General features: G+C 43.6%; 2 protein-coding genes and 3 long non-coding RNA genes across 8 annotated transcripts; 2 read left to right on the forward strand and 3 right to left on the reverse strand.

The window, feature by feature from the left end:
• Positions 1-39,421: 39,421 nt before the first annotated feature.
• LOC110346218 (uncharacterized) lies at positions 39,422-41,451 on the reverse strand. Its single transcript, XR_002390123.2, has 4 exons — positions 41,331-41,451; positions 41,012-41,129; positions 39,704-39,938; positions 39,422-39,517 (listed from the first exon to the last, which is right to left on the reverse strand). It is a non-coding gene; the product is annotated as an uncharacterized LOC110346218 (long non-coding RNA).
• Positions 41,452-47,095: 5,644 nt separating this feature from the next.
• On the forward strand, positions 47,096-55,146 carry LOC110346201 (uncharacterized). Its single transcript, XR_002390102.2, has 3 exons — positions 47,096-47,569; positions 48,446-48,496; positions 52,723-55,146. It is a non-coding gene; the product is annotated as an uncharacterized LOC110346201 (long non-coding RNA).
• Positions 55,147-108,677: 53,531 nt separating this feature from the next.
• Tgfb2 (transforming growth factor beta 2) lies at positions 108,678-181,785 on the reverse strand. Of its 3 annotated transcripts, none has more exons than XM_087209866.1 (8): positions 180,851-181,785; positions 138,562-138,615; positions 136,427-136,590; positions 117,247-117,379; positions 117,017-117,127; positions 115,397-115,459; positions 113,914-114,067; positions 108,678-111,332 (listed from the first exon to the last, which is right to left on the reverse strand). In XM_087209866.1, exons 1-8 carry the CDS (start codon positions 181,188-181,190, stop codon positions 111,308-111,310), a joined length of 1,044 nt encoding a protein of 347 aa, XP_087065992.1. In that variant the 5' UTR covers positions 181,191-181,785; the 3' UTR covers positions 108,678-111,307. The 3 variants fall into 3 exon arrangements, with proteins under 3 accessions (XP_087065992.1, XP_087065991.1, XP_004867449.1); XM_087209865.1 differs by having other exon boundaries at positions 115,397-115,574; positions 180,851-181,780; XM_004867392.3 differs by lacking the exon at positions 138,562-138,615 and having other exon boundaries at positions 115,397-115,574; positions 180,851-181,778.
• A 7,244-nt stretch (positions 181,786-189,029) lies between these two features.
• Rrp15 (ribosomal RNA processing 15 homolog) lies at positions 189,030-230,301 on the reverse strand. Its single transcript, XM_004867390.4, has 5 exons — positions 230,125-230,301; positions 216,870-217,126; positions 214,517-214,614; positions 212,058-212,259; positions 189,030-195,634 (listed from the first exon to the last, which is right to left on the reverse strand). Exons 1-5 carry the CDS (start codon positions 230,264-230,266, stop codon positions 195,491-195,493), a joined length of 843 nt encoding a protein of 280 aa, XP_004867447.1. The 5' UTR covers positions 230,267-230,301; the 3' UTR covers positions 189,030-195,490.
• Positions 230,267-237,605, forward strand: LOC147828483 (uncharacterized). 2 transcript variants are annotated; one of them, XR_015450761.1, is made up of 3 exons: positions 230,267-230,429; positions 237,032-237,263; positions 237,360-237,605. It is a non-coding gene; the product is annotated as an uncharacterized LOC147828483 (long non-coding RNA). The 2 variants fall into 2 exon arrangements; XR_015450760.1 differs by having other exon boundaries at positions 230,338-230,429; positions 233,835-237,263.
• Positions 237,606-288,358: the final 50,753 nt, after the last annotated feature.

Consider the following 288,358-nt stretch of genomic DNA (forward strand, 5'->3'; position numbering starts at 1 on the left):
TAATATCAGCCAGAGTCAAATGTAATTAGGAGGATAGAGTAACTGGAAACAAAATAGCAACTGTATTCCAAGATCAAGTGGACCTGTTTGAAATACCTAATATTGTGAAGAGTCTTTCTTTACTCCTGGGTCAGTATAACACTAGGGCAACGGACTTGGACCTTTTCAAATCAGACGAACTGGGGTTGGGACTAGGGCCCGCCACTTACCAGCTGCATGACCTTGAGCAGTATTCTCATATTGTTAAGATTAGACTTGATTCTAAGCCAAAATATCTGTGCCATAAGCTAGACAACTTTATTTTTCTCTACTGTAAAATCTGGCCTTAGCTGGTAAGTCCACGCATGAAGGCTCAGCCCCACAGTGCCAGTAAAGGTATTGTTGCCAGCCCAAGCTGTGGCTGGTGACCTCCTCCTTCCTGGTCAAGAGGACCTCCAGGGCCCTTGAACAGCAACTCTGGATTTTAAATAGCAGAAGGGAAAACAAAACAAAGGAAGGGGATAGAGGGAGAATCTCTTTTTGTTAGGTAATTAGATGCTGGCGGGCCTGAGAGACAAAGCGGACCTCAAGTGGATGCTGTGCCAGTTGTAGTCCAATGAAGAGACAAACATCTCAGTGCATAATACATTATAATCAACTGTTAGGTGTCCAACCTGAAGCGACCACCCCAGAGCACGCCAACATCTTCCGGTTCTACGCTGTGCACTTTCTTGTGGACACAGAACTGTCCCTTTCTAGAGCCAGGCTAATGGGATACCTGGTGGTTGCCGTTGATGGCCCCAGGGTATCAGAAAGCCAAGAATTTTTTGACCTTCCCAGCTTGGGCTGAGTCCTACTTTGAATTAGAACATTTTCTTTTGTAAATTTCTCTCATAAGTTTCTTACACGATTAAGGAACCAGGAAGACATTTTGCAACTCCAGTGTAACCTCTAAGAAAACTGTCAATCACATCTTAATTGCCCTAGCTCCTCAGAACCCAGGAGTCACTCTTGTGTGCATAAAAAGATATCCAGACTCACACTCAGTGTAGATGCCTATCTTACCTAGTGCTGCCTGCCTTCTCAAAGGAAGGTGCAACTCTCTATATACCCACTTTATATATTTTCTTAAAATTTGTATTACTATGTGTTTGCAGTATATAATGATTACATTGATTGTAGGAACTGATACACGTACATAGCACATCCTAATTCTTTCTTCCTCCTCCTTCCCCCTGCTTCCATCCTCTATACCTCTACAAGGCCACTATGTGGCTGGACTGAATGCTTTCATGGAAGGGACAAAGGGCTTAGGACCTGGCTACCCGGTGACATTTTAAGGAAGGTTCTTAACGTAGTCCTTTCACTTAAATCCCACCAAATGGAACACAGCCCTGAGGTGACACTTTTGTGTAGGGCTAACGACCTCCTTCCTAGATAGCCAAAAATCAGAGCTTCTATTTGGGAAGAAGAAAAGACTGGATATGAGAAGATGTCTATTTGTTTCTGTCATTGGACTTATTTGCTTCAACTTCCTAGTCTATAAAATAAGCATAATGAAAATTATGATTTCAAAGTATTTTTATAAGGGTTAACTTAACTAATACTTGTAGAATATTTAATCTAATATCCTACATAGTAGTCACTCAAAAAATATATTATAATTGGCCAAAAAAATCACCACAGTAGTGTTACTGTGAAACAGGTCAGTAGAGTCCAGGCTCTTGTGTACAATGGTAAATTGCCACGTGTACACCTGGTAGTGAGTAGCAGGCAGCTACACTTATTGAAGATCACAGGAAGCTGTGCTCAGGGAGAGTCCAGGTCAATAAAAGATTAAGTGCAGAGAAAGGTGCCCGGGGAACAGGAAAGGCTCAGCAGGTGGTGCCAGCAGCAGTAACAGCAACATGTGGATAAATCAAGCTCTCAGAATTCAAAGGCCAGGCACGTGCATCTAGGCACCTTCCCTGCATCTCACGGTGGGAGTGACAGGAATGATTGACAGGGTGGTGAGTCATCTTAGGGGCTTTTGATAGGCATGCTTGTTCCAGAGTTTGCTCTGATCTTAATTAATGTGTGACGTGTAATGCATACTTAGCAAGCTGTAATGAGGTGGGAGAGGATGAGGGCGTCTGAAGGTCAGGCTGGGAGATCCAATGCCATGTGCTCTTGCCCGGGGCACCAGAGATCTCCTGGGCTTCTATTATTTTATTTTCTACCTCTCGTAGGACAGTGTTAGGCAGAATGAGCCTAGAGTGCTGTTTAAACTTACATGGATGGAAGAAGTGACTTCTTCAGCTCCACTGTTTCCAACTGCACTTGTAGTACCCTAATATTGGACTATTATAAGCATCGTGCTTTGTATGGTTGGTGCAAAATGTCCAAGGAGAGAGTACTGTAGTTTGCAGAACACTGTGGTGTAAGCAATGGCTTAGGGAGTCCACACCATAACTACAGTCAGGAAACCAACGTCTGGGAGGTGGGGCCCTGGCCTTTGGTCTCACCAATTTACTGGGTGAGTGGCACACTGGACTCGGGATCCACATGTCCTACTTTATATTCCAAACTCTTTTTCCTTGATCCACCACCCTTCCTTCCATGGGGATGGATGCTTGTGTGTTGGTCAAGACAGTGGAACACTGGGAAATATGAAAATTTCCTGCAGCAAGGGCACCAGGGAATGCAGTATGCGGAGGACACAGTCTCCAACCATCAACAAAGATCCTCTTGCTGTTTAATTAAAATCTAGGAAGAAGTAGTAATTGTGCCTGACCTGAGACCCTCTCAGCAAATGTGCAGCCCTCAATAAACAACATGAAACCACTAAAGGGTCCCGCTGTTCTCAGTAAACAGTGCAGATGGCCATAAAGAAAAATTAAAACAGGACACACAATCTCCCTGGTGCTGAGAAGGCAAATATTACCTACACACCTGAAATGACCATCCTAGGAACTTTGAAACCAAGCATTCCACCCACCCCATCCCCAAACCCTGTTAAAACTTAACTTCTCCTCTGTCCAGGTGCTGACAACTTTCTTGATCTCAGCTTCCTTGAACCCAGGCAGAACAAATCAGCTCTTAATGCTCACACAAAGCCTGCTTCTGGGTGGTTTCTTGTGCACTATTTGTAACAATAACTGAAGTGGCTGGGTTTATATTTTAAACATGTCGTATCTTCATAGGTGATACATTCTTCACACTGTTTCAGTTAAAAATTACAAGAAAAAAACCAAACTAGGTCCAGAGGTGCAAATCTGTAATCCTAGCACTTATGAAGGCTGACACAGGAAGATTACAAGTTCAAGGCCAGCCTGAGCAACTTAGTGAGAGCCTGTCTCAAAATAAAATTTAAAAAATAAGAGGGCTGGGGATGTAGCTGTCTCATTCCTATAAAATATTCAGGAAACTTCCTATGTTCAACCTGCACTGCTTAGATATAAGTGACTCTAGAAATAATATTCATTGTTAATAATTTGTTTTTTCTCCTTCTCTTCTATGTGCAAATACCCACAAGCAATGAAATTAAGTTTCTACTCGGGAAATTGGCTCTTTGTTAATTTCTCATCTCTGTATTGGTGTAGAGTACACTAAAGAATTTATTGGCCCCTTTAATCCTACTTGCCATAGCCATAAACATTGGCCTCTTGGGGAAACATGAGCCAGGACTCGCAAACATATATTGCACATGTGTGTATGTAAATACATGAGCACATGTGTGCATGTATATTTGTACTCTAAAGGAAACATTTCTGAAAGACAAGTAGCATTTTATAGATAACTAGTTAATGACCAGCTTATAGAGTATTAAGGATAAAGTTAACATACAATGTCTGTTTCATTTTTTAAATAAGGCTAAAGGGGTCTTATGGATGCCTATTATGCCTGAATTTTGCCAAAATAAAGTTTCCAAAATACAGCCCCTGGTCTGGAGGAAATCATATGAATGATGCCACCTGGCTGGGAGCCCACAAGTGGTGGCCCTCATGAGCTCAGAGTGCCACATGAGCGTCCTGTGGGCCCCTGGCCACCGTTCTGTCCTGCTCTGCAGTCAGTGATCGGCCTCCTGGGTGTGTTCCCTATTCTCATCAGCCCCGCCTCTCACAGAGCCTTCCACATAGTGACATCCCTAACTCACCCTCAGGGCCACCCAGAGAAGGAGCAGGCTTCCGTCCCTAAGGCAGACACCAGTACTGATGCAAACTAGTACCACAATCCATGGGTTTAAAGCACAGGAATATGCTTCCCTGCTGTCTCCTTCCAGCCTTCCTTACAGGTGCCCCACTCAGGGCATCTGAAAACTTCCAGAGACACCACAGCAAATAGAAAGGGGGAAATCCCACCATTCTAGAAGTACAAGCACAGCCCACTTTGGTCAGGGACCCCAAATCACAAAGCTCCAGAGATTGCCGAAGCCATGGGGCAAAAAGTCTATGAAATAAAGGTCTATGACATAGTAGCACAGTAAATACAGCTATTTTCAGCAATACAACTTTCAATTGCATATCATATAGTGAAAGTAAATGTTGTCTTTTAAAAGTCAGATACTGTGTAAGTTTCTAAAAATTCTTTAGACGTTCAAGACACTTGGTAAATAAATGTTTGATGATGATGTCTAACTGGTGTAGACAAGGAGTCATTCCATAAAGAATGTTATGCTGGGTGCAGTGGTGCACTCCTATAATCTCGGGTACTCAGGGGTCTGAGGCAGGACAATTGCAAGTTTTGGGCCATCCTAGACAATTTAGCTAGATCTTATCTCAAAAAATAAAAAAGGCTGGGGTGTAATTTATACTCACTGCATTCAATCCCCCAAACTACAAAACAAAAATGTATTTTAAATGCACTTGTGTGACTATGACTCCAAACATCAGTTCTTTGGCATCAGATGGATGGACCTCTCCCAGACAGCCATGCTGATGCAAGGCCACATTTTCATGGAGATATGATGACCTTCTCGATGCTCCTATCCCAGAAAACTGGTTCTTTTTATTCCACATCAATGGAATCTTTGATAGAAAAGATTTGTTTACTCAGTTTTCCATCACTGTAACAAATTCTTGAGATAAATCAACTTGCAATGAGAAAAGATTTATTTTGGCTCACAGTTTCAGAGGTTTCAGTTCATGGTCAGTGGCCCCTGTTGCTTTTGGGCCTGTGGCAGACAGCACATCAACAGCAGGAGTGTGTTACAGAGCAAAACTGCTCACTTTACAGTGAGAAAGAAAAGAGAGAAGAAGGGCCTGAGGTCTCAAATGAAGAATGAGCGATAGTTGGATGACTCAGTATATGAGGATACAACAAAACACAAAAGAGAAATAAGATGGGAGAGTAAAATAGATCTTAGTCACTTTCCTCATTCCTGAGACATGACACCTGACACCCACAGTTTAAAGAAGGAGAGGTTTACTTTGATTCATGTTTCAGTCGGTAGTCATCTGGCTCCAAGGCAGAACAGCACAGCAGAGAGGCATAATGGAGGAGAGGTCCTCATGGTATGGTGGACAGAAAGCAGAGAGTGAAGGGAAGAGTGGAAAAGAAGATAGATCCTTCCAGGACATGCCCAACACCCAGTGACTCATCTCTTCCTAAGGCCCCATGATCCAACCACACTCCCAAACCCCCACCCATGAAAGCATGAGACTCTTGTGGAACATCTAGATATAAGCTGTAACATTCAGTCCCTGGCCTCTAAAAGACTCATGAGCATCCCTTAGTCCTTTATGCAAAATGCATTTAGTTCATCTCTAAGAGTCAGCAAAGTCCTAACAGTTCCAGTATTATTGAAAAGTTCACATTCAGTCTTTTCTGACACTAAAGGCACATTCTTAGCTGTAAGTCCCTATAAAATAAAAAAGAAGTTAAAAATTTCTAACATACAATGGCACAGGATAAACATTCTCATTCCAAAATAGGGAGATGGAAACTGATAGGACCAAAGCAAGACTGAAACCCAGCAGAAAATTAAGTCCTGTAGCTCCACATCTAGCATCTGGGACAAGTTGTGGCCATGAGATGTGAACTCCAAATGGCTTAGTCCTACTGCATTGTTAGGGTTGTAGACCTCATGACTTCACTCTTGGGGTGTCTCTGTTCATGTTCATTGGGAATAATGTTACTCCTGATTCCCACAGCAAATGAAGTTCAATGGGTTATCAGCACTTGCCAGTGTAGGCCAGACACACATGCTGAGCAGTCAGTGCAGTGGCCTGCAGCCCTGACATCAAAGTGCATCACACTTTATTCATTAGGATTTGCAGTGAGGGCAGCAAAGGCCCATAAGAAGGTCTTCATGATAAATACTGAGGCTCTCTGAGAGAACAGAAAGTCCCATCTGACACCCTCAAACTGATAACACAAGAGGGCAAAGAGAGAAGAAAAAGTGAAGAATGTGGAGTGAATCAACAAATTAATAACTGAAAATGTGGATAAATGAACAAGTCTGTCCATTAGATGCCCAGACAGTGAGACACCAGCCTAGCCACCTCTGCATGGAGAGCCACCTCCCACTTCCTCCCTGGTGATGGGGCGATGGCCAAAGCCAAGACCACACTCACAAAGTGTGGCTGTAGTTACTTACTGTCTTTAACTGTTTACATTTAGTTAACAGTTTTTGTATTCTATGTGACTAAGCAATTTTTTAAAAAGTGTTTTAATTGGTAGGCGATGAGAAATTTAATTTTGGTTACTGTAAAAAAAGTCCAATTCAGTGATGTTGTATGAGCAAAAGCCCAATGAAGTGTCTTCAGAGAGGACAGGAAAAAAGAAGTCAGATCCCCTGGGATAGAAAAAGATTTTGAGGTGTTTCCTCTACATAGAGCAGAAAACTAGGATTGGTGAGAAAGAGATTTTCATATTTTGAGATAGAAGAAAAGCATGTTTTATGTTGAAAGGAAGATGCAGGGAGCTGGAGACTGGAAATGACATGGGAAGGGCATGGAGGATCCTGAGAGCAAAGGCCTGGAGGAGGTGGAGGCACAGAGTGCTGCGGAGGGAGAGCCGCTGTCATGTGACTGTGGAGCTCAAGGCTTTCCTCTTAGCATCCCTGCTTTCTCCACAAAGCAGTGATTGAGGCCACTGTGGAGAGTGGCGTGGGGGGGGTGGTGAGAAGATTGGAGGAAGGAGAAGATACAAAATGGCATCTCCCGTTAGGAGAGAGGATGGAATAGGGAGGTGTAAACAGCTTTGGGAGTTCTGTCAAGTGGACGTGATAAAGACAGAGAAAGGCACAGAAGTCAGCCCTGTGTACAGAGGAGAGATTGTAATCAGCTGCAGTGGAATTTAAGCAGGAGAAAGAGTAAAGAATGAACATGATTGGAATGAAGGACAGTGAAAAGGCAAGAGAGACAATGAGTGGGAGTGAACTGGTAAAGTTTAAAAAGTGTTCGTAGCCAGGTGTGGTGGCATATGCCCGGAATCCCAGGACTCTGAGAGGCTGAGACATGAAGATTGTAAGTTCAAGCCCCGCACGGGCAACTTAATGACTTAGTGAGACTCTGTCTCAAAATAGAGAAAACAAAATAAAAAGTTGTATTTGGACTGAAGTGAGCAAGTGGGAAAGGCTAAAGGTGATAGTTGGAGAACTGGATGCTAACTTTTGAGACCTTTGAAGTGTTGTGGATTTGAGTAACAGCCAGGGGTGGGTCCTTCCTGCCTGGTGGGTCATCACCTGGTCAGATGTGCACTCTCAGTGCCTCTGTGGAACAGCTGGCCAGAATCGGTGATTCCACAAGACTCCCATGGAGCTCGCAGGTTCTGTGAGTTGGAGTCTCAGTGAAGAAGACACTAATCATCCTAGCGGGATGAAGGATGCCACCAATGTTGGGACAGCTGTCCCAAGGACTGGCTGATGACATGAGACTCCGGCATAGATGTTTTTAGATGTTTGGGGAAGCAGAGGGTTCGAGAAGGGCCTGGAAACTTCACTGAGAAGCAAAGAGGCCAACCATCTCATGATACGTGAGGAAAAGGCACAAGAGAGGCAGTGACCATGGGACCCTGGGCTTCATTTAAAATAAAAAGAAGCCTCTATTAGAAGAGGTTGAGTATCCTTCAAAACTGGAAAACAGGGAGTTGAATGTCCCTGAAAATCTTGAAAGTACTTCAGTTTCTCTTATCTTGGTGTCTGTCCTCGGTCTTGAAGGAGTGCAGGACAGTTTAGGTACATTTAAGGTCAATAATATTGGCCTTACCAGTTTCTAGACAGATGCTCCTCAAGGAGTCAACATGCCTACATGATGACCAGGGACAGGCCCACAGTTAAGGTATAAAAGGAGGCAGTACAAAGCGAAGGCAGAGAGGCCCAGCTTCACCTTCTCTTAGTTACCCACTGGGCATCAACAGGTCCAAGTAAAGAGTCCACACTTTGTAGCAGAAGCAGCCTCTAAATCCCTGTTGCAGGTTCAGTCCATGGTTGGTCAACCCTGCTGCTTTGGGCCTGCAACAGGCAGCACATCAGGAAGGGAAGAACATGGTAAAGCAAAGCAAAAGAGAGAGAACAGGCCTCAGATCCCAGTATTCCCCTCAAAGCATGCCCCTGACAATTGAAAAACATGGATTTCCTAAATTTTCCACCTCCTCCCACTGTGGGCTGGAGACCAGGCCTTAATACACAGGCCTTTTATCCTCACTGTAGCCCAAAGTAAAAAAACATAGCAACTCCCATCAAATGAATAATAGTGGTAAGTCTATGTGTGATGTGAGATAAACGTGGGTTTTCCAGGCTGCGGGAAGGGGTGTTGCTCTTTACTTCTACTGGTAGAGCTTTAGAGTTTGCAAAACAGGGAACGATAGAACTTCTTTCCAAAAGGGAATGGATATAAATAAAATTCATCCATTAATGTACATTGGAGTGGAGTTGTATCAGTGAACCAGAGATACATGTTTCCACATGGTGAAAACTCAGACACATAATTTTGAATGCAGAAATCAAGTTACATAAAACTTGCAGAGGAAGCAAGACTTGATATCAAACATACCGTTTGATAACAGTTACATAAAAATGTATAACATGAAAACCAATAATTAATTTTGATAATGAATATATATGAAGATAGAGTGAATGCAAACCTTTCTTTCAAAACCTGACAATGATTTCCATCAATTTTAGGAAATTGGTTGCTTCTGGAAGAGGAAACAGAGAAGAGGTAGAGATGGAGATTTAGCTCTATTTGTAGAGCTTATTTAAAAACTCAAACAGATCTGAAGCAAATATACAAAACACTAACATCTGTTCTGCCTCAGTGCATACATGAGTGTCCATTATAATTATATGAAATGTTTTTCATTTTAAAATAAAATACTAAAATGATAAATAATAGGGAAGGGATTATAATTTACCACTGAGCCTTGGAAGATAGAAATGAGGTTCTTTAAAAATAATGGCATGGCCATTTTTCCCAGCTACCCCGATCTTTAAACTGCAGCCGTAGGGCCCATCTCTGTCCTGTTCAGGGCTTCTCTCTTCCCCTCAGAAGCAAGGGGTGGGGTAAATGTGTCATATTTTCTTTGGCAGAGTAATTCAGCTTTTATGTTTTTTGCCTTCTCTACCAAACCCTCCCTGGGACACATGATTTTACAACCAAATGGAATTTTATGTGTAAATGTCATTTTGCCTTACCTAGACAGTTCCTTCTCTGAAAACAAATTTGATACCAGTTATTAGTTGTCTAGTAGTGGGGAAGGAAATAAACACACAACCACACAAAAACTTTCCAATATACCTGCAAGGATCATCCTTTGTAAACACTCATGTGGACACAACTTCTCTCTCAATGGATTGGGAGCTTGGAGCTTATTTATTTTCTGGTCATTGTGATGATGGAGCTCAGATATATTTGATGTAAATTTTTTTGGAGCTGAGATATATTTGGAAGATTATTTGTTGGAATTTGTCACAGCTATGAGATTTACTTTTTCTCAGTACAGCATCAGAGGTGAAGCCTCCTAAGTCAGAAAGCAAAAGCTGCTGAGTTCACCGGCCTCTATGCACATAAACAGTGTAGACTTTATAAGGTGAAAGCCCTGAATTTGCTGAGCAACCTCACCACTCTGCCTTGCTGAACATGTCCTGCATTCACTAGTTTATGGAAATACGAATGCTAGCCCTTAATATTGATGGACATGCTACAGGGTAAAATTAACCACTTCAGGCAGAGAACATTCTCGCCTATTTCATTATACCCCAATAATCAAAGTTCTTTTGTAAAACCAATGGGTTCTTATTTAAACCCACAATGCATGCACTATGACTGCTAAAACCATAAATGCAATTTTGAGCTGCACTACTATGATGTCCAAATCTAAGCACAATGCCAACAAGCATTATCTCTAATCCTTTTGTCATGATTGCCAACAATGGAGCCTTTTTAGATGCGTCCAAAATTATTACTTGCCCCCTGAAATGTTAGTACCACAGATACACTTTTTAGGGTTAGGGTGGATGCCAGGGTGCATTGATCAGTTTTTCCATTTCTAGGACAAAATACCTGACATACACAATTTGAAGGAGCAAAGGTTTACACTGGCTCATGGTTTCAATAAAAAGAAAGTTCAATACGTGGTCATCTGGCTCCAAGGCAGAAATGGCATGGCGGAGGATCTAGGGAGGAAGGCTGTACGGCCCATAGAATCCAAGAAACAAAGAGCAAGGGAGAGCCAGGGAGAGAGGAAGGGGCCAGTGCCGAAATGCGCGCCTGTAGGTCATGCCCCCACCAACCCACCTCCTTCACCCGGCTCCTAAGAGCACTGGGATTGGGCTGTGAGCTCATTACTGATGAATTTTGATCTCATCACCTTTCACAGATCATGCCTATGAACACATGAGCCTTTTGGGGGACATTTTTATCCAAATCATAATATGGAGCTTTACATAAAACGAGTGTTTTTGCCCTCCCAGAACCCATTGTTGCCCACTTGGGTATGATGTCACCCCTAATTCAAGTACACACTGAATAGTGGAGCTGCAGTACTTTAGGCTAAACTTACCCACTGCAGAAACTACCCTTCTCTCCTTTCTTGTTTAATCCCCATGGCAACTCAAATATATTTACTTAGATTAAGTTAGAGAGCTTCATATTTAATCAGAATAGAGTAATACTGCAGGCAAACCAGACCAATTGAGTATTCCATAGCCACTCTTTATTCCTCACTGAGAATTTGATCATTACCTTAAAAGCAGAAAGTTTTGAGTGCCCAGGTTTCTGCACAATAACTTTTTGTTTTCTAAATGGATCATTATGATTCTCAAATTTTAGTGAAGAGAAAAAATATGTGCACAGGACTGCATGCACAGGATTGTGTCTGTGCCCTGTTATGAGTTGGTTAAGAGTTTTCTCCAGGAAGATTTTCACTATGGCAAGGTCTCCCCTTACATGCTGTTGTTAGAGCTTTGCCATCATGCAACTCCACACTCTTCATCATTCTGTGCATGCCAGACCCTAGCAGTCTACTCGGTTCCAGGCACTAGGATTAGGAGAAAACAAACTAAATTAGGCTTTTCTAAAAGATCACAACTAGGATGTGAAAGCAATAAAACACATCACAAAACAGTTGCATTGCCTGGGGACAATGAGCCTAGGGAGAGAATTAATAGGGAAACTCTAGTTATTATCTTCAATTATCTGTATCAACAGCAAGAAAGGTTGAACATTAAAGCACACCAGTAAAGGGTAGCAGAATATGCCACCCGGAAACCACCACTTTGGACTGAAGAGAATCAAGAAGCAGATGCTCCCCCCATTTGTCTAATAGCAGGACGTGTTTGTAAAGATGTGCTCCTTCCTCACCTCTCTACCAGGACGGCAGAGTTAATTGCTGAAGGCCATTCTGGACCATATCAGCCCAAAATGGCACCAGAGAAGTCTACACAACCCCCACCCCATAGATTCACCTTCTCACATTTGTCACTCCTAGAAACTCAAAGTCTCGTTGGTCTTGCATTTCTCTAAAAATGCATTCATTTTGTTCATATGCTACATAAGCACAAATTCTAACCACCTCTTCAGTCATACATCCCTGATGGTCATGTGTGTATCATGTTAATGCACATGTTAATAAACTCATAATCCTAAGAAGAGGGGAGGAAAAACATCTTTTGTCCCCTATGCCAGTTGCCAACTCTGACACTGGAATGAGACCACCTTGGTCTGAACTCTGACTTCAGGAAGGTTACGTCATCAGCCCAAGCTTTAATTTCTTCTTCTGAAAAATCTGAACCTTGATAGCATTTATTTTACTCTGTGGTCTTTTCTCCATGGAGTTAAAGTGAAGATTAAAAGAGTTGGTACAGACAACGTGTGCAAACCCTGGCTAGTAGACACCATTGCCATTCCAGGTTTTGGCATGGCTCCACGATGCAGATTCCCAAAAGCACTCCCTCCCCGGTAGGCAGCGCCCCTCTGCTGGAAGCTGTCAGGCAGAAACTCAGTATCTAGGAGTAAGGCTACTCAGCAGAATGGATGACAGGCTGGTGTCCTGGGCTCTGTGATCTCTGAGACTCATTCAACCTAGACCTCAGTTCACATGTAGAACCAACTGCCTAATTATCTCCAAGCTCAAACTACTTGAATATTTGGTCTGAGGGGCGTTGTTTGCAAAACTGACCAATAAACAAAATCCCACAGGGCCGTGGCCTGAAAATCTTCCCTCTGTGGTTAGTGATGTGGCCCCATTCCTGTTCAGCCACAGTGTCCAGCACACTGGCTACCTGAGCACTGGGCAGATGACCGGGCCCTGGTCCTTACACTGAAAATTCTTTGTCAGCCACCCAAGGAGCGAACCACTGCCAGCTTCCACTGAAAATATGTCCCGACCTTAGATGGACTCTTGTTTTCCTTAATGTTAACAATGAGTGGCCTTCACCACCGAAAGGAGACTGTATATCTAAGCTCACATGATACGCTACCCGGGGTCAAGATGACATCTTGTAAACCACAAACCAAACACCTTCCCTTCAGAATATGTATATATAGTTCCAAATACCTGGGGGCAGGCCGTGATTTCTGCTTCATTTTAAAAACTGATCTTACTTGTAATCAATATGCCACAAATTCATGGCCACAGACACACATTTTTAAGTCTACTTTGAAAATGAGCACTCCAATGGACTTTGCTTATTTTGTTTCCTCTTTCACTTTTATCGAGTATTTGACAATTACTATGTCCTCGGTAACCACCAACCCCCAACTCAGGAACACACAAATCTCACAATCTCAGTCCTTTAAATACACGGTCGCTATTTCCACCCTCTGTCTCCTTCTCCTTAAGTTTCTGGTCTTTGCACTTCCCCGGCCCTATTCCTATCCTTTCCTTGAATCAGTAGCATCACTCCCAGGTATCTGCAAAGGTTCCACGGATAGTGGTAATGAGAAGAGGTCCGAGAAGCACTGCCACACAGCCTTGCCCCCTCGATTGGAACACCATATTGCTACACAGGCTGTTACACCAATCATGTTGCGGGCATTCTGGGCTTAAATAAAACATATTAGTTTTACAAAAGAAACTTGATTGTTAAGTTAGGATGAAACAGACAAAAAAACTTTTTTAACCTAAAGTGACTGGTTTCATATGGTGACTCCAGAGCCTTCTTGGCTGACATGAAGACTTCTGTCCATTGATGAGTTGAGGCACTTTCAGCTCAAGCTCTGGCCTAGACACACTGAGAGTCTTTCTTTCAGAAATCTCTATGCAAAAGCTTCTCCCATGACCCCAACCAAACCTATCTACAATAATACCATGTCCTGCTCATTTCCCACAACAGGGGTACTCTTTTTCTTCGATTCAAAAACCCAACTTTTTTAACTCTTTTCCTCACCTTAGTTCTAATGGTGCCCCTATAACCAAAGAGGCACATGCAGCACTGACTTTTCCCTCAAAATATCCTTCCTCTGTCTTGCCCTTCATGTTCCCATTCAATCTTCACAATCTAAGATCTCAGTTACGACAACAGTTCAACTGTTCTTGATTTTTCTGGCCTCGGTCCTTTGAAATCCAGTAACTTAACCTTCTAAAACCCAAATTTTCACTAACTCATGAATTCTTCTGCAATAATTATGTTCTGAGTACCAGCGAATGTGCTGGAGGCCACTCCAAAGCAGTAGTCATATAAGAAGTACCCAAAAAATCTTTGTGGAAAACATCCAAGATGCTCATGTAGTTAGATTTAGTGAGTATTCTTTGGGAAACTTGATGCTACTGGTTCTTTCTAGAGGGGGGATTGGATCAAATGGTCTGGGTTGCAAACTTTCTTAGCATAACAGTGCAACATATTGAAAATTGTTCCTCAGGGGTCACTGTGAGGACCTCACACCACCATATTAATGCTTCAGTGTCCCTTTCCAGCTTGCCATGGTACAAAGGACAAAGTCAAGGGAATGCAAAAGGAATAAAGACGTTCTTATTCTTGCTATTTATTTGCCTAACCCATACCTCCATATGGGGTCAGGCTTACAAATGAAAGAAGTGTGGACTTGTTGTTTATTAAGGCTCATCAAAAAAGCCTTTGACCAAAAATATATCACCTTCTGAGCCAACTTCATCGTGAAATTCACAAGTTATTTTTGGGGATTAAAATATCAAGACCTCAGCCTAAAATATTATGGGGGAAATGACATATTAAACTATGGTTGGTCTTCCATTCCCTACTACCCATTTAGCTCTGTCCAGTAATGCTTCCATTACTTCACAGTCTCTCACACCTCTTGTCTTCCTTTTCATTCCTCTTGCTGCCATGTGAATGAGGCCAGGCTCCACTTGGGCTGGCAGACAGGCTGGTAGGCTGAGCACTGCACATCTCTGAGGCATGTGGTACTGGCACAGACTAAGTACACATGGCTGTGCTGCCCAAACATCCTGGCTCCTTCCCCCAATCCTACTGGAGTAAAAAACATCACTAGTATATTGTGTATGTCGGGACATATTAAGTATGCATGCAGTATTGGGTCTTCCTTTCCTAACAGAATTTCCCTACTATAAAGTATCAATCTTTTCATTCCCCATAGCTCCATTTACTGTCCATGTAATGGCTTTGGATTGAACACAGTGACTCTTTGAGTTGGCTTTCCATCACTGTAACAAAACCAAAGATGATCAACTTCAAAAGAGAAGAGATTTGTCAGAAGCTTACGATTTCAAAGGTCTCGGTCCATGGTCCATGACCCTGTTGTTTTGTGAGGCAGCACACTATAGCAGAAAGTGTGGGGAAGCAAAGCCACTCATCTCATGGTGGGGAAGTGAAAGAAGAGACTGGGTCTGAAAATTCCCTTCAAAGCAGCCTCCAATGACCTAAAACCTAGTAGGCCTCAGCTCTTACAGGTTTCCCACCTCCAATAGCGCTGAGCTGGGGGCCAAGAATTTGACACATGGACCTTTGAGGATGTTCCACATTGAGACTATAGCGATGAGACTCCATCACTCTGTCCCTCCAACTTAAGCTTCTTCTCCTTCTCCTTCTCCTTCTCCTTCTCCTTTTCCAAATGTTGTCCATACTCTACATCCTACCTTGAATCCCAAGTCTTCCATGAAACCTTCTCTGACCATTCTAGCTCAATGTTCTCTCTCCTCTGAATTCTTCCAACAAGCACCATACGGTCTGCTCAGTTGGCACGTGGTGCTCATAGAACTAATTTTATGTGTACATTTTCTTTTAAAGAGACTGTGAAGTTCTCATTGACAGGGCACATTCTACTATTGTTTTTGTATTTTTCATTAAAATAGACAATGTTATTTTTGAGAAAATTCAGGAAACTATATACTGATGAATATCTCTCTGTAGGTGTATGATAATTTGATAAATGATTTAACAAAGCAGAGCAATGCATGCAACTGATGCTAAGTATTGAGCTAGATGATTACTAGGCTAAACCAACAGGAGAAATAGTAAGGCACAGAATGCAGAGTGAGGACCATTCAGGTGAAGTAGGTATGAGATTCATGAACTGACTATAGAAACTTTTTGCTCATGAGTTGCTGAGTTGACAATGTCATTTAAGCTGCTAAAGTGGAAAAGTTAAATGAACAGTGGGAAGAATTTATTGCACCAATATCTTTCAGTATCTATTAAGTGCAGGCACATAACAAGCCCTGAAAAAGACAGCTATAATTTATTACCTTCCTGGAACACATGATCTAAAAGGCCTTAGGACAACATCTGTTCCAGAGTTTCATGGGATCTCATTCAATGTCCCTCTTTGTGTTTGGCCAAACTTTTGCATTAGGACATTGAAAATTATTGAGAATGTTAGAGATTCAAGCCAGTTTTATAAAGTTTCTATGGTTTAAATGAGAAGTTGCAACATAACAACATAAAGAACAAAGAATAACAACTTGATTGCTATTCAGAACTTTTCTAATTTATCAGGACAGAAAGAAACTATGAACCTCCAAGAACAGATGTGAAGCTGCCAAGCATGGAAAAACCAATAGTCTCATGCATTATCTCAGATCTAAACTGGCAGTGCGACCTTGGGAGTGGTTCTCAACTTCTCCAAGCCATCTCTCTATATATACAGATCTGTACATCTAGATCCATATGTTTCTCTATAGATAAATATAGACATTAGATAATATCTATAGATAAATATAACATATACTATATTAGATAATATATTAATAATACAGGTAAATATAGATGTTAGATAATATCTATAGATAAATATAGATACAGATAATATCTAAATATAGATATAGCTATAGATATAGATCAAGATATATGGGGAGGAACGTGGACCAGACAATCTCAAAGACAACTTCTGATATTCTAGTTGCAAAGGGCCCAAATTGAAATCAAGGCTCCTCTATCTTGGAACCAATGCAATGGAAGTTCATGGAGAGACAAAGATCCCTCTGACATGCGCCTTCTCAGAAAGCCGAGGCAGTGTGTGTCCATCCATCAAAGGTAAGAGATGATATTTTCTCATCTACATTTGCTTCATCTCTCAGGATTAATAGAAAGGAAGGTTGGAGTCACGAGGAAGATGCCGAATCACCCCACTGCAGACAGGCAGGTCTGCCCACCCCCTACCAAGGTCCCCAGTCCTGCAGAAGACGCCGAATCAGCCCACTGCAGACAGGCAGGCCTGTGCACGCCCTACCGAGGTCCTGAGTCACGCGGAAGACACCGAATCACCTCACTGCAGACAGGCAGCCACCTGATTCCACATTACCAAGGTTCAGAGGACACCAGACCACCAGACCAAGGTACTGAGTCCCACTGTTCCCGGCCCAGAGGTAGGGGCTTCTGAGCCATTGTCCCACTGCTCCTGGTCCAGAGGAAGGGGCTTCCTGGTCACCATCCCTCCCGCTGCTCCCAGCCCAGAAGAAAGGGCTTTTGGGCCACCTTCTGTCCCACTGCTCCTGGCCCAGAGGGAGGGGCTTCTGAGCCACCATCCCACTGCTCCTGGTCCAGAGGAAGGGGTTTCCCGGCCACCAACCCTCCAGCTGCTCCCAGCCCACAGGAAAGGGCTTTTGGGTCACCATCCCTACCGCTGCTCCTGGCCCCTGGCCCACCTCTCCCAGCTCAGAGGAGGTAATCCGTGCAGGTGCTAACAGCCCCCCTCCCCAGTCCAAATGAGAAAACACATAAATAAGTCTCAAAACCAGACTTCCAGATCACCTACAGCAACCCCAAAGGAAAATGAGATGGAACACTCTGATACTCAACCACCGGGACCCACTGAACTGGCAACAAAAGGGGATCTGGAAAAAATGAAATCAGAAATAATTTCTCAGATAACAGGAGAAATTGTGCCCTTAGTGCAAGACATGATTAATAAATCTAGAGAGGAGCTGAGGAACATGATGGAATCCCAACATAAGAAACAAATGGAATCCATAAAACAGATGCAAATAGATTTCCAGGACATGAAAAACTCCACTGAAAGTCTACACAGCAGAAGGAGCCAGTGTGAGGACAGAATTTCAGATATAGAAGATAAGATTGCAATTAGTAACCAGGAAAAGAAAAATTGCTTCAAAATTATAAGGGAACATGAGAAATCAATCCAGCAGCTGCTAGATGATGCAAAAAAGAATAACATAAGACTGATTGGGCTCAATGAAGAAACAGGAGAGAGTGGAGATGACATAAAAAATCTCTTCACAGAAATGATGGCAGAAAACTTCCCAAGCAGGGGAAAAGAGCTTGACATACACATAAGTGAGGCATATAGGACTCCAAATAGCCTTGATCAAAAAAAATCTACACATAGGCATATAATTGTTAAGATTCCAGAAACACAACAGAAGAACAAAGTTCTCCAAACAGTCAGAGAAAAGAAACAAATCACATACAAAGGAAAGCCAATCAGAATCACAGCAGACTTCTCAACACAAACCATCAAGGCAAGAAGAGCTTGGAGTGACATATTCCAAGCCCTAAAAGAAAACAGCCTCCAACCCAGATTGATGGACCCTGCAAAACTATCTTTCAGAATTGATGGAGAAATAAGATACTTTCATGACAAAGAGCACCTTAGGAACTCCGTGAATACCAAACCAGCACTCCAAAGAATTTTACACAATATCCTAGGAACAGACATTGAGGATCACAACCCCAGGAAGCAAAGCAGAGTGAACCCATCTGGCATGACAAGAAATTAAATGTAAAGGGGGAGAACCCAACAAAAAGAAAAAGTCATGCCAATGACAAGTCAATATGTTTCAGTTATAAGCATCAATGTTAATGGTCTCAGTTCACCAATCAAAAGAAATAGACTGGCAGAATGGGTCAAGAAGCAAAATCCAACAATATGCTGCATACAAGAAACACACTTTATTCAAAAGGAAACTCATAGACTGAAAGTTAAAGGGTGGAAAACAATACTGCATGTGACAGGAACCCGAAAAAAAGCAGGAGTAGCTATCCTCTTGGCAGATCAAGTAGATTTCAAACCAACACTAATTAAGAAAGATGAAGAAGGACACTACATCCTTGTAAAGGGAAGAATCCAAGAGGAAGAGATGACAATCATAAGTATCTATGCACCAAACACTAGTGTACCCAACTATATAAAACAAATACTAACGGACATGAAAAGCCATATATGCACTAATACAATTGTAGTGGAGGACCTCAACACCCCACTATCACAAATAGATAGATCAACTAGACTAAAAATAAGTAATGAAATACTAGAACTCAATAGAACTCTTGAACAAATGAACTTAACAGATGTTTACAGAGTCTTCCACCCCTCAAAATCAGAATACATATTCTTCTCAGCTGCACATGGGTCATTCTCAAAAATAGACCACATACTCACACATAGAACATGTTTAAGTAAGTGCAAAGGAATTGAAGTTATCCCCTGTATATTATCAGGCCACAGTGTGATGAAATTGGAGATCCATAGCAAAAGAAACTCAAAAAATTTCATAAACACATGGAAATTGAACAACACACTTCTGAAAAACCAATGGGTCACAGAGGAAATTAAAGAAGAAATCAGACAGTTCCTTCAATTAAATGACAATGACAATACAACACATCGGAATCTATGGGGCACAATGAAAGCAGTCTTACAAGAGAAATTCATAGCAGTGAATACACATATTAGGAAAACAGGATGAGCCCAATTAAACAACCTGATGCTGAACCTCAAGCTTCTAGAAAAAGAAGAACAGGACAACCCCAAAGCTCATACAAGAGAGGAAATTATAAAGATCAGAGGAGAAATCAATGCAATGGAGATTAAGAGAACGATACAAAAAATCAATGAAGCCAAGAGTTGGTTCTTTGAAAGAATCAACAAAATTGATATACCTTTAGTCAACCTTGTCAGAAAAAGGAAAGAAAAGGCCCAAATCCATGCAATTAGGAATGAAAAGGGTGAAATTACAACAGACCCAGCAGAAATCCAGGTGATCATCAATACTTACTTCCAGAACCTATACACCAATAAGATGGACAACACAGAAGAAATGGACAGATTCCTAGATACATATGAATTACCAAAGTTGAATGAAGAAGACCTAAAAATTCTAAACAACCCAATATCAACTAATGAAATTGAAAACGTAATTAAAAACTTATCACCTAAGAAAAGCCCAGGCCCTGATGGCTTCACAGCTGAATTCTACAAGACATTTAGAGAGGAACTGTTGCCACTACTGTTGAAACTCTCCAATGAAATTGAAAGGGAAGCAATACTCCCAAATTCATTCCTGGAAGCAAGCATCACCTTGATCCCCAAAGCAGAGAAAGACCCAACTGAAAAAGAGAACTATAGGCCAATTTCACTAATGAACATAGACGCAAAAATCCTTAATAAGATACTGGCAAACAGAATGCAGAAGATCATCAAGAAGATCATACACCCTGATCAAGTGGGATTCATCCCAGGGATGCAGGGATGGTTCAATATATGAAAATCAATTAATGTAATACACTATATCAATAGAGCCAAGGACAAAAACCATAGGATTATCTCCATAGACGCAGAAAAAGCATTTGACAAAATCCAACACGCATTTATGATAAAAACCCTACAAAAAGTTGGAATAGATGGTCTCTACCTCAAACTGATAGAAGCCATTTATGAAAAACCAACAGTCGATATCATACTAAATGGTCAAAAACTGAAATCCTTCACACTAAAATCACGAACAAGACAAGGATGTCCACTATCAGCACTCTTGTTCAATATAGTTCTGGAAACATTAGCCATGGCAATTAGACAAGAGAAAGAAATAAAAGGAATAAAGATAGGAAATAAAGAAGTCAAATTGTCATTATTTGCAGATGACATGATACTCTATATAGAAGACCCCAAGAACTCCACCAAAAGTCTTCTAGACTTAATAACCAAATTCAGTCAAGTAGCTGGTTACAAGGTCAACACACGAAAATCAATAGCTTTCCTCTACACGAATGACAGGCTCACTGAGAGAGAAATAGGGCAAATAATTCCTTTCACAATAGCATCCAAAAAACTGAAATACCTAGGAATCATCCTAATGAAAGAAATCAAAGACTTCTTTTCTGAAAACTATGGCACTCTGAAAAGAGAGATTGAAGATGATATCAGAAAATGGACAGACAGACATCCCCTGCTCCTGGGTAGGAAGGATTAATATAGTGAAAATCATCATACTTCCAAAACTGCTATATACATTTAATGCAATTCCAATTGAGATCCCAGCAGCATATTTCATAGACCTTGAGAAAAAAATCCAAAAATTAATTTGGAGCAAGAAGAGACCCAGAATAGCAAAAGCAATTCTAGGTAACAGAGACATGGCAGGGGGTATTACAATCCCCAACCTGCAACTATACTACAAAGCTACTGTGATAAAAACACCATGGTACTGGCAAAGAAACAGACTTGAGGACCAGTGGAACAGATTAGAAGATGCAAAACCAATGCCAGACACACTCAGCCATCTCATCTTCGACAAAGGAGCCAAACACCCTCACTGGAAGAAAGATAGCCTCTTTAATAAATGGTGCTGGAAAAATTGGGCTTCAACTTGCCAAAGATTAAAACTAGACCTGTATCTCTCACCATGCACTAAACTAAAATCAAAATGGATTAAAGATCTTAATATTAAAATAGAAACTCTGAACCAGTTGGAACAGAGGTTAGGTAGAACCCTTGAAGACATCAGTGTGGGAAAAGATTTTATGAACAAAACCTCAGTTGCCTGTGAACTAGCACAAACAATCAACAAATGGGATCTCTTCTTATTAAAAAGCTTCTGCACAGCAAGAGAAACCACCAGCAGTGTGAAGAGACAATCCACAATGTGGGAAAAAATCTTCACCTGCTCTTCCTCAGACAAAGGTCTACTATCTCGAATCTATAAAGAACTTAAAAAGATCAGACCTCCCAAATTTAAAGACCCAATCCAAAAATGGGTATCTGAAATGAACAGACATTTCTCAGACAAAGAAGTAGAAATAGCAAATAAACACATGAAAAAATGTTCAACGTCACTGGTCATTCGAGAGATGCAAATGAAAACAACACTGAGATTCCACTTCACTCCAGAAAGAATGGCTGCTATCATGAAATCAACCAATAACAAATGCTGACGGGTCCGTGGGAAAAGAGGAACCCTGCTCCACTGCTGGTGGGAGTGTAGACTGGTGCAACCACTGTGGAAATCAGTATGGAGATACCTCAAAGAACTAGGACTGGAAATCCCATTTGACCCTGCTATTCCACTGCTGGGGATCTTCCCCAAAGAATTAAAAGAATCATACCACAGTGATATATGTACCCCCACGTTCATAGCAGCACAGTTTGTAATAGCTAAAACTTGGAAACAGCCCAAATGCCCATCAACTGGAGACTGGATAAAGAAAATGTGGTTTTTTTATAAAATGGAGTACTACTCAACCATAAAAAATGAGAAATTAGAGACATTCATAGCTAAGTGGATGCACATTGAGGCAATACTCTTAAGTGAAATAAATAGGACACAGATGTGTACATACCGAATAGTTTCTCTGGTGTGAGAAACTGAAAGTGTAAATAAGGACTAAATGTATAGTAGGTAATGTGAAATAGGAAGAAAAGGGGCAAAGGGGAAGGAAGTGGGAGGGCTGAGGGAAAGGATAGAAGGGAATGGGATTAATATGAGAAAATGGAAAAATAGGAACAAAATTTTTGTAAATAGGGAGGACTGGAGGGGTTGAAGGGAGGGCTGGGCAAGGGTGAAAAACAACCAAGAGAGACTATGTAAAGGTGCAAATTTCCAATGATGAATGTCATTATATTGTATACCTAAAATGTACCAATGATTAGAATGAATAATCGATAATGTAAAATAGGAATAAAAGGTCCAAAGGGGTAGGGGTAGTGGGAGGCACAGGGGAAAGGAAAGAAGGGAAAGGAAAAAATGATGAGAAATGGAAAAAATGGAAATAAAGTCTTTGTAAATAGGGAAGGGTGGAGGGGGTGAAGGGAGGGCTAGGAATGGGGAAAAACCAAGAACCAAGATGCATTATATAAAGGTACAATTCCCAATGAGAAATGTAATTGTGTTGTATACCTACAATGTACCAATAAAATAATTTAATAGAAAAAAAAAAAGAAAGGAAGGTTGAATGCCTAGATGTGAAGATACTGTTTCTTCTTCCTACGATTTCTGAAGTGTTCCCAAGGCAGCCTGTGGCTAGAATTTGAAGAACCAAAAGAGCTTTGCACACTGTAGCTTTCTTTTCAGGTGTGCTTTTGAGCCACAGCAGCAAAGCCATGGCACACATGTCTTCCGTGGCACCCAAGCTGGCTCCTGAGCACTCGCAAATGCCTGAGGGCATTGTTCTATGAGGGTTGTTCAAGCCAAGGAGAAGAGCACAGCCAAACAAGGCCACAGGGAATGTTCCCATCTAACTTACAGAAAGTGAAATTTCTGCTCATGAGTTGGTGGCGGAGTTGCGGGGAAAGTTTTGGATGGAAGGAGAGTCAGTGGATATTGGCCTTTTGTCTCTGCCTTTTCACAAAAGGCAGAAGTGACTCTTCCCTTCATGAAGTACGGCTGGGAGAAGCTTAGGGGATTCACTGATTCGGTTTTCTTCTAGTCAGCTTATCTGAACCAGACCCAAGAGATCTACATCTTTCTGGGTTGTAAAATGGGATTGGAATTCCTGGGGTAGGCATGTAGCTTTTCCAAGGCTCCCATTTCTTGTCATCCATTCAGCAATGTGGTGCCAGCAAAACCAGCTAATAGAATCTTATGATCCAAAGTTAATTTGGAAAAGATAAATAAGCAGCCAGAAGTTTTTAACCTAACTTTAGGTTGGGTTTGCATTTTCTGCAAAGGTTCACATCAGTTCTGCTTTTATGTGTGTGGGTTCTCTCAGGCCTTGTTTTAATGAAGACAACTCTAGGGGTGGGGCAGATTTTGAATGCCAGCTGGGCACTGTAAAGCTGGAGGAGAGCGAGGTCCAATGTGTGGCCCTGGAGGGTCAAACGAACCCCTTCTTGGAGCTCTTGGGCTTCAACCTAAAAGTGGATGCCTTTCTCCTTCAGTACGCTCCTCCTTTCTGCTCACCTGGAAAAGTTTAACGACTACCACGGAACTGCCCTGACTCTGATCCATTTTGCCCTCCTTTGGCTTCTCTGAATCACAATATCTGCCAGAAATTTGACTTTTAAAATTTGTAATATCACTTGGATGTTCCTTTATAATCAGACACAGGCTAATGAGAAACAATCAACACAAGTTTGTTTAACAAATGCAGCTCAGGTAGTAAAATTCATACAAAACTTGAACTTTATGTACAATTGACATAAAATGATTCACAATTCACATAACACTGAAATTGGTTAACATTTAATTTATATCACAGCTATAATTTATTAATGCAATAGCTAATGTTTTAAAGAGAGGATTGCATTTATTTTTGTATTTTGAAATAACAAATTTAAAGCCAACAGCTGTGTTTCTTACGAAATACTTTAGCTCTAATAACAAAGTAGAGTATAAAAATTTGATGAAATTGTGGTTTTTATTTTAAAAAACAGATGTAAAGTATGTAATGTGGCTAATACTATTAAAGAAATACAGGTAAAATGTAATTTTTATAGATGCATATTATAGGTGATTTACTTTTAATCCCACATTCAAGCAGCATTTCAATGGTACGTATTTAAATTACTCTTAAAATAACCATCTTAATTGACCTAGGTTCTTCATGCATTTTTATTACATCTTATTTATCATCCAGATATATACTTTAGTAGAATAAATAAATCTATGCTTCTGTCTAGTTCATGGAAAATCTAGTTCTGTTGACAAATTCAAACTTGCATAACACACACACACATGAATGACATGAAAGTGCACGTGCACACACACACACACACAATACATACACACACTCAGACTGGTACAATTCAAGCCCACGAATACCACTTTCTTAATGGTTTATGCCTAATATTCCCTAATCTAACATGACTGTTAGAAAACGGTACTCTGAAGATATCAATGCAAATTACATAGGAAAAGATATTAGAAAATGGAAAAATTATAAAGCTGCTCAGATACTGGAACATCAGGATTGCATATTACAAAGTAGAGGTAGTTAACCTTGTCTTTTATTTTTACTCTACTTATTGTCCATACTATATTTTTGAGCAACTTTTTTGTGTTAGTCAACTGATTGATTTTATAAAATGTAATAGACATGAGAATATCCATTTGGCTATATGTGACATTCTCTGACTGTCTATTTTTTGCAAAGACTGTAGCTATTGCCTTGTATTTGGTGATTTTAGAAAAGATGCCAGAAGTCAGCATCTTAGTGTATTCAGGCACAGTGTTTTAGGCAATACATTTATAAATAACAGAATTTATTGCTCACAGTTCTGAAGGTTGAGACATCCAAGATTCAAGCATTAGCAGATTCAGTGTCTGGTGAAGGCTCCCTTTTCTCAGACAGAGCAGGCTGAGTGTCCCTGCCTGCAGAAAGATGAAGGGGATGTGATCTTCCTAGGGTCTCTTCTGGAAGGTGAGTAACGCCATGCATGTGAGCTCTGCCTGCATTACTGGTCACTTCCCAAAGGCTCCACAACTCCTGACCGCAGGGTAGGACAAGACTTCACCACAGGCATTTTAAATGGACATAATCACTCAGCCGCCACATTGCCCACCTGTCTTGGTTACTTTTCTCATTACTGGGAGGAAATACTCAACATCCCAAGTTAAAAGGAGGAGAGGTATATTTGGCTTACAATTTGTAGAGGTTTCTGTCCATAATCGGCTGGCTCCAAAGCAGGGTGGCACTAGAGAGAAGAAACAGTTCATGGAGGGCAGAAGGTAGCAAAGCAGGCAAGGAACGACCTTTCTATCCCTTATGTCTTATCCAGGCTACTTAGGGAAGGTAGCACTCACACCCTTATCCTAGTGCCTTCGATCCTAGCATTGCACCATGAATTAATTCCAGCCACCTCTGAAAAAGCCCCACCTAATGACTGCATGAGGCTTTAGGGGGATATCTAGACACAGCCATAACACCCCCCTAAACTCCAAACTCATGCCACTTTTCAAGTGCAAAATATATTCATTTCATCACAAAGCCTTTAATTATCACAGCATCAATTCAAAAGCTTAAATCCAAAGTGTTGTCTAGACATCAGTGAAGTCAAGTGTGGACAGACTGGAAAAGGGCAAATCTGTTAATATCAGGTGGTTTGTTATAAGGGGGAAGTTTTTCTTTCTTTTTTGTTTCTTCCTGAATGAAAGTATGCATTGTTCAGGAGTCAGTCTTCATGAATTCCCTTTCATGTTTGTTCACAATTATTAATAGTTTCATTTTTGAGTAAAAAATGTATTAGCATTGCTATAGTTTGGAGCTCCTGTGTTAAAGGTTTGCTCCTCAGAGTGTCATTAGAGAGAGGGTGGCTTTGCAGAGGTGGAGCCCTTCCCACTTCTTGGTCCCTTATGATATGAGCAGCTGGGTCACCATGTGTCCCCACCACAATGGCCCTCATCCCTCAAACCCCAAAACCATGGAGCTACCTGACCTTCAACTAAAAATTTCAGAAGCATTAATCGAAATAAAGCTTTCCTCTCCATAAGCTCTCCCAGGTATCTCTCTATAGTAACATGAAGCTAATTCATCAAATGAAATTTGTATGCCTATTTTCCCATTAATCTATTTTTTGTCAGTTCAATTAATAGGCCCTGGATACCGACCCCGAGAGATGAGAGAAAAAAATATTTTTTCTGCTCTACGATATTAACTAAATTGCAGTGAATTGTGCAAACAAGGATAAGCACATGGTTTAGGATGTGTGACTAAGGTTAAGCCCACAATTTATGATCCTGGATTAGAAGAAATCTAGTAGATCTAAACTAGAGTATTAACCTAGCCTACTGAGTTAACTCACCACTGGGACAGAGAAAGCAAATCACTGATTATGCATAATAATAAGATTGATGTCTGCTGTAACTTCCTTCCAGGACCACCTGAGTACAGGCTTATCATTGTATCACTGGCCTTGACACGCGAGGGGCTGGGAAAGAGATAGCTCTACCTTACTCTTAAATACAGATCTAACTTGCTAGCTTACAAATTGCTCTATCCCAGGAAATGTGGAGATCGTTTCTGTAACCTGAAGGTGGAAATTTCCTCAAACTCTTTGAGATTTAGAGAGGCCTGTGCTCATTTTTGCCATTGGTTCTTCCTGAGTATTAACGATCTGTTTGCTGTAAAGAAGACGTACTCCATATGTCTCAGAATCATTGCACTCATGTCAGCACGTGGGGCACAGAAGTATTATCTTGCGCACATGTAGAAATGCGGAAGAGACTGCTTCCCTCTCCAGAATGGTGGTTCACACCTTCACCCCTGAGAGGACAGAGCAAAGCTGTGGGGTCTCTCAGCTCTGGCTGCTCTTGCTGTGCTTAGTCTCAGGTTCTGGAAGACGCTCTCCCCTCAGACCTTGAGCCATTCTGGGCACAGCCGCGCCGAGAGTTAGATGTCAGGAAGGACCTCAACCTCCTAGTCCTGTGCTCTTCAGTCCCAGGAAGACCCAGGAATTGTCCCTGAGTCCTAATCCAAGGACAGGAAACATAAGTGTGACCTAAAAGTGACCGGACTGCTCTGCTCCTGCCTCTGCCACAGGGAGACTTAGTCTGAGGGAGTAATCTGCTGCAGTTCACCCTGCTCTCTCACATAGGCAGGGGCAGCCTCCCCCACCTGTTAATGTGCAAATTGAGAAAATAAACATTCTTTAAAAAGAACAAGAGGCACCATTCACCTGAATTTCTATCCCTGTTGGATGGTTTCTAGGATACTGTAATAATAATAACAAGAAGAAGGAGCAGGATCATAGTCTTTGGGTGGAATTCCAGCTCAAGAAGAGACCAACACTAACTCTGGAGGATGTTTCTGATACACAGCCACAGCATGAAGGCCCTAATAACTGTAGAGGGAAGACCCATAGGAGCACACAGCTGCCACTGCACTTGCCGTGGGCCTGCCTTCCTCTCAGCCCGTCCTGTATCACACAATAGATCACAGACGGATCTGGCCCTCTGGGAGGCATCATCTTTCTCCGGCCTCATCTTTCTCCGGCCTCACAGCACACCACCAGTTACCCAGGCTTTGAGAGACATGGGAGAGGTCAAGCAGAATTTATCAGTCTGGGACTCAGTCTGGTTATATCTGCAGCACCAGAAAGGCACCTTTCTGTTGGGTAAGCCTGGAAGATAACAATAAAGTGAACAAGTGTTAGCTAAAATAGCCACAGCCTCCTACCTGGACGATCACGCCTTCTAATGGTTCAGATGAAAACATGTCCATCTCCTCGGAGTCCTGTGCCCTTAATCAGCGGCACAGGGAGAGCTGGCCCACATCTCCCAGGCTGCAGCCCACGCACTTCTCTCCGTTGTCCCTTTGCAGCTGTAGGGGACCTTACTGCGAAAGACTTTCTGGGTACACACAGAAGTGCCTGCTGCACAGCCAGCAAGATGTACAGACTCTCATCAGAGCCCCTGCACTTAGCTGCCTTTGGCCAAACTTGAGCGGTGCAAGCTACTATGACAAAATATCCGCAACTTTAACAACTATGGAAATTATTTCTCATGGTTCTGGAGGCCAAGAAGTTCAAGATCAAGGCCCCAGCAGACTGAGCATCTGGGGAGAGCCCCTCCCGCAGCAGAGCGCGAGTCTCTGCCTCCCCAGGAGGCGGAAGGAACAGCGCAGTTCTCTGGGACTCTCCCCAAGGCTCCTTACTTGGGTTCTAGTCCTTTCCGGAAGGCCTACTTTCTAAGAGCAAAACGGTGCAGATTCGTTTCCACATAGGAATTTGGCATGTGGGCAGAGGTACAACATTCGGAGTACAGCAGCTACCTTTGGGCATAAGGGCCGAACTGGGTACAGAGCATTGGGAAGTTGTTCCTGTGGGGAGGAAGACCGGAGGAAATAGGCCAGAACGAGACTCTGTACATCAAAGGCCAAGTGCAGGGCACAGTCCCAAAGTGTAGGGACAACGTTCCTCAGTCGTACTCATGCCCTTTCTGTCCAGTGACACCTCCGGGTTCAGCAGCCTCCTGTTTGATCTCTGCACATCAACTCTTCCTCCTTCGGGGTGCGGGCTGCGTGACAGCCCAATGACGTCTTGCTGTAGTGGTTCAGACATGCCTTAGCCTGAAGGCCTTTGAAAGTCTGATCCCTCCTGAAGTGTAGACAGCACGGTCTCCAACATGGTCTATGCTCAGGCCCTGTGGCCTGGCATCTGCCTGCTCCTGCCCTCCTTCTGCCCTGCCTTCCTCTCAGTCCCTCCCTCTCTTTTCTCCACTGAAGATCATCTGTGAGCTGCTCCTCTCACTTTCCGGATGAGTCAGGTTACTGCTGCTCAGCCCTTGGGTCTCAGCCTCCTTGTCAGGACCTATTTCCAACTCATCACCAGTCACCTCCCGCCCTGTCACAATTGCACCTTCATGAATGCCGTGGAGTGTGGCCGGGGAGCTGCTGAGTCACTCGATGCAGGTGACTCACGCTGGGCCACTCTAGCTGGGAGCCTGAAGGCTGATAAATCTCCACTGCCAACCTGTGTCTAGACTGTGGAGAAGACAACGCCACTAGTCCACATGGCCGAGAAGGGGATCAAATGAAGTAATCCATGATACTCAATCCAGATGGTGCTTGGTGCATTTTAGGAACTAAGTAATAATTTTTAATTCAGCCTCCCCAGCCCAGTTTAATGAACACACACCATCGGAAGTTCCACTAAGATGGTGCCATGATGATCCCCACAGCATCCACCACTGTCTGACTCACGATCCATGCTCCAAAACACTCACCAGATGAACAGATGAAGGATCCCTACCCCAGATTTAAATCTCTTTAAAACAGAATGGGATGCTGATTTGTAGACAATGGAGAGCCTGATATTTCACCCTGGGTGTTTTATAAGTACAGTATTTAGTAAAAGATTATGTGACAATTAGTGAACTTTCATCTTTTGCTTCAACACAGTCACACTGACATGCTTGACCCATGAGAGGAAACGGTAATTCTGACGGGAAAAAATCACTTTCAATTCTGGGCCCTGTCCTTACTTTCTACAGAATGATTGGATAGAAGGAAAAGCGGTGCGTTTGTTGGGATTAAAGATGAGGCAAAGCTGATGCCAATGGAATGTGTGCTGCACTAATAAAGATCTGCAGTGGAGGTGTGGATAATTCCGTGAACAAAAAGGGGCTTTGTTTACAAGACCACTGGCTTCACTGTGGTATCCATCCTTCCAGGATTCCTTTCTCTCTCTCTCTCTCTCTCCCCCTCCCTCCCCTTAAATAAATACACAAGGCTGATCAAAATATATGGTGAATATTAAGTTGAAAAGTGTATTACAGGGGGGCCAGGGATTTAGTTGAGTGGTTCCACCACCTGCCTCACAAGCACAAGGTCCCGAGTTTGATCACCAGTACCAAAAAAAAGTGTATATTAAAGGAAAAGACATATTGTCATGAATCCCCCTCAACATTCTCCCCCTCATTTTGAACACACCTATCCCGTTGTTCTTGCCACTTTCTGAAGCAGTTCTGGAAGTCCTCTTTCATGAGCCTTTTTATAAGGTATGATCAAAAATACGCCAAATGCTGCTGCCAAGGGCCACCCAACGGAATGACAGGCTCATAAACATAATACTATTATGGTCTGTCCTCATCCACCTTATCCACCAGACCTGGCATCCTGCCCCATCTGACACTTCCCTAAAGTCAAAATAACCATGAAAGGTAAATGTTTTGAATTGATTCGGGACATCAAGGCAGTCATAGGTGTATAACTAAAGACACGTATGAAAGAGGACTTCCAGAACCACTACAGAAAGTGGCAAGAACAATGAGTTAAATATATTTGAAAAAAGGAGAGGAGTATTCTTAGGGTGATTAATGGCTATATGTGTTCTACTGTGATAATTTTTAAAATTTAAATACCATATTTGATCACACCTCAAATATGTGTTCATAGATAGACATATATGTGTGCACTTGTTAGATTTAGAGAATAGAGAGCATTTATCACATACTATTGTATATTCTATTTTTTCCAGTTAATTCCATGTCATTAAATTTTTTTCTGGGATATCACATTCCAGTACTACAGCAGGCATTCTGTGAGTTATTTAACCATTAAAAGATTGTTTTCAATTTTATTCTTTTGGACATTGTTGACATGAACATGCTTATAACTGAAACTTTGTCCAAAACAATTAATTCTCTACAATTCCCAAACTATGATGGTTGGCATGTACATTGCTAACGTGAGTCCCAAACATGTATTGATTTACTCTCACCAGGGGTATACAAGGGGCCCTGTTTTTCTGCTCCTTTGCCAAAATTTTTTATCTAATTTTTTGTTGATCTTTACTGATTTCTAGGTTGCAAGAAGGATTTCAAAGAAGAGCTGCATTTGTTCTCCAAAAAATTCATAATATAATTACATAATAGGAGAAGTCAGCCTGACAACAGAGTGCTTGAGAAAAAAGTAAGAACATACAAGGGGAATGGCAACCGTGGTCTTCAAATATTTGAACAGCTACCCTGTGGAAGGGGAGCTGGGTTAAGCTTGTACTTTTCCAAAGGGAAAATGTACAGCAAGCAGATGGAAAGTTAGAGCGTGGCAGATTTTAGTTCATCTTAAGAACGAATTGTTAGTGGTCTTAGCCCTCCAAAGGTGTGGTTTGGTCACCTAGATCCCCAGCACTGGAGGAGTCCAGAGTAGAAACGGTTCACCGTTGGGAAGCTCTGGAAGAAAGCGCTTTGGCACTGTGCGAACTCTCTGGCTTTGGGTGGCTTCTGAAGCCCCATGATTCTCTGCGTCTGTGCACATGGCTCGCCGTCATTTCCTTTAAAACCACACAGTGACATTTTGATCAGCGGTGGCCCACAGATATGACGGTGGCTCCATAAGACAACAATGGAGCTGGAAATTTCTGTTGGTTGGTAATGTCACAGCCACGCAGTGAGCCACAGGATATGCATGTGTTCGTGGCGATGCTGGTGTAAACAAACCTGCTCTGCTGGTTATACGTGTAGCACATGAAGTGCATACAGTTCGTTACCCTGGATAATGACAATACTTATAAATGACCATGCTCCGGCTGATGTTGTTCATTGCTATATTCGTTATTTATTTATTTTGTGGTACTGAGGATGCAACCAAGGGCCTTCACAGTGACCTACATCCATGGCCTATTTTGTTGACTTTATCTTATTTTACTACTTTGCATTTTATTTATTTTTGAGACACAGTCTCACTAAGTCACTGGGTGGCCTGGGCTGCGCTCAAACTTGCCATCCCCCTCCCTCAGCCTCCCAGAGTTCTGGGAGAACAGGTGTGCACCCCCATACCTGACCTGATTTCTGTTTTAACATGAGCCCCTTCCACTTATACAAAATGAATTTGATTGTGAAATGGTTTGCTGTGTTTGCCGGCAGCAGCCTGACTCATCTTTATGTCTACCGCATCCCTCGACTGCTTCCAGGGTCCTTGGAGGGACGGACACTGCACCGAGGCCTGTGGGCGTGCACTCCGGTATCTGGACAGCAGCAAGGTTGCGGGCTGGGGTCTTGCCATGAACGTGTCCTATCCATAGCACTCGTGACTGTATTACTCTGCACCAATGTGTAAACGAGGAGGAAAATGGCCAACCCATCACAAGTTGAAAATTCCGCACTACAAATCCAAAGTGCACTGGGCACCCTAATCTGCGGGCCGCGGCCCTGAAGAGCACTGAACACCCCACACCTCGGTGGTTTCCAGTATGACCAGTGGCTGACCGGAAGCTCCCCTCACTGCCCACTTAGCACCTGGAGAGAGGATCGCCGCATGTGGTGAGCCCGGGAAACAATCAAAGTTGAAAACTAAGGTGCATTTTCCACCTGACATGGATCATTTTTCACATCACTGTGAAGTCAAAAAGCTGTGAAGTCAAACCGTCATAAATAAGGATGGTTTGAACCTTTAAAAGTTATATTCTATATTATCTAATTTTTATATTATCTAATTGAGAGAATGTGGTAGTTTGAGTTTTTATTAGTTTGATTTTTATTTTTACTTTTTCCTAAACACAAAGACTGAAACTCATCTATTAGATTGTCTAAATAGTCAATTTAGACTATGTTTATATTGTATGATGAGCCAGATTCCTAGGGTGGTTAAACTTTCAAGTAAAGCATTCTTAAAAATGCAAAACAAACAAACAAAAACCCCACATCTTTTTTATCCAGTTTCCAGTTGATGGGCACTTGGGCTGCTTCCAAGCTTTAGCTATTACAAACTGTGCCGCTATGAACATGGGTGCACATATATCGCTGTGGTATGATTCTTTTAATTCTTTTGGGAAGATCCCCAGCAGGGGAATAGCTGGGTCAAATGGGACTTCCAGTCCTAGTTCTTTGAGGTATCTCCATACTGATTTCCACAGTGGTTGCACCAGTCTGCACTCCCACCAGCAGTGGAGCAGTGTTCCTCTTTCCCCACAGCCCCACCAGCATTTGTTATTCGTTGATTTCTTGATAGCAGCCATTCTTTCTGGGGTGCCGTGGAATCTCAGTGTTGTTTTCATCTGCACATCTAGACTGACCAGTGATGTTGAACATTTTTTCATATGTTTATTTGCTATGTCTTCTTCTTTGTGTGAGAAATGTCTGTTCATTTCAGATACCCATTTTCGGATTGGGTCTTTGAATTTGGGAGTTCTGACTTTTTTAAGTTCTTTATAGATTCTAGAAAGTAGGCCTTTGTCTGAGAAACACAGGTGAAAATTTTTTCCCACATTGTGGGTTGTCTCTTAGCTCTGTTGGTGGTTTCTCTTGCTGTGCAGAAGCTTTTAATAAGATGAGATCCCAGTTGTTGATTCTTTGTGCTAGTTCACAGGCAACTGAGGGTTTGTTCATAAACTCTTTTCCTACACTAATGTCTTTAAAGTTCTACCTAACCTCTGTTCCAGCTGGTTCAGCGTTTCTGTTTCAATATTTAGATCTTTAATCCATTTCAATTTTAGTTTAGTGTATGGTGAGAGATATGGTTTTTTAATAAAATGAAGTACTAAGCCATAAAAAATGAAAAATTAGAGACATTTATAGGTAAATGGATGAACATTGAGCTGATACTCTTAAGTGAAATAAATAGGACACACATATGTAAATACCAAATCATTTCTCTAATGTGAGAAACTGAAAGTGTCAATAAGGACTAAAAGGTATAATAATAGATAATGTGAATAGGAAGAAAAGGGGCAAAGGGAAAGGGGAAGTGGGAGGGGTAGGGGTAGGGGAAAGGAAAGAAGGGAATGGAATTAATAGGAGAAAAAGAGAAAATGGAAACAAAGCCTTTGTAAATAGGGAGGGATGGAGGGGTTGAAGGGAGGGCAGGAGAAGAGAGAAAAAATAAGAACCAAGAGAGATTATGTAAAGGTGCAAATTTCCAGTGATGAATCTCATTATATTTTATACCTAAATGTACCAATAAAATATGAAAATGTTTTTTAAAAATGCAAAACAGTGAGGCTGGGGATGTAGCTCAGTGGTTCTGCCACCTGCCTCGAAAACGCAAGGTCCCGAGTTCGATCCCTGCTACCAAAAAAAAAAATGCAAAACAGTGTAATGATGTACTAACAGAAATGTAAAGAATTGCCTCTTTAACAAGTCTGCTAGAATTTAGAAACACTCCACTGGCTTTTCATTTATGTAATATATTCTGTTAAAAGTCATACAACTATTTTATACTAAATCTATACATTTTAGTAAACTAGAAGTACCTCCCAAGGGAAAGTACAAATTTTCTAGTTATAGAGGGTTGGTTGTCTTTGAAATCTACAGGTGATCAGATCAAAGTAACCAAACATTTTTAGTTTTCATTAAGCTGTTTCCTCACCTCTCCTCCCTTGGTCCACTTGGTAAACAGCTATTAGGTTTCCACTCTCTTTCCAGCTCTACAGAGAGAGAAGTATACTGAATACATCTGAAAGCAATCCAGAGGGTATGGCTCTGGCTCAGGGGCAGTCGGTCCACCTTGCTGCACTAAGCTGTAAACGTCAGTCTCGTTGGTTTCTAAGAGAGGGCATCCTGTTTGCAGAGCACAGGCCTTCTGATGGGTTAGTCCCACCTACAGGTTTGAATTCACCCTAATACAGTAAGGACCTCCATATACTGTGGCGTGCATAGTGCATAGGCAACCTACTCTTACAATATTCCAGTAATAAGCCCCACTTGTTAAGTGATACCAGCCTACACTGTGTCATACGATCCTGTTGCTGATACTGCAGATAAAATATAGCCACTATTTATTTTGGTAATTTAATATAGTAGAAGGAGTTTGAAAAAACAGTGTTGCTCATATGCTATTTCAGGATAACAGTGACCCACCCTGATCCAGAGGAACCAGGTTAAACTGAGCCTGGTGTTTTCCATTATGTTTTGTAGCAACATTGTTTCTGGGCTACATTTAACCCCAAGAAAACTGAACGCCCTGACTAGATCAACAAAGAAAGTCCAGCGCTGGGCTATGATGTAAGAATCAGTCTGACTTCTAGCATCAGTGCTGTGTATATTTTTGGAAAACCATTTGTGGTTTTCCTACCCCCATTCCTAATTTAGGGAACTAACAGTTTCTTTCAGAAATCCTTTCTTTCTAAAGTTATATGTGTGGGGTGTAGGGGAGGAGACTATATCTGGCTTCCCCATTGGGCTCATGATGGAAGTGTACCCAACCGCCATGAAGAAATCCCAGGTGACAAGGAAGAACAGATGCCACCTGGACCCTTCTGTCTTGTTTGAACAAGTGATATCATGGTTTATATCTAGCTGTCTCCCAAAGCTTCATGCACTCATGGGTGGGGCCTTGGGGAGGTGATTGGATCGTGGCAATGAGACCATTCATGGATTAGTCCACTGATGAGTGTATAGCTAAATGTGACAGTGGGAGATGAAGCCCGGTTGGAGGAGGTGGGTACTAGGAATGTAGTCTGGAAAAGCCCATCTCCCTTCCTTCTCCCTGGACAACTCTGTGCTTCCTGCCTGCCCTGCCATGGGCTGTGTCTCCTCTGTGATGCCCCTCTGCCATGCTGCCCTGCCCTGGAGCCAGTGCACCATGGAGTGAAACCTCTTTACCAGTCCATGTCATTGGACATGCTCTTCTCTTTGTTGGAAATGTTAGTACCAAATATTTGGGTCTGGGTTGGTGCATTGGTTCTTATCTGTGAGGAGAAAGGAGGGATGTACCATACTCATCTGGAAGATTTTCTGATTACATGTGCTTCTTTCCTCTATACTTCCTACCCACCCCAATGTGAACCCTGGGTAATAAAGTAAATACGTACTGGATTGGTGTCTCTACACTTTCAAAGGAAAGAGAAGTGATATCATGAATGTTTTCAGTCACTCAAAATAACTCTACTCTTCTCTCTGTTTTTCCATCTACTCTTCTTCATGCTGGTATTTTGGAGGACTGTTAAATGTCAGGACCACTTGAGTGCTGGAAATGGAGAGAGAAACCAAGTTTTGTTCCTGTCACTCTGGGATTTATGAAGATCTCATTAGGGAATGGCCTAATCAAGACTAAAGTGAAATGTACCATCAGAGCCAAAAGATTCAAACAGGAGTGGCATGTGCATGGAGACCGAGTACAGGGACTGTTGCATGGTCGGTGAGACCCAGTGCTCTTCTCAGAGGCCCTCCCCTGCCTCCTTCACTCTTCTTTCCTCAGTATCCCACACAGTGCACTGTGCTCTCCCTTCCAAACTTGCCTGGGTTCCACGCAGGGGTGTCTTGAGAGGAGGCCAGGAGAAAGATGCAGCCCAAACCCCAGGGGAAACCCAAGAGCAGCGAGAGCTCAGCAGAAAGTGTCTCTTTCCTTTATTGTCTCCCTGGACTTCTCCTAGCAAACCTCTCGGAAACACAGCTTTGGAGAGGCCTGCGTTGCACCCTGGCACCTCACTGTGACCCAGGGTCGGTGAAGAAGCCATGGCATCACAGTGCTCCGCATCCTTCCCTGTCCTCCCGGAGCTTCCCCCTCACTCCCACGCCCTAGGCTTGCCCCCCAAATCAGTTGTCAACAGTTTAACCCTTCCTCAGGCTGTGCTTTTGAAAAGATCCAGAACATACAGATGGATCTGTGAACATCCAATGATGATTCTTGTACTATGAAAAACTAATTTAAAGAAAAGAAAGTTGAAGAATTCCTTCTCAAAATCTTGTTTCCTTTTTCTATATATCAAAACCAAATGAAATTAAATATTGGCAAACCATTTTCTAGCAGTTACCCAACCTCAAATCAGCAAATGTTTATCCATTTTCTAGTAAGTGGGAGTTGTCTATTCAGAGTATTTCCCTAGGCTGGTCTCAGATCCGCAGATCTTGAATCTGTTGTTTTCTGTCTTTTCTCCCAGTTTATCCTTCATGGTAGATTCAAGAGTTGTGTAAGGTAAGGAATTTTAAAGTCATTTACAATCCATCAAGATACTGATTCTCCCACTCTCCTTAAGTGGCCATTGGAAGCATTTTTCTTCCAACTGACTAACCTAATAACTGTGTGCTTCCTAAACTAACCCTGCACATTTTATATTCATCCCCATATTATACCCCACAAAGGATGTGAAAAACTTCTTCACTGATTTCAGTCTCATACATCACCTCTGGTAGAGGCAGCGGGGGTTTTCACTACTGTTGCCTGCCTTTCTCCTTCTCAATTGCTAAACAAATTATGTACAATCCAAATGACTTTGCAAATTGTTTCCTTAGGAAATCACAACAATTCTATCGTTTTTGCTTGAAGCTTTACGTAGCATATGAGAACTTTACCTCAGTATCTTTCCTGACACCTACCGGAAAATCTTCCAAGAGGTACAGACTGATTAGTTGTGAAGACAAGTTTGCCCAATCTGCAGCTAATACCAACAGCTCGAAGGCAATAAATAGCCAAATAAAGTGTTCCAACCCATCAACACCTTGAAGACCAGCTACTCCGAGGCACCCTCCGACTGCTGACCCCACCACCCTGTCCCCATGCCACACCTGCCCGTGAGGAGCACTGTAGATGAGTGCATGCACCAGTACACGTACACAGCTGAGCTGTGTTTTAAATGTATGCGGACCAATGCAGGATTATGTCTCAGTCCTGTCAATCCTAATGATGCGGTGTAAATGCTTCCTTTCTCAAAAGACTTTATTGGACCTCATCCCAGCCCACCTCTAAACCATTGTTCCATCCTTGGAGCTCCCTAATGTTTTATCTGCCCAGCTCTCCTGACAGAATCACTTTCTACCTTGAACAATTCTCACTTTCATACTTACACCTTCGAGTTTTGGTTCATCTTCCCATTCTCCACTTTGCTTAGCACAGTGCCTACCCAGCCTTCACAGTGGTGAATAGTGTGTGTGTGTGTGTGTGAGATGTGTTGTGAAACCAATTCTAATCATTACCTTTGGGAATGCCACAAACATTCCAGTCAAAATAATCTGGATAGATAACAGGAAATTAATCCTGATAACACGCTGTGGAAGCAACCAAACATGTTTTTCCTCACATGCTCAGCAATAGCTTACCGAGTCATGTAATCCATCCTAGGGAATTGAAGGTGTGGAGAGGGAGGCAAGGCAAAAGTTACGTCCACGTCATGTTTCCCCAGAGCAAGTGCCTCAGGCATCCATCTGTCGGTTTATCTTCTACTGTGCACTGCTTAAAGTAAATTGTATTGCTATTATTACTTATTAAAGGAAAGCAGGCTTTTCCTCTCTTGCATTTTTCCTGGTTGACTCCAAATTGCTTTGAGCCCATTGCCCTAACACTCACTCTGACTTTCCTCCAAATTTCTGGATCACAATTCACCCCGATCATTAGCAATTTTCATTTCTTATTGCATGATTTCTGCCTGCCCTTGGATGGCTTTATTTTAATTACAAAAAAAAGAAAAAGAAAAAGAATGGAAAGTTTCAGTTGTAAACACACAAAGGTACTGTTGGCGAGTGTAGGTTTGGCAGAAGAAAGGCCCGTGGTCAGCTTAGCTGCAGTTTATTGGCTCAAAAACAAGAACAATTCTGAAGGAAATTAGGATAGTTTTTTTTAAGTGACAATTTTCTCCATCAGGTAGATTACACTATTTCCTGTTATTTTATGATACTGATATTTCACTTATACATTTTCTCCACTCCCATAAAATTTTCCATCTGGGGTGTACTGGTATAGCCTCTTTGTAAGTCTTTGGATTCATTTTCTTTCTCTCTCTCTCTCTCTCTTTCTTTCTCTTCCTTTCTTCCTTTCTTTTTTCTTTTAAAGTGTCAGTTTCCAAGAACCTTCATCAGATACCAGGGAACATAAGTTGATACCTTAGCTAAAGAGCTTATTCACTCGGAAAACTCCCCACATGCCCCTGGAGGACAGAGGGTGGGGGTGGAAATCAGGCTCAAACTACTAAAGTTACCTTTGCCTGAAACTTTAGCTCATGCCTTGAAAGGCTTACAACTAAAATCCTTGAAAATTAAGACTCACAGCATTTCCAGCCGATAGACATTTTCCATCCAGGAGATGAAAGAGCAGGTACAGCAGGGCTTCCTTCTAAAGGGAGGAGCAGCAATTGGCTGTGGTCTGTAGGAAAAGGAAAAAAAGTAAATGTTCTTTAAAAGCTTGAATAGGACCAAGCAGATCTTTTTCTCCCCCTTTCTCCCAGCAGAACTGTAAAGTCTTCCCAGGCAAAGAAAGTCAAGGGAGAGAAAATGAAGAACAAAAGCTGAAGTATCCCGTGGATAAAGTTACAGATTGATTACAACTCACGTGATGATATTTTATTACTGAAGGAACAAAACAGAAAACATTTCTTTGTGGGCCCTATTTCCTGTCGCTGGAATACACTGGGTTGTTTCTCTCTCCTGTACAGTATGGTGGCTCTGTTGGTTTTCCAAGGTGCCCATTGTTTGCCAGCCAGGCGGTGGTGAAACCTTTCCCTCCTGGATGCCTCCTTGAACTGTCCCCTATTCTGGTCCTGATATTTTTGTCATCACTTCCAGAACTGTAACAGAATTTCAGGAAAGCTGGTTTAGAGAAAATAGGGGAAGGAGAATAAACTTTTTTATCAGAAACTTTGAGTAAGATAACTGGGAATACTGAGTCCAAGACGGGGAGGAACTTCAAGCATCAAGATGCAGGAGAGGATGGTCAGTATGTGCGTCAGGTCAAGTTTCTCCAGGGAATGAAGCTCATGGAGAGGGTTCAAGGACCCACCCCTGGGAACATGCAACACGACACAGAAATGCAAGCAAAGCCCCAAAAGTTCTTGGGGGGAGGAGGCAGGAAGGATGTTCCTGTCGACTCAAGAACTGGTAGTACTACTCTCTCACTTCTTGGTGTGCTGGAGTGTAATTTTTGTGTTAGGTTCTGCTTCATTATACAGCCAAAGTTAATATGAACTTTCAGGGATCTAGAGAATTCATACCAAAGGAGGACAACTGGAGAAACAAAAGCTTCGTGGTATTCCCATTCAAAGTCCACTTGCTTGCCCATCTGTTAAAATCAAATTCAAAAACCTGCTGGATGCATTAAATATTTGGTTCTTATTAATTTTCCCAGGGATAGAATGAATGAGTGAATGAGCAAGTTGAGTAAATTGCAAGATTCTCTTTTATCCTCCACTTTGCCTAAGCCAATTGCAGCTCAGCACTTGAACTGAGATACATTATATTGAACATTTTATATTTTCCCCAAACATTTTACACAAAATTTCAAGTGTCACCAGATGCTTGAGAGACTCGTGGCATATCATCACATCAGTGAGTTCTTGCAAAAGCAAAACCACTTCATCATCACATCAGTGAGTTCTTGCAAAAGCAAAACCACTTCTTGAAATTATGGTGCTAGCCAAGGAATTGCCCAATCTTTTTTTTTTGCTGCAAAAACTGTCAAAATTGAGGGTTTTTTCTGAAACTAAAATTATCTCTTGGAGAAAATGATCAGGTGGGAATTATCTGAAGAACAATTTGCAAAAGGGGGTCATTAGCATCACGTAAAAGACAATGTTTCATGAAGAAGCACATTAGTCTATAAAATTACAATAAGTGGTTTATTCATTAATATGAACTCTCTTACCATTCTTGCATTAAATGGTGGTTGCGTTAGTGAGCTTCCTGTGTCTGTGACGAGTCCTCCAGATAATCAGCCTTGTCAAGAGGAGGTTTATTTCGGCTCACAGTCTTAGTCCATGGCTCTGGTGAGGGAACACATCAGAGCGGTGAACTGTGAGCTCTACGGTAGAGAGAGATGCTCACCCCATGGCCCAGTGAACAAGGCAGAGAGAAGGAGGAGGGCCTGGCCTCACTAACTCTTCAAGGGCACACCTCATGACCTATGGCCTCCTACCTCTTACAGTTCCCACCATCTCCCAGCAGCTCCATATTGGGGAACACACCTTGAACGCAAGGCTTTCTGGGCACATTTCAGACCCGCACGGCAGCAGTGGGTACGTTCCGAGTCTGGTTTTTCTTCTCTCCTCTCCCCTCCATTTAGAAGTTAATTTTTCTTGAGCTTTGTGTTGCAACGACAATGCCCTAAGTGAAGTCAGGGATACACAAGGGATGAAGGCTGGTATGTTGTTGAGGGCACCAGTGACGATGTGTCTTTCACAGTAGCAAATTTTTTAACTTAAAAATTAAACATATTTTTCAATCACACTCTGTATGAGTGGAATCACACAATATCTGTCCTTTTATCCCTGATTTACTTTACTCAGTACAATGTCCTCAAGCTTCATCCATGTCGTGCCACGTGTCAGAATTTCCATCCTTTTCACGGATGCATACTATGTCATTGTACATATAGATCACATCTCATTTGCCATTTGCCTATTAAAGGACATTTGAGTTGTTTCACTTTTTTGCTATTGTGAATAATGCTGCCATGAACAGGGATCTATAGATACTGTTTGAGGGTGGGTGTGGCAGGGCACACCAACAGTCTCAGTGCTGAGGGAGGCTGAAGCAGGAAGACCACAAATTTTAGTCTTGCATGGGGAACTTAGTGAGATCCTGCCTCAAAAATGTAAAACTAAAAAGGGCTGGGGATATACATAGCTCAGTGGTAGGTGCACCTGAGTCTGATCCCCAGTACTGCAAAAAGCCCGAAGAGGTGTGTGTCTAAGTATGTTCAGTTCCTTTGGATATAGACTGGAAGTGGCCTGCTGAACTGTCAGTAGCGCTGTTAATTTGGGGAGAATTGTCATTCCATTTTTAGCAGCAGCTGACACAGTTGACATGCTGTCCCCCTCTGGACATACTGTTTTTTCCCTTGAAATAAATTATATTTTATATCAGAAAGGGACAATAGGACCTATCCATACTGAATTTCTCACAAAATGATCTTGTGTTACCCTGTCACTCTATAAATATTTTGAGTTTTCTAAATTTACATGTCTGAATCATTAGATTCTGTCACCCATTTGATGTAAGTAAAGTGATCAGAACACTAACAACTTATTTATAGGTCAGAGTCCAGCCTATACTACTTCAGAACCAGCTTTGGGGTATTAAACTTTAAGAAAAAGGAGAGATTTGCAAGTATGTTGCCTGAGCCCTAGCCTACCCCTGTGTTCCTCAGAGTGTGTTCCCTCGTGAATGTGCCTGAGACAGAACAGTGTCTTTCTTTTCCAAGCCTGACCTGTTATATAACTACATTCGGAGTGTCATAATGAACCAGGGAGTGGGAAGGTCACTAACTTGGATTTAAGACTTACAGGGTTGCCAGATAAAATCCATCCAGTCAATTCTTACTTTTTTAGAGAATCAAGAGAAGTATTTTAGTATAAGGATGCCCCATGCAACATTTTCAACTGATGCTGAGAGATTCTGCAGTGTCTATCTGAGCATTCTCCACTTTTATTTGCTAAATCTGCATTCCTAGGTAATTCTCCCTGCCCAGCAGGAACTTCAGGAAGGTAAATGGAAAAGACCACCCACTGAGAGAGTGGTAACATAGGGGCGCTGTAAGGGACTGAGAGCTGGACCATTCCAGGGTTTGAACAAAGGATTAGTAATCAGCTACGAGCAGTGAAGACCACACAAGGACAGGGGTGACACTGGGGAGGAGTAATCCTCAAAGCCCACCAGGGAGGGCAACCAAACAGACCAAGTTGCTGGCGACCAAGGAGACCTGAAGTCCCGCAGCCGGTGAGACAGAAGCCAACAGCTCCGGGTACAGAGCCGCTGATCAGACAGCGGCCACAGGGGAAGACTTTGCTGGCCTCCAAAGCACCTGACCCACCCAGGCCCAGGAATCCTGCCAAGGAAGAGGCAACAGAAATTTGAGAAGTGAAATTCTAATAATTCTGGTGGTGGCGACTCAATTCAGAGGCACTTTTTAATCCCATAAAAACCAAAGCTCACCAGACTTCTCAAGAGTAGCGCGCGCTTGCCCACAGCCTCCTCTGAACTCTCCAAAGCCCGAGGCGTGTGGTGAGCAGCCTTCCCGAGGCGCCTTCCAACATAGCTGTCTCTGCAAGCTGACGCCTCGCTGCCCCTCCACCTTCCAGGTGTACAAGGGAAAGCTCTGAAGTTAAAGACACCTTAGTGATTCCAAGCACAATAAACCCGTCCAAGCCAAAAAGTACAGTGCAGATAAGTCTTAACAAATAGCAAAGCGTCACCCTGGGCGTGCTGCCCTGTTTGTCAGGGACTTCCCGTTCTGTATCTATGAGAGAAATATGGGAGTTGAAAGCCAGTAATCTCTTTGCATCCACCCCTGGCTTCGAACTTCGCTCCCATGCTCCCTTCAAAAAGCTCGGCAGCCTGGGGTCAGGTGCGGAGAGTGTGCGAAGCCCCTGCCTGCCACACGTACCTTGCTCCAGAAAACAGAAAATCCACTTGGAGTCAGGGTGAAAGGGTCAGTCAGGCTGAATACCAATCTTCCCGGAGTCTCTCTCATTAGAGGGAAAAAACATGAAAATAAAGAATTACAGGCTTACAGAGCGATTTGGGCCACACGCTGAGTACAAAAACCTTTGAGTTTATTCAACAGAGGAGAAATGCTGGCTGGCGATTCTGAAGAAAAGAACTCAAAATGCCTCACTAAAATTTATTATTCTTGGGAACAGAACCAGAAGCAGCAAATTGAGTTGGGACTTAAAATAAAGACTCTAGCCCGATTCAGCTCTCCTCTGAGCGGGCCTAGAATGTACGGTGAGGGAGCAGGGAGCCTTTGTCCGGGGAGGGTCAAGGCCACCTGTGCAGGGGACTGCGCGATTGTGCCGAGAGGTTCTGGGAAAGGCCTCTGATGTGGGCTGGCCGTGCGTGCTGCGTGTTGCCCATATTAATGGCTAAAGGCACCGTGAAGCCAGGCATGGTGGCACGGGCCCATAGTCCCCGCATGCTGGGAGGCTGAGGCAGGAGGGCAGCAAGTTCAAGCCCAGCCTGCACAACTTAGGGAGGCCTTGTCTCAAAAAATAATAATTAAAAAAAGGCGCAGGGATGCAGCTCAGTGCAAAGGCTCAAGTTCAATCCCCAGTACTGAAAAAAAGACATCTGTGAAATGCATAAGGGGTAGAAAACAAACACAAACATAGACCATATATCATAATTTATATCTTTGCCCAAAACTCTTCTCACAGTGCAACTTTGGTCAGAAAAGAGCACCAAAGCTTAGATCTCTGCAAAAATCACTTCTTGGCAAAACACTGGCTCCTCAAGAATGCATGCAACCCTCGCAGCCTTCACTCAGCCCAAGAAGGCTTTGTCTGGCCCTTCGGCCAGTGGTACCCTTTCTGCTCTGCCACCGCTCCTTCCTGCACGGCCCGCAAAACTGCCTTGTCTGAGCTCCTGTCTTCTTCACTAAGCTTCAGAGTCCCTGCAAGTGGAAATCACACCCAGGGCTGAAAAGTTGTGGATGCCTGAAAAAATAGCTGTTGAAAGAATGAATAAAGTGACTTCCTACACTCACAGAGGTGAATGTTAGCCCGGGTCTAGAGCCCTTGTCTCAGATCGCCTCAAAGGGCCAGTTGCTGGTGGAGTTGACTGAGTAATGCATGTTTTCCAGGTGAGAGAGAGTGGTAGCCAGGTCAGTGGATGTTCTCAGCAGCTAGGAGTGTGTGAGAAAGCCCCAGGAACTATTACTCAACAAAATGCTAAATCTGCTCTCTCACCAAACTGTTCAAAGTATGCTAAAGTCATGCTCCCGACCTTATCGTAATAGAAACAGCAGTGCCGACGTGAAAAGCAATTGTGGCATCTGAATATTAGACGAAAAGCCTCAGACCAGAAGCTGAGCTTGTCCTCCTCCCTTCATTCAACAACATGTATTCAACGCAAAGAATATGCGGCTGCAGCGCACCCGGGTTCTGTGGGACTGGAGCCCGAGCTTGCCCCAGGTCAGCTGAGGATGCTCCTCATGAGACTGCATCGCCACGGACACCCCCAAATGAGTCTCCACTGTTCCCCAATAGCACAATCATCTTCAGCTTGGTGTTTGTCTACAGCTTTTAAAATGTTTTTACTTCTATTGGTGCTGCATGTCTCCAGCACATGATGCTGACATTCCTCCTGGGGAGCTGGCACCTGTACAGAGCACGTCTGAATTCTCCCTTTCTTGGTCTCCTTCCCATTTGCAAAAGATCTATCTCCCTATTTCCTATTATCTAGCTTTTATTTTGTTTTTTAATTTACTTATACTTTAGCTTTCACATATAAAAGAAATCTTGTGATATTTACACTTCTGTGTCTGATTTATTTTATTTAATATTATTGTCTCAAAGTGCACCCATTTTTCTACAAATTCATCCTTTTTATGGCAGAGTAGTACTCCATTGTGTATAAATACCACATTTTTTTTATTCATTCATCTGTTGCTGGACATACAGGTCATTTCCAAGATTTAGCTAATGTGAATTGTGCTCATGTGCATGCACATGTAATATGATGACATCAACTCTTTCAGGAAGAAAGCTAGAAGGGGACTAGCTAAGTGGAAAGGAAAATCTACTTTTCATTTTTGAGGCCATCTCCATCCTTCTTTCCATGGTGACTGAACTTATTCACATCCCCACCAGCACCATACAAGGAGTTCCCTTTGCTATGCCCTATGCTCACCTGAATGAACATCAGAGCTCTCCTTCTCAAACACACGTTCTGACTGTTCATTTCCTCCTTGGACCGGAAGCACGTGACCAGCATCTGGCCTCTATCCTGCCCATTTCCTTTCTGTTCAGTCCAGTTCAGCAGCTGGCTTCCCTGCACTCACTTACCTCAGCTGTGAGTTACCTCACTTTGAGCAGAAGACCTGACCTCACCTGCACGATTCAAAAACTAAAGCAGGGCCACTAATCCCAAACTATACAGGAGTAAAAATCAACTCAGCATGGTCAGAAATGTCCGTTGGTCTTTCCCTCAAATTCAAAACAGAAACATCTAAAAAGATAGCTTCGTTACTTTCAGGGAGACACAAAGATAAGCTCTTCCTATTTCTAATATTTACATTAGAAATTTTCAATATTTTTCTAGTGAAAAATTTGATTTCACTCCTAAGAGAAGAGTAGGAGAAGTGTTTTTGTCTTTTGCATCCTTTCTTCATGCCCTGAGAGTGGTACAGTGAGTGATCAGATGGGCAAAGACGGAAAGAGGAGGGAACTCGTGTAACTTCGCCCTTCGGACAAACTCTCGCATTCCCCACCTCCGAGCCCCTCCCTCCAGCAGCAGCAGAGCCTGAGCTGGCTGCATCCCTGCGGAAAAGGTTTCCACTCCTGGGGACCTCATTAGGAAACCTGATTACAGGCTGTGCTCTCAGCCATGCTTTCCACTCTGCTATTTCCAGCACGAAAGGCTGATGCCCATTTATCGTATCCCACTGTCTATCTGGCTTACACTTTAGAGGGAGACAGGGCATGATTAATCACCAAATCTCAACAAGTGTCCAATTTTCTGCTTCCTCTCCAAGCCCTTGGCTGGTACACTGCCCACACCCACTGCCCCAGGGAAGATGCCTGTCGGCTCCCACAGTCATGAGTGCCATAGACAGAGCCTGCTGCTTACAGGATGGTGACTGGGGCCAAACAAATTAGCTTCTTTCTGCCTCGATTCTCTCACTTCAAAACACGGCCCCCAAAGCTACCACATTCTGTTTTAATGAGGGCGTGGGGAGTTAATTCTATACAGCTGCTCACATAGTGTCTGCTAGCAATAGTTCTGGGTTGAAATTCCAGCTCTTTCACTCGCAAATGTTAAGCTGCTTCCCCGGAGTACGGAGTACACAGAGAGAGAGAGCTACAGCTATGCAAAGCACAGAGGATCTTATCTGCATGGAGTGAGCTTCTCTGGGGGGAGAACGTATTACCTAAAGTAAACACCCGGGCGCTTCAGAGTCTCTGACACGGCCCAGCCTTCTCTGTGTCTCCTCCTGGGAATCTCCATTAAGCTGCTGGGAAAAGTGTGCTTACGAAGCTCCTTTTGCATTCTACGTGTAACACAGGCCAGTGCCTGGTCACTTCCTCCAGTGGTAACTCCAGACAGCTCTGATCGTCCCTCAAGCCTGCAGTCTTCTGAAAACCCCACAAGGACAGCTGCTGAGATCTTCAGCTCCCACGAGCAAATCCAAGAACCTTAAATGGCAAAGAGAAAGGAGCCACACTGGCTAAGGGGAGGCCTGTGTTTGAACAAACACCTTTGAAAGGTACGGCTGGCCTTGGAATCTCTCTCCCTCCTAGAAACTAAAACTAGAGGCGTTTTGGGTTTCTCTATCCTCAGCTCTTCTGCAATTTTGTTGTCATCACTTCATATTCATGGGCAGTATAAGCTCCCCATTGTTCCCAGGACGTTCAGCTTCCTCCTTATCACAGGACTGATGTTTGTTCCTTCCTCATCGATGGTCTTAGCATCAGGCTTGCAATCCCTAGACATGCTGGAACCTCCCCATTGAACTGAACCCCAGGAGTGATGAAGGGTCCCTTTTTCTTTCCTGAGATGCTTTCAGTTTCTTTTCTGAAGGTCAAACAGTGATAACAATGGAGTTATTTCCTCTAAAAGGGGCCGAGAGGGAATTTTTAACCTCACAAAATGCCTAATTCTATTGAAAGAGCTGGCTGCAGCCATCCCAGTGGTGTTCCAGAATAGGAAAAGTGGGTTTCAGCTGGAAGCGGGCCCGCGCACTGGCAGGTGTGTCTGGGCTCCTGATGCCATGTGTCGGCACTTGGAAGCAGTGACCATGTCGGTACTGATGTGAGCCCAGGGCCAGTCTTATGCTCGAGCCCTGGAGCCTGTCTCGCCTGCTTGGTACGACTGCAGTAGCCTCTGCATCTGGTCTGTTTCCCTCAACACACCGGGAAAGTGTGGCCCAGGAGCAGTCATTTTGTCAGGGTGATGCTTCAGGAATTATTGATACCAGTTCCTTTCTAGAGAATCGATTTGATTCTTCTCCGGGAAGTATCAGTACATTGTTTTCAGTAAGAGGAAACTGGGGCATAGTGTGCTCAAATGACTGGACCTGAGATGGCTGCAAACCAAAAGCCTTCTGTTCTGACTACAACATCCTGTTCTCCTCTTCCTGCAGATCCTACATCCATGATCCGTGCTCTCAGGGACTGTTCCGGCCACCCAGCAGGTAAACAATCCAGCCACATGGTCTAGATTGTTCTTGTAATGGTGATGTTTGTGGAAATAACCCTGAAATGTGAGCTCAGTGTTGCTGCCCTAAAATTATAATCAAGAAGGCTAACCATGACCCAGAGGTGAACTAATAAAAGTGCTCATGAAACAGACAGACCAAAGGGCATGCCCATCCCCATACCTAGGTGAAAAAAGGCTGGGCTGCCCCTGTAGACATAATTGATGGTCAGAAGCTTGAAGCTTGGCAAGATCCACTCTGCCTGCCGAAGTCCCAGAGGAAAAGCTGGAGTCCTCAAAGAGTCCTGGGCTATGATTCTTTATGTGTGAACCTTGGGTGGCGGCAGCACCTAGGAACTTACTAGAAAGGCAAACTCTCCCAAGCTACTGAATCAAAATTCTGCAGGTGGAGCCTGGCAATCCATGCTTTAACACAAAGCCCTCCAAGAGAACCTGTGCCACATTAACATCTGCGAAGCACTTAGCTTCACCTCCTATGCATTGATGACTCTGCTCTTATTGGTCCAGTCAATGCGCGATCACTAGCATTATCAAACTTGGTAGGGAAGGAAAGGGATCTTCACTATGATCAAGGAGGTCTATACAGACATCAAGCAAAGAGCAATTTGAGTCAGCACACATTACCATGCTGCACTGTGCAGGCCCGACGCATACAGATAACCTTGTGTCTACTAAATATGGTTAACAGAGATCAAGTATAATTCAGGTGTGCAGCAAAAACACATTCTCAAATACCACCTCAAACTCTATGAAAGATCAATGAGTTGCTAAACAATGGTGGTAACCAACAGCTGGCCTGGTACTGATCCCTAGAATGGGGTGCCTCTTGGAGAGAAGCACAAAGGCCAGGAGACTCAGAATCACAAACAACTCCAGATAATTGCCTTTGGCTACAAATCCAAGACCTGTGTGCTCAGCCTGGGAAGTTCTCTTGGTCCTGCAGCAAGAGTGTCCAAAGAGAGCAATGCGCACACTCGAAGCTTCCAACCACAGGGGCCGGGCAGATGAGGTGCAGACCAATCAGTATAGTAGACAAGAGTGCTGTGTCTTAGCCTTGACTCAGGCCTCGGAGATTGAAAATTACTCTTGGTCAACAGAAGACTGGTGGCCAATCAGCCATTTACTGAGTGGCCTCTGTGTCTATAGAATGATTATTGGATATAGGATGTGGCTAAACTGGTGCCCACTTTTAAGAAGGCTGTGGAAAAATTAACAAATAAACACTTAAAAGGAACAAAAGTCAGAAACATGTAAGTACATATTGAACTGTTATCATGAACTATAAACAGAGCGATCCAAGAAGTGAACAGAACCAACTTATATCAGCAAAGGTAAATATCACTAGATTGTGAAAAGTTAATATGGGTAAAGATGTCATTTTATGGAAAGGAGAATAGGATGGATGGCAGTTGAAGACAAGAAGGACAAAGGATATAAGGAAGATCAAAAGCATCAACTTACTTGAGAATAAATAGAACATCAACCAAGTTGCAAGGTGTCTTGGGTGAGACTAGCGAGTAGGGAGCTTGGGATCTGTTATTTAGAAACTTGTATTTTCTAAGTAGGCATGCAGTCCATCGGTATTCTGGGTAGCACAGTGCCATGGTAGAAAGATGACTTCATGCTTGGACATGACTTCCAGTTAGGGATCAGACCAGCCCTGCTCTTCAGAGAGACTGCGCGGGTCTCCAGCTTGAGTTTTGATTGTGGAGTGGAGAGAAGATGGCAGAGGCAGCACAGAGAACACTGAATGGGCTGTGGGGAAGATGGAAGAGTAGTCAGCTCTCAGGGCTTAGCCTGGAGTACTCAACCATGGTTACCTAGAGAATCACCAGTAAAGTCCTAGACCAGATGAACTGCAATTGCTCCAAGCCAAGGGGACATAGGTGCTTTCCAAAAGTCCCTCGGAGACTTCCCTGAGCAGCCATGAGCCTGGAATTTCAATTTCCAGGAAAACAATAAAGAGCATTGAGGGGTGAAGGTGAGTGTCTCTCATCTGGCATGATGAGTGGGTTAGTCACAAGTTGTTCCAAGGTAGATGGTCTGTAGGACCAGGAAGATCGGCTATCCAGGACAAGAGATAGATCGTGGGATCATTAATGGGTGGGGCATCATTAAAGCTGAGGTGGTAGTGTACCTGTGAGAGCCTGCAGGGAGAGCAGAGATGCCAACGTGGGGTCTGAGATTTGTAAGAATAATGGGGTGGACTGTGGGTCACAGAAGTGGATACCTGTGAGCTCAAGTCAAGGCTGAGGTGGACCTTCAATGGAGGAAGTACGTGAATCAGGTGGGCTTCATCTGAACCAGGTCACTTCCTCAGTGACTTTCACATTATTTGCCATCACCCTGCTGTCCAGGGTCATCTTGTAACTTCTGGGAATCTCGCACTTTAGTTCCTGATGAAGATGTGCTACATTGCCCCATATATTCTAATACTTGCATTTATGAGTATATTCTCAATTACCTAGTTGATTTATTTCAGCAATGTGCCCCAGAGTCTCCATCTGCTGTGTTTCTTCCCATGGACATCACAGAGTGAGGCCCAGTGTCTAACGTGAGCTTCCCTGAGACCCAGCCCAGCACCGGCCCTTAGAGTGTGTGCACTGGGTATTTGTTGGAAGAAAGAGTAAACAGATGTGAAACTGTAACTTACTAAGCATCTTTCAAAACAGGACATTTCCCTTTGGAGGAAATTTGGAAAATAGGAACCAGAGATGTGAGATGAGGCTTGAAAAAGCTCGCCGCGCAGCTGGAGAGGCCGATTTCCCAGGGGCATCTCCCCATCCCCACCCGGGAGCTGCCCTCCAGAGGGCAGCTGAGTCTCTGCTTTCATCATCAACAGCACCGGAGGAGACTAAGCCGAGACTCAGTGGCCTCAGCCTCTCCTGAGACAGGGACCTGGAACTCCAGGCCACAGTGGCCCTGAGACTGGATTGCTCCCCTGCCTCTGGGGGAACGCTGTGTCCAGCACCGCTGTGTGTGGGGAGTGGGCGTTCCTGTCATCTACAGCTGACAGAGTCAGAGGTGGAGATGGCACTGATGCAGGGAGGGTACCGTGCTGACGGTGTGGGAGAGACAGCTCTGACTGAGCAGGGGCCTGGCAGGCTGCCGGGAGTGGCAGCCAGCAGATGGAAGAAGGAAGAGAGGAAGGGAGGGAGGGAGGGAGGAAGGAAGGAAGGGAGGATGGAAGGAAGGAATGAAGGAAGGAAGAGAGGGAGATCTCCAGGAATTGTGGAGGGAAGAAAGAGCCCACCAGCAGTACTCAAGTTCTCCATACCAATAGCTTGGAGTATCAAGCACTGCAAATCGCTTCCTACAAACCATCTCACAGGAGGCACTACAACGACGACACTATTATCTCCACTTACAGATGAGGAAACTGAGCCCGGAAAGATTAAGCAACGGGCCTGGGGTCGCACGGCTACACACTGTGGGCATCTGGATTTCACCTGTGGTCTGAGATTCCCAAGCTTACGCTTCGCAGCACTGTGAGAAGCCATCTCAGAGCCAATGGGAGAACACTCTGTTACTGCCAGTGACACCGGCACGCCTATGCTCACGTGTCTGCACTCGTATGCTCACACACGTTCATACACATTCATATTTACACATACACACTCACACACGCACACACACACACACAAGATCCAGCCTAGGGCTGCCTGCCCATGGAGACCCTCCCTGAACCTGCTGCTCCTGGGAAGTGTTTGCTGCATCCAGGGCCCCTCCTCCCCAGGGCCCTCCCCCCTCCCCTGCTGGGGACCCCGGGACTCCATGGAGACCCCCCGCCCCGCAAGGTGTTAAAGTCTTTGCTGAGCCAGACTGGAGCTTCGCTCCTGGCCTCAGACTGCTAAACCTTCAGTGTGAGCCTCAAGTATGGACTTCCTGAAGACACTTTTTGACCCAAGGAAGTTGCTTGTCCCTGATTTTGTTAAAAGTCAAAAGTGAAGGCAGAAGCTTGAGCAATTTCAGGCTTCAAACCAAATGAAATCGTCTGAGAGCATTGGAGTGTCTCCCTCCAGTCCTTTGGAGACACCTTCCCTTTGCAGCTGCACATGGCATCGGGTCTGGTAGGAATGTTGGAGAACCAGGGATGGGCCTTCCAGGGCTTCCACTTGAAGTGGTTCAGTTAAAGGCTGAGCCGCCTTCTGGGTGCTGCTTCCCAGGTCCTGAGATGTTTTCCACTTTCCTTCTTTCCCACAGCCAACACAAGCAAAATGGACTACTGGGCAGGTAATACGAGCAACAGAGCGGGAGGCAGTCGCCAGAAAGTGTGACCACCCCACTGACTCCAGAGGCAAATCCTCATTAAAGGACGCATGTCAGGAGCATCATGCTCACAGCACTTGTTGGGGCCTCCAGAGCCCAGAAATGCCAGATCCCCATCAGCTGAAATTGTCTCAGTTCTTTCCCACCTTCCTTTCTTATTTTCACTGCAAGTCAAGTCTCGCGGAAATTCCTTCCCACTACTGGCTCCTGGTCACATCATGAAAGCTTTCCCAAATCCTGCTTGTTTCCTAGAAGAAGGAATGGAAAGCGCAGCCACAGATATCTGTGTAAATGTCGCTGTTTATTATCGGAAGCTGCGTCCAGGCTGAGAGGACCATTCCGGGCCTGACACCCCACAGCCTGCTCCTCATTCACCAGGGCCTTGGGGTATTTTTAGTGGGAACGATTTGCCATCTCTTTTTCCTCTGTCTTTGCTCTTCAGACAGAAGGTTTATGCTCACTGTGGGTTTTCAAGCCTAGGGAAAGAAGAAAGCCCTGTGAGCTTTCCTCGCCCATAGAAGGCAGAAAACAAAATCCACAGAGAGAAACAGAAGTCGCCTCTGTTCTCACCCCAGCCTCCCGTGCATTGGAAAGGAGCGAGCAGCAGCATCCAGCAGCTTAACTCCTTCCTGAAATGCTCGGAACCACAGGCCCAGGGTTCATTTTTGTAGAATTAGGTCATAAACGGGACCAAGCTCGTTATTGAGTCATTTGTCACCAAACAGGAGGAATGCAGTGTCCTAACACGGAAAGAATGTCATGCCCCAAACATTTATTTCTGGCCGCGTCTTTCCCAGCCTTGCAATCAAAACTTCAGTGGGAAGCTAGATAAGCACAGGCCCCCGCCCTCCCCTGCCTACCCCTCAGCCCCTCCACCGCCTGCACCCCACTCCCTGGCCTGCTTCACCTGCCTGAGCTGGGGCCTCTGCCCCAGTTATGAAAAGGCAAGACAGTTCCCTCGCATTTCCTCACCCATTCATATCTCCAGCTCCTCAGCTTTGCTGGTTTTCTAGGAAAGCCTTGCCACATCCCCTTGGCTGGATAAGCACTCAGTTCTCCAGCGCTCCGGGTGCCCGTACTGGACCATGGCAGAGGCAGGGCCAGGAGATTCCTCCACACTCAGGTGCTAGGCGGGAGCTCGCGTGGCCCCACGGGCAAGGGCTGGAGTTGGCCTCTCCTCAGAAGATCTGTGTAAGGGGCCTGATTCACACCAACGTCGCCAGTGTCTTGTCCAATAGTCCAGGGCTTTAGTCCCAGCATAGTTCACTCTCTATCAAGGGAACTGTAATTTTTTCACATAAAAAAATCTAGATTGGCCATTTCTCCACATTCTATCTTTGCACATGGTGCCTGTATTTCCATGCCTGGACCAGATCTGCCACATGGATACACAGCAAGAATTCTGTGAATGTATTCAATATCAGATTTTCCCAAAATGGAAAAAAAAAAAAGCGGAATGCTTAATGATGGAAAGGAAAACACTGGCCAAAATAAATGACTCCTGGATCCCGACCAGGGGCCGTGACTTGTGTTTGTAGTCACATTTTAGTTGTGTGTGTTGCTTTGTGCCGAGCTATTTGTACAGCTGGGTTGCCTTGCACGACAGCCACAGCGCCCAAAAGCATGGAGACGCTGCTGGGGTGAGAGAAGTGCAGGCTGCCGTCAGCCTGTCTGGGAGGAAACCCCAGCTGCACCTCTTTCCAGGGTGAGACTGGGCAAGACCCTGACCTTTCTATGCCTCAACTACTGAAGGACAGAGGCTAAGGACAGGACTCTGCCTCCTCGGACAGAGAGAAGATTTAAATGAGGCAGTTCAGATAGAGCTCTTGGCTCTCGGTACCTGGCTAAGATAAAAGATGTGCAAGTACTAACTTTTTATTGCTAATAGTCTATAGCACATGCCATTGTAAGGAAACTATGGAAGTTTACTGGTTCATTCATTTATAACCTTGAGAGGAATCATTTTGTGAAGACAAAAATTGTTTTTTATTGTAACAACAACAAAAAACTATGCCCTAATTAATTGTATATACAAAATCTGCCAAAAAAAATGTACACACACTTCAGGAAAAGAAAACTGGTAGATGTTTTGTCAGCAGATGGTGCCACCCTCTCATGGGGACATGGGAGGTTGCAGAAAACCCACTGCTCTGCCGGCCCTTAGGGAAGAAGCTGAAAGTGTGGATGCAGCAATCTCAGTGACAAGGTCACCCGAGCAGCAGCTCGCCCGCTGATAAGCGTCTGGAAGCCCATGGCCACCGCTCTGAGCACCTCTGGTCCCTGTGGAGGCCAAAGGTAACTTGTATTAACCTCAAGATGGCTCAATAAATTTAGTGTTAAAATACTTACACAAGGTTTTCTTTTTCTGAAGTGTGTATACATTTTTTTGGCGAACTCTACACACGGGGAATTTTTTGACCAAAAGGTATTTACATCAATTTCATATTTGTATGTTACCAAAGAGATTTACACACACACACATATTATAAGCACGTATATGTACAAGTCTGTATTTCCCCCTAAAGGTCAGTGTTCTGTGAATGTTTCCCTCTTTCCCCCAGCTCCCACGAGGGAAGGTCATTTAGCAATGACACCTTCCTGGACCACACTCCCTGGCTTACCCTGGAGGACAGAGTGGTGACCCCTCTGCTGTCCCAGCCTCCGATGACCTCGCCAGGCAGGTCACTGATGGGGTGCAGACCCCGAGGCCCCAACCAGACTGTGCAGAGCCCCAGTGTCCTGCACGCTCAAGGCACGGGTCAGCCCTGCTGTGGACTCCGCTGACTCACCCGCCCACCACGAGCCACAGCCCTCCAAAGGATGGGATGAGGTCACATCCTTTTTCTCGCCCCCTCTTTTTCTTTCTTTATTCTGTTTTTTTTTGTTAAATAAGGATGGAGATGAAGGGCAGGATGAGAGTGGGAAATGCTTTCAAAGCTCCATGGTCCTGCAAAATCCACAAATGTCCTTTGCTCCGTGCCATCTTATTCTAACCATGTCCCATCAAATTGTGTTCCAAGGAGGAATGTTATCTTTCAAAAAAATAGAAGGGAGGGTTGGGAATTTAGCTCAGTGGTTCTGCTGCCTGCCGCGCAAGCGCAAGGACCAGAGTTTGAACCCTGGTACCAAAAAAATAAAAATAAAAATAGAGAGGGAAAGAGAGAGAAGAAACAAAAACTACAGATAGAATATAGTATTTTGCCTTAACATACTTTTACCTTTCGGCCAGGATTACAGATTGGCGACTCTGGATGATAAAGATACCATCCGATTTGCTTTTATTTTGTCAAACTTTAAGCTTCATTGGTTTTTGTCTAATGCCTACAAAAAATGCATATACCATGTTGCCTATGCTTCGACTTCCTTACATAACTAATAATTCTTATAGAGTTCGTGTCCAACTTTTACTGTTCAGTTCAGCCAGCTGCTGTTCTGCTCAGGACCTGTGTTCTTGTCTTCACACAGGACTCGAGGTGGGGGACAAGGGCCTCAGTGTGGCTCCTTTCACCTTCAGTTGCGGGGTCAGCTGTCTCATTTACACAGTGAGCAAAATGTAAGAAGCTAGAAGAATCAGAACCCCACTGCCCCCTGACAAATACTACCTAAAGTGGTTTCTCTAAGCCTCCAAATCATCCCCTTTGCGTTACTGACCCCTCTTACCCACTGCTTGATCTGCCTACTATGACTCTTTCAAATAGACTCTTTCACCTCAAATATGAATGTGTGCATCTTCCGCACAAAACCGCCCCTCTTTGTTACGTTCAGCAGGGTGCAATAGCCTTCATGAGTTCTGCTTCCCAGGGTGAGGGTGGGTGGCTCACACACTTTCAGATGACAATGACAAGCACTCAGCCCTTGGAAACAGCTCTGCCCCAGTTTGTGTATGGGTGGGAAAGGAGGAGAAAAAGCAGAAACCTGCTGAGCATTAGTCTAATCAGGGCTCTCAGTCTGCAGCCAGCACAGAGCAGCTCCTGTCTGAAGACAATCGCCCCCTGGCGCTGGAGGAGCAGTGAGGCTGAGCAGGTGCAGGGGCCCCCACTCACCATGCAGGAAGACTTTGCTGTGAGCCAGGCAGTTGGAAAGGCACCAATGAAACCTTGAGTCTGCTACTGGGCATGCCTGGTGGTAAAGCATTAAGGTCCCAGTGCTGAGGATAACAACCTGGAAAGACGACTCAGAGAACCCAAATCATCTTGGCTTGGAGAATACAATGGCCATTGAGTCAGCGAACAGCACAGAGAAATGTGAGCAGAAACTGATATGCATCCATCACAATATTCCAGGCAACCAGTGGCTCCACCAAACATCTAGTTCTCATGGAGAAATGCATCTGAAATGCCACTGAGGAGCCCCTGAAATGCTATCTCCTTTCTCTAAAATAATCTTTTCGCACCAACTAGTATACAGGCGTAGATTAGAGTGGAAAGAACATGTGGAATAAGAATCAAAGTCCTGGGCAAGGTTGTTGCATTCTCAGAAGACATGTCACCTAACCTCAGCAGGTCTCAGTTTCCTCATCCACGGAATACACAGATTGGAAAACGGTCCCTGAATCTCTTGGCATTGTGTAATTCCGGGCTTTATGAGACTTAGTTATCATACATTGGCCTCCTTGGAGCTGTGCACTCAAAGCAATAGCTTGTGGGTCCAGATTCCATGAAGTTTCCATTCTCCATCTGAAAGAGCAGGCAATGTAATGACATGAAGAAACAGAAATAAATTAACTACTGGAAGTTCATAGCTCTTAGTGTGACTGAATTTAACAAAACAGTAGCTTGAAAGATGAAAAATGAGAGTATTGTATATATAAACCGAACAGAAAGTATTAAATCAATAGAACTCAAAAGTACAGGAAAGCAAAGAATTAGTAAAGTATGGCAAAAGGGGGAAAGGTGGCAGTATTGCTAGCTCATAATATTTGACTTATTGTCGAGGTAGACAGAAGAAAAGAATGAACCAATTATACCACTTTCTTCTTGCATAGAAAGGAATGATTTGCTACAGTAACTGTGGCATTACATGATACAAAATCTCAGTTCTGAAAATCCAGGGCTATGTTGCTAATGGCCATCTTGGATTACCATGATAGGGCATGGATCCTAGACAAATATGATCACTTTCTCTCCTGGGAAACCAGGCCAAGATCACGGAGGAACTCTGGCTGTCCATGGAGGAGAGCAAGTTGTGCCTCACCTTATCCCTGCCTGGTCCCTCGCTCCATTCCCAGTGCCCGGCTCAGTGCTGGCACACAGAAGAAACACAATACAGCTTCCCGGAAGGCATCTGCACACTATCCAGCCAGGCATGTCGCCATTCTTTCTCCTTTTCTCTATTTGTCAGTTATTCTACCACTAATTCATTCAAAACCTAGGAACTAATTATGCACTCGATCCTGGGGATCAATGGTCATCCAAGTAGACTTGCACACTAACCAGACAACTATATGAAATGCAGTATACGCCTACATCCCATGCTTATTGCAGCAGAAATCACAATCGTCAAATGTGGAACCAGCCTAGGTGGTGATCGACAGATTAATGGATAAAGAAATGTGCATTATAGACACAGGAGAGTATCATTCTTGTATAAAAAGAATGAAATTAAGCCATTTGCAGGAATATGAATAGTATCAGAGATCACCAAGTTAAGCAAAATAAGCCAGATCAAAAAGATGAGTATCACATACATGTTTCATCACATTTTTCCTAATATGTGGAATCGAAATAAAATGAAGATAATATGAAAGAAGTGAGACTATTACAGACAGAAGGGAGGAAATAAGGAGAGGAGAGGAGTATAAACAAGGGTAATGATAAGGATAGATATGCCAAAGTATGGTATATACATTATAAAAATTAAAGTTTTCAATGTAGTATATGATCACGAAAATGACACCATGAGGCAAAGGGGGGAGCAAGGGGAAGAGAGGCCAGCGTTAGCCCTGGTTGGGGCAAGAAAGCTCACTCAGTGTCTTCAAAGCAGTGATTGTGAGTTACTATCTAAAACTGAGTACAACCAACAAGGCAAAGTGAAGACAGCCATTGAGGTTCAGCAACTCCTGGGACTGGACAGGTGTGGAAGGTGGGAGGGAGTTGCTACAGCTGAAACAGTTGGCAGGGCACCCCGAGGCCCCAGAGGTGTTGGCAGGGCTGTGTCCTGCGCATCCTTGCACTAGGAGTGTCAGGGAACTGCTCAGTGAACCGCTGGGCAGATCCTGTATGCCAGGCTCTGTTCTTTGTGCTGAGCATGCGGAAAGTAGGCTCAATCGCTGGCCTCAATCAAATAGAATGCCAGCTCGTGAAGACAGGGTGTTTTTGACCTAATTTTAAAGAAGTGTCACACCATCTTTAATATTAGGAAAAATGTGATAAAACGTGATACTCATTTTTGTGTTCTGGCTTATTTTATTTAACTGGGTGTTCTCTGGTTCTAGTCACATTCCTGCAAATGGCGTAACTTTATTCTTTCAATGGATAATAATACTCCACTGTGCTTACAGACCATAGTTTCTTTATTCTTTCATCTGTTGATGGGCACCTGGCTGGTTCTGTATTTGCTAAGTGAAGTGTGGGAAGTCTTTGTAAGTGGGGGCTGTTGGATGCCCTCCACCCAATGTGTCAGGTCACATGGAAAAGCGAGCATCAGACAAACCATCACAAGTCACCCTCCCAACATGTCTGGGTGACAGCTCTTAACTGAGTTTTCCCAGAATTCCATCAAAACAGAAAGTAACTGACCCACACCAACTGTTTGCTTTTTTGTATGCATCCCGAAAAGATCAGTTAAGCACAAAGACAGTCTGCATGTAAATTTTTCCATCTGCAACAGAAGGAAAATGCATCTGCCTAACCAACTCACCCATGATCTAGCAGAAGGAGCCAGCACAGAAGCATAGCTGCTCAGTCATCTGTAGTGCACCCCGGGACAAAGTGTACACACATCTTCGTGCTGTGTTCAAGTCCTCCACAGCATCTCCTATCACTTTTGCACTATGCAATAATGTTAGTATGTTTTGGGCAATCTTAATTACTTTGCACATATCTGCTCAAGTTATCTTCACAAATACCCCATGTGGCTGGTGCCCATCCAGTATCCACTTTCAGTTGAGAAAACTGAGGCTGAGAAAGGACAGGTAACTTCCCCAAGCCACAGCTGGCCAAGGGATGGACCGGCAAGTAAACTCAGCACATCTGGCTTGAGTTCTCCTTACCTTCCATGTTATACCACCTCCCTGGTGAGCAGAATAAACTGAGGGTCAGCACATTTTTCTTACCAAGTCTCAGAGAGGAAGTATGTTCATCTTGGCAGGTTCCATACCAGCTCTTTCTCAGTTCTTCCACAGTGCCACTGTGATGTGAAACCAGCCACAATCAGGAGAAGGAGGAGGTGGGGGGGGGGAGCAGGAGGAGGAAGAGGAGCAGGAGGAGGAAGAGGAGGAGCAGGAGGAGCAGGAGGAGGAGGAGCAGGAGGAGGAGCAGGAGTACCAGGAAGAGGAGGAGGAGCAGGAGAGGGAGGAGAAAATGGCTGAATTTGATCCTTCAAAAGCCTGACCCACCCCTGATAGAAACTTCCATTGCAAATGAAATGAAGGTAATTTTAAAAACCTATTTTTAGAGCATGAAAAGCACCCTGCTTATTGGTCCTTTGAGCCTCCACGTGTGAACATTCATTTATGTATCCGACACATATTATATATGGAGCCCTTCTCTGCCAGGCGTTATTGTTAGGCCTTAAGTACCATCCATAAGCCAGGTGGTTTGTGTCCTCCTGGGGTTGCATCCTAGCGGGAGACAAAGACCATGAGCAAATGCTGGTGACAGACTGGACAGCTCATGGGGGTCCAGTGATGAGGGCTGTGCAAGAGACCAGGCAGGAGAAGGGTTGCTGCTGTGGAGGGGACCCAGGAAGGCCACCGTGGGGAGGTCAGAGTGGGAGTCGGAGGGAGTCCGGGAGAGTGAAGAGAGGGCAGAGTCCCGAGGGCGCCTGAGTGTCCAAGCTGAGCAGTGAGACCAGCCAGGGTGAGAAGGGTCCGAAAAGTGTTTCCATAAGTGCGGTGGCACCAGCCATGTCCCATGCTGCCGCCTTCCTTGTAGGAGGCCTGAGAGGGCCACTGAGTGTGGCCAGGAGCATGTCCTTGGTGACTTTGACAGGAGCATCTTCAGAGGAGAGCAGAAAGCCAGGAGTCCCAAGCCAGTGAACGAAGAGGAAAGGAACACAGAGTGTGGCAAAAACGCATTCTAGGAGTTTGCTATAAGGAGAAGAAATGAAACGAGGTAAAGAAAGGATGATTTTGTGTAAAGGCTTTTATTTTAAGGGGGTGGGCTTTGTTTCATAAATTAAAAAGTATAACACAATATGCTTACATATTAATAATAATCTAATAGAGAAGAAAAAATTGATAATATAAAACAAATAAAGACTCTTTTCTGTATGAAGTTGATATTCACCTGCATAAGAGGCCAAAGTACAATTCAGGCTTTATATAGAAGTTGTCTCCACCTGTACCAGGCATACAGGTGAAACTGAGGTGACGGGCCAGTGAGCTTAACACAGAAGCAAGCTGATATCAACCAGCAGACATGGCCAACATCTGTGTGGCTGCTTGATGCCATTCCAGTAAATATTTTGATTATCATCCCTGCTCAGAATTCTTTACCATATAATCTTAATTTTTACACACAATCATCATTTGACACACTCCAAACTTCCTAAGTGTTTTTACTTTTAGAATACCACGTATGGGTTACCAATCTGCTGACTTGGGGCTGATTTTAGCTAGAACACATACCTATAAGAGTGTACAGACAATCGGGCATCCTTCTGAGTTGTTTGCTATCAGCATGTTTAGAACTCTGAGGCCACCAAGTAGAATGGTATCTCATACCCAGACCATTGTGTTTGTGGGCTTGCTTAACGGATCTGAAGTAGGCAGGCTCAGAGAAAATTGGCTTTGCCCATGTAAGGACTGAGAGTGAGCCCTGCACGTGCCCAAAACTGTGAGGATTCCTGCAGAGTTTATAACATTGGACCTGCTGCAGGGGCAGCCACCATGCACTGCATTCCTGACACATATATAGGCCCTGAGAGGAAAGGTATCTTCTTTGGAGGAAATTCCAGAATCACTTTCAAATTCCCCAGTCTGGAGTCATAAGTCACAAATGGAGTGGATAAGAACTTCAAAGTCTTTCCTATTAAGAAAACATAAAGAATAATGTTGGGGCTGGGGATTTAGCTCAGTGGTTCTGCCACCTGCCTTGCAAGCACAAGGACCCAAGTTCTATCTCCAGTACCAAAAAAAAAAAAAGAATAATGCCAATTTCCTTAAAATGTTTTCTATTCACCATCTTCTTATTTTATTTTATACTACGGAACAAACAGATTTATAGCAAAAAGGGGGGCTGAGTTGTTTTTAGTAGACTCCTGAGCTCCTTAAGGGTAATCACCTTGACAATTTTGTATCCTGTCCTACCAAATGGCACTGATGTTGATGTTGGATGGATGGATGGACAGATGGATGGATGGATGGATAAATGGATGGATAAATGGATAAGTGGATGGATGGATGGATGGATAGATGGATGCATGGATAGATGGATGGATGAATGTATGGGTGGATGGTTAAACGGATGGATAATCAAACACACGTCCATGAGGTCTGAGTTGGGAAGATCATGTATGATATCTCACATATGGTTGGTGTCATTTCTTGGGTATAGCTTATTCCTCCCGTCTTGTTTCTCATATATAAGTAATTGAAGTTCAACTGTTCTAGTCAGATTCAGTTAACAAAGTCATGATTGTAATACCTGAAGTATTTACAACCGTATATCAGAAGTGCATTTGTACATAAGAGTTTTGTTTTTAGTTATCCACACACACACACACAGAGAGATCTGAATTCACTTATTACCCACTGATTATTCAACATGTCTCCACGAATGTAGCTGGACACAGCCCCAAACACAGGAACTCTCAAATGACAGAAGGTGTCAGACACCTGCGAGCACTGACTGGAGGCTGTGGCCATGGTAAAGCTTGGGGCTATTGTGATGACACCTCGCTGCCCCACCATCCTCCTAATGCCTTGAACACTCATCTCTGAGTCATTCAGGTCAAATCAGCGTCTTCATCCTGGTTGTTTCCCTTCAGAAATCTCTCCCATACCTCTTAGAAATGAACTGGCCGAGAGCTGTAGCCTTGTCATATAACCCTTGCAAGGGAAGACCGGGGCCTCTTTCTGTTCTTCAGCCTTCAGGCCAACATGACAGTAATAGATAAAAGACTTCTGTTCCTGCTTCAGCTCCCTTCAATATAAAATAAGACCCCAGAATCAATAGTCTTGATCCTTTCTAACTTTCAGTAACTCTAATTATTTAATATTGAAAAGTAATCCTTCTCAGGTGGAAGGAATCTTTGGCACCTAGAAGTGTACTTTGAGGAAGTTGCACCTTCATGGTGGGAATTTGGCCCGGAAGTGCACTGAAGACTCAAAGACCCCCTTTCAGGTGCAGAGAGCCACCTTCATACAATTAGTGAAAAATTAAGAGCTCTTCGAAACAGTCCCAACTAAATGGAAAGGAGATGACTTTGCCAAGCATTAGACCCAGTTTTCCCTAGCCAGATTCAAACCAGAGCAGAAAGCTGGCCAGAGAATGTCTTGTAAAAATCAGAAGCAGTTCTGGAAGTACCCTTTGTGAATATCTTTTGTGGCTGCTTCCCTTGATGTCCTAAATCAATTCAAAATGTTGATGTCAATTTCTGTCAAATAGAAATATAACAGCGTGTCCCAATCTACCTTGTTCACCAGATCTGGTACCATGCAACTTCTGGCTCTTCCTCAAAGTCAAAATGACCATGAAAGGTAAAGGTTTTGAATCAATCAGAATATCAAGGCAGCTGGGACAAGACAACTAAAGACACTCACAAAAGGGGAATTCAGAGCTGCTTCAGAAAGTGGCAAGAACAATAGGATAAGTGCATCTAAAGCATGGGGAGTATTTTGATGGGGAATTAATGGTAATGTGTCTTAAACATTTTCTGCATGTTGGGATCACACCTTGTACATATAAGATGAACACCGTTTGTTCATTCCTTTCACAACACTTTTAACCCAACAGCCCAGATGCTTTCTGTTGCAGACAGTGGGAATGCAAAGAAAAGGATGGATTCAAGCCTGACAGAGTCAGTGTTGTGGGGAGGGAGGAAGCGCAGTGAGTTGGTCTGATGAGGAAGAGCCCCAGGAAGAAGGAGAGACATGCATGAAGACTGGTCACTCGCAGGAGCTTGGGGTCACCAAGAGCTCCTCAGAGCTGCTGGTGAGCTCAGCTTTCCCAGGCTGCACATACGACTGGAGCTCAGGGATGGGAGAGGCCAAGATGATACCTGAAGGAAGACTGAGTCAAAGCCCAAAGTATACTGAGTGCCAGGCTGAAGAATTTAAATTGATTTTGATGATGTTATGGATTTGCATCAGGGCAAAGCGTGGGGGTTAGGAAAATTGCTTGTCAGCTGCTATTATGATTGTAGGTAGGGAAAGACAGAAAAGAAAATGTAAGAGGATAATGCCAGAGAAACGTTTAGAAATGAAGACGTTTATTATTAAATTATAATAAATAGAAAATTTTAAAAATCACCATAAAGAGTGATGCTAATGGTAAGATGGAATATTCTACAATCATCAAAATGTATTTAATACAAGTTTGTAATAACATGGGAAAATGGCTATTTAATAAAGTTAAATTTTAAAAGTACTGCGTCAAATATATAGATTCACATATGTGTATATAGCTCTAAAATATGAATAAAAATAGCTAAATACAGAGCTATTCTTAATTAGAGAGATTTTAGGTGATGTTGCTCATTTTTCATAAACTTTTAAAAATATGATATAATCATTACAATTAGAGAGAAATAACAATTTTCAAAGATGCTCAGGTTGTAGGCAATGGTGACTTGAGCTCTGGTATCAGCAGTGGGAATGAAAAGCAGGAATTTGACAATGTTATGTGGAAGATGCGTGTTTGGACAGTTCAACTTTCTTCCTCATTTTGGCCATGACATCAGTCTGCTTGGGAATAGGGCACAGCAGGCTGCACATGGGCTGTGATTTGGAAGCACACTGGCCTGGAGTCAGGTGCCTTTGGTCTCAGTCCCCTTCTGCCACTGTCTTGCCTGTAACCTAAGAGAGGTCACTCTCAAGACTCAGTTTCCCCATCTTTAAAATGAAAGTGGAAATGCACAGCCTCTGACTTATAATGGAGGGACACATGGCTTTTCAACAACATCATGGTGAGAAAGTAACACTCATTGTTACAGTCTGTTTCTAGATGTCCCCTCAAAGCTTCATGTGCTCATAGGTGGGGCTTTTGGAGCTAGCTGAGCTAGAGTGTGTGATACTGAGATTAAAGGTATGTGATACTAAATTAGTCCACTGAATGCAATTAGCATAGTTCTGGGTGTGAATAATGGAATACCCACTCTGGGTGTGGGTGACACCAATCTATAGTCTTGTAGCCTGGATGGAAAATAAGAGAAAGGGGGAAGGCAGGCTCACTGCTGCTCCTGCTTGCTGCCTTCTGCCTGCCACACCATGAGCTGTTTCTCCTCTGCGATGCCCCTCTGCCATGCCACCCTGCCTTAGAGCCAGCTGGACTGAAACCTCTACAAACTGTGAGCCAAATAATCCTTTCCTCTTTTAACTTGTGGGTGTTGGGTATTTGTCTCAGCAATGAGAAAAGTAACTAAGACATAAAGTAGAAACTGCTCTGAACTTTGCATTTTGATGTTTTCCAGGATCAGAAATATTCAGGGCCAGCAGTATGCTACATCCTCAGATCAGCCATGCATTCACAAGAGCAAACAACAGTGTACCACATTCAATAAATCTACAAGAGATACTCAACACTGCTTTATAAAGCAGACTTTGTGTTCAACAATTTTGCTGAACTCCACACCAATGTAAGTGTTCAGAGCACGTTTAAGGTACGCTAGATAAGTGGTAATGTTTGGTAGATTAGGATCCCCAAATGGATTTTGTATTTTCAACTTAGGTTCATTAGGATGTAACCCCATCATAACCTGAAGAGGATCTACAAACTTCATAAGGCTCTTTAAGGACCTCAATGAAGTAGTTCACTTAACCATTCAGGAAAACACTTTTCGAGTAGCAAGAACTCAGTAAAGGCTAGATGCTATTTTTAGGATTATTCTTTGCCTTGTTCACCCTGTAAAGAAAAGATCAAGTGGAAATCAGAGCTGGTGAATTCCACTGGGGGAAGAGAGAGAATCACCGTGCAAACAGACCATTAAAACTACAAGGATCCAGGGCTGCATCACACACACGCACACGCACACACACACACACACACACACACACACACACACAGGGACCTTGTGACTGGCTGCAGCATGGACAGAGAGACCCCCTTCTGTTCTCAACCATACTTCCAGCTCTCTAATACCTCCTAAAATATGGTGCTGATGCTGCCACATGCCTCATTAGCCCATCCCTGAAGGAACAACCTGGCTTTGATTCCTGACCATCTACAGGACCCCATCTAGAGATCTTGGGACACTCGTTCATGCTCAGGCTCACGAGGCATCACATGGTCCCAATGATCCTCACCGGGAAGTAGCAGACCAGCTTCCTTGCTTTAGAGAATTTCCAAAAGATGCCAAAAGGAAGCTGAATTCCTTCCTCTAGGGATCATCTTGCATGACACTGTGAACTTCAAGAATTAAAACAGAAGCATTGTTTATTGTAAACTAAAAACCAGCCAAAAGGAAGTGGTGCCTTTGTACTTCATTATTCAATGTTAGAAAACAGAGGCACTTCTGTGGGTAATGTTGATGAATTATGTAAGTACCATTCAAAATATTTTATTAACCTCCATTTACTCAAAGGAGCAAATCCATTCCTTTTTCTCTGCTGTTTCAAAGTCTGCTTTCCATTATCCTATCCTTTCCCCCTTGCTCATTTCCATGTCAGTATATATTCCACAAAGGATTACCAAATGGGATACCAAGTGATAAAATAAATCCATTTAAAACTGTTTAAATGAGATCCCCGCATCTGTGTGTAAGCCCATGGAGGCAAATATTCAGGCTAATTATGTAGCCTTGTGGTTAAATTCTGGTTTCTTGAGTTAATAAAGAAACTTTTATAGAAGGGGAAAAAAAGACAAATAAACAACGAACTAGCAATTGTACAGTAGCAGCTAAACAATTGAACAGCCAGAAAGGGAATACAAAAGCCTGCCCTGCTCACCTTGCTTAATTATTTCTCCACACTATCCCTTTCAGGACAAAGATAGCAGCCAATCTTCCTTGGAGAACACCACATTTTTCAGGCTATGTTTCTTTTGGAGTTATTCTGGAGACAACAACATCATTAAAATCTGAGCCAAGGAACAGACACATGTCTTTCTTGTTGCTTATTAGTGTTTTGGAAACTCCAGATGAAATGCTTCTAGTTAGCAACTAGAGGTGTTGATCAAACAATAGTTTCCCAGCCAACAAAAAAGCTGGATGTACCCAGATGACTTCACACTTAAGCATTGGAATTTGGGGTATGCGGGTAAAACTTGACTAATTATGGTATTGACTACAGTGAAGTTGGAGGGCTTTGTCTTACTGTTATTAGCACACATATGTATGACACAAACTCCTGTCTTGAGACAGGGCAGAAGCAGACATTCAGTGTGACATTACCTACTTCATAACCCAATACAACTTTATTCCAGTGCACTAAACCATTAGATTTCATGGTAATCTACTGAGTGACTATCTCACAGTCTTTTTTACACTTTATTTCACAAACTAAGAATATACTCTAGGCATGAAAATATGGGAAAGCATTCAGATCTGAATTGCTGAAATAATTACAAGGAAATCTCACTGCACACATACAAGTTATGTTGACATGGAAGAATATCTCCCCATCAGTCTGGGTAAACTATTACATAACAGCTAAACTATAATAAAATCCTGATTCCAAATCAAATAAGTCTCCCAGACTTCTAAAATGAGTCACCAACAGCTTTATAAACATACAAAATACTTGACAAGGAAGTCTCTGATAATTTTTTAGTAATTATGCCTGCAAATTTTTCCTTACTGACATCACCATTAGAAATGGTTTCCCATAAGCTTGTATTGCCATCTGTTCATTAATCACTAATGCTTTGAATATTTCTATCATTATTAGGTAATTCACAGGGTTTGCATGATTCCACAGCACTCTTCTCAGTGGAAATTTTAATTGGTGAAATCAGTGTGATCAAAGCTGGTATAATCATGGCCTTCTATTCTTTGCAGTATTTCGAGTGTAGATTCACACTGTTGACATACCTTTATCCTAACATCATAGCTCACAAACAAAGATGACACAACTTCTAAGTATCTTGAAAAAAATCCAAGGAAGAGAGAAGGGTCAGGGTTGAAGGGTCAGTGAGTTGACATATTTTGTGTTTAAAGACATTTTGAAGTACTGGCGTCATCTTTCTTTGTGTTGGGCCTGAGATTTAAAGTTCCTCTCTGACATGTGATTCACAAACCAGCCCTGTGCCAAATATGAGTGTCAGAGTGGGTACTGTGTATTGTACCAACTGGCAATGAGTACCAGAGAGTGCAAAGCACAGGTGTCTGTCCCAGGAAAGAGAGCAATACGACAGGAAGTCAGCTCTAAGACCTAGAGAAGTGGTGAGGAGCAAGAGGACTGCATAGTCCAAATGAGGCCACTGCAATGGATGTGACCCAGGATAAAGGAAGTCCTTGATCTCTCTGTAACTGTACTCACCCAGTGATAAACACTGGCTCCCTGGAAGCCTGAGAAAGTACAATATTTAGATGAGTTCAAAATGTGTCTAAATGGAATTTGGACTTCTCCCGGAATGACCTGTGTGGTTGGCATGCCAGAAGCTGGCCACTGGAACACCAATGGAATGAGAATGGTTGAACAAGCACAGGACTGAGCACAGGACTTCCTGTTGAAAACAAAATTGCTGGCTGTGTCGAGGCTGAAGCTTTGAGTTGAGTACTTAGAATCAGCACATGGGAAAGAGGTGTTTTCTATGGGAAAATGGCAGTTTAGAGGGTGAGATGTAGGTTAACACAAAAGAAAAGACTTCTCCATGAGAACTATCCAACAGAGCAGTAGGTTTGACCAGCCATGCAGCTAATGCTTCACTATGGGAAGCATTCCAGTACTAGTGGTGTGTAAGTGACTCGTTCACCAATTTATCCCCCGATCCCACAGTATCTACAGAGGCCCTATTCAGCACGAGGGCCTAAGAGTACAGAATTGACCAGAGATAGACCCTGATGTCCAGGAGTTCACAAATCAAGGATGAGACACACCCAGAAAGAGAACATTAAAACACAAAATCATCAATGATGAGCTCACACCGTGACCCAGCTTCACGTCCCACACGAGACCCAACTTGAGAAGCAGCTGGAGAAACATCTACTCTTTCACTGGGCCTCTCTGGTTGCTCTCTTCTGCTTCTAGGAAAGGAGCTTCAGATCTGCTGGCCATGTTACTGGAAAAGAAAATGATGCCTATCCTTTTAATTTAAAGAGAAGCAGTGAGGTGGAATATTAAGAAGACAACAGAACAAGCAGTGCAGCAAAAGAAAAAAGTGAATCAGTAGGGACAAAGGTTAAAAGAAAAGAAAAATGATATTGGGGATCCCTCAGAAATCATGCATTCTATGGCAAAAAAAATTCTTTCTCTCTGCCTCTGTCTCAGAAAATACATTTGTACTATAATATCTGACTTCAGAAATGTGCACTGACAGGACAACACTCCACCCCAGAATCTGTTGCCTCTTTCCATAAGTTAGCCATATAGTTCCACAACAGAAACTATTTACAAATTAGTAGTCATAAAACCCATGCCAAAATGTTTGAAAATAATTCAGACCCATGGAATAGAATAAATAGCAACAGAAAAGAGTTAATGTTGAAATAGGATTGTATATAATGTCCCTGGGATAAGAAGACCCAAAAATGAGAACTGTGAGCCACTGTCTATTACTTTGAAGAACTATGAAGTGTATGAAAGGTGATAAAAATTTGAGAAAGAAAAATATGGTTCTGGACCAAGGCCATGGTAGCTTCACTGAACTAAGCACAAAACATTAATTTGTTTCCTGTTCTGATAGCTGAGAACTTTGCATGTCTGGAGAGGACGGTTCACGAGGTGGGTCATGATATGCAATGCATGGAGGAAGAGCTGGGAGCTTGTCACGGCTTGTGTGCAGATGTCCCTTCAAAGCTTTTACCAGAGGTGGGTGAATCTAGAGCGTGTGATTGATTCGTAGTAGGGCTAGGCCCGAAGGCACTGGGATTAAGGGCATGAGTGCTACCCCCCTGAGTAGTCTGAATAAGATAAAAGGGGCAGGAAGACACTGGTAAGGCCCTCTTGTTACCTTTGCTACTGTGTGCGCGCCATGCTGTTTCTCCTCTGCCACGTCTGTTTGCCATCCCTGCCTCGGAGCCAGCCAGTTTTGGACTGAAATCTCAACAAACTGTAGGCCAGGGTAACCCCTTCCCTTTAACTTTGGGTGTTGGGTATTTTGTCTCAGCAACGAGAGAAAAGTAACTAACACAGGGCTGCCCGACCACTTGGCTGAGACTGGGTGTCTGGTTCAGCGCTCGTGCCTCAAGTGGACTCAGCACAGGCGCTTGGCTGGGAGGAAGACTCACAGGAAGCCATGGCTGGGCCTCCCTCTGCCTCAGACCCTGTGGGAGCCAACGTCGGTATCTCAGAGTAACGTCAAGCAGTCATGAGGTGTGACGCATGCTGATTACACAGATCTCAGCTAGAAACTGAGAAGGAGGCCTGGTCAGGCAGCTGTGAGGATTCCACTCCGAAAACGATTTTCATCCCCTGGACAGGGCCCACCCCGCTAGGTAAAATGTCCCAGTGCTAAATGGGAAGTTCGGCCGCTGGTGTACAAACATCACTTTCAAAGGTGAAGGATGGAGAAAGGCGGTTTGAGAAGGGAACACGTGAAGGCAGCCCACGGTATTTCACAGTGAGCTGCCATTGCCGACAACAATGTGAAGTAGTGACACTAAAAGTGTGACCGAGGAGGTGACAAAGACTAAGGGTAGAAATCGAAAATATGAAGATTTCAGTGCCACACAAGGAAAAACTTCTAGGTGTCCAGAACTGTTTAAAAATACATTTGTCTGCTGGAGAAAGTTCAGAGACACTTGGGTGAATTAGACCTTTGTGATTCTACAGAACTGGGTTGCCTGAAGTAGCCACTAACCGCGTATGGCTACCGAGCTCCTGAACATGTTAAGTCCAAATTGAGATATCCTTCAGTTGTAAAACACTCTGAATTTTTAAAATATTTGGTATGAAGCAAAGGAACATACAATTTCTTGCTCATGATTTTTGTAATCATGAACATGCTAACATAATAATAGTTTCATAGTGCTAAGTTAAGTAAAATACGGTACTAAAGTTAATTTCAAGCATTCAATTTTTACTACTTTAGCGTGACTGCTCAGATATTTGAAGTTATATATACAGATTGAATTTTTGGCTCTCCTTCTATTCCCAGTGGCCTGCACTGGTGTGGTGCTGAGGCCGAGCCCCTATGGGCAGGGTAGGGGTTGTGCACAGGAGAAGGCCTGAGCTCTCCCTCCAGGTCCCCTTCAAACTCCGGCTTCCATGCTTTAGATGGAAGAACTGCCAATAGCAGCTGAGAGATAATTCACATGGTCACTGCTAAGTGCAAATGCCTTTCTAGCAGCTAAGTCATTGTTGGCTTTAGAGCCGAGCTTAGGTTAAGGCCATTTATGGAAGAAGCTAAAGGACAATGACTCATTCCTCAAGTGTCTCTGTATTTTGTTATGGCCCTTTTCTCACAGGATCATCACACTGACACCTATTGACATGGAATCATAAATTAACAAAACATTATCCTTTAAAAGAGGACAGTGGTGATAGTTGCATTCAAGAATTTTCTAATTCTTGGGCTGGGAGTATAGCCCAGTGGTAGAGTGCTTGTCTAGTATGCAGGAGGGTTTGGTTTTAATCCACAATAGCACCGCAAGAAAAATAAAAAAGAACTTTCCAATTCTTGTTTCCTCCAGCATTTTATAAGTATGATGTTAAGATTTTTAACAAATGAAGAAAAAAGTTTCAGAAAAGAGCAAAACAACTCAGCTCTGGAGAGGGAAACTCTGAGGGCAAGAAGCATGTGTTCATAAAATCCTTATAATGAGTATCTTCATGTTCCAAGATTGGACTATCTCCTTAACTAGCTGATCATAATCATCTTGAAATAAGTGCACAAGGGCTGCAGCTGTGAGCTCGTGAACGTGAGCTCTGCTAGTCTTTACCTAGGTACTGTCCAGAGAGATGGCAGCAAGGCTCATGGTTCTCAGAGAGGAATAGAGTTGTCAGGTGAGCCTCGAAGCAGTACAGTACGTTAGCCTATTTCAGATCACTGCAAGTTCTAACCCCATCTTTCTCTCTCTGGAAATCACCAAGCCCTTCACAGAGTTTATACGCTGGCTAAGAGCTTCACTCTTGTGACTTAGAGGCCATAAGAACTAGGAAAACAGCCTTGAGACCTTCCCCGATGCCAGCCCTGACACCCTGGATGGTACCTGTGTGCTGCTGCCTGGGAATCTTGTATGGCTATGAGAGTATGGGAGAGTTGCATTAATCTTAGACCACAAATATACTTTTTAGTGTTCTTAGCTACTGATGATCTAGGAATTCTGACAAACTTCAGGATCCCAAAGCTCCACAGGGGATGCTTATCCCCTTGTTACCCCTGTTTTCGGGGACTTGGCTTGGTGGGAAGCTGGTAATGGGCGCCCAGAAGTTAAATGACACGAGTGATTAAGAATAGCCATGAAGGATGACGTAAGGGCATCTCCGTCTCAACAGAGGGGGAGCTCAGAAATGCTCTGCCTCGTGGATCATAGACAAAAATAGCTGCCATCTGCTGGTGCCAGGTACTTTTCATGATTCTCTCATTGGATGCTCACAGCCAGTTTGTGAGATGGATGCTACATTATTCCCACTTAATCCATGAGGAATTCAAGGCAGAGGAGGTTTTGCTGCTTGTCAGAGGTTATAGTCACCGGGGTTGGAACTCAGCCCCACACTGGTCTGGTCCCAGAGCTTGATCTCTTAGCTAATGGTGGTGTTGACTCTGGGGATCCGCCTCTCTCAGGACTGGGGCTGAGGCTGCCTCATGGGAGGTTTGCTTGCCTATTAGGAAACTGGGAAATGGCTGTTTCCTCTGAGGGAAAAGTGACCCTTGGTGCAGATAAGGAGAGAGGGAGGGCAGCCTGCCAAGGTAGAGCTTGATGTGCTCCCTCAAGGAAACCTGTGCCCAGCAAAACCCTGGATGATAAAAGACCTCATGCTCCAGAATTTCATGGCGTCCTAGCTGTGTGCCTCACTCAGGATAGCAACAAAGAAAAATATACTGTGACAAAAGTCACCTAAAATTAGCACTAAGCATTACTGGTGATTTCAAAAAGTATTCACTCTCAAATTCCCATCACAAATAGGAAGTCCGGTGCCTTTTATTCCTCACTGAGACTTGTCTCTTTTGTACTCTTAATCACTAAAATACTCCCATGGAACTTTGTACAAATTCAAACCCCTTATGAACTTGCTATCTGTGTTTCCCGATTCCAATCGAGTACAAAATGAAGCCAAGAAAAACATAAGTGCATGAACCCCATTACCATTGAACAGTATTTTCCCTATCTCAATGATGCTGGATCTGAAGCATTAGGCTTGTGGGAGAGAAACCAAGAACGAAAAAGATGAACGCATATGTCTCCTAGAACAAGCAGGACATAGATTCAAAAGGTGGGCTGACTTTCCCAGGTTTGCCTATAGAGACAGTGCTTTCACTAAAACAAACTCTGAAAAGCAGGAGAAGAGGGCAAGGAGGAATAGCCTCAGAGGAAAGCTGGGGAAAGAACACCCCATGACTGGTGGGCACAGAACAGCCAGCAATGATTCTGACTCATGCCACACACCTGGGGCCACGAGAGGACCACATTTAGCTGGGAAGGAAGGGAAGGAAAATGGAAGAGACAGAAGGAAATGTGTAGGTGTTGGATGCACAGTGAAATGGCCTTTTTGCCAGTGGGAGGACAAAATTAGGTTGAAGCCCCCAAAGCAAGGGAACACCCATGTGTCACCTTAGAAAAAGCATGCAGACAGTTAGAAAGCCCAAGGGTGCTGGTCATGTGGTGAAGAGCATGGTTCGAACCACAATTGAGGAAGAAGTGTGGGAAACATGTGAGAAGTGAAGGCAAGAAGCCTGAATGGATGGATAGTTGAGAATACAGAAAACATGCTTCCTGACTGTATTAGTCACTGTCTTGTTGCTGTGATAAAATACTCAACATTTGCAACTTAAAGGAGGAGGGGTTTATTTCTGCTCATGGTTTCCAATGGTTCAGTTCATGGCTGAACTGCAAGGTAAAAAGGCATGGTGGACAGGAATGGCAGAAGACAAACGCCCACCCCATGACAGCCAGGAAGCCGAGAGAAAGAAGGGAGGAGCCAGGCATAAGAATATACCCTTCCAGGCCACACGCCAGTGGCCACCACTCGAGCCAACTCCCACATCCTAGGACCACAGAGACTCATCCACGGATCAATCCACTGATGAGTGCAGCATCCCCATGACCCAATCATTTCCCAAAACCTCCATCTCTGACCACATGAGACTTTGGGAGAACATTTTGATCTAAACCGTAACACTGACTTTGAGGAGTTTGTTTTTACACAGCCTTTACTACCTGAATTATGGCAACTAGCATATAATCAAAAGTTATAACAAATATGAAACTGTTATCCATGGCTACATTAGCTAGTGGTTGAAGAGTAGAGAGGATAAGAGCTTTGCGCTGATGAATTTTGACTGCCAACCTCACTGGGCGGAGGGATGCCCAGAGGACTGGTAAGGCACACCTCTGGCTATGTGGAGGGTGCTGCAGCAGAGGAGTGGCCTGTGGGCTGGCCCGCTGAGTGAGGAAGCCCCACCCTGCAGGTGGGCAGCTCTGTCCACAGGCGGGCGCCCCAGACAGAGTGGAAAAGCAGAAAGGGGGAGCTCCCTCCTGCCTGGAAGATTTGCCTGCAGCAGGCACATTTCATGCTGCTGTCACCAGGGGACATTAGACTCCTCCGGGTTCTTCAGCCTTTGAATGTGGACCTGGACCAGCAGCCCTCCAGGTTCCAGACACCTTCAGCCTCAACTTGGGGACGCACTGTTGCGCTCTCTCATTCTGCAGCTCCCAACTTCTTGGAATGAGCAGCGACTGGTTTCCCCCAGCCCTCCAGCCTGCACATGGCCATTGTGGGACATCCCAGCCTCTGATTCTACAAGCCAATGTACTAAATCCTTTATAATTACATAGATTCTACTTGTTCTGTTTAACCCCGACTAAAGTAAGTGTGAATTGTCACTCCACACAAATTCATCTTCATCGCTAAGATAATAATTCCAATCACAGGACCAGGAAGAGGACTATTTGAACAAGAATAATCACTTTCTTCAAAGGAAGAACAAAGAGAACTCAATGAATAGTTCATTGAAAGTGGAAGATATCCTAATTACCTAATAAGACAGTTAAATTTTGTGCCTGCCCTTTCCAGTGAGAAATAGCAACCTGACAATACAGCCAAGCATTAATAAAGTACTATTTAGAAAGAGAAAATAATTCCAGATTTCATATTGTATAAAGGCAATGGCCTCAATAAGTGTGACTCAAAATGATGCATAATCAGCACCCTTGTTGTTATTTATTGACAACAGTAGTGCGGAGCCCGGATCTACAGTGGCTGAAGTCGGCCTTAAGGGGATGACTCAGGCACAGGGCTGATCTACATAAATAGCATGTGCTGAGATCACCATCTGGTATAACAATCTACATCACAAGACTTCACATTTCCTGTTACCCCGGGTAAGTAAATTTCAAGCATGAGGGAAAATTTTAGCAAGTTTCTCCAAGTCCCTTTACTGAGAGACTAATGTGGCCTACCCGGAGAGGAGGGAAGGGAAATTATGAGGTAAAGCTTACTCTTGCTTTCATCTCCCCCCGGGTCAGTCGCCTCTTCACAGGAGAAGAGCAACGCCACCTTCGCAGTCCTGGCTGCTGTCATTTGTAAAACAAAGTTGTCACTTCAGTCTCTGACAAAGGCACTTCCGGCAGGCATGCCTCAGGACAAATGCTGACACAACGTTAGAAGCAAAGTGCTGTGCATTTGAAAACCTTCTCCCTGCCTTGCACCTTCCTTCCCTTTCTCTTCCTATTTTTTCCTTTTCTTGCATGAAGGCATCGACGTGTGTCAGGAAAGCTGCACCAGGGAGGCTGTGTCCCTTGAAGACTGCATTAGGACGCTGTGTTTCCAGTAAAGACATCACATCTGAAACCATTCCCGTCCAACACTGATTTTGTGGGCTAAGGTCTTTCTACCCAGAGTGCACTATTCACTGCCATCCTTAGCATGACCGTTCCCCCATCTAAGGCCAATGAGCAGCTTCTCCCTCACAAGCCTCCTGAAGGAGGCCCCAGGACCTTGTCCGGGTCTCCTCCCTCTGTCTGGAGCTCCCCAAGATCCATCCATCTCAGAACCCTTCAGAGGTCTCTGTGCCAGCATCTCCACTCTTGATTTGGTTCTGCAGAATCGTTTTTTATGTTTTCATTCCTTTTCTTCCAAATTTTCACAAATACGGAATTTTGTAATTCACATTATAGCAACGAATGCAGACTTTAAAGGCATATGATAATTCAGCCAAATAACAGATAATTTCTCTCATCTGAAAATTTTGTACTGCTTATAAAAATTTGTATTTTATAACTTAAAAGCATTAGCAGAGAGAAGGTTTAATGCAACTGGGAGAAAAGTAAATTATTTACAGCAAACCTTGCTTACGAACAATGACTGCATTTTTTTTTTACTAATAATACAGATCCTTTTGCACAATACTTTATAGAAGGGATTGACAATGCTTTTCCTTTGAAAAAGTCAGAGAGTAAATATTTTAGGTTTTGCAAGCCAAGAGGCAAAAGAGATGATATTATGTAGGAACTTATATAACAAAAGTGAAGATAAATTTCCATGAAACAGTAAGTTAACAAAATTCAAAATATTATAATAATAATTAACGGCAAAGCTCTGTAACACAGAGCTACTCATACCAAGAAAGGGATTCTTTGGCGGGGGGGGATGGAGGGGAGAGGGAACATTTTTAATAGTTAGAATCAAATTTAGTGCTCCCTGTAAGCAAACTGGTACAAATGTCACTTGCTTTGTTCTTCGCTTGCTGGCTGTACAAAAACAGGCGACTGGCTGGACTTGATCCACGGACCACAGTTCACCAGCCTCAGATGCTTTCAGATGAGCAAACTATTTTCACATATACCATCTCATTTGTGCTTCAGAAAAGAGCCGCCAGAAGTTATAGATAGATGCACTATTCCCACGTTATTGATGAAGTCTTTTGAACTTCCCTGAATGAAATGGCTTTCCGGAGGGAACAGAGCCAGAAAGCGAAGGAGCCAGGGCTTGACTTAGACATCTTCACTCAGCATGCTCTGCTTCAGCACGTTCGCTAAGTCTCTGTTTCCTCTCACTTGCTAAGATAAAAATTAAGCTCTAGTGATACCCTAAAGTGACACTGACATCATCCGAAAGATTTTCGGAGCCCAGCTGTTGTAGCAGAATGTCTTCAGTGTTGGCACATCTTCATCCTTAGATGACACATCTAACTAACAGCCTGTGTCAGAAACAGCCTCAAAGCCTTTGATGTCAAATATCAAATTGAATCGGAATCACAAACGAGATTTGGATATAATGTAAATACACTGTTTTTCTGGATGGGCCTAATGATTCTGATGATAATGTCCAGAGAACACACCCCCTCAAAACAAACTTAAAAGCAAAGAAATCACTGAGTGAATGCATGGCCTCCCAACTGACTAATATTTATAGAGTTTTAAAATTTAGGTACTTTGGAAATCAATTTTTCCAATTTCCCAAATTGATAAAAGGAAACTCAGATTACTTGGAAGAGCAGCATTTATGTAAAATGTAACATCTAGCATCTGGTTTAAAACCATTCTCTCAGCAGAAATAAGAAGTGATTGAATTCTCCTCTATCTTGTGAATGACACTGACTATAGAAACACCACACATGGGTAAGATCTGTCCCTTAAAGAGGTCGGGAAGGTTGGCCTTTTTAAAGCAAGTCACTGGTTCAAATAACTTCTTGAAATCTCTTCCAGGGGGATGGACATGAACCATATATTTTCTACACATCACAAACCTCTCAAAACTGTAAAACTAGGGAGGAGAGACGGGCAGGGCAGGACCGGGGTGAAATAACCAAAGTACGTTATGTTCGTATACAAATCTAATCTGTGTACCAACCCAAAAGAGAGTGAAAAATGTTCTTCCAATCCCCAAACTCTGTGGTACTAAGTAGAATCAGCTAGAGACAAAGTCAAGTTTTGTTTTGTTTTGTTTTGTTTTCTAGGTACTGGGGATCGAACTCGGGACCTTGCGCTTGTGAGGCAGGTGCAGGGACAAACTGAAGTTTTGTATGTAATAGGAATCATTTGCTGAGTGCTTCCTATATGCTTTAAGAGTATTCACTTTTATCTCATATAATCTTCATAGCAGTTCTAGATGCTAGTCCATGTTAACCCTTCCTACACGTAGACTTTAAAATGTTTGCCTAATTTCACATTCATAGCTAGAGGAAGATTTTTCATTCCAACTCGATTAGTTAGTTAGGTTTCAAATGGAGAAAATCATTAAGTATTATGAGTACTTGATTGTATACAATTATAAGAACTAGCCAAAGTGCTTATATATTGCTATTGCTTTTGCGTCCAATGCCAGGCTTGAAGTCAGAAGGCCAGGCAGTCAGCGAAAGATGAACATGAAGGAAGGAAGAGCAAAGACAAACCAGATCCACAAGGACACGCTGGAATCCGTGTGAGCCTCTCATCAGCTCCCAGCCTCCACCTGTGAGGATCCACACAGCCACAGAAGAGCTGGTGCATTTTGCCATGGGGCTGCATGTAAACCTGTGCCAGTGGCATTCTCAACGTGCAGTTTAATTAAATCATTTCTGTGTCTACTCCCCAGGGAACTAAGACTTTGACCAATGAAGCCGGGACAGGAAGCAACATTCCACTGGCTTATCATAGTAGGAGTGGCAATGGAAGATACCATTTGTATTTGCGCTTGTTGAGTTCTAGAGTTATGAATCCTTTCAGTGGTACAGAGAACACTATCATGTATTGGTCAGTGATTTCAAGCCAGTGGAGTATCTTGAAGGATTTGACTTGGTCCATCCAAGTTGTTTCCATCTATTTGGCACTGTAACAGAGATCTTCCAAGAGCCATCCCACCGTGCTATCAGGCCCGCTACTTTAGGGTGATGGGAAACCTAGGAAGACCAGTAAATTCCATGAGTATGAACCCAGGACAGCACTTAATTTGCTGTAAAATGCGTTGTTTTTTCAGAGCAATGTGTAAAGACCACAGGATTCTGTAATTCCATAGATGGCACAGGAAGCAGTCTATCGCCGGAATAAATGTCTGTTCCTGTGACTGCAGAGTTCACACTGCCCCTTACACAATGGAATCGGCCCAGATGGAATCAACCTGCCATCCCCCACCTGACTAATCACTGCAAAGGAAGTGACATCACCCTGGGGGTTCGGTGCTGCTCTCTGCTGTTAGTAGGTGAGACCCCTCTCAGTGACTAAGGCCAAAGCAGTTATGATGCGTCGTAGCCCATGTTGCCAAGCCCACACATACATGGTGTGATTGAATAATATAGTGAAAGTTGACATTTTTAAAATTTCTTATAGTAAAACTCACTGCCATTAAACCTCAAAATACTTCCCTTCTCTTGGAACACACTTACCATTCTTGCCAGCTTCTACAAAACAGTCCTGGAAATCTTATTTCCTGAGTGTCTTTAGTTGTGCTGTCATGGATGCCTTGATGTCCTGAATCCATTCAAAGTGTTTATCTTGTATAGTTGTTTTGACTATGGGGAGGAGCTAGAAACTGCAGGGTGTCAGCCTGCATGAATAGAATGGATGGGGACATTCTGTCTTATCTCATGAGCCTGACTTTATGTTGGAGCTCAGCAGCACCTTTCATCATAGCTTTGATCACACCTTATAAAGACACTCACAAAAGAGGACTTGTAGAACTGCTTCAGAAAGTGGCAAGGATGATGAGATAAGTGTGTTCAAAGTGAAGGGGGAGCATCTTGAGGGGGATGACTGATGTAATAATGTAAGAGTTAAACATCCATCATGTATTTTGATCACATCTAGCAACTTCCATCTCTACTTCTATGCCCACTTTGTTCACAGAGCCCATGGACAAAGGCAAAGGTAGACAAAAAGAGATACTGGCCCACATCCATAAGGCAGTCATACTGTCCATCTTGCTCATTAAGAGTCTCCTCTGCTGAGGCTGCCCCTCGGTGAATATTCAGAGAGATCCATCCACAAACCAAGTTCCCAGACATGGCAACTAATTTTCCAACAGGGCTCCTTCCAAGTCCCTGGCCCTCTGAACAGCCAATAGCTACATTCCATGGAGTCACAGTACTCAACACGTCTTGCCCTCTCTCCTCCCAAGCAAAATGAACAGCCAGGTGCACTGACTGGAGTTCTGCCCATAGATGGGTATTTTCCTTATTGCCATCAGAATGGATAAGTCTACAGCATGAACTTTAGGTAAGGCCAGCATATTGTGAACAATTATCTGTAAACCAGATACAAATGGATTCCTTCCTCAGCCAATGAATAACAGGGAGTCCCCTACTCCACTACTTTAAGTCACATTTTGGGGTTGAAAGGAAGATGCAAAGTGGCAGGGAGAAGGACCATAAGCTTCTGTGTCTTTGTACATGCAACTGATTTTTGTCTTCAGGATCTGCTATAACTGATCTTATTTATTCCACTTTCATTTAATAATGGAGAAGCTCTGTGCACACAAACACTTGTCTCTGTAACCCTTGATCTTAACTACAGTGTGACACTGCAGTTGGAGTTCATAAAAGGAGCCACTATATTTGACATGGAAGGAATGATCAGAGGACCGTCATTCTTTTTACCACCACAGTCATTTATGGTGTTCTCATTCCTGATTTCAGGGGTAAGGCAGATGGAATGGAAGTGCTATGGCCCAAGCAGCTCCTAGGAAAATGACAATGAAGGATTCCTGGTATACACTCTTGGGGATAATGTCCTGTGACCAGCAAAAAAAGAGCCCCCAAATTATGTGTAATTTAAATTCAAAATAACTTTTTAAGTAAAGAGGTGCTACCTCATTTTATTCTGCTCTAATGCTTTCCCATCACACACACACACACACACACACACACACACACACACAAATACTCAGACCCTTCTTAGCTCTTTAATTTTATTCTCAGGATTTCTAGACTCAAGTATGAAACAAAATATGCTAACTGCTCAAAAACTGTAGTATTTATTACGCCACCAACTTCAGAATGCTCTGCACAATAGTTTGACCGATGTTAATGACTGTATCTGGGCAATAAGCTCAGGGCTCATTTGGAAGGTTGCAATTGGTCCAGACACAGTTGAGCCCTGAATTTAAGAAGACAGAGGAAGAAAAAAGATTTATGTAGCATAAGAAACAGCAAATATGGCAATTGGAAAAGCATATTTTTAAGCTACTGTCACTATTTCACCTCTCATGGATCAAAAACAGACCCCTATAGACTGAAAGGTGGTGTGTGTATGAGTTAAGACAAGCTAGAGCAATCAACAATTTACATACAGTAAGAATAAGGCAGATTTATTGTAAATCTTTCCTTCTAATGCATTTATGAAGTATGATAAAAATATGGTTAATGTGTAAATTTTTTTTAAACGTATTACAATAAAAGATGGATTGCCAGGCGTGGTGGTGCAGGCCTGTACTCCCAGCACTTGGGAGGATGAGGCAGTAGAATCACCACAAGTTTGAGGCCATCCTGGGCTACATAGTAAGTTCAAGGACACCCTGAACTACATAGTGAGACCCTGTGTCAAAACAAAGATGGATTGCCATTAATCCCTCTCAAAGTACTCCCCCTCAAGTCTAATATACTTATCCCATCTTCTAAAGAAGTCCTGGAAGTCCTCTTTTAAGAATGTCTTTAGTGTTTTCTTGTGGCTGCATCAATGTCCTGAATCAATTTAAGACATTTATCTTTCATGGTCATTTTGACTTTGGGGAAGAGCCTGAAGTTACTTGGTGCCAGATCCAGTGAATAAGGTCAAAGATGACACACTGTGATATTTTTATGAGTTGCATTTCCATTGGATAACAGTTGGCAGTACTTTTCACTGTTGTTTGATCACACCTCATAAAGACAGTGAAGAAAGTAGACTTCCAGAACTGCTTCGGAAGTAACAAGAACAATGGGATCAGTGTGTTTGAAGCGAGGGGGAGGATTTCGAGGGGGTAAATGGCAACGTGCCTTTTACTGTAAAATTTTTTTAATGTAAAATATTCACCATATATTTTGATTACTCCTTCTATGAAAAGATTGAAATATTCGAAGTAGAGCTGGATATCCCCAAATCTTTCTTCCTGTCTTCCAGGTGACTTGTACTCTCTGAACTTCCCAAAGGTGACAGTAGCCAGAAAATCCTGGCATGACTACCTACATTTCCAATGCCTTGGGAATTTCTCTAATTTTCCTGTAGTGATTGTCCTACTCTGACTACGGGTTGACAAAAATGCGAGTTGAAAACTGCAGTCACTGTCAAGGCTTAAAAAAAAAAGAAGTTAGTGACAAGGATAATCCAAGAACTGCCATTACTGTCAAGTACAAGAATAATCTAGGAATTGCAGTTAAGCCAAGGAGCATTAATGCTTGGCTTTGGGAGGGATCATCAAATTTAGAGAAACTTCGTGATGAACTCTAACAAATACTAAAATGGGTCTCCACCCTGGGAACATCCCCCACTCAGTTCTGGGAGGCCAGGCTGCATACAATGCTTCTCTTCCGTTGAGGTACCAAGTGACGAATTCACGTGGATGAATGAAATAGTGACTGAGTTTGTTGAGAGTTGAGAAGTGCCAGTGGGACAGGGGAGGGCGGAAGACAGGAAGGAAGGAAGAGGGATTTTTCACGTGCATCCAGGCCTGCGATGCCCCCAGTCAAATGGGTAATTCTATCGCCCACACTGTAGAAGATGCTTACAACAGTCATGGGTCACAACACGCAATCCTTTATTCCCACGGCAAACAGCATTTGAAAATGAAGCTCCGTGCAATTAAGGTTTGTTGGAAATTTTTTTCTCCTCACATATGGCAATATTTATCTTCAAAGTTCTGCTCTTTGGCTCACGGGCCTTTTTTGTAAAGCAGCTGGTCTTGTGTGGCCTAATTGTGAGATGATTTGTTGTGCGATTCCAGTAGCATTGTTTATTTGTACAGTGGTTCAGTGGAATTTATAAACTGCATAATATTGTTCTAGACTGTTTTCTTTTGAGTAAAAAGCCACATTTGCTCCAGAATTCATGACTGGGATTATAATTAGGTGGAGTACTCAAGATATTTTCATCCCAACTTCCTTCTGTTAATTAATGACATTATACAAGAAACTCCTGCAACTAAATGGAAAGATGTAAGCAGAACCTGGAAAGAGAACTAGTGATGAATTGAGCTGAAATCGATCTTTGTTTTGCATATGAGGGCTTGTTAACAAATGCTCAAATGTAACTAATACAAGCTGTACATTATTTCTAATTACTTCTAGCTGTTCTCAGGAAAATGGAGTCAAATATGGAGTCTCTTAAAAGTGATTTCTTTTTCTATTCTTGGTCTGTCCCTGAGAAACCCCCAGTACATGGTCCCAGTCACTTGTCACAATTTCTTTAATGATGAAATGTCTCCAGTGCTTCCAGGCCTATAAAAAGTTCTAAGAGAATTCGACCTTCCCATTTTGTTTCCTTTATTAAAAAGAAGCTTCGTGTGTTTTTTTTTTCCAATAAGATTATTTCTAAATAAAGTATGAATGGAATTTTCAAAGTACTTTGGAGGTTTAAAAAAGTGACAATTCCAGGATCTGGGATGGGGCCTGAAATCTTATGTTAAGCTACGTTGAGGCTAGAAAGTGCCTTGGGAGGGGCAGAGGGTCCCAAGGGTTCAGCAGGCATCTCTTGAGCAGTCTCCACTGTGGTCTTGTTTTGGTGAATGAGACCCCAGTCAGGGTGTGGCCCTCAGACTTTTTCAGAAACCAAAAGGACTTCATCAATAACCCCAAACGTGGTCAGGATCTTGGGGAGCCACATTCCAAGTTCGCAGGAATGTAGGGGATAAAAAGTCAGTACACTATTTTATTACAGGGATGGTAACCTCCAACATCCTGCATGCTCGCCTCTTGTATTCAACACATTCCTCTCTGTGTTCTGATGGAAATGCCCCTATCTGTGCAGCTGGGAAGCTGGGTTCTTCATCCCGCTGCTGCTTGCTTGGCATGGAACTAAAGCAAATAGAAGGGAAATGCCAGGTTGTGTTATGTAAGTGAAGTTAGTGTTCAGTGAAATTCCCACCTCCCACAGGGAACGGCACAACACAGGAGTATCTATATGCTTCAAAGGCAGCCGTTCTGATCATGTACCACCAAACTTAAATCGTTCATCTTGTTATTCCTTGTTTTGCCCTGTGCTGCAAGGCTTTATTTAAAAGGGTTAAGATGGGTCAGGGATTTAGCTCAGTGGTTCCAGCACCTGCCTGCCTCACAAGCACAACGTCCGGAGTTCAATCCCCGGTACAAAAAAAAAAAAAGCCTCACAGTAAAAGGGTTAAGATGTTATCACAAACATCAAATGAAGGATATGCTGTCCATTCCCGTTTCATGCTTATTTAATTTCATTAAATCTCTAAGTGCATCTTTTTCATCCTTTTCACCTAAATTTCTTGGGAAAGACTTACCATTTCCCCAATTATCTTCAAACTTCAGGATTCACTCATTCCCTGAGGATAGAGCCATTGTTCTGGAAAGTGCTGAGCATAGGCTAAGCTCGGGGCTCTGGGTTGGGTGCATGGAAAGGAGTGAAATGGAGGAAGAGATGAACCCCCACCAGAGTCACGCTGGGAGGTGAGCTGTACACACATAGCTGAAAGAAGAGCAGGTGCCTCGCAGGACTTGGGGACACGAGCAGCAGAGCTTGGAGGGAGTAAATAGAGTTTCTCAGAGAAAGCTCAGTGGAAGAATTGAGATTTAGGAGGGAAACAGTACAAAGCGCATCTTGGGTAAAGGCAGGAATTTGGAATCTGAGTGCTGCTGGCTTGGTGAGGGGCAGTCGGTCCTCTGTAGCTGGTGCCTCCCACTAGCAGCAGCCCGACCTCTGCCCAGCCTGCCAGCAGCACCTGCCCACTGCCCTGGATCCCTGCAGTTTCCAGACACTGTGACATGTCCTCACGGGCAAAATCACCCTGGCTGGGAACCACAGGATACGAGGGCCAGTTTTCTTGCTGAGTTAATTCAGGTGACCCTCGGAGAGGAAGGCACTGCACTCCGTGCTCAGCAAAGGTTGGGGCTAAGGATTCGGCACATTTAGCTACAATCCAAGCCCACAAGAAGGTCGTGGCAGAGAGTGAGTAAGGAGCATGTAAGGGAGGGGGTCCTGAGCCTGGATGAACCATGACACATCACTGTAGTTACAACGTTTATTTTTTGCATTTACACTGACATCTTGAAAGTGCTTAAAATAGTCCCATCTTTATTCTAAACAACAGTTTCTGCTTTGAAAAGACTCCAAATGAAACGAGGAGATGCTGCATGCAATTAATTATCTTACAAGCCATGTAAACAATATCTTAGAAAGCACCTAAATTTGTCCCATAGGAACAAATATGGCTATAGGTTCACCACCAGGACTAAGGTCCCTGGGGCAGAGAATTCCTTCCTCACTATAAGATTATTATGCTTGAGAGCTTGAACTCTACATTGAGTGCCTGAAATGTTTTATTACAGGATATGTCTCACAATAGCAATCCTCATATGCAACATTATCCCAACCCATTACAAGGCTCTTTCCGCAGGGCTTTGTCGCCCAGTCAGTTCACTACGAGCAAAGCCCCAGTCAGCGGCAGGAGCAGCAGCCAGCGACTTTCCCAGAACAGACCGAGTCGGCTTACAGGCAGGAATGGCTGTCTATGAGCAGCACTTCACCTTGCTGAGGGCGCTGGAGGGGCACCCAGCAGTCCCCAGCCCCTGGGCGCCTGTCCTGCAGCGGGCCTGTCCCGGCCCACGCAGTGAACTCGGCCACAGGCTCACTGTCTCCCAGATTCGCTGTGTAATAATTCTAGCAGGAAGTGAAAAGGCCCAGTGAGTCATGTAGAAATACATCCTTTCAAAACAAAAAAACCCTAGCTGACCTTTCCAACTTGCTCAGATGCACACTGCTCTTTACTTGCGTTTATCTTAACTCCGCGTGCAAACAGGTACCATGAGGCCAGTGGGTTGGAGGCTGGCCAGAGGAGGCACTGGAAGCAGAAAGAAGGCAGAGAATCGGGGTCCAGCGGAGCCCTCTACACGTCTTGCTGAGTTACTTTTAATTCTTTTTGTTTAGCTCTTCACATGGACTGTAGCACCGCAGAGTAGCAGGGCAGAGACAGTGCTGATGCAGGAAGTTGGTTGCCAGCCTCTGTTGGCAACTGAAGGGCAGCAGGGACTCGGGCTGGGTCGAGGGAACATGTGGGCAGCAACCAGGCCCAGCTACCCTGGAGGCAGAGGGGACAATTGGAATCCTTTGAGTCAAAAACATCAGAGTGCAAAGCTGCCTGAAAAAAGCAGGCTCTCACTTTCCTCTGATCTCGAGTTAGGCTCCAGTTGGAAATGCCACAAGGAGAAAATATCCTCCCACAATTTGTTCTTCCTCCCACTTGAAGATAAAACCATTTCTAAGCAATGACCCTTTTAAGCTATCAACAAATATTAAGGATTGTTTTTTATTTTGTCTAACTCCTTTTATTCATCTTTTCCTTTTACTTCTCTTCTTGCCTCTTTATTACCATTTGCTTCCTTTAAGAAAAGAAGAAGGAGAAGCTATTCACAGGATGGCATACACTTGAATAGCTAGCTCTAGGGCCTATTCTTAGATTGATAGAGAAGGAATTTATTCACCACGCCCTCCAGGATTAAGGAGCATTAACCTTTGGAACACTGTCTTTATATTCAGGGCAGGGTATTTTTCAGAATGGGAAAACCCAGGATACAGATAAACAACAAGGGTTCCAAATGGAAGTTATTTTTAGACCTGAGATTCCAAAGTATATAAAGCTACAGATACCAACATGGTTCTCATCTCAGCGGCTGTGTCCCTCTGTCTCCTTCATACAGCTGGTGCATCTGGGTACACACACACACACACACACACACACACACACCTCAGAGCTCTTCATGAAATCCCACCATCGCCATCTCTAGTTTAGACCATAACCCAAGACCATTAGGAAGTGTGTAATTATAAAACAGATTTCCTCAAATAACAGGCCATTCTTGACAAGACTTCTTCATAGAACTTTGCTGAGAAGTGCTGGGGTGGATGGGAGTACTTCTATAAGCATTCAGTGTTGGCTATTTCTCCAGCCAGTCTTGAACTCTTGTGGGTGTAATGGGAAAATGCTGTGCTGTTACCCTTCCTGCTGTTGCCACCAACAAGCAACACCCAGGCTCTGAAAAGTGGACAGAGAGTCCACTGAAAAGAATGGAAGAAGTTCCCTTCCTTGATATTGCATATAAAATCTGCAATGGAAAAAAAGTCATAATTCCTGAAAGTTTCACTCATTTGTACTGACCTAGTGCAATCAGCAGAGGTTTCCCTCGGGACAGTCAGAACCGCCGCTTTCTCCCAAGCTGAGAATCAGCCTGTTGATAGATCTCTTGCTTCCCACTGAGCCAGAACACATGCCAGCCTGCAAAGAGCGAACAGGGTCTGGAGACAATGAGAACCACCAACCCTATTATTCTGGAAAGAGCAGCACCCCCATGATCCAGCACTCAGAGGGAGTCATATCTCTGGCTGGTTTTATAAAAATTGTCTCAGCATATTTATGTTCTAGGAAAAGGCATATCATATTAGTATTTTTAAAAACTTTAATCAGTTGATATAATATCTGGGATTTCTTTTAAAATAATCCGGTAGGAGGAGGAGAAAAGTGAGGGGAATGTAGATAAAACACAGGTAGCTGCATAAAAGGTACATGGGGATATGCGTCATCCTTATTGTTATTGCACATGTGTGAAATCTTCCATAATGATATATTTCAAAATTTTTACACAGCCATTTATTCATTTTCAATATTAACTCTGATTTCGTTCAATAGTGTACATTTTCCAAGTTTAATTCACACAATTAAATCATATACATCGTAGCTATCAATGTACTTAAATTTGGGGCATTACAGAACCACATGAACTGTACGACAGTCAGAGACCCAAATCTGGGCTTTGTCACTAACTAAGAGATTGCAGGCAAAATGAGTGTGCAATGTCCCTGAAGTGGGTGGTTTCATGTGCAGATTGGCAATAATAACCACTTCATCTTAAGAGTTGTTATGAAAATATCTCAGAAGGTTCTGACACAATAGGTGATTACTAAACAAACCCTAGGTTTATTTTTCATAAAAGCCATTGACAGATTATGAAAGGCTGAAGCTTATTTCAAACTCCCCTGGCCCCCTAAAACCAGAACACATGTTCTTTTAGTCAGGTATTCAAACTATAGGCATTAAACAGTCTTTGCATGCTTTGAACTGTGCTAGTTGCAACCACAAATAATAAGTTATCATTGCTTTAGAGGATCTCATAGCCTAGTGGTAGACAGATGTATAAATGTATACAATGAGTTGGAAAAAAGCCAAAATAAGGAAATAGACGCAGAACTGCTGGGGTCCTGCGGAGGATACTGCCAGCTCAGTCCAGAGGGGGCCTGTGAGTGATTAATCAGGCTCTGGGCAGGGCATCCTACTGCCCACCGAGCAGCTCCACAGTCTCCCAGGGAACCCATCCAAGCTCCTGGCCAATCCATCGCCTCCCCTGACCATATCCTAGGCAACCAACGGCAGCCTCGGAAACGGAGCATACACAGTGGAAAGAAACCAGAACAAATAAGCTCTGGCATTTCCACTCATTGCAGGACAGTCCATCTGAATTGTTAATAAGCAGAGCACACAGTGGCGAGGAGAGAGGCTGCCTGGCCCGGGGGCTGAGAGACAAGGAGGCCTGATGAGACCTCTTCCTGTCAGGGCAGGGTCAGCTGCAGAGGCCCCTGGGCTTTTGGGTACTGCCTCTTGCAGGCTTTGCCTTCTGTCAGGGGACAGAAGACAGGGAAATTGCAGAAGAGAATGAGCTGGCAGGGAGGCCAGGGTGCAGAGAGGGGCACTGCTCCAAATAACCTGCCCCTCCCGTTTTCTATTGGCACTATAAATACTGTTCTAAAATGTGGCTGTAACTTAAGGAGTCTCTTTTAGGAAGCATTTGGTAGTGACTCATCCCACAGCTATGATCAAACTGAGCACCCTGCTGCAGCTCCAAGAGGGCCACTCCACGGGTGAAGCCCACTGGCACTTGAAGAGAAAGTCGCCCTTGCTGCAATGACTTCACAGATGGCCCCTGCTGCACAGGAGGATGGGAATGGGAACCTGGGAGACACAGGTCTGCTTTTCAGAAGAGCAGGTGGGGCTAAATTCAGTGCAAAAAATGTTTCCAGAACATGACCCTTTTCTGATGAGAGCCCACAGACATAAGGGAGACAGGCCCAAGGCTCATTGCAAGGGGACTTGGAACTACTGAATCTTATTCCCGAACATCCTAGATGTACTTTCATCTGGTGTCATTGGAACAGCCCGGGCCAGGCCGCCATCTTGGCCACTGGCCTAAGAAAGCTCCACGCACTTCCCTCTGGGCCTCACGGCTCTTCAGAAAGTCAGCAACAAAAATGAAAGGCCCACACTGTGCTGACACAATCCCAGGAAAATTCCTATGTTCCCTACACTGCCAGGGCCTTTCGGGTTAGAGTTCCCCCTCACCAAGCCCAGAGGACCAGTAGTGCTTATCAGCCACAGGTTGTTGATGTTATTTAATATTTCATCTTTTGAATAAAAACTATTTGTCATAGGACAGTAGTATATGTTTACAAGAAAATTATAAAGTAAAACATAATAACACAGAAAGATAATACTTCCCACCACACGGAGGAAAGGACAATGACCCTTCGGTCTATATAGTGCTAAGCTGCACAGTGAGTTTGAGCAGACTGGACACTGCTGCCTGATTTTATCTGCTTAGTCCTCTTCGAGAAGATTTGTGTGATTTTGGCCAGTCTGCTTCACCTCACTTTATCCCACATTCCTTAACTGAATAATGGACATGTAATAGGAGCTATCACTATCCTAAAGACTATGTCAATTAATAAACACAAAACACTTATTAAAGTAGGTGTATTTCTCACATAATAGCAGCAATTCTTCATAAACATGATTTTGTAACATTTCTGTTTTCTAATATACTAATGAATAGTGTCATAGAAAATTTAGAAAACACAGGAAACCACAAAAAGGAAAACAGCAATGTTAACAAACCTTCCTGCCCTCAGATAACAATGGCTAAAACTTTCATATGTTTCTAAAATTTTTTTCCTTAAATTCTTTTATATTGGTACATTTTAGGTATATGATACATTTACATTTATCACTGGGAACTTGTACCTGTACATGAGTATCTTGGTTCTTATTTTTCCCCCTTCTCCTGCCCTCCCTTCACCCCCTCCATCCCTCCCTATTTACAAAGACTTGGTTTCCATTTTTTCCCTTTTCTCATCATTTTTCCTTTCCCTTCTTTCCTTTCTCCTACCCCTCCAACTTCCCCTACCCCTTTGGACCTTCTCTTCCTATTTCACATTATCAATTATTCATTTTAATCATTTTAATCTTTATTTACACTTTCAGTTTCTCACATCAGAGAAACTATTCGGTATTTACATACACGTGTCCTACTTATTTCACTTAAGAGTATGGTCTCAATATGCAACCATTTAGCTATAAATGTCTCTAGTTTCTCATTCTTTATGGCTGAGTAGTGCTCCTTTTATCAAAAAAGCACATATTCTTTATCCAGTCTCCAGTTGATGGGCACTTGGGCTGTTTCCAAGCTTTTGCTATTACAAACTGTGCCTCTATAAACATGGGTGCACATATATCGCTGTTGTATGATTCATATAATTCTTTGGGAAGATACCCAGCAGGGGGATAGCTGGGTCAAATGGGACCTCTAGTCCTAGTTCTTTGAGGTATCTCCATACTGACTTCCACAGTGGTTATACCAGTCTGCACTCCCGCCAACAACAGAGCAGCTATACTTTCTGGGGTGAGGTGGACACTCACTGTTGTTTTCATCTGCATCTCTTGAACGACCAGTGATATTGAGCATTTTTTCGTATGTTTATTTGCTGCTTTTACTTCTTTTTCTAAGAAATGTCTGTTCATTTCAGATGCCCATTTTTGAATTGGGTCTTTAAAGTTGGGGGGTCTGATTTTTTAAATTCTTTATATACTCTAGATAGTAGTCCTTTGTCTGAGATACAGCTGCTAAAAATTGTTTCCCACATTGTTGGTTGTCTCTTAGCTCTTTTGATGGTTTTCTTGCAGTGCAGAAGCTTTTTAATAAGATGAGATCCCAGTTGTTGATTCTTTGTGCTAGTACCCGTGCTACTGAGGTTTTGTTCATAAAGTCTTTTCCTATGCTAACGTCCTCAAGAGTTCTACCTAACTTATCTTCCAGCAAGTTTAGTGTTTCTGTTTTGATATTTAGATCTTTAATCCACTTTGATCTTAGTTTAGTGCATGGTGATAGATATGGGTCTAGTTTTAATTTTTGGCAGGTTGAAATCCAGTCTTTCTAACACCATTTATTGAAGAGGCTATCTTTCCTCCAGTGAGGATGGTTGGCTCCTTTGTCAAAATGAGGTGGCTGAGTATGTCTAGAGTTGTTTCTGAATTTTCAAATCTATTCCACTGATCCTCAGGTCTGTTTCTTTGCCAGCATCATGCTGTTTTTATCACAGTAGCTTTGTAGTATAGTTTCAACTTGGGGATTGTGATACCCCCTGCCATGTGTCTGTTGGCTAGAATTGCTTTTGCTATTCTAGGTCTCTTCTTGTTCCAAATGAATTTTTGGATTGTTTTGTCTAGTTCTGTGAAATATATTGTTGGGATTTCAGTCGGCATTGCATTAAATCTATATAGTAGTTTTCGAAGTATGGCCGTTTTCACTATATTGGTTCTTCCTACCCAGGAGCAAGGGATGTCTTTCCATTTTCTTATATCCTCTTCAATCTCTTTTTTCAGAGTGCTGTAGCTTTCAGTGTAGAGGTCTTTTACTTCTTTTATTAGATTGATTCCTAGATATTTCATTTTTTTAGATGCTATTGTGAAAGGAATTGTTTCCCTAATTTCTCTCAGTGAGTCTGTTATTTGTGTACAAGAAGGCTATTGATTTTTGAGTGTTGACCTTGTATCCAGCTACTCTATTGAATCTGTCAATTAAGTCTAGAAGTCTTTTGGTGGAGTTTTTTTGGTTTCTGTGTAGAGTATCATACCATAAGCAAATAATGACAGTTTAACTTCTTCCTTTCCTATATTTACTCCTTTTATTTCTCTCTCTTTTCTAATTGCTGTGGCTACTGTTTCCAGAACTATATTGAATAGGAGTGGTGATAGTGGACATCCTTGTCTTGTTCCTGATTTTAGCATGAAAGTTTTCAGTTTTTGACCATTTAGTATGATGTTGGCTGTAGGTTTTTCATAGATAGCCCTAATCAGGTTGAGATAAAGACCTTCTATTCCAATTTTCAGTAGGGTTTTTATCATGAATGGGTGTTGGATTTTGTCAAATGCTTTTTCTGCATCTATTGAGATGATCATATGGTTTCTGTCCTTGGCTCTGTTAATACTGTGTATTACATTTATTAATTTATGTATGTTAAACCAGCCTTGCATCCCTGGGATAAATCTGACTTGGTCAGCATGTACGATCTTCTTGATGACCCTGTGTATTCTGTTTGCCAGTATCTTATTGAGGATTTTTATATCTATGCTCATTAGGGAGATTGGCCTGTAGTTCTCTTTTTGGGTTGGGTCTTTCCCTGGTTTTGGAGTCAAAGTAACACTTGCTTCCAGGAATGATTTTGGAAGTATTGCTTCCCTTTCAATTTCACTGAAGAGTTTAAAGAGTAATGGTGATAGTTCTTCTCTAAATGTCTTATACAATTCAGCAATGAAGCCATCAGGACCTGGGCTTTTCTTTGTTGGTAAAGTTTTACTTACATTTTCAATTTCACTGATTGTAATTGATGTGTTTAGAATTTTTATATCTTCTTTTTTTTAACTTTGGCAATTTGTATGTATCAAGGAATCTGTCCATTTCTTCTGTGTTTTCCATTTTATTAGAGTACAAGTTCTTGAAGTAGGTATTCATGATCCTCTGGATTTCTGCTGGATCTGTTGTGAATTCAACTTTTTCATTCTTAATTACATGAATTTGAGCCTTTTCTTCCCTTTTTTTTGATAAGGTTGGCTAAAGGTTTATCAATTTTATTTACTCTTTCAAGAAACCAACTCTTTGATTCAATGATTTTTTTTGTATCGTTGTCTTAGTCTCCATTGCATTGATTTCTGTTCTGATCTATATAATTTCCCCTCTTGTACGAGCTTTGGGTTTGTCATGCTCTTCTTTTTTTAGGAGCTTGAGGTTCAGCATTAGGTTGTTTATTTGACCTCTCTCTGTTTTCCTAATGTGGGCATTCACTGCTGTGAATCTCCATCATAGAACTGCTTTCATTGTGTCCCATAGATTCCTGTATGTTGTACTGCCATTATTATTTACTTGTAGAAACTGACTAATTTCTTCTTTAATTTCCTCTGTGACCCATTGGTTGTTCAGGAGAATGTTATTCAATTTCCATGTGTTTAGGGGAGTTTTGTGATTTCTTATGCTATTTATCTCCAATTTTATTTCACTATCATCTGATAATATACAGGGGGTAATTTCAATTCTTTTGCATTTACTTAAACATATCCTATGAGCTAGCATGTGGTCTATTTTAGAGAATGACCCATGTGCAGCCAAAAACAATTTATATTCTGATTTTGTGGAGTGGAACACTCTGTAGATATCTATTAAGTCCACTTGTTCAAAAGCTTGGTTCAGTTCTAGAATTTCGTTGTTGATTTTTTGTCTAGATGATCTGTCTATTTGTAACAGTGGGATAGTGAAGTCCCCCACTACAATTCTATTTGTGCTTATTTGGTTTTTCATGTCTATTAATATTTCTTTTGTATAGTTAGGTGCACTACTATTTGGTTCATATTCGTAATTGTCATCTCTTCCTCTTGGACTGTCCCCTTCACAAGGATGTAATGACCATCTTTGTCTCTCTTAATTAGTTTTGGTTTGAAATCCACTTTGTCTGCAAATAAGATTGCTACCCTTGCTTTTTTCTGAGTTCCTGTTGCATAGAGAAGTGTTTTCAATCCTTTTCTTTTCAATCTATGAATGTCTTTATGAATTAGGTGTGTTTCTTGTATACAGCATATTGTTGGATTTTGTTTTTTAATCCATTCTGCCAGTCTATTTCTTTTGATTGGTGAATTGAGGCCATTAACATTGATCTTTATAATTGATAAATATTGACTCATCCTTGTCATGAGGTTTTACTGTTCTTGGCTCTTTTATTTTTCATTTTTCCCTCTTTTCCTTTAGTTTCTTGCCTTGCCTGGTGGCTTCACTCTGTTGGGCTTCATAGAGTTCTGACCTCCATTGTCTTTTTCTAGGATATTGTTTAGAATTAGTTGGAGTGCTGGTTTGTTATTCCTGAAATTTCTCAGGTGTTGTCATGGATGTATCTAATTTCCCCATTGATTTTGAAAGATAATTTTGCAGGACACAATAGTCTAGGTTGGAAGTTGTTTTCTTTTAGGGTTTGAAACATTCCATTCCAGGCTCTCCTTGACTTGAGGGTTTGTGTTGAAAAGTCTGCTGTGATTCTGATGGGCTTTCCTTTGTATGTGATTTGTTTCTTTAACTGCTTGTAGGATTTTGTTCTTCTGCTGCATTTCTGGGATCTTGACTGTTATATGTCTAGGTGTAGATTTTTTTTGATCATGGCTAGTTGGAGCTCTATATGCCTCACTTATCTGTATGTCAAATTCTCTACCTCTCTCTGGGAAGTTTTCTACTATTACTTCTGTGAACAGTTTTTTTTATGTCATTTGTACTTTCTCCTGCCTTTTCGTGGGCTCCTATCAGTCTTATGTTATTCTTTGCATCATCTAGCAGCTGCTGGATTGATTTCTCTTGCTCCCTTACTATTTTTAAGAAATCTCTGTTTTCATGTCACTAACTTTAATCCTGTCTTCTATATCTGATATTCTATCTTTACATTTGCTCAATCTGCTGTGAATACTTTCAATGGAGTTTTTAATCTCCTGGATACCTGTTTGAATCTGTTTCATGGATTCCCTTTCTTTCCGATGTTGGGCTTTCATGGTTTCCATTTCTTTCTTATGCTGGGCATTCATGGCTTCCAGCATGGTCTTGATCTCATCTATTTTTTTTATCTGTTTCTGTTCTAGAGCCTCTAATCATGTCTTTCACTCTGCTCACCATCTCTGTAGTTACTTGGGAAATTATTTCTGTTTTGAATTTTTCTAGAGCCTCATTTATCTGTTTTGTTACTTCCTGTGCAATAAGTTCAGGGTGTCCAGGTGGTTGATTATCATATTTTTCCACCTCATTTCCCCCAGAATTTGCCTTCAGTAGGCTGGGAGTCTGGGTTTGGGTCCTGCCAAGGTGTCTTCTCATTTTTAATTCTGTTGTTAGTGCTGTTTTTTGCTTTAATTCCTGGGCTGATACTTCAATGTTTCTTACTATGAGTATCTTTATTACTGGTTTTTAGAGCCCCTATGGAGTGATTGCTTCTCAGAGATATCTTCCAGGTATAGCTGGACTTTTTAGGCTTTGAGTCTCTAATGACTCCTAGGCAATCTCATTTTCAGTATACCAGGGAGGTCAACTGATTAGATCAATCATGACCAATTGACACAATCAGCATCAACAATAGTATCAAACACAGCTTAGAAAATGACAATTTGTGGTAGCAGCTAATCTGTCACCTTTAACCATGCAAGCTAGATCAAAATCTAGGGCCAAAACAAAATATGTTTGTAGCAAGTAAACCCTTCATTATAGCAAATATTCCCTTTGGGATAAGGATTTATAAGGTGTTGGGAAGAGTGAGATAGAGAGATAGAGGGAAAGGGAAAGGTTTGAGGTGAGGCTAGAGGACACGGGAAGATCACGCAAGTTGTAGAAATCTGTTGAAGACGGGAGGAATAGACAGTGAAAGAACAGAGACAAGAACAGAACAAACTGACAACAATAGGGAAGCTAGAAATTGTATTCACCTTCATATAATAGTGACAGTCGAGAGGACAGAGAGAGAGAAGCAATTCAAAATGGAACAGGAACAGGAAGAAAGAGGGAGAGAGAGAAAGAAAAAGAAAAGGAAAAAAAAAGTTCTCCCTCAGGATATGTCTGTGCTGTCCTGGTGGACAATGTGGGCAGCAGTTGATTAGGCTCAGAAAGCCAGCTGTAGTCTACTGAGATTCAAGCTGATTTCTGGCTGCAAGGTCCAAGTTGAGGTCCCTGACATCCTGCAGGATTAAACTCTGCCAGGTTCTACTGCAGGTTCCAGCTGTCCTAACCCCTAAGGGAGTCCGGGTTTCTATGGGAAGTGCTGATTGCACCAAATTACCAACTGCGATGGTCCAATGTGCTTTTATTAAAGAGATTTTCTTCATTTTCCCAGTGGGCTTCAATTTTCATTGAGGAGCCTCAGAAAGGCCCTCTCTGTTGTTCACTTCTGCTCTATCTTCTGGGGCTCATAACCATGGCCTTTATGTTTCCCCTGGTGCCTCTGCTGTGTGGATTCAGATACCGCGTGGTGTGGGCTGGTGGGGCTGCTGCTGGCATCCACCATATGTCTCTGAATTTTTATATGTGGAAATTTTGGCAAAATTTGAACCAATGATTATGAGCACTTAACATTCCATTAAATATTTCTCTACAACATTTATAGCTGGACTAAGGCACAAAATTTATATACCATAACATTAATCTTCTATAAGTGCAGTTTGGTGAATTTTAGTGTATTTATTTTGTTGTGCAAATATCATCAAAACTTTAGAGTACTTCCATTCCTCTATACAAAATGATTTTAAGCTGATATAATATTACCTGATATGGATTATACTATGTATGTTCAGTATATACTACATGTGTAATTCGTTCAGATAATTCCATTTTGCTGAGCCTGTAAACTGTTTTCACTTTCTTAATTATAAATAACACTGTGATGAATCTTTGTTCTTAGGAAAATCTTGATTATTTCATTAGGATAATTTCCCACTACAGCATTGCTGGATGTGGGCAAATATTTATAAGATTATGAATATACAGGTATATGTACCAATTCACCAAGATGGATGTAATTTTTATGTATCACAAGCACATACTAATAAAAACATCTAGATATATACAGTCAAAATTATTTTTATAAATTGAGCAGATTTATGGGTTTTTACTCCCATTGCAGAAAGACACTCATTTCAGGCATCCTTACCAGAACTGAGTGTTAATACTTGTTTCTATTTCTTAGTAGCAGAATCAGAGGCTTCATAATTCTGTAAAATCCAGGACAGTGGCCACCAGCCCCCGGCAACTCCTGAGGACATGCACTGTGTCTGGAATGGAACCATACTGTACTTGAAAAGTACACACCAGATTCTGAAGACATGAGGAGGGGAAAATAGGGGAGAAATGTAACACATCTTAATAAAGCTTTCTATTGATGATACTTTTAAATACTAATAGCTTGGATACACTGTTAATTTCTGTTTCATTCAGCTGCTCAGCACAGATTCTAGAGTGTTTAAACTCTGCGTGGATTGATTCTACCCAATTCTACCCAAGCCCAGCTTGCCCTGGAGCCTCAGAGAGGAAACTGGTTCCCCCGGGCAGCTGCTGAGTGGCAGCAAAGCAGAAAGAAGAGCTAACCATGTCTCACAGGGACTCCAGGACTTTTCTGACTACAACGCTTGGGTGAAAAATCATCTACATTTCAGCACTTTCTTTCCACAAATGCTGCTACCTATTGAGATACTTTTTGATCATGTGCTGGCTACTTTGTAGACACAGTGTGTGATTTCCAAACATGTGCTTCTTTCCTTTCCTTATTTTCCAGCTAAAGGAGTGTAGTGTTGCCTTTCTACATAGAGAAGGTGCATCACGTCTCACAGCCTTAGAATGGCTAGTTTTTATGTAGCATGACTCAACAACCTGAGGAGAAATAGGTATTCAATCGTTGGAGCAGGAAATACTGATAAAATACGTGAAAAGGAACACAAATAAGTAAAAGTAAAGCAAAACACTATTAACAGACACACTCTCATTTGGAAATGGTGATAATTCATATGGGGCAGAGCTTAGCACTACTTTCCTTCTCATTCATGTTAATTTTTCCTTTAATGGTTTATTATCAAATGCTTGCTTAAATCCAGAAAGGATGAATTGCAGCAAAAAGAGAAATAACAAAATAGGAGTTAAATAATAGAAACCAAAGAAGAGGAAAAAAAGCCAATTCTACCTAGCAGCCTATGAAGGAAACTCCTGCGGTAGACTAGAAATTTTAGCTTTGCACTCATGGGCAGCCAGGGTAAAATTGGATAATCTAAGCATTACATTCTCAGTATCTCATTAGAGAAAGCTGCATATTGGATCCGGAAAGATTTTTATTTAGCAGTTGACCATAAAAGGAAATATTACATTTTTTCATATAAAGAACGTAAAGAATATAGTAGAGGATTTTTTGTAAACCTTTACATAAAACACAGACGTTCCTCTGGCAACTGTTTCTCATCTTTTCTCCCTGCTGTCCAAGTATGTAATCATTTGCTTTTAAAATTGAATAATATTCTTTAGAAAAATGTAAATCACTTCACCTACAACAGATTGTCTTTGATTTAGTAACTTATAGTCACTTTATCGTAAGTATGTACTTTAATGTATTTTATTTTATTGCTATATATGCCTATTTACACTGTTTTGATAGAATGCATAATAGAATATGAATTTTAAAAATAGTACCAACATAGTATACTGATTATAGTATGAGAAACAATGCATTTTTCTACAAAGATGGTAAAATTTTAGAGGAAAGCCAAATATTATACTTTTATTAGACATATCTGAGAGTAATTTAAAGCTCTTCATAAGCTTTTAACACACCAAAATTGACAATTATAAATAGTTCTTCAGTCTTATCTGTATCATTTTGTGTTAATTTCTCAGTATTTAGTACTTAACACTTTCTTGCAGAATTGCCACACTTTGAATACTTGAAAATACTAATATGTTGTGTTTTTCAATGATACCTATATTCAGGCTTGCCATTAATTCAAATCATTCAATTCATCCATTCCTATAGTTAAAGGTACAAGATACTGAAGGGATGTATACAGGTCAGGATCAGAATCAGGTCCCTAGAATTATGTAAGTTTCCAAAACCATCACATACAGAACAAATTTCCTTCTTGAAATACTGGTTGATGTTGCCAAGGGCTATAGAAATGTCAAAATAGCCTTGCCGTGTGTGAGAGACTTGGGTGAGAGTTAGCAGCACTCTAGCTAGGAAGTCACAGCACGATGGCCTCAGAGTCACTTCGTTCTGCCACTGCACAGGATCTGTTTGCCTACCAGTGTCCATGGTGGCCATCAGATGGTCGTGGAGGTGACAGAAAGATTCTTTCTGTGCCACCCTGCACTGAACTTCCATGGTGTAGCATCGTTTCCAGGTTCCAGGACTGATGGACTAAGGATGAATGGAAGGTTTAAACGACTCTGTTTCTCAGAAATGGTCGCTGCGTTTTTGCAGATGTGGTCTTGGCTGGCCATGTCCAAGCGCTGTTCCACTTTTGGTCATCCCATGTGGTGCCCACCACGCCACCGCTGCCCACAAGGACTTACGAGTGCAGACCGGAGAGACGGCGAACACAGTAGAGGAGCCCAGCAAGAACAGCTGAGAAAGAAATTCCTACATGAAAGCTCCATGCATGCAGGACTCCCATGGGTTCCCTTTACTGGTGAAGTTTTCCTTTGTGGGTTTGCTTTCTGGTCTACTGAGGACGCGACCAATAGCCCATGGAATGTGTCAGCTCTAATTGCCTGTGTGGATTGGCACAAGTCATGCCTCAAAATTGGAATGTTGTCACATGCAATATATCCCTTTCAAAGGGACGAATGCAGCCTGGAAAATGTTGTGTCCAAGCATTCCTTAAAAGCAACTGTGTTCCGCCATGCTAAGGGGCAGATGACCTTTAGAGAACCAGCTCAACGAATTCCCAGGATGCCCAGGCCTTAATAGGTGTTGGGACCCTGCTGCCTCCCTGACTCCTACAAAAGCAGGAGCGGGAGTTGCCTCCTCCCTGCAACCATGTCGGACAATGGCCAATTGCCCTCTGGGTGCTCCTGCACAGCTGTAGCCATGGCAGCTTTCCAAAAGAAGTGGATAATTGGAGAGCTGTGAGGACGATGAGGGGCCTGTGAGGCCGGGCTCACTTTGCCATGTGCCTCCTAATGATGAAAGACTTCCACAGGTGTTGCCTGGTGATCAGGTAATAGCTGTCAAGCAAGCCTCCTTGGACCAGGGTTGGAGAAAGCTTGGAAGCACTCATTAGGGTGAGATTTGCCAATGAGAAAGATGCCATATGGGAAGGCTGTGTGATTCGATTAGGAAAAGAGAAGACCCTGCTATCAGCTGGACACCTGTAATGTGCCAGCATTACAAATTGACATTTTCACACATTTTCACCTGGGCACTCACATTTTTCTCCAGAGTCTGTTCCTTTTAGAAAGGAACCAATTAAGCAGTAAATACCAGGCCATGCAGACAAATTAGCTCTTTGCTTATTTATTCTACTTCCCCTGGGCACGAGGCAGACAAGTGCTCAGAAAGGAGAATTGGACCTGAACAGTGCAACACAGTAGGGGAAACATTCACTTCATACATCATAAGCTCAGATAACTCTCTTTCCTTAAACATTCTGCACTAGAGGTGCATATTGAGGTACAAGAGAAGTGGAATACATTTTCAGACTATTTTGGCAACCTAACACTAATGAACTAATTGGTTTAGTTTTTGAAAAAATAGCAAAATGGAATTGTTCTCTTTCCCATGAGACTGAGTCAATGGGGGACTAATGGCAAAGCCAGATCTCTCCACATTTGGGGACGGACAATCAAGAACTGCCCCCTGGGAAGGGCTCTCTTCAACAGAAACTCTCAAGAAAGTTCCCATAGAAAACTCAGCCCACAGGAAACATCGAGTTGAGATGACAGGTGACAGACCACCCACTTGCCAAACTTCCATTACGATCCCCTCTCAGGCACCATCATGTGAAGAAATAATTATTTCTGTCCTGTGCTACATCTCTTTGGGAAAATGACCAACTATGGTCCTCTAAACACTTCATGATTGATTTGTGACATTTTCCCAAGAGATCCCTCCGTGCCCCTACCATGTGATGGGGTGGGGACACAGATGGCTCCTTTTTTAGAGATGGGCAGCATTGCTTTTAGAGAGCTACAGAGACACACAAGCAGCTCCTTCCAGGGAATGGAGCCAAGATGGCTGGGATTCCTGGAGAAGCCAGTAGGAGGAGTCTGTTACCAAGAGACCTGATAGATATTCAGCTTCTGATTGATAGTCTTTCAAATATTTGCAGTCACCAGGGAACTGTCTCTCTCGTTGAGATGGTCCCATTTTTGTAAACATTTGTTATACTTTCCTTCTAGGTTGAACTGTAGTTGACAAATGCTGGCAGCGGATTGCATCAAATCTACCTGGAAGAGATATTTGACTTCTTTTATAAAATCCATGCAAAGTTTAGCCAATCAAATGCTTTCTTCTGGAACTTTCCATCTTGAGTGAGGGCAGCACAGGAAGCATTGACTGAGGTAGACTCAGGGACCCTCCCTGACCCTCAGGGGTTCTTGTCCCAGCCTCTGGAGCCACAGTGACAGCAGGGTCAGCAGCACTTCCCTGGGTATTATGGCCTGAATGTTCACATCTCCCGAGTTCATATGTGGAAACCCCACATCTCAAGGTGATGACGTTAGGAGGAAGGGATTAGTTCATGAACAGGACTAGGATTCCTTGAGGAAGACCCATAACTTATTCCATCGTGGAAGGATGCGGTGAAAAGTTGGCCACCCATGAACAGGAGGTAGACCCTACCTCATACTGAAGTTGCTCATGTTTCACCTTTGACTTCTGAGCCTTCGGCACTGAGAAATAAATTTCTGTTGCTTATACACTTCTCAGTTTAAGGTATGTTGTTAGTTGCCCAAATGGACTAAGACACATGGTTTTCCTGCAGTAGTTAATAAGGTCCTTTCCTTCCTGTCTCCAGAGCTTCCTGATTCCTGCTAATCGCTAAGTCTGGTTTCCCTAAATCATGTTTATCCTGTCACCCTCATAAGAAATTTTTTTTCAAAAAGAAATAATCAATAGTCAATCTTTGGGGGTCGCTACAAAAAAAATTTTCCTATGATTCAACTTAATGATTTAGCCTAAGTCATTTTTTCTTATTTGTTACTAATATAGCTGTTACACATCCAATTCGTCTCCCACCTATACTTTAACCCATTGGTATAATTCCTGTGTCTGTCTCCCCAATATCTGCTCCAGATATTCTCAATATCTTAAAGTACCTATCATGAGACAGGTGCTCAATAAATATTTTACTAATTCATTGCTTTTGGCTTTCAGGTGACATTATAATATCTTTATATATTTATCCCTTTTAGCAGACATAAGGTCCTCGTGGATGACACTGTCGATTTTTTAACTCTGACTCTTCAACAACATAGTTCCTGGTGCTATAAGAAGTTGCTGAATGACTAAATTCACTGAAGAGGGACCATCAAAATCATCTATTTAAATTTTCTTCCCAACAGGGGCCCATAGTTTAATTAATAACAAATCATACAACTTCTTAATTTTTTCAAAAATAAAACTAGTGATTATTTCAGCTATCATTATCTTGTAAGTAGTCACCCAAATGTGGCTTAAAACAGCCGGAACCACCGTGGTCAGTGCCTTCCAGGGCCCCAAGGTTGACTAAGCTCAGCTGAGCAAGTCTTGCTTAATTAACATCCATCAAGCAGTCCAAGGAGCTTGGAGGCAGTGACCAGAGCCATCAGAAACCTTCCTCATCTGCTTGTCCAGCAGGGCGGTCATCTGGGAGCTCAGCTGGGGGTGTTGGCTGGAACGCTCAGCTGTGGCTTATTCATGTGGCTTGGGCTTCCCTTCAGCACAGCAGCTGATTTCCAAGAATGAGCATCCCCAGAGAACCAGGAAAAACGACATGGTCTCTGCTGCCCTAACCTCAGACACGATGTGGCATCCCTTCTGCTATAGTCTCCGGCCCAGCCAGGTGCAAGGAAACCGTCAGAGTCCATACATGTGGGGTGCATCAATGTCATGCCGTAAGGTGGACATTTGCAATGCACTAGTCATGGCAGCCATCTCTGGAAAACAATCCTCCAGTGGCTTCCTTGTGACTACAATTATTCATTTTGCTCCCACATGCCACAAACAACCCCTCCTGCTAGAACCTCCACATCATGTCATCAACTTGAGATGGGGATGGTGTCATCTAAACAAGATGTAGGTGTGGATGAGGCCCAGGGGAAACTCCTCAGAGAGGTTTCCCTGGATGCGCCTTCTGATCTGAAGACAGGTGAATGAAATGTTCACCTCTCTCCCACCCCAGGTCCGATCTGAGACAGGGAAAATACTGTAAATTTGTTTTCTTTTTGAAAAGCAGATAAGAGTTTCACAAGGAAGAAGGAAAAGGGAGATTGGAGGCCACTGTTTTTAATGAGAAGCAGACCAAGGTCTCAAAACTTTCGTAAGGTTTAAGGGCTCCTGTTTCCTCAATTTCTCAAGATATGCTCAGTAATTATTTGTTGACTGAGTTAATTAATGAAGAGATGCTTCCTGCTCACTGTACAATTACAGAAAAACACAGAAGGAGAATGTATGGAAAGAATCAGGGAAAACAAACAAAAAGCAATGACAAGGTCTGTACAGGTCCCTTAGTTCAAAGCTGTGTTCTCTGAAGAAGGCACTGAGACCACCTCCATTTGCCCGGGACCCCTACCTACTGAGCAGTGGCAGAGTTGGACTGCAGTGCCCTCTGTGCCCTTCCTTGGTGTAGGAAACAATTTTTAAAAGGCATGAGGCAAGCTGTACAGTCATCCAGGATAGAAAACATCCACTGTCCAGAGGGAAGAGGACATGAGGGGCCCAACACCCCACACAAGGAAGCAGAGCCAGGACAAGGAGCCTCTCTGGCCAGGAGCCTTGTCCATGCCCTTTACAGCTGCCTCCTCACAGGCAGCAGCCCAGCGGAGGTCCTGGCCTGAGTCTTCTGCTGGACGTAAAGCCTGGCTGATTAGTTTCTTCTGCTTTTCCCTCTATGCTTGTTTAGTTGCTATCAAAGTCCGGATGAAGGCGGGTACATCCGCTGGGGATCGGCGTCTTGCCCATTCCTCTGTGTTCCTTCCACCTTCTTACTTGCACCTTGCCCTGAGGTAGTCTTTGCTGTTACTCCTTACAGTCTTCGGGATGGAATTATTGTTTATGTTACACCAGTGAGGATATTTAAAATTATACACGCATGCACACTTAACATACATTTATAACTCTGTGTATGTTTCTATGTGATTATTTATGTCTCCCTGGGTAAAACCCCTACAGGGACACTGATTAGCAGAATGTGTGATGGAGAGACACCATTCCAAAGATCAGTGGCCCCAGGGCCGGGGATTTAGCTCAGTGGTTTCACCGCCTGCTGTGCAAGAGCAAGGACCCGAGTTCGATCCCTGGTACCAAAAAAAAAAAAAAGAAAGAAAGACAAAGATTGGTGGCTGGTGGCCTCCCTCGGACTCCTCTGGGCTCTAAGAGCAGCTTCTATCTACCTTTGTGGGACTCTGAAAACAGCCAGCATGTGCACAAAAAGGACAGAGTGAAGAGGTAGCGATGTGGAATTTGATACCTCCTTAAATGAACCAACACCACGTGATGTAAAGTCCTGTTCAGTTTTCTGTACTGTTTAATTTTGTCTCAGATGAAGAAATTACTGTTACACCCATACTTGAGGACCGGCCAAACTGTGTGACTTCACATAGCCTTCAGAGCAGTATTGGGTTACATAACTTCTTAGTCTGTTTGCTCCCAGCTCCCTGGGGTTTGGGGCTTTCTATATGATTCGGCATGGAGAATCGGGCCTGGCAGAGGGTTTCCATCTCTAGAGTGGGCCGAACCTTGGCAATGTCACCTGAGTCACACGTCTGTGTGCCTGCAGTTGGGTTGGCACTGGCCGGAGAGAAACCCCTGCACTGAGGGGAAACCTGAGACGTTCTACTGGGCCATTTTTTTTACCACCATTTTTTTCTTTTCTGTTTAATTATGCCTGTCTTCTTAGGCTGAATGATTTTCATAGTTCTGATCACACAGCACAAAGTACATTCTGTTCCTTTTACTAGGTCTCTACAGGAACACGCTCCACTCTTCTCCAAACAGCCATTGCTTGATGAAATAAAGAAAGCAGCTATAAAGTATTTCAGGGAACTACAGACTCAATCAGGAAGGGGAAAAAAACCCTGAAGCAATCATTTCATTTAAAAAAGGATAATTAAAAGCGTTCCTTGGCAATTCCAGGTATGTGGACACCATGACCTAGTATGTGTACCAATGATTTCTCCAGTCTCGTAGGATCTAGTTATTACACACAAAAGTTGTTTTAAAATGTTTTCTCAATTGCCTCTGACCTGAAGTGTTAGTAAAATCAGGGTCTTGTTTCTCTTTGTTCAGTACATAGAAGCTTTTGCAGAGACAAGGGAAGGGCTGGAGAACAGAGCAACCAGCTCAGTAGATGAGAGAGGGTCTAGTTTTTGCTAAAATTGCAAGGTCCCAATATTTGATAGAAATGAGATTTTAGTTAGCCAGAGCCCAGAAACATTTGTTGGAGGCTTTTAAACTTTACACGTCCTGACTTCATTTTCATGGGCCCTTTCTGAGACTCAAAATCTAATTTTGTGTTTTTTTATTATTTTAAATACCTCCACCCCCGTATTTGTTTTAGGAATAAACATCTTGGACCCACCTCTCCAGGCAAATTAGCAAGAGGAGCACAGCACAGCGTATTTCTAGAGAGAAAGTCAGTGTCATCTTAAGATAGTGACTCAGTGAGATTTCTCTGTGCTGGAAACATAGGATACAGTAGCCCAGCTTGCTTAAGACAGGGCCTCACTGTCCCACTGAGCAGCCTTGCTTGCAGGAAACCACCCATTTCGTTAGGAGTTTTGTCAAGGAGGCTCACATCATCTTCCTGTTCTCTTGGGCACCTTCATCCCTCTGCACCACCTGTGAGATTCAACCCTACTGAACTGCTAAGATGCAACCAACGTTGACTGACAAAAACAGCATTTTTGTGGGGTATGACCTCATACTGTTCAATCATATGTTAAATTTTTTTTTTTTTAAAAAGACTGGCAATAGAGCTTATGAGAATAGCTTAGCCTTTATTTCTAAACAGAGCTGCTTTTCAATTCCACTCCAGAGGTAACAGAAGCAGAAATCAAAGCACAAAAGTGAGCCATATTATTTATTTATTTATTTAGAAGAAACAAGCTGTATTATGCCCATGTCCCTACTCCCCAAGATGATTTTAAAATGTACGTACTGCAAACCTGTACTAATAAAAGAAGATTTTAAAGTGAGCCATGTGTATAATTTAAAATCTCTATCAACCATATAAAATGTGAAATTCACTTTAATAATATATTTCATTTAATCCCATTATATATAATACTACATCAAAAATAGTATTATGTAGATGTATAATCAAAATGCAGTAACTTATTAATTAGGCATCCTGCAATCAATAGTTTTTTGTATTATGCACCTAGTACATCTGAGTTCAGATCAATCATACCTTAAACGCCCTGGAGCCACATGCAGCTAGTGTGTTAGACAATGGAGTTCTAGACCCTCTACTTACCATGTGTGGGCATGGACAAGTAATTTAACCATTCTGAGCCTCCGCATATCCATGTAAAATGGAGTCACATAGAAAAATCTACACCACAGGCTCAATGTGAGACTAAATCAGACAGCAGAGAACAGTGACATTTTGTTTCTTTTGAGTTTTTGCTGGTGGACTTAAGCAAAGCTTAAAATGAACATTCCTCTTCTGTTTTAAGCAATTTTATGTCCCTTTCTGTAACCAAAAGGTTAACGTGCAGTTATGGAATATTCAGAAGACTTACTGATGGCTTGATCAGTGTATAAGATAGGGTCTGGAGATTTTACACATTTAATATTAAGATAAAGAAGAGTAGACTGAGGTTGCAGACTGGAAACAAAAAGCTCACTGCAGCAGGATTGCCAGAAAACCAAACCTAGAGCAGGCTTGGCAATACTGTGGAGACTACCACTGACTGATCATGGAATACAGGCCAGACACAAGGTAAGTGCTTTTCGTACTGTGTGTTCACTCACTGAATGACAAGAGACAAAGCCAGTATTCCCGTCCTCACTTAAAGAAAGGGTAAAGATGGGGTTCAGCTTGGTGGTATACGTGTGCTTAGCATGCAAGAGGCTCTGGATTCAATCCCAGCGCTAGTAACAGCAACAACAACAAAAAACATAAAGAAATGGGGTGGCTGAAAACTTTCCCAAAGTTGAAAATTTCCCAAAGCTGTTAGGGGCCCTTTCTTCTCTGCTTCCATTTTCATGTACCAGCCGAGCCCCTGTGAGCTGGGAGAGTGGGCCCAGTGCTATCTGCTCTGTGTGGAATGGGAACTCGGTTCGGGGAGGCGTTCTCTCTCTCTCTCTCTCTCTCTCTCTCTGAGGTGTGCACAGAAGATCAAAGACAAACAAGACTGCAGACAAGGAAAGTATTTTCTATTCCACTTTGACAACCAAATTGATGGTTTGTGCCTACGTGACGTTCAGACAACACATCAGACACAAACTAGTTGTTTCGTGAGACACAAGCCAAAAAACCAGATTGAGTTACAACTACTTTGCTTTTTATTAGGTTCTAGTTATGAAGATACTGGCAGCTCACTTGAGAGGTCTTTTAGGTAACAGCCAAGGCAGTTTGAGGGAATGGTGTGCGTGCGTGTGTGTGCGTGTGTGCACGTGCATTGGTGTGCACATGTGAGCAGTGGTGTTGGAAAAACCCAGAGTAGCTGCTCCCAAGCAAGCAATTCCAAAGAGCTGTTGTTATATCTGGCTGGCTCTGCCACTCTTGAAGTTTTGGGGTTACAGGGGATACCGTCTAGACCAGTCTTTTGGCTCTGGGGTTGGCAGAACATAGAACCAGAAAGCCAAATCACAGTGCAAATATCTCGCTGCATTTTTCCTGGTAAACGGTCAAGCTGGATGGAAACTAAATCTCAAACGATGACCAAATAGCAATAAGCAAGAGAATGAAGGCTGCCCAGGGCTTTCTTCAGTGCTTGCTAGATATGTTCTGGTTCTTGAGCCACTGTGAGACACTACTGCAGGCGGGGTCCTTACAAAAAGAGAGCGAAGGGACTGTGCTCCCCACCTTCCAGCTGGGGAACATTCTCACTGTGTCCGTGCAATCTTCTAGACTCAAAGGTGGCCCTAGGGTAGGACACACACGGAAATACAGAATTGAAATAATTTATTTACCACTAGAGCACCACAAAAACAGACATACATTGTGTTAAAATACAGCATAATTGGTCGTCAAAGTACAAAACAGCTATTCTTATATTCCAATTTTTTAACCATGCCAACCACAAAATTGTACTGCTGCTTAACACATATACACTGCTGCCCGCCGGCCTACTAACACTTCTCGCTTCCAACCTCCGCCCTCCCCTCCCATGGCAACATTTATTTACGGGAAATAAAGACCTTGTAGAATCCCCCAATTGAAAACAAAAAGATTCAGGAGATCTTAAAATAGAGCATTTAAAATATTATCAGTGCATTCATAAGGAAAGACAAACTAATACAAAACAAAATGTCATTTTATCTCAGAGGAAAATACCTGCAGAAATAAAAGTGATTTACACAGAATTAACAGGAAAGTGGAGGAGGAAAAGCCCAACACAGTCTGGGATTGGGTTACACCTGATGTGAGAGCTGCTCAGTGTTGTGGCACCCTCTCTAGTTTGCTTTTCCAGTTTTCAAATTTGCGAATCCAATTCTTCATCTTAATGATGGTCAGGAAATTCCAACAGGAAAGTATACCATTCCTGTCTTACTCCACTGCCCTTAGGTGCAACTTCATGATTTGCCTATGAATTTTTATCTGAAAACTAAATAAGTGACATGTACCCTGCAAACCCAGGCATGAGGTACCTCCTCCAAAATGATGTGACAAGTCATTTCTGTAAGCCAAGTAAAACCTCTAGCCCCAGTTCTAGATAACTTGCACTCAGAGGAAAGAGAATATGTTGATCATGGGAGAATTTGGCTTGTGTCTTTTCAACCTTTCAAGAAGATCTACCAAAAGCCTTAACTTAGTGAAATAAGTGACATGAGTAACCGTGACCTGGATGTTTTCACCCTTTCAAAAGTACCTAAAATGTGCACCCTTCCATTTCCCCTTAACAGGAAAAGGTATTTCCTGAACTGCTTGCCTTTTAATGACAGTAAAATTCTGCAAAAAATACTAACTGGACCACATTAACTCAGCCACCAGGATTCTGAGTTCAGATCCTCAGATTCTGTGAAAATCAGAACATTTCCCCCGATTATCTATGTTTCCATAGCATTTCCCATTTTCCTAACATAGATGTTTTTTAACATGACTTGATTAGTAATGATGATCAAAAGATGAAGAAAGACCACTAAATTCCATCTATTCTTTTTGTAAAAGAAAAAAAAAAGACAAACAGACACAGATAGCTTATGTCATAGAAATGGACAATACACAAAGCACAGGAGAGCAAATCTTATTAAAAAATATCTTTGTAGTACAAGGCAAAATCTAGGGGCTTTAGTGAAAATACTGGCCAGCTAAAGGAAACATACAATTAATTGTGAGTGATAATTAAAGAGTTCAAATTTAAGTCCAATCTAAATCATAATTGACATTATTACAGAATATAAAAAATATGGTAAGAATTTACACATTACATGTGAAGTAGTTAATGTTTTGATTTAATAGTTTGCAAAGGAGATCTGCAGGTGTGTTTTCAATTATGCTGGCTTCTAAACCCATCTATTTTAATAATACAGGTAGGGTTACATACCCCAAAACAAAGGGAAAATCTGTAGCATAGCTATACAGCAACACTTGAAGGTCTTAAGTTTGACCAGTACGTGTCAAAACATTTCAACATTCCACTAGTTTACTAAACTGACAAAGAACCATATACAATTAAAAGGAAAAAAAAATCTTACAGATTTATTCTGGCTGAGAATTTTTCTTATTAACAGGCTTTTTAGTGTTTGAACCCTACGTACATCTTCCTTAAGCAGTCGATACATAGCATGTGCTTTCCGGTCTTTGTCTTAAGGCAGACTTGCTCGGTCATACAATAACTCACGGGGCTTTTCACCCCTTTAATGACCTCTTTTTCTGGCTCGTTTGAGTTCAAGTTTCCTTAAGCCATCCATGAGTTTCTGGCAAAGGATTTGGTCTCCACTTTACACACTTGTTTTATTTTCCCAGGGCAGTGAAACGTTCATTATATAGTAACACACAATAAATAACTCGCTGCTAAATCTCGGAGGAGGATGGGCCGGTGTCTACTGCATGGCAATCGTGAGTGTAGCACACGGAAGGGGACACAACGACAGCAACTCCGCTGACCAGGATTCTCCTGGTTTTCATTTTTTTTCTTTCACATAATTAATGCTAACAAATTCTTCCAGTGTTTATTTTTTGCTTTAAAAGAAAAAGATTTTGCTTCTTGTCTCTCTCACTTAAAAAGTAGGTGAAATGTAGAATACGGCCTTCTATTTTACTTTTTTGTTTCAGATGCCAGTTTTAACAAACAGAACACACACTTCCAAAGTCTTGGGACTAGTACCGCTTTGCTCATAATCCTGAACACAGAGGAACCAAGGTTCGCTTATGTTTTCTTGTCGAGCACATCAGCGTGATTGTTGTTTTCGATGTTCCTCTTGCCACCTTTCCAGGAACCTTAGCTGCATTTGCAGGACTTGACGATCATGTTGGAGAGCTGCTCGATCTTGGGGGTCTTGCCGATGTAGTAGAGGATGGTGAGCGGCTCCAGGTCCTGCGACACACAGCACGGAGATGCAGAGGCCTCTGGGTTTATGGTGTTGTACAAGCTGAGGACCTGGACAAGGCAGAGGACAGGCAGCGTTGGGAAGGAGGGCAAAAAACAAAGGAGCAATTAGTTTGAAAAGGACCACTTCCTGCTGGCACCAGTCACAGCACTCAGGAGGCACTGTGAACTATTTTGCATGGGCTATTATTTTTTTCTTAACTCTAAGTGATAATCAGGTTGGTATGTGTCCTCAGCCATCACCAGATTCACAATTTCCCCACAGAATGCTTTTTCTATACATCGTAAACAAATGACTTTATAGAGTTCACATTGGAAAAAGCAGCTCATTCTGTAGATTTTCCTAACCTTTCCCAGAAGTTGACTCTGGCCACTCCTTTGAGGCACACATTTCCCAGGCTTCTTAGGGTTTGGTCACTACCCTGTAACTGAAGTTGCTTCCTGTATATATGTGTTTAAATTCCTAAGTGGATTAAGAGCTAACTCAGTCAGGGACTCTGTAGGCTCTGTTTGCACCTTGCAGCCCTAGTAAGTCTTCTCTGGACCGAACAGGACACGTGTGCTTGAGGAAGAAATGAAGGCATGGATGGCTAGAAGAACCAGGACCGCAGGCTCTCACTGGAACTCTGACCTACTCGTGGGCAGAGAGGAGGTTACTCACCCTGTCTGCCCCTGAACCTCCTTACGTTAAGTGTCTTCTCAGGCCTATTTAATGTTACCTACATTTTCATTCACTATTGCTTCATAATAGCAGTGATGCTCAGGCTGACACGGAAAGCAATCTACACCATTAATTAGTCTCTTTCTTTTGCTTACAGGGAAGATAGTAGCCATCAACACTCCCCGAACCTTCCCTGTGGTAGCAGGCCAGGCCAGGCCAGGAGGAGGAGTGGAGAAGCAGTGGCAGGACAGCATGCAGGGAGCCCAGCCCTGCATTTGAACTCGCACCACGGGGGAGCGAGACTTTCAGAAGCATGGAGGCTCCCTGAGATGACGCGCAGACATTTCCACGGGTGCCATTAACGTGTTACTCAAATAGCAAGTGACCTTTTCCTCGAGACCCACTGCGGCTTTTTCAGCCTAAGACAGAAGATCCGTTCAATGCAGCAATGCTGACTACTTTACTGGCTCCCCTGCTTCGTGGGTAACTGTCCAAACCACACTTCTGTGACCATGTCAGTTATTCTTCCTCCCTCCTTGAAGAACAAGCCCAGTCTCAGCCTTCACCCTCGTTCTGTGAATCGGGAGGAGAATTAGGTTTCTCCTTGGCAGCTGGGCCCTGCTCACATTGCAGCTACTGCTGCCGAAGCCCAGATGGGGCAGCCTGGCCAGAGAGCTAGGGCAAAGGGACAGGCTCGGGAGTGTCCCTCATGTGGCCATGCACGTGACACCCGGAGGGCCACAGCCTTGGGGAGGCCGGAAACGGCCGGAGGAGGGGAGCCTCCGGAGGAGTCAATCCTCACTGCGGCCTATGGGGGCATGTATAAACAAACAGGCTTCAGGTTCCACTCGCACATGATTTTTCATAGGCACTGCAGAGGCGTTTTTGTAACATAGATTGTCCAGGATAATGGATAACCTCCCAACTCCTGCATTCAACCGAAAGCCTTCTGCAGGCTTTTTGGCAGCATACTCCTTTTCCTACCCTGCCATGAAGGCAATTTTCCTAATGCCTCTTTAATAGGGAGATTTACAGAGGCACCAGGAGCAGAGGAGAAAGCTTCCCCACCTAGCCACGTGTTAGGGATTGAAGTCTGTGGGATGGAGCAAGGGGGCCTCTTAGGAAACAGGGAGGGCTGCGTTCCAAGCCCCAGCTGCCCCTAGGTGTCAGGAGGAAACAACTGTGCAAATATCCTTATTGGACGAAGGCCTTGCTGAAGTGTCCTGGAAACCCATGGCATCCAATCCTGGCCCTGCCTTCCTGGTCAGCCCTTGGTCCTCAGTGAAGTGACTGGATAAAATACTCATGTTCTTCATTACTTTGGGTTGCACTCAGAAAGGCTTAGAGATACTCATTTTCAAATCATTTTCACATACTTCTTATTTCCCTATCTCGCAACAAGTTTGAGTTCAGCATTGTTTTAAAGAACACTTGTAATATAGACACTCTTTTCTATTGATAAGAAACTGAGGTCCAGAGCTGTTAAAGGATGTCCTAATTGTCGTGCGCTAGTAAATCACCATGCTAAAGCACTCTCTAGTTTCCCCACTGTTCTCTCTAACCCACAGTGCTTAGTGGAGGTGAGAATGGATTCCTTTCTTTGGCTGGCGACCTGGGTCCCTTTACATGTTCTTTATATATGACACTGCGTAATGTATTGATTCAGAAAGAGCTACCTTTTCCAGCTGCCTATTTATGCTTATTCTTGTTAAGAATAGAAAACAAAGAACAAATGAGTAAAGCTTCCTTCAAGTTGCTTGTACCCTAATTGGGAAGGTGGGCCTAGTGTTTGAAACACATCAGGGTTCTTGTTGATTTCACCCACTGCCGATGTTCTCCCGCGGTCCAAACGACCCTGTCCGCATGCTCGCCTGGAAGATGGCGAAGGCTCCGGGTCTTACCACTCACTTAGAAACTCCTCAGCGGACACACTCCTCACCCAGAACACAGGAGCGAGTCACCAGTACTCACCCTGCTGTGCTGAGTGTCGGAGCTCCACAGATACGGGCAGGCCCCAGCACAGAAGTTGGCATTGTAGCCTTTGGGTTCATGAATCCATTTCCACCCAAGATCCCTCTTGAAATCAATGTAAAGTGGACGCAGGCAGCAATTGTCCTGCACATTTCTGTGGAAAGGAAGAGCAAGGCAGATTTTAAAGTGGATTTCCCACCCACCTCACTCCAAACCAGAGAAATGACTCATTCGTTTGTTCAACAAACTAATGAGCAGTGAGCATGGGCTACATTTCTCTGCAATCTCAGGTGACTTGCATGAGGGGATGTGCTAGCATTCACTCCCCCTTAGGAGTTGTACACCCCAACTCCCTGCCTGTGGCCTAGAAAGCAAACCTTTGCCCTCAAGTGACAAGACAGAAGCAGGGTGTGGTTGGGAGAGACAGTAGCCAACTGGTCAACCAACCATTGAACCAATCGAACAAGCAATGAACCAACTGACTGGCCAGCCAAGCCCAGGCTGTCCTGGAACCCAGCCTCAAACCCCTTTCACATAAAAAAATGAGTGAAATGCAGCAGCTATGACCTAAGAGCCATCTGAAGCTTCTCCTCTGAGGCAAGGTCTTTTGCTTGGCCACATATCCTCCTCGATATAGGAAGGAAGTGGACATGAAGAGAAATGGAACATGCTAAACGCAGTCACTGACGCTAGCAACCAAAAGATGCCACTCTGCTGCGGCCTGTGATGTGCTGGGCACTTTTACCACAGAGGGTGCCACTCTGTCTCGTGACTGCTAGCCAGTCATGGTAGTGCACACGTGATCGCAGACTGAGGCAGGAGGGTCACAAGTTCCAGGCCAGCCTGGGCAACTTAGCAATCTAGTGAGACTGTGTCTCAAGATTTAATAAAGGAAGAAAGTAAAGGAGCTGAGGATGCAACTCAGTGTAAAGGCCCTGAGTTCAATCTCCAGGAAAGACAAAAAGAAAAAAAAATACAACCAAAACCCAAATCAGAGCCCTCTCCTTACCACATTTGTTAAGAAACCATGAAGAGCATTCACCCTCTCCCTCCAGGCATTCACACAGGAATTCTCCCTGTCCTTCACTTCCATCAGCAGCTAAAATGTGACGGGTGGCTCTTTGCTGCCGCGTCATCTCCATGACTGCGAAAGGACCTGGCACTGGCACTCTGAAGAGAGGAGTGGGCTCCATACAGACGGGGAAGGGCTAAATGAGCTCACATTTGCTCTGGGGAGCAGAAAGCACTTTCTTCTTTAACACCAAAGCACCTTAGAAGGTTTGGGGCAGAAATTCGGAGGCTGACTTTTCCCTTCACACTTGGTTCTTTGCTAAGGACTTGATGAACACAACACAGGAGCTACACTGTCCTATGCCTGGCCTTGATAAGTGAGAACCATTCAGGTTGCTTTGAGGGAGAAGAAAGCAAAGGCAGAACAAGGGTTAGCAGACGCAATCACTTGGTTTTATTTTCATTTCTTTACCTAAAGCAATAAGCCGCATCCAAAGCACGCTTCTTCCGCCGGTTAGACGGTGGTGACTCAAGTCTGTAGGAGGGCAATAACATTAGCAGGAGATGTGGGGTCTTCCCACTGTTTGTTTTCCTAGTGGACTTTATAGTTTTCTGATCACCACTGGTATATGTGGAGGTGCCATCAATACCTTGAAAAAATGCATTTGGGTAATGAACATTTAGCTTTACCTTCATCACACATCATCAGCTACATATATATATTTTTCTTTTCCATATTGTCCCAAATAGCAGTGATGACCACCATGGCCTGGCTACTGTCATTCCCCCAAGGAGACAGAGAAAACAGGATGACCACAGGTGACAACACCTGTCAATGGGGCTCTTGTAGGAAGGGAGTTCAGTGTCAAAGGCAGGACTGTAGCTTCGGGAGTCCCCCCGAAGAAGTCTGTGACGGCCGGCCCGAGGGCCTGAGTCAGACCTCAGTGTGGTCTGTGTTCAGACCTTTGACAACTGAGCACACAGTCACAGAGCCCACCTTGTCACCCCGGCTCACAATCTTCCCAGGACAACTAGACACTGGAGACTGCTCACAAACATAAACTGAGGCTCAGCTAACTGGCAGCAAACTAGGCTCAAGTGAAGCTGAAGTCACCCTCACCTAGAGCTATTTTGGGAAGCTGTGAATAAAGGCCTTTTCATTTATTTTATGGCATCCTCAACACTCTCCTGATTCCACCTGAGACTTAGAAACTTGAGCTGCCCAAAGCATGCTCGGGAGACTGCCAGGTTAAGCATTTAATCTCCACGCTCACGAGAATCATGGCTGGGTTAGAGACTGAAATAAATCTCTGGCCCTCTGGGAGTATTTTTCCATGAGCAAGGGCCACAGCGACCTTCTAAAAGTGGATGGAGGTCTCGGATGATGTTCGAAGGGGAGAGAAATCAGCTCCCTGACCCGGAAGTGCAGCCAGGTGCTGCCCCAGGCCACGGGCAGACTCTTCCACCTCTCCTCACCTAGCGACTCACAGTCAAGTACACAAAGTGAGTCAATTCATCACATCTCTTCATTCTGTGGGACCTGTGGTGCATCCACTCAGAGTAAGCATGGCGAAAACCAAAACCTTGTTACAAGTACTGTAAAGTTCTGGTGAGGAGGCCACTGGAAATGCTGGGTATAGGTCAGAAGAGGTACAGGGTGTCAATACATGGAAGGTGAGTTATGGAAACCACGGTGGGAGAGGACTCCTTTCTTTGGTGAAAGAGAGTTGTCTGTTCCAAACAGGTTTGGGGAATTATCAATAGATTTCCTTGCATGCACGCTATCTACTGCTGTAACATGAAAGTAGAAAGTTGCCTTGTTTCAATGAAGAGTAAAGGGCTCAGCTGACTATTTTAATTGTCTGAGGGGTTAATGAACCCGTCAGCCACACTGGCCACTCCATCACTGGGCACTGAGCCTTGGAAACCGAGAACGAGTCCTCTCTGTTGTCTCTGGCTTCCCCCAACCGTATCATCACCCAGATGTACGAAACTCCCCATGTCTCGCCAGTCTATCACCTGCAAACTGACTCTGTCTCCCACAAAATCACAACAGCCCTCCTCTGTCTCAGATGACCAGAGATTCACTTACCTGCAAATCTTGCCTCTAGCTCTTCACTTTTATTGGGTATGATGTAATTATTAGATGGCACAAAGGTGCAGCAGGGACAGTGTAAACTTATTTTAAATCCAAGGTTCCTGTCTGGAAAACATGAAGTCAAGGAGGTCATTTGCATATGTGTCTGTGCCCTTAAATCTGTCATCAGTTTACAATAACCGAGGGCCACTGAGCACCAGGGAGAAGCGAGAGGGTTTCCCAACCTTTATGGTGAAGCCACTCATGGACAGCATCCGTCACATCGAAGGACAGCCACTCGCCTTCCGCTCTTGTTTTCACAACTTTGCTGTCGATGTAGCGCTGGTTTGGAGAGGTTAAATCTTTGGACTTGAGAATCTAAAGGGAAAGAGCAAGAGAACAGGCTCCATTGGCATACTGACAACATGACAACCCAAACCATTGACATTATCTCAGGGCACTATCTAAATTTCACTCTGGTCTATCCATGCATTGTCATCTCAACAGCATGGCCACATGCATAAAATGTAACCCTGGGCCATCTGCCATGAAAAACAGAGCTACTGAATCAGCTGCCTGTTATGATGAAGGCGACACAAACCATAAAGCTAAGTGTCTAAAAGAAAGTGACAGTAATTATTTCACTTTGCTGACATAAGCTTTGCAAGATTTCAGCCATAAATTCCATGCCGTTAACGTAATGGTTTTGTTGTTCTGCCTGTCTCTTTTATTTAGGGGGCTGAGGGACAAGGAAGGACAGGAAGAGGGGTCCAGTTTAGAGGGTCCATTCTCACCCTCCAAAGTCCCTGAATTGCAAGTCTTCTAATAACAAGAAAAACGTCCTAAATCCACTGGTATTAAAATGCGCCGTGCCTCAGCTTTGAAAGTAAGGCTCTAGCTGGGATTTTGACTCTCGATGTGAACTGCTCTGATTTATAACGATATTCCACATCCTGCAGTCCAAGAATGAACTTGGGCAGGAGCAATCTGGCTTAGCGTGCGGAAGACAATCTGAAAGTAAATCACCCTGGGCCCTGAGACTCCAGGAAGACATCTTTGTTTCAAATAAGTACAGAGAAACTGCAGCGTCCTTGGGTTTCTACGGGAAATAAACACTTAAGGCAGTTTTTCACAATGCTCTCTTGAAATGATAGTGTTTTGTGAACTAAAGCACCACCCTGCGTCTCCTAGAGCTAGAACAAACCGCAGCCCAGACTCTGTAGCCGGCCTCTGTCCATTCTCAGGTGCTCAAATAGTACTCAGTCTAAGTCTCTGTCCTCTCATGCTACGGATTTAGTCTCCCCAAACCCAGAAGCTTCTTGAGGACAGGAGTCATGTTGTCAGTTTGACATCATTCCAAGCACAGCACTCAGTAGAACCAATGTCCCTTAAAGGACTGTCAGAATATCAAGAACATTTTCTAACTCTCCTTGAAATTTTACAGAGCAAAAATGTGTATTCTTCCCTCTGATGTCAAAATGCACTTTCCTTCTGTGTGTCCACAATTTCCTTCAGGTAATTTGGCAACAAATGCTTTCGGGAATATTTGGCCTTAGAGTAGACTTTTACTTTTCCAGAATAAGAAAGTATAGAAAAGGGAAGAGATTCAGACAGTCGGACTCCTGGGTGCTCTCCTAAATCTTAGACAAACCCTACATTATAGACCTCCCCGAGGGCCAGTGACACCCACTAACTGGAAGGAATCTAGAGATAATGGTGATGTGAGCTCCTCTTTATGAATGACAGGAAACAAGGCAACAATGGACGCTGGGCTCGCCACACATCATTTCACTCAGTTTAATCCTCATGATGTTCCTGTGAGGTAGATGAGGGGAACCGGAACTCAGAGAGGTGGAGTAATTGACCAACACCTCACTGTGAATGAACAAGTGTCGGGGAGGATTCAAGATGGCCCAATCCAGTTTCCCACTGCACTGCTGGATTCTGCAGGCCAAAAAAAGGGAGGGGACCCGGAGCTGGGTCATGATTCACCCTGAGCCCTTTCCAGGTGGCAGAAGACATTCCAGAGCAACAGCAAAGGTCTGCAAATAAGATTGGAATCGATGAGGGTAGAAGACGAAAATATAACCTGGTGGAATATAAATGCAGTTAATGCTGACAGGTAGACATAACTTTCAAAGCACAGCTCTAAGAATTCAAGTTTGTCTCCAAGATAACGCTCAGATGGGCAAATGTGACATCACTTATCCAATTCAGAATAAATGGCATAATTAACCTAATATGGGAGAAGGATGACAAAGACAATGGTTGAGAAGGAGTTTTCTGACATTCTCAACAGCCTCACTGGCTAAAACTTACTAACACACACAGAACTCACTTTTCTGTCTTTATATTCTTCTTTTAGTTGATTTCCTACAGCGACGGATTATCATGCAATCCTTTGCACATTTGCTGAGCTCCCAAGTAACACATTGTATATATTACTCATTATCATGTAACTAACACTTAGATACACTACCTAGAACAAAATATCACCTTCATTTTTGCATTGATTATATATAAATTTAGTATATCACATAATAATTTATGACATGGTTTATAGCATGCAAATTATGTATTAAGTTTATATGTCATATATCAAATGTCTATAACTATATGAAACAGGTACCTACATCTACACGTGTATGATATTTAGCCTCACTGAAGACACAAAAATTTTTTTTAAATAAATAAATTATGGCCATTTGACCAAATGAACAGAAAAAATGCAGACTAGCAAATTTACGGAGATTCCTTATGTCATAGAGAAGGGGTAAATGTAGGTTATCTTGCTTTGAAAACAGAAAGGGTACAAAGAGAGTCTGGAGTGTTCTAGCTTTAATTCTCACTAGACGTCTGAGGGGTAAGGGCTTCCCTAAGCACACAGTGCTGGGAGCTCCAACAATGCGAACCTCAGGCTCTTATGTGGGTAAAAGTTCCTCTCGATTTTCTTTCTTTTCTTTTCTTCTTTTTTTTTTTCTAATTTTTACTAGTTCAACATTCAAGAACATGTAAATCACTCAATAAACACAGTAAACTGTGTGATTCTGAAACAGAGAAGTGACCTGTTCCTGCCAATCCACTGTCATGCTTTATGGACGAGGAGTTTTTCCACCTACTTGTTGCAAATGACTCCATTCTTCTCCTCCAGCCCTTAGCAGAACAGGAAACAGCTGCTTTCCATCCCTCAGATTCTTGGAGACTTATTAGGTCCCGCTCAGATGCTCAACTTCTCTCTCTAGGCAAAATCAACCCAGTTCCCGTAGACCACATTTAGAGAGGCCATTTCCAATCCTTTCACCGTCTGGGGGTCTAACGAGGGTGGAACACACCACTTGTCCCTACTTATCTGCCTTTTATCACTACACTACATTAAACTGGGAGTGAAGAAGCCGTGGGAATCAACTTCTAGCCCTGCTCGCTTGTCCTTTCTTAAATTCAGGATTTATACAACAAATGACTGGGTCAGTCACCGTCTCCTTCTGTTTTACCCTGTGCACTCTGCCCTGTTTGGTCTCCAAACAACAGGATGTGAATGCTAACAGTCCTGATATGCGGTGGTCTTTTGCTAGACCCTGTCGCTTGTTTCTGCATTTCTTTACACATCTTCTCAGGATAAGAGCAGTCTGTTGAACTGTAGGCGCTCTCTCCACTGGCCTATCCCCTTGGCTGGGGCTCCCCAGTCCCACTAACCTGCATTCTCCCTGCTCTTTCTGTGATATGTACTGGCCAGTGGCCACGGTGCCCTGGGGCTCATGGCTGGGATGCTGCTCTTCAGGTCCTCCCAGGGGATTTGTGCGCTTAGCCAATATCAACTGTATGTTTCTAAACTTGGATTTATTTTTGCAATTATGGGAGTTAATTAAATGATTCAAACCAATCATACCATACAGGACCAACAGAAAAGAGCTGCAGCTTCTGTGAAAACTATTTGATTGTCTTGGAAAGTCAAAAGACAAGCTCCTATAAGAAAAAAGTTTTCTGGAAAACAGTCTGACCATTCCTCAAAAGAGTGAACACAGAGTTACCACGTGATCTAGCAATTCCACTCCTGGGCATAACCCCCGAGAGTGAAAGCAGAAACTCAGGTATGTATGCCTGCACCAATATTCTCAGCAGCATTCTGCACGACAGTCAAAAGGTGAGGGGAAAACCCAAATGACAGGTGAACGGACAAACTGAAGGTAGTATTACACACACGAAAACAGAGCCATGAAAGGGAAGGGGGTACGGACACAGGCCTCGGCACGGAGGGAGTCAAGTCACCTGGGCCAGGTGTCCTAAAGGACAGGTACGGCGTGGTTTCGCTCACATGAGAACCCAGGACAGGCAGAACCCGCAGAGACAAAGAGCAGGAGACAGGGCGCAGGGGCTGGGAGGACAGGGCAGTGAGCCACTGGTGCCTAACAGTGCAGAATTCCGAGTTGGGATGGAAACTTCTGGAAACGGACAATGATGATAGCCCCACAGCACCGTGAATACACTTACTGTCACGAAGCTGCACAAAGAATGGCCAAAAAGTGACTTCTGTGATTTATATATATGTATATGAATGTGTACATATATACATCCACAAAATTTTATTTAAAATTTTAGGTGTGAAAGGGACAGCCATAAAATAAATAATGGAATGAAATAATCAATTACTGCTCAGCATTGTCTTTTAACTTCCTTTTCTACTTCACAGAAAGTAAAAAGTAGAAACTGTAGATGTAAACTATGGAGGTGGTCCAGGTTTTTTTTTAAAAAAAGTCATAGATTGGCAACTGGCACAGCTATGTCAAAAAAATTTCTTTGCCTTTCAGAAAAACTCTGCCTCAGCATTTGTGTGTGGGGGGGGGTGGGTGTGTACAGGAGTACAGACATTCACATATATGCTAAGTTTAAAAAGGTAAAGATCGCATCTCTGTCTCTCTCACTCTCTTATGTCTTTCTAATCCTCCACTTTAAATTCTTTCTTTGCTTTAAATAGCTGACCAACGACAGTTCCTGGTGGAATTAGAAAGGAGGGTTCTAAGGTACTGAGAAGGAGACTTACCGCTCTGGCGTGGCTGCCACCACAGAGATGTTGCACACTGACTTCTCCACATGACCGTACACACACAGCACATACCCCACACGCACAATGCCCAGGCAGCACCCCTGGCAAGCCTCTAAGCGCTTCACGGTCCCAAAGCCCCTGCATAAAAGGATGCATTCATTTCTTGGGCAATGGAAAGCAGCCAGCCAGGGAGTGGATAGAAATGAAAGTCACTCATGTTACCCAATAGTTTGGAGGTTAAAAAAAAAAAAGAATTAAAAGGCTAGCTGCGAAATTATAGCCAGAAAAAAACCTTAGACTTAAAGGAGCAATGCTATAAATCAACTTCGGATTTGGCTTAGACGCCAACGGCGGCATCTCTTCTATTCTTAGGAGACACTGCACAGAGTTATAAAAAAGCACTGGGAATTCAATGTTACCTTCTATGTTTCAGACATTAAGAGTCCTGCCACAGAACTGAGGGCCTGATTCAGTCAGACAGACTTCTAATGGAAAAGGAGTTAACAGGAATGTAGAGGAAAACTGACATCCAGTTCGAAGTGTTAGCCCTCTGGGCTTTACATGCACTTAATGTTCTTACTGTGTTTAATGTTTAAATGCATTTCAGGGTTCTGAGTGTTTACGGTGACTTGTGCAGAGTGATCAACAAACGCTGAACTCAAAATTCCCTCTGCAGCCAAGAGCAGCATTCGCGCAGATCTGCTCCTTCCCCTGTCATTCACATCGATATCAGCAACATAGGTGCAGGAAGGCAGGCAGTTGGAGGCCATCTGCCAGGCCCAGGACTCTCCTGAGGATGAATTCACTCCTTCACGAGAAAGGTCTCCTTGTCACTTCTGGGTAATTCAAATTGTTGATTGTGGTGGATGAACTAATGGTCAACGTGGTATGCCCAGCCGAACTGAGTCAGTGGGGTTCTGGAAGTGGAAGATCCACCTGAGGATGGGTACCAATGGCATAAAAAGAGAACTGGAGGGGAAGATCGTGTGCTGTTGATTTCCTGGAGAAGCCTGCTGCCGTTGGTTTTCCTGATATGCACTCGGTTGTTCTCATTATTGGCGGAGCTCGGGGCTTCGCTGTCACCAGGATGCCTGCTGCTCTCGTCAGGGCAGCTCAGTCTTCGCCTCGAGCATCACTTCCTGGCTCCAGTGCAGATCCCTCAGCTTGGTGGCACAGAGCCTTCACCCCGAGGGTGCAGGGTTTCTAGCTTGCACCACTGGCCCTTGGGCCTTTCTGGTGCAGACCCTCGCTCAACACAGACTTGCATGAGACATTGCTGTGGGCTCCTGGCCTCTGGCTGGACTCGTGGAAGACACTGCCTCGGACTCTAGGCCTGCAGCTGAACTTGTGCGGGACAGGGACACTGCTGGGATCCAGGCCCTCTGCTGGATTCTTTGGGTCTCTAGCGTGTGGACAGATTTCTTGCGCCCCTTTGGATTTGACTTTTTGGGTGAATATTATAAAGTAATCCTATAAATCATGTGTTCTATATTAAACCTATTCCCTTGCACACTCTGGCTACAACATTGATTCTTGGAATTTCCATCAAATGGTCTCAGCTAATGATAGTACCACTGGCTCCTATTTGTATAACCTTTGAAAATCTTCCAATATTTAAACACTCACGTATTTTTTAGTCCTCGCAAACACCCCATGAGGTGAACATCATGGCCCTCATGATGCGGTAGGTGTATCCCCAAGCACTGGAGGAGTCGCCTGGATAACATCTCGCCCTCTTCGCGCTGGTGAACTGTGTCTTGCAAGACTGAGTTTTGCTCTCTGGAGCAAGATATGGGAACTCTCCTTCTGCACCACTGCGGCCCCCCAACCACGAGGACTGATTTCCTTCGGGACAAGGCCGAAGGCCCACCCTGCCCTCTCGAGCCTCTTTTCCGTGTCTTTCTTAAAATGAGTTCCTCCTCAGAGCCCACGTGTGGGCCAGGGATCATGTGGCCTCCACGAAATGTGGCAGCTGTGGAGGGGGAGTAGCTGCTGCCTCCCCTCTTCCGCTCCTTCCGCCTCATGCAGATGACAGTTCGGGCAGCAGCCGCATCACACTACTGAGTCACAGAAAATTTTGTGTAAAATAAGACCATTTTTCTCATACTCAGACTGCTGTTAAGTCTAACTTTCCACCCCGAGTCCTTCCTAGAAGGAGGGAATAAAGAAGAAGAAATAAAGGAAGGCACACGGGGAGAGAAGATCAGTGTCCAAATTCAGTCTGCATGCGGGGCCCAAGCCCCACAGTGTCTGATTGATTAGGGGGATATTGTGGCCCCAGATTTGTGTTTCTAACACATCCCCGTGTGATGCAAACACTATGGGTCAGGAACCAGGCTGGACACCACTACTGTAGTCCAGATTTATGTCGTTCCTCTTAGTCATTTGTTATGCAAATGACACCCATGTCCCTGTCAATCCTGAGCATCTGCTCCATTTCCTCAGTGCTCCCATGGGGTGCTCTGAAGAATCACACACTGTGCCAAGTGCCCTTGAAGACCAGCAGTATAGCAGTGAAAAGGGTCCGATAAACCCACGCTGCTGCTGGATGGATGTTGCCTTTAGACTCCACTTGGACATTCATCCAGAGAAGTCACACTGGTTGGCGCTCAGTGGAGGTGAATTGTTATTATAATTATGCTCCTTATCTGGCAAAAAACTTTCTGAGAGACTCCTAATGCCTCATGCATAAGCTTTGCATCCCTTACTCCAGGTCGAAACACCCAGCCTGACACCAGTGTACCCTCCTAGCCTCAACTTGCCCTCTCAGGAAGCCTCAGCCTGACGACATACCTGTCTTTATACTACCAGGAAGCTTTCCTGCCCCTCTGATTTTCACTGAAAAAATACCTCAAGCCAAACCAAACCAAACCAAACCAAAACAAAACAACCGTTTCCCTTTTTCACATTTAAACTTTGAGTCCAGCCCTTCAATGAAATGCTTTCTTTTGTTCAAGTGGATTTCCTTTCCTAGCTCCCCGTGCAGTCACTAGAAAGGCTGGACTTCTGTCCCCTTGCACACAGAGCCTTCCTGGGTGACCGTGCACCCGTGTAAGTGTTCATCTCCTCCAGTGAGACATGGAGCTCCCCAGAGTTGGAAAGAAACACAAACTTATTGAAATCTCCACAAACGCTTATTTCTAGTCTGTTGACACTACAGGCAATGAATATATGTCCATTGATTGGATCTTGGAGGAATCTGACTCTGTAGGTTGAAACCTTAACACTACTAGTTTTCCAGCATGGAGACTGAGCCCGAGAGCACACTCCGGAAGCATTTCTTGGCCGATCTGCAGAGGAGCAGCTGATTCACCAAGACACCACTGCAACACCCATCGGTTCTCATCAACTGCAGAGAGCCTAGCATCCATAGCTCGAGGGCTTCCCCAGCATGGTCAGGTAGTTTAGTCATCCAGCCACTGAATAAGTGCTGAGCATCTCACATGCACCGCAGTCTTCACTGATCCCTTTCCTTCATTTAGTTTAGAGCTTACTTCCTCCAGTTCAGTCCTGCGAGTGCTATGCACCAGCCGAGAGGAAGGCACTTCAGTGCCAGGACAGTGAGACCGCCCGTGACCCTGCAGAAGCACCCTGTGAAGTCACAGAGGAGCTTTCCCGGAGCCAGGTGCGGGTGCAAAGGTGACCTCGACCCCCGAGAAGCTGGCAAGGCTCCTCCTGGGTGCTCAGAGAGAGAGCACAGAGCCCCACAGAGGCGGTGCACCGGACTGGGTGGTTTAAGACAGAGCCCAGCTCCCCCGACCTGGAAACCGGAAGTAGGAAGTCAAGTCTGGGCGGGACCTTGTTCTCTCTGGAGAAGGGCCCTTTCCCCTCCTTCCAGCTTCTGGTAGCCCCAGTGACCTTTAGTGTCTTTGGCTTCCCTGCCTCCCCCCAGTCTCCAGCTGCATCTTCCCCTGGTTTCTTCTCCCCACGCGGCTCCGCCTTCATATTGTTCTCCTCTTATAAAGACACCCTGGATGGTTATTAGAGACCCAGCCTCCGCTTCCCTGATTACAGCTGCTCAGGCCCCATTCCCAGTAAGGTCACTTCCGAGGTACGCAGGATCGGAACCTCAACACACCTCTGGGGGGCACAATCCGAGGTCCATCACTGGGTATTCACAAGCCACACTACACTGGGTGTGTTCTCAAAATGCTCAGTGTAGCTATGAAGTCCTTCAGGGCAGAGGCTGCTCTTTCAAATTCTTCCTCATTACCCCATGGAGTCTTCTCCACAGGACCCTATGCACACCCCAGCCTAGTTCTTACTAATGACTTCATTAAAAAACACACTTGCCAGGTGTGGCACCACGCACCTGCAATAGCAACATGCAGGAGTCTGAGGCAGGAGGATCACCATGACTTTGAGGCCAGCTGGGCTACACAGCGAATTCAGGCCAGCCTTTCTACTTCACACATTTCATTAGGAGAAGGAAGACAAGGGAGAAAAAGCAAGAAAGAGAATTTCCTAGTAATAGAAAGCAGGGCCTCACGGAGAATCAGAAGTGAGCGGGGTGGCTCCAGCACAGTGCCCCCTTCCTGCTAGAGCATTCTGCTGATCACCGTGGGCCCTGTGAGTGCCTGACACCAGGGAGGTTGCCCAGCACACCTGGGACTCGTGTCACTGTGCTGTCACTACGTCCCGTCGCTGCCACAGCTCCCCATGCATCTTCCCAGAGGTCGGAGCCCCCGCAGACCAGCTGGGACACTGCTGCTCCGTAAGGAGGCAGCAAGGAAACTGAGTCCCCTGCAGCTCAGGGGGCTGCATTACTGTGCCCTGTGCTGGGCCCAAGTGGCACTGAGCTGTGCACATCAGGGAGGCCCTGTGTGACTCATGCCTTGCACAGAACCTGGGTGACATTTGCTACACACACGCAGCAAAGTCTCTTCCATGTGATACAAACACCTTATAATTCTCTACTGTTTCCTTCTTTCCCTTTTCTTCATTCTCTACAGATGGGGCTCTGCTGGCCACACAGGCAGAGAAACAACTCGCCTCCTGTGCACAGGTCTTGGGGTGCGGCCTCCTTGCGTGGCAGAAAGCGGGGACCTTCGCGGGAGCCTCAGGCACAGGCCACACAGCAGAGATGAAGCCTCAGCTGCCTGCGTCACAGGGTCGCAGCCAAGGAAAGGGGTTGTGCGAAACAGCGGTCGAGGGTAAAAATGAAGGGAAACCAGGTCCAGACCAATGGCCTTTGCTTGACTGAATTCGCTCAGGCCTGGAGGCCGCGGCCCACAGCCACATCCTATGGCTCCCGACAGTGACTCGGGCCATGGAAGGCAGCAGTCTCACGGCCAGGGATCTGCGAGCTCTCTGGGGCTCTGTCTTCTGAATTTCTCCCCTTCCAGTTCCTCTCCCACTTCACACTAACACAGACACGCACATTTGGGAAGCACACTTTCTACAAGCTTCTTGGTCTTCCTGACACCTATTACCCATGTGGCCTGCATTGTAATTTAATATAATTTATACCCAGCAGAGCACTTTAATTTAGGGTGTGATTACAGGGTCATGAGCCTAAACAGATAAATGATAAACCTCAAATATACAGTTTATCAATTACTGGCTTGGTCTTCTTCATGTTGCTGTAAGTATATATCTGACGCAGGGTACTTTATAAAGAAAAGATGTTTATTATGGCTCACGGTTTGGGGGGTTATGACCACAAGCTTGGGTGGTCACACTGCCCTCTGGTGAGGGCCTTCTAGCTCTGTCACCAAATAGTGGATGACACCACCTAGCGGGATGTATACAAGAGAGGCAAGCAGTGCAAAAGGAACAGGCCAAACACATGGGTGACCTTGTTTTATACGAGCCACTCTTAGATGGCTAAGCAAGTCCTAACCCATGCCCAGGAGGTGGGAGCTAATCCCTTCTGAGGTGGCAGCTTCCACAATCACCTTCCAGGCCCACCCGGAAGGTTCCAGCAAAGCCGAGACCACAGCTGCAACGCATGAGCCTTTAGGGGACAAACCCTATCCAAGCCATCACACTTACCCAAGAATATCAGCCTCAGAAACTTATTACATAAATTCATTTTAAAAATCGATGTGGTTATTAGCTACTTCACCAGAATTAGCTCTAAATCAATAACAGAAAATGGGTAGACCTATGTGTTTCTTTCTTCATAAATATTGAGAGAGATATCTAGAAAACAAGCATAATGGAAATTCCAGGTCTAAATAACTGAGTGATGCTTCTTAAAAGAATCCCTTCGTGATGTCACATATTTATTTTGACACAGTTCCTCGTACTTACATCTTACTTTGAAATTCTTCCTAATTCACCCAAGAACATTTACCAATCACCTGTTACACAGGCTGGGGGCCAGGCTCTTAACTCTGGAAGTGGAGCCAACACTGCAGACCACATAAAGACGGAGTAGAAGGCCGAGTATGTTCGACGATGAGGGCCACTGGGAAGTGAAGTCCAGTGGCCACCGGGCGGGCTGTGCTGCAAAGGGGCCTGAGACGTTAGACAGGGTGGCAGGGGAGGCCACTTTGGAGGTGACACTCGAGGAACAAAGGAACCAAGGACATAGGCTTGACTAGGGGAGGAAGCATCAACCCAGAGCTCAGTGCAAGAAGCAAGCTGGAAACAGTCTCATCAGTCCCCACCAGGACCAGCGCCCACGCAGTGATGTAAGAAGCCACTGGCGGGCTTTGAGCGACTTTGCTGAAAAATTGACTTCATTTTTAAAGTGTTTATGGGGTACACTGTGATGTGCTGATACACTGTGTCATGATCAGTTCGGGGCAATGGGCACCTGCATCTCCTCTAAGAGCATTCCCTGTGATGAGGACATTCCAAGTCCTCCCTTCCAGCTAACTGGAAACAGGCAATAGCTGTCCAATCCAAGAGTACCCTGGGGGCTACCAGGGCTGGGGAGGGGTGAGGCAGGGAGAGAGCTGGGGCTGCTAAGTGGGCACAAAGCGAGCCCTGGAGAGAAGGAACCGGTGCTGGTGGCCACTCAGTGGCAGGTAACTGTAGCGCACAGGGCGTTTTGATCTGACCACCATCCTATCAGGGATCACTGTGAATGCTCTGCTGCAAAAAGCTTCTGGGAAATAGGGAGACCAAGCAGGAGGCCACTGCAAAGCCCGGGAGAGAGGTGAGGGCCACCTGGACAGGGGCACAGGCAGCGACAAGGTGCAGTGGGGCTGGACTGTGCATCTTCCTAATAAAAATGGCAAGATCAACTGAATTGTCTGAACCCTTCCTAGGACAACCTTGGCAGTTCCTGAAAAATCAACACTACCATTCAAAAACCCAGACTTGTCGCTCTGATAGAATTCTCAAGGGTAGTGTATGACAGCATTAGAACAGCAGTTTCAAAAAAATACTCTGAACACTGTTGCTATCAAAAAATAAGCCTGCATTCTCCCTTGAAACAGATTTTGCCCTAGTAGAGGCTGTAGAAAAGTTGCCACACTGAACACTTACAGCACGAAAAACAAAAGGAGGTTTATTAATGATCAACTCAGGAAGCAAAATATCAAGACTATTGGGGTGGTGCAGCCCAGTGCAGCAGTGAGTGGACAGGACGAGGTGCAGAGCATCCCGCCGGGGTCAGGCACCCTACAGTAATTCCTCAACAAGAAAGCAAGACCCAGCACAGCCTCCAGCCCACCATGACTGCCCCTGGGGACTCGATAAGGCAATAAAACAACAGAACAATGGAAAGACGGCTGCCCCACACACCTGCTCTCCTGCAGTGGTAACAGGAAATGGGTCAGACCCCCGGCCAGAGACGACCAACTCCACTATGGAGCAGTTCTGGGACTTCAAGCCAGCCCCGGGACATGCACACCCATTCTAGATGCCAAGAACGATCCAGATGGTGACCCACTCCTGCGATGAGTGAGCCACACTGCACACCTGTGTCTCCTCACAGTAACTCAGCACAAAACCTTTGTCCTCAGTCACCACGAAACCCCGAGGCTCAGAGACAATGGTATCATTAATCACTACTGCATGATTGTTAATATTTCCCGGAACACAGGGTGGAAGGGCTGCTGCTCACACCACTTTTGGGGTCCTCTCTGCTCACCAGGTTAACAGACTCTAGGGAACCCCATAAGCTGATGCAGATGATAAGAAGCCAATGTCCTTATGAGGCGAGCATGCCATTTGATCAGTTAAAAAAAGAAACCCTGCCGTATTAACAGCTTTGTGGAAACAAAGTGTTTATTATACCTCGTGGCTCTTCTTGAAAATGGCTGCCACTTGGCCGTGTGTCTCCAACGTGGCGCCGGCCAGGGTAGGACTGGTGGTCGGGGGACTTGGGCCATAAAGTTCCACACAACAGGACCACAGTATAACTTTTTTTTTTCAGTAGCACTTTTTCCAAGCCTCATTTAATAGACAGTCAGTTGCTTTGGCTGACCTCTTTTTTTTTATTTTGCACTCCCTTGGGCAACGGGAGAAATGAAAGCTGAACTTTGTGTGGGGCTGGGTGTGCGCACGTGTGTGTGTGAAAAGGGAGCGATTCTCATTAACCCCTCAGTGCTGTGCTTCACCTTTCCTTTTGGGTGTGAAGAGCCAGACGCTGTCACAAACCAGGTCCAGCCACCTACCTTGGACGTTCACTGAAAGCCCTTCGGGATGTGCACTTGGAAGCCTACAGACATAGTATTTACAGAGCGCTCACAAACACACGTGGTGGTTGGTTCACTCTGATCTTCTCAAACCCATGCTTACTTATTTTGCTCCATCAATATCCACTCACCCTCGCACCCTCAAATTTGAAAAATCTCTTAATACCCTCACTAGGCAGCTTGAAGCCAAAATAAATGGATATAAATGACTTAGGATTGAGCCACGGTTTTATATCCGTGCAACTGATGTACTCTAGAAATGAGATCTCATCACGTCTGACAAGCTGGCAACTTTTGGAATGCAAATTTAACGAGGCATTCGAATCCAAGGATGAAAGCAAGAGGTCAGAGAAAGCAGAAGGGCAGCTTGGCTCCTCTGGCCTGTGAGACATCTGATGGAGAACCCTCCAGAGAGGGGAAGTCCTCGGGAAGCTAGTGCTGGCCATGCAGACGGATGCCTAGTTCTCTGTAAGAGCGCACAGTGCCAGTGCTTTCTGAGGACGTGGCCAAGACATCCAGGGCTCCCTTTAATCCGCTGAGCTCATTCCTCCCAACATACTCATTTCCCTCTGATTTTCTGGGATCCCCTAGAGAAGTATCCTCTATTAAGCTCTCTGGCACCAGCATCTGTGGCTTCACCCAGGTGAGTAGGTGACACTTTGGTGGCTTCTCCTGATGCTCAGCAGTACATGGACCCAGCCCATCACTCTGCCTTCTCCAGCGTCTTTTTGTATCACTTCACTCAGTGGTCTGGAGTTAACAAGTTCATCTTTAAAATGACCTGGTTGCTGACTTTCACAGATAACTCCGTCAAAGGCTCTTCCCCTTGGTGGAATGGAAGATACGGAAGTCAAGCCCTAAGAGGTGACACTTCACTGCCACAATAAACACCAAGTCAATCAGGAATGATGAGGAAAACATGAGTCACAATGCCCGTGCCACTGAACACCACCCCCGCAGCTGAGGGTGAGAAGCCGCAGGCGTGGTCCTCAACTCCCAAAGGCCCAGGGCGCACAGGGAAGCAGCTGAATTCAGAGCTGACGTAATCTGTGTGCGACAATCAACCAAGCCCACTCCCACCTCTGTCTACTCTGCCTAGAAGTTGCCACAGTGAATATTGTTGGGCTCAAAGAAATTCCTTCCTTCTGGCAGGTAGCTCAGTACTGCACCTTTGAGGAGCCTGAGTGAGGTGACAAACTGCCCCCAACTCTCAGGACTGCTGCCATTGGGACATGGTTGGAGTGGGTCCCCCAGGCTTCATGTGTAGGAGCCCGGTCCCCAGTGCGATGGTGCTGAGAGGTGGGGACCCCTGGGAGGCAGGTCCTGGAGGGAGGCAGCTTCCTTCCTGGCCTCTCCATCTGTCCCTGTCACATGCCCTCCCGCCACGGTAGTGCTTGAGGTGATGTGGCCTAGGGTGCCCCACTGGAGTCACTGCTGCTCTGTCCAGACCCTCACCCTGTACAGCGGAGCGGAATAAACCTCTCCTCTTCATAATTATGTAGCCCCAGGAATTTCATTACAGCACCACAAATGAGGTCCAAGCCCCTTTTCCAGGTTCGGGTCTGTCGCCCTAAGAGACACCTGGGCATGGCCCTGAGGCGAGAAGACTGCTACTGAGCTGCCCTTCTGACGCTGCTCCCCCACCCGCACTGGGCAGCAGAAAGGCGGAGGGTGCTTCCTTTCCCTGTGAACCCAGGCTGCTGTCCAGCTCATCTGATCAGCACCAGGAGGGAGGGGAAGTGATGCTGGGTCACTTCTGGGCCTAGGTTTTGAGAGAACTGAGGGCTTCCGCCTTGGAAACTGGATCCCAGCTTCCGTGTGAGAAGCCTGACGACTTCCTGGAAGGTCACACAGACTCTGTACAAGGAAAGTCATCAGTGACCTGGACCAGTCTGTATAAGCTATTTAGGGTCCAGTGCCAGCACAGAGGCCACAGGAAGTAGGACAGTGAGATTTCACTTCCTTTTATCGAAGTTCCGACAGACACTTTTTGAGCAGAAGGCAGTGAGAACTGTGAGTTCCCATGTGTGTGGCTTCACCCAGCTAAAGGAGACTTCAGCAGAAGCCCCAGTGCCCTAACTCTCCTGGGCAGGGGCACCAGCAGGGCGTGGCACTGTGAGGGACCAACCCTGAGCTTGCGCCCACAGATGCCTGCATAGGTCCTTCAGTCCGGGAGTCGGCTGAAGATGTCTGCCGGGGCAGAATGGTCCGAAGAGCTTAGGACCCTTAAATCTGGGCTTCCCAACTGTTTATGGGAAAATCTGATTCCAAAGTGGATAATGATTACTGTGAATCACCAGGAAAACATTCAGAAACCACTTCTGTCCTGTTTCTTTCCAGGGAGAGTAAGACTCTCCAGACAGGGAAGGGTGGGTATTCCCTGTAGAAGCTCCCTTGGGAATCTAGGGTTAGGGAAGTGCCCTTTCCCCTTGGTCAGCCAGATGTTCCCTCCCTCTTCTTCCTCCTCCCACCTCTTCCTCCTCCCTCTCTCTCCACTCCATCCCCCACTTGAAGCCAACATCCTGAGGATCCTATTAAGTCATCCACACACCCAGCCACACCTGAGAGTTGGTGCAATTCCCCTCCCTCCCTCCAGGGGGTACAACATCAGGTGACACCACACAGTGGGACAGGCAGAACTTTCAGAGGCTTCAAGGTTTCCAACTAGCTGAAAGGCTGCCCACTTGCAAACCAAAACATCATTTGCAAAATAAGATTTCAGCATTCGTGGCCATAAAACTCTCTAAAACATATTGCAAGTATCCAATTTCCTGAATATAACTTAGCCTCACCTTCATAACTCAAGGCTGTTAGCATAAGCATGCATTTCTGTCCTGGGGCCAGAAAAAGGAGCTGGAGACTAAGGGCACAGACACCTCCAGATGACACCCAAAGACAACTAGAAAGTTGGTGAACCACGGGCCACAAGCGGGACTCCAAATAGGAGGGCCAGCGCAGAAGTCAGGACCCAGGAAGGGGCCCAGGAGAAAGTGCGCACGTAACTACACACAGGGCTCAGACTTAGGGGCATCCTCACAGCAGGCACTAGTTCTGTGCTGGACTCGCTGGCACACTGGGAAAGTCCAAGGGCCATCTGGGGCTGCTCCGTGTCTTCTTCCAGCCCTTCCCCTCTCATCCCTGCTGCTCACTCGCTTCTCCTGGTCCTAGGAACGACCCACTCTTCAGAGGTTCTGAGGCTAACTCTGCCTCTCTGATACACCCGCTTGGTTTCCTCTTAGGAGGAATTCAGGAGCTGATGCTCTTCCCTGCCGACCTCGGCTAATTTCAGAGGTGATGTTGCTGCACCCGGAGTTTCAGACAGCTTGGGAGCCACTGTTCTTCCTCGCTTTTCTGGCACAACTGTCCCCTTTGGGGTTCCCGAGTTCAGTGTCAGTGATCGGGCCCTAACTCTCAAACTCCTTCCCATGGAGGGACCCTAATCCAAGCAGAGCTCGCAGCTCGCGTCACGGTGCAGCCAGTGCCGCAGAAACCTCTGGGAAGGGAGGCATCCCCCGAGAGCTCAGGCCGTCTGGATTACCAGCCTCACGGGACACGTCACATCCCGGAGGCGACACGTCTGTGGGAGGGAAGAGGGGAGCGAAGGCTCCCAAAAGCCTGCTGGCAGAGGCCGTTAGAGCACAAGGCCACGGGTGGAGAATGGCAGTGACTTAGCAACTCCTGTTGTGGACCGAGAGCCGAGGGACCCACCGATGTGCTGCAGCTCCATCACCCGAGAACGACCGTCCCGAGGTTGTGGGCATAGACAGAAAGTGAGAGTGACCTAACCGAGAAGGAAGGAGGCGTTGGTTTAGGTGCCTGTTTGTTTGCCTGATCACCTTACAGTTTCTCTGGTAGCCTTCTCCTGGCTTCTCTACAGAGGAAGCACTCTTTGCTTTCCCTCCAACCATCACCCACCATCTGCCCTCCTTTTCCTCCTCTTTCCTCTGCGGCGGCTCTTCTCCGGGGAGAGAAGAAGGGAAAGATTGGCTAGGAACAGCCTTGGGACTTGGAGTGGGTCTCGTCCCAGGTCCGCCGCTTCCCAGCTCAGGACCCAGCCCAGGTTCTCGGCTTCCCTGGCACTTGGCCCCTCACTCGGTCCGTGGAGGAAGAATCCCCGGCAGCATGCACTCGACAGTCTAGTCCTGAGGACACAGAGTCCCCAGCCTAGGTACCCGATCTGCCTGACACTGCGTTGCTGGCAAAGGTGACATCACTGCCAGCCACGGGCTGCCCTGCCACGCTCTGAGGGTGCCGGAAGATTTAAAGGTCTCCAAGTGGAAGTTCCTCTTTTTTTTTGGTACTAGAAATTGAACCCAGTGCCTTTGACTGAGCCCTTTCCTTTTTAAGACAGGGGTCTCCCTAAGTTGCCCGGGCTGGTCTCGAACTTATGATCCTCCTGCCTTAGCCTCACAGGCATGCACCACCAAGCCCAGATGCAAGCAGAGGTTCTTGAGGACCCACTAGTATAAAAACAATCCCTTTTCATGAGCACAGGTATCAATCAACTAGTACTAAAAAAAGGGCTTTGAACTTATTTCTGAGATCTCACATACATCAGCAAGGCACGAACAGTCTCCATTTTCATAATGAAGGCTGGGAATGCGCTCATCCAAATGATCCCAATTTCCAAATAATTAGAATCCACAACTAGAGATATCTGCATACAGACGTTAGTTCCTTTCTTTTCCTCCGGTGAACTGCTTTTTAACCATTTCATTACATATGCAGCTTCTCTCTCTCTCCTGCAGCACCCAGCGCCCCTGCAGGCCCCTCCATCCAACCTGAGAGACCTGGTCACTGGGGCTGAGGACATGGCTCAGTAGCAGAGCACTTGCCTGGCACCAGCACTGAGAAAGAAAGACTCTGCCCTTGCAAGAGTTGTTCCTTCTGCCAAAAATAAGTCCCCCTTGTCCTTGCCCTGCTTAAGATTCCCCTGGAAGCCTCACCCAAATGCCAGCTCCCCAGTGAGACCCCCAGCTCTGCCTTTGAAGACATGGATCATACACTGAGCAGCACTCCGTGGCACACGGAAATCACCCTGGGGTCCCCTTAAAGTGCAGATCCTGAGTCCTGCTCAGTCCAGCTGGGCCTGAGGTGGTACATTTTTTGCATCTCCTCTTTGTCGCTGGAGCTGCGGCCAGACAGATGCCACCTCAGGTGTGAGCTTTTAGCAGCGCATCTGAAACCTCAGCACTCAGGCCCTTCACTGTCTTCTGACACCACCGTCCAGCAAGGCTATCAGAAGAGGAGGGGGAGGAGAGGTCAGGGCTGCTGGGGTAATGGGAAACAGAGGGTGTGAGAGGCCAGGGAAGGGGTGGGTCGGAGAGAGTGGAACCAGAGAAGAAATAGAAACTGGAGAAGTTAGGGAAGAAAAAGAGTGAAAAAAACTGGGAAGAAAGAAGACAACTGGGAGGAAGAGGAAAGGGAGAGAGGGAGGGACGGCTGTGGCATGAGAAACTGGACAGGAGCTGGCTCCTTGTCACAGTGGCATCCGATTACATCAGCGGAGTTTCCAGAGGAGGGGTCTGAGGGCTGGGCCAGAGCAATCCAGGGGAGGGGGCTCCGCACGGGGAGAGGTGGGCCCACAACTTTGGGACTGCACCGCAGGCCGTTCCTGAGTGATCAGGGACACTGTTCCCACAACAGGACAACAAACATGCCTGTGCCTACACTGCCACAGTGGGTGCACGGAACAGCTGAGGTCAGCTAAGAAAATTTCAGAAGGTCCAAAATCTTTTATCTGAAGACCTCGAACTGATCACGCATGAAAACCAGCCAACCCTGGGTTACCTGGTACAGCTCGATCCGTTGCTCGGGCACTCTGGCTTTTGGGTTCTGCAAACGAAAGACTCTGAACTCTGCTTTCACCAAATTGGAAGCGTTTTTCTCCATTGCCGAGACATCAAATCGGACGATTCTGAAGTAGGGTCTGTAGAAAGGGGGCGGGATGGCATCTGTAAAAAGTTAGGGCAATCATTGAAAATGATAAAACCCACTGTGCTCACACAAAAGCCCACAGCATGAGACAGTCCCCGAAACCCTACGGGGAAACAGCTACAGAATGACTTTGTTTCCAGTGGTCAATTTAATACCATTAACAATTTAACCAGAACAAAAGAAATAAAATAAACATATGCATTTGGTTACAGAAGCAGCAGATTAATAGGGATTAGCAAACCACTTCCAGCGACATTTGAGGACATGCAGTTAACCCTGTCCTTTGGAGGCTGACAGAGGGGTGGAAAATCCTAGATGGTTATAAACTGGAACAAGAGAGCTGTCGGGCCTGCTTACACTTTAATCAGATGTGCCAAGAAAACATCTAATAGCAAGCAGCTTGCCCGTGTATTTTTTTTCCCCTTGAAAGTCTGGCATCCAAATACTCTGCTTTTATCCAGGCTCATGTACTGCATGTTTTTTGGCTACAGTAGTTTGGTTTGTTGCACACAGGACCAACTTACGGTGAGGAAATCTGAATAAGCAAAACTATACCCATAAGCTGGCTATATCAGCTCTACCTTAAATTCTTTATTGGGGACAATATCTGCTGATGGACCATCACCCTCATGAACAAGGAGAAGGAATCAGCACAGATTCCTTCCGCTCCAAACCATGTAGAAGACAGAGCGTACCCAACAATTTCAAGTTCATGCATTGCTCAGAGTTTTGCTGTTACATTTAGTAACCTGCCACTGCCTTTGCATATGCATCTAAGGCTACACCAGGACTGAAAGAGCAGGCCAACCAACCCCACCATGCTTTTATACACAGCATTCATTAAGCACCAACACCAAACGGACCCCATGTTACAACCGCATGTCTACAATCTTCTCCAAACTCTCTTACGAACTGACTTCCCCATTCCAGGGCTCTGTCCAGTCTGGTGGCACCAACTCTTTCTACCCTTTCTGCCCCTATGTAGCTTTAGGACAGCATGGCCATTCATAGCTGGGTAAGTTTCTTTACAAACATTTTTATGACCTCGGCATTATGTTTGTTTATTTTGTTTTCCCCTGTGAAATTTTAAGAATCTCAAGGGCAGAGACTGTTTGCCAGGTCTTTCTTTTCCCTGAATATTCAGGACAGCGCTGTGCACACAAGGGCTCACCAAACGTCTGCTGTTTGCATAGTTGGTCATCAATAAGAGTCTTAAAAGACTCAGGCATCTAGCTACTGGCAGCACTAACATCTTGTTAAATAAACAAGTCAGCTTGCTGACCTTAAAATAGATATAAATACCTTTTGTGATTTCTTGAGAAGTCCGTGCCCTGATAATTACGCTGAAAAAAAATGCTAAGAACACACCGACATTTCCTCATCTTCAGAGCTCTGCATCTTTTCTTTCCCTGTATACGAGAGACTCTGAACACAAATCCTTGGAGAAGAGGTGAATTCCAAGCCACCCTCTGCTCAATGCTGGTCCATAAAATGAATGTGTGAATTGAGGCTTTGTAGCTGGTGAACCAGAAGCCTCAGAAACAAATAAACAAATAAACAACAGCAAAAAAAAAACCCCACCAAAATCCACAGCATTCAGATTTCTGAGAAAAGCAAGCATTCATGCAGACACAGTGATAACCCACTGTGCAACTACTGTGAAACTTTGTGGGCAGGGGTCAGGCTGGGAAATGTTCATACCAGTAAAAAGGGTTTTGGAGCCCCCTAGCATAGTGGCTAGAAAAGGTAACTGCTGAGAAATATGAGGTGTGGTAGAAAAATACGGTATGTATTTAAACTTTAAAAAATTATTACAGTAAAAGTCACATTTCCATTAAACCCACTCAACACATTCCCCCTGCTTCAAACACACTTATCCCATCATTCTTGCCACTTTCTGAAGCAGGTCTGGAAGTCTTCTTTCATGAGTGTCTTTAGTTGTGCTGGCGTGGCTGCCTCAATTTCCTCAGTGCATTCAAAACATTTACCTTTCATGGTCATCTTGTCTCTGGGGAAGAGCCAGAAGTCACACGGTGCCAGATCTGGTGAATAAGGTAGATGAGGACACGCTGTAATGTCTTTACAAGCTTGCCTTTCAGTGGGATGGCACTTAGCAGCAGCATTCACCATATTTTTGATCACATCTTGTAAAGACACTCAGAAAAAAGGACTTCCAGAACTGCTTCAGAAAGTGGCAAGAACAGTGAGATAAGTGAGTTCAAAGTGATAGGGAGTATTTTGAGGGGATTCATAGTGATGTGTCTTTTACTGTAATAAATTTTTATTGTCAGTATCAGTACACGTCTGTGGTATATAATGCTCACATTCCTCATGGGCAATTGGCACCTGTACATAACACATCTGAATTCTTTTCTCATCCGCTTTCCCTCCTCCCACCCCCACCCGCTGTCTGCTGATTTCCTTCCCCTTTGAGAAGGATCTATCTCCTTTCTTCCTATGACCCCTCTTTTATTTTGTTTTTATTTATATTTTGGGTTTTTCATATAAAAGAAACCATGCGATATTTAACCTTCTGTGTCTGATTTATTTCACTTAACATTATGGTCTCAAGGTGCATCTATTGTCCTACAAATGACTCAAGTGTACCCCTTCTTAAACTTAAACCATTCACTATCCATCATGAGCACCTCTTGGATCTCTCTCTCTTCTGGAATACGCCCACTCTGGTGCCCGGAGAGTCTGGTCCCCTCCTAACCAGCTCAGCTGAAAATGGCCAGGCTCTGGACAGAGGCGGTGGGGCCCTGGCTCCGCAGCCCAGTGGCTGCATTCATCTTCGCTCATCCTCCGCCTTAGGGAGCAGAAGCCCACACATCGCATCTCCCGTCAGAAGGGTCAGCAGGGGGCCTTCTGCTCCACCTCCCCAGCGGGGCCCACAGGCCACTTCTCCTTCCACAAACACCCATCCCTCACACCCGCTGGTCCCCGTCTTAGCCTTCCATCAAGTTGTAAATAAGTGCTTTTGAGATTTATTTTTATTCTCCTTTGTGTTTATTAAACTCTGAGCTGCTTTTCCCCCTTTCTGGTCTTCTGCCCATACACATGCTTCCTTTTTATGGCTGCCTCGGACCACGGGGTCAATTTTGTCTCTTCTTCTCCTAAGCAAACCATGCGATGATTCCGTCCTAGGCTTTGAGCTCAGAAAATGTTTGCAAATGTTTACAAGCGCAGTCCTGGGGAGCCAGGCTGTTGCCCTGCTGCTCTCAGCACCCGGCACACGGCCCTTCTCCCCTCCTCTGGGGCTTGGGGAGCCACGGAGCTCCCCTCGGCTCTATCTCAATGGCCACCACAGGAGCCGTCCTGGGGCTGCGTCTTCCACAAACGGGGCTGCTCCTGTCTCATCACCTCGGGAACCGCCCGGCCACCCCACCCGACACACAAGAGCTCAGACTGCAACTGCTGATGGAGGAGCCACTGTGTCCGGGGCCAGTCTCTCCAGTGCCCTGCTGTCATCTGCTGCCCAGCCCCTGTGCCTGACCTCTGCCAGCTCAGATGCACTCGCGTCCTGGCCCTTGCCTTGCTGTCCACTTCTCACCCACTTTTCGGTTCTCTCCCTGTCGGGTTTCACACCGGCGGGCCAGGCTCCTCCTCCCATGCTTCCCTGGGTGCCTTGCTCGTAGAAGAAGGTGCTGTGCCACCCGGATGGGGTCCCTCCCCACGACGCTGGCTACACATCCCTCCCTGTTCAATCAAACTTGGGGAAAAATAACAACATCTAATGGGTCATGAGCTTCCAGAGTACCGGTGTTCAGAAAGCCTGCCTGTGACACTTACCCAGGACCGTTTCACTGTGACGGGGCAGGAGCCCAGAGTCCCCACACTGAAAGACCTCACACTTGAGTTTCGTGCTCAGGGTCAAGGTCCTGAAACCCTTGGCCATTTTACCTTTGAAATCACCTCTGTCAGTGAGCTTTATGCAACAATGGAGCAAGCACAGGGGCTCAGAAGCTCGGCTCTGCTGCTGACCACCTCCCAGGACTCTGCCTCCTGCCCATGCCCCCATGTCCTCAGCCACATCCGGCCTCATCTGGCCCATCTAGTGACTGCTGTCACCGCCACACTTGGGAAGGCTGGGGTCAGGCATGCCACCCACACAGCTTCCGGTGGGACACTGAGTCAGCTGCCCCCACCCCCAGCTGATAGTTGTGTGGTACCTCTGGGGCAGGTCATCAGGGGCACGGGGTGCAAAGCCATAGGCTGAGCACTGGACCTATGAGGCAGGAGACGCCTGTGCCTGGCCCAGGGAGCATCAGTCTCCAGCTGGTGGCCGGGACACTGTGGCTGGCTGCACGCTACTGGGTGCCTATGAGTCTCATTCCAGGATCCCCTGGTGCCCAAAGGACACAATAGCAAATCAAACAACCACTCACACATGCACCTACACACAGAGGTGTGCAGAGAGAGAGAGGGAGAGAGAGACAGAGGTTGAGAGAGGGGAAGGAAGTTTTATATTCTTGAATCCATGATCTCCCTTTCTCTTATCTTTTGAATGAGGGGCCTCGTGTTTTCATTTTGTAGAAAGGTCCTGCATATTTTGTACCTAGCCAGAACACTTTCACGGTGCAAAAGATCTTTAAGGTGATCTCGGTTCTAATCCCAGGTGAACCTGAGCCCGCTGAGAGGTGAACACTGGGCATCAGGTGGCCTTGTGGAGCTATTTCTTCGCTGCACAGTGAGGCAAAGGCTGTGGAAGTGGCTGTCTAGATGACGCGAGTGAGTAAGCAGATGGAAAGCCAGAGCTGTGGGTCGAGCACAGATTTCCACTGGGATCCCTTCCTGACCCCTTCCCATCTTGCAGGGAGACTGCCAAGTGCTCCCTGGGGCTTTTCTGTGGCTGCCCCTGGACAGGAAGCTCTCGTACTGCCTGGCAGGCTTCAGTAGAGCAGGGAGGAAGAAAGGAGCAGCCAGGACTGAGAGTCCTGGGGTGGCATCTAAAGCACCCTGTTCGAGCTGAACCCTGTGCCTTTGAGCAGAGGCACCAGTCATGGAAGTCCTTCCACCAGCAAGGACAGCAGGAACATGCACCCTCCCACCAAGCATCTCTGCATGGAGCACTCCCACCCCCACTGCATCACCCAGATCAGAACTACTTTTAAAGAAGGAGAAAAGGAAAAAAGTTCCAGGTCTTCAAACATCATCCCTCCTGTGGATGAGCTGGGGCAGAGAAGGGAGATGTGGAGCCCAAAAGAAAACCCAAGCCTGTCTGGAGCTCAGCCCTGAAGCAGGGCAAGGCTTCAGCCACCCACCCAGTGCTTATTCCCACTTAGGGTGCTTATGGCACAACATTGGAGGGAGAGAAAAGTGCATGTCACAGTGAAGTGCTTGGGCCAAAGACCTATTGGTATTTGCTGTGTTTGCCAAAGCAGTGATTCTCAAACCTGGGAACCCGTCCTAAATGCCTATCACCTAGAGGAGCGGGATGTAGCCATGCATGGAGGCCCACTGTGCTCAAAGGCACTGTGCCGCAGAGCTGAGCAGAGAAGTAGTCGAGTGGATCAGGACAAGGGAGCTTAGTGCCTACTAGCAGTATTCTTGGAGTCAGCACCGACCGGAACCCCCAGGACTCGACCTGGTCTCAGTATCCTTAGGGAGAGTCCAGGAGAAGCCAAGAAGGTCAGTGGTTCAGGGTGAAAGGCAGCCATGGGCATGGAAGCACCTGTTAGTGGTCCAGAGCTTTTGTGTGAGCCCTGCCTGAAGTATTCACCTGCACTTCAGATCCAAGCTGGCTCCCTCCTGGGGTAAAAGCAGAAAGAGGCAAACAGGGCCTGGCTGGACCCTGTTGATTTGCGGAGATACGGACCCCATGCAGCAGTGTTTCCCACACTGTGGACGGGGGTCTGCCTCTCAGCAAACTCCCTGGGTGATGCCTCTCTGCCCTAAACCGTGGGAACCGTGAATGGAAAGAGTGGAAGAAAAGAAGTCCACAAAGAGAAACAGAAGGACAAAGGGGCATCTAAACTCTCATCAGGCATTTTGCATATTTTTTTTAAAGTAAGACATAAAAGAGGAAATTGCAGCCACACCAGAGCTCTGAAGCTCTTGGAATGGAAAAACAGGGTTCCTCTGTGATTGGCAGAGCGGGCTGCCTTGACTGAACACTTCAACAAACCCAGCAACTTGGAAAAGACTGATGACTGGCCAGAACCCCACCCCCCACCCCGACCTGGGTCCAGATCCCTGGACTACAGGAGACTTCCGAGTTCCTCGCGTGATTGTGACCACAGCCAGGACTGAGACTGCGCACTGAGAGTGCTCAGCCTGAAGAAGAGAAGACGTAGGGACATCAGATCCCTTAGGGGTTCAAGCACTTCCGGGCCTTGTATGCAGAAAGTTCTTACTTTCTGTAGATCCAGGGAATCGTATATTAACTTCAAGGAGTTAAGGAAAAAAAGTAACTCGCTGACTTACATGGTGGTGATCTCTCACCTCACTGGCCGAACTAAGGGCTGGCAAGATAAGACATACCCTGTGCAGTTCCCTGAATCCCACGGCAGTTCAAGTTCCATGGCCGGAGCTTGCCCCTAGCTCTGCCATTATATTATTCTCACTGTGATGGTCTCCAAAATTTGCTTTACTCCTCGAAATCCCACTGTTAGGTCATCATTCGCTCACCACCTGCATGGGAAACACCCAGGGAGCTGTTAATCCCGGAGGTGCAGTGAGACAGCCCCAGCCAGTTCTCTGACACCCTCAAGCCCTAGACTAGGATGTTCTGGTGCCGTGAGCATGGCCAGGCCTCCCTTCCAGTTACTCAGAGCCACAAGCACCTAGAGATGAATGAAATACGTCCATCCCACCAGCCCCACGCTAGGAAGCACAGCCTGACCTCTCCGCAGCCTCAGAGTCCTACGCAAGGTCTCTTTCCCACTTTGCCATAGCTAGGTAGGCTTCGGGTCTGCAGGAAAGTTGTTTGGAATCCCATCTCAAAGATAAAGAAATTCAGAGCAAGGAAAGTGAAATAACTTTTAGCAAAGGTCACAGCGAGGCTGGACTTAAATCAAAAGTCCATGGCTTTTCATTACCATCTCCTGCTTTCTGTGCAGAGGAGCCCTGCTCTGCAAGGCAGGGCTGCCCCCGGCAGCAACACCACCAGATGCACGGTTGCAGACAAGAACACAGGAAGTGCGCCTCCTCAACTACAGACCAGCCTGACCTTGTAACACAGCTTGAAAATCCTTAACATAGGGGGGCTGGGGATTTAGCTCAGTGGCATCATGCCTGCCTCCCAAGCACAAGGTCCTGAGTTCGATCCCCGGTACCAAAAAAAAAGAAAAAAACCTTAACATAGGGCCCAGTATTTTTGCTGATACTCCTAATAGAATGGCCTTGATTTGGAGACCTGGGGAACGGTACTGAGTGAATATTCCCCAGGAAGAAGTACTTTGCTAATGCCACTGTTACCCAGTAATTTTCAGATGCCCATACACTTGTGCCTAGTGTCCTGCCTTAAGTAGCACCCACTGGTTCTTCTCCCCAAATCCCCAGAATGGACAGAACAAACTGCCCATCTCCCTTTCCAGAAACAGTGGCACTTCCCCTGTGGCTCCGCAGCCACTGTTGTGGACTTTTGACATGCTCAGTGATGTAGCGGCCCCTCGCCCCTGACATCTTTGGCTTTGGGGAAAGGAGCCCGGGGTTCACTCGACATCCCCCAGAGTGTGACAAGACAAGCAACCCACCAAATGTATGGAGGGCCATAAACCAGCTACTGTGTGTGCGTGCACACAGACACAGCCAGCAAGAAACCAAGACAATCGTGTTTTGGGGTTTTCTGAAATTTGTCTTGGCACACTGGATGTGGATTTTATTTCACTACCACATCCCAAACACTGCTGATATTCAACTCACAGCCATTTAACACATAATGACTGAGAAATAAACAGCGCATCGGCAGTGGCTTCTGATTTTCCTCTCCGGCCATCCCACCTATTAAATGTAACATGGCACTGGAGCATCTGCGATTTAGAGCAGGCATCTCTGAGAGGGAGGTGGTGTCAAACCTGACACAGCGCTGGCAGGGGTGAGCCTGTCAGCTGATGTGATTTGGCCTCCGCCGCGCTGCTACTTGAGACCGAGCGTACTGTCGGCAGGCGTATTTGGGCCCCGTCTTACACCGTGCAAAACCAGTAAATAACAGTGATGCTGGTCCGTAGTGTTTGGTTTTATTGAACTGTGACAGGCACAGGGTTTCTAACTCCTAGTCCAGTCTCCGCCACCCCCATAAACCCGTTCTGCAGGGATTGGGATGCATCTTTTGCATGCAGCCCTCTCGCACTTTCCACCCCGGCTCAGGCCTGTGGAGGCAGCTCCCATAGGGTGTCCTGGGTTTAGCACTGAAACTGGGTGCTGAATGAGCAGGCTACTGTGGGTGTAGGGAGGGCCATGGCCAGCTCTGAGGAGACACAGGACAATGTGCATGTCTGGAATCTGGCTAGACCCACTGCCACGGGCAGGTGGACTCTGAGTGTGACGTGTTGCTCCCAGTGGCCTCACAATGGCAGCTTGTCCTGACAGCTGACATGGGGTGTGGAAGCAGCTCATGGCCATGCTCTCTTTCTCTGAAGCACATAAAACTCTCTTCCTTTTATTTTCCCTTGTCCTCTCTCCCTTACCCTCTCTTTTCTTTGCTCCATTTCCTTCTGCTCCTCCTTTTCTTTCTTCCCTCCCGTCTGCGCTTTTGTTCTCTGATATCTGGGGACAAAAAATTCATACTTTGGGTTCACCAATGGTGTTGAAAGGCCCAGGACTGCACAACACAGTTACTCATATGACTATTCCCGAGCCCAGCAACGGTTCCAAATAAGGTCAATAAAAGGAAGCCAACATATGTGCATTCCTTTAATGAATTAAACTTGAAAATTTTAGGATATCACCCTCAACCCCTTAATAAGAACCACACTTGATTTTTCTTCCTTTTCCCGGACTGAGAGACTGAGGAGTGCGATGTTTCCAGGATGACGCCAAACACTGGCGATAAAGTGCACAGCCCTTAACACTCTTGCTCAACACGGGACAATCTGCCTCATCCCCCTTCAAACATAATATTCTTATCCCAAACAAGCAATTCTGAATTCCCCTTTCCAGAAGCGAATGCACATTTCTTGTAGTTCTGCCCTGAATGGTGTGGACTTTGACGTGTTTAGTGGGTGTAGCGGCTCCTTATCCACCTGAAAATCTTTCTGTGATCTTTACAGAACTGTAGCAGTGATGTATATTGGCCAGTGCACGTGCATCTTGCACTGTGAGGTTTGCTTTGTGTCTTCCGTAAGCTTCTTGCTTGTGGCCTAAGTTTTCGTAGGGCAGTTGCCCAATTATTTTGAGGTACAGTGCTGATTTGTTGCTCTCTAAAGCTTAAGTGAATAAGCAGTAGGGAACACCCTGCTGGGACTCCAAGATGTTTACCAACTTAGCCAAGTGGCACGGGCTGCTACTACTAACAATTCCATTCATGGATTAAAAGTGAGCAAATGTGAAGAGAAACAGACGGTCTAGATTATCCCGCTTGAGAGAAGTAAACCCAATACACCAATGTTCAGTCTCTCTGCAACCTTCACTGGAGTAGAAATGAGAGCCCTCGGAGGGATTGGCTGGCTCCTATGAGTGAACTCTCAGTATTGTTGGTGTCTGACTCCTCTTACTGTGATTTTCTCCATAAGGCAAGACGGGACTGTCTCTTCCAGAAATCCTTCAGTGACCAAAGACTCATAGTCCCCAGGGACAGATGGCCCGTGCCAGCCCCGACAGCTCCACCTGCACAGATCTTGCCTCTCAGGCCGAGCACTGTCTGTAAGGGGTGTGCCATGGGGTTGCTGACTTGTGCAGCAGAAGTCAATCTGTTCCCTCACACTCCTCCTAGATTTTGGAACCTGTTTTTCATGTCCTCTCTTCCTCATTACTTTTTTTCCCCCCAGAGGTTAAGAGTAGGAAAATGTATTGGGGAATAAGAATGGGTGGAGAATAAGAATTGGGAATAAGAACAGCTCCTGGGAGACAGGGGTGGTCCCAAGTGGGTTGCCCATCACTTTTCTTTGCTAAGCCACAACCCTTACCACCTTTCATTGTGTTCTGAGAGCCATTCATCCACCCTTTCTGGTTATTCGGTTCTTTGCTCCAGCCCATTGTCTGTTAATCAGCCTTTACAACTCAACACAATTCTGAACTAGAACTATTACTCTCTGTGTTGTGGAACTTGTACTTTAATTAATTTAATCTCACTTATTTATTTATAAATGCATCCCAACAATGAGTCAATCCCCCCACCCCGTTATTGTTCTGTTTTGCTTTTACCTTTGCACGCATGCCACACTTCCTGTGCATTTCAAACACATAATGAAATACAAGGGGGATTTTTTTCGTACAGTTACACAGATGCTACCATCTTACACTTTTCCCCTGAAGCTCTGTTTCTGTGTGAGATTCACAATCTACTGCTACACAGTGTGTATTTACTTGATTTGACCCCCCCATTCCAAATAGGGGGAGAAGAATTTGAAGCCTTAAGAGCAGGTCTATGCATTCACTTCTTAAGTGATTTTTCAGGGGACAGAGTTGTAAAATCAGAGGGACCTTATTGTCTATGTCATTCATCCGTGAATCCATAGGTAAGGAACAGAATTTCTAAGTGGGTTTAGGTGGATCTGGACTCGTATCCACTCTGCAGCTTCCTCTTTCTGGACACCCCCCACTGTGCCACTCTGGAGGAACAGCTGGGTCTACAAGAAGGGCATGAGGTCATCATGAGGAGTTTCTGGCTGGCCCAGTGGACATCTTCACAGTGGCCAGCTGGGTCCTATTAAAAGCAAAGGGCTGGGGATTTAGCTCAGTGGTTCCACGGCCTGCCTCGAAAGTGCAAGGTCCTGAGCTCAATTTCTGGTACCAAAAAACAAAACAAAACAAAATGGCCTATGAGATCAGGACTGAGGAAAGTTCTGGAAGCCACCTCACCCTGGGCTGCCCATTGTCTGTTAATCAGCACCCAAGAGAACTGTTTCCAAACATGCTTCCTTCAACCATTATACGGAAGGTCTGAGCTGTTCCCTATGCTAAAGAGTAGCTCTCCACCTGGAATACCAAGATGCGGCAGGCAGAACTGGCTGGAAGAACTTTGTAGTTACTGGATATCCATGCTATCATTTCAGCAGTCATGTAGGTGTCTGGGTGAACATGAATGCCGATGATAGAGCCTCGTTGGGTGGGTGAATGTGTTCATGCTGGCCGGCTCTCTTTCCTTGCCCTATTTATACTGGAACATGGCTAAGGTAATTAAGACACAGGAAACCATGGGATTACAGCGATCCAGATGAACTGGCGCATGTATGAGCTCTGGAATGGAGCCAGGGGCTTATGCTTGTTTTAAGAAATCATGTTCATTTAGATGCTAAGGAGTTTCTGTTCTTCAAGGTTGAGCCACCATTTGTGAGAGAAAGAAAAACAGTCTTTAAATTAAGACTCTCCATTGTGAGCCAGGCATGGTGGTGAATGCCAGCCCTTTGGGAGACTGAGGAAGAAGAATTCCAAGTTTGAGTCCAGTGTGGGCAATTTAGTGACTTGGGGAGCCCTTGTTTCAAAGGGCAGGGGCTGGGGAACAAGGAAGGAAGGAAAGAAGGAAGGAAGGAAGGAAGGAAGGAAGGAAGGAAGGAAGGGGCCTCCATTACAAAAGCAGACCATGGCTGAGTCCTTAAAATGTTAAAGCATGCATCCCTCTCCTTTAATTGAATGAGCTGAGAGTGAGACCCATAGTTGTGTCTCATGACTTTTGTTTGTAAAGGCTGTGAAAAGCCCACATTTTAATCTGCTCTGAAGGACACTGGAAGAGGAAACTGACTGACTGAGCCACCACAGCATCCAGAGAGTCCATCCAACCAGCCCCAACTTACTTTACACCTCGGCACAGCTGGAAGGTACTGTAATTTGAGAGTGGATGGAGAGCTGTAAAGAAAAAAGGACCGTTTTCTCTCTGGGGAACCTAAAGACCTATCACACGGCCCCCTGTTTTCTTTAGAAGAATTGTAGAAAGCTTGGTGACAGGGTCAAAACTCAGTTGGTTTCCAAAGCTTTTTCTTCTGTCTCATAGGTAGCGGTGTAGACAGAACAGGAAAAAATGCCTTTTTTAAAGCCCAAAGTCAATGGTTCTTCTATGCATCTTAAAAACATTTACTAAGTCCTTTTTAAGGACGAGTTCTTTAAGGCCAGAGCTTTATAAATGTGTTAGGGTGAAAGCAAATAGAATTCCCAGAATGCCACAGTAGAGTACACATACATATACAGATATAACCAGAACAAAATAAATAGCAAGCAAAGGTGCAGAGATGGGAATGTCACACAAAGGCAGCCTTGGGCCCATCCTCGTGTTCTAGCACAGCCAGCCGCCACTTCTGCCATGTCAGGTGTGAGTCACGTCACTGAAGATGACCATTTCTTGCCATATTGTACTAGTTTCCTTAGACTATTTTAAAGGGCAGACAACATGAATGAAACATTTCCTTGCATCGGAAAAGTAAGGAAACAGCCAGGTCTGTCATCTCATCTGAATCAATTAGTGTAGCATCTGGGTGCACAAATGCAAGAAAGGTTGCCAATAAAGAACATGTCACGCTCGGACAGCTGATGTGCACTCGTGTACAGTGGGTGCTACAGTCTTGAGTGTGTTTACATGTTCATGGAGGCTCAATACACCCTCTCCTTCTCTGTCGGGCTCTCAAGAGCCCAAGAGCTCCAACACGGAGCGAACTGTGTGACACTTGGCTATAACCGCACATGAGAGAACTGAAGACAAGGAGAAGCCTGCACCCATCTATGCCCCCACACCTCTGATGCCCTTTCAAATCTTCCAACCAGGATGGGCCGGTCCTGGGGTGCAGCCTCTGTGCCTCGGGAGGCCAGAAGCTTTTGTATGTTCCATGAGCACAGAGGCTGAATCTACCAATTTTTCCCAACCCTATGTTTCTGCTCCAGGCCCCGAAAATGGCATCTTAGTATAGAACAGGTACTCAATAACTACTACCAAGCTGAAGGAAATTAATCTTTTCCAAACAGCTCAGTCACACAATGATGATGATGATGGTGACAATGAATCTGATCACAACAGCTTAGTTCCTCCGAGGACTTTATGTTGCACAAAGCATTTTCTGTCCTATTTCACCTGAGCCTGATCATTCTGCAAACTGGGAAGCATCATCCCTATTTTCCTGTTGGGGAAACCACAGTTCAGAGGCCAAATGGTGTGACTGAAATGATCCCCCTGGGCTCCTTGGTGCCAATCCGAAGTTGACCTGGCTGGGCACCAGGTTCAGAACAGCATTCCCCGTGAGACACAAAGCAGCCCTTGGGACAACACCATCCCTGAGGTTGCACTGCATGGAGGGGGTGGAGCAGGCCCAGCTTGGGGCTTTCACAGGCTTCCAGCTTGAAGAGATACACAACATTCAAACACACAAGCTGCCTTTTAGCTGCCTCTGATCCTCCCAGGAGAGCCTGTGTTCTCTTCTTTGTTATTATAAATGGCTCTGAAGCACCTCCCTTACAATGCAAGGTGCACGGCAGCCAGTCGGAGGGTGACAGTGCCCCAGTGCCCAGAAGGGACCGAGACGCAGAGGGGGATTTATGTCCAGGGAGGCACCTCAGGGTTCAGCTGCACAGCAGCTTCAGGACATTCGGGGACCTTTGCTGTAACTGGTACTCTGAGGCTGACTGAGAAGGGTCTGTCAGAGAGGGATGCAGGCAGTGTACCAGGCTCTCCCCCGAAGACGGCCCTACAGAGGTCAGTCCACGTTGGCCAGGCCATCGGTGCCACCCAAATACACAAAGACTTTTACAAACTTCAGTTGGCCCTTTCTTTTGGAAACCAAGCAATTATACATTACTCTGTCTTAGGGTAGGGAGGAAGCTGGGGGCTCTGCTGTAACTACACCCTGTGTCCAAGTCCACGTCCTTTTCTCCTGGGTGCATGCGTCCTCTAAATGGGACTTCTGTTCTGGCAGAGGACACCAGCGTGTGACCTTGCTCAATGTGGACCTTCCACGTGGCACCGGTTTACACAAAGGAGAAGGCAGGAGTGGGCTCCGGAGGGGAAAGGGAGACAGACAGCTACAGGAAATCTGTGGCCCATTCAGCACTTCTAATGCCTCAAAACAGGGTTCAGGGATCTTAAAAGCACTTAATGGGCCAGTACCTAGAGTCGGTCAGCGTGGTCTATCCAGTCTCCCCGCCTGGGACAGATCTGCTCTGTAGTACTTGAAAGCCAGGGCTGGAGAGTCTCAGAACAGCCCAAGATCAGGACGATGCAGAGCTTTCTAACGGAGCCACCCAAGAAGGAGCCAGCAACATCACTGGGAGAGGACGGGGTCTTACGACAAGATCCAACGGGAGGTGACAGAAATAGATGGCCTCTGATGCTGTGCTGGGGGTGAGGAGTCACGTCTAATTCTAACAGCCCGAACTTCCGGTTTTCAGGAGAGAGAAAAGATGGGGAAAGAGCCCAGCAGGGCTGAGAGTTCAGAAACTGAGCTGATACAAAGGAGGCACTCCAAGGGCCACCCAACTGCTTTGCCCCCAGCCCCGCATCAGCCAGGGCCACTCTTGGCCTGTGACTTTCTAGCTCCTGGCCCAGGGCTGTCTGTTGCTGCCGTATGAGGATGGAGACTTCAGTTCTAGTTGTGACCTTTAGTCACATTGAACCCTCAGGGAAAAAAACCTTCCAAATCTCATGGTCAAAGGGTTTCTACCAAGGACTGCCACTTCTCAGTAAGAATCCCCATTGTCTCTGAAGTCACGGCCCACAGCCCCCTCGCGCCTTGTGAACTGAAGATCTTTCGGGACTCTAGTCAGGCCCAAATACGATGGCGCATCGACAGCTCTCATCAAGTGCAGCCTGATCAATACGGGCAACGCGCCCTTTCTGCACTTCAACACACAGCCACAGAAGTCACTGCAAGATAACATGCATTTGCTTCCGCGATCTGATCCAGCTCCGCAGCCTCCCAAACAGCTTCTGAGACAGGTCTCCTACTTTACAGATGAAGAAACTGAGGTTCAGAGCTGATAGCCAGCAAGAGACAGGGGAAAGAGCCCAAACCAGGTCCTCAGTGCTCGGCGGGCTCAGCACATCCGCTCCAGCTGGAGGGCTCCATCCGGGTCGCTGTCCTCAACCCTGTAAGCTGGCTGCCCAGGGAACAGTGTGCTCTGGGGCAGCCTCAGGGCAGCAGCCGATGTGACCTCAGCTGTCAGAGAACCACTGGCTCCTGCACCCTCCCCACAGGCTATAGGCCAGGCCCCTGCTCACCAGGTGAGCGCTTTGCCTGCTATTCTTTTAGGCCAAATGCTGGTGGGTGGACTGTCCCCGAACTGAAGGAAGAACGAGGTGAAGCAAATGAAGGTTAAGTCTGCTACCTGGCAAGCCAGCTTCTCAAAAGGCACAGGGCTGGTGACACAGGGCACCTGAGTCTCACTGGGATCATCTCATTTATGCACCCTGGATACCACCAGGTAGATTCTGCTTTCGTTGCCATTTTGCAGATAAGGAGATGGAGAACGTAATGGTCCCGGTAACTTGCACCGAGGGAGCCAAGATGCTGAACACACAGGTTGGCTGCAGGCCCAGAGCAGGACTTCCTGGCCCTGACGAGTCTTCTCCCCTTCCCACCTCTGAGGTTCCTGGAGCACGACTCCCGGTGCTCACAACCCTTCCTTTCCTGATTGACCTGGCCTCACTACGTGACACATCGCGCCTGGATTAAATGATTTATCCAAGGGCACAGCCAACACGTTGTGTAGCCAGAGCCAAAGTGACTTATGGGGCTCCACTTTCAGTACTTTACTTCACTCCAAAAGGAAGACAGACTCTTACTACACAAAATCACGTTTCTGATGCACAACAGTAGAGAGAACACCGGATGAATCTGCTAATCTTGGGTACCTGCTAATGCTTTCCCACCATTATATTCTCCTGTTATTTTCAATCTATTCCAAGACACATAGATACTTTAATTATTTAAATAAGATTACAACTTCCAATCCCATAAAATAATGAATGACAAGACACTTATTAAATATTTATGGCCACTTAATTGCTTTTTTTTTCTTTTTAATGAATTTAGGTATTCTGGAAGAAGGAAGGAATTTTGTGAATTACTTTGTGTACTTTAAATAAACCTTAAATAAACTTTCTCTATGTCTCATTTTTATGGAACTATTACAACCACCACACAGTCCTCTTGGATGACTAAGTGAGTGATTAGTGAGCAAGGGAAGCGCTGCAGGAAAGCCCGGTGTCGCAGAGCAATGACTCCAGGACCCAGAATGAGTGGTGTTGTGTCTGTCCCTGTTGGCTCCATACCTTTCTGCACAGGGAAATGCAAAAGCAAGCAGTGAGTCTGACCTGACCACAGCGTTCATGCGAAGTTCTTCAAAAGCCCCTGGTCAACTTGGTTGTAACTTCTAACCCTTTAACCCCTGACTCATGGGACAAGTTGCCAAATCTTGAGTTTTCTGACATGTGGCTATGCTTAAATTCTCCAATAAAACTCCCCACTGTCATGGTGGGAGGGAAGAAGGGCTGATGCAAGGAATTCCAGCTCTTGGTAAGAATTTCTATTTGCCTGCAGTGCCAGCAGGGGCCAGAGTGACAGTGCCTGCGACTCTACCACCATGCACAGCCTTCTCAGACACCTGCTTTCCCATCGAAAAAAGAAAACGAAAAGGGACTTCTGAAAGGCTAATCAGCAACCTTGTTTTTGCATTTCAAAATGTCCTTGTGTTTGTCCAAATGCAGATTTAATATATTTGCAACAGACACCGCATTTGACAACAGACACATCCATTCCTATCTTGTACTGTGGACCATCCCAAAGGGCTCCTGCAAACCCCTGAAGGATAATACATTAACAACACTGCGATTTAGTTCCTGTCCAAATGTGGGTCCATCCACACTCACAGTCTTCCAGTTTAGCCCCCGACTGCGTTATGAGTCACAGCCCAGGGCTTTCTCACAGTGTCCGAGGGGGAATCTAGGAGCTGAAGGCTCTGGTGCAGTTTTCTTTCCTCCCGGGAGAGACGCTTTTCTTTTCACCCTTTATTCCCACTTTCCTTATCATCTGGTATTTAATGTAAAAACCTGACTATGCTCAAGAAGACTCCACGAATAGCTCACAGAAGCCGCAGTCACATGACCACCTCTTCACTCCTGTAAACACTTTTCAAACACTGAGATAAGCAGCCCCACAAGAAGCAGCATCTCCAACCTCCATGGACCACCAGTGTTCGGAAAGGAACGGGGCACAGAAAATGTGGAAAGCAGCGTGGCGTTGGAAGACAATCTTAGCACAGTGCTGACGACTTGAGTGCTCATTTTCCTGAACCTGACTCCTCTACCCAAAGACTGGCTGGGGTTGCAATCACGTTTCTCCATCTGTTTTCTGCTTCAGGATTTCAAATGAGGGAAAATCATCTTTGGGTTTTGTTTCCAATGTTTCAAGGTCCAACGGGGCAGGATGGTGCTGTGACACCAGGAGAGAAAAGCCTGGTTTTGCATGGAGATGGAGGAAGCACCTGGTTCCCTATGTTGATTTGGAAGTCCAACCCTTTGCTCAGAACGTATGACAACGTCAGCTTCCCACCCGCTGGCACTTGGACCGGTGGCCCTGCTCGAGTCTCGGAGCACATCCGCTCTGTGCGAAAGTGACTGCCCCTCCCCAGCAACTCCCCTGAAAGAGCTTCACCTCGCACCTTTACTTGTAGAATTTTCCACTTTCAGCTAAAAATGGCTTTTTGGGTGAGACTCAACCAAAGCATAATCCGCAAAAGCAAAGGACCAGTAGCTGAAGGAGGGCTGTCGTGGGGCCTGGGGCAGGAAAGCTCTTCTGTTTGTCTTTCCAGCCTCCTTGGAAGGTAGCCCTGGACACCGCAGGGGCACCTGGCCATGGGGGAGCCTGGTCAAAGGTGTGGAGCACTGCATCCAGCACCATGGCTCAGTTTCCACGCCAACACCTCCAGGATGAATTTTTCCTTTACAAAAGGCAGGAGGAAGTACAGCCAGAGGTGTCCTCTCTTTTCTGCTGACCTGAGGAGATTTCTCCAACTCTTTCTCACTGAGCATCTGGTGAGGATGGAGAGGCCAAAGCAGAAGAGGAGACAACACACCTGTGCCTCTCTGGCAGCTGCTCACCTCTTAATCTGAAGACGCTTTTGCCCTGCTCTACCCCTAAGTACCACCTAGGCATGCATACGCAGTACACACAAGCGTGCGCACGCACACACACACACACACAAACCCCAACCGCCCAAGCTCACTTGCTCATTCTGTCCACTGACCCACAGGGTTGAGAACAGATGCGCAACAGCTGAACTCTGCCTCAGGCCCCTTCTCTCTTAGGAGCATCATAGAGTGCTGAGCTCATCCAGAGTTTTAGGGTTTTGTTTTGCTTGCAGTCTCTGGTGGGCACCTGATGGAGAGGGTATCCGTTAACACAAAGCCATTTAAGGTTTGGGATTTAGCAGGCCTGGATTCTACTCCTGGCTTTGCTGCATGAAAGTGTGGCCCTTGGCAAACGTCTTCACCTTTTAGGCCCGGTTTCCTCGTCTGTAGGATGTTAATGATGCCTAACTTACAGGGAAGCTGGGAGGGTTAGAGAAGGAGGAAAAGCAGGAGACATAACCCTGGCCCGTTGGGCTCTGCCTGGCACACTCCCCTTCCTTGCTCCATGACAATAAAAGTAGAGTCCATAGAACAGCACTGGATGGGCCCTGGGTCGTCCACCCAGCCTGTCAGCTGCACTTTCCTTGTCAATAACGGGGATAATAACAGCATCTGCCTCACAGAATTGGGAGGATAAGACAGGATGGGAAACAAACATTTAGCACCATGGCTTCCCCATGGCGAGTGCCCCAACACAGTGGCCTCCATCCTTTGCCTGGCCAACCTCCCTTCACCTTTCCAGCTACCGACTCATTCAAAGATTCCTAACACGGAGCTCCCTCCCGTCCCAGCAGCCCGCCCGCCCGCCCCGTCTCGGTTGGGCTCTGCTCCTCATCTCCAGCTGAAGCAGAAGTCTGGTGAATATTACACTTACAAGGTAGCAGGTCTGGAATGCTCGGCATCTCAGGGGAGTGAGGTTGTTTCTTGGCACCCAGACTCACACTCTGCAGCCGAGGGCCAAACGACATTTGCCTGCTTTGTGCAATTTGAATAAAGATACTAAAAATCTTCCAACTCCATAAACATTGGTACCGCTGGCTTATCAAAGGGGTTAGCTTTCTTTTTAAAAAGTCGCCTAAAAAGAACCCAGCATGCTGATTTCTCTTTGTGTTTTCAGACCCTAGGGAGCAAAGGAGCCTTTGTGTGCACCCTGTACAGCATGGCCGCTCAGCATGGCAGCACGGAGACTTCCATACTCTAGACCTGGTGGATCTGCTTCTAGAGTGGAATGTCTTTCCTCAAACAGTCAGACCCAGCCCCATCCCAGAGTCTGTGCCCTTAACTATTACACCACACTCTGCTTTGAACTCACAGGACTGGAAATGAACTTCTGGTTAATGGGAGTGAGCGCTGATAAGAGGGCAGCTCTGGGAGGCAAGTGTTGCAGCCCTGCCACTGATTAGTCTGGTCAAGTTCTTTGAAGAAAACTCTGAGTCCAAGAAGCACTACATAAGCATTGCTGCTGTTATTGTTATTGTTACTGCCCAAGTATCAAGGGTGGGGAAAGGGGCAGGACACAGGTACTGATCAAAGGGAAACTACAAATGTGCTCTCTCCAACAACTCGAAAGACACAATGGAGCACAGTGAAATGAGATTATGTCCCAGTCAGTGGACTTCAGCTGTAGTCCTCCCTGGCTCAGACGCCAGCCAGGATGGATGAAGCTCCTCCCAGACATACAAATGGAGAAAGCAGACAGTTTTCAATTGGCTTCATTTTCCCTTCCAGATATTTAACCCTAGCCCTTTAAATAAAACCTCCTCCCTAGTGGCAAACTTCAGGGAAACATGGGAATCCTGGATGTGAACATGAAGGAGGAACAAAGACAGGAGCAACACTTTTTGAGGTTGAAGAAGACACGACAGTCCTTCAGTCTGCTTCCACCACGAAGGCGGCTGTCCCTGAGGTGGGCGAGGACACGCTTCTGGGGGCGCTGCACTGAAAAGGTGACTCTGCTGGCAGGCGCCCTGCATGGCTTAGCCAGCCGCAGACCTAAGAGGAAGCAGGTGCAGCCGCCTCCCCGGCCTCCATTCCCCTCCTGTCTCTCCTCCCCTGCCCGCTCCAGCACTCTCTGGACACACAACCCACCCTGTAGCCTCTCATTCCCTCCATGTAAGCAAAGAAACAAGAGCCTGCCGTACACATAAGGAACGCACGCTAAGCCGGTGACTGCTCGTGCGAGGCCTCGCCTTCGCCAGCATTTGTCCTGCCTTCCCAGGGAACCAGGCAGAGGCTCCCCAGACACAAGCGCCCGGAGAGAGCGGGGCAGGATGGGCTTCCCCGGGGCTGCGGAGCAGGACGCTGTGGGCCGAGGGTCAGGGCCAGGCGGCGGGGACGACGCCATCCCCTGCCCCGGAGAAGAGAAGCGAAGCGCACGCATCTGGCATCGCCCAGTGCGCTGCGGAAGAGGGGAGGAAGCACTCGGCCGAGGAATCGCGGAGCTGACTTGGGGGTGGCGTTCGTGGGGAGGGATGTCCTTGTGGTTAACCACATTTTACTGGGGATTTTTGATTGCAGTTACACCAAAAGAGACATGATTCAGACATGCCATATCCAAAGCCACGTAAAGTACCGGCTTCTAACGGAATCTCAGCATACGGGAATGTGAACCACAAAGAGACGTGAAAAGCCCTGTGATCAGCGAAGATACCGGTCAGCTTCTCTCCTCTCACGGCTGAGGAATAAGCTGATTTTCGCATTTCCCTTTTTGCCGAGAGGCTGTGGCTATTCGCTGCTCGGCAGGCACTGGTCCTGTGCACGCTACAGATGGCTTCGCCGACAGCCTAGTCTCACTGAACAGCCAGCCACCCTGCGGTCTCAGCAGCGTTAATGTTTCTGCTTCGTGCAGGACGCTCCATTTACAAGTTTGTCTCACCAGCTGGCTATGATCCACTTGAAGGCAGGGATAACAGAGTAAGAACAACGATAGTAACAAAAGCAACCTCACCAGTTATTGGGAACATACCAGCTACTAAGCACTGGCTTAGACTACCCATTCAGATAGGGGAGTTACGGTTTATATCCAGATGCCCCCCTAAATCCCCATGCACTCTCAAGCAGGGCTTTTGGAAGGTGATTGGCTCATGGGGTGCCACACCCACAGGTAGATTAGTCCACTGACCAGTCGATGCCACACTGTTCAGTGCCAGGAGGAGAGGCCTGGTCGAAGAGTTCACAAGGGCTGTCTGTGACCGGTAGGGTGCATCTCCCTCTCTGCTGCCCCGCCTGCTCTCTGCTTCCTGACCACCACGAAGGGAGCAGCTCTCCTCTGCCACGCTCCTTTGCCATGCCATCCTGCCCTGGAGTCAGCCGAGGATGGACTGAAGACTTGGGCCAAAATAAACCTCCCGTCCTTTAAGCTGTGGATGTTGACTCTTGTGTCCCAGCAATGAAAAAGTAAGACGGGACAAGAAACTGGGGCTTAAGGCGCACAACACTACGTCCCTAGAAATTGTAACACCTCCACTAACCCTATGTGGCTTGGCCCCAACACCTTCACACAGGGAGCTCTGTGCTCCCCTTCCACGAGGAATCCACCTTCCTTAACCTCTCTCTTTTCTTTTTCTGAAGGTACTAGCAACTGGACCCAGGCCCCTTGCACTGAGCTGCATTTCAGCCTTCCTTCCTTTCTCTTTCTCTTCTCTGTCCGTCCGTCCGTCCGTCCATCCTTCCTTCCTTCCTTAAAATGTTGACACCGGGTCTTGCTAAATCACTTGAACTCACAACTCTCCTGCTTCAGCCTCCCTGTGTAACTCAGGCACCAAGCCAGTGATGCAGTATCTGCTCAGTGAGTATTAACCGAGTTAAATGAAACAAAACAAAATCTTCCCCATCACCGTTTGCAGGCAGACAAGTGAAATAGCAAGGAAGAGAGATAGCTGGCCATTCAATTGCCAAAAGTATTACTAGCACCATAGGTTCCTTTAGGGAAAATCCTAAGCGTTTCTGGTTGTCCTAAGACAAAGAATATCTTATCCACTCCTTTGATCAACGTTTTTGGGTTCAGGGATAAGGACACTTAACACTATAACCACTCTTAAATGTGTAAGCGGATGACATACTGTCACTGACTGCAGGCTCAGCACTGCCCAGTGGCCATCTACAGCTCAGGCACCTTGCAGAACTGGACCTTCCTGCCCACTAATTCGTAGTAAATCCCCATCCTAACCCCGGCCCTGGCAACTACCATCCTCTCTTTGATTCTATTTGAATGTATTTTTAGATATCTCAAATTTTAAAATAATATCTCCAATATTATTTTCCTCTCACAGAAACTGGTACCACTTTTCATTTTTTTCTAAACTTTGAAAAATATCATTGGCTGCTCTCAATATATGCCAACTTGAGGTTAAAAACATAGGGTGGAATGCCTAGATTTTCAGTCAGTCCTCAGAATAAGAAAGCATGAGCACTAAAGGTGAATGAAGTGAATGAATGAGTGAATATTTATTCGGCTCCGACCATGTAAAGACATTTTTATATGTCAGATTATTTCTTTCTTTAAAGAATTGCTAAGAAGTAGTGTTTTTAAAAAATTAATTCTCATTTTAGGAGAAAAAGTGGTTCTCCAAGAGAGTAACTGCTTTGCCTGGTATTGTCCAGGCAGGATATGGTCCAGGCCACCTCTATCAAGGCCCACATGCTCCCTCCAAGAGATCTCAGCCTGATTGTCACACTCAGGAGCCACTGCTGGCTCACAGATGACTCGCTTTCTTGGCTTATCAACAGCAGGTTGGGATCAACAAACCGGAAGTTGACTTCTTCACAAAGCCGAAAGGAAGGGACCACCATCAGTTACACAAAGCAAAAGAAACAGAGAGGCCCATTATGTGAACTCGTCTGTCTAGACATATGACTAAACGGGGTCCCTCCAGGGTGAGACTTGAATTTCCTCCATTCAGCCTGCTGGATATTTAGCAATAAAAAGAAAGAAAGAAAAAAAAAAAAACTGTTTAAAGGCTGCAGTTCTAAACCAACCCCTCCTACACTACCCAGAGAGCAGTTTAAAAGTCATTTCCAAGCAGCCTGCATGTGTTAAAGTTTGAAGCAGAAATCAGATTGTGACAAGAAGAGCACTAAAAATACTTGTGCTGTTTGGCTACAGACCCACGAGCACCGGCCTGATGGTCCCTGGACGGCCGCAGTGACAGCAGTTTGAACTCACAGAGGGAGCGGGGGCTTATCCAGGTGTCTCGGTGGCAGGGGACAAGAAAGCTTGAAGTTGGACTTCTCCTCTTCCATGGGAGCTGACAAGTCTCTTCCCTCCTGCTCTTTATGTGCCCTGGGGACCACGAGCACTGCTAACTTAGAATATGACAAATGCTTCTCCGAGGGAAGAAAACAGTCAATGTCCTTTCATACAGGCGGAGAGATATAAACAGAGGCTGGTGATGATAAGATTGTTTAAAAGCCTATTAATATTGCTGTGCTTAGTGAACACAACATCCTCCAGGTAGGTGATGAGGAGTTCGCTAGCTGACCAAAGGGCTCCCTCACACGGGGAGCACAGTGGACCAAGACCACTCTTGTTTCCAAGAAATCCTTAGCGATCTGCAGAGGCTATTTCTAGCATAGCTCATATTTGCAAAATTCATTCAATCTCTCATTGCACAAATATGCAACAGATACTTCAATGTGAAGCATTCCTTCATATGTGTGGGGATTGACAGGCCTGCCAAGAACTGGCTACAAATGTGTAGAGTCCTGTCTATCGATCAGAGCTGGCACTATTCTAATCTTTTAACAGGCATTACAGAATTAATGCAGTCACTTCAATAAGAAGGAAGTCCTCAGATTTATCAGCCTGAAAACAAAACAAACAAACAAAGACAAAAACAAAGAACCGTGTTCCCACCCAGGGAACAAAACCAAAAACAGCAGGGCATGACGCTGCACAACCTAGGCAAGAGGATAACTGGGAGGTCTCACTCATCTTCTGCACAAACCTATGTAAGAAGAAACAATTTCCATTCTTCAGGTGGGGAATACAGAAACCGCATGTGAGCAGAGTCTCTCAGAGGCCACTGCTTAATTCCAATACCGGCACTCAACAGCCTGCCTTTAGCTTTCATAGGTTTTGAGGGGAGAAATATTATACTTAAAAGAAAAACAGAAACACATCTTTTTTCCTTTCTCAGAAAAGAATGATTCCCTAATATGTGAGGATACGCATGGTTCTCACTCAGTGTACTCTTCTTTTGCTGACATCTCATTCCTTCGAATAAACTTTTATTTAAAGGTATCATCTTAGGGGAGTGATGAACAGGATAAGCTTTGGAGTCAGGCAGACCAAGTTCAAGTTTTGACTCTGCCACTTAGCAGCTGTATGACAAGGGGAAAATTACACATGCTGTCTATAAGCCTTGGCTTCCTTATCTAGAAAACTGAGAATCATCGTAGTGTTTATACATAGTATTAATGTGGAGATTAGCCCCGTGTCCTATGCAGTTATTCAGTAAGTGATGGTCAGCATTGCTATCATTCATATTTTCATTAAAGACAGAATCTACTGTTCCTACTATCAACACTCCTAGCCATTCAGATAGGTTTTCCTCGTGCAGAAATTCATTTAAAACAAAGCGTGGATACCTTGACAGAGCCACAGTTTTATCAAAAGCTATGTGCACTCTCAGAACAGAAGACCCTGCTCTGGTTACAAACTGGAATAACTTGGGGAGCTTCCTAAAACTGAAGATGCCAGGACTACCTCAGACCAACAGTCAGAAGTCCCGGAAGTGACTCCACCACAGCCACGTAAGTAATATGCTCAAGGCTGCCCTGGGGATCCGGATGCATACCGAAGTCGAAAAGCTCTGCACTGGGCTACCAAACGGAAACCACAGGTTTGACACTCAAAGCTCCAACCCTGGCCTGAGCCCTTCCATATGTGAGGCCCAAGCCTCAGTTGGCTGTGGCACCAGCACACCGGGTGGGTCAGCTGTTCTTGATGATTCTCCTGTTTAGTTTTTGAAAAGCAATCTGCTTCCTTCCTAGCAATAATGCTGGAGTTAATGATCCTTGAAGTCGCAGTGGCCGAGGTTCCACAGGGAGCTACTTTCCTGGTCTCCCAAATAGAACAATGGATAAAGTAAGTAGCAGTCTTGGGAAAACAAGCTACACGGAGCAGGAAAATAGAAAAGCACCCCCTACTGAGGATGTAAACACATGTGAAGTCAGCTCCGCTTGGAAGCAAAGATGCAATCCAACTGAATATTAGAAAAATATGGTCTGACCATTTAGATTTCAGAAGGATCCAAAACCAATTTAGACTCCAGTTGGTGGACAAAGTTCACATTCAGCAAAACAGCTCCAGCAGTTTCATCATACTCACAACAGAGCAATTCAGAAATACAGATGTCCAGCCATGTGTAAAACAATGCTTTCATTTTTGCTTCTCCTTCCCACTATTGACCCTGAAAGCAGGCTGGAAAAGCTCAGCATCTGCTGCTACTAAGAATAGGCTGTGGAGATGATTACTTAGGAGCATGCAAGTCCCAAGCTGCTTGCACACTCAGGGCCATCGGGACAGAGCGCTGGTGCTGTGGTGGGGTCACACAGCAGATGGCTCCTGCCAGGCAGGGTCACTGCCCAGTGTGCTCACCAGACCCAACAGGTAGCAGTGTGACTCCAATCTGCCTGATGCATGGCTGTCAGGGGAGCAGGTTCAGGTTACACAAGATTCTTAGGAACACAGGGCAAACGATGTTTGAATGGGTGCGGAACTCACATGAGAGCCTTGTTCCCCCTAGCACACAGTTAAGCATCTCCAGACTTCTACTCTCGTGGAGACTTAGCCTGAACCTCACGTGGCCAACATCTACCAGGAACTGCTGGGCATGTCAGGACCAGGGTGGCAGCCTAGGACCCTTGGGGAAAGGAACATCATTACGTGCTTTGGAGGTCAGAGCTTCATGCTCTTCCTGACGTACATAAACTTCACAGAACACATCAGCACTTGCTTCAGAAACTTGGTGTTTCCAACTGCCGTGTACACCAGACAGTCTTGTCTCAATTGAAAGAGCCAGTCATTTATAAAAATTGAGGCAAATTACATTTTTGACTATGTTATAAAATCAGCCTACTGAGCAGTCAGTAAATATCCACTACAAAGCTCCCCATAATGCCACAGACGGAAGAGCAGTGTGGATCACAGGATGTCACAACCACATTATGAAATGCTGCTAACCTGGGAGTAAAATCCTTCCCTGTTCCTACTCCTCCATCTGCTCTGGAGTAGATGTATCATTTATTCAGAATGCCGGCTGTCCCTCTCCCCCCGGTCAGTCCCTTGTGCCCTCCTCTGGTCCTACTGAACTCAAACGCTTTAGTTCGGGACTTGCTTTAGCCAATGAACGGGGGCAGAACTAATGGCGACATCTCATGGTTCTCCCATAGGGTCAGTCAGGTTAGGGGCTGTTTCCTTGGCCTGGATCCCAAAATGCAGACCTCAAAGAACAGAACACAGCCAATGTACAAAGCCAGCTAATACGGATAAGAGGTAAATCTCTGCTGTAGGCAGTTGAGACTGAGAGAAAAGTTCTAGTGATCTTGAGCTTATAAAATAATAGTGTATTCCACAGAGTCTTGTTACACCACAGCACATCATTACATCGATGTTTATGTACAACAGGTCAAGTGTGCCTGCTGAAATGTATCTACTTTGAATAACAAACACTCACTATAACCAGATGGTCCTATTCTCTAGCCCTAGTACCTCAAAGGGATTCTCTTGCAGAACTGCATCAAGTTTTTCAAAGATCATACTAAGCCAGCTGTTCTTGCTGTTTCATGACTCAAGATGGTAGGTAAGTTCACAGAGGAGGAAACAACATGAGAGGAGTGTTATGATTTATATCTAGGTGTCCCCCCAAAGCCTCATGTGCTCAAGGGGGGGTTGGGGAGGTGACTGGATCATGGGGACATGCTATTCATCAGTGGATTAGTTCACTGATGAGTTTATAGCTAAATGTGATGCTGCGGGGTGGAGCCTCGTCAGAAGAAGTGGGTCACTGGGGGCGTGGCCTGGGAGTTTCTATCTCTTTTCCTCCTTTGCTCTCTCTCTGCTTCCTGCCACCATGCTGTGCACTGGTTCTCTTCTGCCATAGCCCTCTGCCACGCCACCCTGCTTTGAGCCAGCAAATGATGAACTGAAACCTCTACAAACTGGGAGCCAACCTTAAAGCTGTGGGTGTCAGGTATGTTCCAGCAATGAGGAAGTAACTAAGACAAGGACAAATCTTTGCCTCCTAGAAAACATCAAGCAGCCTCTTACTGTCCCTCGATGGCCAGGCTTTAATTTCTGAGGTCGTCTTTCTGGCTGCAAACAGCATCTCCTCAGGGAAGGCTCCTTTCTCCTCCCGGGCCATGTGCGGGGTGGGGTGTTCGTCTCCTGGGTGCCTCGGTTGTGATCAGTCACACAGACCTGGCCTTTTGTTTCTGTTGGTTTGGTTTGGTCAGCCTGACTTCCTCACTGTGTTGCAGGCTCCATAAGGATGGGTTCTGTGCTATGTCCCTCTGTCTATCACCTGGCACGCAGTAGACTCAATACATATTCCTTGTATAGATGGGTAAGGGAATAAAATCAACATCCTGATGCAAATCTTGCTGTTCAAAACTCAATTAGCAAAATCTGGCCCAACAGAAATGCTTTTTGACTGATAAGAGACATCAATTTTACAAATTCCCTGGTTTGCAGATAAAGGCCCTTCCGTTTCTCATGCTAGGCACAGCCCGACAGAACCAAAGATCTTCCAACTCTGACTTTCTACTTCCCAGAAGGAAAGGTCATCTGTCATTCCTATAGGCTAAGCCGTGGCCACGTGTGGGTTTAGCCCCATGTGTCCCTGGCCACCGAGGTGGAGCAGGCTATTAGTAGGCAGCACAGCAAGCACAAGGCCAACAGCTGCCGGTCCACATGAGGCAGCCCAAGAAGGGGACCCTAGGGATCATTCATACACAGAAGGGTGCGGAGCTAGCTTCTTTCCAAAAGGAAAGAGATGAATAGCGTAGGAGTATTAACGAAAAGCAATCAAACCAATAAAAAACATTTTATATAAAGAACCTATCAAGTGCTGCTAAATAAAGAACTTGGCAGGAGGATGGGTGTTTTAGATTCTTGCTATAAACCACCTAGAAATGCAGGTCCCAAGTTCCACAGCTCCTATCCTGGCCATCCTATGTTCATTCTCAGTTTACAGCCAAAGGAACTCATGGCTCAATCCATCCTTCTCCTTATTTTATTCAGACAAAGCCACAGACCTTAGGATGCCTTCTAGGTCCTGCATGAACTGTCCCTTATTATCCTTCTAATCTCATCTCCCACAACATTTTTGATAAGTAGAACATGCTAGGCACAGCCTACCTGCTTCCTCTGCCAGAAACGCTCTACTCCTGGGTCTCTTCCAAGGGTCTGCTTAAACTCCACCATCCTAAAGAACCCTGCTCACCCTGGCAACCCACCTCCCCATCCCGCTAAATTTATTCTACTTGATCCCCCCTAACATTTATCAAATTCTTAATTAATCCTTATATGAGCTGTTCACTTTCCTCCACCAGAATGTAAGCTCCCCAAACACAAAGATTTTTGCCTTTTGTTCACTGATCATATCACCTGTGGCCAATAGTGATACAAACAGACAATAAATAAGGCTGACTAAACTAGTATATCATAAGGATGTCCATTCTTTACCTTTGCCTTGCCAAGATTGCTGCATACATTGAACACTGATTTTAGAACTCCATTTATACCTGTGGTCAATGTAGAAATATTTTAATTAAAATCTCGTTGGGAAATAAAGTTAACTCTATACAGGAAAGCATTCCTTCTATACCTCAAGAGCCACATAGACTAATTAGTGATGCAGATCATATAAGAGAAATAGTTCTCTAAATAGTATGATGACCAAAAAAGCGACAGTAGTTTTAGAATATTCACACTGTGGTTCGAGTCAAAACACTGTGTGGTTCAAAAATCACATCAGAGTATGAGGAGGCATTGGGCTGCGCAAATCAAACAATACCTAATTTATCATTAACTTCACTTTTCAATAGTTTGGTCAGATTCCCACCTGCTCTAATACCTCAGCTTCAGAAAAACACCATTTGGAGGGAGAAAACTGTAGTTACCCAAAGCTGAGTTTGGCCCGGATAGTAGAGTTTACATTCCATTGCTGGTTAGATCCTAACCTCACGGAATGTGACAGAACTGGATTCAGGCCACAAGAGGATGGCCGTGCTCTGACCAAACACCACCCAGGGACTTCTACCTCAACGCACACCCTCTGTGATATGTGTCGTGTGTGCAGCACACAGTGGTTTCAAAAATCCCCCTTCTCCTCCACCATCACTCCACTGAGGATGCCTGAGCGGAGGAATCCGCTGCCATGCATAACTTCCAGGCTGGACACCTGCCACCCACCCACATGACTCACAGGCCTCCTTGCACACTCACTGTCCTCTCCTCAGGGGACAGCGAGGTGGGGCCTGGCATGATGCCATTAACAACAGGTCCACCTCCATGTCTGTATGCACTCGGGGAATGGAGAGCACATGGCAGGACTGGGTGAGTATACAGGACTCCTGTGAGTGAGCAGACCACGTAACAGAGCAGCCAACAGGTGCAGAGGCCAAGGAGGTCATGCACCCGCGGTGCCAGTGCAGACTGCAAACACCTCAGCTCCCCTCCCAGGGCTCCTGACCCTGCTGTCTGAGGCGGAGCCAGGGAATCTGCATTTGAGGGCACTTCAGGAGATGCGTGTTCAGGCCACACTTTGAACACCACCTTGAAATCTCAAACTAGCTACTTAAAAGCTTCTTACTCACTCAATACTTTAAAGATCTGAATTCATCTTCATGACTGGTAACCACTCACGCAGACACTGTCTATTGCTCACGCTGTGGATTCTTCTATCTCCCAAGGAAAACTTTAGGCAGGCTCACCTACTCTCAACTGAAATTTTGGGGGATAATGACTTAAAAAGAGAAAACGATTCTGCAGCCCCATGGTCTACAAGGGGCAGGAGTGGTTCACCTTCAGGGTGTTTTATTTAAGCTGATGGGGCAGGAGAGCTGCCAGCCCACGTTCAGTGTGACGACGCACAGTTATCTGCAGCACTCAGGTTGGAGGTGCGGAAAGCAAGCCTCGACCGCTCCCAGCATTTCCTTGGAATGGAGAGGTGGTTTACATAAGGTGACGGGGGTGGCCCTTGAGCTGCTTGGCACAGGCTCCACTTAACAAGTGATCAGAATCACTCAGCGTGGAGAAATTCACCCTGACCCTGGATGCTTGCCCCTGGCATCTGCTCACTTACATTTTTACTCAATTACTATTTCTAAGAACAGAGACCCAAAAAAAGAAAGAAAGAAAGAAAATGCAGAGCCCCACTGCTCTGGAGCCATGCGTGGAAGTGTGAGCATGCTGGGGCTTTCCCACAGGGCTGGCTGCTTCGGAGCAGAGAGCACCCCACTGAATGGGAAGCCACATGGGGCCTGGGCGTCTCCCCTTTCACACTGTGCAGAGACACCGGACTCGCTCAGATTTGCTGAGGATGGATGGGGGTAATGTTCTGCTCACCAAAAGAAGAGAGAACCTTGCAGTGATCAAGTGATCAAAAATAGCCCCAGGGAGGAGTGTCTGAGAAGAAAAACCACGGGAGGAATCAGCAAGGGCCTGGGCCAGCTTGCTTTCTGTGAGAGGAAGGGATGAAAAGGAAATTGGTCCAAAGTAGGAGGAAAGAACAGGAATGGGACTGGATTTGCATGGGAAAGAAACAAAGGGTAAACAAGTCTGGGGTCTCTGTGATGGGAGGCAGAGCATCCAGGCCAGACCTGAATTTAGAGGCCGGCTCCGCGACCAGCTAAACCGTGAGCAAGGACAGGGTGTTTACCTCTCCAAAGCACAACTTTTTGAAAACCGGGGATGGTCATCCCGGCCTTCCCCGAGCAGGCAATGTGGGGAGGATCAGAGGATGAGCCTTAAGTAGCAGGGGTCCAGGGGTGTTCAACCAATGCTTTCTTCTCTCTTTCCCTTTCCTTTTCCTTTCAAAAAAGCCAAGCGGGGAGTAGGGGAAAGTAGACATTTAAATCCTTGGTTTAAACACTGAAATCAAAAAAAATTCAGAGCTTGAAAGCAAAATATAATCTATCTGACTCACACAAGGGAGCTCTAAAGGCATGGATTAAATCTTTCTCTCGTTTCATTCACATAGCAGCTTCAGGTCACTTTGAGGCTTTCTGTACTAAAGTAAATGTACAGTCTCGACAGAATCGGGTTTTGATCTGTTTTTGTTTTAAGGAAACCCCAGCTTAGGCCACTGTGAATAAACCATACTGATTCCTAAGAAGCAAGGTCAGGCTCAGTAAACTGCAGAACAGGGTACCCAGGGAACCAGGCTTCCATGGGGCAATAAAACCTTGTCCTTATCCAGTAGCTCCACTCCACCTCTAGAACCAACAGAACCTAACTGCTCAGGGCTGCGGTGGAAGTGATGGGACAGCGACATGACAGCGAGTCTGTTTTCATTCTTTCCTGAGCACGGTTCAGAAACAACTCAGCCACTGAATTCCTTGAGTGGCAGGACCACTCGAGTTCTTTGCTTTGCTCTGGACTCACTGTTCAGCACACAGCAGGTATTTAAAAAATGCTAGTATGACTCATGTTCCAAATCAGAAAGAGGGAGGGCTCTCTGGCTTTGGTGCCCCCAGCCTCACATGCGACCCTGGCCCTGTGGAGCTCCCACGTGGTAGGAAGGTCAGGGGTACAGGGTTTGAGACAGTGAAAAGCTCCCAGGTCCAGCGTGCTGAGGTCCTGACCCATGACAATCTGTGCCATCTGGACGTGTCGATAAGAAGGTCACAAGTAAGGGAGAGAAAGTCTTCTTGCACAATAATTGAGCAACTACCATATACCTGCAATAGGAACACAGACATTCCACTGACGTGCGGGCTCCCCTGTTCAGCCCTCCAGAAAGTAGCCTCCATAGGAACCAGCTCACTATTTCAAATCTTTCTGTGACCCCTGGAACACATATCTCACAACTTCAGTCACTCTGTCACAGACTGCTGTGAAGCCACAGTATTACTTCTAAGCTGTGAGTCCATCAGATTGGAAGTTTCGTGAGAAAATCATGAAACGATGCCTAGAAAATTTCAGGTACATCTGTGACTGTTTAGCTAAGAGGCTGCATTTCAGAATCCTATTTTGCTTCTGACAGGTTCCCCACTAAAGATGGACTTGATATCACCATGTGGAGCGAGGAATAAAGCAGACAAGTGCACTCACCAAGGCACCCACAGACCACCTGGGACTGTCTGGCACACAAGCAGCCCACTGAGCCAGAGCGCGTTGTAACAACTGGGCAGACAGCTGGGAGTTTTAAAAAGCACAGTCATTAGCTACTTTACTGAAGAGATGCCCAGCACAGCACTCTACAGAGATTCAAAGTAGAAGAGTGTCTCATTGAATGCTCTTATCATCGTTCCCAGGGACTAGACCCTAAGATCTTTGTCGATTCTGGATCTCCTCTCATCCCAGCTATCACATGCCTGAATTCACTTTCCCTTTTATACACTTCAGCATTAAAAATACCAATGTACAATTTACTGAAATGGTGAAAATAAATACCTTGAATTATACTAAAGATGAAAAAAGGCCTTGACCCACTTTGATGAAAACAGCCCACCTGTTAAGATTAAAATTTGGATCTTCATTTGGCTGGCCTAAATTCCAGTGTTCTTAAAACCACCTGTCATTATTTTTCACCCACATATGAAAACTCTTTCTTGAATGAGTCAAAGATGTAAGTGGGTATTGGTTTGGAGCTACTTAACTATAGTTTCAAAAGCTAGAGCTCTTTGAAATGGATTAAACATATCTTCTCAGGGAGTCACGCCATCCGGAAACTCTCAGCTTCATTTTCTTTAAAGTAACAGCAACCAGATTTGGATATTACCCACCTTATTCTTAGAGAAGAAAATGTACCAAGAGTATCTCACAGTCAAGGGAAACACTGCTGAGTGTTCAAAGGTATTTTTGAAAGAGCAGATGTGGATGGAAACCCCTGTTCTGTCACTGGTTTCTCAGAAATCTTTACACAACCCCTGAGTTTACCCAGGCCTGTGTCTCTGAGATGGTGCCTGCCACCTCTGAGAGTTAAAGTTAAAATGAGACGCTATAGTTAAGAGGCTGACAAAGCAAAAGGGATGGAGACACGTAATCATCCGAGCTGTCTAACTGATGTGAAGAAGCCCCACTGCTGTCTGCCTCCAAGGCCTGTCATGACCAGACTTCCATCCTTGCTCCTTGCATGGATTCGGAATCTATGCACCTGCTAGTTACGTAGGGCTTATCTTCTAGAGGTAACACTGCCATTGCTCAGACATGAATGGAAACCTTCTTTTGACAAAAGTCAAAGGCCTCCCAGACTCTTCTCTCAATTTTTTTTTACTGTATTTGTGCTGCTGGTCACTCAATTTTAAAATGGATGACAGCCTTTCTCATACCCTGTAACTTAACACTTCTAACATACAGTTCACTAACAAGACCTTAATAACAGATATCCATACACATGTGGATAGTGTTTTCTGGCTAGAACATCCTCTAATCCATATAAAGGGCTCTGCACAACCACTGTGGCATGGAAGACAAAGGCAGACACCCAGTCTTTGTGAGCACATGCTGCTGTCATGTTGTCACCATATGCTGCTTCAAGCTGACATCTGCTTCCATACGTTTCCACCAATAAGCATCATGCTGTTTATTTTTAGAGCTTTTTCTAGTCCGATAAGAGAATATTCCCTCAAGCAACCAGTCAGCAAAGACAGGAAGCTACATTTGGTATAAATTGTTTGTCACAAGATTAGCCAGTCAAACAAAGTTTTCTCATTCATGTCTGACCTTTAAAAAGAGATGCTGAAAGCTACCATAAATAAAAGTCCCGAAGAATAGAACCGAAGAAAGGCAGACAGTAGAGTGCGCTGCTTGTTTGGAATACTTTTTCTCCGAACTATGGCCCTATGCATTTCTTGGGGGGGATTTCAGTGCTTTCCCTGGGAAACAGCACCTTCTTCAGGCCAGTATATGCCGTGTTACGGGAGAGGGGCTGTTCTGTCCATAGAATTCAGATCTCTTACACCGCCTAAGGTCACCCAAGGCAGAGGGGTCTTTGAGGGAACGAGACAAGGTAACTACTGTCATGTGCAATCGCCTGCATCCTGTTCGCAAGCGGGTACTTGTGGTTTACTTTCACTCTGCTAGAAAGATGTGACATTAAAACCCGTCCTTTCTCTCTCTCTCTCTTTCTATTTTTAAGCAAGGCTGAAGGGAAGGCAGCTTTGGTGCTGATCCAATGCCTTAGGAGTTAAGATCCTGAATGCAATGGAGACAGAAAGATGCTAATGGTGACTACTCAAGCCATGAAAAGAAGTCCTTAGTCTTTAATCAATCGGCAATCATGCACTTCATTGAATAGCGCTATAGTACGGATACAACTTTTGTAGACCAATGAAATTCTGAATATATGTGAAATGCTTTGTGAGATATGAAACACTGTGAAAATCTGAGACACAGTCTTAGAAACAATACCTTTTAGAAGAACTTAGTCACTATTAATAATGGGGACTATGGGTCATATCAGTCATTAAATAGGAGTCTAGAACTACAATTTTGCCTGGATGATTTGCCATATAACTAGATGACTGTGACATGAACAAAAAGTGTTAGGGATCATTTTGCCCTGTGAGGACACAGCGAAGGAATAAAGCAACAAAACAGAACTACAATGTTTCCAGAGTGTCTGAACTACCTGCCTGAATGACCTGGTCTTCATTCAGAATGCAAGTTCCTGAAGTCCACCCTACAACCACCAAATAATAACCTAAATCGGGGCAGGAGACAAGTGCCTGAGAATCGGCGTTTATAATAAGCACAACAGGTGACTGTTTTCCGTGGCAAAATGTAAGAACTACAGGCCTTCGTGACTTACAGGCTAGAAAGGCCCTTTACCTTAATCTCCAAAAGTCCCCATCAGGTGGATCAAGGTAAACTTAGCCTGTCAAAGGGGCTGTTTGTTCTGAGTAGGCAATGATTTTGTATAACGTCAAAGTGCCATAGCTAGAGAAAAAGTCATCCTTGATGCAGTATCTTAAGCAGATTTAAATGCCACAATAAAACGTTCAATACATTTTATGTCAAATTAGCTCCTGTCTGTACAAACACTGATGCATCTATCTCTTGTAATAATAAAAATTCTACAAATGGATCAAATGGATACCATCATTTCACCCCAATACTGAACTACAATGAGGTTCTATTCTTTAGAAAATTCTCGGCAACTAAGAAAAGGAAAACTGGTTCAAATACATAATGATTTGGGGTCAATATGGCTCAAGACCCACTTTTTAGAATCTGAGTCCTTGTGGCAAAGAATTAAGGAAATTAGACATGACTACCTGCAGTTTCATGACTGATGGTGATATTTTCTGACAGTGGAATTCTTATGAAATATATCCCTCTCCCTAGACAAATGAGCTCATCACCTCAGTCCATGGAGGTAATTTTAGTAGATGACCTCACAAGTTTACTAGGTGAGACCATGGCAGTTCACTGATCTGACCAGGAACTTTAGTTAATATTTTTAACTACCTAAGGCTGAATGTTATGCAGAGCTACCAACAAGTGATTCAATTACTACTCAAGTTGACATGACTATTAAAAACTGACTAAAAATGTCTTAGATATAAAACAGGGTGGGGACAAATGCCAACAACCTAGGACTGTGAAGTTTAACAAACATCTCTCCAGGTAGGACCCGCTGCTTCAGCACATAAGGCAATGGCTGTAACTCAACTTTGGTCCTACCTGGCCACTTCCATGTTAAGTCTGGGGTTTGGGAGCATTCCTTCTGCTTTCCAAAGTGCCAAGGGTTACACTCGGGTGTGGGAAGATTTGCCAAGAGAAAAATCTCAAGAGACCTCCAAGGGTATGGTTTATGCACCAAATCATCCATCCTTTGCAAAGAAATGTCTTCCATCTGTGATTTATTTTATTTTGTGTTCTTTCCTTATAAAGTAGAATCAAAATAAGTCAACCACCTTTCTTTCTATTAGACTTTCTGAGCCAGAAGCTTAACTACAAAAGTTCATTATAGAGCCAGATGTGGTGCCACACACCGGCAATCCAGCTATTAGGGAGGCCAAATCAGAAGGACTGCAAGTTTGAGGACAACCTGGGCAACTTACTGAGGCCCTGTCTCGAAAGAAATAAGAGAAAGAAAGAAAGAGAGAGAGAGAGAGAGAGAGAGAGAGAGAGAGAGAGAGAGAGAGAGAAAGGAAGGAAGGGAGAAAGGAAGGAAGGAAGAAAGAGAGAGAGAAAGCAAGCAGGAAAAAGGAGGAGGAGGGAGGGAGACAGGAGAAGTAACTCAGAGGTAAAGAACTTGCAAGGTTCAATCTTCAGCACGGGTAAAAAAAAAAAGTTCATTATAAAACAAATAGAAATGTCTCTAGTAGCACTGCCAAGAAAATGAGTTTGAGCCAATAGGCTAGGAAATGAATGGCCATATAAAAAAGTATCCTCCAAACAGAAGAAATGAGAATAATCACAGATAAACTGGTCTAAGAAGCATTGAAATGATCAATACTGAAATGCATCCAAAACTTCAAAATTAAATTGTATTTCCCAGAATATTCCCCATTTGCATTTTGGCAACAGTAAATATTTCAGTGCTTTTAAAGTCCATTGAAAAATTTACAGTCTTTTCTCAGACAGAGATCTGCAAAGGGCAGTGAGTGGACTTGTCCTGTCAGTGTCTTTCTTAGCCTAAACCGAATTCTTGTTCACAAGATGGAGTAACAAATAAGGATTGTTACCACAGTCTGAAGTTATGAATGAATGGTTATCTGTGAACTAGCTTGTCAAGAGAGATGTGGTATTTGTCAGTGTGGAGTAGGTTAGCTAGAGAAAGCCAAGAAACAGAGCCAAGGTTTAAGACCCAGCATTTTTCTTTTTCTTTCTTAAGACAGGAAAGATGCTGCAGCATTTCCTAAGACATCTCCAAAAGAGCACTGCTGTTCTCACATAGCTGTTCAATGACTTTTACTTCAGAAACACAGTGTCTCTTCTTTAGGGAAACCTGCTTCCTAACAGCCAATACGCAGGAAGCCAGGAAGGCCCGCTGTGTGAGGACAGTGTCCCTGGAACTGAGATATGTGAAACTTGCTTATGTGAGAGGAGACAGCTGCCTGTAGAGGGTGGGGAATGTATTCAAGCCATTTTCTTAAAGTTTGGGCTTTCCAACATGCAGAAAGCATTTTCCATTTGCCTTCAGCTTCTCGGGTCAGTGTGGTTAACGGAACATTTAAACCAAATGTTTCTGACGTACCAGGAAGAACTCAATGGAACCATGGCTGTGGGATGGCCCCGGTCCACAAGGATGGCTTTCTTATGGCTATGAGGAGTCCTCTCCTTCTAAATGTCACCAAGTCCCCTGGATTCCGTTCCTTGACAGCACAGTTCTGTCAGCCACGAGGGCGCCTCTCCTCCCAGAAGTCACCTCTGTGTTGCTACTTTTTCTCTCCTGTGGTTTCCTCCTTGACTGCTCCTCCCACGCATCATTCCGTGGCTAAAGGCTTTTCCCTGACAACGTGGGGCTCACTGTGGTCCTGCTGGGTGACAAGGTCCTATGCTATATTTAGCCTGGTGATAGCAGGCACATTTCCCCTGATATTGAAGGTGAACAGATTTTATCTCTGTCTTCTAGTTGGACCCTTGAAACTCATAGATCTATCTGGTGGTTCAATCTTACTCTAAAGGGAATGGTCGTCCATGTGGTAAGCATTTATTGGGCAAAAACAACATGCTAGGTTTTTTTAAGAATACAGAGAAGTTAGACTCACTTCTTGATCTGAGAACATTTACAAACAAATTAAGAAGATAGCCCAAAACACGACTAAATGTCACCAGTAGCCAAAGAAAAGAGGGAGAGAGAGAAATACTAAGTGAGAGGGCAGTGGAAGAACCAAGTAGAAAATCAAATTCTCTTAAATAGGCAGGATCTTACTAAGCCTAGAAAAGATTTAAAGGCATTAGAAGATAAATCACCCAGTGGGAGAAACAGCATAAATGAAGGCCCCAAAGTATGAACACCAGTGGCCTATTTCGGCAAAGACAAAGAGGCTGATGTGACCTGACTGTGATTTCCTTGCAGGGCTTTAGTGAGAACAGAGGATGACCAAGGGGAAGAGTCAGATCATCATGCTGTCCCGGAAAACAGCCTCCGGGTACGGTGGCGCACTCCTGTTTTCAGTACTCTGGGAGTCTAAGGCAGGAGCATCACAAGTTTGAGCCCATGAGTCTGAGCAACTCAGTAACTTAGTGAGATCTTGTTTCAATGTAAATACAGAAAGAAAGGCTGGGGATATAACCCAGTGCAAAGACCCAGGGTTCAATCCCCAGTATTGGGGAGTGGGGAAGAAAGCAGGGCCTAAGACACCTAAACTTTCCAGAGCTGCTTACGTGGCAGATTCCCAGCCCTGGCCTTCTCTGCACCCTAAGGAACAGTCTGAGGGCTCAAGAAAATTGGCCTGTTGAATGAAACTTACAAAGTAAGGGATGAGATGGAGATCCCAATACATCCCAAACTAAGTCCAAGTAGGTCCTGGGGCACCCTTTTTAAAATCACATTTTAATATACCTCAATTTCATATTCTCACAAGCAGTGGCATGCGAGAAATCCTTGGAGTGATATTTCTTAGTGGCACACAAAATAATAATGCATCTTAAAATCAATGGTGTTTATGACTCACTGACTAAAAGCTGTCATGCAAAAGCCTACTAAGTGCCAGAAGCCGCTGTGCCAGTGCCGCTTCCCTACCCCTGTCAGTCCTTCACAACCCAGGAAGCGGGAGGCCCAGTGAAGAAACTGAGGCCTACTTAAGAGAAAGGTCTCCCGTCTTCCTCAAGCTTAGCCGATTACCAGATAGGGCCTCGTGTAAGCACTCAGCCACCACGCATGCAGATACACCACCGGTGTGAAGGGCAGGAGGGCACCTCACAGGTTGTGAAGACGAAGCCAAGGGGAAGTGTTAAGCAGAGTCATGGCCACCAGGCCGAGCCAGGTGGCAAGGTGGTGAAAGAGTTGCAGCGCAGCTAAGCACCCACAAGCACCCACCCAAATCAGCTTGCGGTTTTAGCATGATGCAGATTTCTTCTAAACAAATGATAGAAGTAAACCCTCTAGTCTGAACAAAACCCATCAAGAAATCCCTAACATGTTATTACATTTAAAATGAAATACCTGGAGAACACTGAATTCCTGGGTTAGAAACCATCTTTGTTTAAAAAATATTAAAAACAACAACAACAGAAGAACACCATATGCTTTCAAAATGACAGTGGAAACATTTGTTTATCTCAGCCAGAGCCATTTCATCAAGCTGGTCAGATCTGTGAGCGGAATCCACCCTGAAACAGAAGGGCTGCCTGGGCTGAGCCTACATCTGGCAGCTAGCTCACATCCCCTGGGCAGCCTGGGCAGCATCCTTGGGCCGGAAATGCTGCCCCAAGACAGCTGGAGGGCTCTCTTCCAGCTCCTCCCAGCTCCTGCTGGGTGTTCACCTCACACCTGACCTACAGAGGGGTAAGGAGTGGCCAGGGTCCCAGCCCAGGGATGGCGGGGACACCTCACCCCAGGTCAGCCTCCAGCACTCCAGCTTCCCTAGTCTCCTAAAATGCAGCCTGCAGTGTCGTCATCTCTGGGCCAAGGCCTAGGAGTCAGGCACCTCCTCAGTTCTAACCAGATTTGACGTGAGTTCAACAGTGAGTCACCAGCTCTTTTCTCACATCTCCGTTTCCTCTAGGAAAAATGATCTGGCATTCTTTCATATCTTTATATGGAAGATGCTGTGACTGGGTTACATCAGCATCTTTCCCCCAGAGGAGTCGGAATTTAAAGACTGCAGCTCCGCGCACGGACTGCAGGCGTCGCTGTAGAGACACCGAGGCTCCAGGTTCCCCGGGCTGCTTAGGAGTCTGCTGCCCCCCAGGGTCGGAGCCGCCGGGACTCTGGGAGGGGTGGGGGTGCGGAGGACTGACTGCCTGTTAGAAACGTTTTTCTTTGAGGTTTTTCTCTTGTCCGACAAGAAGAAATCCTGAAGGAGGACAATGGGGCCGAAGTGCCCCATTCTTTCCCCCTCCCTTTCCCTGTTTCTGTCTCCCACCCACATACACACACACACACACACACACACACACACACACACACACAACTACAATAAAGCAAAAATACTACTCTATTCTGCTAATATTTTCCTTTATGGGGCAGTTGGCCAATAGACCAGCAATTTGTATATAGAACAACATAACGTTCTCATGAATAGCATAACAAGTCAGATTCCCCAAATCCATGGTGTCACTAATATTCCTTCTACTCTCCACAACTTCACTTGGAAAATTACAGGGGGAATAGAAAAAGAAATCGCTTAGTATTAAATGTCTAGCATACATGTGATACAATTACAAAGGAAATCTCATTGCGATTTTTCAGACTGTATATTTTATCTAATTCTACATGACAGAATAAACCAACATGATTATTCACTCTCTTCGGTCGCCTAGGTTGGAGATTCCACTCTTCATTAACATAACCTGCTTATTTTACTTGAAAGGAAAATCCATGACAATTCTTCACTTCCCTTTTCTGTATTCTGACTGACACTACTAATGGAGGACATATCACACCTAATGAATGGGAAGCCTCCACGTCTCCAAATTAGGTGCTTTAAGGTCACAATAATAAAGTATAGACCATACAAAATGGTCTAACCCACATTCCATTTAATTAAAACAACTATCTGATTATCCTCCTATTCCGTTTAATATCCTTTGGTCATAAAGATACTTTATTTTTGGTATTACTCTCAAAATGGTACTACTAACAGAATTCAGAAGCCCAAGATAAATATCAGAGTACCAGGGCTTCTAATCATGGGCATTGCTGGCATTTTGGGCTGGATAATTCTTTGATATATGGGGAAGGCAGCAGTGCTGTGCATTATGAGGTGACTAGAACATCTCTGGCTTCTACCAATCGAGGGCAGTGGTACCATTCCAGCCTCAATCACAACAACCAAAAATGTCACTAGACAGTGTCAACTGTCCAAATGGAGGAAGCTAGGGGAGGAGGGGTGGCACAACTAGAACCACAACGTGTTCCCAATTTATTAGCAATGAAAAGGGGACAGGAAAGAAAGGAAATAAAACTTTTTGTCTCTTCTTTTGTTGATTGTCCAAGCCTCCACTGATTTTAGTGTTGTTTGGATTCTTCTTACATTTAATGGAGTCTTCCTTCTAAATTTCTAAGACCTTGTGTTGTCTTTTGAGTAGATGTGCCTTGAACTTCAAATGGACTGTCAAACTATTCAAAGCCCACTAATTCCCACTGGGCAAACTATCAGTAAACCTTAACATAACTCCACTTTGAGCCTTAAACTAACTGCATGTGAAAAGATCAATATGAATAAGTTCAAAACTAATCAGACCTCCTCTTTAAATGTTGACACAGTATTATTTATATCCCATAAATACATTCTTGACTAAAATTCATACTAGGAGCTTGGCACCTGGCCAGTACTATTCATATTTACTGTATTTATATAGTACACTTGGCCAAGGATAATATTTAAGACAAAATATGCCTAAGGGCATATACAATATCTCCTATATTTTTACTTTTAAAGCTCCACATTGCTAAAAGTATTTAGTCTGAACTTTATAAAAGGTCCCACAAAGGAATATCAGCAATCTGTGATGATATATAGCTCACTGAGTATAATTAGAGCATATTTGTAATACTTGAGCTGAAGTCACTCCCTGAACACTAATAAGTTAGTGGTAAAAAAAAAAAAAGAAAGAAATGAGCCAGTGATCTTTCCCAGGCCTTCGTCCCTAGGGCTTAGGACCCTCACTGGGTTCCCTGCATGAAATGGCAGGCACAAGTCCTGCCCACAGCCACCTACTTCACTGACCACTGAGTTAAAAGCTAGGCAGGAAAGCCCTGAGGAGGTAAAGCTGATGTATAAGCCAATGCTGTACTTGGAATTTGCTTTTTCAAAATATGGTAGGGTGATTTTTTTTTTTCTTTTTGGAAGAGTTCACTATATTCTGTATGACTAGAGAGTGCTGGAAACTTCAGTTAACGTTCTTTGTATATGATTATCCCTGGTTCTTGTATATAGAACGTAGGCTGAAAGTATATATATTTTTTCTGGTTTAGTTAGGATGCAGGGGATAGAATAGAAAGGAGAAACCACACACTGATCTCAGATGCCACACTGCAATCCTCCCCATGATCTGGGCAGATTTGCAATTTGTTAAGGAACATAATCCTGGATGGGGCCATTTCAGCCAGCCCACCTTCCACTCTCACACTAACATGCTGAGGAGAGCAGAGAATCAGAGCTCCCATGGGCAACCTGCCCTCTCCACGAGCATGCACTGACCAGACCAGATCGGGCTTCCTCTGTGTTGTAGAAGTCCTGGCAGCTTATTTGAGCTTATTCGTCGCATGTAAACATGAAAGGTTCTGCATAACAGGCTTGCTAGGCCACCTGGATACCAGGAGAATCAACGCAGCACATGCTAGAGAAAGCAACTGACTCAGCTCCCCGCTGCCTCCGTGGTGGTTTTGGAGCAATTACAGTGAGTGCACTTTCTTTCCTAAAATCTCCTCGGCTCCACCCCAGATAGAAAACTTTATGGGGCAGGGAGGGTAACCAGGGAGGGGTATATTTATTCCCACTGTTGTGGATAGCTCCGTAATTACAAAAATACAATCATCCTGCTTGCCAGGATTCCCTGCATCTGCTCTGCCACTGCACAAGCCATAGAGACCCTGCAGCACGGGAGAGGTGGCCAGAAAGATCAGGGATAGACAGACAGGCAGACATCACGACCAGCGCATGGCAAGTCACCCAGCCACGGCTTGTCAAACTAAAAATAAATATTAAAAAAGAAGAGCACTACCCTGCCACGGGGACTTCCACGATAAAGTTGCCAAGATGGCCGTGCTATCTATTTAGGCGAGACCCAAGGGCTCCTCCAGCCAGCCTGCCAGTATATAGGGCACGGAAAGGGGCGGAGAGAAGCAGGCAGCCAATGGAAAGTTTATGGCTTGGGATTTGGAGCGCACAACTGTGGAAGCATTTTTACTTTTTCTTTCTGCTGACTCTTCCTGGTATTTAACCCCCTCAGGTGCAAAACAACTCTGAAATAATTCCTCACCATCTCCCTACCTCCAAAAGAACCCCAGAATAAATCGTTCTACGCCCATGGCTACTGTAGCCAACTGGTTTTGAGGACCCGGCTCTCAGCGAAGCCAGTGAAACAACAGCAACAACAATAATAACAATAATTATAACCACGACAACTCAGCTGTGTTTGCCGTCTTAGACTTGGGGATGCACCTAAGTAACGACAGAAAGCCTATGAGAGGGCAGAAACAGGGATCTCAAGGCTGGGGAAAGATCAACCACAAAACGCTAGGAAACCTTTCTGTTGCGCCGTGATTTTAAGAAGGCGGGTTTGGGTGGATCTCTGAAAACTGCGTGAAGCAAAACCTCCTTCAGCCCTGTCCGAAACGAGGCTGTCTTCTGTCCCTGCTCCAGGTGAAGCCGGAGGGGGACTCGGCTAAAAGATTTTTGCCTGGGGAGGGGGGCAGATAAACAGTTGGCACCGGTGACAGACCCTTGGGGGAGGGACGAGTTTTCCCAGGGGTCCCCAAAGCAGGTTCGGTCTTGGCGATTCTGACATTTCTAGGGGAGTGAGAGACAACGGCTGAGGCCGGGGCCCAGCTGACCGGCGCCCGTGCTCGGGCGCCTTCCTTCCGGAGGGCTAGCTCGGAGCCAGCAGCTCGGCTCGGAGGCGAAGCCGGCCGAGGTCCCCTGGCCCCGCTTCCCTGCGCCCAGGGAGCGCCCCTCTGGCCCAGGAGCAGGGATCTCCGCCGGTGGCCTATAGGGGACGCCGGGCCGGCGCCGAGGGGAAGGGAGAGGGCCCGGGGAGGGCGAGGGGAGGCGGCACTCACTTTCGGAGAAGAAGCGCATGTCGATCTTGTAGACCTCCTTGGCGTAGTACTCCTCGTCGCTGCGCTCGCGCTCGCAGGCGGCGGCCCGGCGGCTCGCCTTCTCCTGCAGCAGGTCCCGCGTGCTGTTGTAGATGGAGATGACCTCCGGGGGCACCTCGTCGGGCTCGGGGAAGTCGTCCGGGGGGCTGGTGAGCTTCAGCTTGCTGAGGATCTGCCCGCGGATCGCCTCGATCCTCTTGCGCATGAACTGGTCCATGTCGAGCGAGCTGCAGGTAGACAGGGCGAGCGCCGCAGGCACCAGATGCAGGGTCAGCAGCGCGCTCAGCACGCGGGAGTGCATTTTTTTTAAGTGGAGAAAAAAGGTTTTTTTGTAAAGTAAGAGAAAAAACAAAAACAGAAACCAGTAATTCTCAAAAGTACAGATCGGGTAGAGTTGTTGGTTTTGGGGGTTTTTTAATAGGAAACTTTGGCGAGCAATCGAGAGTCAATGCCCAATAGAAAAACGTATCTTGCTTGATTTCCGTTAAAAAAAACGCAGGTCGTTCCGAAAGTGGAAATATTAATGTGCGACGGGCGGGGGGACCCTGACTTTGGGGAGTAAAGAAAGTTTTCCTGGAGCTGGAGCGAGGAGGCGGGGACCTGGGAGGAGGCGGCGGAGCTCAGGCGCGGTCCCGGCGCGGGTGGATCTGAACTCGGCTCCGCGGCCGGCGGGGATGAAAGGCCAGGCTGCGCCGGGCCGGGCTCGCGTGTTCGCCGAGGAGCGCCCGGAGGCGGGCGAGCGAGCGGCAGCGCACACGTGTGCGCGTGTGCGCGGGTGGTGCGCGCCGCGGGGGGCACACGCGCTCGGTCCGTCCGGGGCGCTGCGCACCGCGGGCCTGGTCCTGGTCCTGGTCCTGGTCCTGGTCCTGGTCCCGGGCCCGGCCTCCCCTGCCGCTCCCGCCCCGGCGGCCCGCCTGCCGCCTCGCCTGCCGGCCGCCTGGTGGCACCGCGCACCGCCGGCGCCCGCGTCCTCCTGCGCCGGGCAGCGGGCGGCGCTGGCTCCGAGCGGCTCCGACCCCGCTACCCCGAGGCCCGCATCCCGGCCCCGCGCTCCGCTCCGCTGCGCTGCCCTCTCTCGCCGGGAGCTCCTGGAGCTCCGCTCAGAGCGAGCCTTCTGCTGCCAGCAGATAACATCACGATCTCGCCGGGAGGAGAGATTTATAAGCTCTCTGCGAACCACGTGTTTGCCTTCAACAAAGTGACGTGCTAGGGCTGCAGGCAGTGGCTCCTCCGCCGCCGCCCAGGGAGCAGCGCCGCGGGCTTCGCGGTCCGCGCTCCGAGGCGTCCGTCCAGCACCAGGATCCCGGTTGCGCTTGGTGTGGGCCGATCAAAGTCTGGGCTCCGGAAAGGAAGCCTTCCCTGCGCGTGCACGCGCGCGCGCGCGCGCACACACACACACACACACACACACGCACACACACACACACGCACACCTGCTCGCGCGCCGAGCAGCAGCACCGGTCCGCTCAGGCCCAGGCCAGCCCAGGACGCGCCCCAGCTGGGACCCGGACCTACCTTCCGTCATTTGCTAGGGTTCCCAGCCAGTTACTGTCCTGGCCCCTGTTTATCACACTGTTGTTTCCAGTGCAGCCCTGTGTGTGAACTGGTGGGAGACAAAACACTCCTTCAGCGCGTTTGACTGTGTAGGGATGAATGGTCACCTCCCTAGGCCTTCTCCCTAGAGGAGACGCCGCGCTCCAACCTCTCGCTTTCCAAAGCGCACGTCCTGGAAACCGAGGTTTTAAGCATTCCGAGTCTACTGTTACACACTCCTCGTAACTTGACATTCTCTGTTTCGACCTAGTCCACATTTGATGTACATAACAATCATTCTCGCCACTGTTCACTGTTCCCATTTTGATTTCATTTTACCTCTAGCTACTCAAAGTCAGCATTGTAATTTTAGCGTGTCTCTGTGGCCATACTGACTAGACAGATGATTTACACTGGAAACTCTGCTGAGTTTCCCCCTAGACCCCAGGCCTTTATCTGGTCCCCGGTTCCTCCACACCCCGGTTCAAGTTTGGGATTCGTACTTGAGGCACCGTGGACCTCTACTGTTAGTAGCAATGACGGTAATGTACTCTGCACAGCGCTGAGGTGTTTTATTACTGTTCTCTGCAGATGAGGAAACTGGGACACAATGAGGCTCAGTGTGGTGAAACCACAGTCCGTGGGAGAGCTGGGGTTTGCAGTCAGGATCTACTCCGTTCTCAACAACTCTGTATCTCTAAGAAACACCGGTCCCAGAATATGTTGTGACGAGCATGACATTTTGTCAGATGGGATTGGGAGATACAGCAGACTTACCCTGTTGCCTCTATGGAATCATGATTCTGTTTATTGGGTTAAGGGCTCTGAGAATTCTACAGAATTTGTTTAAACCTTTTAATCTCCCATTTCCCGAACCTCCTTGAACATAGAACTTTTTTCCCAATTAAATTACATTGGAAAACTCTGGAAAATGCTCCATCCAGCTTCTGCATAACTTTGAAGATGATGTCTGTGTCAGCAGCAGCAGGTTCCTCTCCTCAAGGTCGGCTTCAAACCGGAGCACTTCACTCGGAGCCAGACCAGCAGCCACCATCCCCAATACCAGCACAACCCAGCATCAAGAGGTGCTGTTTTGTGGCACCCCTTTGAGAACTGCAGTGATCTATGGCAAGGACACAAAGGGAAGCGTCTTGTTCCTGGGGCAATTGTAGAACACAGGGCGATGCCACCTGGAGCCACCAGCCTCTGTGCAGAGGGTGTGCTGAGCTCTCCTGCGGTGTCAGGAGACACACGTGTGGGTGTGGCAGGGACACAGATGCACCCTGGGTCACGAGTGCAGATCGAGCAGCACAAGTCCAGCTACGTTACTTCAGCAAAACCAGCCTCAGACCCTGTGCCAAGCCATTCCCACATTAGCAGCCACACCTGTGCTCCTAATAGGTGATCTGCTGGATACTCAGTGCTTGTTAACCCCCTTAGACCAGAGACCTCTGCCCTACTCCCAAGAGGCCACTTTAATTTCCTCAAAGCCCAGGAGGGCAGGACAGGGGCGGGGCTTAGGGCAACCGGTAGTGTTCTGGGTACTGCGGGTGTCCCCACCCTTGAGGGGTTCTTTCAGGGCAAACGCAGCCTCCCTCCCTCCCAAGTGAACCCTTTCTTCTAGTAAATAACACTTGTAAGGACTTCTCATCTCTGCTACAGAAGTGAGACAGTCACTAAACGTGCCGGGGACTCCATCCGAACTTGGTGGTGAAGGTAAACTACATTCAGCACCCTGGCTACCTGGAGGAGGCAGGAGGGCTGTGGTCCAATGGGAGGCTCTGAGGGCGAGATGTCTTCTGCTCAAATTCCTGCCACTTTCTGGCTTTGTAAATTATGACCCAGTTTCTTGGACACACTCAGTCTCATGTATGCAAAGGAGATGCTGAGACAGCACAAGAGTACTGCAAGGATTAAATTACACAAAGTATAGAAAATGCCTATACCAAAACCCGGCTTATTGCCTGTTACCTACCATTCTTATCCCAGCCCTTCACTTCTGTCTGAGAATTTACAATAAAACACACCTGGCCCCCACTTTTTCTTTACCAAATATGAACAAAATGAAAATGCCAGGGGAGAAGCCAGTGAGAATTTGCTTCATGGCCATGCCTCCTAGCAGTTTCTGTGCTCGTGTTCATTATTTTAAACGTTTGCTATTTTCCCCCAATTAAGCAGTATAGGAGGGACAAGAAAACACATTTTGGTAAGCAGAAGGCTAAATGACTATCAAAGTTCAGTTAAAACATGTGACATTCAGGTCTCATATTATTTAAAACCCTAAAATGGAATCGTTTCCAGATCAGAGAGGGAGAAGTGCGGCTGTTCCACCCCACAGCCCTTCTCCCCTCCTTCACGGGTCTGCTCGCTTTGGCTTCAATAATGGGGAATTCCCTCGCGAAGCTGGAAAAACAAAAACAGCCCTGTCCTGGAGTTTGACTCCGGTGGGTCACAGCAAGAGCATATGATCTGCCAGCTTCTTCCTCTCACCAAAGAATAACTCACTTGAAACCATTCAGAAAGCTTTCCTTAATGGTTTCCAGCATTAAAACCAAGAGGTGGGAAGAGAAATACATGAGGCCAATGTAATGGATCACACTTTTCATCAAATAGTCACATTTGATAAATGCAAAGTAATGCTTTAATAGGAAAAGCACACCAAAAGCCTTTTGCATTCTTGTCATTTTATGATTCCACAATCCAAAAAGAAAGTTTGGTCTTTATCAATTTTTTCTCGTGTCTTGTGAACATTTCCATAAACAAGTTTATCCACAGAATAATAACTTATAGAACCTAGAATATTTCTCTTAGTGAGCTGCAAAGGTTAGTGACTTCCTTGTGAAAAGTGATCTAGTAAGTATTCCCACTTTGGATCTGTAGGTTACCTACGTAAGAAACGACAAGGGAACAGGGGTGAATGAGCAATGGGCAGGGGAAACAGAAGAGAAGAACTGAAAGGTCAAGGTGGCAGATGGTAAAGGGAGGAGTTCAGGAGACAGGACGAGGACAATCAGTCGGAGGCTGTGCACAGGTTACGGGACTTTGGGGATGAGCTCCTCACACCTCAGTTACCCCAGGAAATACTCTCGGGGAAGTGATCAGCTGGTTGATGAGTGCTGGCCGATTTCCAGGCACTCCCTCTCCCCATTTTCAGCTCTGCGAGTTCCATCCAGAAGAAAGCCTGCCTATGGGAGCCAGACTCTGTGGCCTGGGCTGCCATCTCCAGCATCTACTCAGACACCCCCGAAACGCACCCACTGGAAGCAGCACTTGGCGACTGGTGAAAACAAACCAACCTAAGGGGCTGGCCGTCATGGGGCCTGACGGTATGGATGCAGGCTGGACAGATGCTCACTCCTGATCAAAGGCAGCCGGCAGCAGGCTTTCCCTGCTCAGGGCAGAGCCGGACACCTGCAACAGCCTCTGGTCCCGCTGGCCGCCTAGCTCCTGCACACCCCACTGAGGGCAATGCTGATGAGGCGGTGGTGGTCAGTGGCCAGCCGGGAAAGAGAAGGCACATGTCAGGAATAAGCTACGACTGTGTCCTCTGACTTCATGATGACTTGGCACAAAAGCACCAGGTGATTCTGCATGATGTATGATCGTGATCCTCAGACCAATGTGTGTCCTTGTCTCAGCGGGCTTCAGACTGGGCCCAACTCCAAATGCTTGGATGCCACTAGTCAAGTTCCCAACCAACTCACAATCCAAAGGACTTTGCCTTCTATTGTCTCAGCGAGCCCGCAATTTAAAAATCCAAACAAGGGACAATGTTATTACACAGAAAAGAAAACCTTAACTTTTATGATAGGGTAAACTAGTATTGCTACAAACAGAAGTGTATGTTAATATGATTTTTCTCTCTTGGAGACAGGGTCTGTCTTTCTATATAGCTCAGGCTGACACTGAACTATGTAGCCCAGACTGGCCTCCGACTTCCAGCAGTCCGCCTCCCTCAGCTTCCCAAGTGCTGGGATTACAGGCATGCACCCCCATGCCCTGCTAATACGCATTTTTACACCTATCATTTTGACTTGTAAAACTCTTGCCCACAAACTGATGATTGTTTCCAAAAGTTCAAAAACTTAAGGAAAGTTCTTATAATTAGTGTGACCACGTGGTATACCACATAAATCCAAGCACTTTTGTGAATGATGAGGACATCATTCATAAATACATTAAAACAGGGATAAAATAAAATCCCCTGATAGCCACTCAACATGAATTCACTTTAATATCTCAATCTGTAAGAAAGTATCAGATTTTCACCTTTTACTGGTTACAATGGTGATCCTGTAATTTGTAAATTTCCAAGCCTTTTTCCTTTACCTATGCAGCAGATTCTAAAAATTACATCACAGCTACCCTCCGAAAATGCTTACCTGTACAATTTTGCCACGGATATAAACCTACACCACTACAAACACGGGGTCTCTAAGAGGTGTGTGATTAAGATTCTTCTGAGCCCCACAAAGCCAATTCCCATGCATAAAAAAAGAGGATAAATATAAAAAGAGATTAACATTTTGTGAATCCAGAGAACAGCTGAAGAAAGTTTTTTAATTTTGGAAGATGAACAAAGAATCTCAAAGATAAAAATATTTGTCTCCTTTGATGGGTCACACAATACGAACTTTTTACATGTTGAGCTTACCTGTAACTAATGGTAACAGGCCTCACAAAACAGGGGACACCTTGACAGTTAACTCAGTAGCATTAAGGAACATGGTATTTCTTCTTCACCTGATAATCTTTTTGCAATGAAGATTTCTACAGTTCGTGGTTTTGCTTTAATTATCTTAATCATCTCTATTTCTGTCCGAGTACGTAACATCTCTACAGTTACTAGTAAATGGCAAGCTATTTACTATGAACTAAAGGAATAAATCTAAAAGTGAATGTGCCACTGTGACTTGAGATTTCAGCAATACATAAAAATGATTTTGATTGTTGGAATATTAGAACAAGTTGTGAGTATCTCTTTCTTTAACAGGTCTCCTGATATTTTTAGTTAATTAAGGTCATTGAAGACGAGACTGTTACAAGGTCAATTTGGTTAAGAAACCAGTTGTAACAAATTTAATTCTCAGTTACAGTGACTGTTAGAAACTAGCCACTCATTCTCATCTGTGATGGAAACACACACATGCCACCTAGAGGAGGCTTATGGCTTCAGTCTCGAGAACCAACAGGCTCCACTCACTGATATATATTTCCATCTTATCAAATAATCACTTAGGATCACCTGACTGTCCTAAAATCTTTTTGAAAAAACTGTTAAATACTTAACACTTACACATCGAGTATTTCCATTGATCTGCTGTTTGTACATATAAAATATAAATTACAATTTCACATAAATACTGTAAAGTGCATTTTAAGAGAATATCCGAGATCAATAGCAACAGAACATCCTAGTTGTAGTTACCTGTTAGCTCCTAGATGACAATGCTGTAGCTACAGTCTAGTCATTTATAAAGCATAATTTGAAAATCTAAATGCCACTTAACACTTTTATGAGGCACCTGATATAACTAATAAACTGATTACTTGGGCAATATATTATAACATAGTAGTAAAAAGAGTAGCAGCGATATACAATATCCCATAGACAAAACTACTGGCCATCACTCCAGCAGGACTAGTGGTTACATTTCTGTAGCATCTGGATAATTAATGTGTAAAGATTTAACGCTCAGACAAGACCTCTCATGAATTCTCCAACTGCATATTGCATCATAGTCTGACAGCAACAATCAAAATGAGCCCCAGGGTGACATGCTAACTCTAAACTGTCAGTGCCTGAAAAATGTCGCCTTTTGTTATATGTTATCTACTTCTACTTTCCACTGGGCATAGGGTTGTTTCATACTTAAATGAGACCAAAACTGTGAATGAGCTTATTTTTCTGGAGAACTCATTTTCTAGAATCCCATGTAAAATGTGGGGAGTCACTGTTGTGACAGCAGGTCTGACTCTAGTCTAGATTTGACTGCACTCTCTGTGACCTTGAACAAGTTATTTACCACATTGTCTGTTTTCTCCTCTGTATAATCATGGCAGTATCGACTGCTCATCCAGTTATGAGGAAGACTGCATGACTTCAGACACTACAAAACCCTCAGTCATCTGTTATACAACAAATGCTATATAGATGTCTGCTGTTATTAGGACTTGTTCTTTTACTTGAATGACTGATGGATCATGCAAAATATTATGGTTGGAAACAAAATGACATTTGAAAAATACAGCAGTCCTCCCTTATCTGTAGGGGACATGTTTCAAGACACCCTGTGGATGCCTGATACTGTGGATTGTGCCAAACCCTACGTAGACTTTGGCTTTTCATGCAGAGCTGAGAATGTGCTGATCGATGACCCAGTGGATGCCCATGGGGAGGTGGCCCACACAGGGCAGACAGCAGCAGAGGCACGACCCGTGTCCTAAGCAGGACAGGGCGTGCGTGCAGAATGACTTGCAAGTGAAATGGATGACTGTTTCTAAAACTTTCCGTTTCACATTTTCGTGCCATGGCTGACATAGGTAACTGAAATTGCAGGTGAGACCACAGCTCACAATAGACTACATTAAATCAAGAAAACAGAGGTTCCTGTTTTAAAATAATTTTTTATTAATTAAGAGGCACAGAGAAACAGGGGGTCACAAGGTGAGTCACTTTTTTACATTCAATGTTCACTCAATGCTCACTGCAGGGTAGTTAGTAAAATTTAAACAGGATAGGATTTTAGCAATCAAGTCTTTCAATACAGTCATCTAAGGCATCTCTCTCCGAAATCCTAATAGTGCTCTATTAAACATTTATTGCTAGGGTTCCAGAACAGAGAGAGGCAGAAAAACATGTCTAGATTATTTTATTCATCACGAAATCTGTCTTTTCAAACTATTAGTCTTTAAAAGCATGACATCACATTCTTAAATAATCAAACCCATTCTGGGATATAAACTTTGAACCTGTGGTCATGTTTATACTTTCAGGTAACACCACTGACACGTGCGTTGCCACCAGTCTTCATGGTGATCATTTTAAAAGGAAGGAGTAGACACTGCACAGTTCTCAGGTTCTTGTAAATGTCTGCATATCGGTGAATACGTAGGGTGTTTAAAACTTGGGACTATTAAAAACAGTGCCATGATACTGTGACACAGCATCTTCTGTAACTGGGACCTTTTCCCGAAGAGGGTGTAATTACTGGGTCTCTGTAAGTATCTGCTATTCGTGGACTTTAACCTCTTGTGGAGCATACACTTTATCTAGAAAAGACGTATTTGCAGTTCCACAGACAAGAAAGGAACGGCACATCTGCGGGCCTGGCCCCTCGTCCCAGAATGGGTATGCACATCTGGAGACCCCTCCACCCCTCAGCCATACCTCAAGCCTTCCGGAAGAAACCATGCTGTCACACCTACGTCACATGCTGGCTTCAAAAACGTCTCGAGATTTGTGGCAGGACTCATAGCTAATAAAACTGACCTCTGAACTCAGTTGATTCCAGAATTACGCTGTATTTCACATAACAATGAATGCTGATATTTCTTAAAATGCCCAACGTACATACAACTTCTCTTATGGTTCAGGAGTGTATTTAGAATCCCAGTAAGAACCACGACAGGGCAGCTGTGTCTCAGGCAATCCAGATATTCCTAGCATTGCTTCCCTTTGTGGAGATGGGTGGACTCACACTGAACAGTTAGGACTACGAGCTTTGATCTTACCACAGCTGAGAGGACCCAATGTTCCCGTACAGAGACAAGTACTGCCGGGTGGAAACCACGCTGATGCTGTGCTTGGTACCACGCAGCGCAGCACTTACGGTTAACTGCTGTCTGGCTGCCTCTGCTATTTCCAGAGCTGCTGTCACCCACTTTTATGTCCTTTCTGTGGGAGGGGTGCATCTTCAGCTAAGACTGAAGTCTGGTTCCGCAGCCCAAGAGGCAACTGTCTAGTAGCCCGGGGCGGGTCAGCAGCTGCAAGGCCACCCACGCTCGGACACGGCTCTCAGCTGTCTCTCCGCTCAGAGCCACAGTGGTCTTGACCCCATACAAATCTGGTGTTCTAGCTTTGATGTTTATGAACAGCCTGCATTAAAAATACAGGATAATGACTCAGGGGTTAGAGAAACTGTTATTTATACAAATGTGGTTAGCACCTCATCATTTTAAACACTGCTAATAACACTCATTGTGCTCTTTGTTTTCTATTGTTTCCCTCCAAACCTCCAACCTGCATTTGCTCTGGCATTGTGTCGTGTCTACTGGACTAGAATCAAACTCTTACACAACTACAGGGTCCTGCATCTAAAGGCACTTCCTCCTGAAACCTCCTACACAAACAGGGAGCCAACTCCAAAACACAGGAACTCGCTGCTTGGATGGGGTCTGGCACTGGGGCCGAGGCAGTGCTCAATACGTTCTTTGGGTGCTTCATAAACCTGTGTTTCGGAGCAGAGATAGGATCTAAACTTTGGTGTGTTATTTCTAAGGACATCAAATGGTAATGCTGAAAGTCAAATGTTATTCGCTATTAAGCGTAGCCTAACATTTGAGGACAACTGTTACTCAGGATGCACAGTCTGATTACAAAGAAATTTCTTTTTCAAAATATAGAGTCAAGAAATAGAGGAACGATTCAATCAGTAAAATTATACCGGTATATGTATATGCCTAATAAATTGCATCCATAAAGTTTATGGGAAAAGCTCAGGAAATATTTATGACTCCTAAACTCAGTTATTTTATCAGACTAATCATATGCTCAGTAACTTTACTCTCTTCATAGTTGGGATAGACCTACCAACCACAGGCAGCTTAAAAAAAAAAAAAGTCAATCCAGTAAAATTTTAAATAATGAAGTTAAGCAACATTAAAGATTTGGTTCCTCCACATCCCTGCATGTGAAATGCTAACAGGCACCTACTGGTCAGTGGTGATACACAGGATTTTTAGCAGTAAGTCGTATGGGACGGCACTGACTAGGATTGTAAGGAATTACGCCCACACCACTAGTATACCTCCCTGCTTACCTCACTCAGGTAAAAACCAAAGAGCATTCAACGGAAAGCTAAGGATGTGCTCTGGCTGCGGAGGGAGAGGACGGAGAGGGACGTCAGACATGACACTCCCCACAAAGTAAAATAAAATTTAAAAAGGGTCACCACTAGATCAAGAACCCTAAATTCAACTCCCTAAATTACGTTTAGTAGACTAGATTAAAACTATTAACGTGGTTCTCTAAGCTAGGAAACAGTCTATAAAGAATCTAGATCTAAGTTCAGGTAGAGGATGTCCTCCGTCTACAATTCTGATTAGATTCATTACAACTCAGCATTTTGCGAAAACACCGGACACATTTCTCACCCACTTCCAACAGCATCCTCCTTCTTGATCGCGTTAATCAAGCGCGGAGAGGCCCACCTGGTGAGACCCTGCTCCGGCCCCTCTGCTGCTGCGGCCCTCCGCAGGGCTCACCCACCCTGCCGGCCAAACGCAGACTCCTGTTTTCGTGGAGGAGGAATGAGAGAGCTTTCTGTGGGCACCGAGGAGTTCTCGCTCCAGCTTCCAAAATTTCTTTCCACTGCCAATTCACCTCAAATAGTCTTCATACTCATCACACCTGCGGGGCTTGAAGCCTCCCACGCCCCTCACCGACAGGCGTCGCGGAGAGGCAGTGGTACGTACGGATGCGAGCAGATGAGTCTGAGAGCGCAGAGCTGGGTGAGTTCTGCATCTGTAACTGGGAATAGGAGCCGCTAACACACAGCCCGATCAATTCTAATATCCACGGATAGCTCTAGACAAGTGTGCTTACCCCAGGCCCTTATAAATATTCCACCTGCCCTCCATTAGAGGAGCTTTGTAGGTTATCTTTCAGTGAGGAAATTTTAAAGTCCTAGTAGATAGCTGATTTATTCCATTACAATTATTTAACTAAACTCAACATAATTTAAATCGTACAGTGAATACTTACTACAGGAATTTAATAAGAAGGAGTTTCAACTTTTTCCTCTTTGTAGAAGTAAAATAATTCCCTCTTTGATATAAATAAAACAAATAACTCAAGAGAGCTCCCAGAATGCACTCTCAATCCGGCCTACCTAAATGTCTAAGCTTGGATTCTATTAAGACAGTGGTGCTCTGCAGCCATTAAAAGAGTCTGAAAAAATAAAAATTCCTTTTTGTTTCACTTAGGAAATGTATTTAGCAATAAAAATCTGTATTATAGATTTATATAAAGTTATACACATTAACATATTAACCTATACAAATAAGCACATATATCAATAACAATCTGTAACAGAGATATAAGCACATACATGGGAGGAGGAAAAGCCAGCCAAAGGATGCAAAGTACTAGCTCACCTGACCCACCATCCTTTTCACAGGAACTCTACACTCCCTGAAGATTACGATTCGGGAGTTTTCTCAAACCTTATAATTAATTCCCTTAGCTGTCTGGGAACCAGGTTTTTATTTTCTGTATCTCTGTTTTCTGTTCACACTTCAGCCTCGCACCTTCTCTGCTATTATGCCTCACTGGGGCATCTGCTGGCATATATAAACTGCGATCTGATGGCTCTGTAAACTATGAAAGATATCCACACGTTTGAAACACACTGGTTAGAAGGTGATACGAGGTTTCCCAGAACTTAAACATCTCTTTCTTCACACATCTGTTGTAAAAGATCCAAAATATTCTGAAGAACTCGGACTTGCCCTCAGGTAAGTCTTCTAGAGCTTCTTAATGAGAAACTGTCGGCTTCCAGTCCTGAAGGTGAGCCTCTGAACAATTCCATCCAAACAGTTTTAAAGGTGGATTCTAGAATCAGTAATTTTTCAGCAAGGAAGAACTCTAGGTACTCTGAAAATAAAGTCACTACTCCAATTCCAGGATGAAGTATTAAACTACAATGATGATTCTAAGTTATTTTCAGTCTTAAATAAGTATTACCCTTGACTTGCAAATTCCAATGCTTAAAACCAATAAGTGATGCTAAATTAAGCTGGATATTGAGAACATTCATCCCAGCCACCCAAATTTCTAGACAACAGGATAAGGAAATAATACATTTATGTTGTTGACTGTTTTTTTCAATACTTTTCAAAATGATGTAGCTTCTTTACTATTACATTAATCTAAATAGTTGCCATAAATAGTACACTAATGTTATTTTTAGATAAATGAATGGGAAGAGAAATGGGATACAATTTCTCTTTTTTCTCCTTATAGAACTGAAAGTCAATGCAGAAAAAAAACAGACACAGGAGTTCTTTATGAGACTGATGTCAGAAGAATATAAATGTTTTATGTATTTAGGATAGAGGTAATAGAAGTAAACAATTTGAAACATTCATCCAAAGATACATACTTAGTTTCTGAACCAATATGTTCATCTTTAGAGTCACATACTTTTTTGCTTAAATATTTCTGTAGTCAAGATGGACAACTATTAATAGATAGATGGCATCTCAACTATCTGGCAAAAATTCATAGCCTTCTAACACCAATGGTAACTGTCACCCTTTCTATGAGAGATCCAATTGGCAATCCAATTTTATCTTGGAATAAAATCATTTCCGAAAGAAGAATATCTGCAAATATTCTCTTCCTTACTTTCAATTTGAAAATCTTTTTCAGTTTTCCTAATTCAAATGAAGGACTATAAAATACAAATATGTTTTTCAAAACTACTTTTTAGTAAACAAGAAGTTATGTACTCATTTTTAACAATGAAGGTCTAAAATTCTGCAAAACTATAATATGATTCAAGGACAGTATCTGTGTTAACTTATATTGAAATGTTTACCTATATGAAGTTGTATCAGGATATTTAACATGGTAATGCAGTCCCGCACTACTGAGGAATATTTGTTCTCATTTATTTATATTAAAATGCCAAAATGGTGGTTCTGTAATTTAATAAGACACTAATGTTCAAGAGTTAGGATAAATAGAAAAATGCATTTCAAACTTTGCTGTTTTAACCACTTGATATCTTGAGTATACACTGTCCTTTCTAATAACAAATACCAGGCTATGGACTAATTTCACTTTAGTCATATACTAATTATGACACTCAAATGGGCTGGACAATGTAAACATGTCTGCTCCAGAGCATCGTTCTGGGGGAAGGATTCTTTTTCAGCATGTAACAGATGTAAGAACTCCAACTGGGTGGTGGGAGGGAGGGACGAGGAAAGGGATGGAGCTTTTTCAGGCAGGAACGGATTCCATTTACGGATTGATTCATTCCTGTACCAGTTCGGGCAGTTTCCCAGGTATTTTGGGATGATATTTAATACCAAGTAGTCTCAGTTCTCTTCTCCTTTTAACCACTAAATACTGAAGGACATCCAGTTTAATAACTTTTAAAGCAGCAGTATGAAAGCAAGCCTCAAATTGCGTGCACTATCTGATACAGATTACTTGTTTCCCTGGTTGGACCACCCAAAAAGAGAATTTAAGCAAAGTCAATTATTTCAGGGCAAAAAAGAGTCTAAAATTCTGTTTCTCAATATAACAATAACCTAACACTTAAAATAAACCATTAGTCATTATATTACTTGTGCAGTATAAAAAGGAGGTAATATCCTAAATCAGGTTTACCAGTTAATCAAAAATTAAAATCAACACCCAAAGTCAGAAATACTATAAATTAAAATTTGACTACATAGGTTTTTCTCCAGTTTACTAAACCAACCAACCAAACAAAATGATACCATTTCAACAAATTACAGACACATCAATCTATGAGTTGGGAGGCAGAAAAATATTAACTTCAAAGAGTTCATTTTAATCATGACGGGTACTGCATGTCTTGGAACATCAGTGATACTAATTCCACACTGATGATCAATCAGTATGTGTAAACATGCCATGACCCTAGCAAAACTTCTTGTCCGGCAGAAATATTTCTTTTTACAAACGTCTGGAGTAAAAACACAACTGTACAAGGGTTGAAAACACACTACTTTGAGAAAGAGGGAATGTCAGCGCTGCTCCCTGCAATTCCCCCGCCTCAGGGGACGAAGCACGCGTGGCCACGCACCGCTTCAAGTGTCAGAGACACTGGCAGGCCCTGCGCAGCTGTCATCGGGACCGTCGCTCTCCTTGTCCCAGTCCTTCATGGATGCCCCCATCATGAAATCATCGCGCAGAACGCTCCACCCTGGGCCCGCTTCTGATTTCACTTCAATCTGAGGAAATGACAGAATCAACAAATGCATTCAGAGATCAACTTAATCATAAGGAAATAAAGTCCAAGCTACAAAACAAGCATTTCAGCACTTCATTTTTAAGAGATAGGTAAAACCAACACCACTTCTAAACTGACTTCATTTTTACTCTATGAGTAGATATGTTCAAATGTATAATAAAGGATTATACATTAATAAAGTATTTTATCAACCTCATAAACCTCATGAACTCCAAACAATTAAAGAAGTATAGTAAAATCTAGGTCTGTAAGTCTTTTGGCAACCAAAACAAACTTACAGTACTATTTAACCTCCAATGATAATTTAGTAGGAAGTTCTTGATAACCTATTTCGATATAGACAGAAATTTAACAAACACTTTTAACCCAAAGTGAAGGAGAGAAAAGGAAATCCACCCTGGTACTGTGCTGGGCTTTTACAGATGCTAACTAATTTAATTAACATTTTATCAAAGATCTGAGCCAAACCTTCTTCAGAGCTTATTATGTCACCCCCAATCACGTGATGAAAGACTAATGACATGCTAAGATCATAAATGGCTGAAGCAGACAATAACACAATAGGCAGTCAAGTTACTTCCTTCACCTAAAACAGCCCAGGACACACAGGGTTCCATTTCATGGTACAACAGTGCCACCCTGTGGTATTAAGAAATGCAATCTATGCAGAATTAAATTGTAAGACTTCCCATTCGGCCCACAAATACTTACTGAGAACAGGAGCCCAAACACTGCTCTTAGTGTCAGAAACACAGTGGCAAGCAGAACAAAGATCCTGCCTCCACAGACCTAACAGTGTGTGCGTATCTACTGATTCCATTTATAAAAATACACAATTCTGGAAAGTTCTAGGTGTGAAAGAATGTAAGTACCCTTAACATTCGGCTTGAAAAGTTATCTTTATTAACATGGCTATTAGCCATGTAGAAAATAATTTAAAGAAAAATGTATTAGAGATATTTGCTAGGCTGCAAGAGATTGCTAACCTAAATCTAACTGCTGAAGCTATCTTTTATTTAAAATGGTACAGCCCTAAAACACATCATATTAAAAATGTTTTTTAAAAGGACACTATTACAACCAGGAAAAAAAATATCTATTGCCTGACTCCTGTGTGCTTCAGGTCAAAGATCCAAGCAGAGTCCTCTGCCTAAATATGACCTAGAGACTGGAGAGCACACAAATTTAAGAAAAGATTTCAGAATTGGTATGTCGAATACCAATACACTTTGTCCTCTGATTTAACCAACATAAAGAAATAAAAGGCAGGCGCACTATTTGAAAATCAACAAACAATTCTAATGCTTCGCAAGCCAAGCGACAGGAGACAATACAGGAGGAAAGTCGTTCAGAACCCTCCTGTCCATCCCCACTATGGGACTGAGCTGTCCGGCGGGGAAGGAGACCCCTTGCTAACTCATGTTTTGTCAGTCTCCTCGCCTTGAATAAAAGAAATGGGTGTCTCCAATAAACAGAGCCACTTAGACATGAGCAAGAATCACAACTCTTCCTCGGCGGACGGACACTTGAAAGCTTTAGATTCTGGGACGTGTGTGGCCACAGCCTGGGTACTACTGACTACCATGGTCGGGCAGCGCAGCCCCACCTGCTCACTGCGGTACACGCAGGTCTCCAGCCTGGAGCTAGAAAAACCTCTGGGCAACAGCAGAACAGGGAAAGAAAAGAACACAGACAACACTTCAAACTTATAGTTGGGAAATAAAGAAGTGCAGACCGAAGGGGGGGCTCATTACAATGGTGAGCCTGAGCCCCTTGTGTCCAAGGCAATTATGTAGCCACGTAGGTAGCCACTGAGATCAGTAACTGCCAAAGTTCAAAGCTCCTCTCAATTATCCAATTTGAAAGGCAGAAGCTCAGCAGGGCTTTACAGTGGGATCTAGGCGATCTTGTTTTTAAGGTCATCAATACTATCTATGACCAGTGACCCTTAAAATGTGGCCCCTAGTCTAACAGTACCACTTGGAAACGTGTTAGAAATTAGAAATCTGAAATCCATTCCAGCCCTACCGTGTCCGACACTCCCCAGCCCCGCTGCACCGCCTATAAAAGGACACGTGTCCCAGTGACAGCACCTGTTCACTGCCGTGAGACCAAGGCACTGCAGGGCAACGGAGGAAGGGTTTTGGAAAACCCCGGCAGTATGGAAACCCAGTGCTGGGCTGTATGCCTTCGGAGTGCTCATGCTCAGGCTATCATCAGACAGCGGGCTTTTCATGCTGGGAAGCACCAGTGTGGAGAAAAAGCGGACAACAGAAAATGTAGTACAAACAAGTATGGGTTGACATTAAAAACAGACACTATAACATCTGTCAACAGGACAGTTCAAGAAAGAAACTTGGTTTTAAAGGCAAAAGAACAGCCCTTTAATTTTTAATTTCCACAACTGCTGAAGAAATATGTAGCAAGAAAGGGGCAGACAGGGCCAGGGATTTAGCTCAGAGGTGCCACCGACTGCCTGGCAAGCATAAGGTCCCGAGTTCGGTTCCGGTACCAAAGGGGTGGTGGGGAGTCAGCTTTGTGGATGTGGGAGTTTGAACAAAAACAACTAGTGTCCCTCAGCTGCAGTTCTCGCTAGAAACACAAGGAAGTGCTCCTTTTAAAGGTCTCACACGCAAGGCCTAGAGGAGAGGAAACAACAGCATCTGGAAGGGAAGGGAGGGCCCGGAGAAGCCACAGCACAGGGGGCGGCCGCGTCCTCACAGTGCCGGGGGTGATGCAGCTGAAGCAGACGGGCCCGACAAATGCAGGTAAGGGGAGACCTCAGCAGGCAGCCGACCTATGCACCCCACCTTCTGCAGAAGAAATGGGCGCCCTGGAGCGCAGGCTGAGTGCGGGGCACCACCATCGAAGCGCCGCGATCCGAGAAGGCAGGCCATCCATCGGGAGACCCCTGGGCGGGACCCTGCACAGCCAGGGCGGGCACAGGGGTGCAGTCAGGACCAAGGCCGCGCCCAGAGGACCCTGGGCTCCTCACAGGCTGGCAGGGAGAGCGCTCGCTTCCAGGTTAGCAACGCTAGAGAAAACCTGACCAATCGCTAATACAACTCCCAGCCATAGAACCCCGTAGGGAAGTTCAGGGGCAACAGCCACACGTTCAAATCTGCTAACTTTATTTTTAGGGCTATTGGTTCTAATCACAAGCAAACAAGGATTGGCAGAAAGAAGCTAGTAACAATAAACCCCACAAAACCAGAAAATGTACTTGTAGGAAAAAGAAATGATTCAAAGAGAAAACAATAGAGGGGAAACTCATTACTATTCTCAAAGATTTGGTACAGTACATTGCATTCACAAAAGGTCAGTTCCTATTTTAAAAGAAGCACTAAGAGAATAACACAAAACCAGAAATTACAAACACCATAGTAGAAATTAAAAACCTGACACAAAGGTGATTCAATCAGACCTGTGTAAGAAAGGAAAAGAGGTTGTTCCGGTTTGGATCTCAAACGTGCCCCCAGATCTTGTGTGTTCAGGGCAGGGCTTCTGGAGCACACTGGCCACCCAGTGAGTCTGTAGCTGACACGGCCCCGGTGGGTCCTGACCACCCTGCAGAGCGCAGGTCTCTCCTGCTCTGTCCACTTCCTGCGTGTGAGGTTCCACTTCCTGCGTGTGAGGTTGAGTTTTCCTCCACCATGACCTTCCAACCTGGGAACCTGCAGACCACCGACTGAATCTTCACTTCTCTTAAGCTGTGGGTATCAGATGCTGTCACAGGAAAGTGACTAATGCAGAGATGAAACACAGACGAGGGAGATAACTGGAGAACCAGTTGAGAAGGTTGAATATATAAATAACAGGAATTCTACAGCAGAGCCAAGATGGATGGGAGGAAGTTTATGAAGGAATGAATGAAGAAAATTTCCCCAAATGAAGGACAACACATTTCCAGGTTACAAAGGACCCAAATGAGTGCCCAAACACAAAACAAAAGCAGGCCAAGGACTTCACTGTAAAATTTCTAGACAATGAAAACTAAAAGAATGAGCAATAACCTCCCACGAAGAAAACAAACAAGTCATATATACACAAAGGATCAAGAATCAGTCCGATTTTCCAATAGTAGCCCTAACAGAAGAAACCAAGAAGCAAATACTTTCAAAAAAGGTAATTTCCTATGTAAAACTCAAGAACTCGTGACATTATTAATCAAGTGTAAAGGACAGAACCAGGCTATCTTCAGACACAGGAGCTCCCCAGAAGTTTAGGCCCCGTGCAGCCCTTCTCAGGAAAGCTGCTGAGGGTGTCCTCCACGAAGAGACCGAGCAAGCCCAAAGAGAACGACACAGGGCTGAAAAGTAGGAGATGCAACACAGAAAAGAGAAGAGAACTCGAGGACCAGGGCGAGCGGAGGGACAGCCCGAAGCTGTGTCTGCCATCACACCCGGTCCAACTGGGCAAAGCCCAGGGACACGCAGGGCCCAAAAGCGGGAGTGTGGAGAAAAGAGGAAGACACAAGAATCAGGAAACAGGGTGATCAGTCAGGAGAGAGGGCAAAGAGCTTAGGGATGGAAATCCCCAGGTCAATCTATGGTATAACCTAAGAAAGCAATCAACCCAGACAGGAGAAAAGAGCTCTGCGGAAATAATGTCCCAGAGAAAACAATTCTAATATATCAATTTGATTTTTGAAAAACTAAATATACTATGGAAAAATTAAATGTGCAAATCAAGCAACCATTACCTTTCAGAAAAAATAAAATAGAAACACATGTGTAGAATGTTACAACACTCAGCTGTAAATAAGACTTGGGTAAGTATACATGTGAATATCGATTTAACAAATAACTGTAAACTAACTATATTGAGAGGGCAAGGAAGAAGAAACAGACTGTATAAGAATCAAATCTTTGTCTACCATAACAAAAAGCCGAGAAATAAGTGGAATTGCTGACTCCTAAATTATGGCCACATATATATTAGTTTGGAAGAAAAAAAGAGTCCTGGCCAGATCACAGTTATCATTCTCACCTGCAGCAAGGATGCAGAGACTCCAGGAAACACTGTAACTTATTCTATGTCCCAAGGAGTCCACGCTCATCATCAGGCTCCTGTGAGCGGAGCCAGCACTCACACCCGGGTCCCTCTGACTTCTTTTCAAAACACTATGCACTCTAAAGCTCAGGATGAGACCACACAGAGTAAGACGAGTACTACACGTACAGAAAACATCTTACGATGTTTGAGAGAAGTCCTAATTTGGGTAAATCAAGATACACTGGATTCATGAATTTTGATTTACTGCCCTCTTTCCACAAACACGACCCACACTGAGCATACACCTTGAGCACCCGCAAAGCAAAGGTGGGTCGGAGGTCAGAAGAGTGTCTGAACAAATTCCAATCATGCCACTCATCAGAAAAGCTTGCCCAGGGTGACCTTCAAATAGATTTCATTGAATGTTAAAACATAATGAAAATGAAGGAGTTTTGTTTTGTTTATAACAAAGAAGTTACAGCAATTTTGATGTATTATTTTTATAAGAGGAATTACAACCAAGAGAGTTCTGGATTTAAACCCATTAACAACCAATGCTTCAAATCAGAAATTCTGGAGGTTCAGGACTTGAAGAAATAAAAACTTTCTTAACCTGACCATAAATCCAGTGTAAGACAAAGTTAACAAAACTATACATTAGGCACAGATTTTTACTACTGTTAGACAGAGGCTGGGTTAACATCTGCACATGGACTACAATAACACAACGGTGGTGCACTTACAGAGCTGCCAGTGTTGCTGAGAGGCACCGACTCCGTGACCTGAGGGGACCTATAAGATAACCCTTCATGCTTACATTGATTAAAAAGCAAAGAGCCAAGAACATAATGAAAACCACATGATGCAAGGAAACAAAATACCATCCCTGCCCCAGCCTGGTTTTACATAGTATTTAATCAGGATCATACAGAAGCAGTCTTTGTCAGTTTAGAAGATGAAGACAACCCTTAAAAACATTAATCAGCTTCTGTTACAAAGTTCAAACACACACTGGCAGCTACTGACAAAAATACTGCAAAAGGAGGTTTGGAATTATTCATTAGTCTAACACAAAATAATTAAGAGCTTAACCTCATTTCATTCTGAAGGGGGGAAATTAAAGGCAAACCCTAAACAAATAAACAGTATAGTCATATCTATATTTAGCAATCAGCAGTTGTTGATTTCATAGCTTTCCCTAAGAAGAGTGTTCAGTTTACATTTTAATTTAATTTGGACTAAATTAAAAAAGGGACTTAGTGCTGGCTAAATTCATCTGAATATTGTTGTTAAAATTTTTTAGTAAGCTATTCACAATGTGGTCTGGTTGAAATCAACAGAAGTGAAATACAGCCCTTAATATTTAGAAGCTGAATAAAAACATCTATGACTTTTTAACCATGAGATATTCTCACATCTCACTGGTCATAAGGGATTGTAATGTTTCACTCTGGAATGTGCAAGGGTTCCAATGAAGAACCTATAAATAAAGGAGAGATCCCATTTCAACACAAATTCAATTTTTCTCTGGTCCTCAAAGAGTTCTTAATAAGCAACTCTGAACTGTCTTGATCAATTTTTGCCTTTTCCATCCCTTCACAAACTTGTTTTAATTCATTTCTAAAAAGTTCACTTGGTCCTTGTTTCTGTTAACTATTTATGTATTATCCAGATTCAGAAATGTAGGTATTTTATAAAATCTAAGCAAACTAAAAAAGCATTTAGTAGAATATCATGGTGGGGGGGGGTAAGATGCAGAAAGTATGCCAATTTTAATTACAGTTCAAACACATGTTAAATATAGTTTTCTAAGAAAACCAAATTCTTTCCAAGAAGTCAAGTCTAATACTCCTGAAAAACATGGTTTTTGCTTCCTCTCTTTTATCCAGTACTTACTTTTGTTTCAATTATACTTTCTGCCCTTGTTTTTACACTCAACACAGATATCCTCACTCAAAGTTGCTCTGATTGGTGGCTTCTATTCCAACTTGCTATTCATCCATCTAATCATCAGAGAACTGGACCCTGGGAAATATTAATCCAACACTGACTTCGTTCATTGTTTACATTCTCTTAATAACTGTTAATAAACTAAGGTGAACTAAACTGCCTGAAAAGCCAATGTAACATATCAAGATTTTTAACGCAAGTGCTCTATACATTTTCATATTAAATTAGGAGTTTGAAATATTTAGAATACGTTCTGCTGGTTAATCTCTTAAAGCACACCCTTGCTATTTTTATTATATAGTATGTAAATGAAAATCCAGACTTATAAACAAATTAACAGAGTTATGAATTCATCTGGAAAATAGATACCAATGTTTTCTTAATATCACAGATTTGTTAGAAAGCTTAAAGGAGAAAACATATGTAAAAGTGCATTTAAAAACATGAAATGTTATATAAATAAAATCAAGCTGAATAAAGAACATGTATATATACTCTCAATCTATCTGAACTCAACAAAATATTTAAAAATAAGTGGATTTCTCCCACACACAAAAAAAGTGATTTTAGGTCTAGGATGCAGAAAGCACAAACAGGATGAGCCATCTTGTCCCACAACACAAGGAAGCCCTCAAATAAGATCAGTGGCATGGAAGAGGGCACTTGGGCAGCTCACACACGCTCCTGCAGCATGCTTGCCAATGGAAGATCAAAAGGTGTAATGACTGCAGTGATTCAATCTTCTAAAGTAGTCAATGAATACAAATCCTTAGGCGCATACAATTTTAAAAAGTGGACAAAAGGGGGAAAGCAAAGAAATTCACTGGCCAGCACTGGAGTTGCAATAAAACCAACTCCTTCCACAGGAAAACAGCAATTTAAAGGGAAAGAAACATCAACTCATACCTTTGGGAACTTCAATTCAACCCTGGAACATGTCAGCTAATAAATTAGACAGAAAGTGAAAGCATTACCGTTCTGAACTGTCCAGTGACAAGATGGACAGTGGAAGGGGCATTTGCCCTGTCCAGAATTACTTTCTAACTCCTGGGTATGGGGAATGCCCCTTCAATGAGAAAATGCTTGTCATCACTTTAACTGAAGCATTCTGAGAATGTCTCCTGATGCTTCACGACAGTAAGCACAGCACCAAGTAGCACACCTACTGCTAGGGACTGGGCCTTAAACGTTGCCCAAAAGCTCCAGTCTCCAGTGCAGCGGTGTTGGGGGGAGGGGTATAGAGGTGGCTGGATCATGAGAGCTCTGTCCTTGGAAACAGATCAATTCACTTATGGATTCGCAGCTTAAGGAGTTTGGGGAGGGACTCTGTTATAAAAGCGATCTCTCCCCCACCTTCCTGGCCACCGTGAGGTCACCAACTCTGCTCCACTGTGTGCTCCCACTGTGAATGTTCTGCCTCCCCACAGGCCCAGAGCAATGGAGCCCAGTTACCACGGACTGAACCCTCCGAAATCATGAGTAAAAATAAGTATTTCCTCCTTTTAAGTTTATTTTGTTAGTCATTTTACCACAGCAAAGGAAAACTAACATACCTATGGAATAACTGACCAAGTAAGTTTAAATTTTAGCTTGGGCTTTAGCTTAAGCTTAGGCTTTTAGCCTAAATTTCATCAAGTCTTTATTCCTAATTTTTAGATTACAGAAATAACAAGTTAAAAGGCACCATGATGAAATAATGAGACAAAATTCAACCCCAGATTTATTCTTCAAGACAAGTGGCTTATCTCCTTTAAGAAGTCAGTTTTGGGGCCGGGGATTTAGCTCAGTGGTTCCGGCGCCTGCCTCACATGCACAAGGTCCTGAATTCAGTGCCTGGTAACCGGGCCCCCCCAAAAAAGTCATTTTTTTTTTTTTAAAAGGACTCGTCTAGGACGAAAGAGAAAAAGATACAAGCAAACAGAATGTGTAAACCTTGACTGAATTCTGTTTTTCACTTTGTAAAAGAATCTTCTGAATTGTATGGTTATATCTCAATAAACCTGTTTTCAAAAAGAAAACCTTAGGTGTGTATCTGTTTAAAAGTTTTCCTAAAAGAGCTAAAAGAAGAAGATTCTAAGTGTAAGATGCATTTGATTTCCAGTAAATTTTAATTCCTTGATAAATGACTAGAAAGCCAATTCTAATGGTGAATTTATAAAGACTGTTCTAAGTCAGGTTCATGAATCTCATAATTCTAAAATGCCTTATGGTGACTATTTTATCTTAATAGTTTTAAGAAATTAAGATTTTAAAACGCATCAGTCTCAGTATGTACATCCACTCAGGAAGGTCAGACGTCAGCTGCCTCTTTCTGCTTTCTAGTCTTGGCGGGTGACACTGTGGCTCATTAGGCAGCTTCAGTTCTTCTAGCTCATCTGAGTGGAGCTGGGGAGTTTTCTGCTCTGATTCTCATTACTTTAAGCACTTTAGACCTTTTCAAGCAGCAGGAGCTAATGGCCACAACAAGAACTTGGGAGTCACAGGTGGCGCTGGAATCCAGACCCTGTCAAATACGGTCAGTGTGACTAAACCATTCTGCCTCTGGGTTTCTCAACTGCCCCATGGGGCTCTACTACTTCTAGCACTGAGAGCCATGTGAGAACCGCAGGTGGTACTAGCACGAAGCAGACACCAATGACGCCTCCCAGCTGTCTGCCCGCAGTCCAGTCCCTGCTTCCTCAGACCCTAAGGCATCGACTGAGGCCGGCTGTGACCTCCTAGTGAGGCTCTGCACACCGTTCACAAAGGTGAGACCTCTGGCCAGTGCGCGACCGTCCACTTACAAACTGCACTTTCTAGAGAAGCATAATCTTGTAAATAACAACAGGTCAACCACAGCCTAAAGTGGGGGGCAAGAGAAAGTGCACAAATTCCAGTTCCTCAAAATCTAGTTTCATGACTTTTTAAAGAACTACGCATTACTAGACCCAATATGTCTAAAATGACTAAGAATTTTCCAATCTAAACATAATTTTAATTAAATTATTTTACATATCTTTTGGACTATCTAGTAATTCAGAAAAGAGGAATTGGTTTCCTTTAAAATCGATTCCAGCTTTAGAATCCATGTTCGACTTGAGTTGTTAGGGAGGAAAAAGCACTAAGAACAAGAAACTCATTCTAATGAAATGACACCTACACGGGGTGGGACGGCGCACCGGGCACTTCCCCAGGCAGTGTGTGGATGAGTTCGTTCCCAGCCTCACACACTCCCGGCGAGGAGGAGAGCCTTACTGCACCTCTGGACACAGGCACTCTGCAGCCAGCATGCTGGCTCTGGAACCTGTAGCCTCAGTCGCTGAATACACCACACAAATGCTCTCCGCTGCCCGCCACTCAAAAATGACAACTTCCTGCAAGGAACAATAGAATACTCTTTTGATTTATAAAACTGCGCTACAGGTGCAAACACGTGGTACGAGACTGACTGTGCAGGACAATTTTGTTTTTAAAAAGCCAAAACTTCACTGATGAAGCCACCCCAGCAGTTTCAAACAGCAGGAGCATTTCTTCATATAGTGCCCAAGGATGTACAGCTCCGTTATTTTAATATAACAGTAACTAAAGGTTCCTACTTCACGTTCCCCACATCAAAATACTGCACGTACCATACTGCCAAACACATGTTCACTTTAATTATAACCACGTTCAGATCAGAAACTACTCCACATTAAAACTAAACAGCATACTTTAAAGGAAGTAAATACAATGAGAAACTGGCTTTCAACTGTTCTTATCCACAATAACGGACAATCCTGTTCATTCTCATTTTAAACTTAAGAGTCTTGCTTTTGTCTAAACTCTAATCTATTTAGGCATTTTCAGTAAACAAACATTAAGCTGAATTATTTACAAAGTTAGGATTCCACACATTTCAGTCAGAGCAGCTTTTATGTGAGAATAAAACACTGCTGCCTGCAATGCAAGGGCAGCTTAAGGACAGTCTCTTTCCCCACCCCTGCCTGCCTTCCACACTCCCAACTCCACTTGAAAAGCAAGGCCGGCCAGGTACTGGTGTCGTGGAATTTGCTGGAAGTAACAGAAAAAACTCACAGGAGACAGAGGAGCAGGGATAAAACAACAAAATTTATTTGCTAGAAGGCCAGCCCCATAGGAACATACCTTCAAGGGCTGACCCCGAGTTACACTGGAGGCTTACATTTATACTCTAGACCAGGTCTAGTCATGTGATGTACAGAAAGCTTAGGGTCTACTTGCACTTTTGCTCGCGAAGCATGGCAATTGTTATCTTAGTTCGGACATCTGGGCTAATTTAAGCGGGGATTGCTGTTAAGGAAGGTTGCAGGCATTTCCTAATCTTGAACTAGTGCTACATGCAGGCATTTCCTTATCTTGAGCTAGTGCTACATGCCTGTAAGCTTATGGCGATGGCAAAATTTCTGGTACCATTATTTTGAGAAGCAAAGCAAGTTACAGAAGCAGAACGAAGCAAGCAGTCATTTTATATTATTTTATACTTTCCTTAACACTGGGACACTTACAGACTTGGCTGGGAAACCCTCCCATTCCCAGGATTCCCTCATTATGAGCAAGTACTCAGCAGGTCTAAGAATCACAGGAATACAGTTTAATTCAGACTGGACTACAAGATACCAAAAAGGTTACAGCTACCAAAGAAGCCTGGCATTTCAAAAGCAGTCCTTCCTATCACTGAATACCCAGCTAAGAATGAACTACAAGGTTTCTATTTGAGAGAAGTGCATAGAACACAGCACCCCAACTTGTTCTGATGGCTGACATTTAGTTTAAAGAGATCCTATCATGAAATTGGGAAAACACCAAGCCTCTTCCAGCAGCTTTTTCTTAGAGACTTCAATTGACCTTTGCTGCCCTGCAATCACTGAGGAAACTACTCTTACTGAAACCAGCTAGCATTTTCCCTTTTTACAAAATCCTTACTGTGGCTTCACTTCAACAAAATAAAACCTGAAATTGATATACTGGAAATTTCAGATGAATGAAACCTTGCAGAAAGTCTGAATCCAAGGGCACAGGTAGCACACAGCCAATGCCCTGCTAATAGCTGCCAATACATTCTCCTTTAAGACTCAGATTTAAAATGTGTCACATTTGCTTAGGTCCTGCCTTTACAGAAAGAGAGTTAAGTTTCACGAAATCTGAGAGCATAATAAAAACTTGCTTATTTTATTTATTTATTTATTTATTTATTTATTTATTTATTTATTGGTACTGGGGATTGAACTCAGGTCTTTGTGCTTGTGCAGCAGGCGGCAAAACCACTGAGCTAAACCCCCAGCCCAAACTTGCTTATTTTAACAACGGAAAACACAAGTCTCTCTGGAAAGGTGCATGCTTTGAATGAGGAAAGACCCTATTCCTTTAAGAGATAATGCTTAAATTTTTATGAAAATTAAACAAAATATATTTTTTTTGATCCCTAAACAGTGTTCAAAATACAATGTAATCTCTTTTTTAAATTACTCAGAGCCAGCACCCAGGAATCAGCCCCTGGGCCCTGCCGCACCCTGGCAGGCAGCTGGCCCAGTACCTCATTTATCTGGTGCAAGGGAGAGACTCCTGTTCCAGATTAGCAGATTTCCACCAACTTGAAAATGACCCAGTTTGTAAACAGAACAAGCAGACATTTAACAGTAGCTCCTGTTGAGTCTGTAGCTCACAACAACATAAAACAAAAGTATAAAATGAATTAAAGATGTACAGTACACAAGTATGCATGGGCCTGAAAACAGACTCAAACATCTTAGTTATGTGACTTTAGAGAAATTAATCTCAGTAATTCTGGGCACCAGGTTTAAAAAACAAAAATCAATATACTAGACAAATTAAACACACACTATGTCTTCCTCATTCTCAAGGAAACAATGCTAAAAGGGACACGCACACGTATCTAAACACCGAAAGATCACAAAGGGATGGATATAATCACAAAGCTCGTTCTCAAAGAAGTTCCAAATCCAGAGAAACACCGGGAGTCTACATCTTCTTTATTACATGGTCAGTCTCCTTTCCATAAGGCTACCATTGTAGGAAATGTTCATAAACAAGTTTTTTAGTAATTCACCTCAAAGCACAGAAAGAGGTATTACCAAATATTTAAAGGTTTAATGTTTTGTAAAATATTTTTGATCAATATAAGACTGCTAATAATTCCATTGAAGCAATAAGAGGGTACTATAAGATAAACATTTCTTCTTTTAAAAAGGAGATCTTCCGGTTACCAAGATGCATTCATCTCCACTTCATACAAAGGAACAAAAAGGTATAAACAAACGATACAGAAAACAGTAAGACATATCATGGCAAAGCTGGCGTGCATGATAACCGGGTAGAACAGTAGAAACCAAGGGCAAGGAACGAAAAGCTGGTGTGTGCAGAGGCCACGCCCCCTGCCAAGAGCTGAAGGCAATTTGGAGAGGAGAGGAGGTGGGTTGGAGGGACAAAGAGAGGACAGAGGACAGCGCCCATGGAAGCAGCCAGACAAGGACAGGCACTTCGTCCCCGCAAGCCAGCAGCAGAGCGGCCCTGGAGGTGGAAACACTGCTCAGTGCGGAGGACAGTCACTGAGTAAGTCCACACGTGGAGTGTCAGAGCCCAAACTGTCTCTACACTCTGCTCCAGAAGACGACAGCAAATGTCTTACCCCACAGCCACGGGCGGCAGGGCTCTTCTACAGAAAAATGGACGATTCCTGAAGAAACCTATAAAACCGGGCCCTCGGGCATGCCCAAAGAGCCAACTCACTTGGGTTGTCCATTAATGAAGCTCACCAAACCCAAACTCTGGGCATTCAGGCTGCCAGTCAACTCATGAGTACCTTACTACCAAATATGAACAACGAGGATTACCACTCACTTGAGGAGACCTCCAACTAGAGATTAATACCAAATTGCAGAAATGACCTCAGGAACGGCCAAACAGGGCCCAAAAGTCATATGCTAGAGAAAAAACAGCCTCTTTAACAAATGGTGCTAGGAAAACAGTATCTGCATGCAGAAGACTGAAACCAGAACCCATCGCTGCGAGTTTGGGGCCATCCTGGGCTACCCAGTGAGTTAAAGGCCAGCCTGAAGTACACAGGGAGACTCTGTCTCAAAAACCAAAACAAAACAGAACAAAAAGGAAACCAGATTGCTATCTCTCACCCCGCTCATCAAGTCAAAGTGGATCAAAGACCTAGATATAAAACCACAAACTGAAACTGCTAGACAATAACATTGAGGAATGAATTGAATTCATAGACACAGGCAAAAGACTTCCTGAACGGGACTCCAACTGCACTGGAAATAATGTCAAGAATCAACAAACAGTATTAAATCAAATTAAAGAAACTTCTGTACAGCAAAGGAAACAACAGAGTAAAGCAACAACTTACAGAATAGGACAAAATCATGAGTAGCTATTCTTCTGAAAGAAGATGAATATCTAGAATATATAAAGAACTCAAAAAAAATTAACCTTCAAAGAACTCAGTCAAAAATGGGCAAATAAACTTTATAGACATTGCTCAAAAGTACAAATGGCTAATAAATATATAAAAAATGTTCAACATCTTCAGCCATCATGGAAATGTAAATCAAAACTACTTCAAGATTCCAGCTCATCCCAGTCAGAATGGCCATCATTAAGGATACAATAAAACAATAAATAATGGTGAGGATGCAGGAAAAGAGCTCTCTTACTTTTTGGTGGGAATGGAAATTAGTACAACCACCATGGAAATCAGCGTGGAGATTCCTAAAAGAACTAAAATTAAAAATATGATTTGATCTAGCTATACCACTCAGTATATTCCTGAAAGAATGAAATACAGCATGCTACAGGGATACACACATACCTACATTTAGTGGTATACTTCACAACAGATAAGATGTGGAAACAGCCTAGATGCCCATCAACAGATGATGGATAAAGGAAATGTGGTACATATAAAATGCAATATTATTTGACCGCAAAGAAGAAAGAAATTGCATCATCTGTAGGAAAACGAATGGAACTGGAAACCGTCACGTTACGTGAAATGAGCCAGGCTCAGAAAGTTAAATATTGCATGGTTTTGCCTATATGAGAAACCTAAAGGATAAATAAATGAATAAAATAAAGGACTGATGATCTTTAGGATTAATCCTCTGGGACTGAAAATGATCAAGACATGTTAAATGCAATGCATCAATTTCCTCTAAAAACCTCACTATTCTGTATCAGTAACACGGACTACTTAAAAAAAAATCTGACAATTCAGAGCAGAAGAAAAATTTGAAACATACCATATCCATGAGTTGAAAGACCCCAAGAAACAATTAAAGGGTACAAAACAGCCATCAAAATTCAAAAACATGAACTCAATGCTTTTTTAATTCAACGTAAGGGTTAGAAATCAAAGAACTTTTCGGAAAAGACAGTCATAGAAAACTGGAGAAAAAGAAGTTCTGCAGACCATAGCACCAACCCTAAAGATCCAACTGCCACCTAACGGGAATCCCAGAAACAAAATAGAAGAAAGGCAGACAAGTCATCAAACGCTAAGCCAAACAAAACCACCAGTCCGGAAGTGAGAAACCTGAACTCATTACCGCACTGAGGTCACAGGCCGGCAAGTACTCAGCCCCAGCACCGACACATGCACCCCAGGGCATTTCCTGCAAGACTTTAGAGTAACAGGAATAAGGAGAGGATTCTGAAAGCTTCCAGCGAGTAAAGAATTAGAAACCAGAGCAGTGGTGGACTTGAAAGACAGAAAAAAGGGCCAAGGGGGTAGGGTATGCATGAAAGTGAACAATTAACTTCAAATTTCTAAGAAAAATTTATTTTTCCACATAGACATGTTGTGTTAGTTTCCTGTGTAGCAATAGCAAAATACCACAGATTAGGCCGCTTGAAACAGCTTATTCAGTACTTTGAATGTTGATTTTTAAAACCAATTAAGGACTACAGTACATTTCAGAACTTTTTACCTGCAGCATTTAAACGGAAACTACTGCAGTCCACATCAAAGGGCAGGAGTGGCAAGGCTGCTCTTATGCCAGAGATCATGGCAAGGATGTGCAGCCTCACTCTCCTGATCAGACAGGTGTCACCAAGGCTGCCCCGACAACACAACCCTGCTTCCTGGAGCGGACTCTTCCTGCCCTGGAAGTTGCACGGCCCCGGCCCACGAGTGCCTCTGTGGGTTAGTCTCCAAGCCGCCACCAGGCGGCCTTGGGCACACAGAAGGCACTTCCGTCGCTGAATGGCTCACTTGTGTCCGTTCGGCTCCTGAGTTGGACAGCAGCCGATATCTATAACCGTTTAAAATCATCACGAAACTAAGGAATTCAAACTTTTAAATTAGACAGTGGATATATAGGAATTTTAATTAAAAAACCTGAAAACAAAACAAAACCTTGGAATTCTACAGCTTTTATTTCCATCTCACAAAGTAAAAACACCTGGTGCACTGACCCCCACATAAACCCTACCTGTTTGGCCTTTGGGTTCTTTCCAGTTGAACCTTTCTCATGGGTAGCTCCATCCACTCCTCTGAGAACACTGATGAAGTCTCTCTTGGAAACAGTCGACACCAACTTAGCACGCTTTCCAGTAGAGCCTCCTGCCTCTTTAAGCTTTTCATCAACGTTCTTTTGGTGTTTCTGAACAGCATTGAATAACTGCACCACACCCCTGCAGAAGACCCAGTGGCCAGAACAATTACATGTGAGAACAGACTGCAAGAGGCTGGGGTCAGGGTATTTTCTCTGACTAGAAAAGAGGCAAGCATTTAACAGTCATTAAAGTTAAAGCACTAAATGAATTGTTAAATGTATCTGAAAAATTAACACATATCTTACTAACAAAATAAAGTTCTGATTAGAGAACAGACATATGTAGATTGACATGTGATTTTTTAAACAGTTTTAGTCTTTCCAAATTAACTTTAATGCAATTAGAATTGGGAATTATTTTCAATATAAAAGTATTTTTCAAAATATATGTAACCGGTGAAGGCATTACAGTGGAATGAAAGCACAGACTTCAGTTACTTGTCAAAGCATCTGACTCCAGGAAAGATTTGCTGGATCTTAATTTCATTTGTAAATGGAAAAACATCTGAGTAACTTGCCATGGTATCTTGAACCCTTGTGCTATGAGAACAATTATAAAATCCTACTTTTAGGGCTAGTAGTGAAGCTCCGTGGAGGAGTGCTTGCCTAGATTATGTAGACCCTGGTTAGATCCCCAGCACCCCACCCTCTACACCCGACTTTTAAGGGTATGTATTTTAAGTCCGATGATCACCACCCACCGTGTCCGATACAGGAGCCATAAGACCCACGTGTCCACTGAGCACGCGATTGTGTATGACTGCTCTGACTGACATGTGCTACCAACGTAAAACACCCTGGATTTCAAAGATTTTACATGAAAAGAATTTTAAAATTTCACTAATAACATATCAATTACATGATGAAATATTTTGAATATACTGGATTATATATTATTGAAATAAATTTCACATCTTTCATTTTACTTTCTTCAAGAAGGCTACGAAGACATTTTAAATTACCTATGTGACTCACACTTTATTTCTGTTACAGTTCTACAATTCTATAATCTATGAATGCTTTTCTGTAGTAACCCTGAGAAGAGGCAATCTGCCATGGGCCCGAATATACCTGCACCTTGTCACTGGACTTTTCAAAAAACAAAAGGCTCTGACTGCTGCTTCCCAGGTAATTTCTCAGGGCTGTGCCAGCGGTAAATGCCCGACAGATAAGATAAGGACTCCTCCCTGCAAAGACGGCCTGTTACTAACCACATGCAACGGTTCCCCAGCACAGGACTCCTCTCCTGAAACACAAGCCATGCAGCACATGCGGTGTCTGCCCGGGGGCACCTGCATGCCCTAGGGGAGAGCCACGAGCTCCGCTACTGTTTAGTCCTGAGTAATAAAGTTCTCTGTCTCTGACCCAGAATGCTCTTGTCATCTACGAGCAGGCAAACAGCTTTAACGGGTTTGCGGCTGTGCACTTATAAGGAGAGAAGCATTCCAGCCCTTTCGGCGGGCCAGGACCAGGAGAAGCAAGTGAAGCGGCCAGGGTACAGATTTACTGTGTGCTGGCCCTACACTGCTCTAAGTCCTTTATTAATTCATGAACCACAAAGGCCAGATATAAGATTATCCTTTGAACCAAGGAGCTGAGAGAGAAATGAAGTAGCAGGCCCAGCTGGAAGTCTGCTCCACCAGCCACGTCCTAAGTCACCTCATTGGGTTGGAAAGTGACTGAAAGATCTGCAGTGACTGAGAATCTACAGTTAATTCCACTAACTGGGATTGGTTTACCCTTTCAGTAAGGAGTAGTTCAAGTGTCAGCTCCTCTGTGAAGGCCTCCCAACGCTGCTAGACCATCTCCTGCTGTGTGTTCCTAACACAGGAGACCTCTACTCTCAGAGAGTGTAAGTGCTACAGTGGAGTGGGCAAGGAGCACTCCGCAGCCGCGGGGCCCTGGTATTTCTGCACACAGAGCATTGGATAAACGTTTGGGGGTAGGTGATTTTTAAAAAGCAGAGTGAAGGGAGTGCACAGAGCTGCCATGATGTGTGACATATTACCCCATCAACACAGTGCAAGGCAACAAAAACAATCACCTAGCGCTGTAAATTTAGACACCTGTCACGAGGGGTGAAGGGTGCAGCAGGAAGTCTGACTACACTGTCCCTGTGACTGTGAAAAATCACAGCAACTGCACATGGAAGCGCTCTGCATTCCTGCTCCTCAGGCCTCCAGAATCTTCAGTTGGTTTCAGTGTTGAACAACCGACTTAGAGAGCTATCACTTGGCTTCGAGAAAGCAGGGCCTAAGAATCAAATGTGATCAAAAACAGGTCACTATCAAAGCTTCAGTTCCCTTATTTTTGAAAAGCCAAAACCACTGTCTTACCTTGTTGCAATTCTCTGAAGAGTCCTCTCTGTGTCTTTGTCTTGGACAACATCTGGCTTTGCTCTACACATCATTTCCCATTCTCGCTTCTTATCAAGCTGTGTTATAAATATTGTTAGGTAAAAGAGTATTAGGCATTTCTGAAAGTGCAGCAAACTTTGATATGATACTCTGAGAAAGGACGGAGGTAATAAATCATTCTGGCTTAGTCTGTCACAGGGACTTTTAAAAACCACAGTTTTAGGGTTCAGCCCTGAGCGCCTGTGGCTGGCACCCAGCGTGACATGTGAGACGCACTGGGGCGTTTCTGCCAGCGGATCTGCCAGCAGGGCCCTGGAGGGCGGCCGGCACCTTCAGGAGGCAGTGCAGGGAGGGTGCAAGGGCAGGCACATGCCCGACCCAGGGGAACATGCCACGCCACCTGAGTTGGTAAACTACACGTTCAAGCACCATTTCTCTTTATTTTCAGAAAGCAGCTCCCTCAACAGTCAAAATTAAGAACATGTATGAGCTTTTAAAAGGAGAGCAACGTAGCCAGATAGCATGTAGTGGCTATTTTTCTTTGCATGAAATCATTTAAATCCCTTTCTCCTCTTGCGTCTGTCTGAACCAAATTCCTGCCATATACAGCACATCGTCACGAACTGTAGCAATGGTTTCTCTACTATTGTGTAAGAATAGAAGAGGAACTGGAAAATAAGAAAACCTCCCAGACAACAAACACAACCTAGCTCAAAATCATCTCTGGGTAGCATTCTGGTCCAGGCACGTGATCTGTCATACTGTTTGTTCAGGTCCCTTTCTTAGGCCAGCATCAGATAAATATCAAATACACTCACAGAACGAACTATTCACCTAGAAGCGACCTTAGACATCAAAAGCATCCGATGAGTAACAAAAACAACAATAGAAAAATGTCCCCGTGTACCTCTCTTGCTCTACTTGCCTCTCATTCGGTGTTACTGAAAATGCCTAACAATAAAGCCAAATTCCTGCTCTCACTATACCCATTAACCTGATTCTGCTATAAACAAACAGACTCATCTCCAAATCAGGTGATGATTCATTTTAACAGCCCTGGGTTCATTATCAGACTATGCCAGAAATAAACCTCCCAGTAATTCCCACAGACTGGGCTGCAGGAATGCTTCGCCAAGAGCCCCTGTGGCTGCCGCGCTGTGTTTCTGGGATGGGCAGCGTGCGTTTGTTCATGTGGACAGTGCCACCCTACATGCAAAGCTCCGACCCACGGTGCGGCTACGGACTCATTCCTTCTGCTCGGCTTCAAAATGCTGGTCCTGCTCTCGCTGAACTTTGAGACTAGAGGTAATAAAGATTCTGATATTTTTAAAGCCTCTTCTAGCTTTTGCCAGATAATAAACAAAGATTCAAATCTTCAGTTGGAAAACCATCTGTAAGATTTAGAGACGAAACTTATCTTAAAGTTCAAGAATATTAAATTAATAAGAGTACACATTGTATGTTGTGTTTCTAAGAACAATACTTAAAAAGTTCCATCTTTACGTAGGCTTTCACACAGAGCAACCAGCAATAAGAACAAAGGAAATATTCTTCTGGAAACAAGATAAAGGGATGGCAAACAAAAAAGGAAATATATGCCAACTGAAATCTATTTTCCTTTCATTTTTAACTCTAAAGCACTTCTTGGAAGTTAGTACTTCTATACTGCCAATACAATTATATGAAGATATTTTTCTTTCATTATGAAATCATACTTATTTTAGCAACCAAATATTTAAACACAAAGATACTTCATCAAGTACAAGGGCCATTAAAAATCTATGGTTTATTTCAATAATATGCAACAGCAAACTTATGTCCAACTTTTGGCTTAAATTAATAGATTTCATTAGTTTAACTTCTATCATCAGTGGTTTAACAAAAGCATAATGAATTCGAGTTTATTTAACACCCAAATAATCGGTTTTGAAAATGAGAACCAACCTGACTTGTGACATCTTCACTGATTTATATTAAAGGTTTTTAGCAAAACTGTCACATGCTTCTGTGAGTTCAGTGCCTAATGAAGACAGCACATGGATGGCTAAAAAGAACAATGTATTTAGATAAAGGAGTCACTGCCACATGTATAATTACTTGATTGAAAAGATAAACTTCTGCCAAGTTTACATTTTTACTGCTCTGCTTAGAAGACTAAAATGTCAAGGAGGTCAATAGAGAAATTTGGGCCAGGTTTCTGAATGTAACCTTGGCTGTCCACCCCACATAAAAAGCAACTTAAACCAGAATGTTAACTGGACAAACACTGCAAGGAACAATGTGGTACAGATGAGAACTAAACCTACTCTACAAGACCACTGGTAAGACGCACCTGTTTTTTTTTCTCTAGTCTTTCTTGCTTCAACTTCTCTTTTTCCTTTTCTAGCTCTTTGTTTTTGATGAGAATGGTGGGTTTACTTTTAGGAGTTTTTTTGTTAAGGATTTTAGCCATGGCATCTGCCCAGCCCGTATTGGTCCCGAGGCTGGGGTCTGCAGCATTTTCATTTTCTCTGTGACAGGGCTCAGCATCCTCCTCGTTGTCCGCTTCCACTGCTTCATCATCAGACAGCCCGCAGCTTCCCGCAGAACCTGAGAGTGAAACACAGGTTATACCCCAGCGCCCAGGCAGAGGCTGCCGAGCCCTGACAGGGCCCTGGCCCCTCAAGCAGCTCCCCTATCTCTAACTCCTGCAAAAGGGACTCTTCTCAGCCCTGCTGCGGCATACTGCTGGGGCACAAAGGCAGTAGCTCTCCCAGTGCAACCGGCCCCAAGGACCTAATCCAGCCACAGTGACAGGGAGGTCACAGTGACTTCCAGACCCAGGTGCCAGGCAGTAGAAACAAATCCTACAGCCTGGACCACCCTGTCCACCACCGTCAGGAGGCCAGGCACGCTGTACTCAGCACATGGACCTCAACTGTGGCACTGAACCACCTGAAAAATGTAACAAAGACAACATCAAAACAGCGACAAAAAACTTTAACTATTAAGAAATGGTACAGGGTTAGAAAAATTTCTCTAGTGGACTGGCCAAGATACATACAATTCTGGATTAGTGTGGAGAAAACACATAAGATAACATTTAGTTGCACTTCTGGGTTCCCGAATGAAAATGCCCAGTTCTGGGCTGAACATACACATTATAAGTGCACTGCTGAATTTCACCATGCAGAATTACTCCAGACAATACATACAGGTTACCACCAAACTAGTCCATCACGTAAGATTCAAATGGCCAGGGTCCCAAGACTGCAGAAAGAATAGCAAGATGGAGGCTCTGTAGGAAAATCAACTTGCTAAGTAGCTCTGGGTGCCTTAGGCTTCACTTCTCTGAAGTGAACTGTATTTAGCCAGAAAAAGCAGACCCTACAGGATCCAGTCTGTTTCCTAGGAAGTTAGGTTATTAGGAAATACTTCAAAGGAGAAACAGCTCAGCTCAGGAACTGGGAATGTTTCTTAGTAAGTAGAAGAGCTAACAAAGGCAGCTGAGAAGGAGATAACGAAGAAGACTCAGTGATGCAGTTGCCAGCCACTTAGTTACATCTTTGGGTAACAAATGTGCAGATTCCTTTGGCTGACTGCAGAGCAGATGGATCTCAAAAGATTAGTACGAAAAATGTCACTTCCTGAAACTATTCCTATCAAACTATTTTTACTACACAAAAAACACTGTTGGTAATTAAAACAATTTCCACATTAAGACCAAATATTAAGGCAAACTAAAGGAAAAGGCCCAGACATAAGCAGCTTTCCTGCTGTTCCCGGCTTCGTCTAATCCGCATGTCCTCGCCTTCACTGAAACGCATGGGACTGAGGAGAGCTGCCTCCCACTTCCTGTGCGCTGGTCCACACCCCGGGACCAAGGCCAAGCCAAGCTTCGTCACTGATTTCTGCGTCCACTTCCTCAGAAGCCACTGACTTGTTACCACTTCGAAATTATCTGTCCTTCAACTCCAAGCCTCAGTTTCTTCTTCAAATAACTTCAACAAAATATGTATGTTTTACCTTAAATAGCCTCTTTATCTTTTTATATCAGCTTACTGTTATAAACAAAATAAAAAGAAGAGAAGGTAGGGTAGGTTATTAACTTTGGAGTGATCCTTTCATCTCCTGACTTCAAACCTCGGAGGAGGGGGAACATCTGGTTACACCTGACTTTTAGCTAGACATTTTAACGCTCGTAGTTTAGGTATTCCCTTTGCATAACACAAGTTGACTATCCCAAATCTGAAAACTAAAATTTAAAAATGCTCCACAATCTGAAACCTTTTGAGCAAATGGAGCTCTAAAAAGTTTGTATTTCAGAGCATTCTGGAGTTTGATTTTTGGATGAGGGATGTTCACCCGGCAAAGACTATGCAAATATTCAAAATCTAAAAACCTCTGAAGTTTGAAACACTTTCCTGGCCCTATGGATTTCCATACTTCTATTTTTAAAGTGCTGAGAATCTGTGAAACAGAGACATAAAATAAGTACTGATACATTCAAATAAAAATTTATTTTTATTTGTTTTTTTGCGGTAGTGGGGATTGAACTCAGGACCTTGCACTTGCCAGGAGGGCATGGTGCCATTGAGCTAAATCCCCGGCCCTCAAATAAAAATTTATAACAATAGAAAACAGCAAATTAAAAAAAAAAAAAAAAGAAAACAGCAAATAAAAACATATCCAAAACTGAACTTTAAGAACACAAGGAAAAATGAAGTATCTTCAAAAAATTAACTGAACATTACATAAAATGAGAGTTAAACAAAGAAAAATAAGAATTTATATTCTTAAATGCATGATCTTAAAAGATGTCAATAGTATGAAAAGTATTAAAGGAAATGTTAAACGCAAGAAAACATCTCTTATTCTATTACTCTTATGGAGTGGCGTATTTCCTAATGAAGAAAAATACTTTTTAAATAGAAATTCATTTAGCATGTATTTAATGCACCCTGCATGCTGGGTCAATTTCAGAAGCCTAAAGCTGCGTGACTCCAGGCTTTGATGTACAAAGACAGATGACATAAAAACTATATTACCACGCACAATATTATGAAAAGATACCTAAATTTTTCCAAAGAAAAACTAGTGGCACTTTGATCCGATTAAAATTTGAGTGTCTACCAAATTTCAGAGCTATACAACTTTTCCCCAAGAAGCATGTCCTGGTACCAGAAGATGGATAAACAGTTCAGAGGATACAGCTGGTTGAAAAACAAATATATTAATATGTTTTAATCCTGATATTACAGAGATGCTAATATCAATTCTTTGGAAAAAGTGCTTGCTCTAGTAAGCATTTATCTAAGTGTAAAGAAGCACAATGGTTAAAAGTTTATAACTAGCTGGGTGATTAAAAGCAGAAAAATCTTTACCAGCCACTGGGGAAATGTCAAAACTACAACCCTGACATCTAGTGTTCAGTCCTGGTGTGCTGACACACACATTGCAGCACGCTTCATGTTTTTCAACTGCACTGTAAGGGCCACAAACACCTGACGATTATGCACGTCACGCCAGTGCACTCTGAAACCATGTCTGGTTTTTTTTAGGGCCCTTCTTACCCAGCTTGACTATAAAATGCATAACGGAGACACCATACATCCACGAAAAGTTTCCTAACATCATTTTATACAAGCTCCAGTCACCTCAAAAAAATAAAAAAATCCAGAAGAATTTGTGAAACTCATGGTTTTTATTTCATTGTGTTCTTAAAGAAGCTCTAGCTCAGAGATTTTCAATCAAGCATTTATGGCTGATGGAAATGAAAAAAATAAAATTAAAAGGCCGATGTAATGAGGTCTCTCAGCATACTGAAAACCAAGATCACTTCTAGGGTACCCAAGATTATCAGTATGCATACTAGAAAGTAGACCTGATCCCTAAAATTGTATAGTATCCTAAGACAAGACTTTTCTAATTTTCCACTACCCAATCTTCAATGGAAGTTGGGTGGTATATCCAGGCCTAGATGAAGGCCACCAGGCAAGGGAAAATGTCTTTGAAGTCCTGCATGTGATCTTACACCTTACTCCTGCATTCCATTTTAAAAGGCTGGCAAGTGAGGAAGGGATACTGAAGATGTTTATTGGAACTAATGGCAGGAAGTTCCAGTTATGGCAATGTTCCACATCAGAGTTACCCAAGAGCCACCAGCCACAAGTCTCCTGAGGGCTTCAAAGATGTCTAGCATGGCTGAGAAACTGAATTTTCACTTTGTTTAATTTTAATTACCCTAAATTTAAGCAGTCACTGGGTGGCTAGTGGCTACCACATGACAGAGCAGCGGGGCTAGACTCTGAGAGACTGAGGTAGACCACGGCACTTCTCAGCTCTGGCTTTCCCCAACCCCCAGCTCCCTTTCACACCTGCCACCTGTCCTTGATGCCAGAAAGAACTGCTGGCAGGAAAGTAGGCCATTTCCCTTAGACTCCAGAACTGCAGTGAAGCTTTAAGAAGATGCACAGCCCCCCCCCCTTTACTGAGCACCCATGAGTGACGAGCAAGGAAGTAAAAAATGAGAAACTTAAATCTAGGTTTCTCTCCTTGAGAAACTTGAGTTTGGTAGGGTGCATTTAAAAAGTAGCAGTAAAATCTACAGATGCTCTAAAGGAAAAGCAATGTGAGGGGTAGGGTGTGGGGTCATCTAGGAAAAGTCTCACAAAGAGGATTTTCAGGTTGTTTCTCAAAGACAAAGGAGGACTTTGAATGACAAAAGAAGAGAGGAGGTAAAACTGCGATTCCCAATCCAGGCCAATGGATCCAGGGCCAGGGTCACTGGGTGCCAAGCAACACTATCCTAGGGCTCAGTTTTCTCTATGAGAATACAAATTATTGGTATCACATTACTGCTGGCACAGCCAAGCACGAGAATGTTAAAGAAGATGAAATGCTGCACTCAGAAATGACAGCAAATGCACACTGAGGACTGGATGGTAAGACCTGAGTATAAAAAGCAGGATGGAAATTTCATGAAAATCTATTCACGATCGAAAACATGAACTATGCATTCACCTTAACATTACAGCCAAGCAGCTTAACAGTTGTATTCTATAGGTGTCTGCTTCCGCTCAGAAGCCTAGAGAAGGGAGGAACGGGGCAGAGAGAAGGGTGGGCAGGGAAGTGAGTAGAAGAGGAGAGGAGGAGGAGGGAAGGGAAGGCAAGATGAAAGGAAGAGAAGAGAGGAGAGGACAGGAATCCGGGAGCAGCACCTCCCACCAGGCCCACGACCTCTAGGCTGCAGGGCACAAGCACTAGCCACGACTAGGTACGCTGCACACTGCTGAGGTTTCCTTCTGTTGTTTTTCCTCAGACCTTCCTTTGGAAGCTGGCAACTGAATAGCGAATAACTAGGGTTCTTTTTCCAGGCAACTTGGCCCGAGTGATTCTGACAGTCTCTCTATGCTGCACAGGCTGGTCTCATAGGATATGCCCAAGCAGTGGGGCTACTTCACACTCCTAAGTAGCTGGGACCGCAGCCACATGCCGCCCCACCCATCTAATGCAATACATGTTTAAGGGACGTATTTGGAGCTATCAATTAGTAAGAGTATAAAGTCTTCCCCAAGACATTTAAATACTTCATTTTATTTTAAAATTATAAATCAATAATTATAATAAAATAAGCAAATGTTTTACCAAATTTTTTTCACTGTACATTTAAAAAAAAACATTAACTACAATATGGAATCCAGAGCAAAATAAAAATAAGAAGTTTATGCCGTAGAAAACATTTTGTAATCAATATCCTTGTATCTGAATTCTCTCTTTGCCTTGAGATCTTGTACATAGTAAGACAGATTGTTTTAATATTTTTCTTTAGATGTCAACTGTCTAACTGAATTGAAAAAACTTCATGGGTTTAAGGATCAAATTAGGTAAAGTAATGGCTTCATGTAAAATATCATTAAAATGTTGGTTAAGGACTCATAAGAATTTATAATATCAGATAATACAATTAAATTCAAACTTTTTTAGTAATGAAACATTATTTTTCTGATTTAAAATACCTGTTTCTCACCAGCTTTCCCAAACACAATGCCTAAACCCTGTAATAGGTCCTCGACAACTGTGAAGAAATGAGAACATTCAACCTCTTGGCACCAACATTATATGTCACTATTAAAAACTAACTCTTTGATAAATAAATAAATACAGATTTTAAAAACATCTGGGGCCATTAAGCCTGGATAACCTTTAACTATGTGATACCTTTGGAATTTACCCTACATCAAGTAGAACTCACAAAAACACGATTGAAGCCAGGTAGTGGGAGGCACAGCGACCTCTCATACATGAGAGAGCTCTCGGCCTTGGCTTCTGCATGTGTGAAAGCGAAGCTAAAACAGTACCCACTTCACTGGGCTTTCAGGATAACTGAGCTTAGAAAGGCATTAAAAGAATGCCTAGCCCAGGGCAAGTGGCATTTAAGTATGGATCACACACTACACACAAGCAGGCAGAGACACACACACTTGACGGTGTTTACATGGCCGCAGTGGAGGAGAAAACTGGAATCCCCCGGAATCTGGGATCTCTGCAACAGGTGAGTGAGTTGCTGCGTAAGAAGCTCTACATGGTGAGTTACGGCAATGTAAATGTTAAACTCAGACTGCAGGCTGAGGCGGACCCGGCATTGTGTCCCAACTCCATTATTTTGTTCCGCCATAGTTTTTGACAATTACTAGCCCAAGCCTTCTGTGTCTCAGTTCCCTTATTACTTTAAAATGGGGATAAGAACTGTACCTTTCTCACTGGGTTGTTAGCATGCTACATGACACACACACAAAAGTGCTTAGCACCGACCTCGCACATTTATTTAGCAAACTCTCAGCATACAAGTCTATGATCAGAAGACAGACAAGGGTATCAGACCCTGGAAAATGGGGTGGGGGTCCCAAAACCTGAGAACTATGCCAAAAACCAAGGGGAAATGAATTGCAATGGCATAATTCCGGCCAAGGTCTTGCTCCAGTCTGTGTGTGCCAGAGAGCCGCCATGTACAAACTTCCTTCTGCTTCCACTGGTGGCCAGCGTCTGTCCCGCAACTTTTTAAAGTACCATAAAATAATAATTTGAACTAGCTGACAAGTTTAGAGCTAGCTACTACCTAAAGCACTTTCTTTGTACCATGGTTTTACAACACCTCAAAGAGCTGCTTTTATTATGCTACTTATACAGTTAAAAAGTATGTCCAGAGTCGCGCAGCTAATGGGGCAGAGTGATGGGGCCCTTAGTTTCTGAGAGGCTGCAAGGCTTTGAATCAGATTCAACTCAGACTAATTTGTACTGAACTAACATAATACAGGAGCTATTAATTAACTACTTTAAAGCAGCTGAATTCGGTAGGAATTTCCACCTAAGCCTCGGTTAACCAGAAGCGTCCACTCCCCATCTTTGCTCTCATCTTAGCTGAGCATAGACAGACCTACTCCTCAAAAGCTCTGTGAAACTAAAGCTCTGTTGTAAACCATCTCTTCTGCCCAGACCAGATGATCTTTCCTACCAATTGCTACTAAATTTAGAATGTTAAAAATCGATGCTTTAAAACTTTTTAAAACGCACTTACAAATGAAAAGAAAGTGAAGTTATGCCAGGTTTTCATAAAAACAGCCAAAACTAAAACACGTGCTACCTTGGGACCGGTGCAGATGTGGCTGGCTGACTGCAGGGCGAGCCGGGCGAGCCACAGCAGACACAGCCCGAGCCGCTGCTCCTGGCTCTGCCCTATAAATCACTAACTCACCCAAGCAGGGCTGTGATGTACTTCACCTACTGGGCATGCTCCTTTGCTATTTTAAGGAACTTAAATGATGAAGGAGGCTATAAGCTAGTGTGATAAAAAGCACATCTATCTGCCAGGTTATTATATCTTAAATACAGCTTTGCAATTTATCAAAAATGAAGAGATATTTCCTAGGACATTCTCAACTGGATTGTTATCAAGCCCTGCGTTAGAAGGAGACGACCATTTTTCATATGCCCAGAACAACTCAGGCTTTTTAACTGTCCAAAAAACCTGCAATTACCCGTTTCCTCACTACTTTAGTCACCTGGGCATACGCTATGAGGAGGCTCACTCAGATCGTGCCCCAAGGTGACCTCAGCTCTTCTCACCTGGGCTGATTTACTGACCACAGACACTGTCCCTCCCAAGACCAAGCTTGAGAATCCGGGCAGTATGGTGTCTAACCCTCCCACATGCAAGTCATCAAATCTCAGTGGATGAAGTTACCTTTGAGGTGGAGACTGCATTCTTTCTCCTTCCTCTTTACAATACTCGATATCATCAGCCACTGTTTGTATTTTTCACCGGAGATGATTCACTGACCAGCAATGCTATTCCTTTATTTTTTAAGAAATCTAAGGACAATGTGTACATTGTCTTAGACCTCCAACAAGGTATTCATTCGATACATCTGAGCCACTCATGGCTCCTCAGGTCGAAGCATGTGCCCCTTCATATTGCTTCACATAGGTAAGTTACTTAGGGTGCAGGCTGTAGCACTTTACCCTCCCTGTGTCCCTGATTTGTGATCACCAGCAATTTTACTACAACCAGATTTCAAATGGATATTACAATTTATCAAACTTCAATCAGCGATTTTGCCAACATCCAAGTTTGTATTATACATGTCAGTCTCACACTCACATGATAATCGAGTTTATAAGAAAGGAGTATACAAAATACACGGAGAGATGTTTCCAATGTACTCAACAAGGAAATGGTTACTGAATTATGCATATATACACAGGCATGTGCCCGATTAGGCTCTATGTTGGATTCTGGGGTGCAGCCGAGGCATAGCAAACTGAGTTCCCTGTCCTGGCAGAACTTAGGAAACTTCTGCAACACACAATGTTAAGCGTTCTCCACTCATAAAAGCACAATTTTCCACCTCTCTCATACAATGCAGCAAGAAATTAAAACCAGGGATGAAAAATAAAGTTCAAAACACATGAGCTATACCTATGCGTTCCGTGAAACATAAGTACCATCCTGCTACAGTTGCTTCAAATATCAATGCAAGGCATGCCCAACCAATTTTATAATCATTAAAAATTCAAACATGTCTCTGGTTCAGCTTCCTAACAAAATGAGCCAGGACTCCTTAATAAATTGCCCTAATTTGCTCACCCATTCCTCACCGGGCCTCAGCCTTTACAGTTTTTCAGTACTACCATCCAAAAGCTTTCAGTAACAGTTTTCCCAAGGCCACATGGACACATCTATTTCCATGGGTCACCTCTCCAGAGACGCGTGATTTCACAAGCAGAAAACGGCAATTTTTTTATACTACATAACAAATTCTGAGTTAAACTAAGACTGTACATCATTAACCAACAGACTTAAATGATTGAACTGATTATATAAAGGGCCCTTTTATCTCTATCACAAAGATACCCTAGATCCTGAAAGGAAAAGTGGAGGAGACAGCTAAATCGGAACCTAGAGGGTACGGAACACACGGAAGAAAGTAGAGCTCGCCAGCAGCGCAGTGTGAGCAGGGTTAGGAGGCAGCACACTGGAGGAGGAGCCAGGAGCTCGGAAGGCTGCACCACAGGTAACCTAAGGAATGACAGGACTCCGTAGCGGTCTCATCACATGGGCTGGGTGTGCAAACCGTCCCTGGTTCCCAGAGAGAGAAACAGCATCTTCATTACTCCTGGATTCTGTATTCACAAACTCACCAACTTGATGATACTCACGGGGCTTCACAGGCGCTCACAGACGCACCGGAGTCCCAGAAGTCTATGCACCCAGCTGGGGTAACATTGCTCGATTCAGCCCGCATACTGTGAACAGGGGTCCTTCCCAGGCTGTATGTTGCCACGTTTTTCACATGCATGTGCTTTTAGTAGCGATTTTGCTATTTTACATGGCTGTCAGTGTACTGCTAAAGCGCTGTCTAGTATCCCTAAGCAAAAGGTTAGGGGTGACTTGCAAAGAAAATACTTGTGTTGGATAAGCTTTGTTCACACACAACTTATATTGTTAGCCTCGAGTTCAATGTCAATGAATCAACAACATATATTGGTGTTAAACAGAAATACACATCAAATATGATTATGTAATGAGTTGTCAAAAATGTTCTTGCCAGACTCATTTGACCCTAACCTCTTATTTTCCTAAAAGCAATGTTCAGTATTTACTAATTCAGTGTTTGCTATGATTTACAGATCATTACAATAGTGCAAATCAACTACTAATACTCCTTGTTTAACAACCAAGTCTCGTTCCTGCAACTAAGTTGTTCATTGAGTTAGTTGCTAAATGAGGAATTGTAGATAGTGTGTGCATTACAATATTCAGAACAAAGAAATGGTGAAAGGAAATTCCAACTTGATGACTTTGCTTTTATTTGTATAACTCTTCATGCAGTACTTTAATGTATAACAGACCATAAAACTATAGTACTGTACAGTACCATCAGTAAAAATTACAGTACTGTATAAACAAGGTGTACTGTACAAAAAAAAAGACCATGAAGCTCTTAGCAGCAAGACATACAGAACTATAAAAAAAAGAGAAAAAAACGGGTTGTAGGGCACCTCAGTCGTAAGTCCGAACATTCCTTAAACAAGGAATACCTGCATAAATTCACAGACTGAGAAGGCATTTGGAAACTGCTGTAGCAATTTGATATGACTATGGTATCCAAGCATGCGGTCATGCTCCTTGGTCATCTTCTTTTGTTGATTTTTAAAAACATCTGTTCATGACAAACTAGAAATTTTTGTAAAAAGCCTTCTTCCTTGATAGTCTAAGAAGCAATGGCCAGGCAACACATTGCAGAGAGCAGACGAGACCTGTTAGTATTAACAAAAGCAAAAGAGGCAGCCAAGAACTAAGGTGGCGGCAAGAGAAGAAATGGGTGAATTAAACCGGCAGAGGTGGAAGCAAAGGGAGTGCCAGGGAGGACACCCGTGTTTCCAGCCCGGGCAGGGCTGCAGGGTACCATTCTCAGACAGGAGCTTGGGGAAGGGAAGTCATGAATCCAGTTTTATAAATGCTGCGTTTCAGGTGTCTATGGAACACCTAGGCAAAGAAAGTCAGTAGATGCCAAAATCATTTTCACTAATCCTGACTTTTTGCACAAAGGTCTGATCAGATGGCTGGATCATGGAGGAGGAAGGGAGGAACAACAGATAACATCTGCACTCATCAGCAGGGGTGTCTCGGTATAACCTGAGGTATCTCAGCATAATGCAAACATGTTCCCAAGTGTGTTCTCTCTTCTGAAACAGAAATGCACTGGCTTCCTCACAGGCTTCCCAGAGGAAATTCAAACTGCTTTTCTGGAGAGCTCCCACTTACAGGAAAGCCCACACTTAGCGACGGCTGGAAGAGAGACAGCACGAAAAGTTCTGTAGGCTCAGTATGGAAATCATCATTAATCCTAATACTCATGAGTGAATGCCGTGTGCCAAACAGTAAATGATTTACACAGGTGAGCTTGTTTAATCTTCACAAAGACCCTAAGGTACACAATATCATAACCTCATTTTATAGGTGATGCAATTATTAGTTATCTATCTCACAGGGTTGTCAGAGTTAATTGAAATAATATATAAAGAACTTAGAACAGTACCTAATACAAAGTCAAGCTCAAAAACATATTATCTAATTTGTTTAACTGTACAGTATGATCAAAATTTACGGTGCTGTGTGAAATTGGTGGTTCACAAAATTGAATGCTTTCTTGAACAATATTCCAAGTGGGGCTCTTTTCTCTATCTTCATTATTCTGTCTAGTACAGTCTCTAACATGGGCTTTTGCAACAGCCTAGCTGTTCAGGCCCTCTGTGGTGTTGACTACACAGCTAGCAACAGTATTTACAAATGTCTCTCTCTCTTGCTTACAAGTTAATAGCTCCCTGATGCTCATAGAGAACCTGATCTCCTGCACATGACATACAAGACCCTTTATAACCTGGCTTTAATCTCTACTTCAAATTCACTTCTAGTCACGTCTCTGAAGAGCTAGTGCCACAGCACATGATTCACTGTGTCCAGGACATGACACTGAACTTTAAGAGACTGCAGTCCACTGTATGTGCTTTTCTTTAAGTCTGAGAAAATTGTCCTCTGCACCCGCAGGTCTAGAAAACTATTCGTCCTTTAAAGCCTGGATGAAATGCTACATTACTCATTTATTCAGAAGAAAATTTATCGAAATACCAAAATGTGCCAAGAAAAATGGTGTGAAAATAAAGATTAAACAAGACACAGTGAAACAACATTTAGAAAGACATGTTAAACTATGAGTGGCATGTATAAGAGAAGAAAGTGATGCTCAGGCTGGGTTCCATACAATACAGATTTCTGCTCTATACCTACTATTTCTAAACTGGACCAAGATCTTGACAACTACTTTTCTTGTTGTTTCATTTTGTTTTCTAGTACTGGATATTGAATCCAAGGTCTTCACAATGATCTACAAAGCAAGCCTTGTTTTTCTTTTCTTTTTTATATTTTTGGTACTGGGGATCAAACTCAGGACCTTACACTTGCAAGGTGGGTGCTGTGCCCCTGAGCTAAATCCCTGGCCCTTTTCATTTTTTATTTTAAGACAGGGTCTCACTAATTTGTCCAGGCTACACTTGAACTTGTCATTCTCCTACCTCTGCCTCCCAGAATGCTGGCATTACAGGCAGGTGTCACCATGCCAAACAACAACTACCTTTTAACAATACTCAGGATATTGTAGTATGGTCCAATCTGTCCTCCCTGAAACTGTAATTGTAAAGGAGGAATTTATTCATCCTTTGTGTCCACAATACTTAGAAGTTACTGTAACAAAAAGACACCAATGTTCACTGAACTGAACTGGAGAAACAGGTTTCCATAAACTGGAAGCCTTCTTGACTCATGATGTAATTGATCCATAATGGCAAGTGAACCTTAGAACTTACTCAATATTTATAACAAGGACTGGAAAGTAACAATACAGTAGTTCCCGCCTGGGATAAAGGGCTGGGGATGTAGCTCAGTTGGGAAGGCCTTAGTTTCAATTTCCAGTACCGGGGCTGGGACAGAGCCAGAAAGAGGGGTTAGCTCTGTCAGTTTTGTGAGAAGCGGCTAGCACAGAGGGAAGCGACTGGTCGGCGGGAAGTCAGGGATTGGCTATCATTCCTTGTAACCTAAAAAACCGATGGTAAGAAAGCAGGTAAGAAGCAGCACGTACATCACGGCTGAAGGTCTCCAAATGTAACAACTTATTATGAAGGGTCTCTAGGAAAGACTGTTGTCAAATGCCACTTATTCATCCAGCTTTCAAGGTACACAGTGCCACCCTTCCCCCTCACCTCTTTTGGCCTTCTGCTTCTCGCTCCCCGAGACCTATTCTACTCCTGTAAACCCAAAGGGGAGAAAACCCTCCTTCCTTTTACCCTTTACGAATTTCTCGGTAACAGTGTCTCTCAAGCCCTCACGAATGACGGCAACCCTACACAGGTACTGAGTAAGGCCCGGAAACTCAGGCTCAGATGACAGCCGCCTCTCTCTGAACGCCTTCCCGGCCGCGCCGAGACCCCGGGAGCAAACGCGCGCAGCCCCACTCCCGAGCTCGTCCCAGAGCACAGCCCTGGTACGTTACCTCCGCTGTCCGAAGCCTCTCTGACTTCATCGTCCAGCTCCGAGGCCACAGCCCTGGATACCATTTCTATCTTCCTCTTTTTCAGGGACTTCTTCAGGTTTTTCCCCGCACGTACACGTGAGTCTTGCATGGCCGCAGCCATCTTGCCTGGCCGGAAGTGTTCATCAAGACTTGTACGGCTAGCAACGAAAGGAGCTTCCGCATCGAGTTCCGGAGATACAAGGTTCCGCTGAGCAATTTTCAGTATGTGAAGGCCGAAGAGACGTCTGAATTCCCAAGGGTCGTGGCGTGAAGTCGGTTCCAAGGTAAAAATCATTTTAAACGGACAGTCTCAGCCATCTCGGGCTAGCCGTGTCTGGCCGCCCCAGACCGGCCGCTTTCCTCTCTCGTCGTTTGTTTCCTACGGGCGCCGGTGCAGAGCACAGCGGGGGAGCAGCAAATGCTCTCGGGGCAACGGCGCTTCCGGCGGCGCCTAGCTGAGACGTGGGGTTTCAGGGACTCTGTTTCCCCTAATATGTTGGCTTCCTGAAGACAAAGGACCATATCCCATTTCATATTGTACCCCAAGGGTAGCCATGGGACTTGATCTGTAGAAGAAGCTCGAAAAATATTTTGGAATGAGTAAGTGAAAGACAGTGCAGCTGTTGACGTGGTTAGTGAATCAGACAAGCAAAGGCAAGCTTGTAGGCCAAGCATGTTCAAATGGCTTTCCCTGAATTTAATAAAGTGATGCTTCGTTTTTAACACTTAAAATTCCTTAGAAAGAAAGGGGAGAAAAAAGAATCTTAATTTGGACAGACTGCATATTGCTTGATGTTTGTATAAGATATAAGTATATATTTACATCCTACAAATACATATTAAAATGAAAAGCATGCAGATAAAATGACGTTCTAGATACAGTTGGTGAAAGATCAAATGGAAAAGTGCAATAATGGTCAACCAAAGAGGAGCGTCTGGTGGTGGCCCTAGGAGAAGGCAGATATCCAGAGGCTCTCACCATTCTGCCCAGTGTGGTGCTTTCAGTGTGCTGGTCCTGAACCTGTTTCCTGCTGTCTTGTGTTTGCCTAGTGTTACATAAGGAAACCAACTTGACAAAGCATCGAAGAAAATTATAGAGAAGGAAGTAAAGAAGGAGAGAAAACATTTCAGTGGTACAATGGAAAAGATGTTCCTACCTATGAAACATGGTGTTCCTGTGTCAATTTGTGAATAGTGTTTGGTGATCAGGAAGTGATATTTTGGTCATTTCACATCCTAATAGTTCATATATAAGAATTGTGATGTATTCAATTGCAGCTTAAGAAATTGCCACAGAGACTGAGAGGAGAAAGAGAGAGAGAGATGTAATGTGTTACACATTCAAATTGTTCTTCAAATTAATATAACATAGACCTAGAATTTTATTCCCAGACATCTGATTTTCAGAAATGGATTACTTCTGTTAAGGGAGAGAGATACTTGTGTTATTTAATTTTCATAGTGAGCCAGTGCGTTAGCCAATAAATGGCAGAAGCACACTCAATCTTAAGTCCTCTGCTCCAGAGTTTGCTCAACCACTGAGTTATAAGGCCTACTCAAGTTGTTATTCTATAGTACAGTGATACCTCCCTTGTCGAATGGCTCCAAGCTCAAACTTTCCACTACTTGAACAACAAAGCTAAAAAAATATTTGCTCCGTGTTTGTAACTTTCCTTGATAGTTGAACCAAGAATTCGGTTTGAAAACACCTGGATGGGGCTGAGAGTGAGTCATGCATTGTTTCCCACCATGGACACAGAGGGGTGACACTGCAGTCTTAAGCACCACTGTTGCCCAGACAACATATAGTGCTTGTGTTAATGTGTTAAAATGTTCATCTTTGTGTTTTTTATTTTTGTGCTTTATTTGCATAAAATATTGTAAACATGGCTCCAAAGAAATTTAGTGATCCTAGCAGGAAAGTTAAGAGGAAAACTGTGAGTACCACAATAGAGTTAAATAAATCATTGTGAAATTTGTTAAGGTCCCAGAAAAATGAATTTATAAGTGTAATTTTTGGGCCTCGGAACCAATTATTTGGTTTTATCATTGTTTCTTATGGGAAAAATGTGTTCCATTTTCAAACTTTTTGGTGCTCAAACATGAATTTGGAATGAACTGAGTTTGACAACTTAGGTATCACTGTACTTAAAAGCATATAATAAGAATAGACAATGGAAACTTCTCGTAAACTTTGGGATTTGTAAATTAGGAAACAAATCTTTGCCCTTACAGTGATCCAAAATAATTGATAAGATTATAACAGAATTTCCCCCATGTTATGGAAATAACTGAAGTCACCTATGTGCACACGTGATAGTTTTATTTAAAAAGCCTGTGCTAGTTATCAGCTTATTGCCTCTCCACTCCAAATTCACTATTTTTGGCTGCTCTGTGAAAATGTAGCTGGGTTCTTTTAATATTTTTCTTTACCTATCAGCCAAATGTTAAACTTTTATCAGTAGAGGACACTGTAAGAAGAAAAGACCTTCCTCTGAGTTTCAGTGCCCATCTCTCCAGACTCTAATAGAGGCTTCCCAACCTGAGACTCTTGAAGTGGACATGGATTTTCCAGCACCAGACCCGTATAGCTCAGATGACTCCTCCAGCATCTGACTCCTGCAGTACACAGCGGTCAGATGTAGCAGTCAGCAGCTTCCCCAGCAACCTTCTCATACAGTTTCCTACAGAGTGCTTTCCAAAGGACACTTGCCCTCCGCAGTTGTCCTCAGCACTTTTCTGTAGAAAGTGAGTTGATTCTAAAATTCACATGGATCTCAAACAGAAAAAGAACTTCGAAAAAGAACCAAGTTGCAGGACTAAGTCTACCTGATTTCAAGATTTGTTACAAGCCTACTGTAATCGAAATAATGCAGTGTCATGTCAAGATAGACAAATAGAACATCTGAATGGAGTAGAAAGTCATGAAATAAAGACAAACAAATAGAAAACTGATGACTGACAAAGGTACAGCATCAATTCAGTGGAGAAAGGATAGTAATTACAACAAATGTTACTGGAGCAACTGGATATCTACATTGTTAAAAACTATGCTTCAATCTATACCTCACATGTGTAAAACTTGGCTCAAAATGCAATATGCCTAAACATAAACATGCAACTATAAAGCTGTAAGAAACACTAAAGTAAATCATTGTGCCCTTGGTTAGACAAAGATTTCTTAGGTACAATACCAAACACATGATTCATGAAAGAACAAGTTTAAAATTTGGACCTCATCAAAATTTAAGATCTGCTCTTTGAAATACAGTGTTTAGAGAATGAAAGGACAAGCTTAGGGTGGGAAAAAGTTACAAATATGTCTGATAAAAGATTACATCTAGGATATACAAAGAACACTCAGAACTTAATATTAAAAGATACTTCATCAAAGGAAATGCACTGCTGACAAATAAAGACCTGAAAAATTGTTCAATATCATTAGTCACTAGGAAAATGTAAAGTGAAAAATAGATGTGACTTTACACCATTTAGAATGGCTAAAATTAAGACCAGTCATTCCAAGTACTGTGAAGAACCTGGAACTCATACACTGCTAGTGAGGATGTTAAATGGCCAATCACTTGGCAAACAAGTTGACAATTTCTAAAAATAGTAAATGAATATTCATAGCAGCTTTGTTTATAATGCTAAGTATATTAGTCACCTTCTTGTCTATCAATTCACAGAACTTAAAGAAAAAAAGAATTATTTTTGGCTCACAGTTTCAGTGGGTTCAGTCCATGGTTTGGCATCTTCAAAGCAGAAATGGCATGGCAGAATGGCATGGCAGAGGAAAGCTATTCACAGCATGGCACCCAGGAAGCTGAATTAAGGAGAAAGGAGCTGGGAATGAGAATATGCCCTTCAGTATTACACCTCCAGTGAACCACCCCTTCTAATCAGACCCCATCTCCAAAGGAGAGAATTTTGAGGAACATTTTGGATCTAAACCATAACACTAAGCAACTCAAATATCTACCAGCAGCCAAATGGATAAGCAAACTGTGGGACCCCCATACAATGGTGAACTAAGCAATGAAGAGGCATGAACTATTTATTGATCTACAAAACAACAGGAATGAATCTCCATATACATCTGTCAGACCCCTTCAAAGGTATATACTCCATGAATCTGGTTATATTAAACTCTAAGAAAATGTAAACTAATCTATAGCAACAGAAATAAAATCAGTGTTTGCTAATGGGGAAAAAGGATTTAAGAAGGTCATGAAGGAGTAGGGTTATCAAAAGGCACATGGAAACTTTTTGAGTGATGAACAAAATTATTATCTAGATCAGAGTACTAGTTTCACAGAGCATACATATGTGAAAACTTAACATGGCATACTGAAGTATGTGCAATTTATTATATAAATCAATTATGCCTTGATATATCTGATACAAATTTATACACGTGATTAAGGAAATACCTCAAGAAATAGAAATATGGACCAAATATGTGGAAAATACATGGTTTCACTGACAAGTCCCTGAATATTTTAATTTTGTTTTTGTTTGTGTATTTACTTCTTTTTGCTGCAGTAACAAATCAATACAAATGTGGTGGTTTAAAACAACACAGATTGATTCTTTTACACCTCTGGAAGCTAGATGCCCAGAATCGCTTTCAGTGGGAAAGTCAAGATGTGAGCAAGGCTGTGTTTTCTGGCCTCAGTGGGGGACAATCCATCTCCTTGCCATGTGCATCCCTCGGCTTAGGACCTTCCCTCTCCGCGTCCCTGTCTTGCCCTCCTCTGTCCTCTGTTCTCCTCCGCCTCCTCCTGCAGGAACTGCTGTGATTCCACTCGGGATCCACCTGGATAATGCTGGACCATCTCCCCCTCCCAGGCCCTTTGACTTAGACATGTCTACAGGCCTTTATGTTATATCAAATAAGACTCACAAGTTCCCGGGACTGGAACATGTACAGTTTACTCCAGGGTCATTATTCAGCTAAGTATAATTTAAAATTTTTTTCACTTTTACTGTCATAGAAGTCCAAATATATGAATGAATAGTGAAACCTGATATTGTACTTTTGGAGTATTGGCTGGTGTTGTGTTAAGAATTTTTTTCTGAAAAAAAAAAAAAAAGAATTTTTTTCTGGTGACCGTCCTATGAGATGTAATAATTTGATTTCTTGAAATCTATCCTAAAAAACCAAGATAAAACATAAAAAAGATTTTATCCAGAGGTGCTTATAATTCTAGTCTAAAACAGTGGTGCTTATAATTTCTGTTTGTGATTTCAAATGATGAAAACAATGTAGATATTTAAAAATAAGTACTTAGTAAATCAACTGCATTATTCATAATAGATGGAATAATAGATAGAATGTTATAGAAACATAGATGGAATACTGTAGAAATATTAAAATATTCTGAAGAACACTCAATAATATGGGTAGTGCTTGTGTTATGTTGTGAAATAAAAATTAAACTTATTTTATACCAATTTTTTAAAAAAATGCACCCAAAACATACACACAAATATGGGAAAATGGAAACATGAAGTTTCTACCATGCTTTCCTTAATGAGCATACATCTCTTCATTCCTGCATGCTAGTGATTGCATGATACATAACTGCATAGGTAACTTTCAGAGAAGAAAAGAATCACTGAATGTACCTTGCCAATTAAAAACACCATCCCTTTATATACCAATTAACATTTTAAAATAATAAAGTCAAAATAAAAATGCCATCCTGGTTTCAGACATATGAAGAACATTTTTAAAGGTCTTAGCAGTGAAGATGATGCACTTATGCAATCAAAAACTATTAAAGCTGTATTTAATAAAGTGAATCATTTTAAACAAGGCTTTATTAACTGAAATAAGGAAATGTGGAAAACAGTATGAAAAACATCACAGCAGCTTGTGGGAAATATAAAGGATAAAAATGGAAATTAAAACTAGTATTTTAAAAAATCCAACACCTCTAAGATATGATTTATGGAAGTTTTAGAAGTTTTCAGTAACACTTCAACTTTATGTAGTGATTGTTACCAGAATGCCTCAAAAGAGCTGCATTTCTTAATTACCTAATTAGCGAAACTCAACAGACTGTCTTGATTTTATCAGATGGAAGTGAGGGGATTGCCAAAAGAGATGGGCACCATTTTCACACTGTTAAGAAGGGTAATTTGGGAGGCACTGAATGTCGGTAGAATCCGAGGAAATCTACTTTCCATCCCGTTTGGGTTCGCCTCATTATGAATGGCGGGCACTGCCACGTGCCTGCCCATCATCTATTCCCGTTTTCACCTTAGTGGACCCCACTTGTCCTGTTTCAGCTCCTCCCCTCGCAACCATCTCCTTGCCAGAAGCTGCCCCCCAATGCCAAGACTCAGGGCAGAGTCTGAGTGGCCGAAAGGTAACCGTTCAATGGAGAACAGCAGCCCCATGAGGGAAAGTCAGGGGACAATTTTCTCACTGCAAGGAGAGCGTTGCAAAGGAGAACGGTCTTTGTTCTTCCCCTGAAGAATTTGTATCTCAGCATGGGGCTTGGAATGACCACAGCCATCTTGAATCCAGCACTGAGGAGCCCTAATGCCGCTCCTGAGCACTCGTGCAGGGAAGGTGATAGCTCACTGTTGTTGAATGAATTGTGTTCCCCCCAATTCATGTGTTGAAACTCTAACTCCTGTGCCAGACTCGAATACCCACTTGACTGCTTTAAGAGACACCTAGAAGACTGGTAAAGCACACTTCTGAGTGTACTTGTGTTTCCTGAGATGCTTAGCATGCAGGCCAGTGAACAGAGGGGAGAGGCTCCCTGCAGTTGTGGATGGCACCTGCCAATTTGCTTTTGCCCAGAGGAATGGAAAAGGGAAGAAGGAGGAAGCTGGCCTACATTTATGCAGCTCCATTCTACTTAACCAGGTGCTTATTTTCCTGCTGCCATCAGTGTGGATGTCAGGCTCCAGCTTCTTCAGCCTTTCAGTGCGGACTCACACCTGTGACACCAAGGAACTTTCAAGCCTTCGGTCTCGTTCGTGCCAGCACTGTGCCTTTGCTCCCTCTTGTTCCACAGCGTCCTGCATTGAGCAGCTGCTGCACCCTCCAGCTCTCCGTCCTGCAGACTGTCCTGTCTCTTACCCCATAAGTCTGTCTGGTGAGTACCCTTGCATAATTTATATATATACTGTGAAATACTGACTCATTCCTTAGAGAACCCTAACCACTACCCTCCCGATGTGATTAAATTCAGGTATGGATCCCTTAAAGAGATGATTAAGTCGAATGAGGTGAGGAGTGAGGCCCCAGACCAGTAGGACCTGTGTCCCCATGGAAGAGGAAGAGATACTAGGGATGTGTGCGCATAGAGAAAACCCACCTCAGGACGAAGGGGGAAGGCAGCAGTCCGCGAGCCGAAGGAGAGAGTCCCTGCTGGGCCTTGACCTGGAACTTCCAGCTTCCAGAACTTCAAGCAAATAAATTTTTGTTGTTTAAGACACACAGTTTGTGGTCTTTTCTTCTGGCAGCCCCAGAAAACTAATACACTCACCGTGTATCTGTCCTTTCTGTTAGTAAGATAAATGGGATTGTTGTGTAGAACAATTTGCAATCAATCAGATTTTCTGTTACTTGCATCCAAAAAATCATTGCACTAGATTACACAATGTGACCTTGGTTAAGTTGCTTTAGCTGTAAAAAAGAGAAGGGTTTCACGTTTCTCACATTCAGAAATGAAGAGGCTGAATGGAGTAACATTCAGCTAACACTTCTATGCTCTGATGGAAAAAATTTGCAAGCATTTCGTTTCCCCAAACCTTTTCCCTTTATCCAAATTCTATAATTTATGGTTGAAATTCAAGCCTTTCCAAAGATGTCTAATAGCAGTAACTTATAACTAACCATTATGTGTTTTGTCCTAAACCAAACATGTTTAAAGTGCTAACAGTATGGAATGAGTATAAATTTGAAACATGAATTCTCCTTTGTAGAACAGCTTTGAACACAGCTAAGTAGATATAACCCTCCTTTGTGCGAAAGGAGGACTCAGAATTTGGATACCTATGAGTGCTCAGCATTCTCTGTCTCCTCTCAGGACAGATGAAATTACTAGTAACAACCTTTCACGTGCATCACCTTGAGGCCTTTGAGATCCAACAAGGAGCAAGTAACTAGGACTCTATGTGCCTAGTCCAGGAAATGGTTTTCTCTAGGAGAAAAATGAAGCTGTGTCCTCAGTCCAAGCGTTCCAGACTCCTGTTCATGTGGCTCCTTCTGACTCCTGTAACTTCAGCTTTAAAGATACATGTTTCTACATCCTTTGGAGCATCTTTTAAAAGAGGACATCTTTTCTTGTTATCATTACTCTCCTCTAGCACTGAACTCCTGCTTGTGGTATAATTAAACGCAGGCAGTAGCCTCATTATTCCTTAAGCAGTCAGGGCCCTTCGTGCTATGTTTGATTGGCTGCTCAGAAACATCCCTGTACGCAAGAAAGGGACAGATTATATCACCTGGCTGGTGTTAAACAACAAAGCAGGTGAATACTGGCAAGACTAATAGGCTTTATTTCACTTGAACAAATTACTGTTGGACCCCTGGTCTCAGAGCCTGCATTAGGGAGACAGGTACTCTCATGCATCAAGGAGACATATTCCACCTTGCATAAAACGTCTCCGTTAAAAACCCACTTCGCTTTGGGACTTGGCAGTATCCTAGGCAATATTCATCAGCAGTGACAAGATTTGCCCAGCATTTCGGTATGATCAAGCAAACAAAAGTAAAGTGTTCTGCATAGCTCCATCCACCCTTTCATTTCTGCTGGAAAAAAGTGCATCATGAATTGTGTATGAGGAACTGCTACTCCCTTCCCTCCCAACCTGTGTGTCCCAGATAGAAGAGACACAGTTGAAAGAAGCTTCTGGAGATCAGCCTTTGCATTTCAGCCTTCTGAAATTGAATGGATACATCATCCAGGACAGGTGACTATGTGTCTAGTGGTCCAGTCTTCCTAGCCATTTCATTCATTCATTCAACAGATATTTATACCGAGTTCTGTCTTACACATTAGAGATTCCTACCAAGACAGATAAAATCTTTTCTTAGGATGCTTATGTTCCATGTGAGTGAGGCAACAATAAGTAATTACAAAAATAAAGTAATTGGCCGCAGACAGTGGTGTCAGGAAGACAGTAAAGCAGAGTAAGAGAATAGAAAAGGGCTTAGGACAGGTAGTAGCTGGAGAGAGACACTGTGGGTGGAGGTTGGAGATGCACAATGCTGGTGACCTGGACCTGGGGCGTGAGTGTTGTGACAGAGAAGGCCTTGTGATGCTCTGGGGAAGTTTGCAGGAGAAGCCAGCAAACCCTTCTGAGGAGCACAAGGCAGCATGAACAGAGCAGAGTGAGCGGGGGAGCAGGGTACACGCTGGGGTGACCAGGCAAGAAAGGGCCAAGTTATGTGAGCTCTTGTGGGCCACAGCAAGGATGTGCAACCTGCGGGAGCCATGAGACACCTCTACAGAGGACAGTGACAGGATCCAAACTCATTTCTGAAAGAGCCCTTAAGCTCTGCTGGAGAACGTGGAGGCCAGAGTGCACAGCTGTGCCCAGAGCAGCAAGGAGGCTATGGTAGAAGCCACCTCGTGAGGCATCGTGGTGGCTTAGATGAGGGCAGAGAGAAATGAAAAATGATAAAATCTCACTTGTATTTTAGTTGTGAAATCAGCTGTTGCTGGGTCAGCTGCAGCGAGGGAGGTGAAAAGAAAGATGCAGTTACACCTACGTGCCTTGCTTAACAGCCAGGTCGCTGGTCGGGCTATTTCCTGGGTCCGAAAAGGCACAGGTGAAATAGCTCTGTGGGAAAACCAGAAGTTTCTCCATGTGCTTGTTAGGTGTGAGGCCTTGACATCTGCCTTCGTCTACTCAGGCTTCCATAACGGAACGCCACAACTGGAGTGGTTTGTAAATAACAGAAGTTTATTTCTCGCAGATCTACAGGTTAACAAGGCTGGGAAGTCCAAGATCAAGGCACAGTCGGTGCCTCATCAGCTGAGGACCTACTTCCAGTTCATAGCCCACCATCTTCTCCTTGTGTTCTAATACGGTGGAAAGCGTGATGGAGCCCGCTGAGGTCTCATAATTATATAAGGAGGCTCCCCATCCTGAGCCTAAAGACGCCCCCTCCTGATTCCTGATAATGGGTATGGTTTCAGCATGCAAACTTGGACAGGACACAACATTCAGTGCATGAAACATCTAAGAGGTTAATGAAATATTTTTACCTCAAGTGAGAGGCTGAAGCTAAAGATGCAAAGTGTAATACTTGAAAGTTCCAGTTTGGTGTTCTTTAAAGCCTGGGAATGGAAAAGGTTTTCTAAGAAGAGAAGGGAGAGAGGACCTGGGGATGGAGAGCATTTTCCTTCCATACACAAAACCCCAGGTTCAAGCCACTGAAACAACCCAGAAAAAGGAAGCCAAAATCCAGTCATTGGCAAGAACTTTAGTGTTTGGAGGTAGAAGAGAAATATACAGACAGGAGAAAAAAGTATAAAATCAGGAAAGAAAGAGGGGAAAGTCTTTTAAAAAGTAAGCACCATTTTCGTTCAGTGATAGAGTCAGGTTTTGCTGGGTGAGGATAGGGGTGTGCTGATTAGATTTTTTTCAAAGTAGAGATTATTAGCAAGGTTTTCAAGAGGTCTATGAAATGGAGGTGGAAAAGCCTTGGCAATGAGGACTAAACGATCAAGACATGCCTTGGTTTCCCTCAACATGATGGACCAGATATGCTGAGAAATGCCTTCTGCTCTGGCCCCTGGAAGTAACTGCAGAGCTGTTATTTTAGACGTTCAGTAACATCTTATTGAACAAATAAACAAACAGCTCCAGGCTTTCTTAGGTGCACAGAATTAAACACATCACCTGTGGCCCAGCTCCCTTCTTGTTGGCAACTCCCATGGTTTCAGGCCTGGGATGAGACTTGTTTTCCATCACTCCACGTGGCCGGGGTAAATCTTTGAGTTTCTCTGAGCCCCTGTTTGCTGTCCCGCTAAGTGGGGGTGATCTCATCTATCTCGGGGGCTTATGACTAGTCCATGGCTCTCTTTGACACACATAGTGCCCTTGGAAGTCTTCATTGTGGTGAGCAGAGGCTACACTCCTAAGCCTGATAGCTGCTGGGTTCCTGTATCTCTTCTTCAGTTTATAGAGTCATTTCCTGAAGATGCTGCCCAGCGCAGCCTTGTGCTATCTGAGAGGTCCCAGGCTGAGTCATGGGCTGCCATGATGGGAATAGGAGGGGCTTCACTTAAATCAGGTAGGTGAGGTATGTGGGACCCTTTGGTCAGGCTTGTCATGGTCATGTGGCCATTGGAAATGCAGTTTCCAGTGCTCCATGTACCTAGCATTTGCTGTATACCAAGCAGTGTCCTAGCCATCTAATATTCTCATTTTATGGGCAAAGAAAGTACATCTCAGAAAGAATAAGTAAGATGGCCAGAGCCATGATTTCAGCCCTCTCGGTTATTGTTTTATGTGTTTTGTATTTAGGATTGTTAAGGTCTTCCAGGAGGATCAGTCCCTTTATGGGTAATGTTTTTCTTTAACTCTAGTGATTTTTCTTGTGTCTGAAGTCTACTTTGTTTGATGTTAATATATCTGCTCCTATCTATCTATCTGCCTAACTGGTGGTACATACCTTTTTTCATCTTTTTATCTTAAACTTACCCATGTTGGAATTTGAAATGAGTTTCTAGAGTGCGGGAAACTGCAGTATTGATTATGCCCAAAGCAGGCTGTCAGCATTGTAGGCTGTGAAGAGTTAACCCCACAATTGGCTTGTTTTGAGAAATGAGTCTGGCCGAAGCCTATGTGCCGAGGTTAGCGTAACTCGAACTCAAATTCTGTTCCTGCAACTAAAACTTTCTTAACTAGAAGGACAATATTCTAATTACAACCATACATTTTGTCTATTCTGTTCCTAATTCAAGAATACTTTGTCTTGTCTTTTACAACCCTTACTTATGCTAATTTCCATAGAAACCGCATGACTGTGCATACTTGCATGAAGTATTGCCCTTGCATGGAGCTTGCCTTTACCTCAGTTGATTAGCAATAAAAATCAGTGGCTTGGACTGGCCAGCGGCCTTTTGGTTGCACTGGCATTGGTTGTCCTGGCTCCCTGCTTTCTGTCTCTTAGTTTTGTCTTTCAGTTTTTTTCCCTCAGGCTTGAGTTGTATACTGAGCAGGAGACTGAATGAAGCCTACTGAAGAGGTTTCCAGTAACCAAGCGTTCCCAGTACTAGAGATGTGAATATTGTTAGCTTACTCTGCCAATCTCTATCTTGTAATTAGTTTACTTAGACCATTTATATTTGAATTAACTATGATATGCAAGGGCTTTAAGTTTGCCATTTGCTTTCTCTCTTTGCTGTTTATTATGTCTTTGTTTCTGTTTTCTTACTTTCCTGTAGGTTACTTGAACATTTTTTAGGATGGCATTCTGATATGCTTATAGTGTTTTCAGTATATCACATTACAGCAGACCATCCTTATCTGTAGGAAACATGTTCCAAAACCTCTAGTGGATGTCTGATACCATGGATAGTACTATACCTTATATATACTATGTTTTTCCTGAATTTACATATCCATGATAAAGTTTAATTTGCAAATCAGTCACAGTAAGAAGTTAATAACTAATAAAATAGAACAATTATAACTACTCTAACGAAAGTTATGTAAATGTGATCTCTCTCCAAAATGATTACTTGTACTTGAGCATTACAATTCCACCTCAGCCAATCTGATAACAGAGACAGCTACTATGAGACTAACAGAATGTGGTCTCAGATACACTGTAGATAAGCCAGACAAAGGTGTGACTCATGTCCCAAGCAGGCTAGAGAGGAACTCCTGAGGTTCCATCATGCTGCTGAAATCAGTGCAAAGCTTGTGAATTGTTTATTTCCATAATTTCTAGTAGCTGTGCTGTCACCTTTTGGCTTTGATAGTTTCAAATCAGATGTGTATTTGAATAAGCATTTGTCTATAAATAATGAGACATTTTTCTCTGGCTGCTTTATTTGTTTGCCTTTGGTTTTCAGAATTTAGCTTTGATATGTTTTGGAGTGGCTTTCTGTGGTATATCCTCATTAGCATCCTTAATTGCTTAGGAATCTGTGGATACCCTCATGAATAGATTCATGCCATTATTATGAGAGTGGCTTTGTTATCATGGGTGCGGAGTCTTGATAAAAGGACAAGTTCAGCCCCTTCTTGTGCTCTGTCTCACCTTCTCATGTGATATCATGTGATGAAGGTTCTCCTTGGATTCTGGTAAGTATTGGACTTACCAGCCTCTAGGACCTTGAGGCAATAAATTTCTGATTATTATAAATTACTCAGCCTCAAATATTTTGTTACACACAACAGAGGGAACTGAGACCTTGGGTAATTATTTTTAAATCATATTTTGGACAGTTAAGATATTAGATTACGAGACTAGGTCCTATTGGAAAAATTTGCATGTTCTATTAGGAAACTCTGGGTCCTTTTCAATCTTTGTTTAGCCCAGCGTTCCCTAGTATAGTACAACACAGGACTGAGCAGCATGTATGTGTTTAGTTTCCCATTGGACACCTCCAGTGTAACCCCAGGAAAAACAACACTGTCTTATACTGCCAAGTTGCTTCCCGGTAGAGGTATTAGGTCCTGCTAGACCGTGCACACCCCTGGAAGGGGAGAAGTGGAGATCTGACATGTGCTCTGTGCTTGGGACTCCCAGTGGGTCCCTGCTACCACCTCTTTCTGCCTTGCTCTATGTTCTCACTGGCAGGTCTCACAGTTACTCAGTTGTCTGCTGGACTCTATGTACCCAGTCATTATGAGGGAATCAGGGAGAAGGATGGAAGACTGCACCCCAGTCAGCTTCAGCAGCTTGGCAGGGAAATCAATGCATCAAATGCTTCCTGCTTCCACTGGGCAGTGGACAGAAAATCAACTCTTCTCCCTGAACACCACTGGGGACATATATTGGAGTGCTCCTGGCTGTTTCCATGTGGCAGATGGTGGTGGGTTAAGGAGAGAGATCTACTTCCCAATCCTATTCACCCCTGTGGACAAGGCCCTAACACTCGTGTTATTAGAAGCCGCTCAGTTAATTCTGATGCACAGTGACCGCGTTCGGTCTATGCAGATGTTGAAGTCTCTGAGGCCAAGGTGCTAATATCCTAGTGAATAAGGTGCTGAGATTGGAAGATAACATAATAAAGCAGATAGGGAAAAAACATCTCAGGGAAGCTTGGATTTCAAAAAAGAGAAGCAGGACTGGCAGAGAAAACCGTGAAGAATACTTGGGTTATGTTCATCTCACTGTGAGAAAGGTTGCCTCAATCTGTTTGAACAAGGATGTGAAAAGATCCCTGAAAGAGAATTTGCTGATGACAGGTTGTGGTGGAGGTGGAGCACTGTGGCAAGGGCTGACAGGACAGGGAGTGCAGAGACTGGGTCGGGTGAGATTTTCCAAGCAGTGTGGGACAAGTGACAGAGTAAAAACAGATGGTCCGAGAGGGGCTTGGTGGTGGGAAACAGGAGATGTCAGTGATGCAGTTTGTGTCATCCTCAGTTAATGGAAGGGAGTAAACCTCAGATGCAGCCCTGAGTCTATCTTTGCTAGACAGAGTGTCACTGAGCCACTGTGAAACCCTGTAGCCATCTATGGGATGAGTGAGTGATCCCATGGGCAGAGGTGTCTGCCAGCCCTAGGATGACCCTTTCCACACAGGCTTGGCTTCCCTGTGCCACTGGTTTGCAGTGAATCAGCTTCCCCTGTTCCCAGTTCACAGGAAATTTCTTTTCTCGCCATTATTACTCATGAAGACATTCTTCTCTCATCCAACACCCTGGGACACATAATCTCTTCGAGTGAGTTCATAATTTTCCAAAGACTTGAAGAGAAGAGATTTCAAAGCTTATTTATCCCTCTGAGGAAGTCCCAAGGTTAGTGAAACACAAAGGTCTAGTATGTGCTTGCAACTGGAAACAGGGAGGGGTCTAGAGACTAAAACAAACTCTGTGACATTTACGCTAACTGTGTCAAATCGATTGGCTTTGGGAGCAGCCCAGGGTATTGGTGGAGCACACTTCTGGGTGTGTCTGGGTGGGTCATGGAGACATGACCTTGGGTATGATATCTGGTCCCTGGGTCCTTCCTCTCTGGCACTGTTCTCTTGCTTTATTTCCTGGCTGCCATTAACCAAGCAGCTTTGCTCTATCTCACCCTTCTACCATGATGTTTCTGCCTTGGAGCCAGCTGACCATGTACTGAATCTCCTGAAACTGTGAGTCAAATTAAACTTCTCTTCCTTTAAATTGTGGGTGTTGGATACTGTGTCCCAGTGACTAATACAATATCTCAAAGTTATCATATATTTATTTATTTGTTTGTTTGTTTGTTTGTTTATTTATTTTTTGGTACCAGGGATTGAACTCGGGCCCTTGAGCTTGTGCAGTAGGCAGCAAAACCACTGAGCTAAATCCCTAGCCTTCAAAGTTATTATTTAGACTCACTTTGAAGGACATATTTATTTCAGGCAGTTGTTGTGAATCATAGTTGTTAAAAAGAATCTCCATGACATTCCTGGGGGGCACAGCACGTGAGACAGAATGGAGAGAGAAGGCGAAGAAGGCCAGGCGGAGGTCATGTGATGGGTATGTCTGCCAGGGCTTTACCCCAAGTGGATGGAGAGCCATTGACAGAGTGCTTGGCAGGGACACCACGCTGTCCAGGCTTCCTCCTGCGTGTGGGCCCCCCAGGGTGGAGCCTTTGGTTCACTGTGCACCGCTGGTGTCTGGAACGTGTCTGGGTGCTCAGTGAGCCCTCCATACACACATGTCAAATGCATGTGTCAGGGCTCACTAAATATAATGAGAAAGCAGCAACCTTTAGAATGAGTACATGACATGGTAGGCTAGGGTTTTCTCTTTTTAAAATAGACTTTTGTTATTTTTAAGTGAAATTGGAAAGGGATTGACTAAATCAATGCAAGTAAAACATCTGTAATAGGTACTTCATGCACATCAATGTGGTTGAATTTTTCTCTTTTTTTTTTTTTTTTTTGTGGCACCAGGGATTGAATGCAGCAGGACCTTTGCACTAGGCTACATCCCTCGTCTCTTTAGAATTTTTTTTTTAATTTGAGAAAGGGTTTTGGTAAGCCAATAAATTCCCTGGGCTAGGATTTAACTCTTGACCCTCCTGCCTCAACCTGGCGGAGTGCTGGGATTATAGTCATGCACCACTGCACCTGGCTATGAATGTGTTTGAATATTTTCGAAATAACTCGTCTACACTTTTAGGAAGGTTAATATTTTTCTCTACATATTTCTCACAGGACTAGATTGCAACTTTCTTTTCTTACTGTGCAGAAGTGAATGCATATGTATTCTACTTCTTCCAGCAAATGAACATGTCATGTTCTTTATGCCCTCTAAAGTTTATTTTGTTGAAATGGGAGCACTTGGTTACAGAATCATTCTGAGAGAAAAGCATAGTAGGGGAGGAAAGGCCCCTGGCTGATTCATCCAGCTGCCGATAGAACCATAGCTGGCTATTCAGCAACCCCTAGTTCAGAGGAACTCATTTTTTACAACAATCTCCTGTATCTTCTGGGTCCCAAATGATATGATTCTGGTTTCTTCAAACCAAAGCCACACAAAAAGGAATTTAAAAATTAGCTGTAAAGTGCTTTTACATTTTCATTCTTCTGACAGTTCAGTGAGTAAAGTTTAAAAGCTTAGGCTAAAAGTTGCATAGCCCAGTAGGAGAATACCTGGGTCAAATGGGACCTCTAGCCCTAGTTCTTTGAGGTATCTCCATACTGATTTCCACAGTGGTTGCACCAGTCTACACTACCACCAACAATGGAGCAGGGTTCCTTTCTCCCCACACCCCCACCAGCATTTGCTATTGATTGATTTCTTAATAGCAGCCATTCTTTCTGGGGTGAGGTGGAATCTCAGTGTTGTTTTCATCTGCATCTCTCGAATGACCAGTGATGTTGAATTTTCATATTTTTATTTGCTGCTTTTACTTCTTTGTCTGAGAAATGTCTGTTCCCAAAAGAATTAAAAGAATCATACCACAGCGATATATGTGCACCCATGTTTATGGCAGCACAGTTTGTAATAGCTAAAGCTTGGAAGCAGCCCAAGTGCCCATCAACTGGAAACTGGATAAAGAAGATGTGAGTTTTTTATAAAATGGAGTACTGCTCAGCCATAAAGAACAAGAAACTAGAGTCATTTATAGCTAAATGGATGCATATTGAGGCCATGCTCTTAAGTGAAATAAATAGGACACACATGTGTAAATACTGAATAGTTTCTCTAGTGTGAGAAACTGAAAGTGTAAATAAGTGTTAAAATGATTAAAATGAATAATTGATAATTTGAAATAGGAAAAAAGGTCCAAAGGTGTAGGAGTGGTGGGAGGGGAAGGGGAAAGGAAAGAAGGGAAAGGAAAAATTACGAGAAAAGAAAAAAAAATGGAAATGATGTCTATGTAAATAGGGAAGGGTGGAGGGGGTGAAGGGAGGACAGGGAATGGGGAAAAATAAGAACCAAGATGCATCATGTACAGGTACAAGCACCCAATGATAAATGGAAATGTATACCTAAAATGTACCAATAAAAGAACTTAAGAATAATAATAATAATTTTTAAAAGTTGCATAGCTCATTCGTGCCAAATTATAGTTGGGGTTTAGTGCCAGACTCAGCAGACACTTTTAATTCTAAGTTTTCTGAGGGCAGGCATATTTCCTGGACACTTCTCTGTCATATAAAACACTGCCTGGGAAACTATGGATCAGCTAAACCCACAGGTATGGTAGGTACTGCCCTTCGTCCCTTTCTAGAACCTAAGTTAGGTCTTGCTCACGTGAACAGACCTCTACAGCACTGCACAAGTCCTGCCAGTTTTTTCTCTCTTCACTAAAATTTGCCAATTTAAAAAGAGCTACTTGATGAATACTTGCCATTGTATAGACTCCTGTAACCACCACCATAGTCATGCTTGGAACAAGCCCCTCCCTGTAAAGTTCCCTTGAAGCTGTTGGGCTAGAGCCTCTCACCAGCCCCAACAGGAACTGGTCTATGCTCTGCCGCTACAGTTTTGCCTTTCCTAGAATTTTATGCAGATGGACTTACACACTGTTCAGTCTTTTGTATTTGAGGTCTGTCTATTTTTATTGGTGAATAGTTATGTCTTCCTTTGATTGAGGAAAGATAACCATACTCATCTTTATCTATGAAGATGTATGCCCATAAAATTGTCCTTAAAGCAAATTCCCTCCAAAACTAAACAACTCACCCTCCCCAAACCCACCTTTGTGTGTTTGCACAGTAAGGCAATACAGATTTTTTCATTTAATAACCCACCTGTTTAACAACTATTGAGATGTATAACCCACTGCTCAGACTTGTGACCCATATTCAGACTTAGGAACATGAGTGGCAGTGCCGCCTTAGGGTGGCTTCTACAGTACACAACCGTGATTTTTGATGGTTGTACTGTACAGTACTGTAGTTTTATGTTCTGTTTTACATTTGGATGTTTTGCATTATAGTACTGCATGTAAGAATTACATAAATAAAAGCAAAATCATCAAATTGGAGTTTCCTTTTAGCCATTTCTTTGTTGTGAATACTGTAATGTACGTACGATATACAGTAGGATTCCTCATTTAGCGACCAATTAATTTAAGGACCTAGTTGCAGGAACTGAACTCGCTCATGAAATGAGGAGCGTCTACGTAGGCAAATGTTTATGTAATAACAAGTGCTTTGAGTCAGATCGCAGGACTCTGTGGTTCTTACTTCTAACTAGCTCTATTATCTCACAAAATCTCCTCACCAACCAAAGGAGGAGGAAGAAAAGGAGGAAGATGAACCGTTTGGATGTTACAAAACCATTTCTCCGAGCTTAACCAAAAGCATGTACATTTTTGACCCACTGAACCCAGATTCATCATATACAGATATACTTTTTTAAAAATAAATTTAAACCAGGTCGGGGATTTAGCTCAGTGCTTCTGCCGCCTGCCTCGCAAGCACAAGGTCCCAAGTTCAATCCCCTGTACCAAAAAATAAAAAAAAAAATAATAAATAAATAAATAAATTTAAACCTGGAGTAGGTATTAAACATATATTTTGCTAAATATTTTTATTTTTTAAAACTAGAGATTGTTGTACTTTGTATAATAAAATTAGTGAATTTTTATTGCAAGCATTTTGAAGAAGATACAAAGAAAAAGCATATTTTAAACATAACTAGAATCAGAGTGGCATGTGCTGCTGCTCTGCTAAATATTTTGACTTGAGGGTCTCTGTCCTTAGACTTCTTTGCTTCTATTGCTGGGACAGAAGAGTGGTTTTCTCTCAGTACGTGGGAGAGTTGCTAAGCCCGGAGGATTGACACTGTTCCTTGCAGATTCCTTATTAGATTTATGTATCTTGGTTATAGTTACCCATGTCAAACTACGAGCTCAGCAGGAGGTGCAATCTACCACTGAATCCTGAGCTGCTTTGTCTACCAAGAGAAGGTTTCTGTTTTCAGGTCTCTGACTCACAGATGGGCGATGACTGGCAGCCTAGAGTGTCCATAATGGAGGGATTTTTCTGAATACTCACTGCCCAGTGGAAAACGATTACACATTTCTATTTTAAAAATAATCTTGGACATGGACAGAAAGGGATCACGATATGTAGCAAGTCTGGCAAGAGAGCTCACAGATAAAGAGATTAGGGAAGTGATCACTGGAAGGTAAACTTCATCCTTAGCAAGGGAATTTGTATTTCTGTTGCTGGTCATATTGAAGTCACAGAGGATGAGAAGATATAATCTTGCAGATTTTATTTCTTTTATTCATAGAATTTTAATGTCTTAAAGGCCTTACATGTAGAAGAGATTCAGGAGGTTGAGACACATGTATCCATCAGTGACAGGATTCATCAGTATTCATTTGCCCACTATCCACTTGGTTCTTCCATGCCAAGAAAATTGTCCTTTTCAGGTTACTTCCCAGCCTCTACTGAAATATGTTCTTTTCAGTTTCTTGGGCTCCACTGTCCTGGGGAGTTGTGATATTGATGGAGAGAAACTTCCTTCAGAAAAATGGAGATAGGCATGTGTTTGATCGAGCATAATTGTAGGCATTATCACAACAAATATCTTTAAAGTCAACTACAGCACATTGCCTCTTCGCTCTTCTAATGCTTTGTCAAATATCCTTCATTTTATCATTTGAAATGCACTCATTCATATGGAAGTAGAAAATATAAACTAATGTTCTTAAAAAAAACTACACAGTATTGGGTTTTAACACCTTCAAACTTATTGCACTAGGACCTCATCATTGCACAGAAAAGAGAGAAACAGAGGGAGAATGTTGGAATTTGCCAAATAATTTAATTGTTTCATCTCCAAGAAGAAAATACTTCTGTGAAAGAAATGGCTCCCAGGGACTTGACAGCAGATTCAGAACTCCTAACACAGACATACGCCCACAGCTTTATGTTGTACTGGGTGTCACTGACATGGTCATTGCATATATATATATATATATATATATATATATATATATATGCTATATATATATATATATATATATATATATATATATATATATATATATATATCTCACAGGCCTTTGGGAGGAGGTCTTTTTTACATTGTTCCTGGAACACTGCTAACTTTAAGGAAACTTCAGTGTCCTTGCAGAAGGAGAGAGATTTTGTCTCAGAGGCAATACCATCTCCTGAACTCATCATTGAGGATAGCTCACGATTGCTTTAGCTCATTTTCTATTGCTAAAACCACAGGCTGAGTAAATTGTGAAGACAAGAATTTTATTTGACTGTATGGATCTGGTCTGCACCTGCTGATTTCCTACTTGCTGACAGAGTTGAGAGTGGTGTGGAGCATCACAAGGGGAGATTTTTTGTGTGCTGGGAATCAAACCCAGGGCCTCGGGCATGCTAAACACATGTTCTGCTGCTGAGTTACACTTCCAGGCCCACCTCCTCTTGTAAAGCCCCCAATCCTCAGTTGTGCTGCCCCACTCTGATGCCCTTACTTAATCCTAATCACCTCCCCAAAGCTCTACCTCTACACCTCATAGTTGGAATAAGCTTGTCACTTACTAATGCTTCACCATGGAGATTAAATTTGAGCATAAATTTTGGAAGGAACAAATCATATTCAAATCATAGCAGCGCTTGCAAAACTAGATATTTAGAATAGCATTAGATCAGAAACAGTCCCAAATAGATACTTGGCCAAGACAGTTGTTTTTTAGTATGAAGAATATTAATAGAATCGCCTGGAATTTTAAAAAACCCATTGTTAATATTCGTGCTATTCTTTGAACATCTATTGATGATCTGTGTCTTACTCACGGGAAAACCAATATGAATGAAATTGCATATTTTTCATTTTGTAGAGGGATTCAGTAATGCCCCAATTATGTTCTCTAGTAAAGGGTCTCTCTAATTAGTGGGTAGAAGTTGCAGGGAAGCTATGACCTTTTGTTCCTTCTTTTACTAATGGAGGAGGCCTTGTACCGTGTGAGGGTGGGCATAATGAGATTGTGCAGAAACCCACTAAGTAGGGTAATAAATATATTCTGACTGTTGTTGATTTTTTTGTGTGATAACCAGAAGGCCATTCTGTTGACTTCAGCAGCTGCTCATGGTGTGGTAGACTCAACAATGATATTTTTTCCTCTGAACCTGGGATGTCTCCCTAAGTATTTCCTGTCAAATAGAGATTAATGCAGTGATAGGAGCTGCTTTGACAAGCTTCTTGTAGTTCTGAATCCAGAAAATAAAACAGGCAGAAAGCCAAAAGAGGCACAGGTAGCCTGGGTTTGCTTCAAAAGGAAATGCAAACAATGTCCTTCAGAGCAGGGAGAGTTCCAAGGTCAACCTTAGTAAAAAGAGCAGAGTAGAAATTGCCCTCTGTAAGTAATAAGGAAAGCTGCTTTCTGAATGTGAAGAAAACATGTAATCAGTTGATATCAGAAATTTTAAAACATTGAAGGGCCCAGCTTAAAGCGCGGGGAAGAATCAGCAGGGCAAAAGAGAGCAGAACCCAGAACAAGGTGACAAAGACTCTTAATGCCACTTGCATTCTACTTTCTAACACAACTCCAGCCTGTCAGCCTTTCTGCATTGTTTGCTGCCACTCAGTTCATTCCTCCATCCTCTGCCCAGCAGACTTGCAAAGAACCCTCAGCTACCTTCTTGTCTGGACCCAGAGATGGAGGGATTTTAAAAATGCCTGCCAGAGCCTAATAATCTCCTTTACGTCTCACTCCAAACCCACATGTGGTCCGCCTGACCCTGTGATTCCCTCATAGGTCAGTATTTCTCAATCCCGGAGAGATTTTCCGCTAGGACACAATACCTGGGGCATTTTTTATTTGTCACACTGGGTGTGCTATTGGCATCTAGTGAGAACACTTCTGAACACCCTTTAGGGCCCAGGACAGAGCCCCACAACAAAGAATTATCAGGCCCCAAATACCAACAGGCTGAGACTGAAAACCTCTGGGCCCTACCCCCTGCCCACCCTTAAACACTTCTTGGATCCCTCCGCCCCTCTTCTCAGACTTAAGCTTCAATCATGCTTTTTTTCAATCATGTATTTCTTTTACGGTCACAAATTTGCTGTCTTCTTTCTCATTTGTTGGCCTTTGTATACTCTATTCTGAAGGAATAACAACTTCTCTAACAACTCTTCCTGCCCATCATCTAATTGTGACCTTAAAAGTCACTTCCAGCTGGATGCAGTGGAACATCCCTATAATTCCAGCACTTTGGGAGGCTAAGGCAGGGGGATTGCATGTTCAATCCTTGACTGGGCAATTTAGTCTTAGGGACACCCTGTCTCAAAAGAAAAAGGGCCTGGGATATAGCTTAGCACTTATGCTGTGAGTTAGTCCCCAGTGCCACACATGCGCACACAAAAAGAAAGTCTCTTCCTCAGGGACATCTGGCCCAATGTCCACCCCATTTCTTATATACGTATTGCTAAATGTTGTCTGAAATCCTGGGTAGGCGTGAAACTTCAGATTTTAAATCTTCAACATTGGCAGTTAACCACTGGGAGAAGGCTGTGGTGGATACCAGTTCTGGAAGTGTTGAAGTGGACATGGCTAAGTACTGAAGTTTTCTTTTGCTTGATTATTTCTGGTATTGATCCACACTATTGCACTTTTTGTTCATTGTATTTTTCAGCTCCACAGCTTCTGTTTGGTTTTATTGTTATTATGCCGTTCTTATTAAGTTTCTCATTCTGGTCATTTATTGTTTTCCATTTATTGTTTTCCATGTCACAGAATTGTTTCTCTGTACTTTCTTGAGGTTTGCTGACCTTTCTTTAAGCAGTTATTTTGAATTCTTTTTCAGGTGCTGGTTTAGATCTTCCCATTTTTTTAGTCAGTAACTGGTAACTTATTTTATCCACTTGGTGACATCATGTTTCCCTGGTTGTTTGTGCTCCTGTGGTCATGGGTTGGCCATTTGAAGAAGTAGATACTTATTCCAGGCTCCACAGATGGGTTTTGTTGGGTATATTAGTCACTTCCCTGATGCTAGAACAAAATACTCAACATCTGCAATCATGATTCATGCTTCTTCATTTCTCTCTCTCCCTTCAGCTAGTTGGAATCACCTGGAATATGAAGGTAGTTCTTCAGGGAACCTCTTTGGCCTGTCTGCTATGTACAGAGCAATCCATTTATGTTACCTTATTACAGAGGAAAACTTCCATAGCAGAAGGAGAATTCTTTAAAGCTATGTTTCATTTTCACAATCATTAAACATAAATGTAAATAAGAGAGATTTTTCCTGTTAGCCTGCTGGATAGAGATAGATAGATAGATGTTAGATAGATAACCAACCCTAGTCAAGCACCACATCAATCCGATCGACACAAGTCATGTACACTAGAAACTCGATGCAGTCTTCTACTTCTACTTGTAACTCCAGACATTTTTGTTTTGACTTACAATCGTGAGTTATAGTTTTTAGCCCAAAGTCATCCCTAATGACCACCCTTAAACTGATAAATGCTATGAAAGACTTGTCTGAAAAGCTGATGAACAGTGACCCTATGAGGAGATGCTGACACGTTGGCTGGAGCAAGATAGAAGGAAATGTTGGATACATCTTCTCTCCACCAGTAGAATTTAAACTATAAGTCTAAATTGTAAAGTAGAAAACTCCAAGTGTAGCAGTGCTGCTTGACCCTTCTGCATGTCCTAAATAGCCTGCCCACGGAAATGTGGTTTGTAGTAGATCTTTAGAGGATGGAGAGCATGGTCAGAGCCAGGACTGTCTTTAGAGATGGATACAAGAGAAGATCTGAGGGTTTTTTTCTTTTTGAGCCCAATTCTAAAGAACTAGAGCAAAATCAAATCTTACTTTTGGAATCATTGACTGAGAAGCATATCCAGTTTGAGAGGAGATGTCAAGACTTCTGTGTGGTAATTCTCTGCTTTCGGGGTGATAAGTGCATCCACTCTGAGAGCACGGAAGACTGGCAGAGTTCCCTCTAAGGGACCGCTGGTGGGAACTGCGAAGAGAAAAGTAGGTCAGGTATCTGTTCACCTCTACCTTGGTCTCCCAGGGCTGCGGTGACACAGCACCCCGGGCTGAGTGACTTAAAACAACAGAAATTTATTTTTGCACAGTTTTGAAAATTAAGAGTCCAAAGTTAAGATGTCAGCAGGGTTGGTTCCCCTTGGAGGTCCTGAGGGAGAAGGTGGTCCGTGTCCCTCTCCTGATCTCTGGTATTGGTCAGGAATACTTGGTTTTCTTTGGCTTTTAGTTGCATCACTCCTGTCTCTGCTCCCATGATTACAGGGCATTTGCTCCATCTCAGTGTCCCTGAGCCTTTCTCTCTGTATAAGGACATTTGTAGCTGGACTTGGGGCCACTCCAACCCAGTGTGACCTAACCTCAGTGTGTTGGCAGCTGCAAAGATCCCATTTCCAAATATGATAACATTTCCAGTGACTAACGTTAAGACTGTAGCATATCTCTCGGGGGACATAATTCAACTCATAACCGCCTCCTTCCCTTCGGGACTGAACTCTTGTGTTCCACTGTCTTCCGCCTTTCTTCTTCGCTCTGGCCTTAGCCACTCCCCATGTCAACTGGGATTCAGAGCCCTAGTAGGTGCAGGACTCAAGCATCCTTTGGAGATCTCCCCCTCCCACAGAGAATGCCGTCTCAATCCAAGCTAACCTGCCACAGGGTGGCTTTGGGTTTGAATTCCTGGCCCTTCCCCGTGGCTCAGGATGTGGGAGCGGTGGGGTGGGTGGACAGCAGAATGCTGCACTTGTCTACTTGTTCCCAGTACCCTTGGAGCTCTTACTCATGGCTTCTGTGCTTGAGTCTGTGTCAGCAGTGAGAACCGGCGTACCTCAGGGCTGCAAAGTGTGACCTGCAAATATGTCGAATGTGCAGATTTAAAAAGTGATTCAGGAGCTAGGGATGTAGTTCAGTGGTTGAGTGCTTGCCTGAAAAATGATTACAGGAAAAGATGGAATTCTCCCCCTCCCTTCAAACACACCCATTCCACCATTCTTGTCACTTTTCGGAAGCAGTTCTGGAGTCCTCTCTTTCATGAGTGTCTTTACTTGTGCTGTCCTGGGTGCCTCATTGTTGTCCTGAGTGGACCAGAAATGTTTGCCTTTTATGGACATTTTGGCTTGACTTTGGGGAAGAGCCAGAAGTCATAAGGTGCAGTGAATTAGGTGGATGAGGAGACAGCATGATGTTGTTATGAGCCTGCCTTTCTGTTAGATGGCACTTGGCAGCTGCATTTTTTGCTGTATTTTTGATCACATGTCATGAAGACATTCATGAAAGAGGGCTCCAGAACTGTTTTAGGGAGTGGCAAGAACAATGGGATAAGTGTGTTTGAAGAAAGGCCAAGAATTTTGAGGGGATGAATGGGAATGTGTCTTTTACTGTGATACATTCTTTGATTTATATAATTTTGTCACCTCTTGTGTAACCCTGTCATTGATGAAAACTTTGCTGTCATTGTTCATACTTCCTTTTCCTGTCATTTATCCCTTGTTTTCTATCCCACTCATATTGAGACAAAAGAAAGAACCAAAATAACTATTAAACACTCATAGATTCTTGTTTGAAGTCCCTATTTTATTTAATTCCTTATGTAAAACCTCTTTCTTGGTAATAATCTCTAGAACCATGAGATTCTGAAAGAAGGAAGGAAACTTTGCTATTGTTTGTTATATAACTTCAAACCTATCACTATGAGGTTATAATCTCTAATATTAATGTATATTTATAAGGCAGACAGGATACTGAGATTCCAGTATTTTCATAGATTCTATCATAACTGAGGATGGGGGGGGACCCAACTGTAATAGAAGTTGTAAATATGAATAACTATGCCAATCCTATAAATCTTATGTTCTTTCAAATTAACTTAATTCAGGAACACCATAATTTACAGCTTATCCATTCTATGTGCTTAATTTTTTTAATAGGATGATTTTTAAAAGTCCAGATTTTGAAGAAAAAAAATTGTACTGACATGGGAAATACAGGAACTAAAATAGGTAAAAATGATTTTGACTAAATTAAAACTAAATAGCAAAAAGCAGATAAAATGCTCCCTGACTAGTTAGTATCTTCCCATTGCAACCTAAGATATTTTTTTGAAAGAATAATTTATAAGAATTTCATTCTTATCAAAAGGAATTCCTAGGCACCAGAAAAGGTTTTCTTCTGCTGTCCTTGCTAAGATAGAGATTTGAAGGAGGGAAATTCCCAGCAATTCAAAGGAACATAGAAAGCACCATGGAAACATTCCTGTCTTGCCCACCTCCTTATTTGCATTGTGTGAGGTTTCTTAGATGAGAATCCTGTTATTGCCTTTAGTGCACTGACCTGTTTGCACCCTCAGTTTAAACACTGATGCCATGAAGTAGGGAGAGGTGGGCATTTCCAAATTAAAGGCTTAACTCACATCTTTTAAGACCCTGCCAGAGCCTTGTCAGCAATCTGAGAAACCCTGTGTGTTGCGTCCCCCATGGTCAGTTTGGTGCCCACTTTAGAGGAGATCTTTTCTCTCTCTCTGCGGACTACCATCTTGGCCTCTCCTCTGCGTTCTTTATTTGCGTGCACAAGGCTTTTTATTGCAAATAGGGCTCTAAATCTTACTTTGGAAATGGATATTGCAGGCTATGCCAGTGCCTGTGCAGCTGAAGCTATCAATAATGTTAGTTATGAAAACCTGATCATAAGTGTTTTTAGTCCATTAGCCATTTCACTTTATTTATATCCCCTTTCAGGCAGGATTTGAAGCCAATATTCAAAAGATGAAGTTTGGATGAAGAGCAACACAAGGGGATATAAAACACTGTCACATTTTTTCATGCTAGAAAATATTTCTTCCTTTTATTATTTCCTTAAACAGGTCCTAACAGTTAAGTAACCTCAGGGGAATAAGAATAGCAGAATGAGGAGCACACCAGGTAGATTTAATATCTGTCTGCTTCCTTTTCCTTTTCTTTTTATCATTACATTTGATTATTTTTAAATTTCAAAAAATACTAGGCACCCCATAAATGTACCGATAGACAATGATGACACATTCCGCTCCAGCTCAGCTCCTAACGGAAATTCAGTTCATGATTTATTAATAGAATCCCCTTTGCTCTTATTTGATGCTTTATCTTCCAAATAATATTCAAGATGAACAGTTGAACCTGCAAGGAGCTACAGCTGCCTGTGCCTTTCTAGGGAGGGTGACTGTCAACTGTTGAGATTTTGCTGGCATGTGATCACCAATTTAATGCCTCCCCCAGACCTATAGCTTGATCCCGCTGCAGCAAGAAGCATATGGAATTGTCAGCACACGGCCTCCTTCCTGTGTCACCCTGGCCGGGGGAACAGGGCAGTGGCCGCTGCTCCCAGACTTCTGTTCATCCTTTCCCAGTGCCTAAGGACAGCAGGGACAGAGCAAGATGGGCGAGGAAAAGGAAGCCTTGAATAATCTGTTACATCATATTAAAACACATAATAACAGAAATGCAAAGAAGAATGTATTTTCTCCAGTAAGCAAACAGGCATTTAGGGGCCTTTAAAGAAGAGAATCAGATGTTTAGCTGAATGTCTGCAAACCTAAGTGGTGTGGTGACTCAGTGCTGGCCCAGCGCCTGCCGAGCCCAGTGTTTAAGCCTCGGGCTGCCGCATTCATCTCTGCTAAGGACAGTGCAGATACCAAGTTTTAAATCTTCCTGCTGACCCCAAAAGAAAGCGAACACTAGCCCCTTGACTCGCCTTTCTTTCTCCGTGGAATCGTTTCTAATTGAATGTTAAGATCAAAGTTTAAGTTTATAAGAAAGAAAAACAAGTGCCGATAAATAGTTCTTATCTGACATCCTTATGAAAATTCATGACCTGCAGTTTTATCAGAGGAGGGCTTATAAGAATTCTAATTGTGAACTATGCAGAGCTATTAAGTGGCTAGTATGCTTCAGTCTCTTGATAAGAAGTGAGTAAAATAATTGTCCTGTTTAACTTGTGCTTGTTAACCTTTAAGGTCAACTAGTTTGAACATACGTTTAATGAAATCCCGGAGCCAGAATTTATGAGACTGCTGCTGAATGTTAAATTGGACAATTTACATAAGCAGGACATTAACCTTCTGAACACTAAATAGCATTTTAGCACTTAGCCGCTGGGGACAATAAGGGACATGTTCTATATATTTGTGATTAGCTTGCCTGGAAACTCTCATGATGACCAATTGGCCTACCAAGTTTAGCAGCATAATTAAATGAATGGGCTCAGCCTAAGTAAATTATCAGTGCTGTGTACAGTATATCATTATAGTTTGAAGGAAAAAAGATATGAATAATTTAATAATACATTACTAATTTATCAATGCTAAGTGACTTCTAGGAGGCTCTTTGTAGTTCAGTTTAAAATTTGATATTTGATCTATCATTCATGTGATTAAAACTGAACCTATTTCATCTCTTACCAAAAATATGTAGATGTAGATTTTTGTTTATTTATTTTTATTCTTCATTTTAAAATTTATTTCAAGGGGAGAGGAGTTGTGTTATCTGCCTTGGTGATACTACAGAATACCTACTACTGTGCACTGATGAGCAGGTAAACCAGCGATTTGTCACAATCGGATGGGTATAGTCCTCACTTCTTGCTCGGTGGCCTTATTGCAAGGAGGGCACCAACCTCTGTGCTGTTCATAAACCCAGCTTGCAACACAGCAGCAATTATCATTATGGTTTGGAAGGGTCAAGCACCAGGGAGAGCAATTTGCACTTCACCTAGGAAAATTCCTGCTGATTTCGGATAATCAATCCACTCGGCTGACTGTGCGAGGGTTGCCTTTTGCAAGCTCAGTCTAATATTAAGGTGTACTGAACTTTAATGGCAAGCGTCTGTTTGGGAGAATAATATGTCACCTAAAGTCAGCTGGGGCCCCTGTCCCTTCGACCTATAGGCCTGCACCAGAGCTCATCCCATGTCAGTGGCAGTCAGAAAGTCTTCATTTTCCATTTAGCAGTGCTCATAATCGAACCAAGGACTGCTAAGCAAGCCCTCCACCACTGAACTACATCCCTAGCCCCAAACTCTTCCTCTTATTCCCAGGAGGCCCTTTGATTCTTGTGATTCTCTTTCCATTTCATCGCAACTCCCTTGTCTCCCCTTTTTTCTTGAAAGACCCTCTGAATATTGTATTTAGCCCTTTTACCAGCTTTGCCTACCTGAAATCTTGCCTCCACCATTTCCTGATTGTAACAACAAGGTATGTGGAGGGCCACACCGCTGAGCCCCTGGTCCGTTTCTGATCTCGATGGTTGCCCTTTCTTCTCTGCCCATCCCTTTGTCTTCAAAGGGACAAGACCAGTTCTGTCATCTCACCAGTGGCCTTTCTCTTTCACCTTTTTCTGCAACAATTCACCCAAGTATGTCTCCAAACATATATTTTCCCCTTCACCAAATAATAAGTATTTTCACACCTGGTTGCAGGGTAATAGAAACCTGATACCAGGTGAGGCGGCTATTCTGCATATGTGTGGCCGATCGAGCGACTTGAGGTAGCAAGCGTAATGGTTCACATTAGCTCTTTCCTTTCTCACCGCATGGCTTCCTAATGTGGACCAGAGTCCGCCTCACGAATGAACAACAGTGACAGCAATGACAGGGATAATCGTTCCTTCGAGGGTTACACGTTAGAGAATGCCAGACTGTGTATTAATTGCATCTGACCACTACGGACCTGTGAGATATCCAGCAGACACCATACTAGCAACTTCCCCTAAGAGGATACTGTGACTGGTAGATGAAGGCCTTACACAGTGGAATCCAGCGAGTCTTACAGAGCCAAGTTAAATCCATGTCTGATTCCCAGTCCAGTGCCTCTCTAGTAACGTGGCCATGGGGTCTAATTATTGTCTGGGAGTACAAATGCTGATTGAACAACTGTTGTTTTATTGAAACACTTTTAAGTAATTCACACACATGATAAAATAATTAGAACTACACAAATAATTGCAGAGAAAGTTCTGTTTTCTCTGATTCACAATTTCCTTCTTCAGAAATAGCTAGTACAAGAATATTGTAGATCCTTCCAGTGGTACTATTTTGTGTACATTTGCTCATATGTCTTTTTAAAAGACAATTGGTAACATACTAGACATTGCAGTAAGCATGTTGATTGTTGCTTAACAGTGTGTCCTGCTGATGGAGCCATCTTAATGCACATGTATCTATTCCTTTCCTTTTAACGATTGTGTGATATTCCAGTATGTGTATTTGTCATAAGTTATTCCTTTTGAAAATGACTTAAATTTTTCATCATTTACTAGCTAAACAATATTAACATCTTTGTAATACATCTTTTAATGCAAACTCAAGTATATTTGGTTTTTTATATCTTCTTTTTTTAAAAAAAAAATCTATTAGTATGTGTTTGTAGTCTGTAGTGATTACACTCATTGTTGGGGAGTTGTTATATGTACATAACACAGTTTAATGTTTTTGCTTCTCCTTTCCCTTCCCTCTCTCCCTTCTCCCTCCATATCTTGGTCTTCTTTCCATTTGTGAAAGATCTAGTGTGGGGTTTCTTATTATCTATCTTTATTTTGCCCTTTATATATACTTCTAGTTTTCTCATATAGGAGAAAACAATTAAACATGGGTGTCTGATTCATTTTACTTAACATTATCGTCTCAAGGTGCATCCATTTTCTTACAAATGATTCAAATTTATCCTTCTTTATGTTGAGTAGTACTCTGTTGTGTATAAATAGCAGATTTTCTTTATCTGTTTACCTGTTGATGGACAGACATATAGGCCTCTCCCAAGATTTAGCTGTTACAAGTTGTGCTACTATAAATATCGGTATGCACATATCACTGAATACAAAATCTTTAACTCTTTCAGGAAGATACCTAGAAGGGGAATAACTGGGTCAATGGAATATCTATTTTTAGTTTCTTGAAGAATTTCCATACCAATTTCCATAGCGGTTGTGCTCGTTTACATTCCCACCAACAATGCAGAAGTTTCCCTTTTCCCCTGGAGCCTCCCCAGCACTTGTTATTAGCAAATTCAGATGTATTGGAAGAGTAATTTCTTATTTCAGAAGAATCACCTCTTGTTCTAAACCTGACCATACACTGGTCAACTTTCTCTACTGAAAAAGAAAGTAGGTTTTACTATGAATAGATTCTCCTTTTGGCTCCTGTTGCTTCAACTTCATTGTACCTTTCTAAACTAAGCCATGTTTGTGTTAGATAACCAGAATTAGGAACATAGCAGAATATTAGAAAGTTAACTGAGATTGTAGGACAGAGCCAGGGTAGAGAGTAAGCCCCAGTGGTGCAAGACTCTCAGATGAGCTCCTATCATGGCTCCCCCAGTTGCTGGCTCTGCCACACGGACAAACCACCTTGATTTTCACCTTCCCTTCTCATCTCTGTGTGATTAATAATAGCTCAACATTCATGAAGCCATGGTGGATGAAACTGCGTAACGCTTGTAAATGCAGCTTCTGTCTCATAATAAACAGTCAAATATCAAAGCTACTAGCATTCATAAACCTTCCAAAGTAATTGGTCAGATAGCTCAGTTGATCTTAGATTAAAATTTGGTAATTTATTTTTAATTTTTAAATTATTTACATTAAGCTTTTCCTTGAGAATTGAGTGCCCTTTGATCACAGTAACAATCCATTTGACCTAACAATGTTTAGAACAGTCTTATAAGTCTATATGGCCCAAAGTTAAGCGACCGTGATATACACATCATGGGGAAAAAGAAGTAGTTTCAAATGAGACCTTGGAAACAATGGGTTAAAATTATTGAACAATGAATTAAAATATCTTTGTTTTCTCTGTTGCTGTTTATTTTGTGTTGCTCTGTAAAGTGAAAATATTTGAGAAGAATATCTGGTCTTTGCTAATGAGACCACCTCTCACTTTTTACCTAGTGGGGAGATGGAAAGGAAAGGTCCAATCCTCTAGTTGGCTGTCGTTGATGCCTAGGTGGGTTGTAGAGAGCTGACATCATTCCTCTGGAATTTCCTGTGAGGACTACTCTGATGAATTGTCCTCTGGGGTATTTGATTCAGCCTTGGATTAGCCCAGCCCTCTGAGCCTGCAACTTTACCTGTAGACATATCAGCAGGTGATGTCTGCAGATAACACAGCAAGTTTTAAAAAGCGCTTGGATTCAGATTCAGAGAAACTGGGTGTTTCGTGCCTTGAATATGGCAGGCATTGATGTTGTGTTAAAACCTGGCTCTATTTACTTTACAGGAGCAAATATGGTGATGGAAGTTCTTTGTGAATAATAAACCTGGGATAAAGTTCATTTATTATTGTCCTTACAAGTGCCATCAAGACTGGAAACAAAGTTCAGAGAGTTCCAGGTAGTACCTAGGCCCCAGCAAAAGGTAGACCCATCAGGCAGGGAGGAGAAGCCCCCTTTCATCTTCCAAATTAGCTGGCCCTTTTGTGACACTTCCCATTCTGTCATATGAACACCTCGGCAGTGTTTTCAGACACTCTTGGAGCGTTTCTATTGTCACAACGTTTCTTGGACTCCATGTCCAGGTTGAAATTTTAGTTTTTAATCAGTGAATGATTTGCTCAGCTTTGTTACTGTTTTTCCCTTCAAGGGGCCCAGCCAGAACTGTAAGGGTTCCATTTGTTTCTCAGTAAGGCTTCCGGTTGTCTCCTTGTTAGCTTGTGTGCTGGGAGCTCCAACAAGTCACTGTATATTCCGGACAGGCAAACTCACTAGAATAACAGCCATATCATGGTGAAACAAGAAAGGTAACTCACTGCAAAGAAATCTTGAAAGCTGTGTTCTGCTTTCAAAGCCAAATTCAATGCCGTTTATGGAGTAGCTTGTAGTTGGAATTAGCTAAGCCAACATTACTCTCTTAGTATGTTTGTTACCCAAGAGTCCATTCTTTTGAAGTGTCTAGATATTTAGACTAATTTCTAGCCACCAGATATCATCATAAGATGGCATTTCTCTCTTTGCTCCAGTTTCCCTTTATAGCACACTCTCTTCAGACCCCATCTGTAAGTTAACATTTTTAGACTGATTAGATATGAGGAATCAGTATCAGAGCAGGTAGACTTGGGTATCCAGTAACCATTTGGGAATCCACAGTGCTCCTGAGTAGTTCCTATGTTTATCACTGAGAGCCACGCATCCCTGGAAGCCATGTTGCTTTCCAGAAACTAGAGGAACAGTAGTTCTGGAACACTTTTCAACAGAATGGAAATGATTTCCTGTCCTCTTCTCACTGGCCAGCATAATCTTAGCTAATGCTGCTTTTCCACGAGCATTCAGTGTCTCAATAAGGGAGCTGTTTCCATCTTCTACTTATTGCTCTTCCATTTTCCTTGTATTTTTTTTCTTTCCTTTGATAATTTTGCCCATCATTGAGTTGGGCAATGGTAAACCTTGACCTTATATTAGTCCTAATCAATACCTGTATAGGAAATATATGCAGACAGATTTTTTTAACCTGTTGGGACAAACTCAAAGAATTTGAAAAGTAAAAGAATTGGTGTGGTCTTCTGAAAAGATCTGAACCATTCTTTCATCTTCATCACAACCATCACCTCCTTGGTAAGGAACATGCTTCCATGAGCTGAAAAGCAAAGAAGTTTCTGTGACATGTTTTCCACCCAGCCGTCTTCAAGATAATTCCTTCCATTGCTTGGGTAAGTCAGTCACACTAACAGGTACTAGTTATTCTGTGCCTGCCTCGGGCTGAATAGAGCTGGAGACAAAACCCTTTCAGCTTGTCAGGTATTAATGTAGAATACCCCCGACCTCGCTGCTTATTCATCTTCATCTCAGTGACTAATGCTCTTCCCATGTTGTTACATGTTGCTAAATTAAAGGAACCTTCCAGACAGTTCTGTCAACAGTTTACTGAAATGCACCTCATTAGTGAGGTTGAGCTGTCACATGAGTGTAATTTAATTCTCTTGAATTATCACTCAAAAATGCCTAAGTGCCTAGTTTTTATACATTAGATAGAAGATTTGCTACTAACAGTGTCACATTTCCAATTGATGGAGAGGAAACAAGCAAAAAGAATGCAGCCCCCTGTCCTTGCCTGCCCCCCTCAGTAGTGTGATACCAAAGTTGGCTCCTGAACAGAATATTACATTTCACTACAGATCAAAACCATTCCCATGGATCATTTTGTTTTCGACGCTAAAATGGCAGAGAGTCAATGCTGACGACTCCTCCTCTATTTCCCTGTGCCATAGCATAAGGAATCCTTGCTTCAAAGCTAGTTTGAAGGAGAAGTTCACTTTCTCTAATGTTGATGGGACTCTTTATTGTGAGATATTTGTGAACTGTTGTGTGCTTTGCAAATGGCAAACTAATGCATGAGATGATTTTTATGTGGTTGTGTCCATTTCGTGATTTCCATGCAGTTTGATGGTGAGCTACGACAGGGGAAGGAAAAGAACTGATTAGAACAGCTGAACACAGACTTGCAATGCAGAGTCTGGGGATGTTTTGTTCATCTCTTTTTGTCACAAGAGATTTGTAAGTGTCTCCAGCCATTGAGAAAATTGTGATGACGTGGTTGTGGTATGAGTTTTAATTGTTGGGACTCAGCAAGTTGATCAGCTGAACTTACAAAAATTGAGGAATTTCTTTAGAAGCTAAGACAAATGGCAAAAAAAAAAAAGTATAAAGGAAAAATTTTAAAAATTAGTGTGACATAGCACAGATACAGTGGCGAGGTACCTAATCCTAATTATAAAAGCTAATATTTTGTGTGCAGTTAATATGTGCCATCTTCTATATTATATATTTTACATGGCTTTTCCCACCTTTCTCTGACCAACTCTAGTGTTTGGCAGTATTCTCATCACCATTTTTGGAGCTAAGGAAGCTGAGATTTAGAAAATTTAAGATTATTCAGTTCGCCAGTGGCAGTTAGGATTTGAATCCAGAGCTATGCGCTAAACACTGAGTCGGCCCCAGGACAGTGAATTCATGGAGTCAGAAGCTGGTTGAATGCTCTGGATATTCTGTCTCGTCGTCACTCTCTAAATGCACGTTGGCCTCCAGGCAGCGCTAGTGCTGCTGTTGGCAGTGGGCGTCGCAGTTACTGTTTTCTTGGTCTGTCCTGGCAGAGTAGCTGCAGGGCTGGAGCGTTTCAGGCTGTGGGATAGTGAAATAGGCTCCGAGCTTTGGAAGCGTGGCCAGTGGCCCTGCCACTGCCTCCTAAACCTCAAACGCTCGCGGTGCTTTTAGGGCTACAGAGGTTGTGAATTACACGGCTGCTTTCTGAGCCCTCTTCCCTTCTTGCAGCCTCCCTCACTGACCCTCCTTGTACTTGTCAGGCTCACCAAAGATGCACTAAATTCTAAAGGGTGCAAAACGGACCGCATGCGGGTTGGGCGAACAAAGTCCCCAAGCCTTGTGCTCCTGCTCGGATGGCAGAAGGCAGCCAACTTGGCCTGAGAAAGAAAAAGGCACAGGCTTGGGAGAAAAATCTCAGGAAGAACACTTACTTTCGTACTTAGTTTTTCCTCCAGAAGTAGAAGAAAGGAATCAAAATCAGACAAATACCGTGCATTTCCGCTTGATTACCCATGGATGGAATGAACCCAAAGCAACCTCTGAGGCGGCTCTAGATGCAGAGCCCTTGTCGCTCAGCATCTGCTTCCCATGGGAGACAAACATGGGACACTGTGGTGATAACACTAGGTCTGCAAAACCTCATCTGGGAAGTGGCAAAGATGGAGGAGACGTTGGGTCAGGAGCCTGAGTTCTAGGTCCACCACTACTCACTAAATACAAAATGCAATTTACAATTCATATCCATGGATCCACGACTCAGATATAGATTTAATTCTCTAGAGAATTATTAACATGTTGACATCACATTTTGGGACGCATCACCACCTGCCTCAGTAGAGGGAAAGGGATTGAGAATGATGTACCAAGGCTCAGAGTTATTGCTAGCCTCAAAAGGGAAGAAAATAGTCATTAACCTTTTCCAGGCAATGAAAAGCCTAAGTTAAAAGTGAATGCTTCATTGTCATTGCTTACCCTGAACCATGTTGAACCAAGCTGCAGTTAGTTTGAATATAATTGCAATGTTCAGATTTCATATCCTTCTCTCTAATAAAAGTGAATATGCCCTTTCTATGAACATGGCAACAAAATCAAGAACTAATGAAACCAAGCATTTTAGATGACCTCAGAGCAGTGCATCACTGTTACTCAGCTCAGGTCTCTTCTTTGCCTTATCATCTTTCTTCATAACTGCATACCAGTTACAGGCACACAGCCCCTAATCCATCCACCCATCCATCCATTCATTTATAAAACGACATGCCCACTGCCCGTGCCCATCGAGCCTGCTCAGTTATGACAACTGCTGGGTGGTTGTGTTCTCATGCTCTGTGTCTTCATCTTTGATATTCACTTTTTTTTGAACCCCATTACCCTCCATCTGCCCTTGAGATTTTCCAGGTTTCTTGCATTAGAAGTCTGAGGGATCATAGAACTCTTCACATATTTAGGTATTATGGCCTGGATATGAAATGTACCCTAAAAGCTCTTGTGGTGAAAGCCTAGTCCCAAAGCAGCCATGTTCAGAGAGGAAGCCTTTGGAAGATGATTGGATTATGAGGGCTCAGCCTCATCCATGCATGAACCCAATGATGGATTCATAGCTTGATAGGCTATTGGAGGTCTGGACACTTTAGGGGCGGGGCTTAGCCAGAGGAAGTAGGTCACTGGGGGTGTGGCTTTTGAATAGGGTATTTTTTCCCTGCTCTCCTTTCTTTCTGGCAGCCATGAGGTAAGCCACTTTGCTCTGCTATGTGCTCCCTGACAGGATGCTCTGTCTCACTGTGGGCCCGGAACCAATGGAGCCAATTACTATGGACTGAAACTTCTGAAACCATAAGCCAGATAATTATTTCCTTCTTTTCAGTTGTTTATCTCTGGTATTTTGTCACTGTAACTAAAAACAGACGAACACGGTAGGAAATTTTGAAAGACGATTAGACCTAGAACGTGGGTCAAGAAGATTGGTTGGGACTTACTGTGTTTGAGTAAGTGGTTTCCAGGGTGCAAGTATCTGTGCGCATCTAGGCTTAAAAGAGAGACTTAGTGGGACAAAGTGGGAATCCGCATGACACATAACTCCAGGTACAGATGGGATCACTAGATGATTAAGTTCAAGACAAAGGAGAACTGGGAATCCAGTGGATTCCCAATAAATATTTGCTGCTTCTGTTGTCCTTTGTGGAAAATTTATTATTAGAATATTTGTTGTGATCTAATATTTATTATTAGTCTATTTATTATTAGAATAACTTGATCCTTTCAAACTATGTATTTGGTGTTCATTCTTTATTCTAACTTTCCACTGCACACTTCCCCCCCAGTACTGGGGATGGAACCCAGGATTTTGGCAAGGAGTTACACTCCAACCCTTTTTGAATTTTTCTACTTTGAGACAAGGTTTTGCTGTCTAAGTCACCAAGGCTAGGCTCAAACTTGTGATCTCCTGCCTCAGGCTCCCAAAATGCTACCAGTTATTTTAAGAAGAGAGATTCCTAGAGCCGGGGATGTGTTCACTGGTGCCGCACCTGCCTGGCAAGTGCAAGGTCCTGAGTTTGATTCCCAGTACTGGAAAAGAAAAAAAGAGATAGTCCTAGAAACTGTCTCTTAGACAATCAAATGGCAGCTTGATGCATGGAAACCCTCCAAAATAAAGATGTGAAACAGATTACTGTACAATTTTTATCCATTCTGAGCCTGAGAAGAGATGTTCTGTTTTTGTAGAATCCTGTACAACGGGAGTTGCGCTTGGATTAGAAATGTTAGGAAGGACCTCAGAGATGACAGCTGAAGCATCACAAGGGGAAACTGAGGCAGAGGCGGTGACCCAGGGCTTCCTGCTTAGAGAGGGCAGGCCAGGGTCATCTGAACAGCAGGCTTAGAGACTGGAACATTGCCACAAATTCTTACAATATGGATGCGTCCCCTGGAGCTAAATGTCAAAATAAAGGCCCATTTCACAAACACACTAAAACTTTAAAATTTCAACTAAAATTGTACCTAACCAAGGAAAAGGAAAGTCATGCCAGGTATTACCTAACTGTGAGAGTCAGTTTTATTTTTTTTGTTTGTTTGTTTTGCTGCAATATTTTGTTAAACAGGAGGAAATAATTTGGAATAAATAACAGTTCACCTTTTGCTCTAAAAATAGAACATTCTGTAATTTTTAAGATCATAGTATAGTATAGAAGGAAGGAGGTTAATGCCAGTAAACTGAATACCAGAAGTATTATTAAATGGCTCAGAAGTCTTAATCCACATAATTACTTGTAAAGTGAAGTTTTTGCTTGCTTTATTCTATTTTGTCAAACATACCAAATTGGATTGCCTCTGTGTAACTTATTCTGATCATGTGTAATTCTTTTCTAATTAAATTATGCTAGCTGAGTGATTTTAAACATGAAAAGTGCCATATTAGAACTTTCAAAAGAAAATATCAGATTACATTTATTACAGATTACATTTATTACATTTATTTATTGAAGAACAAGTGAAAAGCATCAGTTGCATCTTATCTTTTTAATCCCTTTTTTCCTGGTGATTAATGAGAGGTTGAAGTGTGGCAGCTGAATCCTCTCTAGGACCTTCTGACCCCTTTCAATGGGGACTCTACCTCTACCTCCCCCCTCCAGCCACTGTCTTTATCCCCTGCAAAGTTTTTAGTGGTGCTGGGAGCGGTAAGAAGTATGAGAAATGGAAGAAATCATCCTCTTGAATATTTTCTTCCAGTTTGCCCGTGAATCATTGTAAATAGTATCAATGAAACATCTCTCACAGCCAGAATTCAAAAATGTGCCTAATGAATATTAATTTTTATTAATAAATATTCTTTTGTTTATTCATCCAACAGACACTGTTAGGCCTTGTTTCTATGCTAGGTAATTCAGGTAAAAAAAATTACAAAGTCTAACATAAAACCAAATAACTGTCCTTGGAGAACTCATGGAAGAAACTTTCCTGTGAGATAGGCAAGCATGACTTTTCCAAGGCATCTTAGAGTGCAGGATCAACTACACACAGAAGTAGGTCAAAGAAAGTACAATACAGTCCCTTCCTCATTTCTCTATCAGTTCAGTTTGTACAAATCAATAGAAATTCCTAAATCTTTGATAGATTCACAAATCTGCAAACTGATTCAGGAGTATAGAATCAGATAATGCCTTACAGTCCAAGATGAAGATAAAATGACATTTTCATGAATTACAGAGCTTTTACTTCATGATTTCCTCTTTTTCTAGAAATACATCCTGAAATACCCTTGCTCCAGAAAATCAGCACGTGAACAAAGTCAGACAAAGATTTCAGTTCTTTGCTTGCCAACCAAAAATGGTTGGGAGGCTGAAACAGAGCAGAGCTGTAGGTTAGGGGTAGGCATGGGGGGCCGAAAACCCAGAAGATGCTGTTGTTCCCCGTCTTCCGTACACAATCTGATTGTAGAGTTTGCCGTATGTTTAGCATGAGGATGTTTCCAGAATGAGTATTAAATGCTCTAGAACATCCAGAGTAGAAAAACCTTTCAAGGTGGAGATAATAGATACAGAAAACAAAACAAAGACTGAGGTTAAAAGGCCAGGTTCAAGTCCTTCTGGGAATCTTAGTTTTCTATAAAACAGACACAATAGTTTCTGCCATGCAAAATTGTTATGAAATAGAGGGGTAACCAAATAAAATATGTGTTGCTATACTGGGGATAATTTAGTGGTACTGCTGCTTCCAGGGTCTGTGGGAAACTCTAGAGATCCCTCTCCCATGGCCTGGCACATGCTGAGCATGCTGTCGACTGCTGAGCTGCATCCCCAGTGCTCTAGAGACAATTTTGATTATTATGAAGAGGAAGGGGATGTTCCTGGTATTCTGGAAGTAGAGACCAGGAACCCTACTGGGCACCCTATAATACAGAATGCAGACTCCAGGACAAAGTATTATGCAGCCTGCATGTTGGTGGAGTAAAGGCTGAGAAGCAGCAGGACAGGAGGGGCAGGGAATGGTATCGTGGTTGTCTCTATAACCTGCAGCATTTCCCAACTGGCTCGTATGGAAAGCAAAGACATCACAAGGGGGAGCAGATTTCATATTTCTCTAGCCTTGAAGACTAACTTCCTGGGAAGTGTGCACAATCAGCTCTGCCTTGAATACCATTCTCAGTAGCTCCAGTGGCATTCAAGATACTATTTGGACTGTGACAGACTTCTATGAACAATTAAAGGGACTTTTTTCTGTCAGTTTTACTGTATGTCAAATAACAAACCTTTTGTTATGCAAGACAAGTAAAATATGATAGACGCTGGCCGAAAACATCATCTAAGCAATATGTCAAGATTGGTTTTACAATACTCTCTGTCTTGACTATGCTGTAGCAGCCTGGTCGTTTCTTCCCACTCTCTCCTGCCACTTACTCAGACCATTGTAAGCCTCTGCCCTTGTCCTTCACAGTCCCTGCCCAGAACAGCTGGGCTTCGGGGACACTGAGATATTGCATGCTCTTTAAAATACATGCAAATGCTCATGGACTCTTCCAAGCCCTCCATTTGTATTTCTGTGCTTCCCTACCAACTGGTATTCTTCCCTCTGCTCTGCTATGAATTTGTCCCATGATGTTCCTCTGTAGGATTTGTTCCATGCTAACTTTTGAAAAATCAGAGTAGTTGGAATGCATGACAATTGAACTATTTTCTGGGATACCAATAAAACAATGTCTTTTTTTCCCTCTAACTTCCATCCATGAAATCAGATCCTGGCATTTTCGGATCTTTTCAGACATGTTTTGTATTAAACTCGCTCGGCATACGCTGTTTTTATGGAAACGTGTAGATTTAACACCCTCATGTAGAACCACTTCCTTCTTTTGTCAGACAGCAGTTTGCAGTATCATCCCTTCACTGCACCTGTCCCAGGCAGCCTCTGCGGTGTGCTGGCACCTCATCCTCTCTCCCTTTGGAGCTCTTGCACCCTGCACACATTCTGAATGCTTCTCAGACACCTTCTCTTGTTATTACTCTCCCATTCTCCATTTGATCTTTCACTTACACGAGACTCACAGCAGCATTTGGTTGAGCAGTCTTTGAGTTTCTTCAGAGAGCCTAATGAGACACAGGTACACCAAAGCCCTCATGCAAGTTGACTTGGTGAATAAGACTGACACTCAGCCAGCCAAGTTCTGTGTCAGCATCATTGGACCCGCCCCTTTGATTTCTCTGCACATGCTCATCAATGCCACCTTCGTTCTTCGTATGAAACGTCGGGCACACAAAATATGATCACGAATACCCTCCAGTTGGAATTCATCTGTCGGTAGCACCAGGTCTTATAGGAGGTCTAAGCTTTGCAGCCACAGGGAAAATTCTGAGAGTAAATACTATTAAATGCTTATATCTATCTTGAGCCTCTTAAAGTCTATGACTTAGATGTAACATTGTGTCTTTGATAAGTATGAAATGAAGTGAAATGCAGTGAAGTTAAGCAAAGCCTTAATCATAAATAAAGGAATTCACTCCACTGATGTCATGAATGCATTATGCAGTTGCATGCCAAAGGACACTGGCCAAAAAGCTTCTTGCCAAAGATTTAATTTTATAACATGCTATCGAATAAAAGATTTCAAGATAATTTTCAATTAACAAAAAAATTCAACCTGAGGAAAATTTTCAGATTTCCCTTTAGCCCAACAAATATTATTGAGTACCTTTCTGTGTACTTGAAACAGCAGTGACTGAATGTTCTGTTCTTAAAGCTTATACTCCACATTCATTTTTAACTGGGTATAATATGGAAAGAGTAAAAGTTTGCTTTCTAAATACATTATGAAATATATTGCTTGCATTTTTCTGTCATATTTAATAATTTGGTGATATGCATTTTATATGAGGGAATTAACTGGGAAAAATTCATGAGTTCTTTTTTTAATATTCTTTTCAAACCATTGAGTCTGAATAATTTGAAAGATGTATTCCAGAACCCTCCCATGATAGTTGTATGAACTCCCAATTAGAATGTTTTTCTATTCTATTTTACAATTTACTATGCTATTTATATATAATCACTAGTCATTGTCTTGTAAATACTGTATGTAATAAATAATTTTGTCTAGCTACACTTTAAGTAGTATATTTAAGGTTTAATCCTTTGATTTAAAATTAACATACAGAGAATTTGTTTGAGGAAAGGGAAAAATAAGCAGAGGGAAAAAAACCTTACCTGTGGTCATTAGTATAAATCCAGTTGTCTGTACATTATGGAGAATTAGTTGAATCTTAGAAAGAGCTTTTAATTGCTTAATCTAAGTAATGTGGGCAACGGCATAGGTGTTTTATTTTAGGGTCTATCTGGCCCACTCAGAAAATGTAATGGACCTAATTTTCATTTAGTATAGGTCTGTGCAGTTCCTAAAACATCTAAATGGCTATTAATTTAATCAGGTAATTTAACTATAGCTCTAGAAAAGGCCACCAGCTAGTTGTCACGCGATGATTATGAGGATGACATTTCTATCCCATGATGCCAGAGGCAGACTTTGATACATCATTTTCTTTTTGAAGGTTAAACTCAGATAACCTGCCTTTGGCATTTAATTAGCTACATATTAAACACTCTTTTAATAATAAAATGATTAAAAATTTTATTGCTTCTCAAATGAGGCCCTTTTAGATAGATTTAATGACTTGGTTAGAGCTCTGTAGTTTGTGAACCAAACCTTCCTTGGACCAGTATGTAGTAATGATATGCTTTACAGCTTGCAAAATCTGTATTTTATTCAAATGATGGCCATAATCATTTTGGATAAAACTTATAATGCCTTCCTCTGTATTTTTAAGTCTAACTGTTAAATGTCATTGGAAAGTAACCAGAAACCCCTTGATTCAAAATTTCCAGGAATAATCAACTTTAAGATTAACAAAGTGACTATGAAGTCTGTTTAATGTGCTGAATCCTATATACTAATTGTTTACCCTTTCGAAAAATCATTTCTCACCATTAAAAGACTGCAAAAAAAAAATGAAACTTTGCAGAAGTGACGAAGACATGAGTGGACTGCTCATCCCCATCCTCACTCTCAGCAAGTGTTAGCTCCTCTGTGAAGTGGTCACCAAGAGGCCACTCACTGCTCATCCTGAGGGTGAACTGGGATAGAGACAGGAGCTCGAAAATACGTAAACTAGAGGCAGCGAGGCAGGATACTGTCACACGGAACATGAGTAGCTGTCATCTGAACGTGTGATCATTGTACCTGTGTTCTTTTTGCAGCTTTAGTATAATTTTGAATTCATTTTAGCATTTCAGTGTGCACAGGCTTAGGTATGCTATACTTGGATCTTAAATGTCCCCTAATGCCCCGTGTGTTACAGGTTTCGTCCCCTGAGCCCCTGAGGGCAGTGGGGGCTTCAGAGGGCTCAGTGGAAGGTCCTTAGGTCAGGGGGTGCTCCCTGCAGGGGGCAGCAGGACCGCAGTCCTTCTTTCCCTCTCCCTGGCCATCAGATGAGCAACTCAGCTCTGCCACACGGTCCTGTCACCATGTTCTGCCTCACCACAAGCCTAGAAACAACAAGGTCACCTGATCAGGGACCAAAACTGCTAAACTATGAGCCCAAATCAAACTTGCATCTTCGTGTTTGTTGTCTCAGGCACCATATTCGGGACACAGTGGAAAGCTCACCCTAAATACTCAGTGGGAGGAAATTTGTCCCACGTGTGACCCATACAAGCGTCACCTCACTCCAGCCATGGAACATTCTCCTTAAGACTGACTCCTGTCTTTCTAGTCAACACTTGACACCACTGCCCATTTCAGGTTTCTGGCATCATAGTTTAGTTTTGATTGTTTTAGAACATTTTTTTTTTTGTTACCGGGTATCAAACTTGGGACCTTGCACTTGTGAGGGAGACGGCAGTGCCACTGAGCTAAATCCCCAGTCCTAGAACATCTTGTCCACTTAAGCATGCAGTGGCCAGGATACTTTTGCTCAGCACATTACTTTTTAGATTTATGCAAATTTTTATGCTGATATGCATATCAGCAGTTTATTCCTTTTTATTGCAGGGCAGTATTCCACTGTGTGACTATGTCGTAATTGTTTATCCACCTGTTTATAGACATTTGGTTTGTTTCTGGCCGTTTACCATTACTAATAGCTGTGATTATTCTTTATCCAATTCTAATTTTGAACATGTTTTTATTACTATTGAGTAAGCATCCAAGAGTGGAATCCCTGGGTCATTATAAGACTTGTATGTTTAACTTGTTTGAGGTACTTTTACTTTGCATGTCAGCGGTGAGCCTGCATCCACTCCTTTTAGCTTGGAAAGATAAAAGCGTTTGATGACATTGTTCGTTGCAGTGAGTGAAACATGAGCATTTAGAGTTTTAATAGCTATTTTCATCTACCTGTACGTGTAGAAATTTTTTCTTTGGTAGTGTGATAGAGTGGTTTCCCTACATTGCACATCCACAGATTATTGCTTTTATTCTAGGCTTAGGGAAACGTGAGTCTTGTTCCTTGTGATATTTGATTGTTAGAGACATTAAGGGAAACCCATAAATACAAAAATTGCTAATCAAATTAAGTTGAATAATACAAAAGAGGCTATCTCTTATTTTATCAAATGTATCTTTATATACTAGTAAAACGTCAAGCTTTGTACATGGTGACTTTGGTCATTAGGATCTGTAATAAGAAACAAGTTAGCAAATAATGTAAGAAGGTATTTTTCTCTCTTTTTAGGCTATAAGATACCTGCCCCATATCTGAAAATCTGGGTCTCCCTTAAAATGTTGCCAGTATAATTGAATGAAATTAGTTGAAGTCCTAGCAAAAGATACTTTTCCTCACTAGAACTCCTAAGTTGTGAGCTTGGATCCCTGACCCTCATTATTCTAGGGAGAGTGTTTTCCCCAAGCAACTTATCTCTTAATATTTCAGTCATTCCATCTAAATTTTGTGCCAATTTTCTCTTTGATAAATTGCACACAGTATTAGGAATTTTCAGGCCAAGAAAAACAGATTTTAAAACATCAGTAGTTAAGTGCACAATTTATTTTGAAAATTACTGATTTTGTCTTATTGAAATAATACATATTTACTGGCAAAAAGTTAGAATATCTAGATTTTCAAAAGAGAAAAAATTACAGTAATTCTACCACTGAGAGTCATTGTTAACATTTCACCAGTACTCTTTCAGTTTTTATGCTAATTTGTTAGTAACTTTTAGAAAGTTACCTATTTTTGTCACTAAGCAAAATATAAATGTATCTTTTTAGTCAATACATGTTAACTACAAAACAATTTTGAGTGTTTAAATAATGTCTTACTGTATTATAATTTGTATGACCAGCCCTATGTTGTTTAACATTTATGTTTATAAATTTATTTTGTGATCTTATACACAATGGTGAAGTAAATATTTATATAGATAAATAATTTTGCACAATAAAATATTTTTCCTCAGGATGTTTCTATAAATAGAATTCCAAAATTAATGGGTATTCATAATAATGATTTCTGTTAGGCAAATTATTTTATTATGAAGAGCAGAAAGTCTTAAAAATATTAAAAATAGAATAGTAACAATATTCTATTGTTACTCATTTTTAACTTTTTATGGAGAAGTTTGTTAACTATAGTACAAATATCAAAATCTTGAGAAATTTCGTGATTATATTAATAGACTTGACCTTGTGAGAAGTAATATATTATAGTCTGGCTGTGTCAACTGAGCGTAGTCTACAGAGGCATTCTCTTTTCTTCTTCCTCTCTCTCTCTCTCTTTCTCTCTGCCTTCTTTTTTGCTTGAGACAGGATCTCATTATGTTGCTTGAGACAGGATCTCATTATGTAGCCCAGGCTGGCCTCGAACTCACAGTGATCCTCCTGAGAGTTGGGATTACAGGCATGCACCAGCACTGCCCCCAGCACAGAGCCTTCTTCTGGAGCCAGTTTCTTTTAAATTTAGTCTTTTTCTTTTCTTCAGTGCTGGGGATTAAATCCAGGGCCTTCACACTGAGCTATATCCCTAACCCTTTTTTTTTTGACATTTTAAAAATCTTGAGCGGGGGTCTCACTAAGTCACTAAATTACCCAGGGTGTCTACAACTTTGCGATCCTCCCGCCTCAGCCTCTCAGAGTCCTCGAATTACAGGTGTCCCATATGGTGTCTGACTGTAAAGTTACTCTTACTGACTCCAGCAGCTTTTCAGTGATCTAAGCTGCATTGTCCAGCACACTGGCAAGTGGCCACATGAGGCTGTTGAGCAGCTGCGGTATCATTAGGCAGAAATAATGCTTAGTACCAAAAAAAGTAAAATGCCTCATTAATGACTTTTATGGACTAAATATTTAAATGACAGCATTTTGGATATAGGCATTAAATAAAATACATTGAAATAAAGTTTCATCTATCTTCTACTTCTTTCAACACAGCTGTTGGAAAATGTTAGACTGAATGTGGGGCTCCTGTTTTATTTCTATTTCATGTTGTTCGTCCAGGTGTATGTTCATCCCCTTGCTATGCAGGTAAACAAGTATGGCTACATGCTGGTCACTTTTCTCTCATATGTGTGAACCGAGGGTGGCTTCAGTAGATGAATGAGCCACAGACCCTGATCTGAGGATCGAGGAGACAGTCGGAGAAGAAATCTTAAGCTTGTGGAAGCACCTGAGCCCCACAGAGGGCCAGAACCCCCTCTGCCCAGCCACACCTTGTGTGTGCCCTCTCGCTGCTGCAGGCCCAAAGTCTGGACTCTTCCAGTTGTCACAAGGACGGGCTGAGAGTATGGGTTAGCGTGTGGAGCGAGTGGCATTCCGCCCTGGATTCCCTCTTCTCCTCTCAAGTCCTGAGGATCCCCTCTTCACGCATGTGCACCTTGTGTATGTCTTCATGCAACTTCAATGCAGAAAGAGAAGGGGAAGACTGAAATTAGAACTAAGCTTCCCCAAGGAGTTAGAGACTTGAAGCTTGAAAGATTCGAAACTTGAAAGTAGAACTTCCCATGAATTTTTGTTCATATATGACTGTGAATTGAGAAAGCAATAGATTATTCAGACATATTTCCTCTCCCAAAGGAATAAACAAACCCTCAAAATGATAGACAAAGGACTGAATAATCCACCTTAGACCCCTGACTAGAGACATTCCCGCGATTGTTGTGTTGTGGGTGTAGATGCTGGCAAAAGCCACATCAGATGGGCTGACAGAGCCCTGTGTGTTTGCTGAGAGCAGAGAAGGATCACGGACACTTAGGAAAGTTCCTATCTGTCTGGGGAGTCACAGGGCGTGGGCCCCACTGGCGACTTCGAAGCGTGGGTCTGTGGCGGGTGTATGGTTGACACTTCATGTTCCTGTGCTCTGCATCTGCAGATTCACCCAACTTCGACCAGAAATATTCAGGCAGAACAACGTGTCTGCGCTGAACATGTACAGACTTCCCTTTCTCATCATTGTTCTCTGTCAACAATGAGCTATAATAATCACTTCTATAAATTCACACTGTATTAGGGTAAGTGACAACAAATTTAAAATATGTCAGAGGATGTGCATGGGTTATATGCGAACACACTTACATGGGTAGTTTGGAAACGGCAGAAGGTCCTGGCCTCAGTCCTCGGTCCATGTGAGACGGGAGATTACCTGCATTGTGATGGTAAAGAGGCAAGCAAACAACCTTCCCCTGTTTCCAATAGTACTAGAACTTTAATTTCTGAATCTGAGTACAGAATGCTACAGCCAATGGAAACGCACTTTGTTTACAGAGACTTCTGTTCGTTTATCCTTCCTTTTGTAGATGCAATCCTCTTGAAAATGTCAAATTAAGTCACAGGCTGGCCTTACTTTCCCCGCCAAACACAACTCTCTGCACCTCCTCAGAGAAGCTTGACTGTGTATTTTCATCATGCTCTGTCTTCTAACCCTAAGCAGCTCACTGCTGCGTGAAACACCACCTCATTAACAAGGGGCTGCTACACAAACCCAACTGGCCGATGTACTAGAATAACTGGCACTAACCTCTTTGGGTTTCTGTTTTCTTCTTTGAAAAGTGGAGATAATGTTAGTCCCTGCCTCACGGGGATGTCAGGAGAATGAAATGAGCTCAATGCATGTGAATGTGTAAATACAGAGCCTGACCCGTGGAGAACCCTAGGAAGAGTTTGATCTTCATCTTTAAATATCTCTACAAATTCCTGAGACCCTTTGCTGAATTCTGTAGGCTTCATGTTTCTGGTTTCCTTTCTGGAGAATTGTTGGGGAGCCCATGTGATTTAGTCAGAGGTACTAAAGGAAATGCTTATGACCGGGCCAGACTGTGGGGGCCGCCTGCTTATTTCACAGGGCAAGGATGGTCCTGCGGGCCATGCACGAACTTGTCCAGTCTTCTCTTGGCTATGACCAAGTTTCTTCAGGATGCGAGGAATAAATGGACTTGATTTCCTCACAGTGTCTGCAGTACGTCTCTTCGGGATCGAGCTGCATTGATTTGCTTTCCAGATAACAGCAGTACCATTAGTGCAGTGATGTTCTTCAGTCCCCAGGCGGGGGCTTGGGCCCTGGTAAGATTCAAGACAAATGGGTATTTAATGACGAGGCCCATAGTTTTAGTTTCCAGTGTGGCATCCAGAAATTGAAGATGTTTATCAAACTTAATATGAAATATTTTTCTATTACAGCCTGGTGATTGATTTGATTTGCATATGGCATAAAGTTTCAAATGAACAAAATTACAGCAGCTATTTAATGTGAACATTGGGATTGGTTAAATAAATTATAATATATTCATATCATGTAATACCCTGCCATCATTAGTAATGCAGTCTTGGGAATGTACTTACAAACATGTAGAGATGTTCACAATATGTCCATAAGTGAGAAAAAGGCAACTTAAAAAACAGTATTGACAGCACGTCCCTGTGCTTTAGAAAAGATTTCTGAACGTCTGGGCTGCAAAGTATTGAGGATTGTTTCTTAACTAAAGGTGGTAGGAATGGGAAATTAAAATACGTAATTTATGAAAGACATGAGGAATGAAGTTAGGCTCTTCAAGCATCAATGCGGTAGCCAGCCAGTGAGGATTTTGGCTGATGTACTTGTTTGTGAATATGAACCCTAGGTAAAAAATAGTGTGAATCACTTGCACAGTAATTACTGCAACTTCTTGTGATGTGCTAACAGTATGAATATTATAAAATTTACGGTGAATGTTACTGACTAGCGAGGTCCTCGATCTCGGAAATTGGGGGACTTGCCAGAGCCCACGTGGCTGGCGAGGGAGGGAGCAAGGATTCACTCTGCGCCTCATTCTGCCCTCTCGTGGTCAGCACCAGTCACTGCAGGTCATTTTCCCAAGGTCTGGACTAACAAATCACAGATCTCTGATCTGAACTTGGGTCCGGCTGGCTGCACAGTGCAGCTTTTACTGTTAACTGCTGTCTTCACGTTGCTGATGTTCCATTGGCCAAGTGCAGAGCCCGTGTAGGAGGGGACTGAATATGGATGGGGAGAATGGGCAGCGACTCTTTGGAGGCATTGTTACCTGGTGTCTCTGTCAGCTCGGAGTGCTGTAGCCGGAAGGCCAAAGAGCTTGTGGCTTCCCCACAGGGCTGGAGGCTGGAAAGTCGAGATGGAGGTGCCGCCGTGGTCAGGTCTTCTCGTTTTAACCCCATCCACGATGGGCACTGATCCTGTTGTGACCTGATTCTTCTCAAAGGTTCCACCTCCCAGTGCCATCCATTGTGGATCAAGAGTTTTGCCATATAGATTTCAGGCAAATATGCCACTCCTGGCACAGTCTAATAAGCTAAAATAACTAAAATGGTTGAGTAAGTAAGATGGAAGAAAAGTATAAGAAAAATGCTAAAATTGTGCCCGTGAAAAGAAACATGAAGACATGAATACTGCAGATAAATGTCACCTTTTTTGTAGTAGCAGTAGTAGTGGTAGTGGATATCATATCCAGGGGCTTTCTACCACACATCTATATCTCCAGCCCCTTTTTAGTTTTTATTTTGAGACATGGCCTCCCTAAATTGTCTAGCCTGGCCTTGACCTTATAATTCACCTGCCTCAGCCTCCTTAGTAGCTGGGATTATAGGCTTACACCACCATATCTGGAAAATGTGTACATTTTTATCAAAATCAGAAATACTGCAAAGAGAAGCCATAATTTGGAACTAAATCTGGATCAATTTAGATCATTTAAAAAAGATTTAGATTTTTTGATATATAATAATTTGGAAGATTTAGCACTCTATGGGGCAACACTAACAAGAAATAAAAATTAACCAAGAAAGAACATGAACAAATTCATGAATGTTAGAGCTATAAATGGGATTTAGAGTAAGCAATGGTTTCCAAACATGAACACACAAAAACACATCATCAAAATTACTCTGAGGAACTTAGAAGCATATGTATGTTGGGCTTCATACCCAGAAGACTTCACTGCTTATGTAGAAAAAACATGTTAGGTCCTAATTTTCTCAATAGATGGTCTTACACTATTACTACTACTACTACTACCACCACTACTACTGCTACTAAAGTTTTGGAAAAGGAACTCCTATATATTTCTACAGTGTTATACAGAGGAAAACGAGGGCCTCAGTACTATTTGAAACATAAAATTCAGTGAAAAGAGGAACCTGAGTTCCTGTCTTGAATTGTCTGCCTCTTAACTACCTAAAGTTCGAGCTGGGCAGTGCCTCTTTCCCAAGCACGTCCTCATTACATCCCCATCCTTCATCCAGAAATGGGCATGAAGATGCCAGCTTCATAGGAACTTCTGGAAGGACCGAATGAGGAACCCGTATGAAGTACTCAGCACCTGCCCAGCATATAGTTAGGGCTCAATGAATGATAACAGTTGTCATTGTTAGTAACTGAGTCTTTGGTGTCCATGTTGGTGACAGACTACTTGAATAGGTAAGGCAGGTTGGGATAAGTATGATAGCTTCTGTTCCCTTGAAATTGATAAAAAGATACTTTATTATCCATCAGGAGGCAGATAGCAATGCACAGAGGTGAGTGAGGGACAATGCTGGTAATGCTGATTGTGGAAATTCTCGCTTCCATTGACTGAGATGCCACTGTGTTCCAAGCATGCTGAGCACGTCATGCACATTCTCTGACATCGGTCCCCCGCATTCTGTTAGGAGTAGCATTATCCTTCCTGGTGTTTTTATTGAGTTCTCCTATTTCCCTGGCCTCTTGTGCTATATTTTGACCCAATAAGATTTATTTGGGTAGAATATTTATAACCCTCTCACGTAAACCGACCTCCCTTCCTCCTCTGTGCTCCTCTGCAGAGACCCCCCTCTTCCTGCCAGTCTTCTGACCCAGGGAAGGAATTGTAGCTCTTTGTGAATGTCAGTGCACTTCAGAGTCTCTGGAAGGGGGTACAAAGGGGCCCCCATCCTCGTCATAAGTCTGGGCCTAGGTGGACACCGGGTGGAGGCGAAGGCTGCCTCTCTGAGACATCTGTGCCTTGCTGACCGGAAAGGAAGCCTCCAGATGCTTGCAGATCAACAGATGTGCATTTTCCCAGCCCAGATGTTCCCTGCAGGAGAGGGACATCCTGGGAAAAGATCACCCCAAACAGTAGGCTGCAGTTCGGGGACAGCACCAGAGATGTCCCCCCACAGCCATCTCAAATGTCCCCAGTGCTGAATCAAGTGCTCCTCAGCACAGGGGTTGAAATTCCTTCCCCGCTGTGGTCACAGCAGCAACATCAACCCTCAGGTGTCCCCACCGCTGAGCCTTCTCCCTGCACGGGAACAAGCAGCCCCGAGGCCTGGCTTTTGGAAGTAAGATGGCTGTCACCTCACACTGCACCCCCAGCAGCCGTGGTGAGGTGGTCAGCACAGAATGGCGGCCTGGAGGGCTCCCTGAACCCCGCCTGGCATCGTCTTGGTTTTTACAGGTGAAAAAACTTCTTTTAAGCTTCCTAAGAGTTCAGAGTTCAGTCTCTAATAGCTTGAAATGTTTCCCTGTGGAACTCATTCATCCTGCAGTATTAAATGGGAACCTAGTAAAGTGTTCCCACACTGTAGGTAAGTTTTCAAAAGGAAAGAGATCCCTGCACTTAAATACCTTTCACTCCAACTGGGGATTTATGTAAGTAGCAAGAGGACAAATCAAATGCTTGACATAGGTGTGCAAATGTTGTATGTAAAGAACATGTATTGACCAGGTGTCTTTATCTTAAAGAAACTGATGGCAGCAAACGTCTCTTCATATATAGGAACTACTAGGTCATTAGAAATTGCAAACTAGACATGCTAAATACAAATTTTCCACATGTACCACCAAGCTGTCAGGGTTTTCAGCATCGAGTGAGTCATTGGAGACTGTTTATGATCCTTGAAAGAACTCCATGTACATCTTGGCTCTCTGGAGGAGCTTCCTCGCTTGATCTTGGTTTCCTAATCTCTAGCAGAAATGCTGAAGTCCTTACTAATGTTCACCTTCTCTGTTACCTTAATAAATGAGTGCCCAAAGGTAAAATGCAAACCTCCCCAGATGTTTTAACAGACTTTCAGTTAAGTCCATAAGAAGTCTTGATGTTCCTCAATAGTTTGAAAGTGTATTTTAGGGTGATAAAATACTGCTGAGATTTTTTTCAGTTACACACAATCTTTTTATTACTATTTTAGCCATATATGTTTAGATAAGGGGTACAGAAGAGTAATTCACCATTGAGAATTTTATGAGAGTCTCTTGCTAGAAAAACCAGTTTTTAACAATTTTTTAAATTTTTTATTTTTATTACTCCATGCCTGCAGTAAGCAATGATTATGTTCCTGGTGGGGAGTTGATACATGTTTGTAACGTAGCTTAACTAGTTTTAAAGCTATGCACTGTTTACTTTGTATTTTAGCAGAGATTTGGTTAATTACGAATTCCATTGTGTAGTGTGGTATTTCAGAGCCAGAACAATGGGACTCAGGATCTGCTGGCATAAGTTTAGCAGCTGTGAGGCAGGCCTGTCTGACAGTCCTCATCAAGCTGTGCCTCCCTTTTGTGTGCTAACCCGAATCAATAAACACTCATTATCCATATGAACTTTTCCTGGGCTGCTGCTGCTACAAAGTTGTTGCTAAAGATGCAGGAGCACTAACCACTACTAGAAGCCCAAGTTGACTTAGGTAGCACCTGTGAGTGGTGGAATGTGTACTTAGCAGTGCCAGGCACCTCAGTGTGTGACTTTTACAGTCTTTGCAGATGCAGCCCTAGCCGGCGGTAGTAGCTAATGCTTAATGAGTACGATGGACCGGGAACTATGCTAAATATTTTGATGCATTATCTCATTCAATACTCCTAATAATCTAACAGGGCAGCACTGTTACTATCCCCGCAATTCAGATACATGAAAATGAGAAGGTTAAGTAGTTTCCCCAAGTGGCATCTTGCAAACAGGAAAGCTGGGATGGAAAACCAGTGTTTGATGCCCAGGCAGCACAATCACAGAGGTGCTGGCTCCCTGCTTGCCAGATTCCAAAAAACTGAGATTACGGTGGTGCCTTGATTCATGAACTTCATTCGTTCCACGATTCTGGAGAAGATGGCTGTGGTCATGTTGGTCACCCAGTGTGGACTTTGCTGAGGAAGCAAAATGGTTCGTGAGCAGAAGCGTTCCCAAACCGAGGCATTGAGGTATTTTTAAGTCGCTTTGAGTAAATGCACTCTGGGAGGAGGAAGAATGTGAACAGTGAGTTTCGTGATGCACCTGGGGATGATGGGGAGAGGACCAGTTAATTTTTATTGACTTTAGCTAATTTTGGTTTGAATCTCCCTGTGGTTTTCGGCAAGGGTGCATTGTGCCAGTCTGCAGGCTCCCTGACAAGCAGGGCGCAGGCGAAAGGCTCTGGACCACCGATCACCCCTGGGAAACTCCGTAACCGACGCTGGCATGCGTCACGCACCAGAGCTGGACAGAGTTCAGAAGCACCTCATGATTTAAATTGCTGATCCACGGCACTGTACCAAATACTGTTAAGAATCAGGCCGTTAGATTCTGTGCAGCATGGACACACCTTCAAGCCTCAAGGTAAAGCGAGGGTCCTTAATAATTTACACGACCACATTTCCCTTCTCTCCATATTGTTAAAGATAATGAAAAAGAGGACCCACACTGTCCGAAAATGTAACGGGCCGATTTATGATTCTAAGTCTCTGTTTGGCCATCTGAAATAGACTATTTTAGCAGCTTTATGCCTTTAACAAGTATTTCTGTAAAGCACTTCCTATGTGCATTACTGTTGTGCAAATAGTTTGGCTTGGAAGAGAAAATGTGTCCTTCAAACAGGTTTCTTTCTTGCAGGGCTGTCCTGGCAGCAGGCTCAATGCTGACGTCGCTGGGCTTTGTGTCATCTCTTCTCAGGGTTCAATTCATTACCCTTGTTCATTATTCAATTTGTTGGGCTTTGAGCACCTGAATAATTGAAAGCTATGCAAGTATTATAAATTATATTGTCCACGTTCATAATCCCTGTTTTAGAGTTTATAGCTTCACTGTAAAAATTCACTGTTTTGGAACCTCACATACAAGGTCTTAGATTGAAAACAAATTAATTTATAAATATGCTCTCTTTGTATCCCTTCGAACTCTATTTTATCAAATTGTACCTTTTTCAGTTGTGATTTTTATAGCTTTTACTGCCACAGCAAGACCAATGAAAGGGATGTTTTACATATCACTTATTCATTCTTTTTTTGCAACAAATATTTATTGAATGATTTTTTTTTTTGACAGTGGGAGGCTGGGTTGGGTCAGCCTAGTCCCTTGAGCAGGAAGAAGAGGAAAGTAGCTTTGCTGCCCTGTATGCGATGACCCTCCCCTTCTAAAGCTTTTCTGAAGCAAAACAAGCAAATGCAGACTGCACACTGAGTCCTCAGCGCCTCCTCGGAAGGCGCTGATCTTTGCTTTCCAAATCCGCCCTGGCCTGTGGGTTGGAAAGATCCTGCAGCCTCCTGGAGACAGGCATCCTGGTCTTCCCTCTGCATGGGAACTCAGGAACAAACTTCTCCACGAGAACAGATCTGTGCTTTCCAACTTAAAAATCAGGAAGACAAGAGAGGAAAGAGAAAAAGAAGGGGAAGGAAAGGAGAGGAGAGGTGGGGGGGGGGGATAGGGCACTTGGGTGAGATTTAAGACTCATGGCTAGCTAAGAAACCCCATAGATTGTTAAACTCATTGGCAGCACCTCTGCAGAGCTAGGATGACTAATCCATTGCCAGATTTACTACTATGAAAAGAGCTTCTTTGTTTTCCCCTGTAATAGTAAGAGCCATAACCACCATTCTCCTCGTTAAAGCTGGATCGATGCATGAGGGCATGAAGTAGAAAGTGAAAATCTCCTGCAAAAATATTTGTTCCACATCAGCTGGACAAATTATGGAGATGCACTCTACAGCGCTTGAACTGTGCAGGTGTGGTTCCTGCCCCTGTTTAGCATGGAGTTGGTGAGTGACGGGAACAGTAACAGGAAACCAAGCAGATATGTATATTACAGAGACCAGGAACAGAGAAGCATGATACGGCAAATGAGCAGAAGAGGAACTACTTAGGTTGAGTCATCAAGAATGACCTGCCCCAGGTATTTAGGAGTGAGCCTTTCAGGCTGTTTTCCATGAATAAATATGTGTTTAGGCTTTTTTATTTTTTACAAAACAAGATCATGTATGCATATTGCTTTTCAGTATGCCTTTCATTATAATAGGGGTAATGTACTCGTGTAAATGAGTAAAGATGGAGAGCATTATATTGTGCATCTACATCCTAATTTTAACAAAGTCAGTCTTCTATTCATGGATATCTTTTCTTTTTTGCTTTTTTATTTTTGTGTTCTATGATGCTTTCATAGGCATCGCAGAGATGTGTGTTCTTTCATGTATTCCTTGGGGCATTTTATCCTTTCTTTCTAAATGAAAAAAATTTTATTATACATTTTTCCTCATATCAGTACAATATGTCCCCTAGCAAAGCTGTTTACGTTGCTGTGTGGAGTTGATGCACAGAACACATCTTAGGACTGGGGATGTGCTCAGTGGTGCTGTACAAGGTCCTGAGTTTGAGCCTTGGTACTGGGAGAAAAAAGACGACAACACAAAGAACACATCTTAATTCTTTTTCATCTTCTTTCCTCTATCTCTTGAGCCTTGTCCTCTTTTAAGAGAGATCTCATTTTGTATTATCTGTCTTTAATTTTGCTCTTTATTTATTTTTAGGGTTCTCCTATAAGAGACCACGTGATATTTAAGCTTGCACGTCTGATTTATTTCATGTAACACTATAGTCTTGAGGTGGATCCATTTTCCTACAAATGACTCATTTATCTTTTTTTGTGGCAGAGTATACTTCATCGTGTGTAAATACCATTATTTCTTAGCTTAAATATATGGGAATGAAATTTTCTGGATCAAACGATATACACACTCTAGAAGTTTTGAGACACGTTGTGAAAACACCACCTGGAAACATGCTTGTCTACACTCCTTGCTGGTAGTGTTCCAGTGGGAGGCGGGAGGAACAACTTCAGGGTGGGCTTGAGTTTGATTGGCTAGGTGCAAATATCAGGGGCCGAAGTGGGAGCTGGGTGATGCTGGGGAGGGTCCATATCTCCTCAGCATTCCGGCTCCCCTCTGGAATACAGTTTAATAGCTTAAGGGTGTCTGCCAAGACTGAAGGAGAGAGCCCATAATAGGCCTTCAACCCACTCATAGTGTGTATTAGAAGTTCAGTAAATATTAAGTACTGCTATGTACCTGATACTCTGTCAATACTGGGTTTTTTCATTTTTCTAATTTCTTTTTAACATTTTGAAGTTACAATAATAGTGCATGCTTATGATAATCAATATCTCAAACCATGTCTCAGAATACTAAGTCCCTAATTATACTCCTTCCTCTGCAATTCCACTCCCCAGAGATACTAATGTTTTCCATTTTCAATTCAATGCTAAATTAAATGCCTATGCCTGTTATTCCTGAATGAGCAAAGATTCCTGAAAAGATCTTTGCATTTTATAATTGCTTATCTCAAGTGTTTCTTACAGTATCAGAAAGCTGACTAACACAAGAACTATGTAACTTACATGTTGTCACATTGATAGAAACAGTTTGTAGCATTTATAGAGAGAGCAGGAAAGCTTGGCTCAAGAGGGAGTGGTGGCAGGAATTTTGTTCATATTAATACTGAGTGGCTACCAAGAGCACAAAGTATTTCCTTTGCTGTCAAGGGTTTCCTGTCTGTTCTTGTGGGCTTCCACATCAGGGACTCAAGTTTCTTTGGTATTCTATGAGGTGCCCCTCATATGCGAGCACAGTTCTATTCCAGTCTTTCATTTAATGACGAAATGGCAAGGAGAAGAATCTCATGAGGATGTTTATTCCATGGTAGATTAGCCGCTGCCTTGTTAATGTATTTTCTCATTCCTTTAAAAACCATTGCAGATTATAGAAAGCTGGAGAATGACAATTTAAAAAATCTCGTGTTCTCAACATCTAGAAGTAAAACATTAAAGCCATGTTCTCCAGCATCCAATGCCCCAACCATATTATGTCCT

The sequence above is a fragment of the Heterocephalus glaber genome, unplaced genomic scaffold (genome assembly GCF_053883595.1).
Source record: "Heterocephalus glaber isolate CG9 unplaced genomic scaffold, H.glaber_assembly_v1.0 deba00001067, whole genome shotgun sequence".
Taxonomy (NCBI): domain Eukaryota; kingdom Metazoa; phylum Chordata; class Mammalia; order Rodentia; family Bathyergidae; genus Heterocephalus; species Heterocephalus glaber.

What these genes read in the sequence shown, in the direction of transcription:
- Tgfb2 (XM_087209865.1), bottom strand. Translation starts at nt 181,190, where the DNA reads ATGCACTCCCGCGTGCTGAGCGCGCTGCTGACCCTGCATCTGGTGCCT. An exon ending in AGACAAGATGACCATGAAAG is followed by an intron (nt 136,591 to 138,561) that starts GTAAATGTTTTG and finishes AACTTTTTACAG; the next exon opens with ATGCCATCCCGCCCCCTTTC. An exon ending in TGAGTGGCTTCACCATAAAG is followed by an intron (nt 117,128 to 117,246) that starts GTTGGGAAACCC and finishes CATGTTTTCCAG; the next exon opens with ACAGGAACCTTGGATTTAAA.
- Rrp15 (XM_004867390.4), bottom strand. Translation starts at nt 230,266, where the DNA reads ATGGCTGCGGCCATGCAAGACTCACGTGTACGTGCGGGGAAAAACCTG. An exon ending in AGAGGCTTCGGACAGCGGAG is followed by an intron (nt 217,127 to 230,124) that starts GTAACGTACCAG and finishes TTTCACTCTCAG; the next exon opens with GTTCTGCGGGAAGCTGCGGG. An exon ending in CTTCAGAGAATTGCAACAAG is followed by an intron (nt 212,260 to 214,516) that starts GTAAGACAGTGG and finishes GGTCTTCTGCAG; the next exon opens with GGGTGTGGTGCAGTTATTCA.